Source organism: Pagrus major, chromosome 7 (assembly GCF_040436345.1).
Source record: "Pagrus major chromosome 7, Pma_NU_1.0".
Lineage (NCBI taxonomy): Eukaryota > Metazoa > Chordata > Actinopteri > Spariformes > Sparidae > Pagrus > Pagrus major.
This window is the reverse complement of record NC_133221.1, coordinates 6097263-6385620: the sequence shown is the minus strand read 5'-3', so window position 1 is coordinate 6385620 and position 288358 is coordinate 6097263. Positions and strand designations below refer to the sequence as shown.

Below are 288358 nucleotides of genomic sequence, written 5' to 3'. Positions count from 1 at the left end.
GAGACACACCTTGATTGAACACTGCAACAGAAATGATCCACCAGTGCCTACATTGATAGTTTTTTTTTTATCACTCTACAACTTATTTGATTTATGTACATATTTTAGTCTGTAGTACAAAGTACAAAGGCGTTTTGATAGTTTCATCTGCAATAGAAATCCAGTAATCCCCCAGTGCCTTCATTGGCATTTTTGCTTTTTGTGTTGTTATTTCAAGGAGTACCTTCATATGATAAATATGCTCACAACTACAAAATACACTGTGCTCAAAGCTACTATTTCTCTCAGTCTCTCTCTGACAGCCATCAACCTGCTTCTCTGCTCCCCTCCCAACACTCACTAGCACCACCACACGTTGTCACCGCGTTTTACAATGTACGTCATGTAGTGCAATGACGTCATCATGTGCGTACGACGTGGTATGGCTAGAGACGAAAGTCTGCTGCAAAAAGAATGAAAGCTCTTGTTATTGTGTTTTTTCATTTCAGATCGATTTAAACTGGATCATGTGAACAACAATCCCCCGTGGCGACTACAGTGCTGTTTTCACAGGGTTAAAGGTCCGGTGTGTAGGATTAACTGACATCTAGCAGTGAGGTTGCAGTTTGCAACCAACTAAACACCCCTCGTCTCACCCTTCCTTTCAATGGACGCTAAAAACACGAAATTCCCTACGTGGTGGTGCAACATGGCAGACTCCACTACCTCTGCAGATAAAGAAGGCTCATTATAAGTTAATGAAAACAAACTATTCTTATTTTCAGGTTATTATGCTAATGAAAACATAATTATGATAAATCCTACACAAATGACCTTTAAAACAGACCCAGGAGAAGATTAACAGTTTAAGGCGTAATTAACTGAAAAGGCTTGTGGTTATAATTCAAAAGTGACTTACATTAATCAATCTAATATGTACAAAGGGAGTTAGCGATAAGAAGTAATCACTTGACGAGTCTATAAAAGATTACACTGGCAGGGTGACACCTGGTGTATTGTAAGTAAAAAGTCTGTTAGTGCTTTCAAAGCCTCAGTATGTCACTGCTGCTGCTTGTATTAGTGTGTCCTTCTGAAAGGTTTACCCAGCTGTAAGATGTCTGTTCTCAGAAAGTCCCTGAAAGCAAGAGGGGTGTGTCATCCCATTATTAACACCTGTTCTCTCTATAATAGATTACACTCTCACATCAGATGTGCTAATTAGGCTATTTGCATTCTTTTCCGCCAAATATCTGCCAGGAAAGCCCGATATTACCAGTCCGTCGAGGCACAAGAGTTCTCATTTTACTCAGTTTGAGTGACAGGAGCCTCTGCAAAGCCTCTCAGTCGATCAGCCTGCTTGTTTTTCTGTGCATGGTAAATACTCGCATACATTTTTACAAACACATGCAGTAAAGTCAACAAATCCACAACCAAGCTTCGAAATGGCTGAAGGAGAATAAAGGGAGTGCCTGGTTCTGTCAATCAGTGTTTCAGATGCTCCTTTATCTCCACGCTGCCGTCAAAATGCGTAATTGGTGAACAGAATCCACCGATGCCAATAGTGTCAAGTATTTAAAATATACGGTAATAATTACACCACTATCTATAAGCACTTTACAGTATAAAAATTTAAAGGTGCAATGTGTAAGAATTTGCCACCAGTTCATTCTCAAGACAAACAGGAGGCGGCATGATGAATCGTCTTAGAACGTCGCAGGGGAAAGTTGCAGCAGTGTGAACTGACATGCTGCAGCTCGACTCGGGCCCGCTGATGGTGTTGCCTGCAACTCAGCTTGTCAGGTCGCTGGTTTAAGAGCATAATGCATGTAATCGATGTAATTAGCGCCTACTACTTAATTGGCAACTACATATCTTTTCCTCTGCTCCGCTCACATTCACAGCCACTTTGCACTCTACTCGCTCAACCACACCTCTCCACTGCTCTTTCTCTTTCCCTCCCACACACTCGCTGCAAGACACACATGCCTTGTTTCCGCCATTTCATCATTACTAGGAAATGCAACTGTAGCTATCACTGAGCTCATTCATATTTTAAGGCGCTACAAATTATATCCAGCTGTAAAAAAAAAAAAAAAAAGCCTGAAAAGCCAGCGGCGGAAGTACAAAGAGACACTGCAATTGAGATGATGCATCGTCTGGTGTAGTCGCGTCGGTGTGAACTGGCAGGTTTTCAGAACATTGCAGAACATTTCTTTCAAACAAACCAGAGGTGGTTATGGACTGTTTTGCTGAGTTTTATTACGTTTATGTCGAGTTTGAATGAAGTGTGTTTCACGATGAGTTAACGAGGCAATTAGGCTCATCTCAGTTCAGTCAAAGAGAGAGAAACATGAACTCGCTGCTTTTATATCTCTCAGCTGAAACTACTTCTGTCAGCTCTATGGTAAAACGGTAAATGGACTTGCATTTCTAAAGCGCTTTTCCAGTCTACAGACCGCTCAAAGCGCTTTACGACACTTATCAGATTCACCCATTGATACACTGATGGCAGAGGCTGCCATGCAAGGTGCCAACTGCTCATCAGGAGCAATTCGGGGTTCAGTATCTTGCTCAAGGATACTTGGACATGCAGCTTGGGTAGCCAGGGATCCGAACCAGCGACCTTCCAATTACTAGACGACCCGCTCTACCTCCTGAGCTACTGTCGAACTATCACCTCTTGCAGTACAAAGTGGTATTCAGAGACAGGAGGGGCATGCTAACTCCAGTAGATATCTCTGGAACATAAACGCCTTTGACACACAGTAACTGTTTCTTCACTCTCATTTTCATTTTAATGATTACAACTTAAATTCTGGCCACATCTTACAAATCGCCCCTTTTAAAGTATTTATCATTGTTTATAACTCCTTATATGAGAGGGGAGGCTGGTGCATAAACACACCACATGAACCATTCATTACTTTACCAAAAAAACACCTGTTAACTAAAAATAAAGTTACAAGACTAGATACTGAAATGTTCAGAGCAGCCAGCAGAAGCATCTGTATCTTCTCTAATCTGCAGGTTTGAGCTCTTTGCTTGAAATGCAAGATTAAAAAAGCAGCTTATCTTCAGATGCAGAGGTGGAATCAATTCTGCTATATTGTGTCTTCCTAACTATTAAAGATATGTGTTGAAGAGAAACTTGTGTCGGTGTGGCTTAGCTGTCAGCTGTTAGTGTTCTGACAAGGCGTTAGACTTTTTTCAGGATATGTTACAGCGAAGCACGTTACATAAAACGTCTCCTTCTATTTAACACTTTTTTGAAATCATGCCTCCAGAGTAACAAAATAAAAAAATAAAAAAAACTCTCCAAAATCAACCCACCGAAAATTTAATGAGCTCCTTCTATGTATAATAAATTAGCATGTTGGCTATTCAAGGACATCGTTATGAATTCTTCTCCCCCGTGACACGATGGGACTAAATATCACGCCTGGTCTCCAACCTGCTGCTTCCATGCACAACACCACAGCACAGTCGCTCGCAATCATTTTTTCCAATGCCGCCAGAAAGGGTTTGTTGTATGTGCAGGAGGTTTCATGCACGGGGTCCCCCATGCAGTGGAATCAGGGGAGGAGGGGAGCAGGTGGATCCGGAGACTCAGGACTGGGCTGCGTTCATCTGCAAAATCCCACTGGTTTGATTCTGACTTAATTTGTGATGCTTGAAAATACTGAAGAGGACACAGATAGGGATGCTACCATTAAAAAAAACGCTTCAAACTTAATTATTAAATATGTCTTGATTCCACTGGTCCAACTTTGATCAAAACACGCAGGGATGATTCCTTGTGATTAAAAATAATCCCTGACCTGAAGGCGACACTACAGTTAAAGGTCACATTGTTAAACTTTAAAAGGTCACAGCTGCTACGCTACCAGACTAGTTTCATTAACATTAGGAGTGATTTATCTTAACAGTCTCAACAGAAATGATACGGAAACCTTAGGATGTTTCACTTTAAAGGGAATAGATTGACATCTGGGGAAATATGCTTGGATGTGAGTATTTACAAGGTGTTTAAATGTGCTGTCAGTGTGTACAGTATGAGAATGTGTGAGTAATGATGCAGTTGTTTTACCAAAAATAAGCTTTGCTAAAAGAAAAAAAAAACCTATCAGGGAAAAGATGCTCCCTGAAGTAATTTAGCTTTTTCCATATCTACAAATGATATAATTTACATAACAGATACTGTCTCATCTGGAGCGTTTGTTTGTTACTGATTTCTCGGTTACTCTGAGTAAAAAGAAGCTTTTTAAAAAGTTGATTTAAACAGTCTTCTTTAATGAGCTTTAAACCTTCAAACAAAATAAACAATGCTGCAGTTCTGTCAACAGTTTGACTGTACATTTTTAGAAATGTGTAGTAAGCAATAAGATTTGGCTGTAAACTAACAAACAACCTTTGTCGTACTGGAGTATAACTTTGTTTCCTGTCCGACAAGGAAGAACGAGATCACTGATCTCGTTCTTCCTCTCGGACAGGAAATAAAGTGACACTCTTGACTTTAAGAAGAAGATGAAGAAGAAGAATGTGCTTTGTTGCCTAGATGTCCCCCAGGCTAGCCGTTTCCTGTCTTTCCAGTCTTTATGCTAAGCTAAGCTAACCAGCTACTGGCTTCATTTTGACCATACAGACGTGTGAGTGTCAGTTTTCTCATTTCTCATCTTACTTTGTGCAAGAAATCAGCATTTTTTAACCAAAATGTTGACTTATTCCTTTACCTTGTGAAATCATTACCTCTTGTAGATTAAATCTACAGTCACAAAAGAAGAGATGTAAATAAAGACAGTTAAAGAACAGATGCCGAAGGTGCTTTTGGCTGTGAAAACGGCACTCGAGCATCAGAACGATATCCTTATTATTTCCGTGCGCTCACTTTGTAGCACATTATCCCCCAGCCTCCCATTTTTACTCACTTGTGTGCAAGTTGTGGAAAAAGTTTGCAGTGCACAGGAATCTAATTGTGGGTCTAATATAACACAATTCCCTACCAGGCCTAAAGCTCATAGCTCACACTATAATATCTCAGCGCCGAAACACAGAGGGAAGGGTGAGTGGACTCTCTCTCCGATGATGGATTGTCCATAGAGATGTGGGAAGGGTGAGAAAATAAGCACTACTTTTGTATTGATTGTTTTCAGTCGGGACTCTATAAGAAAAGAGATGTAGCACCTGTTAAGGTGTCAAAAGCAGGCTTGAGTTCTATAAACCTAATCTAACCAGGTTAGCGAGCAAAGAAAACGTCCCCCTTCATAGACGATGTGATAAAAGAATACACAGGGACCAGTAGCTCCAATAAATCTGATGATATGTGAGGCAGAGGAATTTTCTATATGAGAGATCTGACGCTGAAGGCGAGTATAGTTCTCTGTACTCATTAAACAATATTATCATTTTGGGTCCCAGAGTCCAGTCAACATCAGTGAGAACTTAAATCATAAATAGCTCAAGTATGAATGAGGAGCAATATATTTAAAATGAGACGTCAAGAAAGAAGAAGTAGAACAAAAAAGGTTCCTCCGACTACTTTTCTACTCAAGCAATCGACCACAACTTTCCTGTATGTGTCCTTGTAGGCTAATACGTTGCTGTTTTACAAAAAAAAAAAAAAATAACGACATCAGAAACCCCACCGGGGTGCTCTTCAAGCTTCTCATTTTTAATCATGTCTAGACCGTTCATTCTCTGATGTGAGATTGCACATCAAGGGTCAGGATGAACTTGTCTCTCACACTCTCCGGCTACAGGAGACAGCGGCAATTGCTCACCAATCCTGAAAAAAAATTATCCGCAGGAGTAAGTACAGCATCTTTCAGAGCTGCAAATCAGCGGTGCTCGCCGTTAAATGATGCGGAAGCCGCGGCCACACGCACACTATATATATATAATATATATATATAAGATGCACTATGTCCTTGTGTAAAAAAAGGAAGTAACCTTGGGGACTTCTCCCTTTTGAATTATGCGTTCTCTCCCAGCGTAGGGTGGGGAGATACGATGACAAATAATTGAAGAGGGCCATCTATACGCTACTGAGGGCTGAGGACAATCCATCTCTGAGGCTGTACAAAAGAGATATTGAAATAATAACTCAAGGATTACCAGCGTGACAGAGTAGAGTTTCTTCATCTCCTCACACGTCTTCGTCAATGCCGAGAGATCCGTGTTGTATTTCTCAATTGTCATCTGGGGGATAGAAGGAGAAGGGGGAAAAAAAGCACAAGGAAATCCTGTTGAGTCTGTTCATTCATTAGGTCGAACACTGCTCAAACTACACTGTTGTCGCTGAGGGGTTAAACTCCGTAGAGCCTCCTGCACGACCAGTATACACTTTATATATTAGTTAAAAACATGTTGAAAGTTTAGAATAAAAGGGAAGTTCTGAAATGTAGTTTAGGGCCACCTGCAATAAAAAACACCTACACGCTCATTTGTATGATACATCTGCTTTTTAATAATTTGTGAAGTCTACTGTAGGAGTGATTTAAAGGAATAGTTTGATATTTTGGGAATTTTCATGAAACTGGAGGCTGTGTTTAAAATAGAAGAAAGCCCAGGGTAAAACTTTTTTATAACATCATTAATAAAGCAACTGTTAAACAATTATATACTATTAACCATTAATTAAGCAACCGTAAAGGTTTATAAACATCAGTTGGAACTTTATAATGGCCATCCAAGTAATGTTTACAGATACTACACAGTGTTTATTGACCATTTACAAAGTAGTATACACACCAGTTGCAACTTTATATCAAATAATTGCGTAATAATCAGATTTTAAAGCGGCAGTTACAGGTGTATTTTTGGACCTCACTGCTTCCCAGAGATCCATCACACCTCCATTACAGCACCACATGAAAGCGATGTGCACCTTTTTTCAGTTTCATTTTTAGTTTCATGTTTCATCGTCCGCTGTTATCGGTCTTTTCTTTGTTTGTTCGGCAGTGACCGTTAGCCGTTTACTCCCATCGCTAACAGAGACCAGGACAAACAAAACTGTTATGTCGCCTGCGAACCACCTGCTCTCTCTGGCTGACCAATCACTGCTGGGTGAACACGTCACTAACTGTGCGCCGCTTGTGATATTTTCACACCCAGTGGACATCTTTGGTATTACAGCAAATGGAAGGGCTTTCATCAGTGGGCCATAGGCTCAATCATCATTGCGTTACCTCATTCGGTGAAAGATAGTGACTTAACAGATATTTATTGACATTAAAATCTTTGAGATTATTACTTTAAAGCTTTTCATTGTTTGTTAATAGTCAAATAAACATTAACTTATGTTTAATTAACTGTAGATTTGCAGTTTATTAATATTAAACTAACTTCAGCTCCTCAGTTTTCCAAGCACCGGTCTTCACTTCAGAGATCACGAGGGTAAAATAACAGCTGTGTTAACGAAGCTCACAGAAAGTCTGAACATCAAACCGCTCTGTGTTTTAAGCCCACAGCCTGTTCGTTACATTTTGGCAGACCTCCATTGCTTTGGTAAGTTGCATCTCCTGTTCGCACCATAAAGACAACATTCACTTGGATTACTTTTGTCTGATGTACAGGAGCTGAGGTCTGGAAGTCATAAGAGACTGGCTTTTTCTATAATTTCCTCCGCCAAGGAAGTTACGTTTTTACCCGTGTCTGTTTGCTGGTTTGTTGGTTGGTTGGTTTGTCAGCAGGATAACACAAAAACTACAGAACAGATTTCCACGAAACACGGATGGAGGAAGGATCTCGGCCCAGAATGGACCCCATTAACTTTTGGTGCAGATCCAGATAAAGCGACGGAGGCAGGAACTTTTTCTCAATTTCTTTTGCCTAGCAAGATAAGGCTTTTTTCAACATTTTCGTTAATTTCTCAGGGAATAAGACATGGATCTTGATGAAAAAAAAATATCGGGAGTATTTAGGTGGCTGGTATCTATGAGTGAGTACGATTTGAGGCGGGGAGGGCGATTGGGCTTTGGCAGAGGTATACGCTCTACTGAGTGCCATTCTAGTTTTAAATGGGTGCGTTATCAGTGTATATGAGGCCTGTGTGAATAGAGGCGGTGAGATGATTGTGTCAATCCCAAACAGGTCGGTGGGGAGGAGGGTGTGAAAAATATCACTGCAAAAATGTGGATGCTGCTCGGAGGACATTACCTGTGCATATCCAAATAATGTATTTGTATTTGTTTACATAATGCTTCATAAAGGGCAGCAGTGTGCCAATAACAGAAGAGAGAAGACCAGCGGCTGATGAAAACGAAGCAGATAGTTACCAGATCCATTTGTGCAGAAAACAATGAGCGCAGTCAATACTGTGTTTGTTTACAAGAAGACACATTGCCCCTTTAAATGAACGCATAAATAAATAATAAAACAACAAAGATTCACCAGCTCACCTTCAGGTCTTTGGAGAAGTTCGGGCGTTGAACTCCGGCATTTCTCCTCTTGGACGTTTTTTTGTACTGAATGACTTTCTGCAGTTCATTCTTCAGGACTGAAACAGCACACACACACACACACACACACACACACACACCTTTGATTACCATCCATCATATTTGACCACTGAAGCAAATAGCTGCTTTAAATCAGATGCTGTCTCCTGGGTGACGCGGTGATGTGCGGTATTTGTGCTTGTGGCAACTGCTTGTAAGTCATCATACAGACAATATATTGGATTGAGCCCATATGTTCCCTAGACAATGAGATCATGGTGTTTTCAACAGAGTACGCTGAAACTACGATCACGGAAAGATCTAGTAAATGTTACAATCACGCTTCCTCTCAAATAACTTGCGCTGGCACAAAAGAGTGGAGTATTACACCGATCTCAGCAAATCGACTGAGTCTTTGGACACAGTTGTAAAATGTGACCTACTCACCGTCCACTTCTGCGGTCAGGCCTTTGATGGACGCTATCCAAGACGGAGAAGAGGAAAAAAAAGAGTGACTCGCACAGAAAATCCACGTTTCACGTAACAGACCACAACTGAAAAGTACCACACAGGTTTTTTTTACAGCTTTGATGAAATCGTGATTAGCAAATACCTCCAGGGACAGTTTCAAATTCTGCCAACTCCTCGGTAAAAGTGGCCAGGCACGGTTCATGCAACGTGATCTGCTCCGCAAGGGCATGGAGCAAGGTGAACTTCCTGTCACTCCCACGTAACTGGGAGAGCTGTGGATGGAGAAAAGTTGGAGAAAGCGGAGGGTGACTACTACCCTGTAGTCTCCTGCGACACAGCTCGAGGACTTATAGTAAGACATAAAGGAAACAAGACAGATGTGTGTTGTGATAGCTGAAGGCCATAGAGAGATAGGATGACTATGCATAGAATCTGTTTCTGCATCCCCCTGGGGTCGTCTGTTTATATCGTCAACCTTGGGATTCCTATCTGAAATACTTTCGTGAGCGTGAATACACATGTAAACTCCTGCATCAGAAGCTGCGTGTAAAACAGCTTGTAAACTGTGTGTATATGTTGTGTGTTGAGTGTTGAGTACATGTACACTTACCTAAGTACTATACTTTGTGGTACTTACATAATCATTTCCATTTTCCACTACTTGAAGTGCTTGCAGGTGAAATTTCTTATGAAATATATACCTAACCTCGTCTGAAGATGGTCTTTTCAAACATTAATGCAGGATTTTATGTTAAACAAGATCGAAGTACACAAATTTAGAGGTTTCTTGTAAGGGAGTCCGTGTCCTTTACTCTCCTTTACTCAGCTCAGTGTGCTGCAGTAGGTGGTAGTGAGTCTGAACACCTGTAATTTAGTCTTTTTCTGTGATTTTACATCACATATCACCATTTTACATCATGTTGAATTATTGAGATTTTACAGATTGGTTTGGTGCCTGCTGTGTTTTGTGCCGGTGAGAAGACTTCACAGCTGCATCTGCAATGAGTTTGTTTGGTCAGCAATGAGATTTTAATTTAAAAAATGATTCTGATAGTCCGAAGAAAGTTGAATATATGATCCAATAATCGGTTGACCCATAGACAGTACATACATGTACATACCTACATGTAAATATATATCAGATACAAGACTTTTACTCAAGTACTATCGGCATTGGTGACTGTCACCTTTACCAAAGTAACATTTTAACTTGATAACTTGACTTGTACTGCTGTATTACTGTACCGTACTTGTGTATTTTCATTTTCTGCTACTTTATACTACTCTGATACAATTCAGGGGCTATTATTACACTTTTGTTGTACTGCTACTCTTTTTTTGCCCTCTAGTGTGACGTATATCAGCTTTTCAGGCTGCACAGCCTTTTAGCTTCAGTTGCCAACTCTACAGTAAACATCTGTAATTATCTCAGCGCTTTTTCATACATAAATTAGTAAAAATACTTCTCTGTTCACAGTTTGCATTGTTCATATTGTTAATAGTTTACCATTTGATTTGTTTATAGTAAAATTCAGTTAAAAAACGATTAATCAGCAGCAGTATCTGTGCCTTAATATGTTTGTATTAAAGGGTAATTATGACTTTACAATTCAAGCCATGTTGCACTATATAATTGAAATGCGAGAAGGACCTCTCTCTCATCCAGTGATAAACACTCATGGTCTTTTTCTAGGTTATGTTGTTAACCAATTTAAGGCTCCTGCCGTCTCTCAGGATCATATATATACGCAAGACATGCACCAAGTATTGATGTGCGCAAGAAAAAAAAGAGCAAAACTGAGACGAATTCGATACATTTTTCTTGAAAGCAGCCGGCCATTAATTTGATGAGAGTCTGTCTGAAGCAGCAACAGTTTACTTTTCTCAATTAGACCTGGAAACACCTCTGAGGGAATACGAGGCCTCGGCTTCATTAACGGAGCAGAGGAGGTTTTACTTCTGTGCCAAGAGCGCACTGCCCCTTAAAACCTTCCCAGTAGACAGAGGAGCGGCTCGAACTAAATTCAGGGAAAGGCAGAAAATACTTGCACGAACCCCAGACAACACTTAAAACTAAACATCCAACGGCTGCTGAACGTTTAAAGGAATAGTTTAAGATTTTAGGGATGATGCTTATTCGCTTCGTTAGATGAAAAGATCGAGACCACGCTCTGTTTGTACGGTAAATATGAAGCTACATCCAGCAGCTTTGGTTAGAACAAAGACTAGAAACAGGGTGAAACAGCTGGCCTGGCTCCGTCAGAAAGAAACAAAACCACCTCTAAAGTGTGCTCATTAACATGCTGTATCTTGTTTGTTTACTCTGTATAAAAAACACAAGGTGTGAAAACAACACGCTGTGGTTTGACAGAGATTCTGTGCCGGACCAGTTTCACTGCTCCCCCGTTTGTCTTGTTACTCTTCTTCTGTGACCGTTGGCAAAAGCAATTTAGAGGTGCGTTACGAATCATTTTTTGATTCTATGTATATGACATCAAAGTCTGTCAATTTAAAAGACAATTTCATAACTCGGGAAAGAAAAAAATACTTTGTACATCTATTTCATGAGCCAATTTATAGCAGAGACACTGAAGGCCTTTGCACACCAAGTCCGCCGCACGTTTAAAAATAAATACGACCTGATCTCCCTGCTCTTGTCTTGTTTTCAGGATTTGATGGACCTAGTAGGCGATTGTCTTTTCCTTTTCTCCCCTTCACTGTTTGATGACTCTGTCTCGTCTCGTTTTTTATCCAATGACGGGCTTAAAAAAGCATACAGAAAAAAGCAGACTTGGTGTGCCAAGGCCTTAAGGAGTAGCTCCTGCTGTGCGTTGCCAATATCCTCGACGGGTATATACCATCATATCGCCCAACCCAAGTTTGGACGGAGCCAGGCAAGCTGTTTCCCCCCATATCCTGCATTATAAGCTAACCATCGCTGATTCCAGTTGCGGGAGGGATGTGAAATAAATGGATACATACGGGATGTGCAGTATGCTGCTCATTTTCATGACACTGTTTTATGATATTTGTTGACATGCACTTTAAATGTCTGCCTGGACTGTGGTGACATTGATGATGGCTGCTACAGATGATCTTTAGCTACTGTTGTTTTATTGTGTTTTTAATGTGTCTGTACCACAAGTTGCCTCTCTTGGGACATTAACATTTTTTTTAAATCTAAGACAAATATGGGAAGGTTTCAATCCTTTCATCCAACTCTTGGCAAGAAGTGTATCTCCTAAAAGGTCAAACCGTTCCTTTAAATATACCAGAAAACAGGCCCAGACATTTTGCTCCGACTGACTGCACTTAATGATGTTCATTTCTAAGAGATTCACCCACGAGTGGCCGCGCTTTGTGCAAAGTTTAATTCCTCCAGGTAGCGACGCCATCACACCTGTCAGGAGGACTGTGTTCGAGGATCTGAGTGACCGACACAGGAAGCAGCTGAAAGACAAGGAGCCTCCCGCTGTGTATATCAGTGAGTAGTCTTATTAGCCTCGGGCCGCAACTCAATCAAAGGTCAGGCAACAGTGGTGGAATCATACTTTAGCTAAGGAGGAGAGCCGGAATCCCTTGGCCTTTTCCTTCTTGGCGTTCTCGTTGAGGTAATTGCCAATGGCGAGGAGGTACTCCAGCACGGATACAAATGACCTGCAGTTGTTCAGCTGTGTGCACATTCTGATCTTCTGGTTAATCAGCTGGAAGACAAACACAGAAGGCACAGAGCAAAGTCATTTTTGATCTGTAATCCAGCTGCACGGAGGCTGTGGCATTCATTTCTTCAGACAACGGCTGTGAAATTTAAGTGGAATAAGGCTGGAGCTTGTTCTGGGGCTCTGTGTGCCGACAGAGTGGAGACCAAAAATAACTCAAGGCTTCGGTATTTTACATTATAAAGATAAAACAGCCATCTCACAACACAGCACCTTGTTTGACCTCATAAAATGAATAATCAGGGCTTCGTTGTTTGGCAGGATTATTATTTAGTATGCAATTGTGTCAAGAACAAATATCCCTCTAGAATATTGCACAATTTCCCTGTTTAACCAGTTCTGAACCGGCACTGTTGGATATGGAAATCATACTGAAAAAGGAAAGTGGGATTTTAGGTTTTGCCAAATGGTGTGCTGGAGGATAAAGGAGTTGAAGCTGTGGGAATCGTAAAGAGTTAGCTTTTCAAAATAAGGTCCATGCCAACCTGCAACATCACTCCCACCATATGCTCCTGTTTTAAGAATAGCTTTGCACAGGACCATCTGCACAATAATGGAAAACCACTGTAGTTTGTATGGAACATAATTGAAACAGCTCAGCTCATGGCATCTGGTTTTAGTATGGAAGTTTAAAGCAACAAAATGTGAAAGTCCTGGAGTTGAGTTGATTGTTGAGTCCACAGCTCATTAAATACTGATGCTTTGGGCCGGCATGCGATCAGAGCTGCCAATCCAAAGCGTCAGTATTTGACTATCCAGGGATGAGACTCAACGATCAACTATGTCTCTCTGGGACGTCACATTTTGTTGCTCTACAAAAGTAAATTATTAGCTACATCTATATTCAATTACTATCAAACAAATTTAAAGGCTGATGTTGTTTCTCATTCCTGTAAAGACACAATGAAAACAAAAAACTTCTTCCACCACTTCCTGATCTTACGATGTGGTTGGAGGCAAGACGTATTCAGGCCGTCAGAGACGGTCCTGAATGGTGTCCATAGAAGATCTTAAACAAAGCATGCCCGTCCAAATCATACGCATAATTCCCGACTTTACATCTCTTTGTGTTGCAACTTTGCGTTTCTTTTGGTTCGATTTTCTATTTCATGTTGTGACAACGCTGTGCTGATGATCTGGTTAGGTTTAGGCACAAGTACCACTTGGTTAGGGTTTGAAAAAGATCATGTTTTGGCTCAAAATACTTCACAAACATGGCTAGAAATTGTCTCACAGTCTCCTCAGAAATATCTGGTGGTGTCACGCTTATGTCTAAACCCAATCTCGAACTATTGTCATTGTCCTGGCAGCCCTTTCTCTGCTAACAACACCACCATCCTCTCCACCTCCCGATTAAGACAGTCAGGTCATAAACATTCAATTAGTAGCCTATGACACGTACAAATGTGAACGTATCAGTGGTTTGCGTTAACGTTAACTGGCGACATTTTATCACTGATGACTAGGCTGCGTTAGACTCATCTAATTTCTGTGCAGGAATTTCTTGATTTTGCTGCTTCATAATAAAACCCTTTAAATAACGGAGGAGTTTTATTGTGAAGAATTTTAGGAAATGAAACGTGAGTTGCCACCAAATCAATGGAGCGGCTTTTTCCGATAGTGCTGCAAGGAGGAAGAGTGTTTACAGTCGCTCCTCTGAAGCACGCCAAGCCGAGCACGTCATCAGTTGCAAACACACCTTCAAGCGGGGAGCCTTGTTCAGATGGAAATGCAAATCTCTGCGTCGCCGGGCTGATGTGCTGAGGGCCGACAATGAGCCCATTCCACACTCGAGAACACACTCCGACACGCGACACAAAGGTGAGGTTTTATGCTTTCTCAGACATTTTTTCAAACATTAATAAATGAAAAACTTGGCTGAAGACAGGCCGGTTCAACAAATGCATGTCTGTTTAACTTCTGTCACGGGGAAGAAGCTTTCTTAAGGGACTTCATGAGGGCGAGATGAAGGCCAACAAATCTACAGCCCAGTACCTCACTGCATATCGCTCTGTATTTGCATCCACACTCATTTTTGAGCAATCAAATATGAGGGACTTGACTTTTAAATCCCTCTTGTGTACCAGCTACATTTTCAGTTTCACCTCCATCAAGCTGCAGAAGCTAAAGATTTTCTAACTCTAGTTTCATTGTGACTTAATTGGAAAAAGGAGGTGCGGTCGACAAAACTGCTGAAAAAGCTACATTTAGTTTTTTCCACACAGTACATCAGAGTACACCTCCCAGTCCTGAGCACTTCTTCCTGTCTACCGCATCACTGACTTTGCCTCTGTGTGTTTGACTCATATTTATATTTGGAAATGGCTTCACACAGAGCACGGTAAACAGTCGATAATGCATCGTAAAACCTGTCAGTGTCACCGGCAGTGCACATTGTAGGTGAGAAACATCTCCCAGTTGGTGACTTCTCCATTTTCTCTCCTCAAGCCCTGTCTTGTCAGTCGGCGAGGTAAATCCTCCTTAATGTTCAGGCTTTAAGGAGTCTGCGGTGTCAGAGAATCAAAGGATTTAGAGTATTGTCCAACAGAGAGGACCCCAACCTCTCCATGTTTGAACATGTTTTATTGTGAGACAGGGCCACACTCCGCTGTCGACAGTAGATTAGAAAGCAAAATGCTTCTTGTACCTGAACGCAAATACCAAAGTTTGATCTAAAAGTGGCCTTTTTTTTTTTAATAAATCTTAAGTCACAAGTAGGAAGAGAAACAACATCGGGGAGAGAAAGCCAAGAGTAAATTGAAACTTAATGAAATTGCTAATCTTTCTTGTCTTGTCATCTCGCTGGCACACGATATGTTTCTCTCCGCGTTTTAGACAAAGAAAAATTGCTGTCACAGTCAATGGATTACAGTGCCATCATTCTTATCCATTGTTTCTCCTCATTCTCAGACAGTCAGCAGACAGGAGATTAGGGCTGAAGCACTGATGCTGAAAGGAACAGAAGCTTGAGAGAATCACATGAAAAAAAGAACAGAAGAGCTGGGAGGTATTCTCGACTGACTGCAATATCTTCACACCCTGCAGTCCTCCATGCCAATAAACTGCAGACATCTATAAGAGCACTAACGATTAGTCTGACTAATGATGAACCTGTGATATCCGCTGCACTGCCAGGCCTCAAACATTAGGCGACATGTGGAAAGGTTAAGAAAAAAATAAGCTAATAGATAAATTATACTTATATTGTAATTTTGTGCATTTTTTTCTTATTTTGCGACAAAAGTGGGTGTTATTGGTGACATTTAGGTGTTGATGGTGAGCAACTGGCTATTTTTAATGAGATGTAAGGACATTTTCAAGCCAACTTTGTTGAATCAAACAGTATATTTTTAACAAGATGTCCCAACATTTTCTAGCCGTGTTTAAGGTGACAAAACTGGGTATTTTTAATGAGATGTGAGGACATTTTAAAGCCACCTTTGTGGCAACAAACTGCATAATTTTACAGAACCTTGGGACATTTTCCAGACATGTTGGTAACAACAACACCAAGTATTTTTAACAGGTTGTTGGTAGCTGTGTTTATGGCGAAAAAAACAGTTATTTTTGATGAGATGTTTGAACATTTTCAAGTCATCTTCATGGCAATAATATATTAGATGAAATGTCGGGACATTTGTCAGGCATGCAACACCGACTATTTTTAACGAGACATCAGGACAATTTCAAGCCGTCCTCTCGGCTACAAAGCCTGGTGTTTTTAACAAGACATTTTTCAGCCATTTTTGAGGCGGCAAAAGTTGGAATTTTAGCCAAAACATGAATTCCTAACCATAACCAAGTGGTTTCTGTGCCGAAACCTAACCAGACTTGAAGCACAGCACTGTCACAACACAACATAACATTTGTAAAGAGTCGCCTCAGGTAGATCTTCATCTGTCCCACGATCCCACGATACGTCATGACATCATCAGACCCCATCTTTTGTTTTCAATGTTTTGTTTGAGATAGTGGGAGAAGTGACATACTGAGCATTTAAGAGTGTTTGTCTTTTACCAAAAGTTTTTATGAAGTTGAATTGATGAATTCTTCCACTCCGAAGTGAAAACCACAAAGTGGGTTTCTGATGAATGTAAAAACTTTGCACAGAAAAATGGAACCTGATTTGATTAAGATCCATATTTTTTCTTCCCTCATCAAACGGAGCGAGGTGTCTTAAAGTGCCTCTCATGCCTGTCTGTTTTCAAGACTCTTAACCACCAGGCAAATAGAAAAGAAACTACTTCACCTACCACTTCAAACACAAAGCTCCAACTGAAGGGGAAAAAGCTTTTATGTATTAATGTCAGTTTGTTTCCAGATGGTCTTTTCATTTATGTCTCAAGCCAGGATGTAACTGAACATTAGCATTTGCATTATGGAATAAATTTGCATGTTTCGTGCTCCACCATGTGCTGTGGAGGCTGCGGTTTTACCCTTTTTCAACTTTGTAGGAATGGAACAAACTTTAAAAACCTCTGATTCGACCTTTGGTTGGACTCCGTAGGTGAATCGAGTAAAAACTCACCGGCTGCAGGTCGTTCATGCCGGTCGGTAGCTCTCTCAGAGTCAGCAGCAGGTCGAGCTGTGTGCTCAGGTAGGGGACGTTGCACATCTGTAGCGGAGAGAGAGGATGCGAGTGTAATGGGCTGTGTGTATACAGAAGAGAGCGCAATTATCACATCATTACACAACCTATTTCCATGTGATTATTCAGAATTATTTAAAAAGCGGTGCTGCAGGGAGATGCCGCAATAAGATACAGTCATCGGATGGCTGCAGTTTGTTCTCGCATGGCTCAAGTTCTTTGGCGAGATAACCTCAGGCAAAAGTGGAGCGCTGCGGGCCTGTCGACGGGCTGATTTAATAGAGAAACTGAAGGCTTGACACCTCGAAACGATTGGCTGAGCTGCCTAGTCGACCTTTGAGTCGGGGTAACCTCTAATAAATCACTCCACATTGTCAGACCGTCTCGCTCGTGCTCAGGTGCCATCTCCCAAAAGCCAAAGGGCACTCGGTCTGACGGATGGTTAAGAAGAGATATTAGGATTAGTGATAGAAATCAAGGCCGTGTAATCATTTGGCTATTTATAAAAATAAATGTGCCAGTATGTGTCATCCTCCACACTCAGAAGATCCATTTTCTTTCTTCTTATCACATTTTCTGACACATTTATGTTTTGTAATGGGGGGGAGGAGGTTAACAGATCACGCTGATTCCACGCCAAGGTAACACTGTTATAATTTTACTCTTCCTTGGCTAAAACCGTGTTCACACGTTTGTCGCGGCATTTAAAGTAAGAACATTCCCTAACATTTCACTTCTCAGATCTTTAACTGGAAACTGGTCTTGTTTGTCAGATTTAAGATGTAAAAAGGAATTCTTCATGCTTTGGTACCGAGCAGGAGAAAAGCAAGACAGGCATGATTTAAGAACATACACAGAGCTCATGTACAGTGTAGCGTAACAGAGTGAAGCCTCCCAAAGCGTGATTATGATTTGTTTTATCTGGAGGAAAAGGTCAGCGCTTCAACGCTAATATATTGACAGATCTCTTTAATGACAGAGAATCTGTCCTCAGATGCCTCCACAGACAGCCTGAGAGGAAAGTGATTATTCAGAGCTGTAATACAGATACTAGGTCTGAAGGAAAACAAGACTTTAGAGTCTACAGTCGTGCTAGAAGCTCTTTGAGGCTGTACGCCGGCACAGGGGTGCTAATGCAAGCGTGCTAGCTTGCTCACAACGATAATGCGATCACATGTTAGCAGGTATAATGTTCACAACCCACCCAAACAGCCATATAGGTCGATGGTGAAAGCAGGTCATTACGACCCATATTTACATTTCTTGTAAGGTGGCGCCCTCTAGTGGCTGCAGTAATTAATACAGCTGCAAAGGAGGAAGGCAGGTGCAGTTGTACAAAGAGGGAAAAGTGGTGAGAAACCAGAAAGTTACGTCAAGTTAACGTAATAGATCTCGACGATGATTAATCTCATTTCCAAGCTGAACAGCAACAGCTACTGTCGCAACATGGAAGATGAACAACTATCTTCAGTTCAGTTCATTATCTACCGCTTTTCCGTGAGGGTCGCGGAGATGTTGCCGCTTTATCGCCCCTTTCAGGGGATTGCGGGTTGCGGGTTACTGGGGCCAAATCCAGTTCACATAGGGCGGAGGCCAGGGTATATCCCTGGATGAGTCGCCAGCTCATCGCAGGGCCCTCTGACGGCAGAGGCTGCCACACAAGGTGCCAACTGCGCGCCAGGAGCAGTTTTGGGGTTCAGTATCTTGCTCAAGGATACTTCGGCATGTAGCTCAGTTCCGCCCAGGGGAGCCGGGGTTTGAACCAGCGACCTTCTGGTCACTGGTCACCTGCTCTACCCACTGAGCTACAGCCGCCCCACAACTATCTTCAAGGTCCAATATGTAAGAATGTTAGTGTAAAATATTTTAAAAATACGTCAAATTAACAACAGAATTTGAAGAATTCATTATTTGACGTCATGACCTTGAAATCTTTCTCCACCCAGGCATCCAAGCCCCCAGTCTGGGTTCAGTATCTACGATGGGACCGCTAGCTGCACAGCTAACTGAGCTAACTAGCCAACTGCAGCTACAGTTAGCAGCAGCTAGTGGTTACTCTGGTGATATGCTGAAATACAGAAATTCATAGGCTTTTTCTGGTCTGGCTATAGTTTACAGTGTATTTCAAAATTGTGAAAAAACTATAGCAGTTTATATCGCGGATCATGATCGCGATTCATTCGAATCTATTTTTGGCCAAAACGGCCACTCATATGTCACAGAAATCCAATAAGCAATTTCTGGACCAATGTGGTGGATCAACCACATCGCCAGTGTGGTACAGACAGCAGCAGAGACTGACAATCCCATACGGCTCATGGAGGAAACACTCCAACTCTGAGTCATAATGATGCCAAAGATTGTTAAACTGTGACGCTTCGAAAACGAATGTGTCGGCCCTTTCATTTGCTTTAATAATTTAATGTTTTTCTGGGGGGAAATGTGTGAAATGACTGAAAATTGCCGAACATTATTCTTTGAAAAAACCCCTCAAAGAGAGAGCAATCACCTTTAATCTTAAGAGTTTCAGTTTCAGCTCCTATTAAGTGCAGTATTTGAATACCTGCTTTAAGTGGCAGCATTAAAGAGGATTGATTGTGTTGTGTGTTCAGCAGCATTCAGGGCGACTGCAGTCTAACACAGAAGGCGTGCTTCTCCAGAAGGTTGTAGGAGATGCCGCCCTGTATCAAACATATGAAATCTCTTATCTGGTGTTAAATATTCCTGAGTGGCACTGTAGGGGGATCTTCCTGCAGCCTTTAGCCAACCACACACTGGTCATACGACCACAGGCGTGCTGTGAGAGTGATAACCACATGAATGCTAAGAGCTCGTCATGACAACCACAGTGTGTAAATGAGGAGGAGGAGGAGGAGGAGGAGGAGGAGAAGGAGGCAGGTGAGTGAAGATTCAACAAACATGAGGAGCTGCATTAAATGTGCCGAGGTCACGGTCAAACCTAAAAGAATCTGTAAAAACTGTACCTCCATCATGTAGCGGTCCACAATGTGCAGTTCTTCCACAGGTCCTTTGTGGGATTTGTACATTTCCACGTCATCCATGGTGGGGACGTACCTTGAACATAAAAACAAGCATAATAATATGACTTTTAGGAGCTAGACTTGGTTTTTAAAATGCTTTAAGGTCTTGAAAATGTATTTTTTCAATCAGACTGTTCACATTTAAGATTCCTGTGGTTTATTTTCCTCTCGTCACCCTGATTTGAAGAGGGTAGGGCTCCGTTGCCAAGAATGATTTAACGTATTTCTGAGCACAAATTCAACAACATTTGGCTCAGAACTGATCAAACAACACCCAAACAGTTTTTGGCAATTAACATTTCTGCAAACCACTGATAGGTTCACATTAATATGTGTCATAAGCCGAAGTACCATATTGACTTTCATATCAGGGGATGGTGATGGAGTTACAGGCGAGAAGGCTGCCAAGCCAGTGACCACTGTTCAAGACGGTGAGACGTTTGTAAGTGTGAAACCAGTGGATATTTTTAAGAAGACCTCAGAACATCTCCCGTCGTGTTTGTAGCGACCAACACATGTTTTTTAAAGCAACAATATGCAACTTTTTTACCTTAAAATGACTTCAAAATCATCCTGATGATGAAGTTTCCCGATGGACGGATAGCGTTACTCGTTGCTAATATAACTACTGCTAACTAAGCTAGTTAGCTTATCTGACATTACAGCCGATAATATTGTTACAGAAACCCTGGATTTGTATTTACGGCAGTGGTGTTACACTTAGAAACTGAGGGGTGTCAAATCACACAGCGTATCAATTCCTACATATTGCTGCTTTAAACCAAAACATGACCTTTTCCTAACCCTAACCAAGTTTCAGGCTTTAATGGTCTCGTTCCTTCCATTGTGTCTGCATTTCAATAAAACTACAAGAAGGTAGATATCACAATGGGGAAATCTCATCTAGCCAGTGAGCCGTTTCTTTCCAGGCATCTCATCTGTGGAGCACATCTCACATTGCTAAATCTGGCATATAGATTAAGTTAATTTGTGTGGTGTGTAAAGACTAAAACAGTGTCAGAGGTGTTCAACCAAACACTACTTGAAAATCTTGTCTTTGCTGCTCTCCAATGGTTTAACTTCTCGCCTCGCTGCAGTGATGTACAGGTGTGACCCAGAGTGCTGTGACATCGTATGTGGGTTTGGTTACAGGCTCATCAGAGCAAATTTCCATCTCAGAGGTGACGGCGAGGTGAAACAGACCACTGTTTGGCAAAACTGGGTCATTAAAGCGACTGTCGGAACATTTTCCTGTCATCTTTGTGGCAACAAAAGTGGGTATTTTAAGCCGAAAACACAATCTTTCCCCAACTCTAACCGAATGTTTTTATGCCCCAAAATAACCAGACCTCAAATCCAACATATCTGTGGTCAAGGTGGTTGAATAGTGCCACCTTAGATGTTGATATGGTTAAGTTGTTAGCAGTTACAGAGCAATAGATGCATCAATATGAGGTCATGTTTGTGCCCAGTGTTCACGACGCTCCGAGTGAGAAAACCAAAAAACCTTTTAGGCTCGTAGAGCTCAGAGACTTCACCCTTGCGCGTGACCCCTTTCACATTACACAGAGTCATTGATACATTGTCATTATGAAATATTGATTATATTTTTGCTCTGAGGCTCCGCATCAGACTGGAAACAAGCGGTCATGTGGTTAAGAATAAACACGGAGAAAGAAACCTCGACACAGAGAATACAGGAAAGCTTGACAACAATCTCAGAAAGCAGAAACTTTCCCTTCCAGAGCTGAAGTCTGTTGGTGCCACACTGAATATTTTATCGCTGAGGGGGAAGAGTGCATGTTGGAGGTATATAGTGTCTGTACAGTCGACTGTATATACAGTGATGGGTTGGATTTCTGCTGCTGAATCACATTTTAAAGGCATTCTGATGTGTAAATTACTCTTTATCTTTATATTCAGAATCGATTGATTTCATTGATGTTGGTATTATTGATAGAACTGCAACCACTGTGCAAGAATTGCATTCATCTATATTGTATAGTTCATTGATTTTTATGTCGTGTGATGTTGAAAGGTGAGGAGCAGCACAGATAAAAGCCACTGACAGTTCACAGCTGCTGCTGCTGGCATCGCTGATGGGCCGACTATGAATTAAGGCAAGTTAATACATTTAAACTATGCAGTTGTTTTCCTCGTCTGCACTATTGAACCAGCTGATTTCCCTCTTAAAAATCCAATAAACATAAATGAGCCTAAATGTAAATGCCCTTATTTTTCCAACTGGAAAAAATCAACCACACTTAACTCTAGATCTATAGATCTGTTTAAAAATGTATGTCACGACTGTGGATGTTGTCCTTTCTCTATCAGAAAACACTTTCTCATTTTGACCTTCGCCTCTTTATGTCATCACGTTTTTTTTACCTCCCTCCCTCGGGTCTGATGCCATCGCACGGATTCCCCGTGCCCTGGAGAAAGGCGAGTGATTAAAAGCCAAATAGCGCTGATGGTCCTCGTCAGCTTCTATAAAGCAGCGAGACGCTGATGGGAGCGGCTATTTACTCGCTCGCACTGAATTTGACCCCCGCTCGTCTTAAATTGGACTTCCTGCCTCTGTCATTTCTGACCTCAAACCCCAAGGCGTTCACTTTTTCATGAGCCGGGCAACGTGCCGCTGGAGTAGCACCGGTCATTAATATTGCAGCACCTGTTGGGAGTGGTTCTTTCAGAGATTGTATTCCTCAGGCCTACACCACGGCGCATTAAAATATATATTATGTTTTCATGGAATAAATAAAATCCTCCACACAGCACATTAGATCACTCTCGCCTTCCAGGAGGTCAGCCTCCGAGGCCGCTGAGTAAATTGCAGGTAAAGAATCAGGAAGCATTTTACCCACTTTCAGTCTCATATTCCTGAGGGCATGTCGATAGTTTCCATCTCCATAAATAACCCCAGATAAAACTTTTATTAGTAAGCTGCTCTGGTAAAAGGTTCTGGCATCTGCTCTTTAGTGTTAGAACACCGTGAATGACTGCCGTGCGAGCCGTGCGTCTTCCTCACATGAACTAGCTGCGGTTTCCCCTGTTCCTCCTCGTCCTGCATTCACATCTGTTGTTGACGATTTGCTAAGCTGCTGGTTTCCAAAAGGGTTTGTTGCCTCTGCCAATTCAAAACACACATGAACCGCCCACAGACTCGGGCTACAGAAAGTCATTCACCTCTCAGCTTCACTTGTCACGCCATCGGGAGTGAATGCAAATCAGCGCTTTTTGGCACAAATTCCTACCTCCTCAGAGAGGTGATGTGCTCATCAGACAGGCCTCCGTCTTCCTCGTTAATGATGAACAGTTTGTCCTTCAGCTCTCCCGGTTGCACCGGAAAACTTTTGAGGAAAATGTCTGGAAGAACAAAAGATTAGGAGAAAGTTAACACACTGAAAAGGACGTGAAAGCTTTTCCTTTTGACAGATCGTCTTCTTATCCTGCGATGAAATGACTTAAAAAAGCATTGTGAAGACAAAGGGTCCTTTGCTTAATTACTTTCCCCCCAAATGCCTAAGGGAAATGCACAAATTTGCATTCTATCAAGTCAAAGCTGATGGGACTTTTTTTTTTTGTTTTACAGAAAATTCCTCTGCATAATTCAGGAGCTTTGCAAAGCATTCATTAGGAGCCAGCTTCAGGAACTGTCGACATGTATGTAAAACACATGGAGAGCGGGACAAAAACACAGTGGAGATGCTTCAGCCAGTCAGACGCTCGGGCGTTGATTTGGAATCGTCACATCTTACTTCCTTTCATGAAAGTTGTGCGCTTGTCAACCGGCTTGTGGTCAAAAACTTTTTCCTGACGTGAAACTCTCTGTTCTTCACCGCAAGTAGCGACCACTTCTCTACCTGTAATTTGAGATGCTGAAAGCTCTTTGTCAGACATGTGGAAGGAATTCTTTGACATGTTGTAAAATAAACTGTCTCGAGGAGATCGATACTGCTGTCCATTAAATATTAAGCTACAGCCAGGAGATGTTAGCCTCTGTTTCACCGCCCTGCCTTTTTCTCAATATGGCAAGTTTTTTCCTCACTCGAATCGAGGGTCTAAGGACAGAGGATGTCGCTCACTGTACTGATTGTAAAGCCCCCTGAGGCAATGTGAATGGGATTTTAGGCTGTATGAATAAAATTGATTTGATTTATTAAAGGTTTCAGGATGTGTTGGGAGGTCAGTGTTGTGGAGGAACAGAGCTGAATCAGCATCTGGCTGGAAAGACTGAACTGGCAGGATGAGACCATGAAGCTACTATTTAGACCTGGATGTGAGGACGCCGCTCAGCCTTGCTTCCAATGTTGCCCAGTGGTGACTCGTGGTACTGCAGCGAAAAATTGCCCTTTTGCCCAAACAGCATTTAACCCATACAGCACCAAGTCTGTAAAACTGTTGACAGGACACCTCAATCTGCAAGCAAGGTCAGTTATCACTCTTTCTATAATGATTTGTTGATTCATGGAGGTTTTATATTTGTAGAACTTCAAAAAAAGTGACATACAAAAGTAAAGTTTACAGGCTGAGCTAGAAGACAGAGACACTACTGATGAAGTATATTCAGTGGGCTACATAACCAGGAAGTAAACCCAGAGGCTAGAAAACTGTGCCAGGCGAGCAATTCTCATTGGACTGAATAGACGCCATTTGCCTTCATTACATTTATGGTGTGTGACATTTTGACAATGCATTATTTGTGCACCCCACCGGTGGGAGACTTAAAAGCAGCTAGCAGCAGTTAGCAGCTAATTTGTAGAAGAGGATCAGCAACCGAAAATGTCTGCAAACTGAGGAGGCAACGTGGTCCGAGAGCTCACTTTCAAGCAGAGAACGAGATTGACTGGCGTCTAACAGGGACGGTAAATTATTGTTATTTCCATGGTATGCCATAGTTCAGGAAGCACTGCCCACTGCACATTTTATATGTCATATTAGAGCTACATGCTACATGTTACGATTGCCACACCTCTTTTGCTTCCTCAGTGCTGGCATGCTATCTAAAATCACACACCAGGGCTAGCTTTTGCCTCTCTCTATGCTAAGCTAAGATAACTGGCTGCTGACTGAAGCTTCAAACTGAACAGACTGATATGAGAGTGGTATCGATCTTCTCATCTAACTCTCAGCAACAAAGCTGATAAGTATATTTCTCCTTTAACTGTCCCTAAAGGCTGACTTCCAAAATAAGGATTAAGATGTTCTAATCCAAATCATCAAACTGATTGAAAATCTGCTCATGACAAAGTGAATAAAATAATCAGGTGAAAGGAAAAGGAGAAGCATAGCCGTAATCAACACGTCTCTAAATCCTTGACATTAAAGACCTGAGACAGTAATTCCCCCGTCAGGACCAACAGAGGCTGTCGTATCACATCTTCAAAATGAGGAATCACAACATCAAACATCCGAATAATGCCGAAGCGCTACTAGCGTCCTCGGGAGAGAGAGGGGTTACGGCTCCTGGTCGTAAAAAAAAAAACACACAAGTGCAAGTCAAGCCCTTTGTTGATTTGCACTCAGACAAACTGTGCATTGCCCAGGCAAATTAGAGTATAGAGGTGGAGAGTGCATCCCACTGGGTGCAGGAAGCCACAGGTGTACTTTTAATTAGCAGTGCGACATTTCCAGACATTAAATAGGCAGCGTGCACACAGGCTCTCAATAAAGCACCGTATTAGTCGGACACACAGTCTCAACAGAAATGCACTGTGATCGTACAAAACCACAGCGGCTCTCACCGAGTGGGGGAAAGATTTACTCAAGTACTGTGCTTCAGTGCACTTTTAAGGTACTTGAATGTTTATGCTGCACAGTGCTTCAGAGCCACCACATTTTAGAGGGAACATAATGTCTTTTTTTTTTTAATCCACTACAATTAAAGGACATTTTATGAAACAAATCCAACTTCAGACCCAACACAAAAAAGCTTGTCTGGTTCCTTGTCATGTTTCAGAGGTCCGCATTCCCACCCGAACTACCCAGAACCTTTAGTCCCAGTGCAATTTTTTCCAACAAACTAGTTGTGTGTGTTTCCACCAGACACCAAAAAAAAGACACAAAGCCCACTGATGTATGAAAAAGCATTTTTGCGCTTTACTATACGACAGCGATTAAATGGTTCAGCGCTGCAAGCCCCCACCCCCAAAGTTCCCGTACTTTTGAAAAGTTCTTCCTTTCTGGGGGGTAGAAAATTTTTCCCCCTGAACTTAATTTGACACCGAGTTCCTCCGAAGGTTCCTGCTCTCTGGGGAAAGTTCCTACCGTGCAAACGCGGCTACAGTTACTGTAAATAGTTGTTTATCCAACATTTCACAAAAACAGCAAACATTCCCAAAAATGAACAAATCTGGCAGCTGAACTGAGCTGTTATTTCTTCTTTCCTGCATCATTAATCATTTCTTGGGGGGGCCCAGACACACCAAACCAACATCAAAGAGCAAGTTGCATCACCTCACGCTGCCTGTTTCTTGGCAAAAAAAGCTGCACTCGAACACATCGCAAAGACTACAGCCAACGGCCAACGAGCTCATATTTTCTGCACCTCTGTCAGAGGACATAACTCTCCATACCAGCAGGTGGCGGTAGTCTCGACAACATTCAACACTGGATATACAAACTGTTGTAATGACTGCTGTACACCATGCACACCACTTCTAATCCAGAATATGTCTGATTAAAAGATACAAATGACACACAGGCGAAGGTGGAACTCGTTTCTAAACTGATGTAAGCGAGTCTTTCACAAAGAAATGCACAGTCCAGCAGCATTAAACGACTTAAACATATCGTCCTCAGGCAATAGAGAGAGACGGGGAAGGCCTCATTTTTAATTTCACGTTCTAATCTACTCACATATGGTCAATAAAAAAGTGATTAATGCATTTAAACTTAGAGCCCCTTCAGCTGTAGCAGTACTTGGCTCCACCTTGACCAGCTGCAACAGTTAAATGCTGCAAATGCACTGATGAATCAGTGTCGACCATCTCATTACTTTAAACATATCAGTCACAGGGAGCATTTATCTAAAGAAAAAATACTTTTACTCATGAAGTTTTAAGTATCTTCTGTACTTTTACTCAAGTCGGCTTTTGTGTGCAGGATTTTTTTTTAAGTATTCTACACTTAATTAAAGGATCTGAATACTTGTGTCACCACTGATCTCATCAAAGACTCAGACATATTGCAGGAGCACGTCTGTGTAAAGACATTTCATTTGATCAGACTCTATTAAAACTTTAACTGATTTAAATGCGTGGTGGCGTGCAGAGAGGAGCCGGTTATGGCTATTACAGAGTCACAGCACACACACACACACACACAGACACACACAGGTTTTTCTATCTGTCTTTCATCTGCTCTGTTGGTATTTCTTTTTAAAGAATGCAATCAGAAAAATCAATATGAGCTACAATCCTGTTGCAAAGGTCTCTCGGATTCTTGTAGAGCACTTACGTATAACGCTATAAATAAGTGCACGGATCATTACCGCATTGTCCCGTGCACTTGTTGACGCAGCTGATGTTCCTGCGTGCCCACAATGATCATGTTGATTACCAGAGGAAACCACTGAAAACCGCAGCACAGCAGTAACACAACCACCTGCTCAAGTTGTCCAACTCCATCTGCCTCAGCGTGTAACAGCTAAACAACATAATGTCTTTAAAAGCCGCGGCGGATACAGTCAGAGTCCCCTAATCAACAGTTCTTAGCTTATGTGTTAATTATTGATTACACACGTGCATCACATGTTATCTGATGGAGGTGTAGTCTGACTGTCTGCTGAGTCGTTGTCAAAACAATGCTAGATTTCTCTTGCACACTGGCTCCCGGTGTAATGGGATCAGATGAATAAATAGTGTGGCAACGTGTGAGATATGAGCTGAATAAACAGCACAAATTTAGGCAGGTTTGTGGTGATAAACATGCAAACAAGCGCAGGGAGGGTGTGTGTGTGTGTGTGAGGGAGTGTGATCGCGTGGGGGGGATGCCAAGAGGGAGAGAAGACCTATTAACAGCATTTAACAACATTTATTCATACATGGCTTCAGAGAGAGGCTGAATCCTGGAAGACTTCTTGTGTTTTCTAAGCAAAGGAAACACCTCAAATAATTATTGTCTTTTGTTTATAGTGTGGGTCACAATTCTGGGTCAATATCTTCAACACAAGTGCAGTGATTTAATATAACTAGTCCATTTACTAAAGTCCAAAATGTAGGTACTTTTCTTGGGTATTAGCATTTAACGTCGGCTACACTACACTTAGAGGAAAATGTTTTTACTCTCCTAATGTCCTCTGACAGTTTAGCTACAAGGTCATTAGGTTTTACATACAAAACATAAGAGATTATAAAATATAGTGAATGTAAACACTAAACCAGACAATAGGCTGGATGCACAAACTTTAGTTAATTATTATTTCACTGTTAACAAATAATGCAAGCCAATAAAAAGCCATTTAGTAAGCTATTTTTTATTGTAAAGTTGCGACTGACATTTACCATTGATTAATGATTATTATAAAGTGTTACCATATTGTTTTTTACCCTGGACCTCTTTCTGAAAACCGCCGCACTAAACGACCCAATAACAGTTCAAATCAGCTTCACCTTGACCGGATACATTCATGAAACACATGAATGCATCAGTAATAATGATCTAATAAACATGATTATCTAATAGTATAACACTCACAGGTGACTTTTCTCTGGATAATGAAGTATGTGCATAGTTAAAGCACATTTTGCTGATAACACTTACTTATATACTTTCACTTAAACTGGCAAAAGACAGCACAGTGTAATAATGGTAGAAAAATAACACAGTGCACGTACAGATTGGTTCCCTGTAAACCTCACTTTCACAAACCGGGCTGGATTTAGCGCTTCTGCCATCGCGCATCCAAAACAGGAAGAGGTGTTGTTTTCCCCGGTCACCATCCCCATGTAACTCTACACTGCAAAAGAAAGTGAGGAAGGGAGAGTGATAGAAACCGAGGTAAAACAAGACGGGCGTTCACTCGATGGAGAGCACCGGCATTGTTTCAAAGTCTGTTCCCTCGTCGATATGCGTTTCCCCCTGACCACCAGGATTTAACACTGATATTCCTCCTCCTGGATCAGTACCAAAACCTGCCTACTTATTAATACAACCAGGTGTTTTTACTCTGCCTTTTAATAGCACTGATATCACAGTTTCTACTTCAAACTTTTTTTTTTTGCTCTGGACCGTAGCCAGGCTGCTAACGCTGTCTTTGTGACAGCAGTGCCAACAGTAACACTACAGGGAAACACTCGGAGGGAAGGAAGTTGAAATGTTGTCTGTATCCACTTTAGGTGAAATTTTCTGTTTTCGTAATGGAGTTTTTTTTTATATGAGAGTATGGTACAGCCCTCATCTAATCCTTGCACGTGTCACTTTGACAAATCTAACTGGAACTAACATTGTACATTAGCTTCCACCTCCACTGTTGTTGGATTGAATCATCGGTTGCACATGTCATCCAGTGTTCTCGTCACGTCTTTCTCCATAGCACCGTCCATTCAGATCCCATCTCAAACTTGTAATGCATGATATCATTTTATTCTGTATTTCAATGGTTTTATTCTTAAATTTCTATGTTGAGGCAAATGCCAGGACAAATTATCTTTGTGTTTGCATACTTTGCAAAAAAAGTCTGATCCTGCATCTCCACCAAGTTAAGGATCTGAATCTTTCCTCCACCACTGCTCTCTGTGTCAGTGTTAATATGACCAGAGTAAGAGACACAGCATGACAGAGAGTTCCCCTTGTTCTTCAAATGTCTACATTTTTCCAAAGCTTGCAGCAGAGAGATGCCTGGCCTCGGGTTGCCTGCAGGCTGTCATCACTCAGCTGCTGCTCCTGACACAACCAAAGTTTCCAGGTCAGGGGAGGAGCAGAGACTCCGGCTGCTGAGGTATTCTGTATCGAGACGGGAAATCGCTGTCGCTGTCCCTCAGATCTGCTATCCATATTTCATGACCATGTGAACTCTAATTATGTTGCCAGTCCGCACGCCTACACTGATTCCATTTAGCAGGCCGCCACCGCCGCCGCCACCACCACCACCGCCACATCTGTATCGCCTCACGGTGGAGGAGCTTGCGAGGAAGGAAGCTTCTTGAAATGTTCTCCCCTGGCTCGGGGTCTTGAAATATACAAACCACGTACGCTCAGTTAATCAAAAGTGAAAAGCCATTAGATGAGATGTAGAATATGTTCCACTTCACAATAGCTCTGTGGATTGTTTGGGCAGTTATGGGCTCTGCAGGACTGGTGACACACTGCCCCCTGCAGACACAGAGCGGGATCATCCATCTGTCTGCTTTACAGCTGCTGTGGCATCATTACAGCCTCTGCCATCGTCTAAAAAGAGCAAAGTGGCAGCATTTATAGGCCCTCCCTATCAGAGTCTTCAGGTCAGCCTTCCTTTAATTGGCCTTTTAAAGTCTAATTTATGAAAATTAAAGAGCCTGACATTAACACTGCCTCTCGTGGAGATCTTTTTGTGTGGTGCTTCCCTCTGCTGGAGGGGGTTTTACCTCACACCACAGCTTCCCAATTCACAGGAGGAATGAGCTCCTGTTATTCGAGTTCATCCAGAAGACTGCTTTTTCATTACCACACGGAAATTAGACTTATTATTTTGCCGAGAAAATCCAATTTCCGTTATAAAAACGCTGAAAATGATCTGCTGCGGGGGACAATATTTATAAGCAACCTCACCTCGGCGCTCAGGAGCACATCTATTGTCGAGCTACTCACTGAAGTTGTGTGCAATCTTCTGGTTGAGCATAATATGCTGGGTATTACTCGGCTCAGGCGCGCCCAGCGTCCCCAGATCTTTAACGGCAAATTGCTCATATAAGCGGGACGTGTCGATTTCAATCCTCCTGGCGCTTCCTTGTTGTATCCAAAATGATTTTGCAATCTGCCAAGACACAAATTAATTCAGCAGTGAGACAACTCCGTTTCATGAGGAAATCAATGTTAACATTACCAAAGAGCAACACCGGGGAAGCAATAACTGACAGACACAACAAAGAATCATTCTCAGCAATGATGCAATGAGGAATAATGAAGTGAAACCAGGCTGAAACTAACTTTTCTGTGTTGGCTCATTTAAATATGACTAATTCACACTGATGAGACCCTTCTCTTAGCTTTATACTGTAATCAAATGTTAATTCAGTGTCTTCTGATGAATGAAAGTCTCACCTTCTCTGAGCCGACTACATCCCAGTGGAAAGCTTTGGTGCGTGCTTTTTTTGAAAGTGTCTTCATTCCGAAGGGTAAAGGTGGGGCGGGCGGAGGGGCCGGGGGTGGAGGTGGAGGCACTCTTATAGAGGATGGGCTCTGATACAGAGGCTCTGGGACTGTGGAGGGGGGTGTGAGGGCGGTGTGAGGAGGTGAGGGTTGAGGGGAAGCGGGTGAAGGAGAGGGTGATGGTGGGACGAGAGGCAGAATATCAGAAGTCCTCACAGAGGTGCGAGGTTTAGGGACGGGCTTCGAGGGAGTTTGACCCGCGTCACCAGCTGATAATTTATCTCCAGCACTTGAAGCAGGGTTGGCGTTTTCATAATCAGCTGGAGGATAACTGTGACTCGTATCTCCACCACTCGGCTCCGGATCCGAGTCCGTGTCCTCTGACTCTTCGGCTATGCTTATGTTCTGTAGACCCATCGTTTCCACAAACATGTGTTCACCCATGGACTTCCTCTTCCAGTCCGAACACAGTCTGTCGATGGCCTGGACCCAAGCGTCTCGCTCCTTCTGGACAGACTCGGGGGCGGTTGTTTGCTCGGGGAGAGGCACCCGGAACCTGCAATAAATCAGATAAACTTAATTTCCCCTCATCAGCTGAGACAAGTGACTGAAATTAAACACTTAGATAAATCTGAGAAGAAACACAGCTGATGTGACAGAGAGAATTAATTAACCGCTTGTTGTTGTGATTATTGCCACATCTTAATCATCCTCACTCACTGGTACTCATTTTTGTGGGTGATCAGAGTGAACGTGTCGAGGTTGGGAGGTTTCTGCACTCTGGTGTCACCGTCTGAGAGGTGAATCACGGTGGACACGGGCACCAAGGATGGCGCCTCACCGTCAGCGGGGCCTCGTTGCCTGAAGGGGACCAGTGTTAGCTGGCCTGGGTGGAGCTGGACCTCATATCTGGGACGAGAATAGAGAAGGATCGTTGTGAGCCACAACAACAGGACCTGAGCTACAGGTAATAATCTACAGAAGGACCTGAAATTGTCAGAGTTGATTACTATGGGAGTCAATTTTAAAATATCGCCAGATGTTCTGGATATTTTTACGCAGACCTCGTTATTGTGGCGACTCAAACAGAAGATTTTTGACGAGAAGTCGGGACATCTCCAGCCAAGTTTGTGGCGACGGATCAGGTATTTTAAGCAAAAACATGATGTTTTCCTGAACCTTACCAAGTGGTTTTTGTGCCTGAACCTAACCAGAGCATCAGCACAGCGTTGTCACAAAAAGAAACACAAAGAAATGTAAAGTTTCAACATGTCCGATGGCTGCAGAAATGTACACTGCTAGCATCTATTCTGGCGATTGAGTTGCCACAAATAATTTCTCATCACTAACAGCTTTAGCAGCTTTACAATAACAAGGATGCATCCGTACTTCACCCATCTGAACGATGCCAGGCCGCCTCGGTGGAGCAACAAGACGCCTTCCCGAAGGCTCTGTGATGCTTGAGGCTGCTGAAGTGTTTCTGCATTACCCTCTCCAGGATCGCTGTATATGTTCCCGTAAATGATCTGATTCACGAGCTGAATGATCTGCACGAAACAGAAAGAGTCGTCAGCATGAAAAACGTCCCTGTACAAGCATCAAGAACAAGTGGCCACAAAGGAAAACAAGAATTACATCTTTCATCGTCTCAGCATAAATTATTTGAATGTAAACGACCGACCCGACAGAGTCTCAGTGAGCATGAATATATTTAAGATGTGTTTTCCATCTGCTGCAGTTTTAGATGCTCAGGAAAATAAATTCACCTTGTGTTTGTCCTCCAGTGAAGTGGCCTCCAACTCATAGTCATTATGTCCTTTGAAGGAAATGGTGAACCTTGAACCCGTGCCATCGTCACAACTCTTGACTTTGGAGAAGGGAAACTGTTGCTTGATGATGCCTTTCTCGATGTTGCACAGCATTTTGGTCTTGAAATCGATCTGGGTCGTCACAATGAGAAGATATTTAATTAGTATTAGCACACATCTACTGTTTAAACAACACGGTGGGAAAAATGTTTTGACAGACAGATTTAATGGCGGATGATTCCTGTGATTTTGTCGGTCCTGACTTTTGCTCTTAAAATATTATCTTAAAGGTGCATTACATAATAATTAGCCACCTTTGAAGTTCATACTAAAAACAAATAGGAGGCTCCATATCACACCACTAACTGCTGCTAACTTTAGCTGCAATCAGCTAGTTAGCTTGGTTAGCCGTGCAGCTAGCGGTTTGGACTGGGAGCTCGGAGCACCGGGGAAGTCTTGTTGTTTATAACGCTGGCACAGGAGCTTTGGACCAGAACGGGCTAGGGCTAGCTGTTTAGCATGCTAACTTCGGTAGATATCTCTGGAAAACAGTGCACAGATGTTTTATTTCTTCACATTCTTTTGATAATGTTTGTTAATTTCAACATTCATGTCCTCCTCAGGATGACTTGTAGTCACTTTGGTTTTAAATTATTGTTTCATATGTATAGCATCTTATCAGGTTCAAATTTAAATTTGTGCAACACCCTAAAGAGTAGTGTGTTAAACATGGTAACCATCAAACCTGCTCAACATCATGTTATCATTACCGTATTCGCATGAAAATCACAGAGCTGCTGTCTCCGCAAGCTGTTGGTCTTGTTTCTTGTTTTCTCAACTCACCTGAAGAACCCGCTTCTGCCACCTGTAGTGGCTGTGCTTGTGAACACTGAAGTTGTACTGCGAGCGCTGCTGTTCCTGCAACAACACCCAAAAAAAGACAATCGTCAGACGTTGTGGGAAAGCACCTTTTAGTAATGCGAGGAATAGTTTCTTTTGTCCTCTAATTGTTTCCTGCTAAGGTGACGAATAATGTATTGTTAAGGAATAAGGTGCAGTATTCAGATACTTTTCTTTAGTAAAACTACTTATGACACTGTAAAAATACTCATGTACAAGTTAAAGTCCTGCACTGAAAGTGATGCTGAAGTAAAAGTAAGTAAGAAAATGTACTTTTGTGCAGCGATTTTTCACATTTGAGAGGTTAGAATGATTAATTGCTTCACATCAGTCAATCGATGAATCAACTAATGGTTTCAGCCGTACTTGTTTGTATTATTAGGTCGTTTAATTTAGAACAAAACATCATAGCTTATAAATCTGAATATGTAAAGTGACTAGTTACTTAAAGCTGTCAGATGAGTACAATAGAAGTAGAAGTAGAGAGTATCAGGAAAAGAAAAGACTCGAGTCAAGTCGAACTACATGAAACTATTCGAGTAAATGTTCTTAGTTACATTCCACCACTTATCAAAGGTAAGTGGTCAGTGGCAGATTTATTTTAAGACCGATCCAGCAGGCTGAGCAACTTATTAAGCAGCACACACACACACGAGGAAGAAGTTTTAAGTTTACAAGACAGGTTTCATGCCGCTTTTTTTTCAAGCAGATCATTTACACAGCAATAAAGGACGTCACAGTGAGTGTAAAACGAGAAGATGGATACCTCTCTTATGTCCGTGTGTTTTGGATTCAGGTTAGCGTTAAGACTAGAGGCGGGAGGAGACGGCTCTCCCCACTCTCTTTAAAGTAAAACTCACTAAATGACATGTTGTATGTTTATTCAGCAAACAAGAACAGTGAGTCTTGTCACTGTGAGGTCGCCAGGCAGTAGTGAACTCTGTCAGAGGAGCAGTGATGGAAACCAATAAGGCACATTTTCTTGCACGTTAATCCCATTTTTCAACCAATTCTCCAGAAAAAAGTTGGTATTGTATGTTTCTGGAAACCAGTTTCATATTTTCATATCATGCAGATATGTTGACACTGAACAATTGCATGTTGTGACAAGGTAATGGCTGAGTTCTGGTTAGGTTTAGGCACAAAAACACAGTTGGGGTTAGGAAAAGATCATGGTTTGGCTTGAATCACCTGCTTTTGTTGACCCAAAGATGGCTGCATAATCTCCTGAGCTGCTGCTAACTTTACTAAGTTGAAGTGAAACAGTGGTCTCTAAACTGGCAGCCCCTCATATACATGTCATGTAGATATGATAGGTATTGTAAAAAATGTTGATATGATAAAGATGAAACATACAAATGTAACTAATCCATCAGTGGTGGACACAGAAAGGACACTTTATCATGTTTTATCTACCACAGAGGACATGGTGAGATCACCCAGCCTGCAAACACTTCACCTTTCCCCTCAAAATGAAATAGAAAACTATGCCGTGTTCAAACTCAGGTCAGCATGAGAGTTTTGTGATCAAATATTGAGAAAGCTCAATTCATGATAGTAATACCTCTTCAGCCGGACTCTTCTGTTTGAGCAGCTTCTTCTCGTCCTTCCTGGCCAGGTTGAGAGCGTCCTCGATGGACAACTCTCCGTTCTTCACCATGTTCATGATGCTCAGCTGCATCTCGTTGCTCAACTGAAAGCACAAAAACAACAGAAAATAATTATAAACTGTACTGAGTTTACTAATACATGTACTTGTGTGACTTCTGACACTTGCAAGCCGTCTCTAGTAAATAAGAAACTGTTCTAAAAGTCTAATCTGGATAATAAAGATTAAATAAATGAATAGAAATAATGGCAATTGTTAGGTTTTATCAACTGTGAACCAAACATATTGTATGTGAACAATTATGGTTCATATTTCCCAAAGTCTTCATGGTAAAGAGACTAAATTTAGCCCTTTAAAGGGCCACTATGTTCTGTCAAACTCAGAGTTTTAATATTTACAATATCAGTGAGGTAATAACACAAACGCAGAAATAATTATTTTTTCCGTAACTGATAAAACAAGCTGTTCTCAGAGGAAAACACTGAAAGGTGGCAGGGTCCGCCAAATATAAACAAAGTAAAACAACATGAAGCTGTGTTGTCCTTTAAGGTCAGTTTGTTTATTCAGTTTATTCAAGCATGAAAACAACAAGAGTTTGTTTATTCAGTCTGTTTAGGCAAAGTTTCTATTTCTTCTGATTGAAAATCTACACAATGAACCTTTAAAGCGCTCTTTCATTTAAACTAATGAATAACTCGTAGCTGCATAACCACTTTTATAACTTCCTCTAATGCTTTCGTGCTCTTCCTTTTAGCTTTAGCAAATACTTCACAGGAACACTCCCTCGGCGCTCTTTAAGATATGTGTGATGGTCCGATAAAAGGGCGAAGATTAGTCAGTATCAGCTCGCTGGAATTATAAAGAGGAACCACTATGTTGTAAAGTACAATCAGGCTCGAACACATGCTATTACAGGAACACGCTGCCTTCCGTAAATCAGTCACTGTCTGTCTGGTTTCTGTGTAAAATAAAGGTCCCTGTGTGGGAAACTTCTAACAGCAGGGAAGTCAGGTTGAATTGAGGAAGTAAGAATGCCTGAGAGTGTCCCTCATGCTGAACCAAACCTCTGTAACCTCTTGAGGCTCAGGACTGACGTTAATGAAAGCAAGAGGACTGTTTTCCCAGGAGCTGAGTACAGTAAAGGTAGTGACGCTGACAGCTGCAGAAAACATTCATTTCCAGCTTTCATACACATGATGAAATAGAAAATTGGCACCTGCTATTTAAAGATCTTGCTGCTTGATCTAAGAGATATCAACTTAAATCTTACCTGTGGCAAGTCCTCAGTGTGTCTGTCCATTCTGGGCAGAGCCTCTTTCTTTTTTGCTCCTAAACTTGGCATCATAAGTTTTTAGGTTTCACACAATAATCCATGCAACCGCTCAGTCACAACTGATCCGCTTTTACAGCAACGACATGAAAGATGTCTTGTTTTTTGTGTGTTTTTTTTCCCCCTCATGCAAGACCTAAACAAAGATCTTCCTCTCTCTGAGGGTTAAACCGCTGTGATTTCCGTCACGCAGCTCAGGTTACACTTCAGCCAGGTAAGGCAGGCAAGAGTTGTTCAGCCACACCCACAACAACACACGGGCTTTTATCTGCATTTCCAGTCAGTTTACATGTGTCAACTTGCAAGACAATGTGCCTTATCTGCTGCACAGCCAGTTTTATCCAGTAGAGAGCGCTAAGAAACCTGAAGCTCTTTCCCCAACACCCATAATAATACAATACAATACAGTACTCAAGGAAAGTTGAGAAAACTCCTTATTTCAAGGCGACTTCACTACATAATACAACTCTTAAGATTTGAAATGAACTTGTGTTGCTATTAAAGGATGAATTCACCCAAAAATGAAAATTAAATCATTATCAACTCATCCTGAAGCTGATGGAAAGTGAAGGTGAAGTTCCCACAAAACATTTCTGGGGCTTCACAGTGAAACAGCATTTCAGCTTCTCCTAAACAGCTGAAGTAGATTAGGGAACTTTTTAAAAAAACATTAAACATCATAAAATGGCTTGTGGGTGCACAAGCTTGATGCAGCATCCAGGGCGTAACCAGTGTCTTTTCAAATTAATTTGGGATCTTCTAGAGACTTGGATTAAGCTTTTTAAAACAAGTCCTCATCTACTTCAGTTGTTTAGGAGAACGCTGCAACACTGTTTTGCTGTGAAGCTCCAGAAATGTTTTGTGGACTACGAAACTTCATCCGACTCTCCATCAGTAGATCATGACTGAATTTTCATTTTTAGCTGAACTTCTCCTTCAATCTTTTGTTTGGTTATTTTACTTTTCCTCTCATAGAAAATCAGGTTCACTGCTCACTGTGAAGACATTTTGGAATAAGTACAGAATATTTTGTTTTTTAAAACTCAAAGATTCAAGTTTTTCTAGAAAAAATAAATTATGGTTTTAGTTTATTTGCAAACTAAAGAGATTGAATTTGACTTAAACTTAAACTAAAACAGCGAAGACATTGGTCTTGAAATTGAGTTTTCTCAACTTTACTGATTTAATGTGCAATACAATTGAAATCACTCATGGACACAGACTGTAATTGTCTTTATCCACAAGAAATGGAACAATTTTACTGTATGATACTTATTGTAACTACAGGTAAAGTCACCTGCATCACTTTCTCATGATTACTTTGCCTGTTGATGAAGGCACATATTTATTTTCTAGCTGCCCGGCAAACTGTGCAGTATACAAAGGTTGTAGTGGATTTTATGCCTCTTTAGACTGATTTTTTAACCCGAGAATATTATTGACTACATGCCTAAAAAATGCTCATTCCTCTTATAAGATTGTACTGTAAGGATTGGAGGTCACAATAAATGGAAGAATCGAGACAAATGCACATCAGAAAACTCAATAACTTTCCCTTTTTGTTTTGTTGTGTGTTTTGATTGTGTGTCGTCTACTAACTGCATGAACTAGAGCTGCTAATTATCAGTGACAGCAGATGGCTGCATGTGGTTTGGTGTGCACCACAATTACTTGAGTATCAGCTTATCTAATCAGTAAGTGAAAATATTACCTCATTCAACACAGAGATACACAGGGACTTGACCTATGAAAGGTGGATTATCACCACCAACAGTGTGGTTTAATACTTTTATTAATCAGTCAGTACTTTTATGAGAAGTCTACTCACTGATATTGGATTTTAATCTCATATTTTATCCTGAAAAATGGTAAAATTAGGTCAAATAAGAATTAAACACAGAGGTGTGAGTAGGAAAACATTAGCTCAGGTTATTTTTTTATGTTCAAGTGAAAAAGGGATGGAAAGTTTCCATTTTAACTTCCCCGCCCCTTCACCCAGCCCACCATCATCCCTCAGTCCACAATCCTGCTAACACAAGAAAAGACACAAATGTCAGTGCAAATGATGAAAAATACACTAAATTTACAGGTAAAAAATTACTTAAGAACAGCCTACTTCTTCTAGGAAAAGAAGTTATACAGGTCCTGTGCCATCTGTCCACTTTCTACTTCTCTCTTACAGATAGATCCACTGTGACTTGAAACTGTATTACTGTATTGTGGCTGTAGACATCCTGAATATGAGCAAAAGTTCAGATGTATCATCATGTAAATATTCCAATAAAAATGTAAACTGGAATGGCTTTCGTTTCAATGTAAGCATTCATGAGGAACTGGGAATTTCCAGCGAGGAAAATGAGCTTTCGAGAAATCGACTTCCTCGTACTTTTTGGCCGCAGCCGGCACCTGTGCCGTAATTGCAGGAATACGCGGGCAACACAATCTGAACGGCCGCTGGCGTGACTCGGACCAAACAAACAAACAAACAAAATATGCACAGGTTTCACTTCATCGCGTCACGTTGACTGCTGATGTCCTACACATGCGCAGTGAAGTCGAGCCTCAGCAGCAGTTGCACGGTGACCATGCGGGAAACCCCCCGCACGAAAAGTTCTTGGGGAATCCCTTTAATTGGGACTTCAGGCTCTACCAGAGAACAGGGCTGGTCGAGAATAATAAAAACAACCAGTCCTTTCAGAAGCTTTACAGGAAGTCATACAGTTTACAATAATACTATTATAAATACTGTTTATTTATCTTATCTAACAGTACATGTACTCATAGCCTGCTGTACTTAAATACATTTTTGAGGTACTTCTACTTGAGTATTTCCATTTTGTGTGACTTTAGACAACTCCACAGCATTTTAGAGGGAAATATTGTACTTTTACTGCATTACCTTTATTTAATATTTTTATTCTTTTATATTTCACACACATAAATTGAATTTATTAAGTACAATGTGTTTTAGTACGTTAAATTAACCAATTTCATAACCATCTGAAGTAGATGGGGACTTGATGAAGCAAAAAAATACTGAGAAAAAAAAACAACAAAAATGGCTCGTCCAGCATAATCCAAGTCTCCAGAAGCCTCATTTGAGAAGACGTTATTTAAACCTTTAAGCCGCGGTCAAGTTGGTGCATCCACTTCAGACAGGGAGCACGCTAAAGCTTTTATCTCAGCAGCTACAGCGAAGATTTTGGCTTGAAAATGGGTGTAAATAACATTTTTTCAAGTCAATCTGGGATCTCGTGGCTTCCGTAGACTTTGATTACGCCAAACAAGCTTGTGAAGCCCTCTTTGGGTTGTTTTTTTAGGTTTTAAAGGTGCAGTTTGTTAAAATTGGCCACCTGTTGAATTCATTCTCTAAACAAATAACTGGTGTAAACTGTAGCTGCTGTTAGCCTGGGTATCTCATTTAGCCGTACAGCTAGCGGTATGGACTGGGAGCTCGGAGCACCAGCGGAGTGTTTGGCGTTATTTTAGATCACACTACCTTGCTCGGCATGACCCACCTTACTCTGCCTCTGATTGGCCACATCCTACCCGTTAAGTAATGCGCATGTGCAGCTTTCACCAAAGATCGAACAGAGGCGAGATGTCTGACTCTGTCGCTAAAACAGAGCGTTGAAGACACAGTGTGTAAAGGGATGCTGCAGCAGTGCACCATGAGAAAAATAATGTGTTTTTTGAAAATTAAAGTATGTAAACCTAGTTTCTAGGACCCCCAGATTAAAATTTCTACATAATGCACCTTTAAGTAAGCCGATAATGTTTACTTGTATACATTTTAACATACTTTCACTTGCATATTGCTGCTGAACTTTAACTTTCACCACAGTTTGAGCTGTGAAGAAGTAATAATCTCTTACTTCTAGTCCAAAAATCCAGCTGTGGCTGCTGTGGCAGTGACACATGGGGTGAATCACATTATATCCAACTCCTGGTGTGGTTAAGGGAGGAACCAAACTGTGCGCTACAATTGGCTACTGTTGCAGGAAATGGTCAAATGAGAACGTGTGAAACTCCCCTCTACAGCTCCAACTACAGGAGGAAATACCCTGTGAGGAGCTGAGGCTTAAAGCTGAGTTCATCTGAGAGCGCAGACAGACTGCAGACTGTGTGTGGAGGAGAAGAGACGACATGCTGCGATTAACACGACTCGCTAACATGGATCCATCTCTTCTGGTGATGATGAAGACGATGGTGATGATGTCTCTCGTGGTGAGTGAGCTGATTGTTGTGTTTTATTGTGAAAAGGTTCGGTTTTTACTGTGAATAAGTGGCACAGCTCAGGCTCGTTTCCACTGTCTGATCCAGATGTGTCATTGTAGGCTTCAATTCAGATTTATTTCAGTTTATAATCTTTATATATTTGACTCAGAAGTGTCGTTTAATCACACATCTGGTCGAGTTTGTGCGCATTTTTTTGTTTTTGGAGAGGTTACACCCAGTGGCGCACGTCTCTTTGAAAAATTACTTTCACTTTCGTTTTCCTCGCAGAAACAAGGAGGCGGTGGTGAACACACGACTTTAACTGAACCCCTCATACGCAAACAACGATATTAACAGCAGAAAATGTAAAAGAAAGAGCCAAGTGCACCTGTCTGTGAGTTTCACAGTCAACTGGGTGTTGAATGTTTGGGACTTTCCGTCACGCCCCTTACAGTCTGCTGTGAGGAAGTGATCCAACAGTCATACTGAGAGAAAGCAGCACTGCACACTAAACAAAGGCTTAAATGCATTTTTATTCACGTTTATGTGCAAAACTCTTTGTTTCCACAGGTGATGACCGCCGCTCAGCCCCAGTGTGACCCGTACACTCAGTATGTGAGCGAAGGCCAGTGCTGCAAAATGTGTGGACCAGGTATGTGAACTGAAGAAATGATTATTGTGAAAGTGACGAAGTGATCTGTCTGTCTTGGATCGTGTTATTTCTGTTACCAACCCTGAGATGTTGTAGTCACACAGACAGTTATAATAACCCTTTCCCACCATGGCAGTTCAGGTGCCGGTTCGGAGCCGGTGCCTCCTATGGAACCAGTTCTTTGTGTTTCAACAGGAAAACTGGCACCAGCACTCTTTTGGTCTACAACAAAAGAAAAACCGCTTACGTCAACGCCAACTTACACTGCTTATGACATCATTTTTAAAAACCAGAGCCGGTGTAACGTGGTCTGACTTATCTATCGGAGAATAAACAAAAGATTTTCAATACGGACGCCAAGTTAAAGAGGCAGTGGTCCGAGGACCGGTCGTGTTTGGTTGTGTTCATGCAAAGCCAGGAGCCACACTTGTAAAAAGTCGATGTAGTCCACCAAAGTTGGAGACGTATACTGAATGATGTGACTCTGTGATGGGTGTCATGCCTGTGGAAAAGCAAACCAGTTCTTAAAAGGTTGGCAGGTTGAACCAACTCTGGACCAGCACCGGGTCAAAAAGGGGCTTCAGCCTGTTCACTGACTGTAGAAAATGAGCTACAATGCGGATCCTCTTGTATCCAGGTGTAAATGTAGGCTTTTGAATCCCTTCAGTAGCCGTGTGAGTTAATAAACATGAAATATAAATAGAAGACAAAGATGGCAAAAGGGAAAACACTTCAAGATAACAGTCTCTTCTCAAACAGCATCAATGCTGATGTTAAAATATGACTTTTGCTTTCACTTACCATCCCTCCTAACCTTCACTGGATTCTCTTTCACTTTCTCCATCCTGACGTCCACAGGAAGGAAAAGATCACTTATTTGTTTTCCTGCCAGGATGACATTCACTAACACACATTAGCATAGCATTAGTTATAGCATATAAGTAATTTATAATAAAAAAAATGGCTGTAAGGGTTGAAGTAGGTAGGATGAGGGTCGTGTTCGATGGATGATTGGGGTCGAAGAGAGGGATGAAGTGGGGATCGATCGGAGTCGAGGCGTGGCCGGAGCATCTTGGACCTGGGGAGGTCGAGACTCGGGGTGACTCACCGTCCCCTGTGGTTCCTATAATAGAGAAGAGGGAAGGTTACTGAAGTGGAAGTATTAGGCCCAACACACGTCTTTGTTGGTGGGAAGAAACCGGAGCACCGGGTAAAACCCACACGAGCATGTGAAGAACATGTGAACTCAACCCCTATGAAAGGGAGAGAGGAGAAGAACCGGTTTTGGGGGGGAGGGTTTTGAGAACTTGAGACAAACGGGAGAGAAAGGCGTGAGACTCCCCTATCTGCACAGGTGGTTCGATCCTGCTCCTGAACTTTAGTCATATAAACTTCATTAGAGGAGAAATCGACACCACTCTGTCGGTTAAATATGAAGCGCTCAGGCCTTTTTTCAAGCAAAACTAGTGAAACATCCTGAACCTTCTCTTCTCGAATGACGGGGGGTTTGCTCCATTTTACTGTGTTACTGTGAAAGTGAATATCTTTGGGTTGTGGACGTGGAACAAACAAGACATTTCAAGATGTCACCTTGGACTCTAGGGAGTTGGGATGGGCTTTTTTTTTGTTACTGAACTATTAATTGAAATTGAAAGTATGTCAGTTGCAGTTGTAGGTTAGTCATTCCTCCCAGCCAAGAAATAAAACCTCAGGAAATTACAACTTCTTGTGTTTTTACACTTAAGGCTCAGCTGCAGCTTTGTACTGAACAGACAAACATGAGAGTGGCATCCGTCAAACTATTGGTTTTAAACCTCAGGCTCACGTACACTTGAGATAAATGCTGTAACGTCACACTGTACTGCGTTTTCTTTTGACTTTAAAGCGACACTATGTTTTTCAGGGTACAGCATGACGTCCATCGGCACTTGTCGGGAACCTCAATGCAAACCATGTGGGAATAATGAATATCAGGAAAAATACACAAAGGAACCCAAGTGTATACGTCAGCCATACTGCGACAAAAGTAAGACTTTGTGACAAATTTAACAAAAACTCTTCCTGTGTTGATGGACATCTGTTTGACGTAGCACAATGTGCAACTTGTGTCCGCTCTCCTTTCAGATAACAACTTTGATCATCCTGTCCACGAACCCACGAAACTGAGCATCTGCAAGTGCAAAGAGGGATACCACTGCTCCGATCAGAAAGTATGTATGACCTGTGTGCCGCACAGCACCTGCGAACCAGGTTATGGAGTTCAATTCTCAGGTACGACACATCTTTTTGATCCATTCAAGCCTTTTTTTTTGTTGCACTGAATATAAAGGATGATCTGCTTTGTGTACACACTGTGCTGAATCCGTTGTGGCCATCACATTTGTCTTTCAGGTAATCATTCACATGACACAGTGTGTGAGAAATGCCTTGAGGGCTCCACGTTTTCTGATGAGGAGTCGTCGGTCGGTGTCTGCAAGAAGCTGACAGAGTAAGTATTGAAACTACGATACGTTAAATTAAAAGACTCAGCAACACCCCATAAACATGAGATCGGTATCAATCTTCTTAGCCAAGTCTTGGCAAGAAGGTCATAATGCTGAAAAAGTTGGTTTGGGGTTAGGTTGTTGTTCGGGTTGTCAGCCTATATATGAACCTAAAACCGCTGTGTGAAACAGGGTCGCAACTAATCTTTTCACTGTCGATTAATTTGTCGATTATTTTCGGTGTTAATCGACAAATTGGAGGAAAAACAGGAATAATTGTGGAGAGAGAGACTCAACAAATGCTTCTTAGGCCCTGTTCACACGGGACTAGTATGACCTGGGTGTAAAAATCCACCACATATTACCTACTAAACACAGAGAATGTGTTTACTGTGATAATAGTAGTCCCATGTGAATCAGCATGTCTGTGATTTGGGGTTGTGCGGCGTACTCAATCCATCGATCAATAAATCAAACTTTAATTATATAGCACCTGTCAATCAATTCGAAGTGCTTCACAAGTGATTGAAAAGAAACATGGGAATGGATTTAGAGACTAATGCACACCCTTGGCAATGAAATTAATAGTTAAAATAAAAAGATAAAGAATAAATAACGGATTTCAGGGACGTGTGAAGTCATTTCGGTGAAAGTTAGTGAATATTCAGTCTCCGCACACTCGCCTGACAGCCGCTGCACCAAAGGACCAGTCATTTGTCCCATGTTGTAGCTCGTCTACTATCATGAATGAATGAGGCATCGTTTTGCTTATAAGCTACTGATCCCCGAAAGTTCAAATCTGTGAGTAACGTTCCAACTTTACCGAAGCTGACAACATATCCAGGAGATAATGTCAGTAAACACAAGCAGAATACAGACTTATCAGGTGCCAATGCGTCAACGAAACACAGATGTGAGGTGGTGATTTCTGAATCACCTGAGGTCCCCTGATAATATTATACTCGTGGGAAAGGGGCTATAAGCAGTAAGAGGGGTGGGGAGGGGAGTATGAGAATGATTCGACTCATGTGTCATAGCCGTCACAGTCACAGATCTCAAAGCTGTTTGATCTTTTTGGACCTTTCAGGACAAACAGTCACCTGAATGTGAATCTACTGAGCACAATAAAAAAACAGACATTAACGCTGTGACTTTCTTTGCAGATGTGGGTTCGGACAACACGTTGAACAAAAGGGAACAAGCACATCCGACACCATCTGTGGTAAGTTCTGCGTGTAGGCTGACAAATTGAAAAAAACGTTCTCACTTTTTACTGTCCCGCTATCTGCAGCTGTGTGGTTAGTGGCGTCTTGCTCAAAACGAAACTGTGTAGGCGATGAGGTGTTACAGCTAGTAAATCTATGTCGGTCTGTGGTTTTCAGTGTGGGATTCAAAGCCTTCACCTACACAGTGTTTACACTACATGTGTGTGCCGACTCCGCTATGTTTAAAAAGCTCAAGAGTCACTTTATTAAGAATTCAAATTGAAGCATTCCTCTCTGAAAATCATCTTCTTTATTTGTACTTCCTCTGCCGAAGTGTAAGCGGATGTGAAAGTGTTTTTCAGTGACGAGCCGTGAACTGATTTCCTGTGGCGGAGGACATGTTTCACTCACATTGTCTAGTTATCCTGTATTACAGGAGCCAGTAGATTGTGAAGTTGTTGACTTGTTCTGTAAGTATTCAGCTTGTGGTTAATGGCTTTCTCTGTTGTCTTGCAGGAGGAGCCTCACGGACACATGTTGTGATCGCCGTTGTGATGTCTTTGGTTGTGGCCATAGTTCTAGCTGTAGTCCTGTTCGTTCTATGCAGAGGTAAATGCTCTCTGCCACAGTGTGTTTAATGAGTTCAAGTTTTGGAAATCAACTCAATGCACTCACGTTCTCCATCTTTCTTTCCTTTGGTGTTAGGTCAACGCTGCCAAGAAAAGGTAAAGGTAAATGTGATTTTTCTCTTTCTTGGATTAGTCTCTCATGTAGCATATTCACTTGAGTAACAGGAATACTTTGTAAACAACAAAGATAATTAACAATGTTCACATTGTCTCAAGAGGACAATTTAGTGACTATGTTTGATGACTCTCCTTTTAAGGAACAGTTTTGCTTTTTGGCAAATATGCTTTGCTGTTTGCCGTCTTTCTGAGAGTCAGATCAGAGGATTGATCCCACTTTTATATCTGCACGCTCAGTACTCCACTTTAGTACGATTCTGAGGTACTAGCACTAAAGCACTAGTACTCGAGTATTTAGATTTTTCAGCATCCTCCTAAACAACTTAAGCAGATGGGGGGAAAAGACATAGAACATAAAATGGCTCCATTTAGCTCCAACAGCAGTTGGTGATCAGCTTAGCTTAGCATAAAGACTGGAAACGGGGGGAAACTGCTAGCCTGGCTCCGTCCAGAGGTAACAAAACCTGCCTCTAAAGCTCACTAATTTACATGTTATTTAATCTGTGCAAAGATTTAAGTATAAAAAAAACTTTTGGATATGGAAACTGGATATGTTTTATTCACTTTTCATTAGCCAGGCTAGCTGTTTCAAGACGTTATGCTAAGATAAGCCAGCTGTCTTACTCTCAACAGAAAGCGATTGAGCGTATTTCCCCCCAAAAAGTTTTAAATGACGTTTAATTTAGCGTCTACAGGGTCTCCAGCACAGATTAAGCTGTTTACAGGGTTGTTCTTAATCCTGCTACCTGAAAAAGGAAACCAGGTTTTGTGTTTATTTGGATGTTTCCCAAGTGGAGTGATCAGATTTCAGAAACTGAAAATCATGACTGAAAACACAATATTCTATATTTCTAACATTTCTACATTTTCCTCTTGCAGGGCTGTTTCGAAGCATGTCGGGAACCACAGAGGGAGCAGCTGAAGGAGGAGAAAATGTTCATACCCGAACAACCTGATCCTCTCGATGAGGAGTCCATGTCGCCTGAGATGCAGTCCACGCAGGAGGAGGGATTCACGAGGACGCCGGAGGAAGACGACGAGCAGAGCGTGCCGATGTCACCGACGGCGCTGACCGATCGAGGAAACCTGGTGACGCAGGAGAACGGGAAGGCGGAGCAGCTCTCCCGACAGGAGTCACAAACGCAGTGCACAGATAGTTTTGATACTAGTTTGTAATTATGGATGTAGACCGGTATGTGTTGTTGTATATAATTCTCCACCTAAAGATGTAAATAGTCGCCTGAAGTGTTAACAATAAATTCAAATCGTGTGCTGTAGCGAAGACGTTGTAGTCTGACAATACTAGGAAATAGACGTACTACAGTATATGCCTGGACTGCATTAGTTTTATTAGTTAGGCCTCTGTTTCACTGTGTGTTCATATTGTATTTACATGTGGTCGTCAACGTTTATGTGAATTGTTTGCATAATACTTCTGTATATTTGCATGAGGTACACGGGTGATAGGGCAATAACTGTGCATGACAGCAGCGTGTAATTTAAAAGCTTTGAATTTGCATTAAAATGCATGCCACCGATGAAGTGTGTACTTTTCCTGCTGTTGGTCAGTGTGTGTGGTTTAATTCAGTCAGGAAAAAAACTTCCCATGAAGCTTTGGGGGATGTAAACAGGAAGCATAACATGGCTGTGGACTCGGTAGTGATCCATGCTGTGGGCTACACCTTGGGCCCTGTTATTTTAGCCTATATTTGTCTCCATTTTGGAATATTGGCAGCATTGAAAGTATGCCGAATTAACTACAAGCACTTCCTGTTTGCATTGTGCCCATGATTGTGCAGACAATTAACACGGCATTGCTTTTATACTGAAGAAAACTTAAAAACGTGAAGATTCTCAAGGGACTCTGGAATTACGCGAGTCGTCTGTGATTCTAAGCGGATTTATGGACGTTCAGGTGCAATTCACCGGAAATAATGACATCCTCGGGAGGCGTAAGACACAATGAATCTAAAAATATTTGTTTTATAAATGTCTGTCATGATTTGACTGAGTTATTGCTCCGGGAAGAGTCTGGTATTTGACGCAAACGGCGCCCATCGGACGCAGAGCTTTTTTAACGTATCTTAATTGCCTCCATGACGTTTGTGTTTTGGTGAGTGAGCCAAATTCGGCTAAAATAACTGACTTATTTATTTTTTATAAGTCGGGCATACACCTGTCCCTTTCACCTGTAGTCTTCCCACAGTTTAAACAATTAAATACTGTAAATCGTGCTGTTACTCCTGTTTTCCTCAGAGGGGTGCTAGAGGTTCATGGATCATCACAGCATAGTGACTCTCCAGTGTGCCAAGACTGAAACTGTAAGAATAAGAAACATAAAGGAGTCATTAAGCAGCACTGTACAAGTCCAAATCAGAAGGAGACCCAGTTTGAAGTTGAATGCCTTTATATTCTGTTGTATTCATGTGTTTGCTGTGAGAAGAAGGGGCTCAGATAAAAGCTAATCTCCCCTCTGTGTGTTCCTGTTTGTAGGGATTTACATGGAGAGGTGAGGCAACTGCATCCCAGGCCGGTTGCTCCAGGGGCTTTCTCATTATCCCGGGATTAATGGAGGTACAGCCCTTTGAATTTACATGGGAACCTGTGTGATTGATGGTGAAGACTCCCTCAGCCAACCACGAATCATTACTGACACCTTAAACGACCTCTGGGCCTGCTGCTGCTGCCGCCATCTAATCTGGAGTTAGTTTTTACACTGTATACATGAAGGGGTATACCTTAAAGGAAAAAGTCACCTAAAAATGAAAATTCAGTCAGTATTTACTCTCCTCCATGAAGATTTTCGAAAGTCAGGTGAAGTTTCGTGGCGCACAAAACATTTCTGGAGCTTTACGGGAAAACAGCGTTCTCCTAAACAACTGAAGTCGATGGGGACTTGTTTCAAAATGTAAACAACAAACAAAAAGAAACATACAATGACTTCATACAGCTTGCGCGACGTAATCCAAGCCCCAAATTGAAAAACACATGATCTATACCCTCGACTCGAGCTCTTGCACCCACTGGAGACGGGATGGGTGCTAATGATTTAAGTTTAGCAGCTACAGTGGAAAATTTCGGTTTGAAAAAGCAGGTAAATAACGTCTTTTCAAAACAATTTTGGATCTCAGGGCTTCCAGACTCTTGGATTACCCTTCCCCGAACATTTTGATGTTTATTTTGGTTGTGTTTTATTTACGTTTTAAAACAAGTCCCCATCTACTTCAGTTGTTCAGGAGAAACGCTGCGACGCTGTGAAGCTCCAGGAATGTTTTTCCGGACTACAAAACTTCACCTGACTTTCAATGAGCATGAGGCTGAGTGGGTAACGACTGACTCTTCATTTTGGGGTGAACTGTTCCTTTACGGACTCTTGAGGTCTCATGGCTGAGGATTAAAAAAGCAACAAAACTGACCAGAAACCAGTTTGGGAAGACTGAAAAGACTTTGGTTTGATATGCAAAGTAAGGCCAATACTGTCTTTGTGCTCATCATTTACATGAACAACAGGAAACACAAGAAGTTTAGTTAATATGTTAAAGGAAAGACTTCCTTCTGTGCAAGGCCTTTAAGACACAAACTTTTTAGTTTTTTGTTGCTTAATTTTCCATTTTTACGCACAGCATGCCGCCCAAACACAGACAAGCAGAACACGTCAGGATTTCGCTAGAAGCTGAAGTTTATTTAAGCAAAAATATTTCTTCATGATTAGACAAAGGAGACATAATTTACAGGTCGTTGATGGAAAAATACAGCTACATTTATTTACAATAACACGGTAAGTCTTTGGTCTCAGAACAGAATTTCATTTCACTGCAAACTTCAGGAGGAAATCCCTGAGGTCTGAAGGTTTTAAAGTGCAAAAAGATGTGGACAGCGTCTTTTTTTAATGTGTCTCCAAACGGACGCATCAGACGATTTCATGCTGCGTGGTGTAACATGAGGGAACAAACAGTCCGTTTCTTGAAGCCCACTCGGCCCACAGTTTCCCGGCCGGGTGGTAAATACTGTCCAGAGGTTTCTTCACAGTCTCTGAGGTGGCGGTCTCAGCCAAAGACCAGATTTTGGGTTTCTGGCTGCTAATGTTTTCTTTACTTTCCAAAGCGGACGGCGCGTCGTCAGAGTCACTCTTTTCAACTTTCTTGACAAGTGCAAGTTCTCTGTCTTCACGCTCGCCGCTCGGCTGCATCTCCAAACGCGCGTCCACAGGTGCCGCGCCATCCAACGCGCTCTCCACCTGCTCGTCTGCGCGCTCAGTTTGAGCCTCGTCCAAGTGACATTTCTGCAGAGAGACGTCTTCGTCGTCGCTCTCTCCCTCCTGCTCCTCATCCTCCTCGTCTGATTTCCCCTTACACGCCCAGCTCACCCTGTTCTCCTTCTTCAGGCGTCGCCTCGCGTTGGCGAACCAGGTGGAGACCTGCGTGAGGCTCATTTTAGTGATGATGGCGAGCATGATTTTCTCGCCCTTGGTCGGATACGGGTTCTTCAGGTGCTCGTTCAGCCAGGCCTTCAGCGCCCCGGTGCTCTCTCGGGTGGCCACCTTGGCGACCCTGCCGGGGTCCTCGGCGGCTCCCGGACGGTAGGGCGGGTAGAAAGCTCCTCCACGAGCCAGGAGCGCGTGATGGTAGGGGGAGGCGGCCTTCAAGTCGAAACCGCTGCTCTGGAAAAGAGAAAGAAGGAACGTTAGGAGCGAGAAATTACGCACGGAGTTGGCGACCCTTGACCCAGGGCGCACAGGACAATGAGTGTTTGGTTTACTGAAAGAAATACAATGAAGGAGAAATCCTCTTGAATGAGTTATAAAAAATGTTCTTTTAGACTTTGCAAGCTGACATAACATAATATATCTGAGACGATGATGCTTTTTCTGCACATTCAGCTTTTCAACATCAGATTTTACGCACATTTTTGTAAAAGATTGCAGTAAAAAGTTGCAGTTTGAAGCTTCTCGTGTGAAAATACTTTGTGAATGATCAACTCACCATGTGTGTGATGGGCCTGTGGTGCGTATATGGGATAAAGTTGTATCCTTGTAGTCCTGAGTATGTGATGGGAACCCCAGCCGCCATCGCTGCCAGCTGCTGAGCCTGCTGCTGCTGCTGCACAGCCGGCGAGCATCCCAGCACCGGGATCTGATATCCAGTCGGCATGCTGATGTTCCTCTCCAAGAAGTAGCTGCCAAATCCAGTTTGCGATGCGGGCATCTTTCCTGCGTCCCAGCGAGTCGAGGTTTGAGTGGCAATCCAACCTCCCGGATCTATTTATACACACCCAGCTGCCAGCGTGTGTGTGCCGGGGGGGAGGGCGGGGGAGGTCCCTCTGGTATTGACTGACAGCTACGCTCAAAAGACCCACAGCTTTCACTGGCAATAAATCCCATCAAAGAAGCCCTCCGCTGTTCCTTTTAGCGTTTTGGTGGAGAGGCTAAATATGTGCTACTTATCGCAACACAGCGATTTCTGGAGAGGACTGAAGTTTCAATTCTAATGCAGCCTTTTCTTTGGAGAGGTGGAGAAAGACTCAGAGAATTAACTCCGTGTAACAACCAAACATCTTGTATTTTTGTCATAAAATAAAGTCTTGTATCATTTTTTAGATTAAAAACAAAATATCATTTATTTTCTACAAACGCAGCTCATAAACAGAGTTTTTAGATTTTAAATACTTTCATGGCGTCCTGATCTTTATGTTTCAAACTGAATTATGTTTTTTTACCCTCTTATTTAATTTCGGTGTAACTTTTTTTAAGTTTTTATTTTTCCGACGATTTCAACACTTCTCATGTCTGGCACTAATCGGCGGAGATCTTTAAATAAAACGACCTGAATTCAGTTAACAACATCGTGCCAGTCTCTACTGTCGCTCCTCACACTTCATCACCTACAGATCTGTAGTTTTCTGAATTAAATTAACCCTCTCAATGACATTAAACCGCGCTCATAAACAAAGTGCATTTTACGCACGCGTAAAAGTGTCGCTGGGAAAGTCTCTCCGAAATAAACGTCTTGCAGTTTTTTTATTTTTTTTATTTAATCGACTGAAAATGAAACAGTTGTCATTCAGCTTCTCTCTTTTTATTTGTTAATTTATTGACTGCAGCACAACAAACTGCCTTTTACATGTCGGATGGCTTTGTTTTGGCTGAAGCGCAACGTTTCAATGGCCCTAATTAAACGAGGTTAAGTGAAACAGGTGTTGACTAATGTATATGATAATTGTGAGATAACAGATGCTAATGTGTGTGTGTGTGTGTGTGTGTGTGTGTGTGTGTGTGTGTGTGTGTGTGTGTGTGTGTGTGTGTGGATGGGGGGTTGTTAGAGATAAGAGGAGAAGATTACACTTCTTATTCCACCCTCACCCCCCACTCATGCCCTTCAAAAGAGCCACAGTTAAGCTCAGTGTTTGGGTTCAAAGGAGCAGCACACCTCGCTTATCTCTGATCATTTTGATTATTATATTAACAGTGTGAAGAGGTCTGCTGCTGGTGGTGGTACTTTTATGAATGAAAGGTGGGAAAATCATTAAAGGAGTGTTGATTCAAAAAGTTCAGGGATGATACTTAAAGATACTCCATTTAAAATCAGCTTGTTTTGATTTCATGATCCAAACTCCAGTTTCGTTTATTTTTCTTTCTTTGGTGGCATTTAAGTAAAATCCTCCAACGTGTAGCCTCCACGTGTCCAGTGGACTGACTCATGACAGCCTAACTATTTTTATTTATTTATTTGCTCTCGCTCTCAGCTGCAATGAGACAATTTTCAGTAAATTTGCTTTTGATGACACTCATTTAAAATTAAAGCGACACAGCGGCATAAAACATGTTTGAACTTCAACAATATCTCTTCTATTTTTGCTGAATTTAAAGAAATTGAAATGATGAATGAATCCAAGTGAGCCTAATGAACACAAAATTGATTTGTAACATTTGAGCCTTTCAAAGTCTTTTAAAAGTTATGAATGTCTGAGCTTGTGCATAAATCTGACTTTTTACACTTTATACAAGAAACCTCTGTGTCTTTTTGTCAGAGTGGAACAGCTGAGAAATAATTAATCTTCCAAATATAACCGGGATAAAAGTTCAACTATGCGATGTAATACATTTGTTCCCTTGTCGCAGCAAATTGGGTTACAGTCGCTTATTAAGAATTTACACACAGAGTTGTGAGTTTATCAGGAACAACTAGCTCAAACTAATCCAGCCTGATGCAACAGAGCTGCAATAAATCCAACCGTCATGAAGGTTGTGATGTTCAGATTGTGCTGAAACTGTGTTAGAGAGGCGTTTATTCAACTTTTGATCATTTTCTGGCTGCTGTTTTTTTCCTTTTACATACAAAGACACAAGTTGCATTAATCTACTCTGATCTGTCTCTATGTGAGCTGTAGACCAGTGAGTGAGGCACAGAAAAACACAGATAGATCTGTGGATGTGATGTATCCAAGTAGCAATTTAGTTAAAAATATAAAAAATATAAAAGGAGTTTGGTCTGTAGAGAAATCCTTCATCTTGGATGTTTTTAACAAGTTGGGCAGATTCATTTCTAAAGTTCAGCATCTGTTAATTTTTCACCAATATTAAGAAATGAATGAACAGTGGTGGATTGTAATTAAGTAGCCTGCATTTACTCGAGTACTGCACAGACTATTTTAATCTTCTGTCACTGTTTTCCTTTACTCAGCTACATTTATTTAACAGCTATGGTTACTAGTTACCTTATTGTATAAAGTATTATAGATTAAAATACTGTAGTCAAAATGTGTTCCACCTCAACCTGCGACAACGTCAAGATTATGCGTAAACATTTCTGCGTTAGCCTCGAAAAACATTTTTCTGCTGCAAAATAAGTTTCATAATTTTGCTGCTGATACGTCTGAACTTTTAACTCAGGTCAGGTTTCTGAATGCAGAATGCAGTTACTTGTCCTTCACTTAAATAAAGGACCTGAATACTTTCTTCCATCACCGTTGATAAAAAGTATTTCTTCTCTCATTTGTAGATTCTCTTCTACAAACACAAAAGCACCGACACTGATCACACAAAATGCAACAGGGAACTTGAACTCCTTGAGGTGTTTTGGATGACCATCATTAGAGTATCTGCTAAATGAAAGTAATGCACTTTCTAAACCTTGTGAGTGATTCTGGAGGAAACGCTGCCGACTGGTCGATGGTCAGTAAAACAATCTTTAACAATAATTAGAGCCATTCACACAGTGGAAAACTAGTTGGAAATGATTTATGTTTTACTGGATAAACAGCTCCATAGTTTCACGTCAATCATAACCAATAAAGACTGCGGTCAGCCCGGCTTGTGATTGGTTCAGAGGAACAACACGCAGTCCTGTGTTTGTTCGATAACTTAGTCGAAGCTCTGGAGCCTCGAGGGCATGCTCGTCTTTGACTGTGCTTAATATGCTTAGCAGAGCACTCTTACTGTGTTCATCATGCTTCTGTAGTGTGTTTAAAGTATTTTGTTTTCATTTTCAACCTGGTTTCATTTTTATTTGAAGAGGAAAGTTTTCGGGAGGAACTTCATCCGGTTACAGCTGCAGGTTGCAGACTTGCCGCTTCGGTTCAGCACATACAATAAACTGTCTTCAACTTTGGGTTTGCAGCATTTTTTCATAATAGTCTGGCATTTTGTTGACCCGCCAGGTAATTAATTAATCACACGAACAATCAGCAGAGTCATTGATCATTTCCCTGCAAGTGTTGTGTTACCCCAAGAGGTGTTTCTGATATAACTGAATGTAAACTTGTGTACAACCATGGGAGAGAGATACTGTGGCCAGCCTCGGATAAAAAGCGGCAGAGCTGGGGGGGAAAAGAAGGAATTTATTTGGGTGGGGTCCACAGAACCTAAAGCAAATTTGAACAAGAGCAACAATGGGGGCCGAGCAGAGTGCAAAGAGAAGGAGGCTTAAAGCATCAGTAGTCGACATCTCACAACACAAACAGCTCAGGGCAGCGGCCTTTGTCCTCCCTCGCAGAACCTCTTTTCATTCTCTTCCTCTTTTGGCAGCTCGGTCACAATGCAGGTGTTGGTCTTGCTCTGACAGGTCGAGTTTGCGCTGTTTGCCGTTAGGATGTCGGTCGTTTACAGGAGAGAAAAGTGACCAAATGGAAAGGCGATTGTCCCTCAGTGCCCGGAGAGATACAGAGCAAAGATAGCAAACAGGATGAAATTATCTTTATCTCTTGAGTCATTCCTCTGTATGGAAACATGTCTGCTATCTCCCTTTATCTACAGATCCTCCTGCACATTCCACATCACAACTCAAACCCTCAGACGCTTCAGTTAAATACGGTCCTGGTTTGAGGGTAAAAAAAAAAAGCAGAACGACAGCGTGACGGGCTAATGAGCAGGTCAGGACAAAAGGTTTTCGGTGTGACCTCAATTACAGGCAATCCCCTACCTGCGGGCTGACAAAGGGACCGAACATGCAATTAGAACGGCTCATAGGTAGGTGTGAACAAGACAACAAAAGCCTGGAGAGAATCCACACAGTCCTCAACACCTATCGCTTGTTAGTTTATTTTTACTGCAGCAGAGACCGAGAGGGGAGAAAGTCAACTCTTAGAAAGTGAGGACGAGGAGGAGAAGGAATTAGATTTATTTTGGGTGCATCGTGTGAATAATCCGGCGATGATGTCAGGTCCTGTGCGTCTTTTATTTGGGATTTCAACTTTTTTTTTTACTTTTATGGTTACAGACTCTCTCTCCAGCTCCCTACACTCGTATTTATTTGTCAAAAAAGGAGACAAAACTCAGCGTAAACAAAACTACAGATGGATTTGATTGAATTTGTTTGGCCACGATAATCGTGTAGGGAAAATCTTGAAAACCGTGACAGCTGAGACATTAAAAAAGAGGAAAATTGTGAATTTAAAGATGTATTCATGATATATAGGGCGATAAATTATCAGCACGATAACAGAAAATGTATATTATTACGTACTATTCCGATAATGAATATATAGCAGACAAATAGAGCTGATAATATGGAGTCAAACTGCTTTCAATGACATCAAATTGGATTTGACAGATTATGTCAGAACATTTCATTTGAATTTTTTAAGTTTTGTGACGTTTTTTTGCACCTTTGAAGTCAGAATCGTTCTTGATTTTGTTGCAATAGTGATGTCAGTTAGATTTGGTTGGATCAGAGCTCACTACACCCAAGCCTTTCCTACCCTCTCGATGCATAAACTACAGGTTACGAACTTCCTGTTTTATTAAAGGTCCACTTTGTAAGAAAGTTAATTTTTGAGTCTCAGTTCCAACCGACACTTTGGGGTGACAGCTGACCCATCCTACAAGCCCCAAAGAGTCAGTATTTGAGGTTGGGAACGAAACTCAAAAATCCACTTATCTTCTTAGAAAGTGGACCATAAATGTTAAATTGATGGTTTTCTCATCAGAAAAACATCCATGTTGTGCATCAATAACTTACAATATGTTTTCAGTTATTTAAAGTATTTGGACAGAATATTAAAATATACCCACAGATCAAACTCCCAACAAAGAAACATTTCAAACTACATTTTTAAAAAGGAGAATTTACATGGTTAAAGCCACAGAGAGTCAATCGACAACAAATACATAATGGTCTCCAACCAGAACTGCAATTTTCCTCCCTAATGAGATTTTCCTGGGGCACCAACACAAATGGAGAGATGTAAGCAAAGTGTGAATGTTATCAAGCGCTCCCACCTCTTTACTATCTGACCCCCTCTTCCCAGACCCCCTTCCACTCTTTGTCCTTTGTCATTACTCTTATCAGGACCACTCTATCATTCTTTCAAAATAGTAGTGGCGCTGAAACCGCTTGCAAATGTAAGTATGTCTTTGTTTAGGGCCGGCCGGTGGCCCGCCTCCCAGCTCCCTCCTGGGTGCAGCCTGATTGACGGCCCTCCGCTGGGTGAGTGACAGGCGGCGTTGGTTAGGCCCTGATGGCCGGTGTGACAGCTGGTGCTGCTGCTGGAGTCTCCCTGTGTCGGGGGCCCGGTAGGTGGGTGCTCAGCTAGAGCCCTGGCCCAGTTTGCATGAGCCCGGTCAGAGCGGCCTCCCCAGTGTGCTCGTTGTTGCAGATCAGCTTGTTGTTAGCTCGCTGCGCCCTGTTTGTACACATTAGCTGCAGGTTTCCCTGCACATATGTCAGGAGGACTTTTCTCCTGCCAACAGTGTTTCCATCTGGGTTATTTATGAGCGTGAGAGTATAAATAAAATAGTCTTTGCATTTATCATCTTAAACACACAGTATGTAACTTCTGCTGTTAGGGGTCTTTCAGTCAAAACTATGAAAACAAGTTGTTTAGAGAGAAACAACCACCATTGCTGATGAAAATCAATCTGATCAGGGCAGAAATAATCAATGACAAGATAATCAGTAAAAGTTTTATTCATGTTCCTTCCTGACTTTTTATCTCGTGTTTCCCCTGAAGTAATAGCGATAGGCAGTCCGAGTGAAACGCAACGTTACCTTAAACAGAATTATGGATTTCTCCCTGTGTTTGAACCAGAGACGGGACGATATAAGTATCCCGGATCGCGATAAGTTGATCATGGTGAATTGGGATAATCGTTAATATCCTCACGAGTGACTCCAGTCCAGTCCTGGATTGATTTCTTGGTGAATTTTGAAATGCCACAGGATGTGCTTCCTATCTGTGATACAGTAAATATATTTGTTTCTTAACTAAACGTCAGGTGAAGTGATTCCAGTATGCTTTAATGCCATTTTTAAGAGTTTTAAGCATATTGTGATGATTATCTGGATAATATGGTAAATCAAGTAGTTTTTGGTGGATTATTGTGACATGAAATCTTCAAAAGTTCATCCCATGCCAAGTTTGAATATCGTTAAAACATTTGGGAGAGTGTAAGTACACATCTAAACAAAATACACAACAAATCTCTATAGTATAAACAAATTTTAATGAAAAAATTTGACCTATTGTATCTTTAAGACAGTTAAATTCTTAATCTACAAGTCTTAGCACTTATAAGAGGCATGTAAACGAGTAATAACTAGTTTATAACACACTATAACGTAGTGGTATGCAGCTACAGGACTGTTTTCATGGATTGTCATTAATTCTTGTTTACACACCAGCCTCAGTTTATGAGCTAGGATGATATATTTGAGCTCACAGCTGCATTACAGAATGTTATAAACAATGTATTAAACATTTTAAATGCTAAATAGGGAGACTTAAAAGAAAACTGTTGCTTTTTTTACACTATAAACATTATTATTGTGTTGCAGTGTTTTCTTTACCTCAGTTGCACGTTTACAGCATAAAATAGGCAGATATGTTGTTTTTCTTTGACTAAGACGCCGTTTTTGTTTTTGTTCCTTCACCTCATTTTCCAGAGAAATAAAAAGTTTTAAGAGCAGCGTTAACTACATTTAATGCAGAAACTCCACGGCGAACAAACTGGAGCTCATGCATTTATCATTTTCCGACTTTAGCCTCACAGTGAGCAGCTAATGAGGTTATTGGGCATCTGTGACGTGACATCTACATTTTGGCCTATTTGTGAAACAATGGTAACAAGGAAGCCGGGGACATTGGGCTCTGTGTTTTCCAACTCAAAATAACAAAGCCATGCAGCCGCTGGTGGGAGGCTGTGCTCTCATGGAAATGAGCAACTGAACCAACAATGTAGCGCCTAATCTCTACAGAGAGAGGAATCAGTTACACAGCAGTATGCACCCCTCAATGCTTTTCATTAGAGTCAGCGTGCTATTGAAACAGTCACTCCACCCCCCTGACTCACACACACATATACATGCACACACACACACACACACACACACACAACCCTCGTGTGTAGCCACAGGCACTACTCATACATGCACCAGATACAAGGTAGCCCCCCAACAACAGAGGGGCTGAAATAAGTGGGGCAGAGGGAGGTATGGGGGTGCGAGGCCTCAAAGCATCGGATTAGAGTTAATGTGCCCTCCCTGGGTTATAATCTCTTCAGAGGGGGACTTTGTTTGAGGGGCTTGAGGGCAGTAAGATAAGTATCTATTACAGAAACTCCCTCTTATCCCCCCCCAACATCCTCGCTTCAAAAATGAAGCACAAAAACACTTGCCTCTGTTCCCCTCTGTGTCGTCTGATATCCAGGACCCAAAAGCAAGTGCTGCCCTTTTCAGCTAATCAGGAATTAAGGTCTAAAGCCGTATGGAGAGTTAGAAGGGCCCATATTTACTCCATCTGTAGCCCGCAAAGTCAGGTAGTTAAAGCGAGATCAAAGGCAGCTTAAAAAACTTGGGGGTTATTGTACTGAATGAATGAAAGAAAGAAAAAAAAAACGCATTATCACAAGTTGTTCTTCTCTGCTTTGTAAGGAGAAACTGTGCATATGAGCGGCGAAGCCACTCAGCGCACACAATGACTTACTACTGTTGTTTTCAAAGCGAACAATGCAGGAGGAAAAAACAAGAGCGCGTGACATTAAACACAAGTACACAGGTTTGATATAAAATACAGATTTAATACCAAAATATCTTCATTATATAAATATTGTGCAAAAGATGTAATGGAGGCAGTTTTTTTTTCTTTTTAAAGCTTAGATTACACAATAACTTGAATTAAACATAACTAGCTTTTTTAAAACGGCCGCAAATTATAAACAAATAGTTACAATGAGCATCGTTCACACGACAAAGCATAAAGAAGCAACACAAAAAGCCCTTTAAACCACAGACACTTCATTCATCATGTAATAGTGCAAGTTTCTTTTGCAAAAGTTAACACTTGGACGCATGAGAGGGCGGACGAGTTAAAGCACAATCAACACTTTGACACAAGAGTTTTTCAAAGGAGGTTAAATGAAGTAACAGAGCTGCAAAGTGGTCGAGTTACCTGCAGCCAACAAGGAACACAGTGATGTAACATTAACATTAACTTCTTTTAACTCGTGTTCCCTTTCAAAAAGCGTCCGTCTTCAGCACAGTTTGAAATGTAACTTGCAGGAAGCTGACTCTTCAACAAACATTTAACATTTCTATTGATTTTCTACTATTTGTTGGATTTATCCCGAAAATCTCTCAAAGATCTTGTCTCATAATAACCTCGTTCCTAGCTGGGGATTGTTGCTGGTGCATTCATGGACAATAAATCGAGTCGATATTCAGCTTTTTGCAATTATCGGTCTGTGATTTTTCTGTCAGATTGACGATAAAATAAACTAATTTAAGAAATGTGCTACTTTGGCTCTGATGCAGCATCCTCTCACACAATGTCCCGCCCACAACACTATCTTGTTTGGTAACATGTCACAGTTTCTAGCCTATAAACACTGAATAACTAGTAACTAAATCAAATAAATGTAGTGGTGAGGAAGTATAAAGTAGCAGAAAATGAAAATACCTGAAAGTAAAGTACCTGAAAACTGTACTTAAGAACAGAACTTTAATGAACTGCAAATAAATATTGGTCCCACGTATCAGTTTTCAGTCTCATTGATTTCTAATAATCGGTATCAGTCGACCCCTAAAGAGGACAACAGCAAGCAGGGCTGCATTCACAAGCTAACCACAAAAAACAACTGCAAACTTGGTTAAAATGGTTTTGTTGCATGAAGAACTTGAGCTGAAGGATCAAGATTTTCATCGGCACTAGGGTCTGTAGGAAAATGATGAGGGAGAGGGTTGTGTATTGTTTTCTTAAAGCTGGAGGGAGGAGAGCAGGGCAGAGTCGTTTCATTGATCCCACCACAGATTTGCAGTAGATTTAATTCAATTTTCCCCTGCAGGAAAAAAAAGGAATCAAATTCAATCGGTATTAATTAAATGTAGAGGTTAGATTTCTTCATTAAAACTGTTATATTATTTATTATTGTTTTTTTTTTACAGGGCTCCAAAGAAAATAGTGGCAACACTGTGGCACATAAGGTTCATTCCCCTCCCGACACAAATCATGTTCATATAGTCTCGTAGCTGAAAGTATAATTACCACCGCCAAGGACGTTATGTTTTGACCCGTGTCCTTTTGTGTGTTTGTTGGTTGGTTTGTCAGCAGGATTACACAAAAAACTACTTAACGGATTCCCACAAAACTTAAATGGAGGATTTGGTCTCGGCTCAGAATAGATGGTAACATTTGGTGCGGATTCAGATAAAGGGACAGATCCAGGTACTTCTTCTCGTTATCTTAACCATTGCAAGACTTTTTCGATAATTTCTCAGGAAACAGTGAATCGATCTTGATGAAATCAGGCGTATTTAGGTGGCTGGTATCTGTGAGTGAGTACAAAGGGGGACTGACTGGGTTACTTATAGGGTCTCTGCATATTGATTACAGTGCCATGCTGTCATGGATCTAAACAGCTTGTGATTTATTCAGCAGAGTGTTGAGTACAAATGATTGTGAATACACAAATCATCTTCGTGTCACCAAATCCCCTAAAAAGCCCAAAATCACCAAACCGAACCAAAGAGCTCCACTGTTTCTTACAACTATTTTAAAACTCATCAATGAGCCGCACTGTTGAACCGGGCGGCTCGATGAACACAGGCATCGTTGATTATTTGCTGCCGAAAAATACAAACTAGAACACCGCATCTATAGCCGAGCGCAGTCCTGAATGAATGCACCATTTAGTCCTGTTTGAGTTACGTTTGCTGGAAACTACAGTGCACGGCTGTTTTAATGAAATATTTGCGACATGTTTTTGAAAGATATATGTCGCTACGAGGAACTAATGAAAGCTGAGAGCCACAGACGGGGGGAAGGACATTCAGAAAGTATTTACAAACACACTGAAACACTGTCGCCTTTGGTGTTTTCATTGGGTTTGTTGACGGTAACAAAAGTCTTAATTATCTCCAGCCTCATGGTGAGTTAATCTTGATCATCTGGACACTTTTACAGTGCAGAGTTGTTCAAAGGCGATGTGGCCTGAGCTCATTTGAAATTGTAAGGCATAAGTAACATTTAGCAACATTCATTAAAGTTTAAAGGCTTCAGGAAATACTCTGTGGTAAGCATGAATATTGACAGCACGCGTAACAACAACACGTCCGTCAGTGTTAAAGCATCGAGCGGTTCAGGTGCATCAACATATGTGATTGTGTCAGTAAGCGTAGGTATTAACAGCACGGGTTTCAATATGTGCAAAATATATACACATGTTAACACTTCCTTTGTATATACATGTACTGTAGGTTAACATTATGTGTGTAAATATATGTGAGTGTAAGGTGGATGTGTGAGTGTAGGAGAGCGGTGTCTGTTTCTCCTCAGCGGGAGAATTTTCTGGGTCTGAACGCAGGAAGGACGAGCTGATGCGACGCCGCCCTCTCCTCCTCTATCGGAGCCAGTTCCTCCGCTGAGCCCCACTTCTTCTTGGACTGAAACAACGACGCCAACTTCCTGTTCCTGTTCCGCTCTCTGGCCTGAGTGACTTGAAAGGCTGGGATGGATCACAAGAAAGAAAAGTTCATTGATGTAGGAAATTCAGGATTCCCACGTCACGATAAACAAAGCTACCTTGGAGGGACTTGTCATTGATTTGATTGATGTTTTCAGTAGCCAGTAGCGCTGAATGTGCGTTATGCCGCCTGCAGTATATTCAATCTGCATCATTAAAAATAATAGTATAGTATATGCGTATATTGATTAAGTGTGAGCAACTCACGCAGCTCGCAGTCCTCCTCCGGACCCTCTGGTTCCTTGATGTTCAGATAATGGAGGGCAAGACGACCGCTGTAGTCCCTCAAGTTTTCTTTGGCCCCTGATAAGAGAAAAATTACATCTGTGAAGACTTGAGACCAGTCATGAGGGGGGCAGTATTTAAGCTTCTTCACTGACACCTAAAGCTTTGAGAAACAAGTCATGATCCAAAGGTAAACAAAACCTCCCACGTTCAGATTGAAACCTGCTGTCACTCTTACACTGATTGACTGCACTGCAAATCCTGTATTTTACATTAAATCAAGGCACCAACAGGTTAAATAAAAGCAGTTTTTACCATATGTTCCTACGAGCAGGTCTAGAATATGCCGATGACCGTGTAACGCAGCGATGTGTAAAGGTGTGTATCCCTGCAGAACAAAAACAAGAGTGAAACAAAAGGAAAACATGCAGGAAGAAAATCCAAAACTTTTATTCTGAAGTTCTGGGTTTTGCTCTCTTTAATGGACACAGTGATGCACCCTCAACACTCGCTCCACTGACACATAAAGCAGTTTAAAACTGACATTTTTTACTTTGTGGCAAAGAGCTGGAAGGGTTTAGTACCTACCCCCTAGAGTTTTCCCAGGCCCGAAGGCAGCCAACGACAACAGCATGAAAAAAACATACAAATTAGCAAAAGGTTATGGAAACACAAGATAATGATAAAAACATAATTGCCTGGTAATTCTCCCAAAATTGCATAGTTCTCAAGTGGTGCATGCTTGCACATAGACGCACTGTTTTGGGAAACAATTAACATGACATGACATGATTTATTAGCTCCTGCAGCCCGACAACACGTGCTGCTGTAATTCATTTGCACAGCTGGATTTTTCATAGAGATCATTTGGGAGCATTACGTCACTGAGGGGCACAGAAGAAGAAACCAGCAGCCATGTTGTTATCCGCTCAAATCAAATAACTCACTGTACGTACCCGTCACTTCTGGATTAAAACCTGGATACTCACATGCTGCAAGGAAGAAGAAAAAGCATTAATACAACAGTGATTGTGCTCGACACAGAAAACTGTACTGAACTGTAGAAATAAAGGGGCACTCCACTGATCCAACACATGAAGTTTAGTTTGCTCATCATGACGAGCACTAAAGTAACCCAGGTGCTGTCATCAGGGTTAGCTTGAGTTAGGATGAGACACCAGATCTTTGAAATTAATTTTTCCTTTTCACAAACTAACATCTGGCTTTTGTCTTCACGAGTAAAGGACACAATTATTATTTAGTATTTAGCGTCAAATGACCTCTGCAGTAGTCACAGGTGTTTACTGGCTCTAGCTTCGATCGGCAGCAATGGAAACATGACGCCCGGGTGGACACGCTAATTTACGCCCTATTCCTGCACGATGCTACGTCACGCATTGAAGTTAGGGAAGTTGTGATATTGTCCTGTTTGTCTCCGTGTAAGCAGCGCTCAAACATCGTCCAGTTGGCGCTGAGTATTGAAGAAAGACTCAAGTAAAAGATATTAAAAAGTAACCACCGTAACATTGTCACTAGCCTCCATGTCAGTACCTATCAGTTCTGAGCATGTGTAACCCTTAGTTATTTTTGTCGGCTTTTTCCAGTTTTTATTGTGACAGGGACAGCTGGAGATTATGACAGGAAAGGGCAAGAGAGAGAAGGGATGACGGCAAAGGGCTGCAGGTTGGAATCCAACCCTGGCAGCTGCTAAAGACTCAGCCTTTTTGTACATTGTGCGTACGCTTTACCAGGTGAGCTAACTTCCATAGCAGCTCCTGTATGTAGCCGATTGTCTTAAAGGAATCAAACAACAGGAACATGCTTTGTTTTCCTGCTTTTTTTCAGAAAGACAGATGAAGGAAATCCTCACTGAGTTACAGAAGCTACTGAAACAAGAGTCTAGCTCAGACATCAGGGCTCTATATGAAAGATGCTGTTGAGTTGCATTATGGGAAATGTAGGATCCAGCATTTTAAGGAAACTTGAGGATATCTTGGCATTTTGCTGCTTGAATTTTGATCATTCCCCTGTCTTGTGTAAATCCCTGTAACTTATTGATGTGCAGTACGAAACAGCTGGAGTGCCCCTTTTGAAACCCCTGTATACAAATGAAAACATCACTCACTGATTTGGTGTTGACGTCAGCACCGGCCTTCACCACCAGAGCGGCCATGTCCTCGCTGCCGTGTTTAGCAGCCCAGTGCAGAGCCGTCTGTGTGCAGCAAGGAAACCGAGAGTTATTCATAACATTCTTGTGGACTATTGTCAGGCGTGATAATTACTGCAGCATCATTACAAGTCGTCTGAGCTGAGCGGGGCGGCCTCTCATTGGCTCTGTGAGAGGGCAGAGAGCCAGCTGCGCACAGAGGGGAGTGGACGGATGGAGGGATTGGTGAGAAGGAGGGATGGAGAGATGGTTTCCTGCCATCTAACAGAGCCTAATTACAAAACAACACAGCACTGTGCCCACAGTTGGGGGGCCCGGCCGCCTGTCACCAGGGGGAAGATTGATGATGTTAGTGTGACCTGCAGAGTGGAGACCCACCCAGACATCAGCGCACTACTGTCAGCACACGTCAAGGAGGAAAACACGGGGCCCCCGCGACACAACTCTCAGAGATACACCCACACATGTCCACATGCAAACCACATCCACCTGTTGGACCAGAGCTGTGATCTCTTACACACTTTAAGCTGCGTAATTACAGGCTATCAACAGGTGAAAGCAGAGTGTAGGTGCAGATGTCGGCTGAGTAAACCACATCCACCTCTTCTTAGTCTGACCCTTAGCACGGTGAATCAAACAGTAACCATTTCAGAATGACCTAATGAAAACCTTATAACCTCAGTTTATGTTGTTTTATGTCTTTTTCTTCTGTTAACTTCAGAAAGACACTCGTCCGTGCCTGATTGGACGAGATGAAAACTGCTTCTTTTTTCTTTTCTTTTTTTTTTAGCTCTAGACAGTTTTATTTAACTTTTATAATAATAAAATTAATTTGTGGGAGTGCATCGGCAGGACAGGAAATTTCTCAAGTCCTGATATGTCCCATCCTCAAATAATGCTCTTAATAAAAATGATGTCTGTCAATGTCTTAAACTCCAGACTTCAGCACTGGGAAACTCAAAACCTAGAAACTTTTTGGGGATATGTGCCAAGTGAGCAATTCTCATTGGACCAAATGAGCGCCATCTTTTGGTCTGGTATCTCGTTCTATAAGGCGTCTGTGATATTACGATTGCATCAGAGTCACAGAGCTGAGCCTACAATAAAAAAAATAATTACCTGTCGATCTTTGAAAGGCCCGGTATCACTCTTCAAACCAGCCGTATGTAAAAATATTATTCTTGCTGCATGAAGCAAAAGATTTCAAACATATTCCCTGAGTCCAAACAAAGCTGTCTTCAAGAAATGACTTACTGTGTGTCCTTTCTGTTTGTTTAGTGTGAACCAAAATATGAACATCTTACTATCAGTTATATTTGTTGATATTGTTGTATTATCATACAAAAAATAGGCTCATATTTTCATTTCCAGATAACTGGCTGAGGAAATAAAGTCGTAACTAGGTTGAAAATGTCTTTTTTTTGTCTTGTGACGGGCAGAATATTTTGTTATATGTTATGAAAGTCTTCAGAACAGCTGTAAGTGTTGTTAAACTACGTCACGGGTCACTAAACAGATGTTCAGCTCTGTCACTTGAATGTGACGATAACACGCGAGAGGCACAGACTGGGTCGAACACGCTGCTTGAACAGGACACAGGTCCTTTTGTGTTTAGAGGCTATGACGCTAATTGTGCTAATCGTAGCACGACGAGCCTGTCCAGCAGCTAGCAGGAGAAAAATGTCTGCTTGTACCCACTGAAGGGACTTTGGGAGCGGTGCGTAGCTACACCTCTCTGTGTCGAGCGTCTGGCAGACAGATTGTGATAGATGCTGTCTGGCTCAAGTCGCTCCGTCTCTTTTGTCCGTCCCCTGTCACATCTGAAGACAGATTGGCCGAAGGGATGTTTGACAGGCGGCTCGGCGGCTCTCCCAGTGGGCACGGGTGATGGACGAGGCCGAACAGGATGCAGCGTCTTCCCTTCCTGCGCCTCTCGTTTCTGTTCCTGCCCACTGGGGTGCCCTCCACCCCCCACACCTGTCCAATCACTCAGGGACGGCTCTGTCGCCGCCACGCGCCCCTCCAGTGAGGGAAGTGGTGGCTAAAGAGGACTCGGATCAACAGGAGGCACAATGGCCAGTGTGCCTGACACTTGATGTGGAGGAAGACAGAGTAGGAGTGATGGGCTAATGATGTACTTACAAACTGTGTGGCAGAGGAAGTCCGTCACAGCAGGAACAGAGGCCCACGTCACGAGCAGAGCAGGGAGAGAAAAAAGAGTCTGATCAGACCTGGTGTTCGTCATCTGTCGTGAGTTATCCGATCACAAGTGGACAGCTCTAAGTCCATCGGTTCACACCTGGGCATCAGAATGTGTCTTCACATGCGCCCACCTGTGATCAGATCTCACTTTGCAAATAAAGACGTACGTCACCGGGACACTCAAAGAAAGAAATATCTTCATGTGTAACATTTGCCGAATTTACAAGGAGGCCCAAATAATTAAGAATTCATCATAGACAGAGTTACACAATGATTATAGTTTCTTCTTACTCAACAACTCACAACATTGTTACATTTTTTCAAGGTAGTCTCGGGACTTTCTCAACAGGCGTCAAAGAAGTTGCCTACATTGGCTAATGTTTACTGTATTGGTAAAAATTTGGCATGTTTACGTTCAATAAAATCTCATCTTCCTGTTATAAATTTAGTGTAAATCAGTTGCAACGGTGCTAAAACATCTGCTAAATGTTGGCAAGTATCGTGCACCTTAGACACAGAAGGATTTTTTAAGTTTCTCCTCACTCAACAACTCTCAAATTTTATAGGCAGTCTGGGAATATTGCAGTTCCTAGTTCAATAATTAGATCAGTTGAAACGGACAGTGTGTTTCAAAACATCTGCTACTGACAGAATTTGTCACTGACAGGGTTTCACAGCCCATAAAAGTTTCTCTCAACTCAACAACTTACAAAGTTGTGAGATGTTATAAGGAAGACTGGGGACTTTTTCCACGGGCAACAAAAGAAGAAAGCTACATTGGTTACCGTTTACTGTGTCATCAAACAGCAGGACTTTAGTCACAGAAGCAGACCGGCTGGTACAGTGATACTGCGACAAACTGACATTTTTTAAAAGGAAGGAAACAACTTAATGTGTTGCATTAAATGCTGAATTTACAAGAAGACATGAATGATTTAGGATTTGCAATTACCATTTCGCAAAGTTACTTTTACATTTATCCTCATGCAACAACACTCAAAATTGCACGATTTGTTAAGGGAGTCTGGGAATATTGCAACAACCAGTTGAATAATTAGACTGTGTTCACAAACATCTACCGCTAACTGCTGCCTGTTGTTGTGGCTTCTACTTCTTGCTTCGCGGAGGATGTCAATTGAGTGGGCGGTCCTTCATTGTGGCTCAGGACACGTCGTGTACATACTGCTAAAACAATGTGGTCACACGAGCCCAGACCACCTCTGAACGTGGTCTGAGTGATCACATCTCAAACGTGTCCTCAATGTGTACTCGGTGCGTCCACACCTGTACTCAGAGCTGTCCACGTGTGATGGATGTCAACACCAGGTCTGAACAGAGCCTTTGTAGTGACTCAGGTGAGATCTGGTTTAAACCTCTGCTTGAAGTGCATATCTTTAAAAAAAAACCACCTGATCCTTACAAACATTTGGTCAGAACAGGAAACACTTAAGTCCTCCCAGGATGAAGAGTAATCCCTTCAGTCCTGCTCAAACATGTGATTTAGAGCCTGGTATTTGATACACTTAACGTAACCTCTGTCGAGCAAAGTCGGGACGTGACGAATGCAGATCAGATATAATAACTCTTTCTTCTAAACACTCGGTTCTCATGAGTCTTGTGACTTTTGTTCTGTATCTCTGTACGTTATCTGTGGAAAGGCATCCATCTCTGCTGAACAGGGAAAGGCTGAGGGGCTAAAGGGAACATCAAAGAGGCCTGAGGGGGACTTAGCACCTTCCCAGGGACACAACCTGCATTGTTCTACAATTAATCCCAGCCTGCTCTATTACTTTCAGATTATCTTTAAGTGGGTGAAGTCTTTGTGGGGCATTAAGACTCTCCTTAATCTCCCCTCCACATCTCCCTACACTTCAATGGCGGCCATGCTATCTTGTCCGGGTGGGGATGGCAGAGGCTTAGGGCGACTCTTAGAAGGTGGTCCGCCGTGGCCACAGGACAGTGTGAGAACTGTGACACAGGGGAGGGACAACAAACATGAGCTCAAATCTCTTAAGCGCACAGGGAGACAAATAAAAGGATTTGGGTTGTCAGGGGGGCACAGGAGCTAAAAAGCTATCTTTCATAATCCTTTTGATAGTGGACCTTTGAAATGCATGATCTGGATGTTTTAACACAGGGTTCACAGAATACTATTAAGGGGAAAATCTCAGCAGAATGAGCTTGTGAAAGTTATACAAGCAGAAGCGCAGGTCTGAGAGTGAGGAGTTTTGTGTCACAGATGAAAGATCAAGAAACGCGGAGCTGAGTTTTGGGTCGGTTTTAATGCAACTTGTCGCTGAACTTCCATTTCAACGGGCTGCAGTAACCTACGTGTTCAGTTATTACACACAAGGTGCTGACAGATGTATGAATGATGAAACTTACCCCCTGAGGAGGACGGTCGTGGTCACAGCCGGGAGCCACGGTGTGTCAAAATGAAAAAAATATTCAAAGTCAGACAAAAATCATGTAATAATAGAGCTCAACGGTGGCGTTCCAGAAGTGAAAGTCCGGATTTTTTCTGAATCGAAGGTGTTGATTATTATCCATAAAGTCGTAACCATCCAAGACAGACTTACAACGAGATTTGAGATTATGAAATGATGGTATATGCTCTTGTAGAAGCCATAAGTCTGTATAATATCAACCTTCTTTTAAGGAAAACATGTTTTATTCGCGGTGTCATGGAGAATTACTGCACTACCCACAATCCTACACTGTAGTAGTGACGTCTCTGGTTGGTGCAGCTCACGGTCACCATGAAAATGTTCACCACACCCACGAAAATGCTACCACGATGGGATCATTAATGTTACGTTTACCACAGAGTGACCATGATTCCCTCTCTGACATGCTGCATTTTTTAGATATGAGGAAAAGTGGCCTAAATAATGAAAATCACAACAACTCGTCTTGTGTTTTTGCTTTTTTTTCCCCCTTTCCAAAGGTTTTTTGCTCTGAATCAAGTGTATTATTTATTCAGAAAATAGGCGATAGTCACCGCTGAGCTCTATAAAAAAAAAAACATCCAACACAAGATTGTGAGTTGATAATAAAAACAGCTACTTCACAACATGCAACATGCTACATACAGTCTGCAAGGTGCCACATCAAATACTCACCGAGGTGAAGTCCTGGTTCGACCCGACGAAAATGACACAAAACACAAAAGTGTATATAAGTGAAACCGTGTATCCAACCACATGAAACAGTTAATTTAGTTCACCTTGTATTTCTGTTACATTAAAGGATAATTCTTTGTTATATCCCCCATTACAAAAAAGTTGAGACGCTGTGTAAAACACAAATAAAAAGGAACGTAGTCATTTGCAAACAAGCTGTGTTCACCGACAACAGTTTAAAGATGCAATGTGTAGAATTCATACACCAAACAAATAGGGGGCAGCGTTTCATAACTGCTAACTGTAGCTGCTGCAGCTACTCATCAATGAAGTTGATATTTTGATGGCTTTGGTTATTAATAATCAGTTTTGATAACTGAAACCACCAAATTGATCAGGGGCGACATCGCTATAACAACAAAGTCCAACGGGGCAAGAAACTGTGGACCCAAACGAACTTAACTTGGAGCTTGAAAGTCCCTTTTGTACGTCCCTATTTGCGTGAAGAAACGGCCATGACATGAAAGAAAAACCTGAAGGCAAACTTGCTTTTCAAGAAGCATAAACAGACTGAATATCATGTTGTTCTTTGTTCGGACTGTGACGTGACGCTAATGTTTGAACTCCAGAGAATCCAGATCAAATGGAGACTGAAAAAACTCCAGACCCGCCTCCCTTCCTCTCGTTCATTCACTCTCAGTCGCACCCTGTCTGTGTCTATCTTGCTCTTTTTTAAGTAGTCAACAATATCGCTGTTTTTAATGTCAGTAAACAACAGGAGGTACAAAATACTTTCTTATTTTGTGAATAAAGCTGTAAACAAGCTGTTAACCAATCAGCAGTGTCCTGTCCTGCAAACTCCACACAAAAGTTCCTGAACCTTGGAAAGTACCAAACCCTGGAGTAGGGACTTTTTGAGGCGCTTGAAGCTACAGTAGGAATTTAGTAAATTTAGTCTGTGTTTCCTCCAGTCGAAATGCAGTTGCTCAAAGGCTTCTTTGTTCCTTCGCCCTGCGGTAAAAATGCTTTTTATCAATTTGTGTTTAAAATTTTTTATAAAAATAAATGTTTTATTGATATAATTTGTCTCCTGTTTGAAAGAGACACAACTCAATACTTTATCACAACTAAACAGTTTAAAGTTTAAGACATAATATCACTCATTGTCTCCTTACAATACGAGACGACGAGCTAATCAGGCTGCTGAGAATTAGCCTCACGACGACTTTGGCTGATTCTGTCTGTCACCTCGCAGGTCAGCAGTCGCTCAATAATCTCCATGTTTACAAAAGACACCGGACTCATTCTTGATGATAATTTCACTGCTAACATGCACAATGAAAGATCCGATTAGGTCGCCTATTGGACCCAAATCCATTCAGCTCGCATTCTAGCTTGACCTTGTGTCCTGGACTAAAGCAGCTACAGCACATCATGTAAACACATTCGTAGATTAGATGATGTAGTTACATGAATGATACTCTGCTCTTGTTCTACCGCTCCCTTCTACCTTCATCTCACATGCTCTGCAGAGAGACAGAGACACAGCTCCTCTTCCCATCATGATTCATCAGCTTTTTACCCCTCCCTTCTCTTCCTGCTGTCAAACAGAGCAAGCTCCACTCTGTTCATTTCTTTTTCCTTGATCCCTCCCCTCCAGATCTACAGTTTGAAGATGGACATGCTGTTTGGATCAGAGCTTAAACTGGTTTCAGTTGTACGAAAGTGAAACTCGGATAGTAGCTGCAGTCGACGGTCGTTGACAGTCGTAGAGGCGAGATGGCGCAGAAAGGAGTTCAGCTGGACCGGGAGACTATTTCTTGTTCGATCTGTCTGGATATACTGAAGGATCCGGTGACTATTCCCTGTGGACACAGCTACTGCATGAACTGTATTAATACCCACTGGGATAAAGAGGATGAGAAGAAAATCTACAGCTGCCCTCAGTGTAGGCAGACCTACATGCCGAGACCTATCCTGATGAAAAACACCATGTTAGCAGTTTTGGTGGAGGAGCTGAAGAAGACTGGACTTCAAGCTGCTCCTGCTGATCACTGCTATGCTGGACCTGAAGATGTAGCCTGTGATTTCTGCACTGGGAGAAAACTGAAAGCACTGAAGTCCTGTGTGCAATGTCTGGTCTCTTACTGTGAGAAACACCTCCAGCCTCATTATGATGCAGCATCGTTATCCAAACATAAGCTGGTGGAACCGTCCCAACACCTCCAGGAGAACATCTGCCCTCATCATGAGGAGGTGATGAAGATGTTCTGCCGTACTGATCAGCAGTGTATCTGCTATATTTGCCCCCTGGATGAACATGAAGGCCACGACACGGTGTCAGCTGCAGCAGAAAGGACCGAGAGGCAGAGAGAGCTCGAGGGGAGTCGACGAGACATCCAGCAGAGAATCCAGGACAGAGAGGAAGATGTGAAGGTGCTTCAACAGGAGCTGGAGGCCATCAATCGCTCTGCTGATAAAACAGTGGAGGACAGTGAGAAGATCTTCACCGAGCTGATCCGTCTCATGGAGAAAAGACGCTCTGATGTGAAGCAGCAGGTGAGATCGCAGCAGAAAACTGAAGTGAGTCGAGTCAAAGAGCTTCAGGAGAAGCTGAAGCAGGAGATGGCTGAACTGAAGAGCAAAGACGCAGAGCTGGAGCAGCTGTCGCACACAGAGGATCACAACCAGTTTCTACACAACTACCCCTCGCTGTCAGCACTCAGTGAATCTGCAGACTCATTCAGCTTCAATGACCGTCCTCTGCGGTACTTTGAGGATGTGACAGCGGCTGTGACGGAGGTCAGAGATAAACTACAGGACGTTCTGAGAGAGACATGGACAAACATCTCACTGGCAGTGACTGAAGTGGATGTTTTACTGCCACAACCGGAGCCCGAGACCAGAGCTGAATTCTTAAAATACTGGCGTGAACTTACACTGGATCCAAACACAGCAAGCACATATCTGTTGTTATCGGAGGAGAACAGAAAAGCAACAACAATGGAAGAAGAGCAGTCCTATTCTAGTCACCCAGACAGATTCACTCTACAATGTCAGGTCCTGAGTAGAGAGAGTCTGACAGGACGCTGTTACTGGGAGGTGAAGTGGCGAGGAAAAGTCGATATCGCGGTCGCATACAAGAATATCAGCCGAGCAGGGAGGAGGTTTCAATGTAAATTTGGTCACAACGATAAATCCTGGGCGTTAAGATGTTCCAATACCTGGTATGTCTTTTGGCACGACTACGTCAACACTTCTGTCTCAGGTCTTTGGTCCTCCACAGTGGGAGTGTATCTGGATCACAGGGCAGGTATTCTGTCCTTCTACAGCGTCCGTGAAACCATGACCCTCCTCCACAGAGTCCAGACCACATTCACTCAGCCTCTCTATGCTGGTTTTTATCCTCTGAACACAGACGACACTGCTGAGTTCTGTAAGCGGGAATAAACGGAAGTCGTTTAAAGGGACGTGTTCGGCCATGGAGGCTGTCACTGATCATTATTATGTGCCTGGAGTCAAACGTAAACTTCTCTGCGCTCTGCATCTGCGTCGAGTATTTGTATTTATGCATGTGTGTGGTGGTGTTTCTCTTCCAGTGCACGGGTCCAATCTGGTACTATAATCTAGATATTATAAACTGTAACAGTCACGATCGTAATCAATAAGGAGATCATTAATTCTTTTCTTTAACAGCTGAAATTCTGCTCAAACTAACTGATTGTGTGGATGACGTGAATCTGTTCATGAAATCTCTGAAAAAGAGGCGTTTAACAGACTTCACTCACGGTTTGTGTAAATAAACTGAAGGTTTGCATTATTAATAAAGCATTTAATTACTAAGTGTTTTCTTCTTGTCTTCATTTCAGGGTGTTATTGGAGAAAATGTCTCTGTGATGTCGCACTAACAACGACAGTCCGCTCTGGATAGACAGCTGGCCGTTGGTTTGCTTTACGGAGATATTGCGACTTGTTTATTTCTGTTTTTCACATTTTCAGCTGTAACTGTGATGTTTTAAAAATATTAAGCTCAACACCGGGGGTGCAACCACTCTGATGTTTCTGCTGAGCTTTTTCTATATACTGTGGTGCTTTGCTAGCATTTTTAAAAAACAGTAACATCTGTGATTAACTGCTACTTCCGGATAAACTCAAGCTGTCGTTTTACTTTAGTCTGTGGCTCTACAGGTAAACTGGGCCTCGGACCTAACATGAAAACGTTATTAATGATAATTCAAAGTATCAAATATGCACGAGATGCATAGGTTTTCTACCCTGATGTTACCGTAAACAAACATTATGACTGGTTCTGTAACTGAGGCAGTTTTCCACCTGAAGCACCACAATGTTCAGTGTTTATGTTTAGAGCAGACGGACGTTTGTCAGTCAGACTGTGTCCTTTCAACTTTCCTCACTAAAACAGCTTCTTTTCTTTAAACTGTTGCTTTCTACAGCCAACATTTTGTTTGTTCATTTAGTCAATAAAGAGGATTTATTACACAAACTTGAAAAAGTGGGGGAAAAGTCAGAAATAATTCGGTCAAGTTGTGGTGTGACGGACGTTAGTTGAGTCCTGACACACATTAGTCAACAGATAACTGTGTATTTGTGGACTTGAGGTGATTTAATTTATTGTTATGTTGATTTTTAATGAAGATTAACTTTAGCGTGAGGCTGCTACCAGCGCCGACAGTAATGTTTTCACCTTGAGAGTCTGTGTGTTTGTGTGTGTGTGTCATCATGTTAAACTGTGGTCCTGGATCAGTGCTGTCACGGTACTGGAATGTCTAACTTCGATACAAAACTGTCCCGGCGTTGGCCTTGGTTTGATCGTTTGGCTGCTCGTGTTTCTTGCCCCCATCAGACTTTGCGGTAGCAATATCTCTACAAATTCCTCGACTCCTGACGACAGATGTCCCAAGACAATAACATAAAAAGAAAACATTTGAATTAATACAGAATCATCCTTTAGGAGGAGGAGCAGAGGGGCGGCGCTACCTTCTTGTTTGCCAGCGTGGGGTCCTGTCTGAGCAGCTGAGAGAGGTCAGGCACTCGAGCACCGGCAGCAGAGTAGATCCATTCCTTCTCTATTGGATCCAGCTATTACAGAAAGGGGGGGAGGTAGAGCTCAGATGTGGACACACACACACACACACACACACACACACCCTACTGTCCACATCCTGTTGAGGGCTCCTTTGATAATGCTGATGCTACAAAACCACTAATCCATTTCCTACAAACGACTGAGTCACTGCCAACTGACACGTTGTGAGAGACGCCCACGATCGCACTGCACACAGTTCACACTTTTACTTCTGTTAATGGTTTAAGGGAACAGGGACTGACACCAGAGTGGGTGTGTATTTCTGAATATCTACTGTTAATGATCATCTATCATTGAGACAATCTCTGGAGACTTAAAGCCTCTAAGCGTTCGTTAATCAATGAGAAAACAATAACAAAAGGACTTACAGCGACAGCAGCAGAGCCCATGCTGCCCGTACCCTCCTCGTCTTGCTCTGGCTCGGACTGAAAGACAGAAAAAACAGGTGACTATTACTCAGCGGTGACAAAAAGGCTGCGACACAAGTTAACTGTAGCCATAACAGCATGATGCAGCATCACAGGGTACACACAGACACACACACACACACGCTCATACATCCAGTTTCACACACACACCCGGTCACACTGCTGTGATGTTTTCCAGCTGACCAAAAGGGTGTCAGACAGATAGAGGGGTAATGAGACAGCGCGACAGAGGTGGCGTTTTCACACTTCAGGGGTAATGAATAACAATCCAATTAACAATTAGCCAAAAAACAACACGCCTACAGTCGGGGCGTGTGTGTGTTTTTGTCACCGTTTGAGAGAAAAACTCCTCTGGCAGTGCGTAAAAGTGTCACTCTGGCTGATTTATGTGAGAGGGGAGAGGTTTTTTTTCTTGCCTCTTTTGAGGAGTAGCTGACTGCAAATTGTCCTCAGATTATACGGAGACATGATGTTAAAACATTCGGTCCTTTCATGCCTCTTGCACAGACTGTCACCCGTCAGCCTGCCGAACATGAAAAGTGGAGGGACTGTATTTATCCAGCCTTTTCCACTCCAGCACTTTTTTGGTGGAGAGCAGTAATAACACGCAGAGGAAAACATTGTTGAGATGAGAGTGAGACGTGACTACAACTCAAACCCTCTCCCAGCACTTTATTTTAGTAGCGTTTGGGCCGCAGATATTATTTTTCACCATCGATTCATCTGAAGTTATTCGTCTGGTCTGGAATCATCGCATGATTTTCCACAGCTCAAGGTTTTATCTGCGCAGCAATGATACGAAACAATGGTTTGCAACAGTTTACCATTATATCAATTAACAAAATGACTGGCGATTAATCGATACAGTCCGGATGTTTTGTCTCGTGTTAGACACGGCGGAGTAAAAGCCGAGTGAAGACAAACTGTACGTAAAAACAACTAATCTGACGAGAGTTTTCAAAGTGAGCTGACCGCTGGTAGAAAAAGGGACACTAATGATATTTAATTTGGGGGTTTCTCCTCTTGTTCATTACACAATAAGGTCGAGTGAGCTGATGATGTTGGATAATTAAACAAGAATCTACAGCGCGCTCTGTCAAACTGTTCGGCCATCTTAAACTTTTTCCTTCATCCCATTTAAATGATGGAGGAAGCGCCTCATAAAAAAGATCCAAGATGACTTTTAGTGAAATAAAATTCAGCATGTTAGCAACAAAAACATGAAAATGGGAGGCTGTGGCTCAGGGGTAGAGCCAGCGTCTTGTTATACTGATACTGAACCCCAAAAACACTGCTCCTGACGTGCCAGTCGGCACCTTGCATGGCAGCCACCGCCATCAGTGTATGAGTGTATGAATTACTGTAAGTCGCTTTGGACGAAAGCATCTGCTAAATGTAAAATGTATTAATTAATTATGTTCAAATTCCCTCAAGTTCCCTCAAATTATCTTTGGAAATGATGTACTGCACTTTATTGTGCTAACATATATTAGCAGTACAGGTGGGGCTCTAATTGTAAACTGGATATTTGAGCTGATCACAGATATTCTTGTCTGTGAAGGACAAAACTACAAACTAAGACCCAACGTAAGGACGACGCTCTCCAGCTGACTCAACTTTAATATTTCCTATCAAGTCATGGGAGAATAACGGCAAAGCTTCCAGCCTCAGGTGTTGTGAAGCAGCCAGGTGACTCATATATGACTCGCACTTCAAGCAAACACACTTAATCTGATTGTTTCATTAACACACTCCAACATGTTTCATCTGTCTGTCGTGCAGGTCATCAAGCACGACTGGGATGAATCTCAATCTCTTTAATGGGCACGAATGATTATTATCTTTCTAATGAGTTCCAACATGTTGCTGCTTAACATGATAACACAGGGCGTCATTTAAATGCAGATTCTCGCCCCTGCTCCCCCCGACTGGTTCTCCTCCCACTCATATTCAACATACTGGAGGTTAACAAATCCAGGTAATTTACTCAGCACCACCTGGTGGGTGAAGAAGGAACAACGTGTGAGCAAGTGACCGGCAAGACAGTGGTGGGTATCCCTTTAGAGACACTGTGAGAGAGTATCAGGGCTGCGATTAACAGTTTATCTGCCTGTTGTTTTCACGATTAATCGATGATGTCTTTAAATCGCTTCTTTTGTCCAACCAACAGCCCAAAACCCAACAACTCGTCATTTACTAACGTAAAGCAACAAATCCTTGAATTTAAAAAAACTGGATCCCGCAAACGTTTGACATTTTTCCTTTGATCGACCGACTGATTAATCTTTGTGTGTGTCCTTCCTCTGAGCACGTTTAGGGAAACGCAATTAAAAATGGAAATTCACCCGAATGCATGAAGAAATTACCCGTCGGCGACTCAAGATCTTGCTACTGCTACTTGCTCGCTGTCATCCTTCTTTTTCTCCCTTGTTTATTTGCTGCAAGTCAGCGCACAAACAACCTGGACTGTTTGGACCGCGTCATTCCTGTGTCACGTCTCAAGTGTGTGTGATCTTGTAATGTGTCACCAGACAGTCATGTGGAGCACAAACCAGAACGACTTCCAAGACTCCAGATTAGGAGACAGAAAGGTGTGAAGTGTGAACAGGACGGCGACCTGACGACCTCGTAGGTCACGTGCTGTAGCCGAGGCGTGAGAAAACTGACAACAGCTAATTGTTTCAGGCTTGATTGGCCAGAAACGGAGTGATTGAGCTGTAGACGTGTTATCAATTAATTATTAATTAACAGTGTGCAGGAGGGCAAAAAAACATCACTGCTGTTACTTTGTTCAGTGTCGGGCTGCAGCGGTATTCAGATTCTACCTTGACAGCATTTTAAAAAATAGTTTATATCAAGTTTCATGTCAGGAAATCATATTTTGTGCAGTTATTGTAAAGTGTGGATGTTGCTGCGCGAGGGCTATTCCTGTCTGCAGGTCCGACAGGAGTGCAGACATCATGTGCTGTAAACTCAAACTGCCCGCTCGCTAACAGGCCCAACACTCAGCTGCGTCGAGTGGCGGCTGAGGTTAACAGACGAGCATTAGCGCTTTGCTTGCACTTAACTTCACCATCTGGGTGCAGACGAACAACTGTTTGCTTTAGTGCCTGTTTGAAGTCGTGTGCGGCACAAAATGCATTAATCTTTCAAAATCTATGATTAAATGCTTCAGTTTACTGCTGGAACAATATGCAAATGTACTTCCAGAGGATTAATGTGCATTAAACCAGCACAGAGTGTTTATTTTCACAACAGTAAAGTGCTTCTATGCATTAGTTTGTAAACAGCTCTGCCCTTTATGTAAAGACATAAAGACCCTCTGACCTTCCCTTTCTTCTCAGAGCTGCTAACTTAGCTTAGCCCCAGGAGAAAGAGCGTTTTATCTGCTGCACAGTGTCCCTCTGTGTGAACGTAACAGCCACACGACCGTCATCGAACGCTGACACACGGTCGTAGAGAAAAGGCAGAGCGCGCTAACAAAGACGGCCTTGTTTAGAAAATAAATGCGTCATTCACACGAGGAGTAAACGCGGTGTGTCGGGTGAAACCGGAGTCAGCGAGATGCATTTTTAGCAGTGCTGATGCTGAGTCACCTCTGCAGCGCTGTCTGGCTCTCCACATGACATCGGCTCATCCTGCTGTTCCTTCTGTCGAGGAGGCGACGTCGAGGCGTCCGGCGCGTCCCACTGCGCCGTGGCCGGAGCTCTGGCCGGGCTCGAACGTCTCTGTCCGTCCACGTCTGCCGCCGCCGGATGTTTGGCGTCTCGCTCGTGCAGCATTTGCCTGTATTTCTTCTTCAGGACGAGATACTTCTCACCCTGTGACAAACAGTTGAAAGCACAATACACCGATGAGAAGAAGAAAAAACACACAGTGCGATGAGTTGTGTACTTTTATTTGTGTTTCCATCCATTGATGGTTACTGTGTTTATCTGTGAGGCTTTATTCTGCAGTCAAAAATGTGTTTTTGTCTGATTTTGTGACATTACAACTGTTTAAGAAGTCGGTGAGGGTCAAATATGCAACTGAGGAGGAGACTTGAAGCCCCCCGAGCACAAACACTCGACTTTTCAGTGAAGCAGGAGACGTCTCGTGTCCAGAAGTTAAACAATCTTTACATATACACAGACCTTAAAGTATGTTTAAGCCTCTGAGCTTTTTCCACAAAAGGTAAAAACATTTTAACGGTTCACTTACATTCTCTGACTTCACCACGGCGATTCGGTCGATGATGAGCTTGAATTCCTCTCTGTATTTAGCTGCAGAGAAGAGAAAAAACATCTGAAAACTAAATATAGCTTCAAATACTTCACATTCAGTTCCAACAACAAAAATGTCTAAGATCAAAAATAAGTGGCATTCACTCTGATGAGCTGATATTTTATGAGGGCGACAGAAATAGAAAGGAACCAAGACGAGCTCGAGCGTCGTTGTTTATGTTTCTAATAGATGTGTGGAAACTGCAAACAACTGAGGAAAACCAGTTCCCCTCCAGCCAACGCACAAACACATCCCCCCCACAGGCAGAAACCCGAGTCATTTAAGACCTCGGGTAAATGTTTCCTGTGGGAACCAAACAAACTCCAGCTGACGAGCACATCAGATAACGCCGATCGGCCTTTTGTTTACGCCGGCGAGCAGAGATATGCAGACGTGTGCAGACGGTGTGATTAAGATTTGCCCCTGTTGATTATCAGGGACACGAGAAAACACACATTTTCCAGGCGAAGGTATTTCATTCATGCTGCTAGGTGTGTGTGTGTGTCTGTGTGGGGACACAATCGAAGTGCTTCCTTTTCCTGACGTTGAGATGGTTGCACAGCTCGCAAACAACAGGAAATCCAAAGGGAAGCTGCCACTTACATCTGTCTCAACAAAAGCATTCCTCGCTCACACCAGCGACTGACACGGTGTGCGTGCTCAGTTATTTATTAGCCAAAGGTCTGCACAAACAAGCAACACACACATGTGCACCCAAGCCTCCCCCCTCCCCTCCCCTCCCCTCCACAACGCCGCCTCCACTTCCCACCATGCCCCAGTTTTTTTTCCCGATCTGATGAAAAACCCCCATTAGAGGTCCACATCCAGTCGTGCATGTGGACTTAATTATGATTAAAACACTATCATCGCAATTACGACATGACAATCTGCAACCACATGCCACGACAGACCTTTAAATGTGTGTGGGAAGCACTTTTTCTAATTGGACGGCCTCGTCAGATGGCAGAGTATCAGAGGCGGCTCTCTAAAAACCTCTGTCAACAACTGCACCGCTGACATCTGGACAGAACCTGCTGGCAGCGGCGACACAAGGTCACTTTGGATAATCATTCAGGGAGGTTACAATATGTTTGTGTTTCAGGCAGTGCCAAAGGTAAAGACACGGTTCAGTGGACAGACGATGAATCATTAGACGCTCATATTTGTCTTCTGGGCCAAAATTATTGCAACATCAAACTGTAGATATCTTTGAGAGACGTCAGTAAGACATGTCTATTCTAGGGAGAGCTAGCTAACACTAATGCGGGCTACAACAACAGTGATGCAATAAATCCTGTCAGTCCAGCTCTTTTCACAGGAATACATTGTGCAATGTTCCTGTTAGGACTTTTTTTCCCTTTTTTTTATGTAAAAATATGCTATATTGCTCAGCTAATACACTCAACCACAGTCTTTTCCTGGTGTGACCACAGCTTCCGGTGGCTAACGTTAGTTAATGTTAGCAAACTTGAGATAGATATTCCTGTGTAACTAAGAAGAAAACAGATTTTGAATTAGTTATCTGTGACATGCTAAACTGTGGTGGGAGAGTAATACAAGCGTCAGCAAAGTGGCTCAGTAATGACACAGAAATATCAAAAGTTTGCTAACATTAGCGCTGCAAATAGCAGTTTTTGTTATTGTTGATTCGTCTGCTGAATTTCTCTCAATTAACTGATTAATGGAAAAAACATTTTTAAAAAAAAGATACCCAAAGATATTCATGTTATGTAGGATCAATAAAACTGGCAACCATCAAGATGTTACGTTATATTCTTCTTTTAAAAGTGACATAGTCGAGTCGGTGGAAAGGATTAGTAGCCTACAGGGCCGTTAGTTTGCTAGGTGTAGCTAGCAAAAGAGCAAATCATGCTAACACCCCAAAATAACAAAAAACGACTGAAACTATTACTGTTATCAAAATCTATAAATTCAGTTTCTGTTTATTAACTAATTGATTCACCGACTAGTTGCAGCTCTGGCTAACTTTAGCTAACATTAGCCACCAGAAGCGATTAGTTAATACCAGACTAAAACCAGCAAAATTCCTTTGTGTATTAGCTGAGCGATATCGTGTTATATTGCTTTTGAATTTAACTTTTCCTTTTGTAACTGACGAGTCAGTGGAGGGATTTATTAGCCTATGTTAGCTAGGTGTAGCTAGCAAAAGAGCTCACAAGGCTAACACCCAAAAACAACAAAAAATGACTAATGACAATTACTCTGTATTTAAAATCTGTCAAGTGAGTTTCTGTTCATTAACTAACTGATTAACCGACTAGTTGCCGCTCTAGCTAACTTTAGCTAACATTAGCCACCAGAAGCAATTTGTCATACAAAACTCCTTGGTGTATTAGCTGAGCAATATTGTGTTTTATTGCTTTTGAATATATCTTTTGCTTTTGTAACAGAGACTTGGGAAATGTCTTCTTTTAAAAGTGACGAGGCAGTGGAGGGATTTATTAGCCTACAGCGCTGTTAGTCTACGTTAGCTAGGTGTAGCTAGCAAAAGAGCACACAACGCTAACACCCAAAAACAACAACAAAAAAAATGACTGAAACAATCTGTATTTAAAATCTGTCAGCTGAGTTTCTGTCCATTAACTAACTGATTAACCAACATTAATTGACACAGTTGAGTTTTAAAAGCGCGATGGACAGGATTTATGCTGCGTTACCCAGGTAAGCTAGCTAGGTACACCAAAAAAACAGTCATCTCAGAGGCCAAATATGAGAGGAATCTGGGTGTTGTGATTCAGAAGAGGGTTACATAAGCATCCTGTACAGTAGGTGGGTGGAGAGGAAGCAGCAGAGAGCCTCATGGTGAAAAGCAAACACTGAGTGACTGTGTAACATGGTGTCCAGTCAGTCAGTCAGTCAGTCAGTCAGGGTCTCAACATGAGACTCAGCATGGTGACATATTGTGTTGCGTTCAGGTCCCTCTCATCTACGGTCACCACCAGGCAGCTTCAACTGGCCTGAGGGGAGGAAATGACACAATCCCTGCCGGAGCTGCAGCTCTTTGGAGGGAGCTTTTAATGCGAACCAGATGTCTGCTTTCACCGGAGAACAATAAGAGGACAGCAAAAAGAAAAAAAACACCGTTTTGTTGAAGCAGACTGGAGGAAAAAACACATCACATTAATCCAAATATGAACCACGCGGTCATTTTTTTATATGAATGTCGAGCAGTTTACTGACACAAGCACAACACGTTTCCCCTCGTTTTCTGTCGGATGTGTTCAATAAGCGGCTACTTACCGCGCAGCTGCATGTCACTGTGGCCAATAAAGGGCTTAAATGTCTTCAGTATGTCTGCATTTCTGACCCTGCCTGAGCCGCCTGCTCCTCCGCTGGAGTGGAAATAATCCAGCAGCGACTCTTCACTCACATCACTCATCTCAGCTCAGCTCAGCTCAGCGTCTCTGTCTAATCTGTGTCTCTGTGAAAAGAAAAGTGTGTTTTTTATATATATCTATATATATATAATCCCTTTGAGACTTTCACTCAGACATAATGCAGCAGCACTCGGTCCTCTGGGCTAATTTGTTGTATAGTACATGTCTGAACTTCACTCCACCCAGACGAGCTGACCGCTGCTGCGCCTCCTCCTGTTAACCCTTTGAACGCACCATCTTATTCACACACTGCATCGTGTGTTTACATTTATTTATTTATTTATTTATTTATTTATTGCTTATTACCATAGTTCATAGCCTATGTAATATGGCTGTGCTAAACTTGGCTAAATATATAGTTTTATATTGTTTTATTACATTATGTGCTATATTATAATTACATTATATTTCTATATTATACAGACAAACTTTTTTTTTCTGCTGAAATTTATTTTTCACTTCAAGACATTTTTAAAAAAAAACAAAGACAAACACTTAAATTAGCCATACAAAAAAAAGTCTGTCCTGAAAAAACTTTTTTTTTTCACTGTTTCAATTTTTACTTTATTTATTTATTTATTTTTTTTTTTTTTGGTTTTCATGTTTTAACAGATAAAAAAAGATTATCCTGACATATTTTTTTATTTTTATTTTTTTATTAATTACTTATTACCATAGTTCATAGCCTATGTAATATGGCTGTACTAAACTTGGCTAATTATATAGTTTTATATAGTTTTATTACATTATGTACTATATTATAATTACATTATATTTCTATATTATACAGACAAACAGTTATTTTTCTGCTGAAATTTATTTTTCACTTGGTTGCACATATGAAAAAAAGACATTTTTTTTAAAAAACAAACAAAACAAAGACAAACACTTAAAAAAAATTTGCCTTAAAAAAAAGTCTGTCCTGAAAAAACTTTTTTTTTTCACTGTTTCAATTTTTATTTTCTATTTTGTTTTTATTATTATTTTTTTTTTTGGTTTTCATGTTTTAACAGATTAAAAAAAAAAGATTATCCTGACATATTTTTTTATTTTTATTTGTTTATTTATTACTTATTACCATAGTTCATAGCCTATGTAATATTGCTGTACTAAACTTGGCTAAATATATAGTTTTATATTGTTTTATTACATTATGTACTATATTATAATTACATTATATTTCTATATTATACAGACAAACTTTTTTTATCTGCTGAAATTTATTTTTCAATTGGTTGCACGTATGAAAAAAAGACATTTTTTTAAAAAACAAACAAAACAAAGACAAACACTTAAATAAATTAGCCATACAAAAAAAAAGTCTGTCCTGAAAAAAAAATTTTTTTCACTGTTTCAATTTTTATTTATATTTTATTTTTTTGGTTTTCATGTTTTAACAGATTAAAAAAAAAAGATTATCCTGACATATTTTTTTTGTTTTTATTCATTTATTTATTTATTAATTTATTACTTATTACCATATTTCATAGCCTATGTAATATGGCTGTACTAAACTTGGCTAAATATATAGTTTTATATTGTTTTATACAATATTATAATTACATTATATTTCTATATTATACAGACAGTTTTTTTCTGCTGACATTTTTTTTCATTTGGTTGCTTGTATGAAGAAATAAAAAATGTATCTGTGAAAACGTGAAAAAGCAAACTTTTTTCATCATTTTTTTTAAAAACAAACAAAAAAAGACAAACACTTAAAAAATTAGCCATACAAAAAAAAAGTCTGTCCTGAAAAACTGTTTAAATTTTTTTTATTTATTTATTTATTTATTTTTTTGGTTTTCATGCTTTCAAGACAAACACTTAAAAAATGAGCCGTACACAAAAACTTTTTTTTCACTGTTTCAATTTTTTTTAATATTTTTTTTCACAAGATTATCCTGACATATATTTTTATTTTTTTTATTTATTTTTTTTTTTACCATTTTTTAAGTTATAAAAATTGACAAACTGACACTGTGGGAGAGTATCAGGGTCACGGGTGGAAAAAAAATGAGAGCAGGAGGTTTGTTTTTCAGGACGCACGTCAAGAAAAAAGTCAAAATGTCGAGAATAAAGTTGACATTTCAAGATTAAAGTCGACCTTTTGAGACGACATCAAACAGCGTCTTGTGTAGACGACTTGGTGAAACTTTTCTTCAGAGTTGACTTTAGTAACAAATAAACAATTTCTCTTTTAGCTCATAAACACAGTGTAGTTGTCAGTATGAGGACTCTGAAGAGATTGTTCCTCTACACACAGAACGTTGCTTAAATTTTCTAGTTAATATTTCATCTTTAGGTCTTTTCTCTAGTAATTCATGATTACTTACTATATATTCCTCCATTATGAAATTTTAGGCAAGTACTTATTAATGATTCATCAATGATCAAGTCGTTCTTGATTCGTACCTCACTTATGATATTACCGACTAATCATTAGCTACTCTATAAAACTGTATTAGGAGTTACTCATTAACTAACACTTAGTTCCTCATTTGTTCCTCATTTGTTCCTCATTTGTTCCCTAGTAACTCTTCAAAATGTCACAATCTTTATTGTAAAGTGTCTCCTCTCTATTTGTCTGTACATATTTCAGTTCTTGTGTTGCTGCAACAACCAAACTTCCTCTCTGGGGATCAATCAGTAGCTTATCTTATGTTATCATTTCTTATCTTATAATCTTTATGAAAACGCACGAGGCCACCCCTAAAGAAAGTGCTCTTTATACTCATTATTTAAAGTGATTTTAAATGTCACATATTCATATAGTACTCCAAAAGAGATGATTGTGGGTTTGCAATTGTATTATTTGTATTAAATATTGGGATACGTCGGCTCCTCAAACCTTTTATTGAAGTAAAAGTAAAACCACAATGTGAAAAACTAAAAGTCCTGCTTTCATAATCTAATTTAAGGAAAAATATTGTCAGCAATTGCATGTGTTTTCCAGCTAATCCAATCTAAGAGGGTATTTTAATAGTTTTAAATCTCAGTACTTTACATCCACCACTGTTTACCCTGTTCATCGTTATCATTTATATGCTGATGATATTTTGTTTTATGTATCTGAATCTGCAAAATTACTCCCGTGAGATTAAAGTAAAGCTTTTTGTAAACCATTCAAGTCATTTTGAAGAAAAAATGTGAATATTCTCAAGTTTTGTTTGTGTTTTTTTAGTCGACTGAATAACTTAATAAGCCGGATGAAACGAGGCACTTGAAGATGTCACCTTGGACTCTGTGAGCCTGTGATGTGACATTTATTAAATTAAATCTCATGTATATCGTCGCTGCTCTCTGTCGTTCTGTTATTCGCCCAACAACTAGAAAACGAAACTATGGAGGAAACAAACCTCATATGTCACACGTTCTCCTTGTTAAGTCTCGCTGGCTTAGTTTAAACATTGACTGCAGAGTTTGGCACGTGGCTCCATTTTTAAGTCTTTTTCTTTCTTTTTTTATTTTTATTTTTACGAGCTCTACTCTTACGTTTTACACCCCATGTTTAGATCTATAAACCGGTCACCACAGTGAGGCTAAATAAGAATCAGGCGACTTTAAAGGTAAAAGTTGTTTTTGGGTTAACGTGAACACACTTTGGATCAACAGCCTCCCTCCTGCTGCTCCCACCCCCTCCTCCCAGTGCTCACAGTGATAATGGTGCAGCACCAGTCAGCTCAGGTATTAGACACACAACACATTGTCAGATTAATTGTGCGATTGTGCTGTAAATATTAAATGTGGTGGACTTACATGTTAATCCCTCTGTCCTCCTCTTGTATAGCTTCCCCTTTGAACGAGTCTCCATTTAATTTAGAAATGGGTTGATTTGTATTTCGTGTTTTAGGGCCGCTGCTCTAAGAAGACAATATTGTAATTACAGTAAGCTTCTTATAAGCTGATACAATTATTGAGGTGGGGAGTTTATATTGTCGCGTGAAAGTGGGACCTTATGCTCTTTTAATTTAGAAAACAACACAACTTTTACCGGGATAAAGACATTTGATCCTCGAGCATATGCCGCGTCTTTGTGGAATGAATTTATGCCAGAGAGCAGCTGGCAATACATTATCACCTTTCTGCTGCTGCAGGGGATTGTGTGTGGAGGCAGGGTGCATCTCATCAGGGCGTCCAGGAGGACCTGAGGTGGAGGAGGCAACGGTACCGATACAAAAATGTAAAAATTAATGATGATTATAATAATTCTTTAATGAAAGTACAGAAGTATTTTAAGCTACATTTACCTGAAGTATTAAAAGTGACTCATTCTGCAAAAAAATAGTAATTGTGACTAATATATTACTTTATATTACATTAGTGGCTCCTCCAAAGAGTCTGAGGGGTCGTGAGATGATTAATAAAGCGGAAGATGACAAAACAAAACATTCTTCTAGCTATAACTGTTGTTTTTTAATTTTTTTGTCTGAAACAGTTATTAAAATGAAACCATGAAACATCTGAAACATGACAAGATTGCTTTTTTTTGTAAACAAGGACCACAAGCCAGAAAGTTTCTGAAAAAAAGTGTTGTATTTTATAAACTTTGACCTGAAACGTACACCTTTTAGATTCAAATCAAATCAGTTTTATTCATACAGCCCAAAATCACAATCACATCGCCTCAGTGGGCTTTAAAATCTGTACAGTGAATGACATCTTCTGTCCTTAGACCCTCGATTCAAGTGAGGAAAAACTTAACACATTGAGAAAAAAATAACTTTTTAATGGGAAAAAACAATGGAAGAGCCGCAGAGGAGGGTTCCCTCTCCCAGGACGGAGCAGCACAGAACAACAAAATCACAATTCACAATTTGCATTGAATATCTGATACAAATTATATAATATATGTGAAGTGTGTGGATCCAGGAGGACGACTGAGCAGGCCGAGGCGTCGCCAAGTGGTGCTCAAGCCGCACGCCTTCCTCTCCACCGTGGTGACCTGGAAGAGGGCAGCGCACACGAGATGATTAGCAGTAAAACAGAGAAGATCAGAGTGAAGAGGCATCAAGTTTTACAGATATACAGATGTGAGGAGATAGTAAAACAGAGGAGAGCAATGATCCAGCAGAGCCCAGGGTATGAAGATCCAGATCCGTCAGTATGTAGTGGTATAGTTTGTATTATTTAGAAGCTGCAAGGTAAATAAAGTTGTAGTGGGGTAAAAAATGACCCTTTAAGAATTGCCTTCAAATTGTAGTGGAGTCTAAAAGTATACTTGAGTAAATATACTTGCTGTTGACCATGAACAACATGTTTAACCTGGTGGGAACTCAAGACAAATCTCTGCAGCTACTCGTCTGTTAAATGCTGCGTTCAGGGGACGTGGAGAGCAGAGGACGGCCAGATGTTCCTGTGCTCCATGTGAAGGTCAGACCCGCCAGTCTAATGTCAGTGACTGTGGTACTGATCGAGGGCAGATGTTCGCAGGGTTATCCATTCCATATGGCTGCCACTCGTCCGCGGGCCTTTTCACAGCACAGCTCTTGTAAACACGCTTTATTTCGCTGTTGTCTTTTTTTTTCCGCCCCTGTAAAACATGTCCTAAATCCAATCACCTAGTCGCTCTAAAGGGGATGATGTTGATGAATGGGAATGTGTAGTGGTTGTAGTGACCTATAAGCCCCTACTGAGATTACAGGCAGGCGACCAGCCAGCCGGGCCTGTCCAGGGCACCAGGAAACAGCTAGAGCTTAAAGAGGGATTGTTTAGATAGACAATGGTGTCTACCTGGTTTTAATCCCCCGCTCAGAAAGAGTTCAGGGGATTGGCAGAGTTTAATAAATGAAAGTGCTCCTATAATCAGGATTTGCCAAAGTGCCCCTTTGTGTTAATCGGACATTTTTTACAGCATGGTTTTTGACATCTGCCACAGCAGGTGGTGTTAACCCCTCGATGCCCCCCAGCTGTGTGCAGTGTACGTTTACAACGGACCCTAATGCAGAGAAATGCACTGAAGAGCACGTGACGTAAACAATAACACAGAGGATGAACATGGTATACATGCACACACATCAAGTGTTTCTTTTCGTCCAAAATTTTAAAAAATCAGTCGATGAAGACTTGTTTTAAAACGTAAAAAGCAGCCCAAGAAAAGAATACAGCTCACCCGGCGTAATTTAAGTCTTCAAGTCAAAATGATTTGAAAAGGCACTTTTTACACCCTGAATGTGTGATTGCGGTCGTGCCGACGCTTTTAGCTTATTAGCTAAAGTAAAGACTCGGCTTTAAAAGGTTGTACATTAAGTCTTTTCATAAATTTGGGATCTTGGGGCTTCTGGAGACTTGGATTACGCCAGCTGTGTGGAGCCATTTTATGTTTCTTCTTCAGTTATTTTTTAACGTTTTAAAACAAGTCCCCATCTACTTCAGCTGTTTGGGAGGACGCTGCAACGCTGTTTTTTTTCTGTGCAGCTCCAGAAATGTTTGCTGGACTACGAAACTACGAAAATGAGGATGAGTAGATAATGACTACATTTTCAGATTCTGGGTGAATTCACATGCTCGTCGGATGCTCCCATTTTCCGAATTGGGAAGTCATTCTTCCAACTTCCAGCATATTAGAGCAAGCAGAATAATCTGATATGTTCAGAAAATTACATCACTTCACTGTAATGTGGCCTTTAAAACCAGGAACAGACACTTATGTCATATCACAATACAAAATCTAAGACTTTATATAGTCTCACATCACGATAACAAAATGATATGGATGTATTCTTGAGAGCATCAGATATCTACCAGACAGCAGCCCGACCTGCCTCAATACAACATCACATACCTGACAATAATCTATGGGATGTATCGGGCCTGAAGCGTCACGCAGCCACAGCTAACTGTGGCACAACCTCATTACTTACTTAGTGAAGGCTAATAGAACACGGATGTGTAATTATTTCATTGCTAAAGTAGAAAGCTGCATTTTAATAATTAAAAGTCCAGCGTATCAGCCATGAAGCATAATAAAATTGTTTTAAAATCGAGGATTACACGAGTAAATCCCGACGGGCCAGATGTGAGGGCGGGAGGGGCCGCTGCATTCTGGGACCAGATTAAACAGAAAATCCCACCGGACCGACCGCACTGTCTTTTCTCTGCAGCTTAGAGGCTTGTGTGGACTCAACATGCTGTAATCCACCGATTAGCTGATATAATCACCTGTAAATACACCTTGGCCACGATGTTACTGCGGGACATCAGGCCCTGCCTCTGCCCTGCATGTGTGCCGGACACTTTGTTATCAGGTCGGGTCAGATTTGAGCTCATCTGAACTTTCTGGGAACCAGAAGCAGACGGTCGGACCAGACAGACAGCTGGACAAGGTATGTGATCTGACTGAGTTCCCAGAAAACTGAACTGAGCAGATGAACGCTGTTAAACTCCAAGTAACCCTGAATAATTCCACAATGAGTGCTTCGAAACAGCAATTTGTTACTTTAGGCACATATTTAGTATTTATAAGCGGTTTATAAACATTTAAGTACATTTCTAAATATTTATTAATGTATTTATCAACAATTTAAACTCTGTGAGCACGCTTAATCTGAGACTGGTGTATAAACAGATAATCAGTAACGATATAGTAAATTATGCAATAATAACAAATATGTCTTCATTGGAAGAGTTATTGACAGATACTGTACATTAATAAACACCATTTATCAAATGTCCATATACTGCTTAGAGATGATAAATGTGGAGGACTGAAACTGCCAAAATCAAATATATATGTCACTCAATAAATGAATGTCATTAAATGCAAGAAAATGAATAAATAAATATCGAGCATTAAGTTGTTTATTTATGACACACTTTGGATGGCAGACATTTTTTTGTCAAGAGACAAATTTTTTTTTTCTTTTTTCAAGTGACACATCTTTTTAGAATATTTTTTTTCTTGTTTGAAACTGAAAAAAGTCTTTTTCCAGGATTTTTTTTATTTTCATGTGAAAACAATGTTTCAGAATTTTTTTTTTTTTGAGTGAAAAAATATTTTTGGCAGGATAAAAAAGTTCCTTAATTTTTTCCTCTGTCTGTGAAAAAAGTTTTGTCATGAGCTTTTTTGTGAAACCGAGTTAATTTTTTTTTGTTCAGGAAAATTTGTTTCATTTTTTTCTGTCTGTGAAACCAAGTGAAACATTTTTTTTCAGGATTTTTATTTTTCATGTGAAAAAAAGTTTCTCTCAAGAGAAATTTTCTTCTTTTTTTTCATGTGGAAATTTTTTTTCAGGTTTTTTTTCATGAGTGAAATTTTTTTTTTGTCAGATAAAAAGGTCCTTAACTTTTTCCTCTGTCTGTGAAAACATTTGAAACTGAGTGAAAAAAAGTTTTGTCATGACAACGTTTTTGTGAAACTGAGTGAATTTTTTATTTCTTTTTTTGTTCAGGAAAATTTGTTTGTGTTTTTCATGTGTGAAACAAAGTGAAAATAATTTCTCTGGCAGGATAAAAAAATTCCTTTTTTTTCCATCTGTGAAAATGTGTGACACCGAGTAAAAAAGTTTTTTCAGGAGGATTGTTGTTTCATGTCTGAAACTAAGAGAAAAAAGTTTTCACATTTTTTTTTGACAGGATAAAAAAAACATGTCTGTGAAAACGTGAAACTGAGTGAAATTTTTTTCAGGATTTTCCCTTTTTTTCATGTTTGAAACTGAGTGAAAAAAATCTTTTGCAAGAAAACTTTTTTTTCCAGGAATTTTCTTTTTTTCATGAGTGAAAAAAAAAAAATCTGATTTTTTTTAAAAAAAGTTTTGTTCAGATAACTTTTTTTTTTATGTCTGAAACTAGGTGATTTTTTTTCCAGGATTTTTTCTTTTTGTTTCATGTGTGAAACTGAGTGAAAAAAGTTTTTTAAGGAGAACATTTTTTTTGGAAGAAGAAAAAGTTCCTTCATTTTTAAATTTATTTATTTATTTATTTTTTTGCCATCTGTGAAAGTGAAACTTTTTTTAAGAGAATTTTTATTTTTCATGTGAAAAAAGTTTCTTTCAAGAGAAATTTTCTTCTTTTATTTTCATGTGGGAAAATTTTTTTCCAGGTTTTTTTATGAGAAAAAAGTTTTCACATTCTTTTTGACAGGATAAAAAAAATCTTTTTTCGAAAACATGTGAAACTGAGTGAAATTTTTTTTCAGGATTTTTCCTTTTTTTCCATGTGTGAAACCAACTGAAACATTTTTTCAGGATAATTTTTTTTTCATGTTTGAAACTGAGTGAAAAAAAATATTTTTCAAGAAAACTTTTTTCCCAGGAAATTTTTTTTTCATGTGAAAAAATGTTTTCAGAATTTTTTTCATGAATGAAAAAATATTTTTGGCAGGATAAAAAAAGTTCCTAAATTTTTCCCTCTATCTGTGAAAACGTGAAACTGAGCGAAACAACTTTTTTCATGTGTGAAACTGAGTGAAACATTTTTTTCAAGAGAACTTTTTTCTTCCAGGAAAATTTGTTTGTTATTATTCATGTGTGAAACAGTGAAAAAAAAGTTTTGGTAGAAGAAAAAGTTCCTTCATTTTTTTTTTTTTTTTTTTTTTTTTTTTGCCATCTGTGAAAATATGTGAATAAAAGATAAAACCAGGAGAATTTTCTTTTTTCATGTATAAAACTGAGTGAAAAGAATATTTTTGGCAGCATAAAAAATTATTTAATTTTAAGTGAAAATTTTAAACTAAGTGAAAAAAAAAGTTTCAAGACAACTTTTTTCCGGGAATTTTCTTTTTTTCATGTGAAAAAAAAAATTCAGAATTTTTTTCATGAATCATAACATTCGGTGGAGGTTGGATATAGTGTAGGAAGATCGCATGTCACGAGTGTGCCTGGGTGATTTTCTGTTGTTCTTGTCCTGAATACTGAGTGAAAAAAGTTTTTTTAAGGAGAACTGGTTTGTTTGTCATGTGATTCAAAGTGAAAAAACAGTTTCTGGGAGAATTTTTACTGAGCTGTGAAAAATATTTTTGACAGGAATAAATAAAAGATTTTCTCCTGATTTTGTTTTTTTAAGAGTAACAGGAAAAAGGAAAACATTTTTCTGTCTGTGAAACCAAGTGAAACATTTTTTTTCTGTGTGAAACTGAGTAAAAAAAAAATTTCAGGAGTTTTCCTTTTTTTCATATGTGAAACCAAGTGAAACTTTTTTTAGGAGATTTTTTATTTTTCATGTGAAAAAAGTTTCTTTCAAGAGAAATTTTCTTCTTTTATTTTCATGGGGGAAAAAAATTTTCACATTCTTTTTGACAGGCTAAAAAAATCTTTTTTTGAAAACGTGAAACTGAGTGAATTTTTTTTCAGGATTTTTCCTTTTTTTCATGTGTGAAACCAACTGAAACATTTTTTAGGATATTTTTTTTTCATGTTTGAAACTGAGAGAAAAAAATCTTTTTCAAGAAAACTTTTTTTTTTTCATGTGAAAAAATGTTTTCAGATTTTTTTTCATGAATAAAATTTTTTTTTTGGCAGGATAAAAAAGTTCCTAATTTTTTCCCTCTGTCTGTGAAAACGTGAAACTGAGCAAAACAACTTTTTTCATGGGGACATTTTTTTTTCATGTGTGAAAGAGAGTGAAACATTTTTTTCAAGAAAACTTTTTTCTTCCAGGAAAATTTGTTTGTTATTATTCATGTGTGAAACATCAAAAAAAAAGTTTTGGTAGAAGAAAAAGTTCCTTCATTTTTTAATTTTAATTTTTTTTTTTTTTTTTTGCCATCTGTGAAAATATGTGAATAAAAGATAAAACCAGGAGAATTTTATTTTTTCATGTGTAAAACTGAGTGAAAACAATATTTTTGGCAGGATAAAAAATTATTTAATTTTAAGTGAAAATGTTAAACTGAGTGAAAAAAAAATTTCAAGAAAACTTTTTTTCCAGGAATTTTCTTTTGTTCATGTGAAATTTTTTTTTTTTTTTCATGAGTGAAAAAAGTTTCGTTCAAGAGAACTTTTTTTTTTATGTCTGAAACTAGGTGATTTTTTTCAGGATTTTTTCTTTTTGTTTCATGTGTGAAACTGAGTGAAAAAAGTTTTTTTAAGGAGAACATTTTTTTGTCATGTGAGATACAAAGTGAAAAAACATTTTCTGGGAGAATTTTTTTCATGAGTGGAAAAATATTTTTGACAGGATATAAAAAAGATTTTCTCCTGATTTTGTTTTTTTGAAAGTAACAGATTAACCTGATGTTTTGCTTTTCTTTGGATTGTGGGAGGAAGCTGGAGCACCCAGAGAGAACCACGGAGAACATGCAAACCCCAGCGTAGTCTTGAACCGAGGTCTTTTGTGCTGTGGGGCAACAGCACTAACCACTGTGCCACTGTGCCATCCAGCTTGTGTTTAAATAGGACAAAAAGCCTTCATGCTTTCAACCAGGAGAGTTTTAATTTCTCTGTGTACACTAAACCCAAGATACATCTGTTATGTGTTGGCAGGTTATGTAACATCAATGTCATGTCTTTCTTTTGGTGAGGAATGTAACATAATTAAAACAATTAAACAACAATACAAGTTAATGCCTTTATTTTATTTTTAACACAATTTCTGGTGTATTTAATGATAGAGTCATTTTATTTAGTTTTCATTTTGGTGCTTTCAGTTTCACCATAGAAACACTGATTTTGATGATCAGACATATGCTGAATATCAGATTCTTTATTTCTGCCACTTACACATTAGTGCATCAGTCATAATATCAGTGTCGTAAAAAGATCATGTTGAACATAAATGTGGGCATTGATTCATTTCTAAAATATGACCTAATGAAGCAGAAATATCAAATTATGTCACACTTTTTTAATTATTTATTTTATGTTCAGTGTCATTTTGGTGCATTGTATGGCATATTCATTAATACATGTATTTGTTAACCGATTGCTAATCAAATAAATTAATAAAAAAATAACATGCAACTTGTGTTCATGAAATCTGCATGTAGTTTAACTAAAAGTACAATATTTGCCTCCAAAATTGACAGTACTTGAGTAAATGTACTTAGTTACATTACCTCACTGTATTATATACACTATATAATTAAATAAACTCTTACAGGGGTCATCCTGCCACCACATGATTTTCATTTCTTATACATTTTGACAACTTTTTAACTCTTACTTAGGTAAAATATGTGTTCATAGTGAGGTATTGATACTTTAATTTAAGCAAACTCCTGTGCGATGTCACTCGCAGCTCAAAGCCACAGCTCCAGCTTTAACACCGTGACGTCAATGCGACGATGTGATGAATCACGGCCACACGCGGTCACGACCTCTCTGCTGTAACTCTTCTTCACCCTCGAACACGTTCTTTTGCCACCTGCCGTCTGTCTGTCTGCGTTAATGAGAGACGAGAGCGGTACGGCCAGTTCACGTTGTTTTTAATGCCATGCCATCACTCCATTACAACGGATTAAACCATTAACAAAAAAAAAAGAGGGATTGTAAAGTATTTTAGCCTTTTTATTTTTTTAAGACACTTTAAAGTCATTCCTGAAAGAGGAAAACACATGATTTTGGTTCGTAGCACATTCATGCCTGGCAAATTATTAAGACTACATCCACAGAAAAAAATGTACAAATCATGGAAGCAAACAATATAAACAATATCTTATATATAAAACATAGCAGGCATAATAAATATTACACATAAACAAAAAAAAAACTAAAAGTAAACAGAGTTAACCTAGTTTGGTTTGGGCGATGTTTGGAGTAAGGTTATAAATCACTGATCTGAAAAGCTGAATGTGAATGTTAAGTTTCTGTGACGCTTTTTTCATTTTTATTTCAATAAATCTCCTGGAAGAAAAACTAAAGCCAGCTCTGCAGATTCACTCAGAACATATCCAACCCAAACCTTTTTTTCTTAAATCTCTTACTAGTGTTACAAACACAGAGAAAAACAGGCAAGTGTCTCTTTTTTTTTGTTTTTTTTTTGTGCACTTGTGTTTTTTTTTAATACATGTCGGCCTCAAGAGGGAGCGGTGTGCTCGAGCCATAATACATATAGTGCAGGACGTTTCCTCAAAACACCTGTTTGTCAGCCACGTTCAGTCACTGTTGTTGTTTTATTTTTCAGGAAAATCAACTCATCTTCTCGTTAGTTTCACAAACCAAATGTCGTTAGTTCACCCAAGATTAACAGTGAAGAAGGAAGCTGTTCCGAGAAAACGTGATGGGCTGTTTTTTGGGACCTTTGGGTGCACGTTTTTGTTTTTGTTTTTGTTGTTGGGGGGGAATCTAGCGGCTACTCGGGTCTTCCATCTTTGGCTGCATTAGCGTATTCACAGGAGATGGGAGATCAGTTTTGGTTCAGTCAGGAATCGAGGACCGTGTGTCATTCAAAAACACGCACATTCACTCACATCCACACACACACACATACACACATCTGTACACGAGCAAACAGCAAACAATAAATTCAAATTCATTGCGTGACTGTAAATGTAAATTCACTCCTTAGTGATTCTTCTACTTAACATAGATAACTGTGCAATTTTAATTTTTTTTTCTTTTCTTGAAGCAAACCAGGAGTAGTACAAATATTAAGAGGACGTCCTCGTGTAGAGATTTTCAAGACTCCGTGTCCCTCTTCTTCTTGACTCGATGGAGACGGAGAAGATGCAGGATTCAGCTCCACCTCCTCTCCTCCGGGGGGGGGGGAGGCAAACTCCAACCCTCCCCACCACAGGTCCACCTTAATGTCCCCGGCCCCTCCATTATGCTACTTCCGTTGCAAAGTGCAATCAGCTAATGTTCCTCTCTGCCTCTCCCTTCCATTGGAGTAAAATTGTGAAACCAATGCAACAGCAAAGAAAAAAAAGAAAAAAAAAAAAAAGTTGTTATTGTCCAAATGCAAAAAATGGTTTAATCAGTGTCCAGAACGCATCAGGAAGGGAGAGGGCAGCGAGAGACAGAGAGTGCATTTGTGTCTCGACAAATTCAGTCCATCGAAGCAAAACAAAGTGTTGTTCCTTATTAGGCCCCACACGCCACCGATCAGCTGTTTGGAAGAAGTGGTTATACCTCCCTGCAAAAGACAGAACAGACAATAACATTAATACACACATTCTCTAACATGAAATAATCATATATCTACAACCAAATCCAATATATGTTTCTTCAAATTAAAGGCATGAAATGAGAAATGTACGCTAAATATGATGCTACAGCCAGTTAGCTTAGCTTAGCGCAAGTGTATCTCCGCCCTAAAGGTGACAAAATCCACTAAAGATCACTAATTAACATTTTATATCTAATTAGTTTCACCCTCAAAGACCTGGACAGCCGGCGATGGCTAACAACAGCTATTGTTCTAAAATGTTTAATGACTTTTGTACCTCTGATCCTGTCGATATGCTTTAAAAACTAGCGTAAAGTAAAGTGTCTCTGCTTTTCAGCTGTGTCTTGTTTGGGTATTCGGGGACTCCGTATTGAACACGATTACACCGTCACATTCTGCATGATCGATTTTCAAGAAAACCTGCCAAGTTTCTTCCTCTGCTTTTGTGTTTCATGTTCAATGGATAATATATTTTTTCTGAAAAAAAGTCACTTTTGCTTCAATGTCCTCTGTCGTGATTTAAAAACCTTTCTATTTACTTTTCTGGACGCTGTAAATAGAATTTAACACCATCATCAAGTGGCTGTAAAGTGCTTAGAAAGGTCGGGCAGGGCAAGGGCAGGAAAAAACAACATAAATACAGGAGAGTCAGGTGCACAAAGTACTTATTACACAGAACGTCATCACGTTTTTTCTAGGCTGGGCACAGAGACTTCCCGGAGCTTCAGTTCAAACAAACACGATGCAGCATGTCAAAGGATGGCTGAGCGATTCTGAAGAAAAACAGTTGATTGTTGAGTCTCTTTCCCAGAAAGTTGGTATTTGAAAGACTCAACAATCAACTATTTTTTCTCCAGAATCGCTCACCGTGCCTTTCATCAGTGAGCTTAAAAGATGCTGGAAGTGGGATTAGCTCTGAGGCTAAACAGAGTTGGCGGTTGCTTCATATTTTCTGTACAGACATGAGAGTGGAAGTGATCTTCTCATCTAACTTTGCAACAAAACTACAAGTCGGCTCTCAAACTGTGGAACTATTCCTTTAAATCTAGTCGTCTGGTATGACTCAAGTGATGACTTACGATGCAGTGAGTGTGGAGTTGAGGACCAGAGTGGTGCGTATCCTGTACAGCTGAGCCAGGGTCAGCTTCTTGTGCTGCTGAGCCGGTGATTTCCTCTTTTTGGGCGCCACTTCCCCTGAATCACCGCCGGCTGTTGACTCGTTCTTCCTCTCGACGCAGGCAGATGGAGCCGTTTCCCCGTCCGAGCCGTTGCTTTGAGACTCGTTGCTCTCACGTGGTCCAGCCGGCGCCGTGTGGCTGTGAATGGCCTCCGCCCTCCTCAGGGTGGCAGATAGTTTGTTGGCGGGCAGGCTGACGCTCAGGCAGTCGTCAGACTGGTCGAGGTCGCTGGAGAGCAGCTCCAAGCAGTTTAGGCTCAGCTCCGACAGGCTCCGGCTGTGTGGCAACGCCGTCGTGTCCATGTTCCTACAGTTTGATTGGTCCTGCTCCTCAGAGCTCAGTGAGTGTGCGTGAGATACGGGGGTTTTACCGTGGAGGCGCTGCAGCAGATTGTCCTCAGAGCGGGATAAGGTCAGAGAGGAGAGCCTCTGGAGGCAGTTGAGTCGTGGCTGAACGTGAGGCCGCCGGCGAGGTTTACAGGACTGGATTACTGACAGCTGGGACCCCAGCGAGGCAGCATCCTCCTCTTCCTCTTCTTCTTCTTCTACCTCCTCGATTCCTGCCTCTTCCTGCTCGGCCTCCTCGCCCTCCCTGTCTCCCTCCTCCTCCTCCGTCTCCTCTCCTTCACTCTGGTTGGGATGTGGATGAAGTTCTCTCAGGAGGGACTCAGGCGAGAGGGTACCGTAGGCGCTGTCCATAGAGAGAGATCGACACTGGGGGTCCAGCTCCTCGCCGTCGGGCCCCGTCTCCTGATCGCACTCAGAGTAAACAATGGAGGGAACTCTGAAGGGGCTCGTGGACTGAGGCTGCTGGACCTCAGAGCTCTCAGAAAGAGGAGCCACATCAGAGTCTGTTTTAGTGGTTCCCCCGAGGTTCATGTTGGGGGATGGAGGCTCTGATTGTTCGCCTGGTTCGTCGATGTCCATCACTGACAGGGTCTCAGTGGAGCCATCCGATTGACTGAAAGGAGAGGTGTGGTTGGTTAATTACATAATTAGGTTTGTCTGGTGTAATTTGCCATTTTTTAACGACTACACTCATTTTTCGTCTTTAAATTATTAGTATATTAGATCTTAGTTGTGTATTTTAGTACCTTGAGTTCTGCTGGTCTTTGTGCCTCAGGCATGGGGAGCTCGTAGTGGAGTTGCTGCTCTCATCTTCCTCCTCCTCTTCTTCCTCACCCACCGTACACCTCTTCAGATTGTTCTGCTGCCGGAGCACCTCCTCAGTGCGGAGCCTCTGGAGCTGGTTCTGCAGGTACAATCAAAGAGCCACATAAAAAAAAAACTCTGTCTCTGCTCCTCGTGTTAAACATTTAACAAGATACGGAGCGTCTCTCCAACCTGGACATTGCAGATTGCATCGATCCAGCTTCGCCCCTGGGTGGCGCTGTTGGCTTGGAAAGTGTAGGCTGCCACTGCACTCTTAAACTCGTTGAGGTAGATGAGGATGAACGAACCTGCAGAGACAAAAGACACCAAAACTCAGGTTCAGCTGGAGAAAAGGCATCAGCGTTTTAATCCGGTTTCATGACTGCATTCAGATCTTTTAGTAGAAATCTAAATTATTCTAAAATCTTAGAGGTCAGAAAGCAATTCATCAAGTTAAATGTTGAATATTTGCTGGTTGTGGCTTCTCAAATGTGAAAATTTCCTGCTTTTCTCCGTATTAAATTAGGACTTTTTGATTATATTTGAAAGACTTTACGATTGTGATGAGGTTCACAATTAGTGGGAGTGATCATTTTTGAAAAAAAATTATATTTTCACTAAAAAAACTATTAAAAATCCTGTTAATGTGACATTTGTTGGGGTCTGTACCAAACAAACATGTTTTCATACATAAACAAGTTTGATAAGATATCAATTAATTGCATTATATTATTATGAATTGAAAGTTTTTCAACTCTCAGACATAATTAGCAATTTCAATTTATAATGTATCATGTCTCAGTTATGAAAATGATCAGTAGTTGCTCCATCTGAACACTCACCAGGGTCTTTGAGCTCCTTGCAGACGACGTTGTGAATGAGGAGAGGCTGGCGGATGATCTTAACTTTCTCCACTCGTTTCACTGGCTTGGTAATTAGCAGCAGGTCAGTGAACAGCACACAGTAGACTTCCATCTACAGAGGAAAATAAACTCATCTCAGGTCTGACAGAAACACTTTTTTGTTCAACCGTTTTATGTGAAATGTGAGGCGACGGTGGCGCGAACGTGAGAAACCAGATGTTGAGCATCAAGATAAAAGCTCATCGTGTGTTTACAAGCAGTCGTGTGAATCGCTCGTACCCTACTGTCTTTGCCCTCTTTCATCCTCAGCGCTCCCTCCAGATGCAGCTGTCGGATCTCCTCCGGTGACGTTCCTCTCATGGGAGCCATCAGGTCGAAGCGGTTGTACTCTTTGAGGATCTGAGGGGGGGAAAAGATAAGAGCGTGAAGCCGACTCTTACATCGAGTGTGGTGTCGGAGCTGGGAAGGCAATCGAGCCTCATAAACACGATTCTTACCTTCTCCACTTCTTCACTGCTGCCCTCTACAGCCTCGTAGGAGTCAATACGAGCAGAAATGGTGGTGAGCTTCTGTTGGTCCTGACGCTGTCGCATCTGGGAGTCCACGCTGTTAATGAAGCCCTCTACAGCAGCCACCTTGAGGAGGAAACACACAGAAATACACTCCTGTTAATCATTTTTTGAAAAATTAGGAAAAACGGCATACGTTATACATTTTCCTACATCCTCACCATGCTGTTGACGATGTCGCGGGCCGACGGCTCATCCGTCTTCTTGAGAATGCTCTTCAGTAGGAGTGGGTACTTGGTCAGTCTCTGGTGAGGCTTCGCCACCATGTCTGCCAGCTTCAGACGGTTACACTGCTTGTGCGTCTCTCCCCACTGGATCGAGCCAGACAAAGACAGGAAATGAAACGTTTTAGGAGCCAGAAAATCTCAAAAAAACTAATCAGGACTGTATCAACACATGGCGTACTGTAGGTGTCGGGGATGAGAACTGACCGTGACGTAGGTCCTGAAGAGCTCGTTGTCCCTGAGAAGCGTGCGCATGTACTCCATGCAGCCCTCCTCCTCCATGCAGTAACGGATGTAGGGCTGGAACCTGGAGCCGAACTGAACACGAAAACATAAACAAAGACATGCGTCAGAGTTATTACTAACATCGTCACGAGGGAAAACATATTTACTTCTGCCAACGTCTAAAAAGGCAATGGAATTTGGAATGACAGGGGTCTGAGATGCAGAGAAAGACTGTCTCCAAACTAAGTTACATGGAAGATGGGAAAAGAGTGGAAGAGGGAGGAGAAGGAGAAAACATGGGATTTATTCAGTTATATTTCTGACTTTTTTTGTTGGCTTTGGGCTCCATATTATTAAGCCTTTTATCCATTATGTCCATGGTACAGTTTTCTATATTATAACCACTCAGAAGATATGACTGTGACCTTCAGGCCAGGCATTAATCAGCTTGTTAAATGACTTATTAGCCTGCATATTTGGTTAAAAGCCACAAACTAATCAGTGTTCTGTAGTAAAGTCCACAGCTGTAGACGGGGTCACGGTTTTCCTGATAACCTTTTCATGCGGGGATGGAGTTTATTTACAATGTGGGTACAACTGACCGTCCTGAAGCCGTGGTGAAGGTCAGTGGGGTCCAGCAGAGCCCGGGCCTGCCTGGCCTTCTCCAGGACAGGCAGCATGACCTGGTTCCACAGGGAGGTGTGGAGGAGGACGATCTCCTGGATGTTACTGAATGCCTTGGCGGGCTCCACCTCCGTCAGCAGGCCGCTCTCCTGCAGGTTCAGCAGCCCAGACAGGAACAGCTGGAGGAGACGATAGAAAAAAGGTTATCAGAGCTGAGGTTAAGACACAAAACTTTGACTCACTGAGTGGAGATAAAGATGGCTCTCTGTTCTAATACTCAATAAGAGGCTCTTTGTGTTCGTATCTCTCTCAGTGCAGAAGCCAGTTCATCTTACACAACAGTCAGACTTGTATCAGTACATGATCTGTGTGTGTGTGTGTGTGTGTGTGTGTGTCAGCAGACTTCAGTAGGTCTCTTACATCAGTGATGACTCTGAGTTTCTTGATGTAGGTGGCCTCCGTGTGCAGCAGCTCCCATATCGCCTCCTGCTGGTGGAACTGTCGCCTCGTCAGCGTCTGTCAAACACAGATATTATTATTAAATGGAGCAAAAACATTTCCAGATTTTTCTTCATGAACACAGTATTGAAAATGAATGATTTGTTCTCAAGTGCACAAATGTTGATAATTGACATTTTCTATTTATAGTAACCAGTAGTCGTCTTTTTTGTAGATATACGCAACAAAAAAATGTTGTGTAGTGGTTGAAAGCACGTTGATTACTGGACAACATCTGGAAATTACCGGCAGTAAAATATGTCTTATGTAACTTTACCGTCAGGGCTGAATGTACAGTAAAGAGACGTCACAGCAGCCGAGCAGCGATAGTCACTGTCTCACTGTCCTGATTAGTTCTGTACACATTAACAGGTGGAAGCCACGATGGCAGTGTGATATAATTTACACACGCTTGAACAGTTCCTGACAGAAGTGTAATTAAGTGTTTTTTTGTCAGCATCGTTCTGGTAAAACAGACATCAGGGCAGGTGTGACAAGAGATAAATGAAGAGGAAGTATGAGTCGGGTGCAGACCAGGAACCAGGATGCAAATATGTTTGTGCAGTAGACAATCAGCTGTCAGTGTTTATCAACGTGAACACTGATAAGGGCCTGAATAAAAATTATTAAGGAGGGAGGGGGGTTATAAAAGAATGGTTTTAGTGTGATCTGTATGGGAAAACATCTTAAAACTTTGCCTCACCACAGATTTATACTTGAAAGAAGGCACAGCACCTCTGAGGCTTCATATAAAAGTCTTTATTTAGCTTTTAGCTTAATTTTAGCTTTTCCCTTCATGTATTTATTCAAGTTTAGTTTACAGTGTGTCTACACTATCATTCTCCATCAGTCGTGTTTGTGTAGGGCCGTCCCTCTTAAACGTTGAGAGCAATGCCCGATAATGGCACGGCAGGCCATAAACTTTTACAAACCTCTCTCACAAGACTCGTCTCAAAATGGCGCGACTAGAAAAACTGTGAAGGAGCGCGGCGCGACTCGTTTCTGCTTGCTGCTCGATGCCAGATGTTAGTAAAATCAGCTACTTTTAAACCAGACTCTGGTGCAACCTCCTCTACTGTTCAGTGTGATCGACTCTGACCGTGCTGTCTGCAGCCTGAACTAGGAACTGAAATATGAGCAGGAAGCAAACTTTTTTTTCTGTAAATGTTCTAAGATATTGAACAAATGCATTAAAACGTCTAATGCACTTCTAATTAAAAGGACTAAAGCCAGGACTCGTGCACAACGCTGGGAAAAAATGTAATGCACACAAGATAATAATTAGTGGGTCAGTGCTCAGCTGGTCTGTGAAGAACGAAAGAAGAAACAGGAACCACATGCACCCCCCTCACACACACACACACACACACACACACACACACACACACACACGGTGTCTGTCAGTGTTTGTTTTACCTCCGAGTTGTCGAGCAGCATCTGCCAACTGTCCTCCATGGCCAGGTTGGTCTCCTCCTCCTCCTCCTCCCAGGAGTCCTGGTGGAAGGAGAGCTGCCGCGGCACCTTGGGCAGCCCGAACAACGTGTAGGAGTGCAGTTTGCTCTGGAGCTGCTCCAGACGGTCCAGCTCCTGTGACGAGACAGGAGACGAGACTAATTAGTTTGAACGAGGTTAACGGCGTGACAGCTAGAAGAGATGTGCGAGTAACTCTCCATTTCTGTCTGTTGTCTGTCCATTTATTGTTACTCTCAAACTGTAAAGTAAAGATGAGTCCACGCATTAGCATATAAATCCTGTCCCTACTGGCGCCTTAATTCTTAAATCCAACAGTAGCTGCTATTCAGGCCTTTGTTCGGCCTGGCAGGCCTTATGTAGTTATGAAAATGAGCTCTGTGCATTGAGACCACTTTAACAATAGAGGACAAGGGAGTGGGGGCAAAAGCTACAGCGCGGAGGGGGGAGATGGACCTGTGGTTATGGTTCATGAAACCAAAGCGTAGTGACAAATTGTACAACAGCCCTAGGAATAAAAGTGATCAGCGACCACCCTTTCCAGTTCTTTCCAGTTTTGTGAAAAGACGTTTTTGACAGTGGTTCATCCCGACAATATGGAGGGTGCAAGAGGTCCAGGTCCTGGTGAGGGATCTCTGGCCTGAAGAGGTTACAGGGGACACTCTGGGTCAACAGAGATGAGCCAGGCAGTGACAGGTGACTGACAGATACTGCCTCTATGTGACATCTGCTACTGTGTAGGATGTGACCTCGGGAGGGGAGGAACAATAGAAGTGTGTGTGTGTGTTTGCTTTAGTAGAATGAAAGTGGATTATTGTTGTTGAAAACCTCTGATATAAACGTTAAAGGAAAAGTTTGGCATTTAAGGATTTCAGAGGCGCTGGAAGTCAGATTCAGTTTGCCAGGCTAGTTGTTTCTTCCTGTTTGCAGTTGTTATGCTGAGCTGAGCTGATTGTTGGCCAGAGTATCAATCTTTTCCTGTAATTCTCTGCAAAAAAAAGCCAACAAGCGTATTTCTAAAGCCGTTCCTTTGGGCTTTTTTTGTGTGAGAAAGTTGAGTCTTAAAATTAGCATTGGATAGAATTAAGCGAGGCTTCTCCCTCCACCTACTCATTTCCACCGTTGCCGGGAGGAAAGCATGTGAGTCAGGAGACGTTGAAGGGAAATTGCCTCACCAGGACTCGGGGGGATTTGGCCTTCCGACCTCCTCCCACTGCTGCCGCTACTGTTTTGTTTGCTTTTTAATGTGTTTTTAAAATCTGAGACATGTTGGGGCGACATTACTGCTCCCTACAGCTTTTCAAATTTCTGTTTTATAGCCACTACTTTCATGTGCTTCACGTTGCCTGATCGGCGTTACCTTGCCGAATGGTCCCGCTCCAGCGTTGGAGCTGAAGAAGCCGCTGAAGCGGCTGGCAGCGCGGTTCTTCCAGCTGTCCGGCCCGGCCCCGACGCTGGGCAGCGAGCCACCCATCTGTCCCAGAGCATCCGGCGTAGGAATATTGGTCTCCCCCAGGAACTCTGTCATGTTCTTCCTCCTTCTCGCCTGACCCTGCAGGGTAGAGAGAAAAAATTAAGAATTATGTCAGCATAAAAAGAAACAATGAAATGACAGAAAACAGAAAATGAAAGAAGACAGGCTGGCACGAGCGATACTTGTCGCCGTAAGAGGAAGGACAAAAGTTTCCAGTCGGACGGATGGAAAGAGACAATGAAGGAAAGAGAGAAATATACAAAGACAGGATAAACAGGAAATCAGAGGGGAATTCTGCACGAGGGATGACATCAGCAGGACCATTACAGGCAGCTTAACGATCAGACACAAACAGGAGAGGGAAGGACTGCCACTTCCTCGCACTGAATGCTCATTACATCACAAGGAGCGGGGCGGGAGGTTGTTCCATAAGAACAGACGGCCCGAGTCTGGCCATTGTTCCCCCCCCCCTCCATTGTCAGGCTGTCAGCAGGCCCTGCCGCGCGCCCTCACCCATGCAATCTCTGTCCACTTTATGAGCAACCAGCAAAGCAAACAAACAGGGGCCACCTCAGTATCTGAGGAAACAGTTGTTTTTGCCGTTAGAGTGAGGAATCTGCCGCTGGGGAGTCAGTCGCCAGTCGGGGCCGTTGACCCCCCTTCAAAACACAGTGACAAGGAAACTTGCATTCCTGGACACTGTTTGTGACCATTCCAATGAAATTCTTTCGCTGATCATCCCCCCCCAACATAAACACACACACACACAAACACACACACACAATACAATCAAAACACCTTTGCACAAAGCTGCTAGACTGTTGGTCATCAGAGACACAAAGGTGCAGGTTTGGTTTCAGAAGCGATCCTCAAACAACCCCCAAAACAAAAATGCAACGTCAATAAAGTAAAAACAACATACAGGGCTTTCCAAATAAATGCAATCTCATAAAATATTCTTAATTGTTATGTAAACTGCCGTTTTATGAACACACCAACCACACTTAAAAGAGCGCCTGCCTGTCAGACTCATGATGGAGAAGATGTTTGATATCTACGAACACCGACAGATCTGTTTGAGATCTGGGTGTGTTATACTAGCAGAGGCTAATGTAGCCTCCAGCTGCTTGTTTCAAGCAGTGATGAGAAGCAGGCTGCAGAGGTCTGGTAAACTCACTTCTTTCTAACGCAACACCAACAGAGTTCAAACTCAGCAACAACCAAAGATCATGAGACTTCACACAGCTCCCTCTCGAGCCACAAAAGGCTCGATCTAGCTTTTGTCACATGCAATCGTTCACACAAAGACTTGTAAACAGTCTTTAATGTGTGTTTTTAATGTTCCCCTTTAAAAACACATTTATTTTTTCATACTTAATGATAATCATTTGCAGCTTTACTAAGGACCCTACTTATCTTTGAACTACAGTCAATTCTACCATCTTTTTAGCAGAATAATGACTGTTAATTATTTTTACACCCCCCCAAAAAAACATGCAGCGTGCAGTTTTCCATCCCCTGAATTCATCTCCCAGACTTGTATCGACCTACATCTCTAACATCCAATTTAAACTTAGGAAGGATAAATAGAGGAGCGATAGAAGCACTGCCCAGGACAGGAAGGCTCTGCAGCGGTTGATTAAAACCGCCCAGAAAATCGTTGGAGCGTATCTTCTGAGAATCAGTGATACTGGTGAAGTGAGATGTCTGCACAGAGCCTCAAAGGATCCTAAAAGACAACACCAACACCAGCCGCTGACTGTTCACCCTGCTGGCAAAAGACACAGAAGTATCCACTGCGGCATCTCGTTGTAAAATGGCAATAAAATAAACCTTTGAATTACGGCAGCCGGACAGAAAGAGGACGGTTAAAAGAGAAGAAAATAAAACTGTGAAACTGAGAGAGACAGTGGCAGCAGCAGGACGGTCGACGACAAACTGCACAAACGAGCAAACAGAATTTTAAAAAAAAGGGAAAAGTTGAAGTTGTGCATTCCAGCTACTAAAAGTAAACAACTTTCTTTTCACTGCCGATAATGACTTATCAAAGTATATACAGTGACTTTGTGGCATGTGTATGTAACTAAATGAAATGTAAATATTATGAAGAGCTCTGGTCAAATTGTTCTGCTTTACACAGGTTCCCATTTTAGGAAGAACGTCCCAACATCTTTGTGAAACCACTTAACTAGAGTAAAAGGCACACGAGTGGCCTGTACAGGGTTACATAACATGATAGTAAATCTGACTGGGGGGGGTCCTGCAGGTTTTCAAACAGCCTTTAGTCCTTTTATCTTTTTTAACTGATTACCACAGAGGAGAGTGACTGAACTGCAAATACGCATGTTGGCTTTTAAACAAAAACTCAAGTGAAAGGGGACAAATTTACTGGCGCTTCAGTGAAAGGGAAACGAGCTCGGACCCATTTAGGGATTTTTCTCTTTTTGGGGGAAAATCTGGGCCGACTGGTCAAGGACACAGGTGTCAGGAAGTGTTCGGTCTCTGTGGACAAACAGGGGAAAGTCTGGACCCTGAGCCTCTGACAGCACACTAGTGGGCAAACCGAAACCCTGTTAGTTTAGGCTGCGTTTGCTTTACGTGACAATCTAACGCTTTTACCTTTGAATAGAAACTAGACAGTGATAAAGACAGAAAAACACAAATACTGGAGCTTTTCTTTTAAAGTTTTTCAGCATATTACATGAGAAAAAGTCTGACAAACTTAGAAAATGAATGTTTAGTAGTTTTGGACAAAGGAAGCAAACATCTTGATTATCACTTACTCATTAAAACTAGAGACAAAGACAGGGCCGGGAAGTTGTAATTAAAAAGGACACAGGGATAGAAGCTACCAGCAGTTTCCCACCATATTAACAGTGCTCACCATTGAAGCCAGAGGCATGTCAAAAGTAACAAAAACCATCCTAATCCTCCAATTGGATTCATGGATCGCAGCCCATTCTGGAGCCAGCTGCTGCGCTCTCTCAACTTCCAGCCTCCTCTCTCTCTGTGAAACAAACACATCCACGCCGTCCCGACTCAAAGATGCAGAAATCAGTCCCGAGTGGCTGAGCGACAACTTCAACACTGCCCCGTTATTCCACCATCAAGAGCCTCGCGTTGAACTTCACTCCGCTCTTGAAACGTCCCGTTCCAGCTGACTGGGGTCCGGGTTGCTCACCGAGCGTGGTGTCTGGGTGCCGCGTCCCGCCGTGCCCAGACAGCAGCTTTCTCTTTGAACCGGGACGTATCTCTGTCCTGTCCTGCTGTCCAAACAGTCAGTGGGTGCATTTCATACAGACACTGGGCTGAAGTCATAGCAACCAGGAGGATCCTGCCTCATTGTGTTGGGCAGGAAAAGAGGAGGCAGGGCCGGGGCGAGAAAAAAAAAAAAAAAGGGGGAAGGTGGAGTCACGGTGACAGCTTGTGGGGAGCTCCCTGATTCAAACACACATCCTGGTGCTTGAGGCTGCCAAAATGTTGTTTCGTTTGTTCGTCTAAACAGGCTGGTAGAAATAGAAATCACTCACTTCTTGGAAATACACACCTTTTTTTGTTGTTTCCCTGCTATCAGCCATCTTTTTTCCAACCAACATAAGATTAGCGTCATTCCAAACCACTACCCATGCAAGACCAAGACATTCACAGGGTGTCTGACGCCGCGCGGATGGGACGCTTCGTTCCTTTCTCTTATTTGAAGTTGGTCCACTATTCTTCGTGCTATCTCAAATCAAATGTTTTGCCTGGAGACCTTCAAACAATGCCATGCTAGCTGACCAAAACAAGGAAAAAGAAAATGACCCGATAAAGGCCAAACGGGAAATTCCCTTTGTTTACTTTTGCATGTTTCAGCACATTTAGTAGGCTGCTTATGCCACTGGAGATAAGCACGAGCACAGCTCCTCCTTCAGTCTGAAAACTTTGAAGAGGTGAAAACAAAAGCAGCTATTATGATAATCCAGTGGCTTCGGCTTTCCAAATGTGTAGATTTGCTGTTTTTATATGTTTAATATCTTATTAAACTCAATATCTTTTGGTTTTGGACAAAAAAAAATCTATTTATAAAGGTCTCCCTGTGCTTTCAGAATTATTTAAGGCGTTTTCCTCAAGGTATTTGACATTAATAGACCAGGATAATGATAATTAGTTGCAGCACTGAAACATTCTAGTTATTTTTAGTTGGTTTCCTGCAGGTAATAATACTGAAACAATTTACTTTAGCTCCAGCAAATAGACCCTCGTAGAAAACACTAAGCCACTCTAGTCATGTCTGCTCAACTAATTATGTTTACAAGGTTTCCCTTGTGCCTCCTGTGTAAACCTGTCAGTCAGGACAGAGGGCAGCGAGCTCTCTTTACAAAGCTCTGGGAACTTGTGCTGGAGGAGGGCGAGGGTGGGCGGGCAGTCCGGTTAACGATATCAAGCCTTGTGTCCTTATCTTATCACTGCGGTTTGTGGCATTAACCTTGGCCTGAAAAGGAGAAAATCTTTAAATAGGAGGGATTGTATTAAAATAAGTGTTGACAAAGAAAGACCCCCCCCTGCCCCCGTCAGTCCTTCTGCCCCCTGCTACTGCCTTTATGTTGGCCCACTGATAACGGCTCCCCTTGATCAGGTGGGTTGATTAACGATGGGAAAACCGCGTGACACTGACCTTCCTCAAATCCTGGACGCGCACCAACACACGCACGCACACACTCACATGCACACACTCACAACCAGAAAATGGAAACTACAAGAAATCCCCCCGCGGTGAACAACACGCGGCACGTTTCAAGGCCGCCTCGGTTCCAATAATCAAACAGAAGTTTCAGCCTGAGGTGAGAGATGCTGCTGTGACTCGACTCCCATCGTTCAAGCTGCTGATGCTGTGAGGCCCCGGCCACCATTACACTTCACCCAATACACACCGACACACACAGGAACATTTGAACTCGGATGTTCCAGCAGCGCAGATGAGATTAGATTGTTTCCACAGGATTAATCGGCTGATTTAGTTCTCACTTAATGATTAAGTCAATAAAATGTGTGAAGAACGGCTGTGAAATTTTCTCACAGTCTTTTCGTTTGTCTGACCAACAGTCAAAAACCTAAATATATTCAGTTTACCAACATATGTGACAAGAAAAAGCTCAGATCCTTATATTTGGGAAGCTGGAACCAAGATACCTTTTTACCCTTTTGCTAAAAAAAATGATTAAAACAATCAATTATGAGAATTGTTGCATTCTGTCGACTGATTAATTGACTAATAATCGCAGCTCTAGAACGTGCCACTGCCAACAAAAGCAGCAAAGATGACACCTAATCACGATATCGTCATGCACATAGACGTGTCAGCAAACGTCTCACCTGACAGTCACTTGGTGCCGGTTTCGTATCAGATGGAGGCGACTCAGGAATCACTGAGTCCACATGCAGCAGGTCCCAGCTGTGCCAGGATGTCAGACGACCAAAACGAACCATTTTTACACCGGACACAAAAATATTTTAAATCCAGAAAGCCTCAGAACAAAAAAGTTCTGAGTGAAAAACAAGGGGTGAAGGAGGTAAATCCAAAAGTCAAGAAGAGTCCATAATGAAGAAGTGACTATCCGGACTGAGGTGCAGAGCAGACTGAAGCATCGCAGTGACTTCTGTCTGACTGCCTACCTGAACCTGCAGGCCAACGGTCACACAAATAACAACCATAAAGGTGCGTGTGTGTTCAGCCTGCAGTAATCTCCACCTTTAGGCATCAGCGGACGTTCTTTGTCTTTCCAACACACACACAGAAACACACACACACACACACACCTCCTTCTCAGCATGTAGCTCCTCCCACACCACATGGGAAACACGTAAATGGTCTCTAACACCTTGAGTAATTAGTTTAATAAGAGAGTGCAAAAACACACGTCATTGAAATTCTTCACAGACTCGACCGGACAAGTTGCATTCAGTGATCAGAGAGGAGTGGGTCGAGTATACGTATGAGTGAAACTGTATCCCAGACACAAGTGAGTATTGTGAGCTTAATTTTCAATAATCACAGTTATGTTACATATAAAACATCCAGAAAACAAGGAAACCAGGAAACCTCTTGTTTTCTTGAACTAACAGTCCAAAACTCGAAGATATTCACTTTAAAATGATATAAAACTATGAAAAGCAGTAAATTCTCAGACTGGAGAAGCCAAAATCGGAGTATATTTTGTATTTTTACGCTTGAATAACTATAAAATTATAATTAAAATAGTTGCCGGTTGACTTAACAATTAATCAACTCATCACTGCAGCTCTGATATGCTTTAATTAATCTAGTTTGTAAGTCTAAACAAATCTTTGCATAATAAATATTGTATCATTAACTCACATGTTAGTATTTTGTTGAAGGTTTTCTGTCAGGGAAACTGTTTTAGTGATTGATTAATGGTTATTAACGGTTATATTATAATTACAACTAGTTTTTCAAGCAAAATGTCAAACATTTGCTGGTTTCCGCTTCTTAAACGTGAAGATCTGCTGCCTTTCTTTGTCATTCATGCACGTAAATGAAGAGTCTTTGGGTTTTTGGACGGTTGCTTTGACAATTTAAAGAATCACTTTGGGCTTATAGGCTAAATGATCAATCGATTAATGAAAATAATCATTAGTCGCAGCCCTAACGCCGCTTGAAGGCAAATAATTAAGTCTAACAATTATGCCAAAGACCTTTTCAACTCAAGGACCGATACTTCTCACTCTATTAACAAACTATACTGACTGTTGTATAGAAACACCTCTTCAACTCTTCAGATCAGACGTGGTGATGAAGCATTCAAAGTGCCTCTGTATTGATTGTCTCTATTGTGAGCTATCAGAGACAAAGGAGGAGGAACAATGTCCACACATTACCAGAAACGCACTGTGTGAGCCAGAAGAGGAAACTAATGACACTTGCTTCTGCCTTTCATAACAAAGCACACTGAGTGCACTGTGTGAGCTGAATCCAGCCTCGTGAATACAGTATCATTCAAAACACACTTTAATCCCTCCGTGCTGAAGAAAATACACGTGTCGCTGTGTTTTAGCTTCATTATACAAAGGGGAAGAATTCAAGACACTCCTTTCACTGTCTCATCAGCTCACTGCGTCATCACAGTCTCCAGCCCTGAAGGCTTTTCTGGGCTTTTGTCAGCTACAGTGTTTCCCAAGCACCGAGTCGTTGTCTGTTATGGAACAACACCGTTTACCTCTCCTGTCTTTTACATAACAAACTCCTCCAGCCCCGAGGCAAAGCCAGGAGGCTCGGTTTTAGATGCGTGAACAAAGGATGCGATAAAACTTTATCTCCATTACAGAGTCATACGTGTGTCATTGGAAACCCAAATATTCAGTTTACTTTCATGTAAGACAAAGAAAAGCAGCAAATTCTCACATTTCAGGAGCAGGAAATGAAGAATAGATAGATAGATACTGTATATTTAAGTAGGTATAGGTAGAAATTTTCAATATAAGTGTCACACGGCTACCAAAATAATACTTTTTGGATTTGAAACCCCTTTTTTCATTTTGCAAAAAACAAAAAAAGCCAAATTTCTCAAATTTTAATGTTCCAAATACAAGCCAAATAAATTAAATTGATAAATTACTGATTTTTCTTTTTTTTAAAAAAATCAGGAAGTATCTGATTTAAGGCTGAAACTTAAAATAATGTGATGATTATTGTCTCAACTAATCGATTATGAGTTCGGTCTGTTAAAAAATCAGAAAATAGTGTTGTAATTGAACTTATTTGCCTCTACATGCATGCACAGGAGACAGTTTGGCATTTTTGCCTGAAAAAGAATAATTAATTGATTATCAACACAGTTTAAGATTCATTTTCTGTCGATTCACAACATGGATGAATCATTTCAGGACTAATGTGAAGCCTGAAGTTATTGTTGAAGCACTGTAACGTTAATACTAGCTTTCTGGTTACATCGTTTTCATCATTAGTGAGGAAACAATACGCAGGGTTTTCAATTAAATCCTGCTTTTTCTATTTAAAGATACAGCAAATGTCTCACAAAGAGCAACACAATAATTTTGACTGAATAAAAATGGGCAACATTTTAGACAGGTCAGTAGGATCACAGCTTTTGAGGCATAAAAGTTTTAGAAACTTTGTGTTAAAGACAAATTTGAGGACTTAGAACTGAAGTTTATTTCCTGATGTGATGGAAGAGTGCATTATGGGAGATGTGAGCACTGAGGATCCATTACTTCACATCAACTCTCTGGAAAAGCCCAAACTGTCCACCCACAAACTGTCACGTTATCCTGGTTGCTGTGATTTACAATCTCTAGATTAAATAATCTGACTGTAAATTATTACAATTTGCTCTGTTACGTGGGTTTTTATCTATTTAACTGGACTCAGTCAGTCAGCGGACTGGGACAGAGTGGCAGTGTTGTTCAGTGTGCTATGGCAACTGATGGCCTTTTCGTTATAAAAAAAAAAACGGCTGAGTGACAGAGAGCGAGGATCAATGTACTGTATGTGCTTACTGGAAATCACAAGTCCCAGACAGCCAGTTATCTTTATGACGACTGTAAACGTTGCAGTTTCTGTTCTCAGGAAAAAGGAAAGACACGCGAGTGCCTGAAACGTGCGTCTCCCCGAAAATCTGCTGCGATACTGTAAAAGCAACGTCAGTATTTATCATGTATACTAAGTTTTGTTTTTGCTTTCGCAACCTGACGGCACACTGGTGCCGCGTATGGAACAAAAACATCCTGAACCCTGAACCCTGAACCTGGGGGAGAAATGACTTCAGCATGCCAAACAGGTTAAATGAATCACAGCTACTCCAGAATAGACAGGAGGGGGATCCCCACTCTGAGATTTAGTTTTGGTTTTAAGTTATCTGACCGTAAATGGTTGAATTAACAGGAAAACTGATCACTGGATTGTAAAACTGAGGCCGCTGGATTTTTCCACACCGAGTCACGCAGGTTAAAAGTTGAACATATGTCAGGTCAGTATCAAAGGTGATTTGATGCCCTGCTGATATTTTAAGGGCGTCAAAGGATGCATTATTTGCTGATAGTGCAGTAATTGCGAGGCACAGACGGGCAGCGGTGCTTTATGGGAACTATCAGCGAGGTTGGAATGCGCCTTTGACCAATCAGAGAGCTTGGCCGAGGCTCCCTGTCGTAAAATAATCAATCTGGATCATCAAAGCTCTCTGCAGCGTATCACGACCCTGCCAGAGCCTATAAAATGTAACATGCATGCAATAATAAACTTTGAAATACCTCAACGAAACAAAAGAGCAACTCTACACAGAAAAGGACAGGACTTGGCTGGGTTTTTCCTCCGGAGCCTGGCACAAGCCGCTGCCATGCCAGGCCGTGAATCCGGTCACTAGGCAAATATCTGAACTTCTTTGAGCAAAGCTCTTGATTCCATAAAGAGGAGGCACGCATGCTTTTTACGGCGAGTGCCAAAGCTGCTGCCATAGAAACTCCAGGACCACACTCAGTGCCCACATGTCCAAGTCGAGCTTTTGTCCCTCTGGAGAGCTTTCATAAAAACACAGGCTGGCACCCAAAACGGATCACAGAGTTTGTGATGTCGAGTCTGTTAAAGACAAAAGTGTCAGGAGGCTTCAATGAGCTTAGGTTCTATAGTAAGAGACTTTTATTTGGGTCCAAGATTTAAATAATTCATGAGTCATTCTTAACAAATAGTTTCACAAAGAGTGAAATGGAGATTCAGGGCTGCAACCCACAATTTCACATTTTCTTTAGCGATTATATGCTGAATATTTTCTCGGTTTAGCCAATTCATGTACCAAATTGTTTTTTAAACCGTTTCCAAGAGCCCAGGTTGACATATTCATACCGCTGGTTTTGTATCGGCCAATTGAGTGAGTGCTGTTTTTGTTTAAATACCCTCACCAAACATGTTTTAACTCCATTTCTCCATTTCTCCATTTCTAAACTAACACTAGCTACTGTTTCTGAAGAAAGAGAGGCACTGAGACAAGGCGCTTGAGAACGTGCATAAAGTCACATCCTTTGGATTTTCCCTGATGATCCGACCCGAGTCCTTCACGAGGAAGTCCACAGTCTGACCGAGAGAGACGGTGAAGGTCTCGTTTTTCCTGTCACGTTTACAATCCGCTCACATATGTCCAATAAGAAAGCGATAATACATGTAAATTGCAGCAAACTGTTATATAAAACAAAAAATACTCTGCTTTGAGGGGTAAACACCTTAAAAACTGCTGAAATTGCATCTACTTGTTCCCCTTATTGAAAAATCCAGAATCTGTGAATATTCAAAAATCTTCATTGCCAAACTACAAGATGTCTCCTGCTTCATTCTTAGTGTAAACACTCTTAAAGTTTCTACATCCGCTCTTGTGTACGTTGCACACTGAACCATGATCGGGTCCAAACTAGTTGTGATGTCACCTTCATAGGATCAAGGTGTTAAACTTTAGACTGAAGGTGAGCACAGAGAAACGTTTCTCCTTCAGCACATGAATGTGAAAACAGTCCTCTGTTGTCAAACACAGTGAGGCTTAAACATCCAAGCGAAGAAACAATAAGAAAAAGAAATGTATCAGTCAGAGGCTCGATGTGTTTTGCCAGATATCCAACAGATGCATCAGAGTATCAGAAGCAGCTCATCACTGCCCCCCTGAGGACTGCACCACCACTGACTTTATCACTCACATCACTCTCTCCACATTCACAGCCAATAAACCTGACAAGTCATTACCTGCAGTGCGGTTACAGTGAAGTCCTCTCTTTGAGAGGAATCACACTGCCTGTAGTTTGATGGCACAAACTCAATAAAAACACCACACGGCACAAGTTGGTGGTGAGAAATGACTGCATGACTAAAACTCTGCTTTCCTCAGCGACCTCCAGTGTTTATGTGTCTGCTTGATGACTCACTTAGTGACTTATCGCCACAGATGGCGTTAAAATGCTTTAACCGAGCCACTACCTGTTTCCCTGCCTGAAGCGACGATGACATCAACACCGGTCTGTTTACAGTGTGTGCACGAGCGCACACACACACACAATCAAACTCACCTGTAAGTGGGTCTAGACTTGCCCGAAGGGTATTTAACAATCAATGACTTGTTTCGAGCACGTAACAGAGCAGCTCACAAGCTAAACGCACAAACCTGCGAACACTGAACAAATGAGAATACACACAACATCTGCAGAGCAGTGCAGATTATCACGTAGAGACAAAGACAGATGGTTTAGCTTATAGGGGAGGATCCCATCTGTGTAGACATGGCATATTTATCTCTTACATGATAGTTATTATTAGTTATTTCCTTTTAACCATGAAAGAATAGAAAGTGCGATTGATATCTGTGATCCTGTTTTACTTGGTATCAGATTGAAACCAAATTCTCTCCCTAATCAGTCGTATCAACACTTGGTGGGGTTGGAGCTGCGTGTTTGAGTCCTACCAAACAGGAAATACACTCATAATACTAGAGGGCACATGGATGACTACATTATGATGATTCAAGTTTGAGCAACTGTTAAACATCTGGCATAAATTCACAGCAGTGACGATACGGCTGTTCATGTAGATAATATTTTGTGCTGAGCAACAATCACCGCTCACTTTGTTCAGCTCCTCTTCAGTGACAAAGTCACGCAGAGGAAGCGATTTCAAATGTTGATTACGAGCCGTGAAGAAGAAGCATCAGCTGGCATTGTTTGTTCTTGTGAGTCTGTGTGTGTGTCTGTTAGCATAAAATGTGACTTGTAACAGTGAAGGGAAAAAACCCTCTCTTTTTTTGGCTAGTTATGCTAGAACGAAAAAATAGTCTTAACTAGCTCCACACTGCCAATACAGAAACGAAGCTACACAGCTTTAGCTTCAGTCTTTTAGCATTTTTTTTAGCAATTACTGTAACTGCATATTTAAGACCTCTTTCCCAAGGTTCTGTTTTAAAATGAGTCAACTGGAAACATTCAAAAGTCAGCTGGAGGAAGTGCTTCAACAAACTCATGGAGCAAAAGTTTGCTTTCGCTGCAGCCGGTAAGATTTGCAACCGACAGTTGTCACTCCAAGTCGCCAGCCAGAAAAGAGAAACCTACTTATGTTTAAAATCAAATGCTGCTTGTTTTGAGGTGGTAAATCTTCCTCCACAATCATTAGGGCTGCACGATGTACCGTTTCAAAATCAACACGGGAAGGTAAGGATGCGGAACAGTCACGTAAAAGTAAGGCACATTAACACAGCTGTCTCATTTAGTTTTAGATGTGTTTTAACTGTATTCAAGCTGAATGTTAAGACTGCAGCATTTGATACCTTCCACCTATGAGGACATTGCCTGCGTAGACTCTATTGAGCTATTCAAGGTAAGTGGTGAAAATTCCTGTGTTTTTTCAAACCACAAGTAAACCACAATACTGCAATGTTAGTTTTTTAAGCCTTAGTTATGTTAGTCTTGTGCTAAATGAGAATGAGAACACACATTTAGTGGCATTTTATAGACAAAACATCTGATCAGTTCATGAAAAGAAATAACTGACAGTTAGAGGGTTAAAAAAAAATGGCTATGGCTAAATAATGGTTAATGAAAAACTGCTTCATAATGTCTATGAGCTAGAACACCGGGCCCGTGTCGCTACAGTATACACCACAACGTGAACCTGATGACTGTCTGCCCTGTTTCCATGCTCCCGGCTTTATTCAGCCTCTCAGCATCTCTCATCAGTAGCAAAACAGCCACTTCCTGTAGCTGCAGGAAGTGCTGAAGTGGCACAGAGTGTTCCTGAGTGAACTCATCACCATACGAGATTCAAGGGATCAGTCGGCAGCAGCGAGCAGGCATGCTGGCAGGCACATACACGAGCGTGCACACAAAGACAAACACACAGCTGGCAGTAGACTGAAGCGGAAATCCAAAAATACATTCCCAGGGTTCTGCTGGACAGATAAAGGTAATGCAATGCGATGAGGTCATGATGGGATTACCATGAGATACTACAGTGTCACAAGGCATCATGGGAGTGAAGGAAGAGGAGGTGAAGTTATGGAAAACAGTAAAGGGTGTGGCAGAGCAGAGCAGTGCGAGTCACTGGGTGTGTCTGTGTCTGTCTTACAGGGGTGGTTTATTTTGATTTGATGATGTCTGAGAGATAGTTTCGTGTGTTATGAGCCGGAGCGTAACATGACGAGTAACCACTGTCAAATGAAATCCCCTTCAGACTGATGCAACTCACCAACAGATCCACGCTTTCTTTGCGTCCCAGAGATCCATGCTCCACCTTCTCGCTGCCTGGGGTGAGGATGTAGGGGCTCTGACCTGCAGAGGGCTTCATGTTGGGCAGACTGAGCGACCGCAAGTCCTTCACACCCTGCTCCACCTTCAGCTCATCACCTAGACGTGCTGAAGAAAAGAAAAACAAAAACAGGAGATTTAGCAATCCGGGGAATAATCCTGTAAAACTCGAAGCTTGCACAATCTGCACATCATAATTTGTTAATTTTTTCAATGCACAGGAAGATACTTGCAAGTTCACTTTTCTTTTTTTTTCAGTTTTGAGTCATTTTTAACAGAACACCACACCCAAAGTAATCAGCTCATTGTTTTTTCTTCAAGTCGAACCCTTAAAAAACAGGCTTTTGTGAACGTCGTAGAAGGGAAAATACCAAACAAAGAAGGACAAACTTGGACTTTGACTTTTAATGGCCACTTTATGGTCGCTGAAAGAAGTTGTGGACAAAACAGTGACATTTTATCAACCTTTAAGATGATATATGTTGAACTTGTCATTAAACACTTTGTCTGACTACACATCCAGTATTTATTCAGGTGTGTTTCTCGCCATCTGGTAAATTTAAGTCCAAATATTCCCTCTCTTTTAGCTCTGTTTTTGGTCTCCATGAACTCCTGAGGGAAGTATGTGCGTCTTTAGCTGCTAAATGCTACAACTACTTGCTAACTTAGCCTGGTCAGGTAGCGTGCAGACATTTTTTAGAGCATTTTTCGCTGAGAAAAGAGCTCCCTGCTGCGGAAAAAACCCAACACTATGAGATCGATGGGAGCGAAGGGGTTGAGGTTTGATGGAAAGTGTTAACAATACAGAACAAAATAGAGCCGACCACGTGACTGAACAGCTGTAGACTGTTTGCCCTCGACCTCTCTGTTTCAGACTGTGTGTAACTCCAGACTGTGGTCAAGAGGTGTGAGTCGGGGTGGTGGCAATTTCAAAAGAATAGCAGTTAGTCATGGCATAGGATCTCTTTTATGGAAAGCTTTAAATGGGCCTTTGATCCAGAGGCTGCAACAAGTTTAACTGCAGCGATCGCAGAGGAGAGGCACCATTCCCAGTTTCCACTGGGGAAAGAAAGCTGGCAGAGTCATCAAGCTGCTGCTGTGTTATTAAGAGTCATGCGAATCTTAATGATCTTCTGGAACAAGGTTGAGCAGGAAAGTGACAATTTTTCCCTTAGTTAGGATGTCTTCCAAGGATGCAGTCCACTCCTTTTCCTCCTCGTCAGAAACAAGGATGCAAGAGGAAGCTGGCCAACGCCATCTGTACCCCTTAGTCATTGTTAGAGGAACAAAGATAAGAATAGCGTGATGTCTAAAATACAGAACGACTTTGATCTACGAGACTAAAAGGCTTCGCACTTTCTATTAACAACGTGAGAGATCAACACTTTCTATAGCCGCGATTATAGTTTAAGTTTATGGTGTGAGTGTTTGCCAATATTCCTTTCACGAAGGACAATTATGACAGATTTAGAAATGCCAACATGACCTGCCACGTCTACCACGCTACCAGCAGTGTCTTTAGAAATATCTGACGCCTGCTGCAATTTAACCTCTCGAATGCAAAATGAATGGAGAATGCAAAAGACTACAAACGTAACTGCGACCAGGTGCAGTTCATCTGATTTGCATCGCATGCAGCTAAATGGCTTCTGTGTCTTTTTTGATACGTAAAGTAACGGATTGCTAAAGAAAGTGTTTTCTGCTGCTGCCTGTGACATAAGTGAATGAACAGAAGACACATTTGGAAGTAAGAGTGCGTCTCAATCTCCCCTCTGCAAGAGAAAAGCTGTATTTGTGTTACTGGCTGCTTCAAACAATAAATCGGACCTGCTGTGGGTCATTTAAGGTCAGAAAAAAATACATATTCGAGCCGGAGCCCACTGAGGGAACCAGAGAGGTCAAATTAAATCCAAACTCTCACATAGTTGCTCTTGGATGAAAAGCCTCTGTAAAGTTTCTATCTTTACATCTTCTCATTTCCTGTAATTTGTCCGAGGTCTCACTGTTTTGATCTGGCTTGTGTTTCTCCCTCAGTGTGTGTCCAATAAAATACATTTTACACCTGCTTTTATCAGAAAAGGCAGTGATAAATCATGTTGGTATGAATTTCCGCTCCCGATCCTCCCATCCGGCCACATTTTGTGCTTCTAGACCAGAACAGCTTTAAATACACGCTGAATGAGTGCAAACGGTGCTGTGCTGCTTTTCTTTCATTTTACCAGAGACGAGGACAAATGTACTGTGGAGGAAAGGGCTTAATTGCAAGCTGGGGTTGAATCTGTGCTGAAATCCATGAATGTGTCATGTGTTGTTTTTACCTTTGACTTTGAGGTAGTGTCCTCCAAATCGGTAGGCCTCGAAGTTGAGGGACAGCGGCGTGTTGGACTGATCCAGGAACAAGTCGACCCGGGACAGCTCAATGCCGTTCCTCTCAAACACTGGACCTAAAACCTCTCTGGTAAAGTTCAGATAAACAGGAAGCTGTTAATTATGGTTCAGACTCTTGCAACACATTTTGTGCGGCCGCTCCTCCTCTTCCTCTCCCCTCTCACCTCAAGGTTTTCTTTTTCATTGCAGGTACAATTTCTGTGTTGATGTCCACGTTGAGATCAAACTTCAGGCTGAAGCACTCCTTACTGGGGTCCTGCAGGGGGCACAGACACACTGTTAGTTTACTCAGGTGGGGCTGCAGCTCTGCCGGCCCACCCCAGGCTCGAGCTGTATGTGAGCTCTCAGCAGATCCACAGGGGGGCTCCTTCTCACTACACTGCCCGACTGAGACAAAGAGCAGCCTGGGAGACCATTATGTTATATCATCGCTGCGGAGAATAATAGTAGCTGTGCACACACAAATAAGCGAAAAATACGGTTAATGTCCCTCAAAATATCTCTAAAAGCTTTGAGGTGAAGAAGCAGTGCCCTCCTTCCAGGAACAGAAATGAATCTGCAGTTTCACGGGGGGGACTTTTTACGTTGCACACTGCAGCCCATGTGTCTGCATGATTACTTACATCAGTGTGTCGTCTCCGCGGTTTCTTTTTCACCAACTTTATCCCCCCTGTTTTACGATCCCTGCAAAACAGTTACACACACATTAACATACCTTTTATATCCCAGTTCTTCAAAAGAAACCAACATATGAGAAACAGCCTGTGTAATGTTACCATGGGGACCTGGAAATAAGTGATCAAAAACTGTCAGCAGACACATATTACATGGCTGTGAATCATCGTCCAGTGTAAAACAGAAGAGTTGTACTGACAGGCAGGACTACATGAGCACTAGCATGATATAACAGAGGGTTTACTGACCCGCGGTCATTGCTCCCCTCGTCTTCTTCCTCCAGGTCGGAGGGGGGGCTGGTGCGAGGGGGACAGGAGCGTGTGGACACGTTCCGAGCCAGGATGGAGGCTAAAGGTCAGAAACACAACAGTCATTTCCTTCTGTTGGATCACAACTTTTAATATCAAGCTTTAAATAGTCGGTTCATCCAAAAGGACAAAATTTTCACCCCCGCTTCTTGTGTTATCTCGCCATGCGGACAGTTTTACTTTAATTTATCTGTCTCTGAGATCCCCCTCTTTCTGGAATCAGTCATTGTTAGTCTGGATCAGAGGTTTGTTGTGATGATCATCTCTGATTTATATCATGAATAAACGTCCATAAATCAGCTATGAAGACGCTCCTCATAACTCTGGAACTTGCCTGAGAATCCTCATGTTTTTAAATTCGCTTCAGTATCAAACAAATCCAGTTATAGTGGCATGTGCATTCATAGGTGCACTGCAAACAGGAACTGCTAACAGCGAATTCGGCATACCTTTAACGGTGCTAATTTGCAAAGTGCAGATAAAAACACAGGCTAAATTACAGGACCCAAGTTATAGCCTGGGCCCCACAGTGTCAGACTTAGCCAAATTCAATTAACCTCTATTCTCTGGGGTGGATATCAAGAGGCGTGGGCAAAAAAATCTAAAATACCCTGCACGGCTCGTTAGCATTAGCCTGGTTTGCATTGAGCCCGATGATGGCGGTTTCTGCCAGCTGGAATAAACAGTCAACTAATAACAGCTGACGGCGTCATTTTCCGGAATAGCTTGCTTCCTACGCCAGATGCGTAGAACATATCAACACAGCTGTACGGGTTGTTATGAGTCAATTCAAAGACGTAACAACTCCCGCACTGTGAAAATGTCTCGGAACAACACCTACTTCAGCTTCCAAGTCATCTCAAAATGACGTTAACAGGATGGATATGTCATCCTGATACAGGAAAGTGACCACAGAACAACATGAACTCAGTCTGATTATCAGATTAGATTAGGACTAGAGACAGGTGAGAAATTAAGTTTCTTTATTTGGATGAACCAACCATTTAATGGCAATGAGAGTTCAACTATTCTCGTAGATTACAAAAGGTCAGAATTTCACACGTAACACATGGGACAAGATGTTTTACATGTTTTGCCTTATGTAGACAACAACTCATCTCAGTGTCCTTGATATTTACACAGTGACATCCTGTAATGAGGCAATGGGAACGACTGGAAGAGGGAGAATACCAAATAAAGAAATACAGCAGCAAGTCTACCTTGAGGTTGTAAGTCAAATCGGGGGTGCCGGTCAAAGTGCATGTTGTCTGTGTTCTCTGAATGGCAGCGTGAGTCACATGACTCACACAGGTGAAGGGGGCTTTTGTTATTCAGGTCTAGGCAGTCTGGGTGGTGGCAAACCTAAAAGCAGAGACAGAGACACAGAGGGGAAAAAGAGGACAAGAGAAAGTTAAAATCACATGACTGCCAAGTACACGAGGTCCCTGCATTAAAATACAAAAACATTTTGAACAGACTGGGCCAAAGTGAAAGGGTACAGCAGTCACACACATTCAGAATAAACAGCTCCCTGCCTGACTATTGTTTCTGCCACAATTAAATGACCACAGACGCTGCCACGGGCATTCCTGAGGTTTGGTGACTCCCACCCTCCCACCATCTGTCCCCCTCTGCGGGAGGACAACTAATTGACTTAAAGTTAGTTTTTTCACCTTCTGTGCTGATCTGGGACAAGCTTACACTTACGTAATCTGAAATCGTATCCCAAGAGGTGAAACAATGAAACTGACCACAGGTCAGCAACTGGGACACTTTGAGGCCGCTGAGGCGACGGGCAGCAGAAGGCTGCAGGATTAAGGATCTCTGTCTCGGCCCAGACAGATACGCCCCGTCCTCCCCCCCTTCTTACTATTCTTTCCCTCACCTCAGCGGTGTCCGGGTGGCACCAGAGGGCTCCTCTACATCTAGTCACTCCACCCTGTGTCCCCCCTCGCCATCACCCACACCCGGCTCAGGAAGCGAGGACATATGGGGAGATACAATGGAGGTCCCGCTAATGTACTTCCTGTCATTGTTTCCATGTACTCAAGAGGAGCAGTGTGTCTGTGCATGTGAGTGTGTGTAAATATGCTCGTATGTGCACAACGGGGGTTTGAGCTCGGGAATGTAGCTTTCATGTAAACACTATAGACGTGGACGCCATCCTCTGACAAAACGCTGGGACATAGGTCCATCTTGAGTAGCTATATTGTTAATATACATGCATATGCACTGCCAAATGCTCTTGCTAGACATAACAGAGTTTAAGTGCCATCAAGTAACGTAGAATTCAATACAAATGACTCTCTCTCTGCCCTCCCCTGGTACTCTACCGTCATATTCTGCAGACCGGAGCAGGAGTCGCCCCGACTCCTGCAAATCGCCTCTGTCTCCATGCCAGCAGGCTCCCAGGACCCCAATAAACATCCAACTCGCCACCACGTTGGCCTGCTAATTCACTCTGCAGCGCGCCCCCGTCAAGCCACACTGCCGAGCTGCCTTATTAATCCACTCCTCTCAATGTCTAGCCAGGTATAATCGCAGATTTTAAGGAGCAGGTCGCAGAGCTTGAAGAGGACAGAAGGAGCGAGGGAGGGAAGGAGGGAGGGATAAGGTTATTGGAGGGTGAGGAGTCCCAGTAAAGATATAAACCCAAGGCAGGAAGGAAGAAAAAAAAAAAAAAAGTCCATCCAGAAGCTTTTCAGAAGTACAAAGCCCCCCTAATCTTGCAGCCTAATTGGTGCCTGTGCTCTGTCAAAGCCATCTGACGGTCCTGCAGAGATTAAACAGCCCCGCTCTGAGCTCCACGAGCCAGGGTCCTCTCCTTTTTCCTCTCTCTCCCCTTCTTCTCGGTCGGCTGCCACCACCACCACCGACTCCTCCCTTCCTCTCATACACCCAGGGTCACTATACCCAGGCAGAGTCCCCCCACCAGGTTTTAAATAGAAAAGAGACCGAGACCAGAGTCAGCGAGGCTACGAGGACGGCCTTGTTTGTTGACATGCTCTCCCTCCCACAACTGCATTCCGGTTTATTACAACTTTGGTCTTATTTTCATAGTTTTGGCTCATCTCTATCAGTTATGATAATATTGTACTTACGAAGGTAACCGGTGAGATATGGGAACATGGTGACACAACTAAAACAAAGTGTGACAGAGCAAAAAAAAGGAGCGGTGGACCGTTCCGATATTGTAATTACTAATTAGTCTACCAAAATAAGATCAAAGTTTTAATCTTTGAGCCAGTATTACCAACATTTTTATATGAACAACAGATCACATGAATACTCATATGTGAAAGGTATCTCTCTTAGCGACGAAGCAAGAAAATTATAACCTGGGAACTCTTTGGAGCATTTTAGCATCTTTTAGCTCATCGTTTTGGATTTCCAGCAATTTTCCTGTTTTTCAGCCTCATCAATCTCATTGTGTCACTTTTGGTTGCAGCAGACGGCTGTTTTTAGCATAAAAACGACAGAAATCAAGGGGTAATTAATAAATCTGCCCCTATGAAATGGGACAACCCTTCAACACCCTCATATGTCATCTGTTGTCGTTGATGCCGTTTAAATAAACAGACGGGAGCAGGTATTTCCAACATGCGGTCTTCAGCTGTGGTGATCCTGGTATTAGCACAATGCTATTTGCTATTCATCGGATGGAGATAAAAGAACATGGACGCAATTTGTTCACAACTTCTCGCCATCAATCATGTCATCAAATAAAACTGTGGAACACACTACCTGGTAATTACTGGTGCTTTATCGTCTGACATAAACACACTGCACTGATATTAGAGGAGCGGTAACAAGTGCAGCAACTTCGCTGCAGGACTTCAGTTACATATTGGGCCTCATGCCATCATAGGAGATTAATGCAAGATGGAAATATGTCAAAATGCGAGACACTCAATCACAATTTGGTAGTAACAATGTCACGTTAGATAGCTTGCTAGTTAGTTAGCTACTGAAACAAACAAACTACCAACTATCAACAAATTAGCAGGGATTGTCTTGTACGAAGAAAAGGACCATAACACATTGATAAGACAGAGTTCTCATAAACCTCAATTTGAAGTGTGCCTCTGAAAAACCTTTGTTTGGAGGCCCATGTAGCGCTAACACATGTAGCCCTAGCCCTAGGTGTGAACGTGCAAAATGGAGGAGTGTGCTAAGTTGCTGGTGAACATTGGACTTTCATTCATCAAATAAACACAATGATGACTTCAAAGTAATGATCATGTTTTTCCTTATTTGCTGAATGTGTGAGTAAGTAACTGTTGGCTACATTGGCACAATGGTACTTGCTGACTTGCTCACAATGACAACATGCCGATGTTATTCAATAATAATGTTTGCCATGTTCACCATCTTATAATAATGTTTTACCAAGCAGGGCCGGGTGATAAGACCTTATAAAGGTATCACAATATTTTTAGACAATATACACGATATCTCAATATATTGAAATAGCCTCAAAAGCATGTGACAAAACCAACCTTCACAATACTTTGAACAAATGCCCTGATATTAATGTTGATGTTGTGACAATATTGTTGTCATAGCTACTGCTACTTCACTAGATTTCTGGATAAATAGTCATCAGTGATGTGGCTATAATGACTAATTGGGTAAAGGGAAGTATTAAAACAAGTATGAACAGTCTGATAAGTTCAGAAAATGACATCACTTTACTGTTCTGGAGCTTTTAAAACTAAAAGACTTATGCCAGATCACGAAATAACAATATCCAAAATTGAAGACGATATATATAGTCTCATATCACGATGACAAAATACCACAAACAACCACAAAGTACAGCTGAGGGCAAAACTCAGGCGATCACCCAAGTTAGTAGGATTCATTTTGGCAAAATATGCCAAAAATGTCATGGCAACCCATCCAATAGCTGTTGAGGTATTTCAAGCCGGAACAAAAGGTGTGTTCTACCTTTTTTTCAACACACTGGGATCCTGTTCAGTCCTGTGCTCACTGTGACTATAGTGCTATTCAGTTCAAGACATTTCTCAACAGTTGCAGTTGACGTTGACTGTGACGTTCGACAAGTTGCAGGTACAGAGGAGTGAAGTGTCTCACCTCCGACTGAGTCACTGACCTTATCTTACCACTTGACGGCTTGACGCTGCCGCACAGACAGCTTCGTGGCAGAAGCAGACAAGTCGCAGAAAGCTGTTACAACATCACCTACTTATGCTCCTTCTGAAGTCAACACATGCTCGCACATTTTCGTGTAGTCGAGTCAAATGTCCCGTCGCACAGAGGTGGTATGTTCTCCCTGAGGTGCGGAGACAGACGGCCGGGCCAGAGAAATCTGAGCAAATCTGAGCAAATCAGATGCCATATTTAGACAATAGTCCAGATCGGTCGGCCTTCCTCACTATCAAGTTGGGGTGTTCACATTCCTGCTGCAACGAAAGTAGCTGAAAATATCTGACGGCTGGCCAAGACAAACGAGTGCATCATAGGATGAAGAAAAAGGCCCTAGGAGTTACCAGAAAGCACCAAACTGAAAAAAAAAAAATCAAACCTAGAAGAGCTTATAATCTTAGATGCATGGCAGATACCTGAAAATGGACCTAAAATAACTTGAGTTTGAGCTCCGGATTTGTGCAACAGAGAATTTTTGCAATACTGAACATTCCTATCAATAAGATGGATGATTGATAACCCAGGTATGAGGACAACCTGACTTTCATTACCCGGCCGTTACTGGATCTGGATCAGTTTTCCCAACACAACGAGGAGGAGGAGGGTGTAAGCGAAGCTGACTGTAAGAGAATGTGACCGTGCCGAACAGCTGACAGGGAGGCCATGCGTGCCTCGTACTGCGAGCGTATGAATGTGTGCGAGACAACACTTGTCATGTGAGTGTGTGTCGCGTGTCCCCCCCCCGCATGCCTGCTCTCAGATCTTGCCGGATTAGTGGGGAGGTTCGGGAGAGAGCATGAGTGACTGTAGATGAAATGCCACACACACACACACACACACACACACTAACACACACAGCCCCCCCCACCTCAACAGCTGAGAACACACACTGGCCCCACAGCGGCCCTTCGTCTTGGCTTAGCACATCCAATGCCACGTGGCACCTGCTTATGCACCCTTGTTTCCACACATCCTGCAAACACGGCAACACTTCCACGCACATATACATACATGGACTTGCAAACGCAGGCATGCCCGCTGCAAGGTCTGTGTCATCGATGAACCGCGCACCAGCCGCTCAGCTGTAATAAAGCCCTTCTTGTTTGGAAGAAGATGACTGGAGTCTTCTGAGGTGAATCAGGATTATTACCTTAACACTTAAATCCTTCGAACGCTGGCACGCAACATGCGAAGGCTCTTCCAACACCACTTTAAAAACACATCCTGTAGCCGCTCGCTTCAATTAAATTACTCTAATTATTAATCTTCTTTTGGTGCAAACAAACAGCTTTACAGAGCGCAAGACGACTACAAACAGCTGATGCTAAAGACATTAAAAGTGGGGGAATAGTTATATTGGCTTTCGATTCAAATGTCTTAAATGTGATTTATAATTAAGGATGGAAATTGTGGGTTTACAGCAACAGCCTGGCAGTTCAATTTGGCTGCAACGTCCTCACCACCATCACAATTTTGGCTCCTGAGGAAAATTTTAAATACATTTTGTCGGCTTGCCACATCCTCGCAGGCTGGAAAATCTGTGGGTAATCAGTCTTTGTGTACGGATCTATGTGACACGCTGAGGGAAAGGCCGTAGATAAATTCAAACCCAGATTACAGATCTGACTCAATGTGATACAAGGCCCATCCATCACAGGGTTGCAGTGAGGAGCAGAGAGAGAATCCGCTCAGTAACGATCTCCACATCTTATCAGTTTGCAACCTGACCGCATTTCCCCCTCTAACCTTACCCAGCCCTCCTCCGGAACAGCTTGTCCTGCCAGAGCACACCTAGCAGTTATGTAATCGCACGCATCGCCGTGAACACATGTGCGGTTGAGGAGTGAAAAGAAAAAAAAGGGTATTCAAGCCATAGGCTGTAGTTTCTCTCACAGCTAATTATTATCATGGTGTATCTTTACAGAGGTAATGGGCTGTTGTTGTTTTGTTGCGTAATGCTTGATAGAGATTCAGTTTGGCAGCATTTTATCAAAACTGAATCTCTGATCGAATCTGGATACGTTTAGTTTTCAAAATCTGTAACTAAAGTAATGAATAAAGACAACTTAAAGACTCAATTAGAGCTACAAATCGAATCTAGCTACAAATCAGAAAATAGACAAAAAGCACAAAATGTGAAATTACTGATCACTGCAGAGTCGATAAGACTTAAAATATTAATATGGCAGGATTCTCCTGATATTGACATGACTCTTTTACTAAACTACAAAAACTCAGAGTTCACTCACAGTCGATGGTATTACAGAGCGATGACAAACTTTGGCCTCATGTGGCCACTTTCTCTCCCACTGTGTGGGAGACGGTCCTGGATGGTTCCCATAGAAAAGCTCACAAAAGGTGAGATTTCTTTCTTTATTGGAAGTGTTTCCAAACAATCTTCTTTTACTTTTACAAGAGAAAAGACTTTCAGGGTGCGGACTAAGAGGTTGGTTTGGCATTTGTACGTCTGGTTAACTGCTCTGAGCTTTTCTATTGGGACCATCCCACGCAGTGGGAATGAGGCTAAGCCCAGTACAGATGCCTCGTTTGCAGAGAGTACATTATTAAAAGCCAAAAGTTTTATTTTAGTTGTTATAAAATGAATGTTAATTAGTGCATCATCCAAACAACGTCAGAGTCAACAATGCACTTCCTTGGTGCGGTGTGCGGGTGCAGAGAAACTTAAAGTTCAGACCTGCAGAGATTTCTTCCATTTTAGTTAGATTAGCCACAAATGATATAATCTGCTGCTGGTGGCAGTCCGCACATGCTAAAATTAGAATAACTGCGCCAGGGTTGTACACTGTGATGTCACAGTGGTCTCGACCTTTGACCACCAAATTCTCACCAGTTCATCCTTGAAGCCGAGTCGACTTCGGTGCCCAATCTGAAGTGATTCCATCAAAGCGTTTCACAAGATCGGGATGTGAAGCTGATTTCTACATTGCGCGAATGCGCGTGTCCAATAAAAAAGGGGGAGGAGGGGTAAAATATTTGATAAGAGGTGTGTTATTGTCTGATCATAACAAATCTGGATATTTTACCTGGTTGGACTGGTTTCAAAATAAAAAAAACTGGCTATGAAAACCAATCCTTGATGTGGAGAAATTAATGTCAACACAAGACAATAACTAGCCAACCAGATGCATAATAATAGGATAAGTATTATACAACAGAGCTGGCCGAGAGAGGAAACATGCTCCAGCTCGAGTTTTTAATTAAGCTTTTCTTGTTTAATTTTTACTGTTGTGTGTTTGTGTGAGACTGGAGGCAGTGTAGCTGGGTTCAGGGTTAGTGTACAACACAAACATTAACTGCAAGAGAATTAAAAAAATTGTATCTTTTATCGACTTATTGTGAAAACACATGTTCCCACACATGCATTGCTCTGTGACACACACATAAACACACGTACACACAGCTGTTTGTCATAGTGGTGCACACACCCATAGAGCACACTCATTGTTCTGAGCAGCCATCAACACACACACACTCTATAGAAAAGACGAAATCAAAGCGAACCTGAATCAACACAAAGAACAACCGCTTTACCAATGCTTCATATCGGGGGACAATGGCGGATTCTGTTTGGTTAAGTTGAGCTAAAACCTTTTTGTTTAGGCCGCTGAAATGTTTTTGCTGTACTTCAGTCTTTGTTGAGACTGCTGGTGACATCCAGGTACACCGTGTTTAATTGCACGGGCCAACTTTAATGCTTACCATCACTCCACTCCCACAGAGAAGGCTGCTTTAAGGTCCTGTCCTAACATGAAAGTCATCACTGATTTGGCAACGGGTCGAGATTCTCCTCAGCAGATGAGTTATGATAGCATTAACGCTGCTCCTCCTCATCAGTCATGAGGGGCAGGAGGAGTCCGCTCACGGTAGCTTCGAGCCAACGCTCTCGCCCTCTTGTTTTTCTTACGAAAACCCGACCTGGCCTTGTTGTTTTATTTTTCCTCTTTCTTACACAAAACACACAGAAAGAGAAAAGCAGCAAAGCTCCAGCGCATCCCAATAAACACACCCACGCATGCAAATGATTGGTTAGCGCTAGACGAGGCAGAGTCATGCACAGTCTTGTTCAAATAGTATGACTGCAGTGGAGTCAGTCAAACATCCAGACAGACTTTGGTCAGAGCAACTCATACGGTCTACAGCGTCGAAATAATCAAAGACAACCCAAAAGTCAGACGCAAGTACACATCATCAGTGGTTCATAGTCTACGACTCAAAGAGAGACAACCACCGTCTCATTTTCACAGTCAATACCCTCGTGTGCTGACCTTTGACCTGCGCATGCATCAGTACACTAAAGTACAGAGTGCAGAGACTACACAAACACAAGTGTACCATCCTGTGTCTGTGCGTGTAAAGTCAAATACTTCTCTGTCAATTGCAAACTCTGTCTGCTGTAATCCTTCACATCGTCACATGTCATTTTCCTTTGTAGTCCACTAAGTAAGTGCAGCACAATACACCGGATCTGAAATCGCCGCGCTGGCTTCCTGTGTGTCAAAGGAATGATTTTAAAAATCCTATTACCTGTTTACAGAGCAAAAAACGGCCTCGGGCCTGAATACATCTCTGATTTACTTATACATTGTGAAGGATCCAGGTCCCTCAGGTCATCTGGGACAGGTTTATTCAGTGTTCCCAGGATCAAAACCAAGCAGGGTGCAGCAGATTTTAGTTTCAATGCTCCCAAACTGTGGAAGAAGCTTCCTGAACACCTGAGGTTTGCTCAAACTGGGCTTAAAACATGACTGTGGCTTACTGAGGAGTGGATCGTCCAATGAATGAAAGGTTGCCGGTTCGATCCCAGGATCCCCCGGCTACACTTAGAAGTATTCACGGGCAAAACTGAGCCCCAAATTGCTCCTGAGGGCTGTGCCATCAGTGTGTGTGTGTGTGTGTGTGTGTGTGTGTGTGTGTGTGTGTGTGTGTGTGTGTGTGAATGTGACATGTTGTAAAGCACCAGAAAAGCACTATATACATGCACGTCAATTTACCAGTTACAGAAATTTGGAAATAGCCATCATTATAGGGCTGTAGGGATTGTTACTTTCATTATTGATTAATCTAGGACTCGTTTATCCATCAGTCAACTGATAATTTATCTTTAGTTGTAAAAAATAACTTTCCTGACCCCAAGGTGTCAGCTTATTTAATTTATTATGTTCAATTTTATTTGACTTTTGCATGAAAGTCAAAAAACCCCAAAAGAAATCTGTTTTTTAATGATACTAGACAACTAATTATTTTAGTTTTCCATCATTATTTTGAAATAAGTTTCGATATATCACTTAACTATTAAATTATTGTCATTATTATTACCAAATAATATTAGTATTATATTGAACTATTTCAACCTCACACTTCCTACATCATCTTAAATAAATGGACCTATCAGACACAGACACAACTCCTCTTTAGCCACTCACCCCTCTGCGTACTGTGCTGTCAAGATATCCTTTAGTTCTTAGATGCATCTAACAATACAATCATCTGTTATGATGTTAAGTATGATCGATTGTCAAAGAAAAGGTTTTAAAATCTAAAAAAGCTCTTCATCAAACAAGTCAAACTCACGTGCCACATGTGATGTTTTTGCTACCTTTATCTAAGAGCCTGTTTTCATTGTCGTCTTGGGAGCGAGCACTCGACCCCATCGGGCCTCCCTACGTACGCTGGAGAGGGCCTGCTTTCCTAAACATTACACAGAGATGCCATTAGCTGTGGGCCAGTAGGTGGGATTGAAAACAGCGGCCAGTGCGGCTGCAGGAGATCAAAGAGGGAGAGCTGGGCTGGCCTGGCTCGAGTCTGATTTATTTTTCAATAAATAAACGATGCATCTGTTGAGGAGTGGCATGGGAGAGAGCCACTGACGTGCGCTCGCTTTACTCTGCCGCCATCTGTCCTCTGGCTGGGCGAGGAGGCTTTTTTACTGCCTGCCGTTATGCAACGAGACTGCCTGCCTGCCTGCCTGCCTGCCTGCCTGCCTGCCTGCCTGTCTGCCTGCCTGCCTGTCTGCATGCCTGTTCCCCATTAACCGACTCTCCCTCTTTCTGGTACCGTACGCCTCGCACACATGTGGATTTACTCAAACAGAGGCACTTGTTGTGTTTCTCCCTCTCAGAAGAGTGTGCGTGTGTTACTCTAACACATGTTGAGTATGTTCATCAAAAGGAGCCGCGGCGTTAAATTCTGGTGAGCGTTCATTCACTTCAAATGTGGGGATGAGGAGGGCGTTTAACGGGGGATGAAGTCATTCAAAGCTAATAACTGCAAGTGAAAATAAAAGGATGACGGCAGGTGTACGTAATGATCCCCATAAGTCATACTGTACATTTAAAACACATGGATCTGATACTTTAAAGGATCATTTCTGCTCGTTACGACTTCATTTCTGAGACATTTGAATGCAGCATCATCGGTACAAATCCAACAGGTCGAGAAACAGCTGACCGCTTGCTAAGCCCCACCCTCCTCGGTTACTGTTGCTATGCCAGCACATATAACAGTGACAGATTGACCACTCAAAATAAGTAATTAGTTATAAAATGTTAATGATCTAAACTTCTCCAAACCAAATTAAGTGCAGCCAGAGTTGTTAGCCTAAATGCTAATACAGTAGTAGCATCTAATCTCCCACACAGCTGATGTGAGCAGGTCCTGATCAGGGCTTCTTCTCACATAACCTGTAACTCCAGTCAGTAAATCAAACGGCACCTCGCTGTGGAAGAAATGCCAGGTAGGCATTAATAGGTGGTGAGCTGTTTAGCCAGGTATGCTAACGTTTGCAGCTTAGAGCTTTTGAACACACTTTTTAATCAGTTTCTTTACACTTTGGCTGTTGTGTTTTGTGTTTTGCAAAGGCCAAAGAAGACATCGCACCCTTTAATCTCTTTGAATACACGTGAGAGGTATCAAAAGCTAGATCGGTCAGCCGTGCCTTGTTACAGTTGCTAATCAATGATAGGAGATTACTGTTCAGGTGAGGGATTTAGCGAATGATAAATAAAGCTGTGTTTCCACTGCACCGTACGGCTCGGCTTGACTCAACTTGCTCGCTTTCAGTTTTTCAGTGTCAGAAGTTTTGGCATCACTTTGGTCGAGGCTCCAAATATGCTGAGGTGATAGTTAGCAGTGGGTCATTGTGAATCATCACTGAAATCGTCACCCACCAACCTAATTCGACTGCAGTTTTTTCTTTTAAATTCACTTGAACCTACTGACTGGTCTACTGACAAAGCACAGACATTTCTCTGTTTGGATTCCAATGAAGAGAAAACAAAAGATTTTTATCCTCTATTGTTCCTATATCTTTGTGTTGTTTTACGCGTCGTTGCCAAGAATCCCACCTACGTTGTGAAGGGACCAGCCGCAGCGGAAAACAAAAATGATAAAGGTGCCTGGCACCAAACCGTGTCGAGTCGGGCAGAGCGAGTCGTACCGTGCAGTGGAAATACATCCTTAGCGAGCCAGTGGTTAAGTCAGTTTACATAAATCACTTTATTTTTGTGTTTCTTTTTATGTCGCAGCTTTCGCAGATCTCTGCAGCTACAAAGGTAGTCAAAACTCTGAGAACAGTGTATCAGCCTCATACGAGAATGAGGAACAGTTTGAGTGATTCATTTGCTTTGGATATAATCTGGACATCAGATTACAAACATTTCATAAAGTCAGCCTCCTCTGCACTGTGACACATGAAGGAGGAGGAGGGTTTTTTCCCTGATTACACACTATAGACGTTTAGGAGAAATGGCCTCATTTTATACCATTCGCTCAGCGACATCACTTTCATGTGTATTCTGCAGCACAGCAAAAGTTAATAACTCCAAAGTCCATCATGGAACATTTGCATTTTCTCTTCTGGTAATAAATATGCAAAAGACCGTCCTGATGGTGTGTCAAAGACTTTGTCACACCTCTTTTTATCTGTTATCCCCTGCCAATAACACATACAGCAGACAGCAATGCAAATAATCGAAAGACGAAATCAGACAGGTCCATCTGACAGCACACACACACACACACACACACACACACACACACACACACACACACACACACACACACACACACACACACACACACACACTACACTTAAGCATTTGCCACAAAAAGAAACAAACTCGGGAACAAACATGCTCACAGGAAATACTGTAGCTCCTCTCTTGTGAGGCAGACTATGCATTCCAGTGAAAGGTATGTTTCAACATGCAGCAAAGTTTGCCCCAGAAAAATATTACCTCCTCATTTTCTCCTTGTGGACAACTAGACACGCTCCGTTTTTTTCCAGCTGAATCCAAACGTAAACAAAAACTGCAACAATTACCGGCAACAGGAAATTCTTCTGTAATTTCTTTATAGGTTGTATTCGGAGCAAAAGCTAAAGAGATTTCAGTTTTTCTTTTTAATTGTTTATTACATCCACTTCGGCTGAAACACATCTGACCTCCGCAGCACAGTCAAATATTTACATGACATCCAAGTGACACATGCCACTGTCACAGTGTCGTCACTGGGAGAAAAAATACAACACACTCGAGCTGAGAAACACCACTAAATCCTCCCAGAAGTGAAGGACGACACACAGCTGAGCCCGACACTGTTCAGTTCGGGATGATCAATACGAGCTCGTGAGAAAAGCACCACTCACCGGCAGCTGGTCTCTCTCTCCCCCTCTCTCTCTCTCTCTCTCTCGGCTCTAACAAAGTCAAGTGTACTGACTGCTGTCTCAGGCAATGTTGGCTGGACTATGACGCAACCAGCCTTCCTATCCATAGCTTCAGGGCAGGGGAAGAAGAGAGAGACAGACAGGAGGGCGGTGAACCAGACCAAAAAAGGAGGAAGTGAGAGGAAAAAAAAAAAAGAAAAGAAAAAAGAGCTGAGTATTCCGAGTTAAATTAGAAATGTGATTTGGACACAAGCTGCTCCAAATATGACATGGAAATTGATTATTTGGAAACCACTTCCAATGAAAGAATATGGAAAGGAGAGAAGGCTGGTGGGTGCCAGGGGGCACACTGGTGTGTTGATATGAGAAGCAGATGTGAAATCTGCAGACACAGGAGGAAAAACAGACTTAAAGCGCCGGTCTGTACAGATGTTAATGTGTGCTACATTCACGGCCTCACACAGACATAAAAAAACAGGTAGTTCACAAAAAACTAAACCGGTCGTTAGCCGTGTTTTCATCAACCTTTTTTTAAATTTCACCCGCTTGGTGTGGTTGTTGACGTTCTTGACAAAGGATAAAACAGGCTTGATTGGAGATGCAAACACCTTTAGCAAATAACTTCTGACGTAACATTTAACTCTGAAAGGACAAACAATAGCGACAGACGTCCTCTCATCAGTCCACACAGATGTGATGTGACCTTGATTACATTAATTCATGAAACTAACAGAAATGTCACATTTCCATCGTGTTTTTCTACATTGTATTTCATCATTTCATAAACCGTTTCTTCTGTAACGGTATAATGATTTTCCAAATTGAGAATCAGCGCCACCTATCGCTGATCTCAATGAAAACACTCCTAATTATAATTGCATAACTGTACTGGAAACCAGCAAGGAAACAAGAATCATTTGCATTTTCTTTTCCTGATTTTCTCGAAATTTGTTTAACATTTGCGAAGCAACTGGATGTATCAGGGCTGATAAATATCTCTGCTAATGTAAATGTTGAATGTTTAGCTTCGATCTACAACAATTACGGACGAATCAATTACTTGATCCTAAGAAAACTATTCCACTAACCATTTGAGTCATTTGACAGTTGGGAGAAACTGCTGCTTTTCCTTTTCTTACAATACAATCAAGTCAATATCTTTGGATTTTGAACAAAACAAGACATTTGATGATGTCATGATGTTTTCTGATGTTTTGTAGATCTAATAACTCACCAATTAATCGAGGAAATACTTCCTCCTTTAGCTCTGTAATCCATTGTTTTTACAGAGAATGAATGAAGACTTATAAAACACAACACAATGCTACTGAAGAGAAAAAGTGTCATCACGTTAGAATCCAGGATAAAGCATTTACATTATATTTACCCACCATAGAAAAACTCCTCTTCCCAGGAGAGGAAACGTCTTTGAGCTCCAGTATAAGAACCAGTCAGTATCTCCAAGGTCCAATAAACAGCAGGTGGTGAAAGTTGTAGTCCCAAACTGAATCGAACTTGTTCTGTAGTCCCTCTAATGAGTGAACGTGTGTGTCAGTGCGGTAAAAATAATCCCAATCTTTAAGTGACAACACCTGACGGAGTAAATCCGACAGTCCTGGTGGGATCGAAAAAGAAGGTGACAGAGTTGAGAAGCGCACTCTGTTTACTACAGCGGTCTACTGGTGAAGACACACACAGGCGCACACAAAACATACACACACAGAAAAATCAACCCCGCCCACCTTCTCAATCACACCCCCACAAGCTCGCACACATCCTGGCTGACTCATGAAAACTCCCACTGAAACTGATCTTTTTTTCCCCTGAGAAATAACAAAGTTTTTTTCAGTCTGATAAACAGTTTTGTGACATTTCAGCTGATCCTGGTGAAACTCTGTAACTCCTGGTGAAAAATGTGATGTTTGCTCACTGGATTCTAGTCCCGAGTTGTGTCCGTGACGAACGCCCCGGCCCGATTTAGTAGTTAATTTGAACTTTGACCCTGGAGGTTAAAGGAGGTTAAATGAGGGAGGTCAGCTGGGTTTATGACCGGCAGCAGAGGGGGGAAGTAAATCTGTTCAAACACAACCAACACACAACCAACATCAACACAGAGACTATTAGTTCATCCCTGATCAAAGAAAAGACAAGAAAGTCTTAAAAATCATCTGAGATTCCCTCCTGAGATAAAAAGCCTTGGGTGTGGTGTTAAATGATTAGTCCTTTCACTAAATCTTAATCTGCAATAATTTGGTAAACATGTTTCACACGTCAGAGTCGATTTACTCGTCACAGTGCTTCTAAGTAAACAGTTTTGTAATGCCCTCCGTGGCTCTCGAGGAGTTTTGTCACGTACGACCACAAACATGATGATGTCACAGTGGCAGATAACCTTTGGGTGATTAATCATTTTAATTGCGTTCAATTAATCATCATTTCTTTTAGCAGCAACACTAAATATCGGTTGGTTCCAGCCCCCCTCAAATATGATGACATGTAGCTTGTTTATATTATAATTTTTTGTGGGGGTTTGCCAGGCAGGGAGGGTTTAACGCCAATGACACACCAGGCTGATGACTGTGGCTCTAGTTTTTGCGGTGTGTTCCAGACAGTCAGCGCTGGTCCGTCCTTGTCGGCGGCTTTTTGGCCGATTGAGCGAGTACAATCATCTCGTCGTTGAGAGAAATCTCTCTGGCGGTTCAGCTCAGCATAGCTTTTTTGAGAGGACGATTACAGGCTACCACCACCTGGTGATCTGGAGAGGTATTTCCTCTCATACAGGCGCACAACGTGCAAGCTAGTTTGCTGTCGGCTATAGTCTTTGCGGTGTGTTCAAGTGCAGCTTTTTGTCTGAGACACAGGCAACTTGAGCCGACAGTCAGCCTTCGTCACCGCATCGGTTTTAAGGTACACGTTGGTATGAAAATTGACGTTTATCATACTTTGTACATTTGCTCGTTTACGGTATTGAATTCTACTGTGTTAGTGTTATTAAAAATATAGATATTTCGAGTTTACAACAAGTCTCATGTCTGTCAAGAAATAATATTTTGTGAAATTATAATAGTGTTTGTTCAACCAAGACCACCCTTCTGTTTTTATTCCTTTAGGGGCATGGTAACTGATAATAAAGACAATTGTGCAATACCATGAAACCATGATAAACACTTATTTGTCACATTTCTCAGACAAAACAAGCTATCTCTAGGCGTTACAGTAGACTCTGAGTAACACAGAATCGAGCAAATTATTGTGACATACAGCGAAAATGGAAATAATCACTAGTCTCAGCAATGGAGCGGTGTGGTGCAAGTAGGAGAGCACAGTGCTGTGTGGGTGTATGGTGTAAGAGCTAAGTATACTTAGTATGATTTATGGCCTAATGTCCTGTTAGAGTCTGTTGCACTGACCGCAAACACTCAGCCCACTACTCTCCGTTCTTTTGTCATTCAGGTTAATCCAAGATGAACCGTGTTTAAATCCCCCGCAATTAGCTAGCTCACAAAAACAGTCTAAACCCCCTGAGGCTGGGGGGGCCTCATGTTTGGAGTAAGATGATGAAGGGGGGGAGGTTTTTAAAGCCCCAGACCCCACCTCTCCTTGTCCCGTGTCTTCAAAACAAGGCGACCTGTTGAATCCATGTCTGCCCCGCCACCCCCCGCTGTCAGCCTTAATTAGAAGAGGTTATATTTAAAAAGAGTGGACGGCACAATGCAATTACTCCGAAGGATTAGACCCCACTGGCACTGCCATTGTTAAAGGCAGAGATGGGGAGGGGGGTGGACTGAACACGAGTGACCTTCTCTTGATGCCTGACCTTGGCATTAACCCCTCAATAACCATAAGCTTTGAATTCTTTCACATCTTCAAGGGGAGCGGTTCAATAAGGGGGAAAAACAAAGGGAAATGTGAGCGTGAAGATAACGAAGGATGAGCAAGCCGGTGTGAGAAAAAAGACGTTCAGGAGAGGAGAGAGGATTAGATCAAATATTTCCCCCGTGATGCTGCTGGAAGTTCCACGGTTTCGTGGCTGGCTTCAGTTAAGAGTGATTTAGGGAGCAAGTGTTTCCACAGCCATAATAACACGTTCTGAATTGGAGATTTTTTCAAAGCTTATTATCGCCTCTCTAACTAAGCTGCACTGGCTGCCATTCTCACAGCATTTCATTAAGGAGCGGCTGTTTACACTCTCAAAACACGGAGAGCAAACCAACAATTAGTGGGGTTTGCCATGAGAAGGCTCTTCGCATGCGAGGGATTTGGGGGGGGGGGGGGTTGTTTTCTCGATCCATCTCCTCACTGGGGGCCTTCTCTTAAGTCTTTGAACCCCCGGCTATATTGGTCGGCCCATACAAGGTCATTTCCATCACAGCGTCAGTCAGGTACCTTCTTCCTGTTATTCCCCTGTCTGCCGCGATGCTGCATCCTGACTGGGATGCTCCTGGGGGGTTGGACTGGCGTCACCGGTACGACCCCCATACTAGTGTTTGTACTTCCCTGATGAGACATTGTATGGATGGACACATATGTCAGTGTCCAGCGTGTTTGTTATTGCTGGAAGCATGTCAAACGGATTTTCTTTCCACTAACCCTGACGGACAGACACCCCCTTTTTTTCCACATTTCAGTGGTGTTACATCATTATTTTTGAGTCAGTATTTGATCTCAAAGGGCAATTCCGGTATTTTCTTTTTTTCCCCAATCATTATGTTTTTTGGCCTTTCCATTGCTTCATTAGATAGGACAGCTGAGAGGGGAGGATGACAGGCAGCAAAGGGCCACAGGTTGGACTTGAACCCTGGGCCACTTTGGCAAGGACACAGTCCCCAATATGGCAACGTAGTTACATGTGTTGGCGTGTACATTTTTCATATTTTAAGTCCATTAGATGACCTCAGCTGGCAGCCGCAACATGTGTGCAGTGGCTGCTATGTAATCTTTTGTGGCAACCGCGACTGTCAAAGTTACGACCACTGAAAGTGCTTGTTTACGCCACTGACAGGCTGAAATGTTATTCTGAGTGTCTGACATCACGGTCTCTGATTTCTACGGAGATAAACGTTTCTGTTGAATAATAACATCCATGTAAAAAGTCAAAATGTTTATTTAAATTCAGCCAAGACGCTGTAAATAAATACTTGTCGGCGGTTCCTCACGGTCAACTTGAAACTCCGCTCTCCAATTCTGACTCATGATTCCACCATCGTCTTCCTGCAACAACTCACCTCCTTTTCAGTTCAGAGGAATATTTCTAGCTGAGTGAGTAAGTATGAATCATTTACATGCAAAAAAACATGTAAACAAAGGGCCCGGGTTTAAAAATACCGGAATTCCCCTATAAAGCTCAGTGGTGCATCTTACAACAAAGTAAGATAAGTTGAGTTTTTATATAAATGACGCCGGTGGTGATGATGAATAGACATAAAAGCCTGAGTAAAGGTTACTCTTGGACAAAACCAAGGAAATTTATCATCACACTCTGCAGTCAAGCATCTTTCAACAAACTCTTTTGCTTTTACAGCCCGCAACTCCGCTGTTTCGATTTACCCCGATTGTTTCTTTAGCAGAATGTAAATAAAAATCTCCCTTTCAGCTGTACAGTACCTGCACAGTTAGAGACTAGCCGGTGACCGTGGAGTGAAGTTTCTTGCGGCTAAGCAGCCAGATATTTCCTGCAGGAGTTGGTGGAGACCAAAAACAGAGCTCAAAGGAGGGTAAATATTGAACTTATATTCACTTCAAAGGGCACAAACATGACTCCATGAACGATAATGTTGCTTCATATCTACTGGATGTGTACACAGGCGACTGTTTGCTAACATGTTTACCATTAACCTACATTTACTGACAGTAGCCCCCATAAACAACTGGACACTACTTACTTCTTATTTCTAAGAGGAAGATTGTGTAATTTCTTCTTTTAAAAGTCACGTAGTCCCATTTTAAGATCACACACACTCACACTTTAAAGCACTCTCACCCGATTCTTCAGAATCTACAGGTGTTGCTGAAATGTGCCGAAACACGTCTTCCACTGGAAAACACAAAACTACGTGGTCTCCGTACTGTATGGTTTACATTTTCACCAGAATCGGCCGATTACTTGTAGTCACCTCTCCATTAATCTCCGCGTGACTGCGGTCTGACGTAAAATTAGTCATCGTCTCAGAGTCATTTGGCTTCTCTTTATGGATTAACACATCTCATAGGGCTGGAAAAGTACAGCTGAGCGGAAGACACTCCGTGATTGGTTCACAGCTGATGAGGTCCTTGTGTGTCTGTACACGAGGGAGCTGCCAGCCTGTCGTAGCCTGCTGGAGTGGCTGGGATCCAGTCTTACACCACTGGAGAGAAATGTCCACATAAACATGGGAATGCCATGTCTGAGTTTCTGTCTGTGACAGGATTAACATGATGTGTCGTGGTACATACGCTTCATGAGAAAAGATCGCTTATCAGCTGACGTGTGTCGTACGACGTGGCTCCCTGGCACTCAACTTACAAGCTTATTCTTAAGCAAGAGTGATGATCAAATCAGTTTCCATTTAGTGAAATTATTTACAAGATGTCTCATGAATGGGTCGTGACAAGTCAACCTACCGTAAACTCACACTGGTCATAGTCACAAAGCTGATTACTGTGTCAAAAATATGATGTAAACAAACAATGAGTGTTTCTCAAACTCAGGGTAGTCCATCACGATCCAAACTGGATCCTAACAGGGATTTCTGATGATCAACAGTGTTAAAATGCAAGCGAGGGCCAGTCGGTCCGATCCAGAGTTTTTTTTCCAACAAATAAAACACTTTTAGGTTCAAATACAAGCAGTCAGGGTCCACTGTTACTGGATGCTCCGAACAACAGTAATACGTTAGTGATGAGTTTTGAATGCATTTCAGTTTTACTGGATAGTTTACAGGTCTAATTAAAGTCTGGCCCATCAGCCAACTGGGCCACAAAATGCTCACTGAAGCTGGCACGTGAACCCAAATCCTTTTAACCACACTGGCAACATTGGCAAGTGCGTCAGTCTGTCCACCATTTTGGCCCAGACTGAAATATCTCAGCAACTATTGCACTGATTGCCTCAAAATTTTGTAAAGACATCCATCCATCTCAACAATGATTGGATGGCTCACCCTGGAATTTGGGGCAGATTTCCATGACCCCGAAGGATGAATTGAAAAAAACTTTGGTGACCCATTGACTTTGTATTTTGTGCCATGATCAGGTCAAAATTTAGGGATTTCGCTAATAGAACCGCTGTGCCTCAGTTCAGCCTCACGGAGCTGCTGGCATGACTGTAGACTCTAGATTAATTTTGTTTAATCACTGCACAAAGAAGCAAAAATGAACAGAATGAATTGACAATAAATGCTTTATTATACGCCCAAAAATACAACAAGTCAACGTTAAGCTGATTATAAAATCATGGCATGTTTTTGTTCTACTTGTGTTTTATTTTGCTCCGGTAGATAAACAAAAAATCTACCAGTTTGTATGATGTTGGAATATGTGATACAAAATTAATTGGAGACGATACAAAGTATAAAAATCAATATACATAATACATTTTTACTATGATTCCTCAAATGTGGTTATTAAACACAAAGATAGAAGAAGAAGAAGAAGAAGAAGAAAAAGAAGAAGAAGAAGAAGAAGAAGAAGAAGTTCACAGGGAATTTAATAACTATAAATCACTCCAAGCATCTGTTTCTGCATGATAACCTCTAAGCATATCAGACAGCCGACACCGTTATACCTGTGATAGGCCAATATCAGCCAATAATAGTGGCCAACTGATATATCAGTCGGCTTTACTACAAGTAATCTAACTCTTAGTAGTTTCACCAAACTGTAGTGTAATGTCCGACACTGGTACATGAACAAATCTTAGCATGAAGCTACCTTTGTCACACAGTGCTCCAGAGAGCTTTTAACCCTGCTGAAAAACGTTAATGGGTCGCTAGTTTGATCTTATAGCTGCTTCCTTACAGAAGAACCCTGTTTAAAGTCACTTTTCTAAACAACACCCCCCAAAAAACTGTTCCCAATGCATTTGCTGTGTGAGAAAGTACTTCAATGTGTGTCTATCAGGGGGATGAAATGCTGGAAAACGAACCTGCACGCTCTCCCTTCCCTTCATAAACACATTAACACCCGAATATCTCACCAGTCAGTTTCCTGTTGAAAAAGTGATTAGGTAACTTTTCCTCTCTTCCCCTGATGACTTAACGACTCCAGAGTCATCAGAGCAACTGCAGACTATTTCCATTAGTGGGCTTGCATTACTTCATAAATTCAGCTTTCCAAGAAGTTTACAGTTATAGCTGAGGTCACATCCTTTTACATTTTTTTCCCCCAGAAAACTAATTTAAGGACTCTGTAGTCTGCAGTCACTCGAGTTACATAAGTAAAATACAAGATGTGAGAAATACATGTGGATAGCAATCGAGCAAATCTGATGAACATATAGCATTTTCCTTTTTTTAAATTAATCAGCTGTGACAGCTTACTTTTGAACGACGATGGAAATATTTGCACGGAGAGAAAAAAGGCAAAGAAAGAAAACATAGGAGGAAAGAAAAACAAGTGGCTGAGTGAAGCCATAAAATGCACAGCAGTTGTGCCCACCAGGACCTTTTGAACGGTAACAGAATATTCCTCAAAACAGCAAAAGACAGATAAGGAGGAGAGGCAGGCAAACTTAGAGGACACACACAGCTGTTTTAAATAGTCCCACGGTCCATACATGCTGAGTGACTGACTGCTCACACTTTGCAGGAGAAGTGATCTGGCTCTGGATGGAGCCGTATAGGAAGTCGGTGTCGTGAAACTGTGCACAAGCGCAACAGTATAAGTAAGAATAACTTGTAAGAAAAAAGCTTTTTAAATCTTTGAAGCAGTTTGAGTCTATACATGCAGAGGCCCGGTCCAGAGGCCTGGTCTTGTTAACTGCCCGAGGGGGTTGGTTGCCGAGATGGATGCCAATTGGCAAGACTTGCCTAAAAGGTCTTTAACTACAATCAGGCGGATGGGAAGGTGTTAGACTGTTAGTGTGTCTGGATGACACTTAACTTAATCCATCTCTACCAGTAAATGGCACCTAATACCTTGGGCACCCTTCAGCCTTTTGACACATACAGAAAGTGGGCATCCGGCCCAAATGCGAGTGTTTACTGAGCAGCCTCAGCAGCTCCCTGTAAGTGTCAGTTAGGTGAGATTTCTTGGCCAAGCAGGTCAGCGGGAAGATAGTTTACAGTAAAATCAGTACAGCCAGTGCATCAGTTTTTGTAAAAAAAAGCAAAAAGATACAAGTAAAGAAAATATGACAACTATAACTACAGACCATCTTGACGGTCCGACCCGCGAGTACTCATTACTACAATATTACATGATGTGTTACACCCATCTCCAAGCTCAGCCTTCATTTTAAAAGTTTTATGACTGCATCAAAACGAATGTGGGCCAGTGAAGTTAAGTGTGGTCAAGTGTGTCTAATCTCGGCCTCCTTGCTCGGATCATGCCCGACTTTGAACTCAGCCTCGATTGTGATCTAAACTACAAAACTGTTAGTAGATTGTGGTGTTATCATGCTGACAAAAATCTATCCACAGCCAGACCCACATATAAACACCTCGCAAAATACTTGAAATCACTTCCATGGTAGTAGTTTTATCTCCGGGAACACATTTCGCCACAATGAAGCCCACATATACATTCTCAGGAACCGAAAACAATCTCAGCCAACGCTAGAGCATAAATAATTCAGTTCTAGTAATAAGGTCATTCTTTGTGGATGCGTCTATGCTTGTCTGACTAACATTATACTATTTCCCCTAAAACCTCAGCAAATGATTACTCATAACTTGTGACTGAATGGGGACAGAAAAGATGTGAAGAGAAAGGAGTGAATGGAAGCCAACCAAAAACACAAAAGGGGGTGAGGAGTGAGTAACAGCATGAGACACAGACGCCAGGTTTCCACTGAAAAGCAGCACAGGTTTTAACAGAATCGCCAGAAAAACTGCAAAAAGAAAAGGCAAGTTAATGTTTGCTTTCATTCCACTATTACATATATTGAGACTGATTCTCCCGATTCTCCAGTCAGATGCCAGGAAACCGCTGCAGAAGAACGAGAAGACGGAATTAAAAGACCGCCAGTCAATCATCAGATGGTGGGAATATATCGATTATAGATTTTTTTTTTCTATCATTTCACCCCTTTTTTCCATAAAAATGTTTTGGCAATGTTTTGGCAATGTTTCAACTTTTTTTTTTAAATTTCTGCCGTTTCCTTTCTAAGTTTCTATGCGCATAACGAAACTGTGCGTAAAACAATGAGACAGAGATTCAGCACAAAAATTCAAAGCCAGCTGACTGAAACTTTTTCTTCATCCTTTCAGTCTAAGCTGAACCCACACGCTTTTCACATTATCCCTGTGCCTCCAGCTGTTTGAGCTGGGAGGGGCCCATTGCCAAGGCGACCCACACCTTACCAGTTGTCTTGTCTGGTCCTGTCTTGTCAGAGCTGAGTGAGAAAGGGAGGGAGGGAGGGAGGGAAATGAGGGAGACAGGGATAGATACAAAGACGAGAGAGGGGGGGGAGCAAAGCGATCAGGGATAATAAGCCCTTCCATGTTGGAGTCTAGATCCAGGGAGCAAGCTCAGACTAGCATCCAGCGCTAACCAACATAATCTGAAATGAATCCCACCACCTCAGCCAAGAACTAACTCTGGATTGAATGCATCTGCCAGTGAGACACCTGCAGACTGATTTTAAATCCCACTGGCTTGCAGAAACCCACAGCAAAGTATTCAAAAGCACCAGCAAGCCCAGTTGGAAACACATGTGTCGGGCCATCTAAAAGCCTCCTAGTAGCCTTTGAGTGCTGTTGTGTAATGTGGTGACAGTGCTGAGCTACGGCAGCGCAAGTACAGAGGCTGACACCTGGTGTGATTTCAGTAAATTATGGTGCAGGTGAACTCATTCAGTTCCAGGCCAGTCATGCCGAGACTGGAAGAGACGCAGCCCCGTCGGGAGCTGATATATGGCGGTAGGAGACCAAAGGCAGGCCCGTCTGGGAATAAAATGGTTTAAATGCAGCGCAGGACTGGCCTCAGATTCTCTCTCTGTGTCCGTCTGTGTTTGTGTCTGCTCTGTGTCGTGCTGCCAAGCAGCCGGCATATCAAAGAGCCTATTCGTAGTTGCTTTACTCTTAAACTCTTAAAATGAAATATAAAAGTTTAATGTTTTTCATTTTCTGGGTTACAAAAAATGCCTTCTTTGATGCATCTAAATCTGTTTAGTGGGTGGACTTGGCTAAAGTCAAAGGATATATTTATGTTCCCCTTCTTCGTAGAAATGTGCCTCTCACTTGTGAAACAAATGCAGAGCGAGCGAGTGAGTGAGTGAGTGAGCTCTGGAGGAGGATAAGCAGGCTTGTCATGACATTGCCCCCTGCTGCTAAAAGCTCGGTACAGGCGATACATGTGTAACTATTGAGCAACAGCCTTAAAGGTTGAGCTAAATGGGAAATACACTGTCAGGAACGAGAACACGGCACAGTGAGTTCTCATTTTTCATCGTGCTGAAATGCCCAAACGATCATGACTCATTCGTGCACTGTTCTCACTTCACATCTTAAAGTAATAAAACAAATCAGCAGAAATATTGTGAAATCTCGGGATATCCCGTCTTTACTAGAACAGAAAATATCATCGTGGGGTCAAACCAAGAAGAGTAAGTGTAAAAAAAAAAAATACACTGATGCATCGTGACGCAATAATCTGAGAACTGAAAGCCAAAATCTGAAAATGTTATATTTTCATTCAACACTGCTCAGTGACTACACAGCCAGCGAAACTCAGTGTAATAAATTGCAGGAAAGAGTGAAATCTAAAGAAAACACAGCACCTGTGAACAGTTTTCATCCCCTCCGGAAGCTTTTTGCTATTGTTTGACAACATTAAATTAAAGTAGATTTATTGTGACACCAATCAACAGAAAGACTCTTTAATGTCTCTTAAATTAATAACTAACATACAAAATACTTAACACTTGAAATATGAGTGCATCTGTGTCCAATATACACTCCAAGCTGAGCTGCTGACATTTGAGTCTAAAGTTCAACATTGAAAAGAAGTCGTCATCAGAGCACTAAAATGTTTAAAGCCGCCTAATAGTTTCATACTGACAAGGAACAAATAAATATGTTTGTCATGGCAAACTCACAGAGCGCTATCACCATGTGGCGTGTAGCTTTTATGGTGTTCAACCTTAACGTTTTGATACACTCTCAATGCTCTTTTTAGCAGACACAGACATTTATTCAGCAAAAAGGCTCTGATAAACCACCTGCACCCTACCTGTGCGGCAGCAAACAGACAGGCAGAGTTAGTGACTCGCTGGTGAACGCAGTCGAGCACGTTGCACCTAAAGAACCAGATACTTCCCTCGGGAGTTAGTAGAGACACGACTCCAAACAAACGACAATGTTGATCTTTTTTCTGCTCTATGTGTAAATTGGCAATTGTTTGCTAGAGATTTACATCAGCTTCATAAAGCGATATTAATGTTAATGTTGTGTTTACGGCTTATTTGGCTGCACCCAATCAGAAAAAACGTCAATGAACTCAAATGAAATCACAAATACAGTCAAATTATTGTTTACGCTGATGTTTTGCTAATGGTCTTCACTAGTCTTCTTTGTCCATCTGTCCCAGTCCACACTGGGCCACCAGTCTTTCCTTAATCTCCTTACATAACACCATCAACCCTGACCCTGACCAAGGAGACCAGTGGCGTCAGACATGTTTTGTCCCGCACTGCATCCTCCTTGTGCAACAGCAGGTCCTTCAAACACAAAAGGCTACTTAAAATACTTAGAAACTTAAACTCACATTTTACCTTATTATTAACAACTCTGCAAGATCATCTTTACAAAAAACAAAAGGAGGGTCCTTGTCATTTGAGAGGGGGCCAGAGAAAGTGGGTCTGGAAGACTCAATAACGTAAGGAGCAGGGAAAAAGGCAGGAGGATAGCTCCGGTTAAGCTCTTTGGCTCTCTTCTTCCTCCACTTTATTATTCTGGGTTGTCATGGAGAAAAACTATATTTAACCGCCTCTCTCTCGACACGTGCTGACTGAATTCACCGTGTCTTCTCTCTGTCATTTTCCCTTCCTTTTGTTTCCGCAGAGAGGACAGCAAAGGACAACATCTTGATTCAATGGGAAAAATCCGTCTAATGCTCGGCTCTTGTGGCAGGAGAGAGCTGACGAACCAAAACAGTCGAGGGACAGACAGACAGACCAGACACTATGTCGGTTTCCCTTGGTCTTCTGGCCAGACTCCCATTTTCAGAAACCAGTGGCTTCAAAGGAATAATTCATTTCACAGTCTAGTGGCCAGACACAGAGCCCCGACACTCACGCCCCTTTTAACACCTAAAAGAAGAAAAGCAGCTTTGCCACTCGCTGATTCACCTTCACTGTGTGGTAATGCAACACACGAGAGATCCGATGACCTCTGGGGACACCCGACAGAGCCAAAAGCTTAAGGGGACCGACATGAGTTACGCCAGGGTGTGTGCACCTTCATTTTGAAGCCATTTCATTTTTAGTTCCTGTCTAAGTGGCAGTAAAAAGCCCTTTCTGAGGTGTTTTGGTGGCTCAGGGGTTTCAGATGCCGACCATGTAAAAGGTTCTGCAAATTACTACCATGTATGTAATTGCTCCCAAAAACGTCAAGTGTTTTCTGATCTGGTGTCTCTATCTGCAGGACGTCATCATTTGTCAATGTCTCTGAAAACCATCCGCTGCAAATCACTGATGCAAAAAAGCATTTTAAGGTTGAAGCTTGGTTAGTTAGGGTTAAGGAGAGATCACGGCTCGGGTTAAAATAACTACTTGGTTAACGTCGTTTGTCATCATGGTGACAATAATAACCACTTGGTTAGGATTCGGGAACAATTGTGGTCATCGTTGAAGGAAACCAACGTTGCCTTTTGGTATGAAACAGGAAACGAAAAGCAGTGACGCGTGGCAAAGTTTGACATTTTCTTAACCCATTCAACCACCCAGACCTCTCCTCTCTGCACTGCTTGTGGCTCTAAAAAAACATCACACTATTTACTCCTTTGCTCCTGATGAGACTCCTAATTCTGATGGCCCCCAGAGGTTTTATTGTCACTTGAATTTTGGGACATTTAATAAAACAATCTCTAATTGCAATATTCCTGGTTTGAATCTGGCCGGTGGAGCCTTCTTCCCTGTATTTCTTTTCTGCATCCTTATTTACTCTAATCTGTAAAGAGTGGCTGGTAGGAGGATTTGTTATTTTTTGTTTCTATTAGGCTAAGCTAACCAGCTGCTGGTTGTGGATTCATATTTACTGTACTGACATGAGATTGGTATTGATCTTGTCTGACTCTATGCAAGAAAGTACATTTATCCCAAAAATCTCAAAGTATTGCTTTAACTGAGACTTTAAGTAAAATAATATTAGTTAAGACAGGCGATAAGAAGATTGTCCAGGACGGGAAGACTCTCAAGATAAGCCTGCTGACTGTCGTACTTGTCATTGAAATCAGTCCCGGCACAGACCTTCTTTGAGTTGACCTGGCAGATTTAAGGGTCTTACCTTGGAAGCCCTCCGGCGCTCAGGACACTCAGGGTGCTGGCACACCACCCAGTCCTCCTCCTGGACGGGCTTGTCATCTGAAACAGAACACACAATTCATTTAGACGGTGCTCTTTATCACGTAAAACACCAAACCAGCCACCCAGCCAGCCACACATCCATTAACACACCTTTCTTGGTAAAGCTGTAAAAACAAACTGCAGACACGAAGACTGAAGTCACTGCATGTGTTTATATAAGTACGGAGTGAAAGAGAGGGAGGGAGAGTGACTACGAGCACAAGAAACACTCTCACACCATCACAGAGGACCGAGAAGCCATGTCATAGAGTGAAAAAAGACAACTCTGGTTAAAGAGATTTCTCGGAGGAAAGGTAAACAGAGGGAAGAGGGTGGGGTGTGTCGCTGGGAGGAGATCAGAGAGAAATGAAAAACGACCAAAGAGACGGGAAGAAAATGGAGCAAATGAGAGGCAGCCTCATTCTGGTTTTTGTACCAAAGTGCACTCATCGTGTACTCCACTCCACAGTAACAAATCACCATTGTCAAATAAACCTCTAAAATCTACTTGACTAGTTAGCCAACGCTGCATCGAGGGTATGATAAAAGGCAGTGTTTAGGTCTACATCTTCTACATGTACACACACGATAAAGATATCATAACACAGAGCCTGAGCGCAACAATATTTATCTGCGTGCCTAATGAGAAAAACAGAGAATACACGTGCAGGAAGGAGGAGGTAAGAGCTGGGATGAAGAGCAGAGAGAGCTGGAGGGGGATCGGGACGGACGGTAAAGGTGCTGGTTCCAAAAAGTCTCCAGTTTCTGGGCATGACGGGACTTTGTAGTAAAAACCTTTCCAGCGAGATCGGATAACCTGTTTGTTGTAATGTCACATCTCCCTATTTGGCTGAGCTGCACATGTAGTATCATTTCAGAATAATTAATAATAGAGACAGGCTGCTGCTAGAAAATGACGACAATTGATGGCTGAAATTTAAGACCGACTTCAAACAATTTGACGTCATGAAAGAAATTGTAAAGCAGCCGAGGCTCTTGTCTGAGCTGGTGCATGGAAACAAGTCACCTTGAGTCATCCACTTGGCTACAGCTACACTCGCAGGTCAAGGGTGCTTTTGGGGAAGAGGGAAAAACACTGTAATTGGTGCATACCACGGAGCCCATGGCTTCCCCACTGGGAAGGGAAGGGTCAACCTGCCTGCAATGAATTTGCTCAATGGGAGCAGAAACAAGGCAGAGTCCACAACCATGCTAGCTGCTCTGTGAGACTGCACTTAGGCACAGTGGTGCTTTGAGCTTAATGCTAACCTCAACATGCTAATATGCTGATGTTTACCAGGTGTAAAGTTAACCTTTTCACCATCTTAGTACTATAAAAAGCACTACTAAGCAGCGGGGGCTGATGGGGAAGTCATTATTGACTACTTCATTACTATTTTGACCTAATGATGGCGCTGAATGTAAAGTTAAAGGATCGTCAAAGACATTAAAATTCATCTTGAAGACATTCACTCAGAGCCAAAATTGTCATGTTCCTGGTGGCGTTAAAGGCAAAGTCAGGAGGATTTACCCTCTGGGGACCATGAATGTCACAGTTTTGTGCTAATCCGTCAGATTAATTTGACTTTGACCTGCTGGTGGTGCTCGAAGAAAAGTCAGGAAATCACTATAGTCAGTAGGATTCATCCTCAGTGGACCATGAATGTCTCTACCAAATTTCATGCCAATCCAACAGACAGATGTTGAGTTATTCAGTCTGGACCAAAGTGGCAGACCGAGCAGCATCGGCATCCCTAGCGCCACGCAACTAGCGTCGCTAAAAAGTCCATTTGAACACCTTTCAACAATTCCTCCAAGGCAGAGTGTACTTTGTCAAACTTCAACCACCTCCCGGGAAAAGAGAGAAAAAAAAAGTCTGTGCTGCGTCTCTGCTGTGCTGGGAGCAGGCCGAGACGCGCTCTCAGCTCCGACTGTGGCCTCTGCCAAGCGGGGCCTCAAGCTAATGGCTCCCTCAGGGTTTACAAGCAGCAGGCTGCAGAGGGAGCCTCCAGCTTTTATGGAGTGTTTCCCAAAGAGGCAGAACTTTCTTTACCACAAGTGGAACTTCACACATGAACTGCATTCATCAGGTGGAAAGAAAGAAAAAGGGCTAATGTTGCTCTGCATCAGCTGGACTTGCAGATAAACAAGTGTTTGCTAAGAAGTCAGCCATATTCAGTTAAAAGGTGATATCGTCACTGTTTCTACAGCTCGTTTCCGCAGCCCCCAAGTAGCCACAAAATCAGTAATTGCAGGTTAAAACAAAAAGGCTCCAAGCAGCTCTTTCACTTGTTTCCTGAAGCCACAAATATTTTTAGCTTAGTGGCTACAGTAGAGATTTCAGCTTTACAGATCAATCGGGAATCTTTCACAGTCTTGGATTACGCGGGACGAGCTGTTCTGAACCATTTTATGTTATTTTATTCAGTTTTAAAACAAGTCCCCATCTACTTCAGTTGTTTTAAGGGGGAATGCAGAAAAGCCATTTTGCTCTGAAGCTCCAGAATTTTTTTTGTAGACTACGAAACTTCACCCTACTTTCATTGGCATGGGTGCGAGTAGATAATGACTGAGATTCAAAGACCTAAAACTTAAGTTGTATCAGATAGATTACATTTGCTATTTAGTTAAATGATTACAAAGTTTGGTGCCAATACACAAATCTGCATACTTGGAACGACCAACTTGGAAATGAAACCAATTATCAGAGCAGTTGATGTTTGGTATTCAAAATTCAAACTACAGAAATGTGAAAAACAAATAAGCATTTGATCTGTAGTGATAAGTCAGAACTCAAAATTTGGTTTACAGCAGGCTGTATATATTCCAGATGGGGGCGTCCGTCGGCTTGTCATGCACAAGGTGCATTGGAGGCACCGCAAATGAACAGCCTGCATGAGTCACGTTATGTGTTGTGACCTTTATTCAACTTGATTTTAAAAAAGTGATCGCACAAACAACCCAATCACCTCAAATCCACTCTGTCTCCCGCTGGTCTAAGCTCAAGCTTCTCCTTCGCCCCTTAAACTCTCTGCCCTTGTTTAACTACCTGTCCATCCTGTTGTATCATAACATCACTGTATTATCTGCTGAGCTCCATCTTCCGTCCTACTTGCTCATATCTTGCTGACTCTCCCGCTTTTCTCTCTCTGATGAACTGGAATTCCTGAACTCAGCAGTGCTGATTAAGCCAAAAGCAAACACAAGCACACACTATACACGAACACACGTGACAGCAGACAATGAGCTTGCACACTAAAGAGACAGTGGAGCATCCCATCTACGCAGCTCTCCGCTGGCTTGTTCACCACAGAGAGACACTGCCTGGGGCAAAGACCCATTAGGCACCCATAAATAAGCCACAGCAGTGGAGGGGGGGGGCGAGTTGGAGATGATGCACACTTGAACACGCAAGATGTACTCCAAGTATTTCAACTTGTCAAACTCCACTTCCTCAGTTTTTGGCCATCATGCAACTAAGTTTTAAAGTGGATATTAGTCAGGGTTCTTGAATTTTCTAGTAAGTTTCACTTTCTTTCCTTACTCTACTTGCGCGCGAGCTACAAGGGATCGTCAAAGCACTGTAGTGCTGAAACAATTAGTCGATTGATCACAAGGTCAATCCCCAACAACTCAAGCAAAAAGCCCCAGAAATGTGTCGCTTCCAGCCTCTAAAATGTGATGATTTGTGTTTCTCTCTGTTTTGTATCATTGTAACTTGAATGCCTTTAAGCTTTGAACTGCTTGTAAGGGAACACAAGCTATTTAAAGATGTCACATCATGCTCTGGGGAAATTAATTATTAATTAAGTGATTAAAATAACTGAGCGACTAATTAATAATGAATACAGCCATTAGTCGCAGCCCTCAAGCATTCAGTGTTTGGGTACATTTGTAGTAGCTTTGACAGAAAAAAACAGAGCACAATAAACACGGCAATACATTATGAAATATACAGATTGTTTGTCTGAAGCATTAGTTATCCAAGTGCGCAACCCTGTAATAAATAACCCCGGTATAAAATCACTTACTCGTACAATAATTAAGCACTTATCAAAACTTTAGCCGGCTTCAGCTGTGATGTCAGCCGACAAAATCGACTATTGTCCAAAGCCAGGGATCCATTTCTTCAAATACTCCTTACTTAGTACTATTTCAAGTACATTTGCTACCGTTATCATTGTTTACTGGAAAGCTTGACAGGTGTAGCAGAAGCAATAAAGGGGTTGCAGATCGTAGTAGGGCTGGGTAACGAACTTCAATACTTTCATGGCACCAAACAAATTGCCTCCATGCTATCGAGTATCGGAAAATGTCTTCTCATTTGATACCAAATTTCAATACCTATGGAGTTACTCTCATCAGCAGCAGTGAGCCAATAAGCATGCAGCAAGATATAATAGTTCTGGTGATTGGCTGTCTCGGGGCACATGAATAACACTATGTTACGCCTAGAGACGGGCTCACCGCCTGTACGTGTCATGTGATCGTTGATTAAAACGGATTTCATAAAATTGGTATCGAAAAAAGTGTTGTTCAGGATCTGTTATTGAAGTCAAGGTACATGTATTAAAAGGTTTTTAACGACACCCAGCCGAAGAAATCTTTTACGATGCAAACCAATATCAAAAGGTTCCACCTAGTCTTTGCCATGTTCACTAGTTGTACTCATCTCCTCTTGCACCACCGCCTCCCTCAGAGCCCCACCAGTACTCCACGTTGAGGCCGGGAGAGGCCGAGCCAAGTACACGTTTAGCTGCGAGTCTCACACACGTTTTTATGAGGAATTTTAAGAATGCCTATTTGGTGAGATCGCATCATGGCACATGAAGACGGGGTGAGATTATTCTTTTGACTGCACTCCTCATTTTCACATCATGTTTTTACGAACCCCATCACCCTGCATGTAATGTGACATGCAACTCCTTGGCAGGAGGCGGTCATGAGAAGGCTCCTGAGAGACGAACACAGGTGGCAGGCAGGCGGGACGGCATACGGACTGGGGGAACCTGGCAGAGCGATAACCTTATCAGCACATGCAGGGGAGCAGAGAGACGGGAAAGTGAGAGCACACAAATCATAAATGTGGAATGAGATGACAAGGAGGTAAGGAAGCCCTGCGGGGAAGAGAGGTGGGGATGTTTGACTTATCAGGAGGGTCAGATCAATAGATGTGCAGATCAACAGGCCTGAGCAAGGGAGGAAAAAATAGATTTTACAAGGATCAAGTGGATTTTTTTGCTAAGTCGCTTGTGATAAACTGAGGAAAGTCTTAATTACAGAGCACAACATTTGTCTTAATGTATTCCTATAACCCAAACCTTTACACCTGAAACCCCCTCTTACAGGTGAATGAGTCTGGGCCTGGTGAGCTGCCGTTAAAACACGAGCAGGTTGCAGCTGTTTCCAATGCTGAGGGTTCAGTGGCAGCGGGGGCAGGACGCAGCCCTCCTGCTTAATGTTGTTTTACCCCCATAGCGGTTAAATCACACACATGTGCATCACACACTCTCCTACCCCCTCCCTACATCTTTCTCCCTCCGCAACCACATCTGAGCGAACCCGAGGTCCCCACGTATATAAAACTGAAAACCACCAAACAACAAGTGTAAACTGTTCCAGAGCGGGGCGGAGGAGCCGTCGACAATTTTCAACTTACAAGACGAAGAAAACCAAAAAATAACCCGTTTACTCTGCTGACTCATTTGGGAATCATCTAATGACAAAGAGCAGTTTACAAAACAAGAGCTTTCTCAAGTCTCACCACGCACACGAGGGGGACTACACGACTGTACGACATTAAGGTAGAGCGTTAGTCGAAAACTCAATACCCTGTCACCATATTTAAGAAGGGTCATGAGGGGGATTACTGCATTTCTTGAATTTTTCAGGGCATTTATGTCAGAAAAGTACAGTAATTGGTCGAGTACGAGCTGACTGTTACATAACAGCGTGGCCTTTTCGTGTCAGACTATTCTTTTTATGGGCTTTATTGGTGCTAAACTCCAAGTAAAACAGGAGCATGTTCTGCTGTTACTGGAACTCGTGGCTGACTATGACCTGAGGAATTCCAGCGTGTGCTCGTACACTGGGGATATTTTGGACCTGCCTGGTTAATGCAGTGTGTGTATGGCGGGAAGTAAGAGCTGGGATAAAGCCACGATCTGATATTTCGACTGAAACCCAAATTAGGACTCGCAAAACAACCTAATTTTGTTCACGTCAAAAGTTTTTTCCTGGTGCAGTCACTCAAACGCCGAGTCCACCTACAGTCGTCAGTCCATGTGCAGACTTGTAGTTGTTCATGAACCCTAATGGAAGTAAAATCTATTGCTAAAGCCTTTCTTTTTTCATTATTAATGTTAATACAGTGTGTCATTGATGTTTAATGTGTCATCTGACCTACATGATGTGCTAAATCTACTAAAAAATCTTCTTATATTCATACTTAACCAAATAAAAATACTTTTGTTTGAACTGCGAGTGAAACAACCTTCCGCTTCAACGAACAATTGTTTTAATTATTGAATAATCTGACAATTGCTCTTCACTAATCTATAAATTATCCATCCACGCCTCATTCCTCGCCTCGGGATACCTTGTGTGAGTAATGGCTGTGGCGTCCGGTTATTCCTTTCACTGAACAAGTGTCTGCAAGATTTAGCGGTTTGTACAAGTGTCTTTTCTTAAGAAATTTCAAGGGAAACATGATGTGAGAACACGACCGGTCACACCTCAATTGTTAGAATGTGATCACACGCAAAAAAAGCTCTGAGGAACAGCACCTGTGGTGTGTCGCTAACTCTGAGCCCATTATTCACACAAGATACTGTTGTTTTGAAGTGTTCCCAAGAAGAAGAAGAAGAATTATTCCCAAAAATGACGAAGAAAAGGAGTAAAACCTCTCATTTATGAACCTGGAACCAGGAAATGTTTAGCACTGACCGATTAAACGCTTCAGCATGAAAACGACCCAAACATTTTCTGTATTTTGTTGGCTTCTGAGGCAAAGTTTAAAGCATGTTGACACACATATCTAACTGTCAAATGAAGACTGAGTTTTAAAAAGGCAGACAACAGATCAGCTACTTCCAGTCTGTATGTGTCTAGCCTTGTCAAAGTTTCACAAGGAAACAACTACAAATCTCACTTTTCAATTTCACTTCAAGCACTGAAGTCTGATGGCGTTTCCAAGTCCCGGAACGCAGTTGTGGCTCTAATTATGAAGCAAAACTAAGTTTTTGCGTTGGATTCTGTTCTATTTTGGAGAAAATAAAAGGCATCTTTAAGCCGAGAAGCTCTGACAGTGTTGGGAAATGTTTTCGGTAGAAGTTGGGGCTTAATTACAGAGCTGGTGAAAAGGTAAGGATCAAAGCCTCACTGTTCCCTCTGTGGCATTCCTCTTTTCGATCTCTGCCAAACAGGTCTGCCTCAGCAGGCAGCGTCCTTAAGCTGACCAGAAAGTAGCCGGATTTCCAAGAGTCTGGCTGGCAGGGAGGAGAGGATGAAGAACATTCCTCCCCAGCCCTGTGTTATCACTTCCCCTTCACTAATGGCATAAATCGGGCGGCACAGCGGAAAGCAAGTGCCCCTGTGCCACGTCAAAAAAGCACTGAGAGGAGACAGGGAAGCATTTCAGTTCAGCTATGCACTTCTTCACTGGTAAATATTTCATCGGTGGAGCTGGTCTCATCCGCTCTTTCCCTCTCTTCTCTCTCATGTGAGGTTGTCTTTATGCCAGGTCACTGAGTGCTTTCCACGGAGGAACAGAGCAATGGAAAAAAAAAAAAAAAAAAACCTTTCCATGATGGTGCCTGAGCTCAAATGTGCAAGTGAACCAGTTAATCATCCGCTTGAAGAAAAGTTGCATGTAACGATGTCAAGTCACGTCTGATCAATGTTAAGTGTCGCGCTGAAACACCCCTGTCATGTTAGATGAATGAGGATGAGAGTTAGTCGAGGAGGTCTGAACCACACACGGGGTTCCTACTTCTTCTTTTATTATGCTGAATATTGTTGTTATGTTATAAATAAAGAGATTTCAAACGTGACAAGAAGGTCAAACTGAACCAAGTTTATATGTTGCTGGTTCCTCTCAACCATGAAAACCATGTAGAGTCTACAGCTGAGCTGGCTGCTCTGTCGGACTGCACAGTGGTCAGCATGCTAACATCCTGATGTTTAGCATGTTATGTTCATCATTTGAGTTTAGCAAGTTTACATGTTAGCATTTGCTAATTAGCACTTAACACTGAGTACAGGTGAGGCAGGTGGGAATGTGATTCATTCTACAGGTATTTGGTCAGTGATGTTTACAACCGAGGTAAAATAACTGCATATAATGAAAATATAAATGTGGAAATATGGCAGGAAGCACATTGGTGATGGAGGTAGGTTAGCGGGTACGTGTACAACATTCTGAGTCAACTAGAATGGCACTCAGTAGAGTGCATACCTCCGCCAAGGCCCAACAGTCAAAGTGACAAAAAAAATTCCCAGATCCGTCCCTTTATACGGATCCACATCAAAAGTTAATCGGGTCTATTCTGGGCCGAGACCCATCCTTCATCCAAGTTTTGTGGAAATCTGTTCAGCAGTTTTCGTGTTATCTTGCTGACAAACCAGCCAACAAACAAACAAACAAACAACCTTGGCGGTGTTGGCGAAGGTCATAAAAGTATCCTCCTTGCGATAAAAAAATAATAATAATTTTTGGAAATCTGTTCAGTCCCCAAACTGACCTAAACTGTTGGCATTGGAGCAAATAATCCAAAATAAAATGGATAAACAAATGAGAACCAAACCACCGCCCGGCCTCACATTCGTGCACACACACACACACACAAATCCACCACTTACTCAGGTGCTTACCACACAGATCATGGATGACGTCCAGGGATGAGGACCAGGAGTAGCGCTCTATTCCCATTTGTGTGAGAGAGGGTGGCAGTGCCTCCAGCTCATACGCTCCACGCTTCTTCCAGTACGTGAACATTATGACTTCTTTAATCAGCTAATGCTACTTCGAATGAAAGCTAACTGTAAGCAGCCCCTGACCCACCCAAAAAACAATGCCCCGAACTTCTGCAGACAATCAACAATTCAACCTTCTCGTCAACCATCTTTTTTAATTTAAACCATGCCAGCCCAACTCAACTCTAAACTCCTGCCAACTGCCAACACCTGCACAATTACCTCATCCAGCTAAGCCTCAAAACACTTTACTTCTGTCCAAGTCTGATTCTGCTTCGAGGCCGGTCCAAGTGAGCAAACAGACTTTCCTCAAGTACAATCCATTACACCTCCAGGCAGGGGGCCATATTATTGATCCTAAATCTGGAATAAGCACTACCTCTGCCATCCAGGTTTTAAATTAGTGACAGGTAATATAACTGAACGCACGTCGCTCACACGAAGCAAAAAGACTAGCACATTTCTCTCAACCTTAATCTCAATGCCTCTTTCAGTTGATTTTTCAGTTCTCCACTAATCATCCACTAAAAGCCACCCACCAAGTGCTGCTGACAAGCACCAAATGCTGCCCTCTTCTAATCCATTTAACGCTTTAAGCTATTCCTGACTAAATTACAGACGCCCAACTGCTAAAAAGATGTCGCAAACTCATCTCCGGCAGCAAGTGAAATGTCCTCTGCTGCCGCTGCCTTCCCTGAGCCCCGACTTCATCCATGGCAAAGTTTTTCAAACTGTACAAAACTTGTGTGTGAGGCAAGCTGCTCATGTTAAAGCCCTGTGTAGGATCTCCTGGCGATAGGGGGGCTTTTCTGCCCACTCCATCAGACAAGTGTTGTATTCATGCAGAGGTGCGTTGCATGCTGGGACAGGCAATCTGGGCCAATGGCTTTTGGACCGGGTGACACAAAGATCTCTTTTAAACCTCCTCCCACATCCAGAGTGGACTTTCTTTATGTTTTGCGCAAATTGTAAAAGGCTGACATTTTTCTGCATTCATCAGTGCCCGCGCCCTTTATGTCTCCTCAAAGATTTATTCCTTTTTTATGAATGCACCAGCTCTGTGGTGACTGAGCTCAGTTATTTCTGTGGAGGTACAATGCACACATTGGCCTCTTGGGAGATGAAAAAAAAAATGACCGAGAGGGGTTTGATTATAAGATGCTTATCCGAGACAATGCGCTCCACTTCTCTTAATATCTTTGAAAAACAGCTCTAGGGTTAAAACAACATGGAGTTAGATATCTCAACTCAAGGCATAATATTTTCCCCAGTGTCGCTTAAAGGGCTGATGCACTGCTATTATGCATCTAAAATGGGAGAAGAAATACTGTGAGAATGTACTGCACCGGCCGGGGGAAGGGAGGGACGTTGTCACACACAACGACCCACATGTCCAATTTTGGGATAAGAAATTAGAGGGTAGGATGGGAGCCGGTTTGCTGCTCAGCTCTGGGCTTTGCAGACATATGGTAATAATCTGAAGCAGCTTTGAGCACGCGGCTTCCCTTTTAATGAAGAGAGCAGTCGTGCAGCATGAGAACTGGCCTACAAATACAAGGGCCAATTTCCACCTACTGCGGAAACAAAGAGCGAAGCAGAGGAGGTATTAGACAGCCTCGCTTTCATCGTCATCCGTCAGATCACCTTTTAATAAAAAAGATGCTTTTTTTAGCCGCCGCAAGGCCAGAAAGTACCTGCCTCCACTTTGGCACTCGAACTGACATTCAAAGGTATTTTGATCTGACCTCACACAGAAAATATTTTGGTTATGAAACTAAATCGTATTACATTAATTCAGGAATGGACTGAATGATAACACCGACACGTATTCTTTCCACAGCGAGAGGCTCTGGCAGCTGTGTGCCGGTACACATGATCCAGATCCAGTCATCCGATTAAGCTAAAGTCTAATGACCACGACCGGGATGTAGGTGAATCTAAAAAGCACTCCAGCAATTTAGTTTCTCACTTTGTGGGCCTCATGACAGACACACTGAAACTGGACAAAAAACCCCACTAGCATCTCGCTTTTGTCTTTAATCCAGGTCTGATCGGCTGTGATGAAAACACAACACCCGGGTGGACACACTAATTGTTGTCCCTTTTGATGCTATGACGTGTATTGTATTTACGGACACTGGCTTTGCTAATACTTCCCCATCTATCTCTGTTCAAGCAGCTCTTCAACATGATACAGTTGAAGTTTAGTTTGAAAGAGAGCCTGAAGTAAAAGACAGAGCCACTACATTGTCATTGGCCTCCATGTCAGTACCTGATCCTTGCCAGCTGCCTGATTGGTGCTGCACATGTGCAACTTTAAACACAGATAAGAAAGAAGTGAGGTGACTCACTTCTTAGCTACTTTCATCATCAGCTCCAGAAAGGACAATGGCAATGGGAAAGGAGTCAAACGCCTTTCTTACGGTTTACCCGTGTTTAAAAAACCTGGATATACTCACTCATTTTGGTGTAAAAAACACTCATGATGCAACTCAATCTTTTAATTAGACCCGCCCCGCCTCCCGAACGCCCTCACCTCTCAAACCCCTTCACTGCCAGCTGTTATAATGGATGTAAGGAGCGGCTCGGTGTGTTGTTAGCATAATTATTTTACTGAAAGAGCTTTGATGTCATCTGCCTGCACATTAAAAGAATAGTCCGACAAAAGCACACGTTCAATTTTTAAACCATCACTCATCCGTCACCTTTAGACAAAGCCGGGCCAGGTGTTTCCCTCTGCTTCTAGTCTTTATGCTAAGCTAAGCTAATAACTCTAACTCTGGCTGCAGCTTCATATTTCAGGGATGCACAAATATAACTACTATAATACTATGTCATAGGTTTGCCATTAAATACGACTAAAACATTTGAGTTCTTTGCTACAAACTTATTTAATTCACTCTGAGGCTGATTAACAAGAACTAATGTCGACTCAACTACCTCCAATTTGTTTTAGCGTGAGACAGAAACGGCTCGTGTGCCGAGCGTGAATGAACTAACTTCTCAGTAGGATCACACTCACTAAAGTATTAATGGTGTGTTGAGAAATGAGTGTGTGAGCGGCTGTGCGACAAGACTGTAAATGAGCCGCTTTGGAGTGTGTGCGCTGCAGGGAAGCAAAAAAAAGTGTGCGAGGCAGAGTGTTGACAGAGGGAGTGCAGTTGAAGGCTTGTGCGTGCCCATATGGAGGAGGTTTTGGGTTATATTTAGTAAGGTGGCCCATCAAACGGGCCGAGGTTAACCCTTCGCCGGCACAACTTAAGAGTAGGAGAAGTTTGAGACTTTCACTCGGTGTGAATCCTGTAAAAGGAAGAAAAGATGCAAAAGATTAAGATCTGTTTAACACACTTATAAACTTCTTCCAGCCTGAATGTTTATACCTCTATCTCAGAAGCAGAGTAATAAGTAGAGGGATCGACTGATGTGATTGTTTTTTTCCAGACCGATACCGATTATTATTAACGAAGAAGACAGATAACCGATATTTGGGACCGATATACATTTGCAACAAAAGTGAAAATCTTACTGTCAGTGACCAACAATGTAATAAAATTAACTCAAGTTACGTACTTGAGTGGACTTTACCAGCACTTTACTTGAATATTTCCATTTTCTGCTACTTTATACATCCATCATATCAACCAATTTGATCCCATGCAGATTTAGATTATTCAGTGTTTAAAAGGTTATTTACTCGTCAATTGTGACCATTCAGACATTAAGTGAAACCACAGACGGAGAAAGACTGCTGCATCAGAGCCAAAGCAGCACATTTTAAAATAACCAAAAAACCCCACTGGCAGGGATAATTGTCAATATCTGCCCCAATAATCAGTCTGTCCCTAATAATTACAGCCTGTGCCTGGTCATTTATTCATCTGCATATCCCACATCTTCCTGCTAACAATACTAAAAGAGTCTACAGCCATGAGGCAGACACACGACGGTCTCAACTAAATGCTAATGTCAGCGTGCTAACGTGCCCATAATTACAATGTAAACATGCAGACTTTTAGCAGGTAAAATATGGAGCTGAAACAATTAACATCTTTTCGATTATATTTTATTAAGTTAAGTGATGTTTCAAGTAAAAATGCCAAAAATTAGCTTGTTCAAGCTTCTCCAATATGAGGATTTAAAACATTTTTCTTGCTATATCTATTAAACATGTAAATATGTTTCTTAATGTTTAATAGGTATAGCAAGTTAAAAATTTTGGTCAACCATCAAGTTGCCATCTTATTTTAGTGTGTTAGCATGCTAACATTTGCATTAAACACAAAGTTAAGTACAGGCTAACAGGGTTTTCATTAGTTTAGCATGTAATATTTAAGACAAATTACATTTCTGACCATATGATGGCGGTAAAAACTTAAAGGATCCCCACAGTTTATCCTGAGGGAGTACATGATTGGACTTGAATCTGAAGCCAAATTTGTTGGCGATACATTAATAGCTGTTGAGATATTTCCGCCACAGCAATCAAGTTTTCAAGCTATATCCAAGAAGGGACAGGGTACCCTAAACAGATTTGAACCGTATTATCAACAGATGTATTGTAATATATTCTACCGACGGTAACATAAACCCTGGTATATCGACCACGTTGCTGAAAGAAGAGCGTGTAGCAGGACCGTCCCCACCGAGTGAATTACTATGAGCCTGTCATGTAATTTAAACTGTCCATCCTTAAACCAGCAGTTCACATAGGACAAACAGCCACTCTTCAACTTGTTGATATGAATAATCCCATAATTGAAACAATCTGGTTAAAATTGTAGTGGGGGGCTGCCGTTGAGAAGCCAATAACAGAGTCAACAGGAATCAAAAACACTTATTCCCTAAAAGTACAGTTATTGTCATGTGGAAGGCAGCAATACGCATAAACAGTCATTTGGCAAAAGGGTGGAGGTTAAAAATGTGGAAGGACACGTTCGGAGATAAACATTTGCCGTTACGTTTCTTAAGAAGGTGCGTGTGTGTGTTTGTGTGTGTGTGACCTTAACATAGCCCCTCTAATTATCTGCTGCACAGTATGAAGACGGAGCAGCTCACTGTTGGTCTATTCTCAACACAGAGCCTGAAGGGTGACAGACAGACAGACAGACAGACAGACGATGTGGGGTTTGTTGTCGATCATATCAAATGTGAAGACAAACACTGAGCGATGAGCAAACACACAAGCCTGCGTTAGATTCAAAAGATTCTGCAAACCAAATTAGATGAAAATGCAAACAGAGCCCGACAGATTGTTTTTCTGTCTGATGATGCAGAGGACGAGGACAGAAGAAGAAGAAGAAGAAGACCCCTCGGGGTTATGACAACAGTGCATCATCTGAAATTTGAACCGAGAAACAACGTCTACTGTAGTGAAGCAACGTCCACAAAAAATGAGAATAACAGCTATACAACGCGCTGAGAACGGGGGGGTAATAAGAGCCGAAGAGTTAAAAGCAGCAGATCTGGGAGTCCTTTGTACGAGAATAGATACGACAGAGGCCTCCAGCTACGAGCACGTTCATGACTTCATTTGTGACTGAAAACAACGACACTGATACTCGACCGAAGTGTAGAAGACCAAAACACCTGTTGTACCTGTGTATCGTGTTGTTCACGTGCGCTCATGGAGCCTCAAGAAATAAATCCACGTTGAGCAACTACTTCGCTTTGTTGCTGAGGGTGATACGAGAAGATCGATACCAGTTAGCATAGCATAAACACTGGGTGCAGCTAGCTTGGGTCTGTGCAAAGCTCAAATATGTTGTCAATATGTACATAAAACATTGTGGTTTTATGGGAAGTTAACACAGTCACTTCCTGGAATCCTTCCTTTTGTTTTCTGCTAAGCTAAGCTACGCTAATAGCTCTAGCTTTATACTTTTACTACTTTATCTCTTTGTTGCATAAACCTACAATATAGCCGCTGTGGTTGCTCAGAACTGGCCAGCTTTGGAGGAAGAGTCGGACCTTCTTGGAGGAATAAACACCCAGAATCACGCTGGATTCTGGCTCTGATCCATTTACCGACAGGAGCGGAGCTTATATTTGAGATAATGTAAGTACACAACTCAACAAAATATATAGAGAGAGGTCTGATCATTTGTAGACATTTCAATGAAGGATTCTTACACATTATATCTTTAAGTTTAACTATTGGTTGAGAAACATTCTGTGACGTCTGGTCTTGTAAAGTCATTTCAAAGCCCAACGGACAAATGTGTTATATGACCTATAAGTTATCCCTGCTGTAGGGAAACTCGTGTACAGGAAGTGCAGTACAGAACGTATGTGATGCAGGGAAGGAAATGAATTTTCTGTCAGACACTAAGGAAGAGGATCAGAGAGTCACTGCATCAGTGCTCGGTTTGTTTTCCGATATAATTTGCAACACATATCTTCATTCAACCAGAGAAAAAACAAGCTGCGTTGCGAGGCTGACCAGTATTTACTGTGGTGCACGGTGAAGGCAAAACTTCCAGTCTCAATCAAAATCACCACCAGCCATCAAAACAGTACAAACGCAGTACAAATCCTTCATAAAACAAGTAAGATGAGTTGCACATGAAGCCGGACACAAGAGAGAAAGACATGAAACAGAGCAAACTGTGACCTCGGAGCGGCATCAGGAAAAGGCAGAAGTGCAAAGAGTGGAAAAGAGAAAGGAAATTACTGCCGGGAAAAAAAAACATAACAATGGAAAGAGAGTCTGAAGAAGGAAGTTTGAACTGCAACAAGCCACGAGCCAGGCAGAAATCACTAACACACACACACACACACACACACACACACACACACACACACACACATCACTGCATAGAGATTATACCAGTCTCCTCAGGATCGAGCCTCGCAGCAGGAAGACTCAACACTTCAGATGTTCCCTCTCACCACAAGGTCCATTTAGTGGCTGTTGTGGAGCTCTCGGTCGTATCACATGACCTCCACGGGCAGATGGGAGTGTGCACAGCTGTCAGCTAATTAGGAGATCTTCAAATTTCCATTTTTTTCAGCACCTTTCTGAGGAAACTCCCATCAGCTGATGAAGGTCACGTGATGCGATTAACGGACCTCGTACCGACACCATTTTCTCAAAGCACTGTGACAAAATGAGCCTCATCTACACGAAACCAGAACTCCTTCTGCAGTTCACAACCAAACTCAATCTTCTGATTAAGATCTCGTGGTTTGATCGAGAGCTACTGAAAGGATCACATGCGTACTGAAGCCTTGTCGACGAACGACTTCTTTTATGACGGTTGACACTTTTACATCCTGACGGATCATCAAAACGAGCATCAGCTGAGGATTTTTCTCGCTCTTGTTTTTGTTTTTTTCGGTGGTGGACAGACACCAGACAAGACATCTGGTCCCAGATTAGACCAGTGTGTTTAAGACAGGCTTAAGACTCTGGTGGCCTGGAACATTGAAGGTATCCAGACTCAACCAATTAAGGCTGCTAAACTTTAACTCCGTGCTTACAGTACGAACCCATGAACGGCCAGCGCTGCATACATCACACATGTGAGGCCTGCGAGCTGAAACTGGGGACAATCAGAACAGGAACTTCTCACTTAAATGTCCATTCATGCTGATTTCTTTTGGGCTGGATGATTTATGATAAACCTGAGTGGTTTGTCAAGCTCGGGAGGGAAAAGGTTGTTGCTTGTTTACGTCCGAGCTGCAAAATAACCTGTAATTTCATTTAATATTTAATGTTTTGACCGCTGCAACAGCACATCTGGTGTCATGAGGGCCGGACACTGTGTGTGCACGACATGGAAATAAAAGAAACCAATCAATCAATCAGTCCAGTAATCGATTAGTGGATAAATGGCCACGGTTTTGAGAATTCAGAAGCAAAACCGAGACGTATTCACTCGTTACAACTTGTTAAATGCGACTATTTATCTGTTTTTCTTCGTCTCCTGTTTTTGTCAACTCATTCTTGGCGCTCTGGGCATTTTTCACATTTTTCTGACTGCAGATTAATTACTTAATTGTTAGTTACAGCCCCCCCCCCCCCCAAATATCAACATTTCCACTTTGATCTGACTCTTGGGGCTGGGAAAGAGAAGAGGAGCAGAGATAGCAATACAATAAATAGTGCTGGTTAGAGATTTACAAGACGTAACATCTATCATCTGAGTTTATGTTGAGTTGTCAGACGGCCCTTCGTCATGAGGAAGAGCTTCAGATCAGACTGTACTGTCCTCCTCTCTCTCTGCCTCCAGCTGGGATAATTACTCAGCTCATTTTTTGTTGCCAAATCCAGCCATTAACTGTGATGACTGGAGGGAAAGCATGAAACAAAAGATATCTGCTGGAGGAGCTTCCTCTGAATAACACACAAGGTGACTCACTCTTCTTTTTAAAGATGCTGATGCAGGCATGACTCTGAAAAAAAGGCTCATCAGTGACTAACTTCATGATTTTTTTTTTTTTACTTACTGAGTCGTAATCTGAGGCCGAGCCAGCTCCTTGGTGGCGATTTGTGCAGAACTGAATTCATGGTCCACTTGTTTGGTACCATCTATGCCTCCAGTCCTCCTCTTGAAGAAGTCCTCCCCCCCCACCCCCCCTGCCACCGACCAGCACCGCCACCAGCTTCTTCAGCAGGTCTGTCCGTGCGCAGGCTTTCACAGCTTCAATCACCCGGAGATGTTTTAATCAGCAGTCTCCTCTCCTCTATGGCATTCTCGCCTTCTTCCACCCCCCCTCCGTCCTCCTCCTCCTCCTCCTCTGAGCCTTTGTAGGATCTGATCGGTGGCGAGCAAAAGCACAAAGCTGCAAACTCACATCCCGGTGAACGCACTGCTGGAAAAGAGTGGCCAAAAAGCATCCATACGACAAAAAAACCTAAAAAGTTTACCCACCGAGCTGCTGCTGCAAGCTGCAAGTTTCAAGCTGTAAATAACCTGTTGCTTACTGGCTGGAAGAAAAAAATCTCCTCTCGACGTCCAGAGGAAAAAAAAAAACCCCGTCTGGTGGTGGTGGAGCTCGGTGGAAGTGGGGGGGGTTTTACGCGGAGAGAAAGAAAACCGTCACCCGGGGGTTTAAATCAGCGGATTCGTGAATGGAGTTTGGTCTATCGAACTTTACGCACCGAGCAGCCGGAGTTGAACGCGTATTGTTCCGCCGCTTCGTCTCGCCGCCCCCTCTTCTCTGTCTCTCTCTCTCTCTGAGCAACCATCGGCTCTCCTCCATTCATTCAGACAACCTGGATCCACAAAGACCGAGTGCAGTTTGTCTCTCAAGTGGCGCCGTGTTTCAGCTAGAGGCGCCAGAGACACACACAGACAGACAGACAGCACAGCAGCACGCAGGCAGAGGTGCGTTCAGGTTCCGGCTGATTTAGTCCAAACAGCGGCTCAGGTGTCCGTCCCGAGCAAGTCACAATGAAAGAATGAAGAAATACATAAAAACACACACTTTTCTTCATTCCGGCTTAAATGAAGGGAGATAAAACTAGAAGTATTTGCAGTTTCTCACAATAATCACAATCGTTGATTTTGTCGGCTGAAGTGACTTCGAAGGAACCTATGCCGCTGCTAGCAGGTTTTAGCTAGTGTGTGCTAATGCTAGCGCTAAAAATAAACATTAAGATGTCTGTCCCATTGGTTGTCACAAGCAAGTCACAACATTTCTCAGCATATATATTAACAAACAATGGTTGGGGTTTTTTGCTAGCAGATTTTAGCTAGTTTGAGCTAATGCTAGGGCTAAAAGTTTGTGGGTCGCTAAAAAACATTCAGGTGTCTTTCCTGTCGGTTGTGCCAAGCTAGTTGTAGCGTGTTAGCTAAAAAATAGTCAAAATGGGTGAATACATTATCAAAAAAAGAACAAAACACCTACCTTTCTTCATCCCACCTTAAACAAAGGGAAATTTAATCAAATCTTCACAGTTTCTCAGTATTAACTTTTACTGACAATGTTTTTTTTTGTTTTTTGTGCTAGCAGATGTTTAGCTTGTTTGAGCTAATGTGAGAGCCAAAACTTTGTGGGTCGGTTAAACAGTCGGGCGTCTTTGCTGTCGGTCGTACCAAGCGAGTTATCATGCTAAAAATAGTCAAATTGAGTGAATACATTCACAAAAAATAACCTACCTGTCTTCATTCCACCTTAAACACAAGGAAATTTAATAAAATATTTGCACTTTCTCAATATTAAATGAGAACGGTTGATTTTTTTGCTTGGCTAGTGTGAACTAATGCTAGTGCTAACACCCTCGGAGTCCGTTAAAAATAAGCAAATGATGGCAACGTACACGATATTTGCTGAATCTGAGGATAAAGTGGCAAAAATTCAGCGTACTTAAAAGTAACTTAATGCTAGGCGACATGGAAATAAAGGAGCTGGTTAGCCATAGCATAGCATGTTCGCACCAATACAGTATTATTTGTATTAAAAGTCATTTAAATGTTACTTATTGTTTCAGTTTTACAAAAGAAAAGGACTTAAGCATGAAAAATAAAAGAGTTTGACAAATGTAACTGTACACTTTAGGCACTAGTGTTCAATATCAACTGACTTAATAAATAATGTATGGCCTGATCTGACGGAGGGGCCCTGAGTAGTCAAAAGTCAAACCATATCGTGACATGCTGCTCAACCTCTCTGGATCTCCCATGTATTTTTGAGCTGCTGCTAACAGGAGGGGGATTTAAGCGGTTATAATGGCACACTGCCTCTGTATTGTCACTTTACTCAGCACAATTGTCTTTGCAGGCAACAGATGCACCGTTTGTTTGGGAGCCACAGCGTCACAAAAGTTTGGCACAGATGGAGGGTCGAAGTCGAGGCACACAAACAAGATCTCTGCAGAGCTTTGTCTGATGTGTCCTCAATACATTTTCAGGAAATCGATGGTACGATGTTAAGGGAAAAACTGCAGATCTGCACTATCGAGAGGCTAGTATCCAGGGACTGTTTTTTAAAAATTTTTAACTGTCTGAGGGCTAACAGGTTTTTAATCTTTATTTTATTTGCATACAAGCTTCCTCTTTCCACCTTAAAGTCAGGTAACGACAGGTAACGTTAACATACTCTAAGCTTTCATTTGAAGTTTGCAGATAAAAGGCAGCTGCATCAGATAAATCCAAAGGGTGAAGAAACTGTCTTTCATTAAAAAAAAAACCCCAATAATTTTAATTTGTATTCTGCAGTGAAACGCATTTCACGATGCGTGTTGTTATTTCCAATCATTAGGGTTCATGTTGACTGTCTAACTGGCACCTCTACAGAGAGATCACTCTTTTGGTTTGCATGAGGTCTCTGGGAAAACATCTGACCTGACAAAGCCAAAACAATGACTCTGCCAAAATGTAGCTGTGTTGTGTTTGTCTGCTCCCCACCCTCAATAAAGAGGCGGGGAGCGGCGAACAAAGAACAGCGAGGGGGCAGAGAGGGGATGTTAAAACAGCCCACTTAACAAATTAGCAATTCTTCACTGCGTGAGTGGATGTTTACAGCCGAGGCCTCCTTTAATTCCTCCGCTCAGATCATTTGAAGGGTCAGTTACACACCGTCGGACGAGATTAGTCATTTCTTAAATCAGTCTCGATTTCGGGGGATCATCAAACATTAAAGTTGGTGTCTGGACGGCTTTTATTGCTCGTCTTCCTGCCCTCTGTGAAGTGAACATCTGCTATTGTTCAGTGGCACACTCTCAACGTACATACGCCGCCCCCTGGAGGTTTGAAAAAGTAGCACCAACAAGCAAAAACTGTGTTTAAATTTTTTTATCTTTTATATCCAACAGAAGGCCTACATAAGAAATCGTAAACAGGTCGCATTTACAAAAACATCTCTGATGACCTACAAGTGCAGGAGTACTGTTACGTCCCTTTAACACAATACCAAATGTACAACAGTTAAAGCAGGAGCGAGTCGGCAATAAAAATAGCTATTTCAGTAAAACACAATACTGAGAAAATGGGCTTCTTTCATCAGGTTTTACAGAGAGTGTCATGAGAAAGATCCTCGTTAGCTCCGTCCTGCTCCGTCCTTCACTTGATTGTTGGATGCGAGCATAAAACACCTGATAGGTCTTGGCAGTGGCCATTTTTATCCAATGATACAACTGTCACAAACTAGTCTGAATCAGTTACTACACTGTGAAATACTGATTTAAGTGGCCGTAGCTTGACTGAAATCTACATGGATGTATAAATATGGGACTAAATGGGTCTAAAATGTACTTGAAAGCAAGAAAAAGCACAAAATCTGAGCAACAGTCCTTTTTTCTTTTACTATCTGGCAGCTTTTTGTATTCGCTTGCAGCTTTGGATTTTCACCTACACAAGTAGAGACACCAAACAAGAGCTTAAACTACAAATCGTGATATTATTGTCACAGAAACTCCTTCACGGCGGCTTCAAAATGTACGTTACAGTAGGAGGCTGTGAGACGTGAAGGGAACACCCAGGGGTTTTTTCAGAGAGGAAGTCCAGTAACAGGAAGGCAGCCGTCTCCTCCTGCAGAGTCTGTGATACCGGCTGCTGCTCTGTCAGACTGAAACTTGATGAAGAGAAAAAAAAACTGTCTGGCTCAAGCCTGGTTCTGGACATTCAAAAAGGCCGTCACGGACTTGGTTCAGCTTGAGACACCAGTCAAAAAGAGTAAAGGAGCGATAAACAGACGCTGTGTAGAAAATCTCATTGCATCCCTATTTGGCTGGGTCTCTGGAGGCCCTTGAAGACTCGCAGCTTTCCTGCTCCGTTCAGATCAAAACTGTAGTTTGTGGTGACGTAGGGCATCTCTCCGTCAAAGCCATGCTGAAACACAGACAGAGGCACCGTAAGATGACAGATGTTCATGGATCTGAAGTGTGAAAAGTAAGTTATTATGTTTGAAAGAGCAGAGCCGTCTTCTGACCTTTGTTGTGAGGATGCAGGAAGGCAGCGATATCGCCCCCAAGAGGAGACAGTTGACCTTACGAAGGATGGAGGGATCTACAGGCGTCAGCAGGAAGTACAGACCTCGCTCCATGTCAACACCTCGGAGCACACCTGCAGCACATTTACATGTTAATACACCTGAGTCATTTTAATGTTTTTGTCCTTTCCTTATTAGAAGTGCTTATACACGTGACGTTATAGGATAAAATACTATACATCTCTTCACATAGCCCATATTACCTCATAAAACCTTAAATGTTTGCTTATTTGGTGTAAGTGTAATGCTTTATGGGCTCCTGGTACACATAAGAGAGCAGGGATACCTGACCGTAACCCGTCAGGACCCGACAGCCGGGCCAGGTTCAGACAAAAGATGAGAAATTATGTCTGTGTTCGGTCACATCACTTGACATTTATCTTTTTATGGTATATCTACGTGCATAGAATAAAGCCTTTTCACTGTACATGTCTGTAATCAGGGTAAACAGACAAGCTGCTTGTTACCGGCTCAGTTCAGAGTAGAAGAGAAGAAGGAAAATAGTCAAGAAAAAAACAGTTAAAGCATCGAACTACAGATGATTGTGGCCGCTCATACTGAGGGCTGGTTGGCAGGATACGTACCGAAACCCACACACGGGCAGATGGGAGCCTGGGACAGCAGGACTGGGCCTCCCCTGCTTGATACTTTCTCTCCCAGGCAGCAGAGTCCCACCAGACTGGCATTGGCAGCGTAAAACATGTGACTGGGCGCCACCTCGCAGTGGATCACACCTAAAGCCACCGCCGTGTGGGGCACCTACAGGCCAGAAGACGGGAGAACGGTTACTAAAACAATAACTCTCGGTTGTTTAATCTGAGAAATAAGGTGAACGGGCTCGCTGACTTTTACTGGATCCTGATTATCATGTACCTGATATGGGGTGAGGCTGTGTAGAGGTCTAACTGGTCCAGGGTCAGGAGACTGCAGCTGACTCAGGTAGGACAGCAGTGACAGCTCTCTGTGCTCGTTACTGCGCTGGTGTTTCCTGCAAATGGCAACGCACCCACGGAAGATTACGTAAAAAAGGAAAGTGTTTCGCCGTTAATGCCAACGCAGCCTGATAGTTTCATACACTGTACTCACGATGTTCCTTGGCGCGCCACTCCTTGAAACTCCGACTGTACGATGAGGTGAGTGTAACTTCTGGGGGGAACGTGGCTCTCCGTGAACTCGTCCAGAGCCGTCTGGGCGGGCGGGTGCGTCTGGAAGCCCTGCGCCGTCCTCAGAAACTCCGGAGTGAGAGGAGGACACTGCATGATGCCGCTGTGACCGAGCTGGACGACATGCGAGACCGGGAAGAAGCGGATCATGTCCACCAGCAGCTGGAATCCAAACCCTGCGGACGGCCGGAGACACGCACACGTTCAGACGCTGTTTACAATTAGTACGTTTAAAGTTGCACCGCTGTCAGAGGGTAAGCATGAGGTGACCTTTGACCCAGCCCATGGTGTTGATGATGACAGGAGTCTCTCTGCTCTGGGAGCGTCTGCGCCACAAGGACTTCAGGGATTCCAGGTAGCGGTCCATGTCCGATTCGCATGTGGACTGACCGTAGTAGATCATGTGCTCTGGTGGGCACTGATGTGTGAAAGGAGGACCTGAAACATAAGTCAACATAAGTCTACTGATCCCATTTTACACACACAGAAGAGAAATGTAGAACATGGCTCAGATCAATATTAAAGGAATAGTTCAACATTTTGAGAAATGCTATAGCTAAGAAAAAGTCTGGAACGAACCCTGTTAAAAGTAAAATCTTTATGTTTCCTTCTTTTTTCTTGGATTTTAACAAACATAACATTTTAATTAGTAAGCTCGGAGCTCACGGGCTGATTTTGTTCTGACTGAACAGGAGAGGCTGCCGTTTTCCCATTTTTCTTGGCAAGAAAGGGAATAAACATAACTCCCCAAATGTTCCTATTACTAAGCAAAATTGTATTAAAAAGGTTTTAATAATAAGATGTGGACGAGGCTCTGAGGTTAGAAACGTACCCAGAAGTGGTTCTCTGACAGTCGACAAAGACAGACAACCAGCAGGAGTGAACTCCGTCTGTCCGAGGTCACCTTCCAAATAATCCACACTTGTTGTGCTACAGACACAAACACACACATTTAATCATAAATACATATACAAAGATAAACCGAGCTCATAAATATGAAGACATTAAAGAGAATCTGTTTGATGTACAGATGAGAACTCACTGGTTTAATAAGGTGTTGATGAGGACACGGACAAACGTCGACTTGCCCACGTTCCTGGTGCCACATACGAAGATAACTGCACAACCATCCATGTCCCCTGCGAATGAAACAAGACATCTGTCAAGTCATTTCCCACCAGATGTGAGTGTTTGTACATCCACACGTGGAAGACATAACCACTGCTGTCTTAATCGTCACTTAAATGTTTGTGTGGATTTATTGAGATGTGACAGGACTCACAGAAGCAGCCACAAAGCTCACACACGTTTTGTGATCTGGTGCACGAAAATAAGTTGTTTCAACGCTTGAGAACAATGACGAGGTGAAAAAGTTGAATGACATGAATGAAAAAGAGGGTTTTTATTGTTCTCTCTGCATCAATGATGGACTTTTTTCATTATTTCGCCTCTTGGGTGTTAATTAATGACAATCTGATGACTTCTGCTGCGAGTGTCCCCTGTGCTGAATCTTCCAATAAGAGTTTTTCATCAATTTAATTTTTCGGGGGCCATTTTATGCCTTTATTAGGGAGCGAGAAGAGTGATGAGATATAAAAGTGATTTAACAAAGGTTTCCTTTTGGACTCGTTAACGAACATGGTCTTTGTCTTAACCCTTAAACTATGTGGACCCAGTTAATTTTATCATTTCAGAATATTAGTTACTCAACTGGCTGCCATGTATGTTAATGTGAGGCAGGAAACACACATATGCTGCATCACATTTACTTAACGAAGTGTACGTGTGAGAAGAGCTCACCTCTGCAGGCGCTGACCACTGTGTTGAGAGCATCTCTGTAGCTCTGCGAGATGTTCAGCCCCTCGATAGATCTGACCAGGGGGATCATACCCAACCCGTTGAGTGGAGTGTCGAGAACAGCTGACATGAGTTCACTCTACGAAACAAAACAGGGAGGAAAACCTTCTGTTAGACTGACCTTCGGTGTAGTTTAACTTCTTGTGATGAGGTGAATATTGAGCTTAATGTAGAAATATCAGTCGACCTACCATCGGGGGGCTGAATAATTCACTGAGATCAGTGAAACTTCCCAGAAAACGTGTCAGAGGCGTCTCCATGGGCTCCAGGAGGATGATGGCTGAGTTTAATATGATCCTTTTTAGCAGGTTCTTCCGCGATGCTGCAAAATGCACATTCGTAAAAAAATACAGTCCATAAAATAACACGAGAATTGTTACGTCACTCTCTTATAACATTGCAGGCGAGTTGCTTGTGCGTTTACCTGCTGGCAGATACTTCTGTAGGATGATTGAAGCCTCGTGTCTGCCGTCTCTGGAGCGAACGGGGCTTTCCAGTGCTCTGATGGTCAGCGGACAGTGTGAGGCCGGGGAGAAGAGTGGATACGACTCCTGGCCTTCTTCGATGGTGAACCCCATCACTTCTACCCGACCGTACAGACACGTCAAAAAGCACTTCCCACGGAAACACAGGGTCTGCAGGAGAGTCGTGTAAAAGCTCAGTCACAGAAATCAGGTAGATATACGTCTTAAATGTCGCCAGACCTGCACCAAAATATCTTAAAAGCGTACCTGATCCTTCTGCATGACAAGCACCGCGTGGTTTCGTCGATCATCTCTCGCTGCACAGTAATGGAGAGACTCTCCCTCCAGTCTACCCGGTTTTACATCCTCCACGTCACCTGAGGCGTCCACGCCGTTCCCATGGGAGGACTGGGAGTACTCCTTCCAGTCCTGAGAGTCATTTGACTCATTGTCCATCGTAAACGCAGCACTCCCATTAGCCTGCATGTGAGATTTCTTTACTCCAGCCTGAGGAGGGTTTTTCTTGGGGTTAGAGATTGCTTTTGCTTTATTCTTCAGTCTCTTCACGCTGGGTTTCTTCTTCACAGAGGCTTGGTGCTCCTTCACCATCTGGGCCATGACAGGACTGGAGTTGAGCTCCGAGGAGTTGATGGGAGGCCTGGACCGTTTGCCCCTCACATCCGCCCACTTCTGAGATTTACCCTTAGCCTGTTTGGGTTTGTTCTTCATGATTGTGTGTGTGTGATCAGTAATTATTCATGTGGGTGCTGATGAAAAACAAAAGGGGGGAGCCTGCAAAGACACATGCAAAGACAATTAGCATCTGAGAGGACAGGTGTCACCAAGAAGTTGAAAGAATGTCAACAAATTAACATTCACTGATAACAATATTTATTTCCACAACATATTAGCTACAGCTAGCTTAATTTGCATGTAAACGCGACAGCAATTCAAAGCTAGGCTAACCACGAGCTAGCTAACATATAGAGTATATTTTGTATGTGTAAATGTCTCAATACGTGAGGCTGAGTATTACTAAACAAGTACACACTAAATAAAAAGAGGAACCAGCTGACAAGACAACAAAGCAGCGTGAATGTTTAAACTCGGCGTGAACTTACCACGGCTAACGTCACTTGTCAAAGCTAACAGCTAACTGCTAGCTAATGTTGTCGCACTCAGGTGTGGAAAACTTACCCCCCGCTGCTGAGAAAACAACGCAGAGCTGTCGGGGTGACCCTTAATGATTTTACTAGATGGTTAGCATTTATAATCAGCACAGGTGAATCCAGGAAGCTTGCCAGCTGCTACTACAACACAGCTAGCATACTAGCTTAGTTACATGTGTGAGGCACAAACAAGACGCCGCTTCTCGATGGTCGACTATGATCTCACCCGGAGTTTTTTATGAATTACGACGACGTTATTAAGCAAACGTGTACGCTTTATTTCTATATTCACACGGGAATAAAAAAGCAGCTTAAAGCATTATAGTAGGAAATTATAGTTTTGTTCGTAGGGGTGTTGTTTTAAGCGTTGTGCGTGTTGACGTTCAACAACGCACAACAATAAACTATCCCGGAGTCGCGTCGCGTAAACAGCGTCACTTCCGGTTCCTTGTGCGTTTTTTTTTAGGGGCCTACAAGAAACGAAAAAAAAGAAGCTGCTGCATGCAACAACAAAAAAAAAAAAACTATCTTAACCTCACAGCTCACCTGGAGCTGATGAAGCTGCACGACAAACGCGAGTTAAAAAACGAAAAAAACAAAACCACCGCTCAGTTTTCATCGACTCTCCAGATGTGAGGAGGCTCCGGATGCAGCTGTCGGGTTCGTACCTAACGTGCTAAGGGAGCGTCTTAAAATGTGTGCTAGGAGATAAGCGTCGAGGTGCGCAGGTAGCCGGGGGTTTGCGATTGTTTAAAGGAAGCGGCGTCGAGACGAGGGAAGGCAGCTTTTTAGCAGAAAGCGTCGAGACTTTGGCCTGTTTTTTAATCGACGTGTTTACTGTGCACCGACACTTCGCTTAGCTTTGTTTGCAAGAGGTGGCGCTGATGTTAGTGACGCGAAGCTCGCAGAGAAGTCACAGCCTGTTTGTAATGTTTTGCACTGGCAGAGTTGGTCAGATTTAAAACGGGCTGCATGTAGTTAAAAGTCAGGTTTATTGGCCTGGTGTTTGTGGACAGATACGTGTGCACGTGTAGTGTTGCGAGATGAGATGAGATGATCCTTTCTTAGTGCCAAAAACAGCAGTATTATAATAATAAATAAGGAAAACATTCATAACAATATAAGTAAATAACATATACAAACATAATTGTATAGAAATATTTACACTGTTGCACATTGAGATGCAGAAATTGCAAATTGGGATAATGAGATTGCATTTTGAAGTCGATTTAGTGTGTGTGTGTGTGTGTGTGTGTGTGTGGTCTACAAGTAATGATTATTGTCACTAATTAATTTTCCCTTTTTGTGATCAATCTTAATGACCTTACAATGTCAGAAAATGGTTAAAAGGTCATCGAACTCTCCTTAAATCCTTATATTGTAATAGTACTTTATTGTTTCTTAGTGTTTCTATATTTGCCCTTGTATTTTGATTGTATGTGTACTTGAATGTACCCGCTGCTATGATAACCTAATTTCCCCTCTGGGATTAATAAAGTTATCTATCTATCTATCTTAAAAGTTCACTGTGGCGTCCCTCAAATCGCTTGTTTTATCCAACCATTTTAATCGTGATAATGATAATAAACTTTATTCATAAAGCAGCAGCTCAAAACCAGAGCTACAAGGTGCTGTACACTGTAAACACTGAGGATAATAGAGAATTAAAATGAGAAAAAAAACAATTAAAACTACACATTAAGACGGCACTGAAATCAAACACACAAGCAGTAAAAAAAACTAAGCTGAAGGTAAATGCACAGTCCAAAACCCAACATGTTCAGTTCTCTATCACAAAAGACAAAAAAGCAGCAAATCCAAACATTTGAGAAGGTAAAACCAGCATTTTTGAATTTAAAAAAAAAGAAGCACAGACTGAACAACAAGTAAAACAATTAGAAAAAATGAGTTTCTGATATTTTCCTCCTGCTGATCGACTCATTGATGAATCTAGAATGACACACATGCAGCACACACAAAGCTAAATGGAGGACAGGACTCTAGTGGAGTTGAAACCATCAGTGGATCCACAGAAAATGAATCTGCAGCTAATCTGATCTTTATCAATTGACTTTTTTTACATGTTATTTCCATATATGTGACGGTAATCTGAACATCTCTGAAGTGACGGGCAGATAAAACATGTAATGGTGATGCAAATGCTTCTGGACTAAGTGTCGCTTTATTTGCATGCAGCATCATGTCTGTCCGTGTCTCCTCAGCAGCAGTCCACAGTGAAGCTGGAGGGATGCCTGCAGCAGAGAGCGGCCATGCACAGCGTGTCCTGTCCTCCCTGAACCAGCAGAGGGCGGTAGGGAGGTTCTGCGATGCGGTCTTGAACGTGGGAGGTGGGGTGGTCTACCTGGCCCATCGCAACATCCTCGCCTGCTTCAGCGAGCTCTTCCAGCAGCCCACCATGCCCGCTGCGCCGTGCATGGAGTTCTGCCTGCAGCAGTGTCCCAACGACGGCCTGGAGCTGCTCCTGAACTTCGTCTACACCGGAGAGCTGAAGCTGGATGCGGACAACCTGGAGAAGGTGCAGCACGCAGCTGCCAGCCTGTGTGTGCCAGAAGCACTCGCGCTCTGTCAGCAGTTCAAGGAAACCTCAGAGGATCCCGCTCCTTTCAAGCGCAAGAGAGGCCGACCTAGAAAGTCGACATCAGATGCCAACCCTCCCGGTTCGGTCAACGAAGAGAGCTCGCTCACGGGCACTAAAGATCCAGAGTCCAGCTCGGGTACCGCCACGGCAACTTCCACCACCACCCGCTCCGGTCGCGTCGTGAAGGGCCCGAGGAGACTGGTGACTGACGAGAGTCCCTCTAATGACTTTACAGCCCCTGAAAAGTCCAGCAAGAGACCTTCAGCTGCTCCCACAGAGAGAGAAAGTGGTGATGAGAGCCAAAACCAAGATCAGCCCACTGGTGAAACTGAGGTAGAATACACGAGCACATGTAGGGAGAAGCCTTACAGTGACTGGGGACGCGCAAATCATGAAAAAAGTAATAATCGCGCATGTCTTGTGCTTATTTTTTGCAGGTAACTGAGACTCAGACTGATGTAAATGACAACGGTGTTCGCCAGCCTATTGAGGAAGCAGAAGAAGAAGAAGAAGAAGAAGATGTGGGGGATTTCGAGGGCATCGCTGAAGACACAGACGAGGAGTACGTGCCCGTCTCCGAGCCCAGTTCCTTGTCTCCGTCCACGTCGACGGCACGGAAACGCAAGGCCCAGACCAAAACGGACAAGAACGAGAACGGCGAGGCCGTGGGAGAAGACTCCAAGAGGGACTCTGTGCAGTGTCCCGTCTGTGACAAATCCTTCAAGAGCAAATACTACCTCAAAGTCCACAACAGGTACACGTCTCCAGTGCGTTTCCCTCTGAAAAGTGAAGGGAACGGCCACTAATGCGTCTTTTCTTCCACAGGCGACATACAGGCGAGAGGCCCTTCGGCTGCCTCAAATGTGGAAAGAGGTACTTCAGGAAGGAGAATCTGTTGATACACGAGATCAGAGACTGTGCCAGAGTGCAGGTGAGTAAGAAAACACGCAATCAGACCAGTTCGTGTCGCTAATGAGATCCTAGAAAGTTAAACATCAGCGTTTGCTTGAATCGCAGACGCACACCTGCGCGACGTGCTCCGCAACGTTTGGCGGAAAAGAGGAGCTGCGTCTGCACGTCGTCTCCCACACAGGAGACATGCCCCACAAGGTGCAGCCCGCAGCCAATGAGCGCAGAACGTATCATTAATTGTTATCATGTCACATCTATAATTAGTTGTTAAAAATATCCTTTTTCAGTGTACAACATGTCCTGAACAGTTCATGCACAAGAAAAACCTGACGAACCACATGATGAAGGTGCACGGCTATCCAAAGCCACACGCAGTAAGTGTTCCTGGCTGTTTCCACGACAGATAGAAGCCTGTGATCTTGATTATGTTAAAATATATATATATTTTTTACTTTTTAGTGTCCCCAGTGCCCCAAAACCTTCTTAACTCGGACTGAGCTGCGTGTGCACGAAGCAGCCAAACATCGAGGAGAGAAGCCGTTCGTGTGTGAGGAGTGCGGCCACCGAGCGTCGAGTCGAAACGGCCTGCAGATGCACATCAAAGCCATTCACAGGTACCGGAGAGACCAGAGAGACCAGAGAGACCAGAGAGACCTGGGAATAAAGTCTGCGGTGGCATCAGTGCACATTGTTTGAGCCTTTCCTTCCTTCTGCTCTACAGGAACGAGCGCCCTTTCGTTTGTAACTTATGTGGCCACGCGTTCTCCCAGAAGAACAACCTGAACATGCACCTGCGCATACACAGCGGTGAGAGGCCGTACCAGTGTCACCTCTGCGGCAAAACCTTCAGGACACAAGGTAATCCTCCTCGGTCTGCATCACTGTGAACACAACGACCAGGCTGTCCCTCCGTCCTGAGTGACCCGTCAGTTCACACCCGCCATTAACAAACATGTATGCAAATAAACATGTACGTCACTGGGACAAACAGGCACAATGTTTTTAACACAAAGAAATAAATATCTTCATCTGTAACTTTTGCCGAATTAACAAGAAGACTCAAATAGTTCAGAATTTGTCGTAGAAAACATTTCACAAAGTTCATAAAGTTTCTCTTCACTCAACAACACATAAAACTGAGCGTTTTTTTAAGGGAGTTTGGGGGTTTTCTCCACAGGTGAGACAGAAGTACATTATATTGGTTACCGTTTAAGTTTTTGGTAATATTTGACATGTTTACCTTCGAAATCTTCTTTTATAAATTTAGTGTTTATGGTGAAATCAGTTGAAACAGTGTGTTCAAACAGCTGCTTAATGTTGGGAGACTAGACACACTTTACACAGGCTGGTACAGCGATGCTGTGACGAACTGACACTTTTTACAATGAAAGAAACAACTTAATGTGTTGCGTTTAATGCCGAATTTACAAGAAGGCCTGAATGAGAGTTTGAATTTACCATCAGACTTTTTTTTAAGTTTGTTAAGTTTGTCCTGAAGAAACACCTCTCAGAATTGTGCAGTTTGTTAAGGGAGTCTGGGGATATTGTGATCACTCAGGAAACAGACATCTGCTGCTTACTTTGGCAGGTTCAGAGAGCCCAGACGTGTCATTTGCATTACAGGAAGCCAGAAATCAGACGGCATGTAATCCATTTTGCCTCCATGTTGATTATCGTATTAATCACTATCTTTTTGACACCAGCCAGTCTAGATAAACACAACCGGACACACACCGGCGAGCGTCCTTTCAGCTGTGATGTTTGCGAGCAGCGCTTCACGGAGAAAGGCGCCCTCGTCCGCCACAAGGCCAGCAAGCACGAGGAGGGCCGTCCTCACTGCTGTCACATATGTGGCAAAACCTTCAAGGGTGAGATATACCGTGATGTTTACTTTCACTATCAGTCAACACGTCACGAAGGACTCACTGATGTGTTTCTTCTTCATCAGCGAGGGAGCAGCTTCGTGTTCATCTGCGTCGCCACAAGGGCATGAGGAAGTTTGAGTGTGTGGACTGCGGCTACAAGTTCACTCGACAGGTACGCTCACCTGCACCAGATATCATTCACACCATCAGTTAATCTGATTTAGCATTACACCTACATTACCCACAAGGCCCCGGTGATCTTGCTACATTGTTGTCTCGATAAATGGTCAGAGTGTTTGGGCTATAAAACTTAGCAGAGGATGGTTTCGATCCATCGACCTCTGGGTTATGGGCCCAGCACGCTTCCGCTGCGCCACTCTGCTAATGTACGCACCTCAGATGGGACTCGAACCCACAATCCCTGGCTTAGGAGGCCAGTGCCTTATCCATTAGGCCACTGAGGCTGCTGCAGTGTTATTATGGTGGTATTCATCATGCCAGTCACTCTTCTATGGACAGGGATGAATGCCTTTGTGCAAGCTGAATGTGTTCAGTGCCTGTTCATTGTGTCTAAATCCCCAAGCTGATAGTCTCGTCTGTAAAACGTCAGGAAAAAAATGAAAAATGACCTTAACTGTTTCCCGAAACTCCAGATGTTGTCTACAGATGTCTTGGTTTGTCTGACAAACAGTCCCGAACCCAAATATATCCAGTTAACTATCACCAAATACCAAGAAAAACAGCAAATATTTGCATTTGAGAAGCTACAACCAGTGAATTTTGGGGGCATTTTCTGTTTAAAAAATGACTTAATCCGTTAATCAGTTTAAAAAATAGGTTTCTAAGATGTGGGACGCTGTGAAAAGTCACAATTATCCTCCAACATAATCGAGATTCATGATATTATCCTGATAATCATCAAAATATTCTTAAAGCTTTGATATAAAAACCAAAATGGAATCGCTTTAAAGGAGCACTATGTAGTTTTGGAGAAGAAATTCAAACTCGGAATTTAAAAATTTACAATATTAATGAGGTAATAATACAAACTCATAAATATTTATTTTTTCCGTAACTGAATAAACAAGGTTTTCTCAGAGGAAAATAAGGTCAGAACACTGTTTGAAGCTAGAAAGGTGGCAGGGTCCGCCACATATAAACAAAGCAAAACAGTATGAAATTGTGTTGTTTGTTTATTCAGTTTATTCAGTCATGAAAACAAAGAGTTTGTTTGTTTAGCCAATAAAGATCTTTCTCTTCTGATTAAAATATCTTTCTCAAAACTACACTCGTGCACCTTTTAACCTTATATTTGGTCAGGAAACCAATACAGGACTGTACGTCAATGAGCCAGACAGCTTTTCTAAGTCATTCATGTGAGGATATTCAGGATTATCATGATTCACAAATATTAACTTAATATGACAAAATCTGTTGTCATCCTGGTCTCTAAAATCTGACATGGCATTGATGGTTTCATCTCTGGAAAGTGACTCAAAAAGCATTACGTGTCAATACCAGTGAACACTTTGAACACAGTGGCTTGGGGATTTCGACACAATGAACAGCCACTGTACACATTCAGCTCACACAAAGGCATTCATCTCTGTCCATGTAACAGTGACTCTAACAGGGTTTGATACGTCAGAGCCGTGTGTCTCTGTTGTCTACATATATTGCAGCTCATGATGCTTAATCATGTCATTGTTTGGGCTATAAAACTTAGCAGAGGATGGTTTCGATCCATCGACCTCTGGGTTATGGGCCCAGCACGCTTCCGCTGCGCCACTCTGCTAATGTACGCACCTCAGATGGGACTCGAACCCACAATCCCTGGCTTAGGAGGCCAGTGCCTTATCCATTAGGCCACTGAGGCTGCTGCGGTGTGATTTTGGTGGTATTCATCATCAGAACCGTGTTAGAGCCACTGTTACGTGGACAGAGATGAATGCCTTTGTGTGAGGTGAATCCCCAAGCCGCTGTGTTCAAAGTGTTCGCTGGTATTGACACGTAATGCTTTTTGAGTCACTTTCCAGAGATAAAACCATCGATGCCATCAGATGTGACTCAGACAGAAATTAGGTTCACAGACAAAATAATGTGTTAAAGTTTTATGCCGTTGAGTCACATTCGCCGGCCTCCTCCCTCACTCTCTGATGCATCATCTGGTGTTTCCCCAGATGTTATACTATCAGGCGACCAATTGAAACGCACCGTTACCTTGTATAAAGTAGATTTCTTTGAGGTTTGAACATTGTTGGATATATTTTAGATAAATAAAGCACACAACTCAAAATATAGAACAAAGATCTAGTTGTTTTTTGACATTTGAATGCAGAAATGTTGCATAATGTATCTTTAATCCTTCAACTCTACTCAGGCTGAATTCTCTCTACATGCTCTCCTCCAGGCACACTTACGACGACACATTCAGATCCACAAACGCACCGAGAACTACAACCCCCGGCAGAGAAAACTGAGGAACGTGATCGTGCAGGATGTGGACCGGAGTCCCGGTGAGAACGAAGCAGCTGACGCAGGCGAATCCTCGCTGATCGCAGAGGAAACGGATTCCTTCGCAGACGACGTCCAGGAATCCGCAAACCCAGGACCTGGCTCTAGTTGCATAGTGAGGGTGGTGATCGGGTCGAGTGACGCGGTGATGTCCAACCAGAACCTGGGACATGTCGCGGCAGCGGAGAGTTTCTCTGTGCCAGAGGTGCTGCAGCAAACGCAGCTGGGCCCCGAGGCGTACGAGTCCTCGATGGACATGGAGGGAATGGTTGAGAATATATCAGAGAGTAAGACCTGAAGACTGAAAGACCAGAGACTGTTACTGTGAAGACCACTTCCTGAATAAGAACTTAAATGTGACGTAAGAGATGCTGAGGCACAGCCTGACACAGAGCCCGAGACAAAGAAACTGCATCCGAGTGAGCTACTGTTGAGTCTCTGATTGCAGGAGAGGAGCAGCGATGATTTGTCATGCTTTATTAGTTTATACAGTGAGTGAGCTGCATGCTTGTGAAGGCTGCTTGAATGTGAAATAATGTTTGCGGCTTGTTTTATTAAGCCTCCTTTCATCGATGTGCCTACTGCAGCCCTTAAAGGTGTCTTGGTTTTGTTACTGAAGGGAAATACAGTTAATATCTTTCCGGCTCGGAGTTAGATGAGAGGATTGTTACCACTCTCACATCCGTTCATCAAATACAAGGATACAGCCAGGAGCTGCTTTTGATTTTAGATCAGTTATCAGAGCTGGAGAGTATGTTTAAATGAAAGGAGATAAGTGAACTGCACTGCAAGCTTCTCTTGATGGAAAAGATGTTTTTACTTTTCTCCCGACTGCCTTTTAGTAAGAGTTTGATTCAGTGCTCTCCTACTATTATGTCGTAGACAGATGGTTCGTCCAATCACCTGCCAAGTATTATTTTGAAAGTGCCTCCTCTTTTCATTAAACCTTCTAGCTGCTCCTTTCCATGATCTGTTAGCTTTTATTAGCTTAGCACAAACACCAGAAACAGGGAAATGATAACAATAACTGCTGTTGTATGGAAGTGACCGCTACCTAGACTTTTTCCCTATAACCTCTCTAATTTTACATTTTGTGTTTTGTTCATATTAAACAAACAAGATATAATGTGCTGATTAGAGAGCTGAAGTTAACTAAAGCTGGTGGGCAGGTTTTGCTTTGTTTGGACGGAGCCAGGCTAGCTGTTTCCCTGCTCACAGTTGTCATGCTAAGCTAAGCTAAGCCCACACAGATGCAAGAGTGGTATCAATCTTCTCATCTCTCAGCACAAAGCAAACTAGCATATTTTTCCAAAATGTCAAACTTTTGCTTTCAGACTCTGACTACAGGAGATGCTGTATATGTCGACTCTTTTCAATGTAGAGACCCTGGTTTAAAAGGTGCCCTGTGGTGTCTTTGACTACTAGTAGAACAATGCAGCGATATTTTTACGTGTGGGTAGCAAGAAGTACGCAAACATAGATAAAAATAATTTCAAATGGGCTTTACAAATATTTTTTTTGCAGAGGGAAATGCATTCAACGCATTTGTTAGACCTAAATATAAACGCAATGTGTTTTTGCTCTGCGGGGCACCTTTAACGTCTAAGACCAAAATGAATTGTTTGTTTTACCATCTCCTCAGTAAACATGTTGGAACAGATGCACATCTTTACAGACATCAGAACATTCTTACTTGGAAATAAGACGCTACACAGGTTAATGATTTAGTGTTAAAATATTCAGCTTTATATAAGTGAACACATTAGCTTCCTCTCGCTATTTATAACAAACTAAACGCACTTGTCTTTTCACTCTCAGCAACAACTACTGTCCATCGTTTGTAAGAAATATTTTAGCAAACCTGCTAACAGCTCATCAAATGTGACTCGGCAAAATAAAACTCTCAGACCTGCCTGCGGTTTTCATTTCAGGGTAACCACTCTGTAAACATTATACGAACACAGTACGTAAGGTTAAGAATATACTGTATTTACAAAACTGATTCAACAACACAAACTCGTATGAAAACTAGGAAAACAAAGGATGCATTAACGTCACTGTAAAAACACTCAAAATACTATTACCATTAAAGCAAAAAAAATCATTTTACATGAGAACAAACAAACTGAGATTCTTCTGCACTTCCAGTTGTGACATTTACCAAGAGCTCTTACAACTAATAGGTAGAGACATCTTAAGCAACCACAGCACAAATATATTCATAAATAAACATACAAAACATCCATAAATACAATTTTTTAAAGAAAATATTTCATGCACATTTGAATGGTGGTTATAAAGGCTGATGAAGCCCAGTTTAAAGGTCTAGGAGGGGACACAGGGAGATGCTGCGCAGCGTTATTTATCACTAGCAGGTTAACATCGCATGCATCCTGAAGATCTACTATGATGACAGAGGATTACTCAGCACACCTGTGAGTACAACATATCCCAACCCATCCTATTCAGCAATATGTCTGTTTAGTGTTAGATATCGATTGTGATTGCCGTCCGTTTTTTGGAATGTAATCGGTTATTGCCGTTTCTGACCAAACATTGGTCTCCTTCTTTGGGATTCAAACTGATAAAAAGATATAAAAGAGTACTCGAACTCTTTAGCATCGCGCTCCTATAACAATGTCAGATTCATGGTGAACAGTTTTTCTTTCTTTTTATTTTTTTTTTTAAAAAAAGGATCAAAATCAAAGCAGCAGAAACAGAGATTGTCTTGTCCAAACTACATAACCCAGAATGCAACTCGACAAACACTTGAGGCAAATCGATTGGACTCAGAATCAGATTTGGCGCGGCTCATTCTTAGAGAAAAGCTTTATACAACTTTTTTCACATATGCGGTAGTACCTCAAGACCTGCTAACATGATATGCAAGTTTCCCTTCATGTCGTGTGTTTTTACAACAAACACTGTAGCTCGCTGCCAACACAATGATGTCCACACACAGAAACACCTGACCATATTCGGGTCTGTTTCTTCCATAAGTCCTGGATGGTTCACAGAGAAAAGATCAGGGGACTGCCGTCGTTTTCTTGTAACCAAAGCAAGCAGTTTGGAAATAGACATAAAGCATAAATCTCACCTTTGTCCCACTTTTTTTTTGGTAGTGTAAAATAAACTTGTTGCCGCCCTTTGTGGCCAATGAGGGAAAAACACCACCACACTGTAGTTACAGTGGGTGTTGTCCGTTCTCCTGCCTCAGCTGGACAACGATAAGCTGCTTGTAAAATGAGGCAAAGAACAGAGTTTTAATTACTCAGTGATGAGCTTTCTGTAGTGTGATGTACTTTTAATCTCTCAGTCCATAATCTTTGGTGAAAATCATTCCCTCTAAGCATAATTTGAATCGTATTTCAAGTTGGGTGATTGGTTCATAGCTCAGTAAACACAGGTAATGTCTGACTAGAATTTGTCCAGGACACTGAAATCTTCCAGGACAAGAGGACCGGCACCATTTTTTTCAGAAAACGGCACAAAGCCGCTTTATCGAAAAAATGCTGTCAAACAGTGTATGTTGGCTTTACGAGAGAAAATTCCTGTAAGCATGAAGCTGCCAGTTTGCTTCTTGAACGTTTTATAAACGCCTGTAACAATTTCTGTAACTTTCCAAAATCTAAAAATCTGACATTAACACCCACGACATGCTGTGATTGGTCAGCTGTGGGACAGGAGCCACGGTTTCAACTTCTCCTTTTTCATTCTTCACACAACTACTTCTCTCACGTTTCATGTGAACAACCCAGTCCAACACAAGAGGCACAGTCTGAAGATTTACACTGTTATCCCTGTATTTGAATCATATCACACCCCCCACCCCCATTTTAAGGCCCGCTTTTCACTCTGCCTTTGGTTGTAGCCGTTCTGAACAACTAAAAACACAACGTTTCCAGCGAGGTCGTACACTAGTTCTGTTCGAGCCTAACCCGACCCTGTGAACTAACCCTTTGGTTTGGTTATCTTCTCCAACCTTGAACAAACATCAGCCCATTTAGTAAATCATCTGTTCAACAGACTTGAAGGATTATCAGTATGACAGCGTGGTAGTCAAGTGGATAAGAAGGAGCTCCGACTTCTTCACACTTCAGCATAGTGATGAGGTAAACTACTCATGGCACAAATGAGGGCGAGCAGGCTGAAAAATGTCACATGTCCGAACTCAGTGCGCTGGGTTCACATCCTGGTTCTGGTTCTGGTTGATATTGTTGTTGAGGTTGTGGAGCGCTTGGTGGCGTTGGTGCCGATGCAGGTGAATGGCGTTTGACTCGGGGATGTCAGTAGGTTCGAACGCGCTGGACACCTGCGGCATGAACTGTCGGAAAATGCTGACGCTGCCGTGCCAGAAGGTCGGCTGAGGTAGTCGTCCAGCGAGAGACCACGAGCGGGTGGTCGGGTCGTAGGCTTCCACCACGTCTGACAGCTCAAACGTGTTGTCGTAACCACCAGAGACGTATAATTTACCGCCCAGGACCGCCACACTGCCGCCAACATGGACCTGGATAAAAGAAATATATATATTTTTTAAATCACATTGTAATCCATAACCAAAAATTAAGCTTAAATAAGCAAATACATATCACAGATGGTTTATTACAAGTGAGTGAGTGTAAATATATTATGCTTTATACTTTATTTTAACCACACACATGGACACACACGTCACAATGTAAGCACGAGGAAAACTGGTGATGTGTTATATTTTCGAAAACAGGAAATACCTTAATGATTAAACAAGGACTATAAGAGATCACAAACGATCGTTAATAAAGCATGCAGACAAGTGTCAGACGTGAAATACAAACCTGGGTCATCGGACTAATCTTGTCCCACTCGTTCTTCTGAGGATTATAAACATCAACCTCAGCTGAGTCATCCCTACGAATAGAAACACACCGAAGTCAAACTGCTGCCAAAACTGTAACTGCTTCAGAAGTTTTCAAGCTAACTTTATGGACCATCGCAACACCGATGTGTCATGAGCAAAGGTTTCTTTCTGATCTATCTAATAATTTCCAAATTATTCAAGTATTGTACATGTAAGTGCTTTTATCACCAATTTTATTAACATTCAGTGTAACAGATTTATGTAGAAAGATGTGACAGACCTAAAAACCAACAAAAAAGCTTCAAAAAGAAATACAGAAATTGGATTTAACTCCCCTCTAACCTTTTCATTGCAGACTGCCACTTCTATAACATGTTTCGGATAATGTGTACATTGAAAATAATTCAGTGTTTTTCTATTAGTGGTCTTATTTTGTCATCTCTAACAGAAGGAATTTGGGCAGAACATAAGGTAATGTGGGTACACTGACGCACTCATGTGGTCGAACAACAAAATAACTATTTAATTGATGATATAATCCAGATGAATTTGAATAAAATTAGAGTATTTGCCAGGTGAGGAATAATCAGATCCTTAAGTAACAATATCATAACCTAAAAATATCAGTAAAACATTGACAATTCTTCTTAAGTAAATGTACTTAAAGCATTTAAGTAAAAGTAAAATAAGCAGCATTTTACTTTTCTCCTAGTTGGTGTGGCTACTTTTAACATCTTTATATTAAGTTTTATGTAGTTTAGTCCAGTGGGTCTCAACCTATGGGTCTGCGCCAACACTATAAACAACCTGTATCATCTTTCATAATGAGCTGTATTTTCTTTTCTTATCAGAGTTTTAAAAAAATCTAAAATCTTAATCTGAAAAGTAACGAAAGCTATCAAACAAACAGAGCTCAGAGTAAAAATAAAAGTATAAAGATCTGGTTTGGATGTGTAACTCACCTGACAAAGTAGATGAGGCTTTTGAGGGTCACAGTTTTGGGTGTGAAGGACCATGGCGGCAGCTGTCCGCAGCTGACCACGGACCAGCGGTTGGTGTCTGTGTCGTAGCTCTGGATGGTCATGGTGTCCTCCCCGGTCAGAGAGCCTATAGCATACAGGCGTCCGCTGCACGTGGTGGTGGAGCAGTTGTCCATCGCGTGCTGCATGGGTGGTAAGGCCTCCCAGCAGTCCAGAGCGTGATCGTAGCGTTCGGTGCTGTCGGACGCCACCACGTACAGCTGACCTTTCAGCACACAGGAGCTGTGGTACTCGCGAGCCTTCAGCATGGGGGACACCTCCGTCCACTCGTTCACACTGGAGTTGTAGCGCCACACGCCGTCATAGAGGCGAGAGCCGTCAGAGCCACCTGGAGAACGCAGACAGGATGTCTCAACAGTTAATATTGTTGGGTTGAACATGCTCCTCAGTAGTCATATTATTACTTCCTTCTTTGGCGTGGCTGTCTGGTAGCGCGGGGCTTATCAACTAACCCAGTGGCTTCTGGGTAACAGCATCCAGTGTGGAAAACAACAACAAAAAAATGTCAACACCGCCAATGACATGTCTGGCTCTACATGAGTACAACAACAGTGTGCTGCGCTTCTGCAAAATCAGTGTGTGCGTTGTGGATCATAAACCAACTTTAAATCTGTTTTGGCATCCTGTAGCAGGCAGTACATTAGAAATGTTTATGTAGCTCCACTTAGAAACAATGTCAGGTAATCGTCCTCCAAATTTAATCACCATGTGGTATCACCTGACTATCTATACAATTTCTCCTGGGTTGAGGCTTCATCTCAAAATTTAAGACATTTCATACGATGGAAATAGTGGCCTAAATTTGACAATTTACAGCTTTAGGACTCTTGATAGGATCTGCAGACTCTGCAAAGATTTAATATTTCAATCTTCTCTGTTGCCTTTAAAAAACCCAATGTACTCTGAAGTTTCAATTACATTTTCATTCAAATTAAGTATCCCTTGCACCAAATACATAAATAATCATATCTCAAATGTTGTTCCACAGAAACTGTATCTGAGGTTATAAAAACAAAATCTGCCTGTCAACATTATGCAATCATATACTGCTGTTATTTCTGTCGTCGAGGGAGTGAACTAACACTGCTACATTTATGGCCCACCACCAAAGTCTTACAGGGAACACAAGCTCTGTGTGAAGCTTTGGGATGATTTCTCAGGGGAAACACACTCTCTCCAGGATAGGCGAGTCCACTGGGTGGTGAAGATGAGGAAGACGATGGTGATGATAGCACCACTGCTGTCCTGGCAGCACACCATGTCCTGCCTCACTTTGCCTTGTTCACACATAGAGCCACTAGCCAAAGAGCTGCAGTTTATTTATAAGCACAGTCAGACGGCCATTTCATAAGATGAAGGAACGGGAATGGAAATCTACCGACTCAAGCTTTCACACCACAGTGAATCTAGTATACACAGCAATGGTAACCACTGCACAACGTCTGTGACTTGTCTGACAGTAAGTGGGACACTTGTGAACAACATTAATTTGGGGATTTTAGGATTATCCTCAGTCCTTCATTTCAGTTGTCTACACTGAACGCAAATTTCCATTCACAATAATGAAATCTGATGCAAAATATCTGTTAAAATAACCTACCTGAGACATACATATCGTTTCCAAGGGCAGCGATGCTGTAACCTCCTCCAAGGTGGTCAGGGAACTCAGCCAGGTAGCGCCACTGTCCGGTCTGAGGGTTGTAACAGTCCACTGTGACCAGCTCATCACAGTCCTGGTCGCAACCTCCGACCACCACCAAGATTTCTGCCAGTCCCGTGGATGGCCGCGGCCGCATGCGGTGGCAGGGCCTGTCATGGCGGTCGTACTCACAGGACTGGAAGCTGCGAGCTTCGTTCACCATGCGGAGACAGGTGGGTGAAAGGTAGACGAGTGGGTCGCTCTCCACGCGAGCCAACAGAAAGAACCTCCTGACGAAAGGCAGTCGGACCTGCTGGAGGAGCTCGGGCCAGTAGTGAAGTCTCCGCTGGAGGTCAGCCTTAACCCAGCGCACTGCAATCTGATAAACTGTCTCCTCCTTGTCCACAGAAAGCTCATCGTCTGACACAAACTCAAGCAAGCGCTTCCACGGCAACCGCTCAAAGTCCGTCCCTTTAGCCAGCTCCATTATGTTTTTTAGGACAAAGCGGCGAGCACTGGACGCTAGCTCTCTGCAAGCGTAGGCCTCTGCAAAGTCCTGGATCTCTAAGCAGTTGGAAACATCCAGCCGCTGCTCCAGAAAGGCACAACAGGCCTCTTTGACGGAGGGGAACTGAAACAGATCGGCCGTCTTCAGCAGGACGTCCACGTTGTCCTGAGTGACCGTGACCCGTCCAGTGTAGCAGAAGTCCACCAGAAGGCCTAAAAGCTCAGCTGACACCTCGTGAAGAACCACTCGGTCCATAGCACTCTCCCTCAACGTTCCAGCGAACATAGCCCTGAAGTAGGTGCTGGCAGCGGCCAACACTGTGCGGTGACAGTGGAACTCGCGGCCCTCGGCACAAAGAGTCACATCGAAAAACTTCCGTTCAGCACGGAGTTCATGGATCCCCCGCAGCAGGTTGAAGGCGTGGGCCGTGTCGAAGAAAGGCAGGGTGGACGGTTGTGTCTGCAGGACTGGCTTTTCCATCTCTCCTCTCTCTGGGTGTCTCAGTTTCTGTTGGTTGTGCTCAGAATCCTGTTTTTATCTAGAACAGATACACAACAGAAACATACATCAAAATCCAGACCAACACATGTTACATACATTTATATGTTATGTAATATGTACGAAGTAGAGCTGGGCCATATGGCCTTCAACTTATGTTGCAATATTCTTGGGCTAAGACAAAATCAAATATCACAATAGTTGTTTCATATTTCCCCTGATATCGCTATTGCAATAATATAGTAGGGATGACCATAAGTACTATTAATAATATTAATGTAGCAGTAATGTGGATATAATGATAGTTGGTACAACAGTCTGTTAAGTTCAGAAAATTACATCACTTTACTTTAATGCAACCTTTAAGAAAAAATTGCTTTTTATGACTGAGCAACTGCCAAAACCCCCCAAATAACCAGTTTACAATCATTCAACAGCAAATGCTCAAATAGCAGATAGAACTGGGGAAGTTTTGCTTGATATGGATTAAATGGTGAATAGATTAATAATAATAATGAATAATAATTGACAAATCAATTAACTGACTAATCCTGGCAGCTTTATAACTGTCAAACTGAATCCATAAACAGTGGTCAATCATGATGAAAGAAATGAGAAATGCTATGATGACTCTCAACATACAAGAAAGTTTCACAGTTAAAAGGTCCTTAAATGAGTTCAAACATGAAAGACATGAATGAAGTTCAATTCCTACAATGTCAGTGTCAGATGAAAGTATCTAAAAGCAAACACTCGATTCATTTCTTTGAGTTAAGTGGTTGTAATTTTGGAAATGATACAACCAAACATGAAACAGGTCATTCACTGAAATAAATCAATACATTTTGGTTAAAAACACCCAATCTGTTCTTTCCCCTACCTGACGAGCCCCTCCAAGTGCGTTTCACAAGCAAAGTGACAGCAGACAACAGTCTAGAATATACGACAGCGACGCTCAGCGCGACTCTTCTGAATATGACCAGCTCCTCACTCGCGTTTAAGAAAGAGAGCTCGCTTGTGCTCAGGGGCTATAAATACACCAGCAGTGTCCATTTCCAGGCAGGGGTGGGGGGGGGGATTTAGAGAGAACACCTAACATACCGTGGGCTGACGCTGTGGGGAGAGTATAAACCCCCCCCACTGGTATGACTCTGTGGTCAGTCAGCTTAAGTGAGTGGTCTTTGAGAGGGTAACCAGCTGAGCCCGGGCCTCCTGACCACCATCAGACCAAAACAGAGTCCTGTCATAATATTCTGCGATGAGTTTCCACAGAACCACAGCGCCGCTCTGATCACAGCAGACAAACAGGAACAGGAGCAGCTCGACTGTCAAAAACACTCATTATGAACGTGTTCATATTAATGATACTAGTGTAGTGCCATTTTTAATATCCAAGCTGGACCACAGCAACCAAAGAGAGAGGCTCCCCAGTGCTAGCATACTACTGTTGACAGAAACTTAAAATCTCACCTCCTGTTTTCGCTGAGGAGCAGAAAACCTGTGCTGACCGTGTCTCCCCGCTCATCCAGACTCATTTAACCTTCTGCTTTTGTTTTTTTCTCACTGCCAAGCGTTGCTACAGCAAGATGTTACACCACGCACACTACTTTCCATTTTGTTTACGTCTGCTTCCCCAACAGTACTTGAGAGGGATCGTGCGGGAGCCCAGCTTCTGTCTGCAGAGCAATGAAGCCAGGGGGCTGCAGCAAACAGCGGTGTTCACGGTTTATTCAAAGAGTATTGTCCAATTGCACCAAAGTCAACACTGCACTTCCTTGGGTCCTCAGCAACAAACCTGCCAAGTGTGAAGTAGATTGTATGAACGGTTCTCAGAGATTCCTTGCTTTATACTTAGATATACAGCCTACACTTACAGTTGGCTACGAGATTCATTATTTCTAAACTGTGTTTTTGGACTTTCTGTCGACATGCCACTGGACTACAGGCTTGGTACTTTGGGCGCACGCTCGACCAGCCAAAAGCCTTTTCTGCCTCCTGTTTGAGTATCTTCTGATTGTGATGATTCTGATTATTATTTTACTAATTGACCTGTCCTCCAGTACCAGCACTGCTAGGAGCTGTGTGCTACATCTCCAATAAATACAGTTATTAATCAACCTTTGTTTGACTAGTTTATTACTGGACCTGCCCGTCACATACCGTGCCACCCACCACCACCACCACCACAGTACATTCAGAACCTGTGGGAAACACTGGAAGGCCTATTGAGGATTCGTGTCAATATTTGGAGATGATCATTCCTTCTCAAAATACACAGGTATCTTCTTTCAGAGATTTGTTTAAAGGTTGTAATAAAGCCCCTGGTCCTCTGGCCAAAAGGCTTTCACATGCACATTCCACACAAGGGTTCAACAATGCAGCGGTGCACATAGTCTGTGAGGGATCAAACTGCTCTTCTGAAGGGCAGACAGGACTTTACAACCCAGACCTGCACTTAAAAAAACCCCACATCTTCGTAACTTCTCTGGAAGTCCTCGCTTTAGACGCGATAATGACATTTCCTTACATAGATGTGACGAGCTTTCCTTTCGCTCAGTCGACTGAAAATGCTCAGCGGAGACATTTTACTGTCACATCTGTTCTTTCACCGTTTTATCTTTTAGTACACATTATAAGAAGAGGAAAATGTATCAAAATCTTTAAATAGAGGGTGGATCAATACGCTAACTATGACTATTGTATTGGGCAACTTTTAATCAGTGTGTTTACCAACCAGCTCCCAGAATAGCCGACAGAAATTTATACTCTCGAAGGAACGAGAGTAGGTGAGAGGGAGGGAAACAGTGGTGAGTGGAAACAATGTCACTGCTATGAGTGAGGAGCACAGAGAGACCTGTGTAACAGCCAGTATATCACCTACACAGGATGGCGATATAGGTGAAAGGGACCCTATGCCCCCTTTCATCACATACCAAAACAGCATTAGCCTGTCTGCCCCCTGGAGCTGAACTCATGACCTGCAGTTACATCCAGGACAAAAACACTCAGAGAGGTACAATGCTGTTAGTCACAGTACTTTAGAAATGTCCTGGCAAAAACTCTAGAGGATTGGTGGCGAACGTTATGTACTATTCCTTAAAAAGGTTGTAGAGACGGCCTATTTTGGGAACCGTGATACTAGTGAATCAATCAGAATTACTGGAAATAGACAGTCTTCTTTTACTTTATTTGTAAGGCTTTGACTAAATGAAGCAAGTGAATCAGATTTAAAACATCCAACAACAACAGTCAGACATGCCAGCAGCTCTGTGAGACTGTAATAGAGTACAGTCAGCATGCTACCATGCTCATGACAATGTTTACCATTGTTATCTTCTTAGTTTTACACGTTAGCATGCTAGCTTTTGCCAATTACAAGCAAACACAAAGTACAACTGAGTGACAGGAAACGGGAGAAGACATGCAGCAAAGGGCAACAGGCTGGAACTGATCCTGGGCCACTGCTGAGGACTCAGTAGGTCTTAGTACACAGGCCCAACCAGGTGACCTATCACCAAGGGCAAAGTATATTTTGACCTGATTATGGTGCTGGATATAAAAATTGAGGATTAAGTAAGAATTATATGAATTTATTAACTAAATTTTATATGAATCTATCTAATAGTTGTTCAGATTGGGGCCATCAGACCGCAGATTAGTTTGAAATATTACAGGTAGTAGTTTTCTGTGGGAGTAATGGACAAGAAGTAGCTCAGTTAGATGTTTGATGAACAGCTGCGCACCTCCAACTTCTCAGTGAGGTAACCAACTCTTCTTACTCATGCCGCGACTCTGCTGCACATAGCAGACACTTTCAGTTTATGATTGTAGCGCCTGTTGTCCCACTAATTGTTGATAAAAAAAAAACAATCAAAATGACAGCAGGGATGGTGGGCAAGTAATGTAATCGGCGTATGCCCAAAAATCATATGGCAACACCGACTACTGTGGCAAGCTTAGTTGAGATATTTTACTAAATCCACAAACATCAACCTGATGGTGGCTATAGAGGAAAAATCAGGGGAACATAAAAGTCAGATTCCTCCTTTGGGGGACCATGAATGTCTTTACAAAATGTCACATCAATCCATCAACTTGTTGCTGAGATAACTGAATCTGGACCAAGTGGTGGGCCGACAAACCGACAGATCAAGACACACATTCATAGAGTAAAAAGGTAAGAAATTCAAAGGCAGAAGACTCAAGACAACAAAAACATAATAGAAATACATAAAAGGATCATCATCATCTTGCAAAGAAAATAAAGTTGGGCTCATTTATCCACTGCAAGACATGACATTGTGCCACCGCTTCATACAATTATGTGGCTTCCAAGAGTCCAAGTCGAGCCTTTCTCTGCATGTAAACAGGGTAAATCAAAAACAGGATCAGCTTACATGTAGCTGCTTACAGTCTGGTCCCTGTCTCTTGGTTTGACTGCTAGCATTGCCCCTTGCTGGTGTGAGCTTGCAATTACTTCCAAAGACAATTTTCATAAAGGCTTCAACACTGTTTTGCATTTTTTTTCCATCTCAGTAACAGTCAGCATTACAGAACAATAGCTCTACTATCTGCAGAATTACCGTGCTGAAGCTTGGCTGTTCATATTTAGTGTTTTAGTAGGCAAATATTAAGCGTTGTCTACTTTGAATATCAGAGTAATGAACACATTAAAAGCTGCATATAACCTGGAAGGCTTTTTCTGCAGCAACACAGACATGAAATCATCAACACCTTGACCCATTCTGGGAAAAAGACAGTACTCAGAATGATGTGGTCCAGAACAGCACCTGGTACTCTAACAGCCACACAAAGACAGCTGCTCTCTGTGCTGTCGCTACAGGCTGCCGGGGCCGAGGCAACCATCAGAGCGGAGTGACATAAACCCCTGGTTCTCCACAGCTGAGCCTGGCCTGGCCATAAAAAGGCAACCACGCCACACTCCTCTCATTCCCCACAGAGGAGGGCCAGCACGAGGCCACTAGCAGCAGCAGCTCTCAGATAAGGAGACGGTGTGAGAATGGATGCATCACTTGTATGGTGATAGAGCAGTGTCTCATCTGAACCTTGCACTTTTGTTGTTGTTGATGAACACACAGAGCAAGAGGGCTACTTCAATATTGGTTTCAAATCACTTTACTTTAAAATCAACAACCCATTATCAAGCAGGGTCTCAGTCAGCACATGTCCAGCCAAGCGTTGAGTATAAACAAGTACTTTATTTTAGGGTTTTCAAAGTATAGAGCAGTATGAAAATTGATGGTTATTGTACTGTGTACATTGGCTTACCTACAGTACCGAATTCTTCTATAATAGCATTATAAAAAATATAGATATTTCAAGTTTATATCGAGTTTCAGGTCGGTCAGGACATAATATTTTGTAAAATTATAAAAAAGAGTTTGTTCAACCCCGAAAAAACCTTCTGTTTTCATTCCTTTGTGGGTCAGTAGTAACTGTAACTAATAATTATAATTGTGCTATATGTGAAAGTGATGTTTTCTAAGGTAGTTATCATGGTGTAAAAATCTCAACCCTTTACTTAGTTTAAGATATAAACGTACTCTTTTACCCCACAACATTTAATTCACAGTTATAGTTACGAAAGTTATGACATTTTTTTAGTTTTGCAGAGATGCTCTGGTCCTACAAACTTGTTCTCCGGATGTAATAAAACATTTTTGTTTGGCAGAGACCGGGAGAAATGCCACATCATCGTGATTTTACTGGTTTTTCAATGACAATGAGAATTGTGATGTAGAATTTAAATCATCCATAATCATCAATTATATCGCAATATCACTTTTTGACCATATCGTGCAGACCTAGTCACATTGTTTTTGGGGACCAAAACACAAAATAATGCCAATATCTCTGACTCATTTTGAGAAGTGTAAAACAGCTTATTACTGATTAGTCCTGTTTATAAAATTCAGGGCAGAATTGGCTTATTTCACGTCATGTCTCAGACCTCACCACCATCTCAAACACCAGGCAGTGAGCTCCTCCTGCTCCTGTAACAAGGGCTTACAGTTGGAAATGATTATAAACATTTGCATCATGCAGCCCAGACATGCTGAGCACAGTGAGGCCTCAGTCTGAAACTGCCTTGGGGAGGAAAAAAATGATGATGATAATATTCAAATGTAGTAAACAGTGCTATCATACTCAAAATACACAGCTAGGCCCCAAAGCCACACACAGAGATGAAGTGTGTCTACAACCTGAGGCACACTTATTATGCTAATGACACAACAACACGACGAGGTGAAAACTGTTTAGCAACTTCTGTCTAGCTAGCTTAATCAACTTTCGACAACATGACGACTTCATTCTCAAAGTGATGTAAAGGGGTTATTTCCATAATGTTAACGACAGACCGTATAAAAAGTATAAAGTAATGTCATGTTTCTACGAAGCTCGTCAGGTTATTTTTCTGTTTTTTCTCGTAACGTAACGCTGCTAACATAACCGTTCGTCTGTCCTCCGCTTCGAGGAAAAGAAAAACACCTTCATAAACACGCCAACTCACTTTTTAGACAACTTACCAGCACTTGTCTTCACCTGATGTTGAAGATTTTACTGAGTACGAGGCGTTAAGACGGTAGAAATCGAGCCGGAGTGAAAGTTTGACGCCGCGGATCTCTTCGGCCTCCTCTGCGCCATGACACCCCGCACTGTAACAGACGACGCCTTCAGGTGCTGTCGGAAATATTAAACTCAACACGCAGACGAGCCCTCACTCGACGGTCTACGGTCTGGAATCAACTTTTTTAGCTACAAGTTACTTTTCAGATTACATTTGTTTTTTTAAATCTTAGTCTATCTAAATGGAAAACCGCGTTTCACCATAATTGGCGATTTTAAAAATAGTTTTCTAATTTATTTCAGACCAAAATCACACAAAACTAAACTTGTAAAACTTTCAGAAAGAGTACTTGAACGCAGCATTGGGCAGGTTTTACCTTAAAGGTGCATTTCAAAATCTTGAATATTTACAATATCGGTGAGCTAATAATACAAACATAACGTGTATAAATGAATAAACAAGCTCTCAGAGGAAAATAATGTCCTCAGAACACTGAAGCTAGAAAGGTGGCAGGGTCCACCACACGTAAACAAAGTGGCATGACTCACTTGACTGATACTAGGTGACAATTTTCTTCAGGTTTTTGGCATTTCACTGAAGGATTACTGTTTGTGTGACGTTTCTCTGGTTTTTGTAAAACATCATGAGGCAACACAATGAATGAATTAGCTTAAAAGCACCAGATGTTTCCTGTCAAGGTCATATCCACGTCTCATGGTGATGTTTGTGTTCAGAGAGATTTTAATTGTCTGCAATTAATGGACCATTTCTAATGTATAGAGACATCAGGTGGTAGTGTTGGAGAATAAGACAAAAGGGTCAAAATGAGATGGAAGATGTTCTGACCTGTCAAGAGAAGAAAAACACGTGTAAGAAAATAAATTAATGATTACATATGATTTACTCTTAGGCTACTGTGTTAAAGCTGAGCTGCTGTTATGTTTCCATAATGGCAGGATAATTATGAGGAACTACCATCAACGGACAAATTTGAGGAAGAAAGTGGAATTCAGTGAGATTCATTTAGCGTTGTGTATCAAGCTTTCCTAATTTATATCTTCTTCGACTCTGATAAACATCTCTGGCGTTCTCCTTTAAAAGTTATTTCAAGCAATCTTTTGAGCGATGCTGTGTTTGCAAACAGCGCTGTGTGATCAGTGAGACAAGCTCATATTTCAGAAGTCTGAGCTTGAAATCATGAAATCCCAACAGTCCTCCTCCGTGCCTCGGGGTGTTGGCCATTCTCTCTCATCTTTTAATTAAAACTAAACTCAGGCATCATTAACATTTTCCATCTCCCGGTGGTCACATTTAGAAAATAACTATTTGCAAGAAGGAATACTCAGAAGTAATCTTTGTGCAAATAAACCTTGAACATGAGATGTTTGTTCGAAGCAATGGAAACTAATTTATAATAGTTAGAAAGTTATTTATCAACCTAAACAAACAAAACTGTCACAAAATGTGAAACTGACCTTAAAATCACATGATTCTCGTATGCATTAATAAATTAATCCCTCGGCCGCTTTGCACCAATTTTAACCAGCAGAGCACTGACAGGGGATTTCCTCCCAGGCTATCAGGATGTTTAATTCAATAAACTGCTTAAAATTCAGTCCGTGAAGGACACATGTACATCCATCTACCTCCATCCCTCAGAGGGGGGATAATGAGGAGGCAAGAAGGACGTGATTGTGTTGAATTTAAAATAAAGAGCGAAATACCCTTTGCAGAACAATTAAGAGTGACCTGCTGACGAACTTTCTCTGGCCTCAGTGTGTCCCTCAGGCAGTGTGGGAACCGCTGACGGACATCTTCCAAAGGGGGTCACGGTGACATTGAACAAATTCTGCTAAATGAGGTGCTCACAGAGGATGTTCACACATTGTAGCTGACATTTTATATCACCCTACTGAGGTTTACCGGTTAAATTCCGACTGACATTTGATTATCGTCCCCAGTGTGAACGGTCATGCATTCGAGCCATAAGTGAACACGTGCTTGTAAAATAAACAGTAGAGTTTTAAAAAAAAAACATGGTCTGACATTGATACCACTCTTACATTAGCTTAGTTTAGCAGAACAATTGAAATCAGTGAGAAACAGCCTTACCAAGGGTAGCAAAAGCCACCTACCAGCACATTTAAAGCTCACTAGCATGTTATATATTGTTAGCCAGGATAAGACTCACTGCTGAGACGGATGAGAGCGGGGTGTTGCCATCTAACTCTTGTGAGAAAGTGAACAAGTTTATTTGCAATAAAGGCGCAATATGTTGGAATTTTAATTGAAAACATCCAAAAATTGTCAACAGGATGTGAAGAAATAACAGTTTTGATATTATGATGCCTATATATTGTTGCAAAGATAGCTTACCAACCAGCTAGCCTCGCCCATCACTGTCTAAAGCTCTTGAACTAGCCCTGTAAACACCAACACTACCCCAATGCTCCCAGTCCCGTTGGCTCCCGGTTAGCTCTGCAGCTAACAGTACATGGATGTGGAGTTTGTGGTCCACAACAAACCAAAACAATTTCCTAAATGAGGCTTAAAGCCGAGGAGCAAGAAATCATTTAAAACAGAGCTTGTACCACTCCTCTGATGGATCCAAGATGTCACAGCTCTCCACAAACACACACGGTTAGAAATAAAACTGAATGTCTGCACCAGTTGAGTCACTAGATGGAGACATTTTACAGTTTTTGCGTCACAGCCACACTCACAACTGTTGACCAATAGCTTTCGGCACAAAAACTCATATCTCCCTCATTAATTTATAATGGAAAGATCTTGGCACTTCTGGGTGTGCCTGTCTAAATTGTGCTGGCTGGCTGTAAACAAAACTTTGCTGCTGTAAAATGATCCGTTCAGAGGGGTTATATTATGTAGTGGCAAGACTGTGACGCACCCTGTCTGCTTACTGTACATCAGGCCAGCTGTGACTGCGGATTCTGCTGTGTGGAAAAGGCTTGAAGCTTCCTCGCTTTACTTCTAAATCCATTATATAACAATAAGTCTGTGTGTCAGGTCCTTCCAAAGTTTAAAGTAACTACTAACTAGTTTCACCAATAAAACCTCAGAGTGCTAGAAAAAACATATTAATGTTTGCTGTAACATGACTGCCAGTTGTCTAGTCAAACTGCCAAATCTTTATAAATGTTAATAAGACCTTGTTTTACTTATATTTACATGCATGGAGAAGTTTGCTAAAATGCTAAATGGCAAATACATTTGCATCATTAATTCAAGGGACCACTGGGTTTGATTTTAAGCTACTTTAGCAACAAAATACTTTATTACTGTCTACGAGTGCCTACAAGCAGGCTGCTAGCTTGCTAAGCCCCTGTTAAGTGTGTTAATGTAACAGTAACATCTTAGTAGTAACAGTAATATATCACAACCGGTGTTGGTTACTTTCAAAATGCAATATATTACATATTACCAGTTACCTTTAATTTAAAGTAATATATTACGTTACAATATTAGTGTCTGTGTAGAGTAATAAATTACTTATTAGTCAGACTTTATTTGACATCAGCCGCGGCACAGAAGCGATAATAAATCTCATCAAATTTTGAATTATTATAGTTTCTGTGCCGCGGTTGTGTTTATACACACTCTCCTAAAAAGTGCCCATCCATCATGCCGGTGCAACTTTCACTTGAAGGAATTAACCCATAGCTGGCTAGTGTTTACTTTCTTCACTAACGCAGAGATGAAAATGAAGAGAGGGAAAACTGTACAGCAAACACACTTTGATGATTGCACGTGTCAGTCCTGCAGACTCGAACATGGAGGATACCACCAACATGCTGCGATATGCTGACAGAGTTTTTGCAAGATGTCTTGATTCACACACTTCTGCAGCTGGTGATGCTGCCTCATGCACATGGAGAAGTCGCCCCAGTGCTCTCTGGGTAGGAAATACATTTCACAATAAACCAATGACCCGCCAGAGATTCTGCAGAGAATGTGTCTAAAAGCTGCTTAGCTTAGTTTGTAGCTGTGGGTAGAGAAAAGCCAAGACGATCAAAGTTGGCATTGAAATACTTAACTGACACAGTCTTATATTACATTTTACATTTGCTTTACATTCGCACCTGTGTGTTAAATTAGCGCTAACACATCAATCGGTTGCTCTTTTGTATTTGAGAAAAACAAACCCATCAGCTTCTCCTTTATATTCAGCTGGTGTCTGCTAAAACAGCCAGCGCCAAGCTGGAGAGGAATTCAAACGGGACAAGGGAAATGCACAAGATTTGAGGAAGATGCTGGCGGATGAGAGAAACATGAGGTCAGCCATGGACAGCAGCGTCAGCAGCAGCAGCTGGTACAGGAGAGGAGGCATCAAGAGAAGTTGTTTATAGCTGTTACAAAGTGTATCAGCTTACGTCTCTTTGTAGATACATGAATATTTATGAAATCTTTTCTTCTATATAGTCTTTTTTCCCCCCTTTGTACAGCCAGCTACAGAGCAGACCCCTGACGAATAAAATAAAAATTAAAAACATGAAACACATCGCATCTTTCAGTGTGATTAAACTCTCTGAGAATGACATTTCTGATTTTTAAAAAGCACATTTAAATCAATAAAGCTGCTCAAAGAAATTCAGAGCTAATTAGCTAACATGCTGCAGGGTAAGATAGCGTTAAGGGGGCTTGCCATGATGACACACTTCAGAATTAAAGCAATAAACCAAGTTATTTACCAGGTGGGTGAAGCATACTTTGACAACATAGTGTGCTCTCTGTGTCAGGTCGGAGATCTGCTGCTGTTTACTCCTCCAGCCTCCCTGTGTTTAACCGCTGGTACAGTTAAAAGACGTGTCACCGCCTGGTGACAGCAGAGAGTCCACTGGTTGGGTAAGAAGGAGAAAGACGGTGCAGACAGCCCTGTCCTGTTCGTGTCTGAAATGACTGACAGCTGCATATCTGATGTCCCGGAGTTATAGTTCATCAAATGTAGGGCACACAGACAAAACTCCTAATATTTGAGACATTCTGAGAAGTCATCTGTACAGAAGAACGAGAGATAGAAATCTATAGATTCTGGATAATATTATATATCAGGATCAATAGGCTCTAAATATCTTACCCAGAACGAGATCAATAATGCACTATACTCTATACATCCCTGTATACTGATGTCATATTTCCATAAGTCTATATGTCTGTGTGCAAAACTAACCAGCCCACTTTCTGCAATATTATTAACAAAACATTATGCTTAAAATATTTCTCTACAGAGAATTAAGAAAGTTATATCTGCATGCTCGGGATCTTCACCAAGATTTAAATCCTAATCCAGAATATGTCTGGAAAATGTATCTTTCATTCATATTTGACCAGATGTGATACATGAATACACAGAGGACGTCATGTTCCCGTTTTGTTATCATGTGATTTCCTGTTTTACTTTGAAATTCTGCCCTCATGTGTGGTGCGTTGCTTTTCATTTCCTCCTCTTTTGTGATTTCCCGCCCTTCTTCTGTGTTCACCTGCGTGTTGTTTGTCAATCAGTGCCTGTGTGCTTCCTGATGTCTTTGTCAGTTCGTCCTCACCTGTGGTTTTCTCTTCCAGTGTCTCCTTATGGTATGTTCCTGGTTTTTCAATTTGTACTTTGCTTTTGGTTGTAGTGTTTGGATTTTACTTTTCAGTTTTTTGTCTTGAGGTTAAAGCTCGTTTTAAGTTCCCAATCCTGCTTCCCTCCTGTTGATTCTGCATCTGGGTCCTCACCAATTTTAGCCAAACGTAACAGAGGAAATGGTCTGTAGAGAATCCAGAGTAATGATGTTCCTGATATTTGTTTGTGCAGTGACACTTACAGATATGCCATAGATATTTCCAGACAGGACATGAGGTCATAATTGAACCACATACATGAAAAAACTAATGTTTGTCTGGTGTTCTAGTACGGGACGAGATATGGCTCATATCAACAAAACTTCTTGGAGATGAATCTTGGAGATATCCACTTGTAATATTTTTGATCACTGAATCTCTCTTCAGGGCCGGACAGTGGTGCCAGCTGTATTGAAGTCAATGGGAGATTCATGGAGAATCACACTAAAACCCAACATATCTGCGTCGTATTGACTTGCCTCCAGAAAATGAACAACCAAACTTCAGAGAGCAGGTTAACAGTTGATTTCTTTACCGCCACGTTGTTCGTTCCTCAAATGTGTGTAGAAAAGTATCATGTTGCTGTTCGTGGTGTAAGTTCAGTCTCATCAGCGTAAATCAGTCAGACCTGCCCAGTTTGATCACTGTATTATCAGCGCTGTCAGTCATTTAGGGGGAAACATTAGGGAAGTGTCATTTTGTGAACAATACAATTGTAATTCTGAAATGCTCAAAGAATTGATCTCCCACTGCCACCAGCTACACTAAAAACCACCCTTGCTTGTCATGTTAGCATAATACAACCACCACTTACCGTCCATCATGAGCGTTTACTGACATTGTCTGGTCATAGAGGACGAGAACAGCAATTAATGATCATAGCACAGAGTTTGGTAGGCCGTTTATCATCCCTGGCTGATTATCGGGGCTGATATTCAGCATTTTCTGATTATCGGTATCAGTGACCCTAACCCTTTTCTGTCAGATTATCGAAAAAAAGAAACTAATTAAAAAATGTGCTCTGGTGCAGCATCCTCTCACACAATGTCCGGTCTACAACAATATCTGATTAGTAACACATCACAGTTAATAGCCTATAAACGCTGAATAATCAGAATCTGCAAAGTTACTAGTAACTAAATGTATCAAATCAATGTAGAGGAAGTATAAAGTAACAGAAAATGGAAATACTCAAGCAAAGTCCCTCAAAACTGTACTTAAGAACATTACTTGGGTTTATTTCATCACTGGTTGTTCGAAATTTTGACAGTTTCATTTTTAGCTGCAAATGAATATCAGACTATCTGTAATAAATAACAGATTCTGCCTGAAAAGCAACTTTGTTCCTAAAATGCTGTTCTGGTTCTGTGGTGTTTGTGACGCCTGCAGTGCTCCTTAAATGAGACGTGTCAGTTATCCCTCTCAGTGTTTGGGCCTTTAGAAATAAAAAAATGGATTCATGTTAATAATTCAAATGGAACAATAACTGCAGTCTCCTCCAAGCACTGTATGAAGTATGATTTTTAAAGAGCATCATTCATCAATTAATCAATCAACTCATTTCCACATCATCTTTTGGCCACGGGCATGAATGTAGACAAACATTCAGTTTATAAAGCGCTGTCATGGCCGCAGCAGTTAATCGACTGGACGGTAGTTACAGCTACAACATACAACACGTCACCAACATTTGTTTCATGTGTTCTGATGTATATTTAATGGCACTGCGCAGTCACTGTTGTAAATTATTGATATGACAGACGGCAGCTTTGAATGTCAATACATCTCCCCGGGGACAGAAAATGAAAGAAAGCCCTGACGAAGAAGTTTGATCAATAGAGACGGAGCGGTGGCTCCAGAGAGGACGTGAAGTAAAATATCACCAAGAAAGCAAAAGAAGTGTGAAAACGACAAACGCGGAGCTGCTGATGACGGCAGAAAAAAAGTTTGCAAAAAAAGTTTGAATCCGTTTTCGAGAAACGAAGCTGTAACTTGCACACGCATACAGTTTTTGCATGTTGCACCAGGACACAGTTATACAACACACCATAATAACCACCCCTCTCGTGCTGTGCGACAATATCAAAGGTCAAGATGTGCTTTAGTTAATTGAATTCCAAATTCATTGTTGCACAGCGGTGCCTCTCCGCGGGGTGACAGCTTTGAAGAGCTCTGTAATAAAGCACCCTGGCCGTGTTGAATAAGTAGGTGTGTTATTTGTGGTTCTGGGTGTCGGAGAAAAAGCAAAACATTCAGCTGCAGCTTCAAATATTGAACAAACTCATCTTCATTGTCGACACGTTCTCACTCATAGTTCGTCCAATATGGCAGCTTGGACAGTGGCCTTACCCGTTGATTACCCTGGGCCCTGTTATTATATTTGATCATTTTGCCGTTCGTTTAGTTATTTGTCTGTTTTAAGAGTGTTTATGCTCAGTATTTCCAACTTTGTTGTGCTGTAGATCCCGAGTCTGCACAGGGTGTTCTTTTGAAAATTGCACCGCGCCGTTCCGCTGTCTGACTTCCTGTCTGGCTCGATCTGCTCTGTGCAGCTTGACGTGGCTGCGGTCCACTTCCGTCAGAAATAGACTTGGTGCGTATTCTCCGTGGAGCAGAGCTGCTGGGACGCTGCTGAAGACGTGCCGTGGAGCAGCCGGTGGAACCACGAGCATCTTCTACAACGGCAGTGATCTCTTCGAGCAACCGTATCGCGGCCATCAGGCAATTTAAACAGGCTTCAAACTACGATGCTCTATACTATCACATTAATCACTTTATATTGAAGTGTGACACTGAGGAGTAACTCCACTTCAGTGTCAGTCCGCACATATGACTCTCCGCGCAGCGTAGCCTTACGGTAGAGGTTATATCGCCACCTGTTGCCTTGGCGTGCGCTTGACATCGCTTGACAGCCTGCGTTTTCATGTGGACAGAGATTTTCTTTTTTAAATACCGCTGTGGCGGACGGGAATTGTTTTGAAACGGAAGGAGGAAAAAAAATTGTTTTTAAAAATAACCGTGTACGTGAGGACTAGGCCTGTATCACGCTGAGAGGCAGGATGCTGCTACGTCTTCCCTGGATAAATTAAGGCTCTAAACTTTTTCTATACAAGTTCTTTTTAAAGTCATTACTTATTCATGCATTCAAAATTGTATTATTATTCATTACCTTTTATTTGCAGGGTTATTTACGATTTTCTACAGCGCTTGGAAACACACCTGAGAGTAGATTTATTTCAGTTAAGATCCTGAATATTCGCTTTCAGCATTGTTATATCAGGATCCCAGCATCCATTTATCTATCCACGATAATGAGGTTGATTCACACGGAGCAGGAGCGAAATTACTTTGACTTCCCTAAAGCAAAATCAAAACATCAATTCTTTCTTAAAACGCTGCTTCATGACTCCCCACTGCACTCTGTGACATGTATATCTCAATGCGCCGTGTATTTTACACATTTCTCCAACACCTCAGAGTTTGTGCCCACAAGTCTTAACGTCTTGCAGCTGTTGATATGTAGCGATGGAGACGTGGCGGAGCGCTGTAGCGGACTCCCCTGTGCTCAAAGGTGATCCGCACGAGCCACATTTTATTTGTTGTTCCATGTTGCAAGAGCCCAGCTCCGCTGTTCATGTGCCTTCAAGCGTGTCATCAAGAGCATCTTTCAACCGGGCATCACAGTGTGTGTGCATTCGAATCCCATCACAGGCTGAAAATCCCCTGTTAAACATTCGGTTGTCAGTGTTATTCCCATGAGTCACATGTAATACACGGGTTAATGCCAAATTACACATCGAGGCCACCTCTGTGTTTTAAAGCACGCTCTTTCTTTTTTTTTTTTCCTATCATCCAGCCTGTGTTTACATGCCCTGCTGAGATTACAACTAAATTGGAAAAGTACAACAAACCCCCCATTCGTGTTCAGTCATCTGCGAGTCTCGATCGTTATCGGCTGTCATCTTTCTCATCGGCGGGCAGAAAAAAACAAAATTGCACAACGCAATCATAAAAACCTGTCAGTGTCAGTGATGAGATTGAAATTCAAGTGACTGAAATGTGTTTCCTCTTTGTGTTTGGTTACCATAAATTGAAATGCATGTATAAGAAACATGCACGTTTTCTGCACCAGTCTGGGTTGTGCTGTGCTTGCAGGTGCATATTATAATTCATCTTACATGTAAGGCTGTTTTTGCGTTCTCAGGGGGAAAAACACTTTAGACTTGGTTTGTTGTGATTAATAATTTCTGAAGGAATGTTTTTTCTGCTCGCCTCGTGCTCACAGCCCTACATGATAATCTGCAGTCTAATCCAATCATAGCAGCTGATGAGCAGGACACTACTTGTGGATATTGCCTCCGCTGGCACATCTGCATTTGCTGAGTGCACACTAAGAGAAATATAGTGGGATTTTTTGCAAGATCTTCTCTATTCTCTCTCTTTGCATTTGCAGTAAAATCGGCCGACGTCCGTTCTCACTCTTTCAAATCGAATGCGACCGTGATAGTTTATGCTGCCATTACAGAAGGCCATCAAAGTGCCAAAACGGGAGATTAGGAGTCATTTATCCTTCTGAAAAAATATATTGTTTGAAAATTTCCTAGACAGCGTATTTTCCAGGACATCAGCGAAATGTTTTCTGTGGTTTCATTTATCACTATACCAGTCGTCTCTTTCAAACAGCGAGAAAACAGTTACTTCTCCCCCCACTGCCGAGGACTCCTCACATATCCATCTGCTTAGTTTAGTTTGCCCCCCGAACACCACGCAATTAATCATGCTGTCACACAATCTACGCATGAGTGCTAGATGGCCCAGGGCTGCAAGGCACAGAGTGACACAGTCAAACAAAAAAGCAGAGGATGTTAACTACTCTCGCATGTGCAAAAATGGAAATTTTATCATCGGCTGCGACCATGGGAGACTTCAAGTAGAGAGCGTCGGAGTATGCATTAGTCGTCTCGCCTTTACATAATTACTTTGTACACTCAGAGTCCACTTTATTCAGACGTCAGTCAGCTGTCCTCAGAGATGTCATTTCCTTTAGGACACGGCAAAAAAAAAAAATTAAAAAGAAGAAAAAAAGAAGCTTTCTAAAGAAATGAACAGAGCCTTAAATCCTGATAAAAGGCTCTTCCGGTTCCCTCCTCTCAAAGTCAGTGGGTTTTTTGATTGGGTTTTTGCTAAGATGCCTTCAGGGCGCACTCACACTCGTTCACCTACATACCTCTCGTACATACGTCGTACCCACGCTTGTGCTCGTTCACACCTCTTCCAACCGTGCCAGGGCCAAGAAAGTGTACCGTGTACCGCCAAGCACGGTCAGACAAACTGGACTTTAGGGGTCAAATGTGCTCGGGCACGGTACAGATATCCCAGTGTGAGTGAGTGCGCCCTAAATAAGGTCTGTGGTTAACACAAGCTTACACATAGCCCACATTTGAAGTGTTAACATGTCTTAAGAAAGGTTGCTAAAAAAGAGAGAGACAAATCGTTACTACAGACCAGCTGGGAGGAGATTGGACAGGAACTTAAATGTGAGTTGGGTGGAGAAGGAAAAGTGGAGGTCCATAAAAGAAAGATTTGACCCTGAGCGGCTCCCTCTAGTGGTTGTATTCCTTAACATGCCAACATAAAGGACGCATGGAAGTACTGTATGTGGGCAGCGGCGGTTTAAAAAACAAAAAAAAAATGTAAGCGGACGTCTGTTTTCGTATGTAAAAGGAGCATAAATTAGGATTAGCATTAGCTTTTTACTTCTGCCAATTTAATTTACGTCACGGAAGTGCTGTTTATCTGTGAGGATCCTGTTGGTGAACAAAATATCATCGTTGTGTTTGCCACACAGCTTATTTTCTGCAACAACACAAAAGAGAAATCCCACAGGCTTTTCTTGTCGAGGGCACCAGAGCGACGCCAGCTTCCGCGTTAGCCTACAGAATTACGTCATCCCCGCAGCACTCTGTTGCTCATCCCAGCCACTTACTCTAACTGCGCTCATTACATGCAGTTAATCTTGTCTCCAAGAAATAATATGAGTCATCCAGTTCAAATGAACAAACGGTCCTAATCCAACAACGTGTTAAAGAGAAATTCAATCAGTGTTATAACCGGAACAGAGCCACAGATGTGGTGACACTCCAGGACTGTGACAGCAACTGAAAGAAATAATTGGATAATGCTATATTTGGCTTTATTCTTTGTGTTCTCCAATCCTCAACCTTATTTAATCCTGAGTACAAGACTGATCTCTTGCCAGCGCCCTCCCCATATAATCTTCAGATGCAAGATTCCAACCAAATGAATAGCTAATAACGAAAAAGCTGGTTTCTGTAGTTTCCCTCATTTCTCAGCCTGCGGCCTCCCCTCCCTCACAGTGTGCACAGAGGAAGTGACACCAGCATAGCAGCGTCCCTGCTGACAAAACTGTTCATTTTGGTACTGTCTGTGGAAAATAATAAGACATTAAACCCTAGGAGGGCTGGGGAGCCTTATGTTCCTTGCAGCCTGTCTTTCGAAGAGCGGATTTGCCTCCTCCTCACCAAAGGCGCTTAGATTTGGGGGGCTTCTGCCTCCTGCCACATCTCTGAAGCAGCTGTGTTATTATGGATGGAGATTACTCAGTGGTGGTGGGCAGAGGACGACCTCAACTGATTATTAGGGAAACAAAGAGCCCTGCCTGTTAGTGCGCTCAGCTGGATTGCTGCTTGAACGCAATTATTCTGCACGCTTTCAAAAAATGCTCCTTTAAAATGGTTCAATAAGGGGCCCAGGGTCGTGCAAATCAAAGAACCCTTTGCCACAAAAAGGCTAAATGTTAAATTCAGACTGAAAATGGGACCTTTTATGTTCAAGGGGATCTTTGACTTGCCAGTTGGTGAAGAGAGGCGGAGCGCTGTGCCGAGGCAGCCTGTTGAAAACCACAGAGAGAGTCCAGTCCCCCTTTCACACTGGACAAAAACCCACTGACGCTAACATCTGGCTTTTATCTTCAATGGTAATGTGTACAATCAGCATCTAAACCCACGTCAAGGAACTCTGCAGGAGTCTCGGGTGTTTATCGGCTCTGGTTCTGATCGGCTGTGATGAACACACAACACCCACGTGTCGTGCACACGTTAATTTCCGCCCGGCCAGGCGCAATTACATGGTGTTTTTTGAAGTTAAGGACGCTGGCTGGCTAAAACTTTTCCATCGGACTCCGTTAATGCAGCGCTCGAACATCGTTCGGTAAGCGCTGAGTTTCAAAGAGAGGCTGAAGTAAAAGATATTATATATTTTTGGCTGCTTTTAATGAACACCATTTCCCACAAGCCCTAGACCAGAAATGTTACGTGTCCCTGAGCGAGTAGAGGGGCTGCTGATACGTCAATATATCGTGATACTATCTCATGAGATACGATTATCGATACGCTGGCACCAAATATCGATATTTTTATTAAAACATGCAGCACATTGGAACGATTGCACAATTCCCACCCTTAGTTTAGACGTGTCTTTAAAGAGTAACCTAAGATGAGAAACACTTTTTTGCATTTGTTAATTACATGTGCAGTCACTAGTCACTATCTATTGATCCTGGACCCATTTGCAACAGAATTTATTTTCATTTTTCCAGAGAAAATCCAGTTTGTCTGTCCACATCACCCCCCCAGAAATCTGTGAAAAATCTGTGACATATCCCCAAATGTCAAGGCAATGTTGTCAACACTGACCTTACAGCATTATGGACAATATGGAGCATGAATGATTACCAGCAAGCAACTGAGAGATCGGACATATTCGACCTGGTGGGTTTTCACTGTCTTTTTGCAGAGATTGTATTTGGCGATTGCGACTTAAGCGCAACTGCAAATAATGTATACATTTTTAAGAATGTATAGGTCAAATTTCATTTACAGATGCCGTTACAGCTGTGAAACACAGTCGCAGAATTGCTGAAACATGTGGACAACATGCAAGACAAATCACCATGACAGAGGCTGTTTCATCCAAAGCTACTGCAAGTACTGAAAGAATCGAGGTGAGTAAGTCAACATTAAATGTGCATATTTAGTAAAAACGTTTGTGAAATTTAAGTAACAGCAAAAGTGATAGAAGCTGTTTGCCTGTTTGCTTGACAAACTGTGTCTGTGCGTGACTGAGTTGCAATTTTCACCTAGAAACATCACAACTTCCATTGCAGATTTTTAGAAAAGCTGCTACAAAATCAGGCATTTCAGGCTGCAACTATCACAAAATCCATGATTGCAAAATCCTGGAGGGACTGGTGTACATCCGTTAAAGTGTACGCTATGTTTTGAACCTTTTTGCCGCACTAGGTTGCCGTCAAACAGCCTTTTTCTTGGGCACTACATTTCGCCTGTGCGCAGGAATGCGGACGTTGTACGGCTGAGGGAATATAGAAGGAACTATCCCTTTAATATTGAGGGAGTCATCTATTTTACAGTTCACCTCTTTGGGGAATCTCCCCACACCCTTACACAGTAAAACAAAGCTCCCCTCAGTTCATTACATTTAGAGCAAGTATCAAGACTATAATTACTGAATCGGTGAAGTTTGGCTGGAGTGGTGTCGATATGCATGAGCCAATTATGTTGTAGCAATTTCAAATGTTTCTCCACCCAGTCGCTCCTTTAGATCCTCTCTCTAACCCTCCAGTCTAGACTCCGAGGAGTCCTGTGAGCCCGACTCAAGCGTAGCATATATAATGAAATCAAACTTAACATAGCGATCTCTTGTTGCTTCTCTTCCCAGGGAGGGAAAGAAGAGGCGCGCTGAGAGAGCGAATGAGAGGACAATATAAATAAAATATGACATTGAAATACGTTAAAATGTCTGTCACGCACAAATGGGCATTAACAATGGAACGTCCAAGACATCAGCAAACTAGTCGTGATTGATTTATGCTTGTTATAATAAAAAGGAGCATAATACTTTGAAGTGTGCCTCTAAAACATCACCTTACACCTCTATTCCAACAAGAACTGGACCAGACGGGTAGGGTGCTAAATGGGCAATGTCTTATTTTACCAAAGGTACATGTGAAATGTAACTCCAAGTTTTTAAATGAGGTGTTTTGCTTGTTAAAATCACACTCTACCTGTGAAACTAGCTGCGTAAACAAAGATCCTCTACACAGTGAGATGTTAACAACACTGTTGTCAACCTTTAGTTTCTTTGTTTTAATGGTTCCATCCTTGTTTCTTCCCTGAGTTGTTTTGAATCTGGGACCGTTTTTTTAAACACCGAACAGGGTATAATTTGAACGTATTTGTCACGGCAGAGCGGTATCAAAACAAAAATCTCTTTCCATACGCCGACGACGGACAACTCGGATATCAAAGGCAATTAGGCGAGCTCGGCGAACCTGCTCGTTCCTTGTGTTATTATTTTCTGCCTCGCACGCTTTGAAATTGAAATAGAAAAATGTCGAGAAATGCTGAGACAATAGTCAAAGCTGTGTTTATCTGCACAGAAACAAATCTCACGCTACCCCTCCATAACCCAAACATCTTATCATTCTGCCTGAGTGGTTTCATGCTTGGGGGAGGCTGAGATGAGGCAGAATATATCAGGTAGGGGGAGGCAGCATCTTTCTAAACAGACAAACTGATTTGTTTTGACCACATTTAACACAGGTATATTGCATTTTTATTGCTCCGAGGGCCGCTAGATCTCAAACAGCACTTTAGTGTATGCTTGAGGGGATCCAGGAGCTATTTGATCCACTCACTCACAAACATCTTGAGTCGTCAAAACCACTCTTGGATGAGTCCCTAAAAACATCTCTGTGGCATTTACTCGATAAAAAAATGAATTTTGTGAGATTCCTGAAGGAAATGAGTTTTTTGTCGTTGTTTGTTTCTGACCCGTTGCTAATCAAATATTGATTTTTTTCTTTTTGCCTTTTGCTCATGTAACCCCCTTAACTATAATTTCTTAAGTCTGCGTTCATCAGTGGGTTCAGTTGCCATGGTGACCAGATGTCATTTCATCCTGTGAAATGAAAACGAGCTCATTTACTCTGTCGTCTCTGGGTCCGGTGTTTCTGCACCTGCTCAATGCAAAGCTATAAATGTCTTCGATTATTAACACGCCTATCAGGTCGTATATAAGTCACCCAGGGCAGTGCATCCCCTAGGCTGGGCTTTATGGGGCTCATGAAGAAGAAGAAGAAGAAACCTCTAAACACTGACAGTAATTGGCGCCAATGGAAGAACCCATCACTACAGTCGTAAGGTGGGTAAACTGGAGTATTAATATTGAACCCAGCACACGCTACAGCATGACAGAATAAACTGAAATACAGGAAAACATAATATTTAGTTTCTTTAAGCCAGATCTTTGAAGAAAACAGTTGCAGGATGCATTTCGATTTGACCTCGAGCTTAATGCATGCTAAAATGCTTGCAAATACAATGCTAACATGTTGATGTCTTGCAAGGATAATGTTTACCATGTAGCTTGTTAGCAGCTGGGACAAAGAAGCGCAGGACATCAAACGGTGAGTTATTTTAATTTTTCTGATGTAGCGGCGTCACGTACGTAGCATAACTGAAGTTACGTACGGAACGTAAGTACATTTGTAACTGAATGTACACAAGTAACATAATTATTTTAACCCATGCCATGGTGTTTTCCGAAACCTTACCAATAGTTTTAGTGCCTAAACCCAACCGTGATGGTACAAGGAAGTTACGGTCACTGGTACGCTGCAACGGTCACGTTGTTTTGGGAGTCGCTGGCAATCAACCCATTCAGTTGTTAAGGTACGACGATGTGTTTGTAGGAGGATGTCTGTGAACAATGTTGAGATATTTCGGATACGTGACATAAAAACATGAAAACTAAACTCAAACAAAAATCTCACCCTCACGGTTGCACTCGACAAATGTCAGAGGATAACCACAGTCAGTAAAAGTCACCATCTTGAATCATTCTCTGCGGACCATTAATGTCAAAGTTCATGCCAGTCAATAGTTGTTCAGATAAGTTCAGTGTGGATCAAAGTGGTCAACCAACCAACCTAATAACAGAGCGACATCACCAGCCCCTAGAGCCACATCCCTAAAAATCCAATCTTCCATTCTTTAATTAATCTACCCACTTATTCACTTCATCCTTCCAGTCAGCCATTACTGCACCGATTTCAGCTTCCTCCACCTACTCACCGGCTGAATCTTTCCTCAGAATCAGGCAGCCGCCCTATCTGATCTGGTGAACAGTTGACTCGACACTCACCTACAAGCAGGAATGATTCACAATGCAGATGCAGTCATCTCTCCCATACTGAGTTCTGTTTGGCTGACTGTGACTTGTAAACACATCGCCGGTGCCAGAAACAGCACGGGAACAAACGGCAGCATGTCCCTCACCTCAGGCCAGAGGGGTAACCCTGACCGAGCAGCAGTGACAAGATGATATATGGCTGAAATATCTTTTCACCCCATAGTTACATCTAAGGTGAAATACAGTCACAGGGTCATTATACGCCGATGACAACACACTAAGAGGTGACGTCAAAGCTAACACGCTGATGTTTAGCATGTCTAATGTTTTACCATGTTTAAAGTCTTAGTTTAGTGCGATAGTGTAACAGAGTTATGTGTTGTTCACACTTCCAAGGATAACAACCATCATATTTGGTTTTGCATATATATTGTGGATTTCATTTGGCTGATACGCCTCTCTGCGTGGTAAATATTGTGAATTACAGCTGCAATGACAGAAAGCACCGTGTCAGTACGAGAGGATAAAGGGCTGCAGGAATGAATCCCAAAACTCGAAAATGAGTTATCAACAGTCTCGAAAGTAATAGGTTTTTATAACAGTTAGCTAATGTTATATCAACAGGAGTTAACCTGCTGTCAGATCAATAACAGTGGCCTTATTTCAGTGGCACGATAATAAAAAGATTTGGAAAAGGCATGGGCATGGCAGCCATTATACGAGGTGAGGAAGGAACAAGTGAAGTAAACAAAAAAGGGATGAAGGGTATGAAGGCAGAGAGGAGCTCTAGCAGTAAGATTTTCTTTGTTATTATTATTATGTGTTGAATTTCAAGTTATTTTCTATTTGCAAATATGTATTTCTAGCCAAAACAGTGCAGTATATCACGAGCTTGTGCACAAATATGTGATCTGGGGCACTTCCTCTAGATTAAATTGCAAAATACACACACACAATAATTCATCTCATGCTACTTTAGCCAGGTAACCACTTATAAAATGCACCAGAATACATGAAATAACATCTACTCTATTAAAAAAAAAATGTGAGGGAAGAGGCCCCAAACTTTGGTTAAAACTGTCCCGACCACATTTTAAAAATGCTTCCCACGGTCATGGGAAAAGGCCAGATTGGTTGCGAGTAGGACTCAACGATATGGTCCGAAAAGCATATTTCGATTATGTTAAGTCCAATATCTGTTTTTGCCAGATAAGACCATCCGACTCTTAAGTTCAAGTTTCAGAAACTTTAGGGTGAAACCAGCTCAGTTTTTGGTGGAAATGTCACCTTCAGTTCTCCAGGAATTGACATAAAGATAAAAAATGAAGATTATGTGGATGCATGAGCGAACAGTATTGTTTCATATGGAGCTGAATAATTTAACGTGATGATTTTTTGGTTTTCATTGTTTTGTAGGGCTGGTGTGCAAAGACTATCAACACATTTTGTGATAGAGCTAATACATCGCTATGACTGTCTAAAGTAATACCCACGTTTTTTTTCTCCAAATTCATAGATAAACAGCTTTGCCAGCAGATTAAGATCTAGGGAGGTGATTTAATACATTTCATATGAAAAGACAGTTCAAATGGCTTCACATAATGCACTGAAACATGAAAAAGGAAACACAAAATAAAACATTAATATGCTCCTTACACCACTCACTGTCTTTTAGATTCCAACTTTCAAAGCAGAGCCTTTCTTCTGCATCTCTCTCTGTAAAACCCAGAGAATGGATCAAAGACATCATTGATCTTCTCCGCCTTCATTCGCTCTCAGATCTGATGAGTAACACTCAGCGACAGTAATCTACATGGAGAAGGTGCTGCTGCAGTTACTGTAGTCACCAGTGAGAGTGCTGTGTGGTTGGAGTAAAGTGGAAGGAAGTGACACCAGTTATAATTTCTTCTCCAATTCATGGTTGTCTGCCGGGTAAACTCATGCTACAAAATATAAGCTACAAGCATCAGGTATTTAGCCTATCTTAGCATAAAGCAAGGGAAGCCGGAGGCAACAGCGAGCACTGCTCATGAGCTTTGTGTGTCAATATATACTTCCTGTAAATCCACAACTTGTTTTAGCATTTCTGTTTGTGTGTGGATTAAACACAACATAAAGTGTGTGTGTGAACAAGTGAGCTTTAAAGGTGTTGGTAGATGTGTCTATAGAGAAACAAGCTGTTTTTCCCTGCCTTTTGTCTTTATGCTAAGCTAAGCTAATTGCGTCCTATCTGTCGTTGCCGGTACAGACATTTTTTCGGACAGACACCTTTCCTAAACTATTAAACCTTTTCCCTTTTAAAAGCTAAATCTCAGTCCTCATTAGTGGCCTGTAAATAAATTACAGGCCATATTCACACGGTGGCCATTTTCCTCTGACGTTCAGGGTGGTTGTAAGTCGTATAAACATAGAGAATCTGGCCAATCATAGCTTCCCGATTGATCAGCACCTGCAAACACAACGGATGGTGAAAATGTGCAGGGACATCGTGCATCATATTTAAAGGTAAAAACCACATATTTGATTGCTAACATTAGCACACAACCTCTCAAGAGCTAACATTACTGTTTGATTACATCCGGTGTGTTTCACTTCCAGGCTTTAATAAATGCGTCCAAGATGTGCAATGATATTTTCAAATGAATTTAAGCCTTTCCTATTATATTGTGTATCAGTATCAAACAGTAATGTTAGCTAGGAAGTGGCTGAACGCTAACGTTAGCGAATGAGTTGTAAAATATGCTATTTTACCAATGACGTTACGTTACACCCTGGATACAGCTTTGGAGGTGGAGCCCCATTCACTCCGATTAAAGCTGCTCAAGTCGCATGAAACCAAAAAAGCTCGACTTCTCGGCTATAAAATTACAGATTATAGTATATTTATAATTATAGATTTCATTTTAAAAATTTGGAAATATGTCCTCTTGCCTGTTGTAGGCAGTAATGTTAGTTACAGCCCTGATCGCAGGCTGTTGGAAGATATTAAATGCCTATAAACTAAAAACACACTGACATATAATAAGTGAGTGTAACTTTTTGGCAATAGCTTGATGAGCATCCATGGATCCATAGTCTTTTATTGGTTCATGCTTCTATCTATGTTATGCAGCTTATCCAGGTCAAGGTTGATTAAATGTATTATATCTTTAGGAATCATTGTTATATAATGAAAAAATCTGATTTAATAACAAATCATCATCGACCGTAACCCCCCTACTGGTTTTTCATCAAAATGAACAGTTATGATTGTCGAACAGGTGTTGAATTCAGCTCTGCGCTGTATTAAAAAGGTCCTTTCAGTCATAAATTTAAATAGGTGAACCCTAAAGGAACCTGAAAACTCACCCCAAACAGCTGTTTCTCAGAGACAGAGATGATTTGTCTTCTCATTACATAATAAGTTGAACAGTGGTCCATGAAAAGCGGCCCTTTTAATTCTGGGCTAATTCTGGCTTTACTTTGTGTTGACCTGTTAAGCAACCATAAGAATATTAAATTGAAGAAGCCGGTAGCTTTTACATGCCGTGGGATTGATGTGCATGACGGCGGGCGCTGAGAACCGACTCATCCTGACTCTATCGCTCCTCTTAGCCGTGCTGACAGCGCCTCAATTAAACACCTCGTCTCAGTGACATTCAGGACATGTTTGGATGAGATAGCGCTATATGCACATTTCACCTGGACATGGAGTGATTATGCTGATCCTTATCCATACTGCGGGTGTGTCATTCTCATACATCATGTGTTGTGTGCTCAGCCTTATTGAGAAACATTGTGAAATAACTCCATAAGTACTTTAAGCCCCTTTTTCGGGGGCGTAACGGAAATGGTATGCATGCGTTTCAATGTAAATCCTACAGACTCTTGTGTAATATTCATCAGCACATCTATTTGTTCGCAGATCATCGGCTTCATCTGTTGTATCGAAGCATCAGAGCACCATCCATCAAATCCTGCTCACACAATGAAAGACTGTTACTAATGAGCTTAACTTTGAGTCAAAATAGAAATATTTCTCTCGTTGCCCCGCAGCCGAGTGGGGAATCTTTGATTAACACATTGTGACAATGAAACACAAACACACATACACACTCGAATACGCCGATACACACTCACTATATACTGTAGAAATCCTGCCATCGTGGCCCGCAGGACAGGTTCGGAAGTGCTGATGTTGATTAGCATAGCTTTGAGTGAGCCAACCCTTTGTCATGCATTTGCCACAATGAATCAAGTTCAACATTTGCAGCCACCGGGCTGTCACCACAGAAAGATTTGCCACAGATGAAGTTGATTTGCATATCAAACCGAGGACCTCTTGCGCCACAAACCCCTCATTTGCTGTGAAAAATATGCCCGCACCTTCTACAAAATCATCAATGTGAGCACCACGACCCCTCCTCATTTATTTATGGCCTATAGGAGGAATTCCTAATGACAGCAGACAGAAATGTTTTAAGATTATTAGTAAGCAGTTATCTGAAACAAGCTCTCTCAGCAGCTGTCTTGATTACGGCATTAATTCACACACTTAAAGCACTTTCTGTAGCTGCGGAGCTTCTAAATTATTTAGACTTGGAAACACTTTTTTATGAGAGACACTATTTTGTGTTGGTTGCCTCGTGAATAATTAACAAAGAGGGTGAAATGCACTGCGCAGTTAAATCTGAGCTGTTTAATCAATGTTTTATTCTGTCTTACTTTATAGCGGGTAAAACAGCTTATAACTACAACCGTGTCTGGTTGAGGAAAGTGTTGATAATATTTTCTCTTTGACTTGATGCGGCTGCTGCCTCTGTTCATACTGTACTATTGCCTCTGTTGCATTATTGTGCTGACTTCCACTGTGGGCTTTACCTAATACAGCATAGGTTTGCTTGCCAGTTTGAACATTAAGGTTCTAGAGGAAATCTAATGTATACAGCAGACAAGATTATTAAATCTGGATACCAGCAGGTGCATCATCTCCCGGCTAATGCATCAAATTACTGATTGAATATTATGAGAATTAGCATAGAAACCAAACTCAAACAAGCCACAAAGCCGGACAATAAACCAGATATAGATCTCCGCTATTAGAGAGAGAGAGAGAGGGAAAAGACATGATGTCTTTATTTTTACCCATCAGAGTGTAATTTCCAAGAATAAGCCTAAACAATATTGCCTTCAACTTAAATCATGTAAATGTATAGTTCGTGATTATATCCATGGGCACTGCGGATAATCTGTGGATCGGGCGGTCCAGGTCATAAAATGAACATTCTGATTAATAGCGGAAGAGTCTTCTGTGGGTAAAACGATATATCATTAATGGGGAATATATTACATTTCCTGTAGGGGTCCCCCAGCAGTAGAAACTAAAAATGCGTTTCCCGATGCTGGGCACATTTACGCACAAGGCACAGCATCTTAACTGCATCTCCCAACACATCAACAGGAACGCTCAGGATCTAATGTTCATTAATGTTCTGTGTTCTTCTACACGTCCGAAAGCAGCCGTCCTCCCGATGAATCCCGAGCGCCATCAGAGCCAGGGCTGTTGGAACGACATTTGTGAGTCGGATATAATTTGAATAATAAAAAATTATAGTAATTGAATGCTGGTAAGAGTGCTGAGGAGCGCTGGGATGAAGCACTTGGGATTTGATAGACATTAGCTTGGCAGCTAACGTGACACAACGTTAACAGAGCATTGCCACAGCTTATAAACATTGGCCACCTGTCTTATTCATACTCAAAACAAATAAGGGCAGCATATCACCAGAGTGACCATCAGCTGCTGCTAACTGTAGCTGCCATTAGCTAGTTAGGTCAGTTAACCGTGCAGCTAGCGGTCCAGACTGGGAGCTCAGGAACCAAGGGAGTGTTATTTTTCCCCTTACACTCATGTGTATGTATTGTGAAGTGAAGTTGACCTCAAACTGTAGCAGATAGACGAGAATTATTAATGTGAAAAAGAGGGAAGGAAGCTTGTTGTGCTAATGGTGCATTAACTCTTTGATGGTGGCTTATTTCCCAGCTGACTAAGCTAACAAGGAGCCATTACAGACAGTGGCATTACTTTTCTGACATTCTGGGCATCCTTGGACAATACCCTATAAATAATGTAATGGCACAAGGAAGACCTGCTACACCCCAGGTCTATTTTCTACCACCATTACAGCTGAGTGTTAGCAGCACTGGAAGGAATCATTAAGTCATTTTGTCTTGACATCCAACCACTCGCTTGTGAATGCGAATGCAGGTAGCAGCGAACCAATATGCATTAACAAGACTGCAGGGCAAATAAATGGGGTGAGTCAGTATCAGCCGGAGCAGACGCACACAAGTAATTGACTCGTTTGAAAACCCGCAGCCAGAAACAATTTGTTATTTGCCTGTAAATCACGGTTGCTTAAAGAGAGTAGATCCAATCTTCAGTTAACAGGAAGCACCGGGGACCCTTGATCCAAACTTTGAGGGAAGTGAAGAGGGCGGCGGGGCGAAGATAAGCACCATAACCCGCTAACGTGGACAGTGTAGCATTTACGCCCTGGTTTAAACTCAATTAAGGAAGGGAGTCAACCGAGATCTGGTTAAACTCAATATCGCTGTGTAATTAGATTGGCATGAAATCATTTTTCTGACGCCTTATTCGTCACAGGGTTTATTGAATTACCTTGATTAACGGTTAAGCTGGTAAGAACATAATTACGGGATGAGGTGAGGCAAGTTCACACATAGTTCACCATAACAGAGCAGAAAAGAGTCGAGTCAATTATAATTTTTTTCTCTGTGCATCACCTGGGGTTTTTTTTGCTCATTTTCACAGGCTTGATTATAATATAAACACAACTGAATGTTCATTTATTCCAATTATCAGATACGAGAAATTAATTTGAATCGAATCCTCAAAGGATCATCTGCCAGAGATGTATCTGCTCAAAGCACTTTCACATTCCAGTCCACATTTACAAACAGCTGCGAGGTTAGACAGAAAATAAACACATATTTCGACATTCGCTCACATCGCACGCAGCCTCGCAAATTGGTCTCTCCCCTCTTTCTCACACATAGTTACACCCTCATCGTTACAGGTCGTAAACAGTCAAGGGATCACGATCAGAGCGGCGAGGGATCGGCGGCGGCAGTCACAGGTGGTTCAGCTCAGGGGGGGGAGACTCATCACAGGGGACACTCTGACCTGCAGGGACCAGACCTGAGAAAAACAAGCCCAGTGGTCGCTATGTTTTTATTTTGGTTGGCGCACACTCGGAGCCGGAGTGGTGGCGGCGGCGGCGTTAGCTTCAGATGAAAGGAGGGGGGGTGTGAGGGAGTGATGTGGAAAGAGAGCGATAAAGAGACGAGGAGGTGAAGGAGGGTGGGGGGGGGTCGCTCGGCTCTGGTGCCTGTGTGCATATGGAGGGCTGCTCATGAATGTTTTTGTAAATATATGATGCAATTATTCTGTCCTTACATCACCTGGGGCCAAATGTGATTCATTAAGTCCTTACACATTATTGCACACACACACACACACACAAAGACACACAAACAACATGTTAATGCACTTCACAACCTCGGCCCATCGACACACACACACACGCTGAAGCACAGTTACTCACTCGCTCGCTCGCTCACAAACACACACGCACTCCAGCGTGTTTGTGTGTAAACACACTTGAGAGACTGAGGAAGAAGGAGAAGAATGAGTCGAGGACGGAGACAAGTTGCATTTATCTTCTGCATGCCAGGCTGCCGCGTGTGTGCGTGGGTGTGTTAGTCCCTCTTGGATGAGCACACAACGGCTGAGGATGCTGCTGGGAGCATGAGTTCTGACCGAGAGGAGTATGACATGGTCTGTCAGAGAGCTGTGACCCTGATTGTTGACCTGTGCCTCCACAACAGCACGCTGCTGGATCAGGACACCTGTCAGGATTACCTCTTCCTGTTGTCCAGCCACAGCTCTGACCACAAAGATCTGGGTAAGGACCATAATTAACTCCTGATCTATTTTGGGGCGAAAGCCTGCCAGCTTTTTTCCTCGTGTGCTTTGAAAAGAGTAAAAAAAAAAACCCAGCTAATTTTAAAGGATTATGTGTAGCAATGCTTTACTATTCACAGTATGCAAGTGCATGCCAGAAGAAGCTACGTTTAACATGCGGTTTTATTTATTTCTCCTCTTGTTTGCCACATGTGCGGTCAGAGATCACGGCTACTCGGACAGAGCCATTAATACATCTTAATGAGTTTTTGTGACCCCGGGGCAAGAGAGAGCAGTAGGTGCATAAAACAAACTCACATTGACTGCCCAGTTTGCTCCAGAGAGCACAGCTTCTATACCTTTAATAGATAAGCCTTAAGGCTGACTAATGCCAGCTGATGCTGTCCTGACCACTCAGGCTTACAAAGAAAAAGCAAAACAAAACCCTTTTGCAGAAATGTCTGTCGCTGCGTCTGCTTAAAACAACAAATACGAACACATGATAAAACAGTTCCAGCACTTCCTGAATGAGAGTTTTGACTTATTCATGAGGGTTAATTTACACATCTGTTGCAGCCTTGCGCAGCTGTTGCTTTGGCACTTGTAGTGGGCTTCAGCTTCTATAATAACCCCCTCTACTCAGATGCATTGTTAGTGGAGCAGCTCTTCTTGTTGGGCTCTGGCAGACGTGCGTGCTTTTCTCTGCTGTGTGAATTCTAGTCGAGAAAAATCTATGAAACGCCGGTTCAACTGTCTGAAAGCCGAGGAAAAACTGGTGAACGTGGTGTTAAAATGCGGATCACACTAGATGTGACCGAAGGGTGTGTGAAGAATCGCAGCGAAAAGCTCCGATCAAGCAGTGTGTAAAGATCTTCAGATAAGCTGAAGTGAAAACAATGATTCAGGGCACAATTTGAAGAAAAAAGCCACTTTATTTAAATCTGGATTTCAGCTCATGTGATTTCATAGCAATTACACGATCTATTGCATATCAGATAAGCATAACTGTAATCTCACACATCCATCTAGTTTCATGTTTCTTCTTCCAACCAATAAGTTTCTTTGTGCTTCTCCAGAATATTTGATTTGTCTTCGGGCGCACGAGCAAAGAGGAAAAATATCATCTGTGCTTTCTTTTTCAAGGAATGCCTCCGATTCTCAGAGTGCATGTCACACCAATCCTGACCAAATCCACTGTCGCCTCACATCATTCTCAGTGGGGGAATTGAACGTACATCACAGTGCCACTGGCGTCCACCGCTGAGCTGTGGGGACATTAAATGCCATTGCATGTTATGTAGTCACTGATGTAGATTATTTCTGCCACATGGAAGCTAAAGACAAGCTGCTTCTCATAATGTAGGTTGGGGGTTGTATGGAACGTCTCTTTGTATATATTGTCTTTGGTGCTGTATAGATCACACAGAGAGAAATATGTAGCGCTACGTTTGACAAACAGGACGTCTGAAACTCCACACAAGGTTTTATTTTGTGTGATGGCAGGTGCTAAAATACTGCAGTATTGCCTCATCAGAGAAAATAACTCCTGGACTCGCCTCCATCGACTGGTTTCTGTAACTCAGTTCATGTTTCATTCAGCATTTCAGCAAAAAAATGGGAAAACACTGCAGCACTTTGATATTATTTTCTATTCGGAGCTGAAGAATTCGCGCTTATAAGAAAAATAAACGATTAATTTGTTTCGCATAAAATGTACAACTTCCATATAAATGATAATCTTTGTGTAAGTTGTACATTTTATAGATAAATTATGTATTAAGTATACTCACGTACACTTACAATGCATAAAGAGTACACTCTTAAAATAAATGAACATATTAAAGTGCACTGTTTGTAAATCTACTAAAATATCCCGATAAAGAAGTGAAATTAAAGTAAACCTCAAGAAAGGACATGGAAATAGTACACTCAATTACAACTATAAGTATTCGTGTATATAATTGATATAATAGAAGTACAGTAAAATATCACTTGTATTTGCTGGATTAGTATATTTAAGTACATTGAGGTTGAACTTCACCACGTCTATTTTGAAGTACACTTTTTAAAAGTGCATTTTAAATATACTTTAAATTAAGGCCAAAAAGTAAAACTGTACTTGTAATACGTTTTCTATAGCTAAAATACATTTTTTATTCATTAAACTATACTTTTTTTCCCACAAGGGTAACATCTGAAGTACTTTCTCATTAGAAGTTGGTTTTGTCCGTCAACACTTCTCTTCTGTCTCCTTTTTTAACTTTTTAACACGTCTTAATTAGCTGCTGCCTCTCGACTCGCTCATGGATTCACCTCTCTTTTCACAATGTTCTTGATAATACTGTTTGTTAACGGGCACTAAAAACAGAAATATTAAATAAATAACAGTATTAGATTGATGTATCTATACATATCATCTCGACATATGGAGTTAACGTGGGGGACGACATTGTCTGTTTGTTCCTCTGTGACTCATCCGTACCCACCGACATGTTGTGGCTGGATTCACAGTCTGAATATGGACTGCAGAGGCTACAGGACTTCTGCTGGCTGTGAGTTTTGACAGCCTGATCATTTTTATATGATGCAGAGCAAACACAACACTGAGCTTCCTGCAAGTGACTTAGCAGGTGTTGAAATAACACGACGTTAGTGGTAATCAGTGGCAAGTAAGACTGGTTCTTCAGACAGTAGACGCTGATAGAAGGAAGAGTGGTGCTCGAATTTACTTCAAAGTGTGTCTGAACAAGTTGAAAATGTTTAAATTGGGCGTCATGTTTCCTGGGGCTTTCTGAATTACACGGATAAGCAGGAAAATAGACAGACAGGAGCTGACTAGCTTTCAAATGGCGATTGGGAGGTAGTTTCTTATGTAGCTTGCTTACCTTCACTTTGTGAGTGAAATAGGAGGTTATGTTTTCATCCGTGTCCATTTGTATGACGGTCGGTTGGTTTGTCGGCAGGATTACACAAAAACTACAGAACTTATTTCCACGAAACTTGGATCGAGGATGGGTCTCGGCCCAGAATAGACCCCAATAAGTTTTGGTTGGGATCCAGATAAAGGAACGGATCGAGGATTATTTTCTTCCTGTCTTTAGCGATGCGAGACAGGGCATTTTTCAACATTTTCCTGAATTTCTCAGAGAGTAATGCATAAATCTTCTCAAGTTTGTTCTGCTTCTCCTAGCAGTGCCAGTGTAATCATTATTATGTCATAATAGCTCATATTTCCTTGCACTAAATGTAAAGAGAATTTAAATTTCAGTTATAATTTGAACTGTAGTTTTTCTAACATGCAAAGTGTGCACATCTCCAAGTGGTATTATTGTTGGTTCTGCTGTCGCAAAGACAACTGGATTGTTTCCAGTTTCCTCGGAGTAGCAACTCCCAACAACACAGGACTGAACACAAGTTTATTCAGTCATTTAGGCTTTAATGAAAACGTCAAAGCACATAGAAATAGTGCCAGGCTAATGGATCACCAGTGAGACTTCGTTTTCCTGAGAGATTTCGTGCCGTGGTGAGAGTGAGGTTTATATGGTGTCATTATTCTATAGCAATTACATTAAATTACGCTGTGCAATTAACATTTACTACATAATGATAAATTGAAGCATAAACCTTGTCTATTGCCAATTTAAATATGGTTAACTGGGAGTGTTTTTTGCTGAAACTATAAATTAACTTGTATTGTTACCGAATATACGCACACTGAGCGTTATATCATCACTTTGTAATTGTCATGATTTTCTCTACTTCAGCTCGGCTTTTGAGGAGATTTGAGAAAAATACAATCCCGCGGCTTTAATTCGCCCCATTTTCTCCTCTGTGACGGAGCAAAAAGAGCGCATTAGCTCTGCGAACGTACAGCTGATTTATTATATCGCTCTTGCAGCAGACTCATTTTTACCGGAGCAAATTTGCCCCTGAACTTCCCCCACGCTGGTGGCTGAGTTTCCCCCCTCACTAGTTTCAAAATCGATTATGATAAAATAAGAACGAGTAATTACAAAGCCTGGGACTTTTAATTCCCCGGTCCTGATGCAGCCGGGAGATAATAACCCATTGTCTTTATCGACCAATTTGTTGAATCCTGAGCTGGCTGATTCCAATCAAAGCTCCGTAAGTCGCCGTGCCAGATCCGCCCTGCTGTGCGTGCGAAAGGCAACACAAGACTTTTCTTTTTTCTTTTCAGGGAGATAAATGGGAGCTCGGGTCAGCGTCGCACACTCTGCTGAACGAACATTTCCCACTGATCAACTCCCAGCCTTAGATATTGATATTCTCTCCCAGAGCCTTGATCCAGGTTACAGCACACATCCCTTAAGCCTGTGTAGCTCCTGAATGGCAGGATCCTCTTACAAACACACACACACACAACGCTCGCCCTCATTACCGATTCCACTTTCATTATCAGCTGCAGCTTCAGGTGTGTGGGCTTGAATTGACGAGGCTTATTTTTGATCACATTATTTTCTCGCACGCCCATCTCATCTTGAGGTTTATTAAACGAGACCTTGGCTGGCAGAGGACATTAGCATCAGCGGATCATTCATTTAGTTCCCACCAGTGTGCTCCTCTCTCTGTCCGTGGTATTTGCAGGGACGGATGGTGCATTGCAGGTTGAATCCGAAAAAACAAGAAAAACAAGAACATCAAATTAACTGCACAGTGGAGATTAGGACCCCAGCCGAATCACAGTGCCTTTCAATAATTCATACCCGCTGTCTACTGTCTCTGTATTTTATTGATACAACATTTCACAGTAGACCACAAAAGAACACTGGAGACGCTGTCCGTCCCTGCTGCGGGAGATAACACCCGGAAAAATGTCCGTCTCAGCTGACATTAAAAGACCAAACGCCAGTCCTCAAAGGGCCCCCGAGCCCTTTATTGCTGTAATCATTACAATAATAAAATGATAGCGTTCACTCAAGCAAAGGTGGGCAGGGAAATGGATCCAGCATTAGGGAAAGGTTTATGTACACGCATTTATTTATCCAACCCTTAATCGTTTCTTCAGAGCGAGGAGGTATAAGATGATCTGAACGTAGGAGTGTTACGGTGACACCGGGGTTAAAATCAAACAGATACGGTGGAGTGCGGTCAGTGAGTCAGTTCAGTGGGAGGAGGAAATAATGACTGGCCAAGTGGAACACATTTTTCATTAAAAGGTATGTGCTGAAACAAAAAAAAAAGCGAAAACAGTGGCTAGAATACCAATCGGCTGATCTGTAAGCAGCCCGCGAGCGGCGTCACGAACGGGAACGCCTCCATCTCTTTTATTCTCTGAAGGTTTCTCTGGCGTTTCCTCCCCCCCCCCCCCACAACACTTTAATTTTGAAGCTCAATGGCAGCTGGGACGTCCCCGAAGGTGCTAATTTCTAGTGATGCTATCTGCTCCCCCAGCTGTGGAACTATCTTGAATGTGAATCCATCTCCATGAATAAATAATAAAAATCCTTCTTCCTGGACTCAGTGCAGAAGATGCCACACTGTGTTATAAGTGTCAGACAGGACCGAGCTCTCTGCAGGGTTTTCTCACCCTAACCATCACCATAACCATCTCATCTCTAACCCTAACCCACTACGTAGCTGCGGGGAAGAAATTGTAATCAGAAGAGAAAGATCTTCATTGACTGATTTTGTTTAAACAAACTCATTAAACAAACTCTTCTCACCGTTTTCCTCTGAGAACAGCTTGTTCATTCAGTCATGGAATAGATAATTATTTCTGAGTTTGTATTATTACCTCATGAATGTTTGAATTTCTTCTCCAAAACTACACAGTGCCCCTTTTAACGACAAAGGGGTTAGGGGGATGAGTGATGTAGCGCCCTGCTGTGCGATACTCAGGTCAGCGCGCTGGGCGAGGTCTCTGCTGAGGCATCGAGCAGCGACATCGGTTTATTGATTAAAGAATCAGGCCCCGAGCGAGCCGAGCCGCTGAGAGCCTCACAGGACCAGAACGAACACAACAGAGGATGAACATTTTTTTTGTTTTCCGCCCCACTGGAGCAAAGCATTTTACTACAATTTAGTACTGACATACAATTGACCACTCGCTACGCCCTGTCCCTTTTCGTTACTGTAGGGAGGCTACGTCCCACCCCCTCTGTTGTCCCCCATCGGACCTTATTTTGCCGACTAGTCAATGGGGAAAGCGAGATAAAGGTTGGATCCGCTCAGGTTGGGCCATGAACGATTTTAAATATAGTCATGAAAGTCACAGTTTGTCATAGACAGTGTCTTGCTCGATATACGCAAGGATGCTATATTAACTCTGGACACAGTGTTGGAGGTGGAGCCCCGTTCATTCCTATGAAAGCCGCTCGATGGTGTTTCGAAGTCAAAAAAGCTTGACTCTCCAGATATGAAAATACCTGGATTGTCTGTGTTGGGCTAATAGATTGTGTGCACTAGAGACTTCTGCTGACCAAGCTGGCTAACTTTCGGTTTAGCGCCCGGCTAACTTGAATCTTGAATGGGGATAAAATAACTTCATCGTGCAGCTCTTCTAGACTTTCCAAATGTTACTGGACAAAAGTCATTTTGCAGGGGTTGTGACACTCAAAAAAATATAGCCAGTGTTTTACAGACGCTTCTTTCAAAATGTAAGCATATGAGAAAAAGTAGTTCTGGGCCACAGTGCATCGAGTGACGATGTAATTACACAGTATGGCCGCTACGAAAACTGGCTTCAAAGCCTGGCGCTCATCCTGGGAGCTTGAATATACGTCACAGACACCAACATGGCCGTCACCACAGCTCCGTTCACGTAACCACGGTTACGTGAACGGAGAGTTTTTAAACTGTCTTGTGAGCTAGCTTATATACAGAGCTGGATATACAAGCTTTCAGTTATGGGTTTTGGTGATCGTTAAATGAGATAGTCACTGTACAGTACCACTTGGTACCACAATGGTTCCTTGATTTTAGTCCTAGATTTTTTGAAAGAGATAGCTAGTCAAGCTAACGTAAGCTCCAAGAGTTGGCTTTGGTGCTGATGACTGAGGCTGAAGAGGTCTGCATCACCAGGTGATGATCCACATAGAAGACTTTTAGAAGTACTGGGTTAGTGTTGCAGCTGGAGATGCTATTGTTAAAACCTTAGATTAGCGCACACAAACACTCCAGTCAATCCAGTCTCTTAGATCTCCAAACTGTCGCTCTCATTACAGCTCTGGTCTGACTTTTGGGTGGAAGCCAAGACCAGAGAAGAAAGTAGTTTACAGTCTTTTGTTTTGCCTCAGTTGACTTCGTCGTGTCACCGATGTCAAGCTTCTTCTCATTCCCTCCTTGTTCTAACGAAGCTCTGTGTACGTCTTCTGTCTCGGGGTTTCACTGGCTGCTTCGGTTCATGTTGCTGTTTTGTCATAATGGCTGTTGAGCTGTCTGTCACGGTGAAAGCTTCAGGCCTCGGGGGCCCACACTCCTGTCACGCTGGCAGGGTTGATGGTGTAGAATCAGACATGGAGCCTGAACACTTCATCACACAAATGAATGTGCAGTCTAACAGGCTAATATCACTAAATGGCTGAACACTGTAAATACTCTGTTGTTCCCGGCAAAGAAAATAATCAAAACTGAGAAATGTAAAGACACTGGTCAGACAATAGAAAGAGTGATGGATCCACAATGACAATAAACCTCATACATAATCATGTAACACTGCTGCAGATCAGTGTTCTTACTTTTGATACTTTAAGTACTTTTTGCTGAAAATAAGTCATTACTGTTCCTTTATTCAATTAATAATGTTCATGCAGAATTTCTACTCGTAATGGAGTATTTCTAAATGTGTTTTTGTTACTTTTGCTTAAATCTTCATACAAATAAATATCTGTTAAGTCACTTATCTATCACCGAATGAGGTAACACAATGATGATTGAGCCTTCGGCCCACTGATGAAAGCCCTTGCATTTGCTGTAATAGCAAAGATGCGGAAAAAAATCACAGAAACCAATTAGATGTTCAGAAGAAGGCAAACGGTCTACAAAGGAAAACGGCCATCAGCGCAGAAAAACCAGAGATGGTATCGCCGTTGCCATGCCAAGATGGAGAGCACTAAAATAAGAAAAGAGACTGAGGGGAGACACAGATGTTGCTCTCTTTCTCTTGGACTGGTAGGTACCACTAAAGTTTATAATGTCAGATATAAAATCGACTCTACCTAAATTGTGGACCTTGTTTTGGGGTAACGTAACGCCAAGGAGGTTGTATTTTCGGTGCCGTTTGTCAGCAGGATTTTGGATTTGGTCCAATTTTCATGAAACTTTGTGGAAGTCATGAGGTTTGCAAACAACGAACGGGACCGTTTCAGGGCTAATTTATTTTCTCTGTTAGCGAGCAAGCAAAAATAAAACCTGCAATTGCCGCTTATCGCCATCAGTGTCGCCAAAGAAACGTAAATCTTTGAGATTACCACTTTAAAGCTGCTACAAGGATTTTTCATTTAGTTGATTCTGGCGACCCCTGTGGACAAAAGCAGCGTGAGCACCTCCGCCTCCTGTGTCATAAAGATCTTCACCTGGCTTTGTTTTGATTTAAAGAAAGATGAAACTGTTTTATAACCAGTTCAGGGTCCCTTGCAGTACATTTAAGTAAAGGATCTTAATACGTCTTCCAGCGCTGCTTTAAGAGGAGACTATATTTAAATAAAAACGACATATAAAACTTTACCTCACTGTTACACATTTTGACAAAGATCCATATTGTAACATCATCATCATGGTCATTTTAAAAGCTGTAGTCTGAGGTGCTGTATTATACTGAAAGGTGTTTCTAGTATTATATCGACTGCAGGCTCTTCCATCTGTACAGTAATGTAAAATAATAAATATATGTCAGGGCTCGCTGCTGATATAATTGGAGCTGTGAAGTAAATAAACGGATAAATGGATTATTTTTTATACGATGTGATACAATTGTAATTGTGCGTCCCACACGGGATTCCACGACTCATAATTACACAGTGCTGCAGACCACAGAGCGTAAATAGTTCCTGAACCAAACAAAAGAGGGCTTTTACACAGAAACACACTAGAATAGAAAGAAAATATAAAAAAGCCATGTAGACAACACACCCCGCATTGTCCAAGGTACAACTCAACAGTGTCAGTTGCATAAAGCCTTTTCATCACATCAGCGTCCTCGAACAAAGAGTGTTTTTCTCTCCGGTTTTACACGACAACCTCGTGCTCAGATCATGATATAAAAGACGGGAGTAAAAATACATTTTCATTTTCGTTGAGCTGACATAACCGACAAATCCGATCCTGTTTTTCAATCCCAACATAACCATCCTGTGCTGTAGTCCTGGTGAAATACCAACCTTATATTTGGAGCGCGCTGAATCTTTTTCCTCTCGGGCAGATTTTAAATTCCTTCAGGGGGAAGTTTTGATTAAACCACGCTGCATTTACAGACGTGCATCACCTATATGTAGAGTGATTCAGTGAAATAGTGCTGTCACTCTCCTACGGACGAGGCAGAGAGTGACGTACATGTCATGTTTGACAATAAGCGGTCCAGTCAACAGAAGGGCGTGAGGTGCTCCTGTTGCCTGCGGATGGAGGATGTGAGATTTTTTTCCTCTATACTAAAACTGTAACTAACCACAGGCTATGACAACCTAACGAGGAGGAGGTCTACTATATTAAAACTTCACTCGCTAATTAGATAGAGACGTTGCACGCATGAGAGGCTAAATTAAATACAAATACCAATGCTTGAGGGACAAACCAAGGGTGTAATACGTATGCAACTCTGCGTTGTTTTGCCAACAGTGTCCTCAGTTCTGTTATGACAGTGATCGAAGATGTTTTTCTTAATTTATTTTAAGGTTCAGCCAAAGGGGGGGGGAAGAGCACCGATTTATATATCGGTTGATAAAATACTCCATGATACAATATCTTTTTTTTAGTTTGAGGAAGGGACTCCTTTGTATCAGCCTATAAATCCAGTGTGTTCGTGAGCTGCCAGAAAATGTGTTAGTCACTGAGCACCTAGAACATATGGAGCCGGAGGCCGTCCATCCGTCCAGACTGTATCATTCCCATTTCCTGGAATCTCTGCTGCTTCCTATATTTTGTGTTTTCACTTATACTGCCATTAACAACCCCCTGAGGAAACATGACCCACAAGAAAGTACAATCAGGGAGATGGGGGAGGAAGGACAAATTGAATAACAACCTCATGACAAAAGACTTGGAGGCATAGAAAAAGTGCGTCTGTGTGCGTGAGCTACATTTGTGAGAATGTCAATCTGCGTGCAAATGTGTTATTTTGTGTGTTAGCAGGGTCACAGAGGCGGCAGAAAACAAGGCTTTTGAACAACCAGGTGATCATGTTTCATTAAAACTAAATACGGAATTAGATTTTTTTCCCCTCCTCCGTTTTTTTTTTGCACAGAACAGGAAAATAGAGGTGCAATTTGAGGTCTGTTGTGACATTTCATCCCCTTATTATATTACCGCCCTCTGCAAAGCAGGCGCTGCCTGGTCCGAAATGATGTTACCTAAGCTGACAAGAATTGATGGAATGACCTTACAGCTTGTCCACCAGCGGAAAATTGCTCCGCGGTTTCGGTGAAACATTGGAGAAGCGAAAACAGCCGTGTATCCAGGTTTGTGTTTTTATCCCTCGTCGTTCACCAGACTGTGGCAGAAGAGATCAGAGGAGAGGAGATCTAGGAAAACAAACTCCTATGAGTAATATAATGTAAAATATGTGGTAGATTGTGTATTTTTGACATACAGCCAGCCAGACAACAGGAAGTTATAATCACCCTCGAACACACACACTCTGGGGGCCATGTTCCATTATTCATTCACAGATGCATCCATACCATTTGCATATTTCATTTGTCTGTTAGATGCAGTAATAAATATCCAGATAGAGATTGTGTCCAATGACGAAAAGTAGTTGAAATGTATTAATTCTGCAGCAGAGGTTTTGCCCAGACAACAATGTGACAAGAAAGTTTAGTAGAAGTGTAACTTTTTCTGAAATATATAAATAATTCGAACAGATTCTCCAGAAAGTGGGTGTCTCTGCGGGAGAGAGTAAAACTTTTGAAAAGAAAATAGCAGCACACATGGCTCCACTGCCAAAAATATTGCAATGTTTTTAGGCAATAATTACAATAAATATATATCTTGATATTTTATTTGATAAATAATCATCAGCAATGTGGATATAATGACTTATAAAGGCAAATATTAGAACTAGAACAGTCTGGTAAGCTCAGAAAATGACATGACTATAACGCAGCCTTTAAAATCAGGAAAAGACGACACTGATGCCACATCATGATGTAACGGTATCCATGTCAAAGACCACATACAGTCTCATATCATGATAACAGTGTAATATCAATATATTTCCCAGTGCTTTGGTAGAAACTTGGTATGAATCAGCAGTTCAGGAGAAACTGTTTGACAGGCAGTAAATCTCGTAGAAAAAAGTAGAAACGCTAAGTAATAAAACACACCCTCTCAAGTTCAGTATAGCGAAGTGAAAGATGGTTTTCCAGAGTAATTTATTCCATCCACAGTGTTACGTGTCTGACAGCTGGAGCGCTGAAACTTTCCTGGTTGAGTCATCAGTGCAAAAGATTAACGACTGTGTCAGAAAAATATCTTCTTTGATTTTAACTGAAGGAACAAGACTGTGTACATTAAAAAAAAAAAAATCTGGGGAGAAATTCATGTCATGTGCACCGCTAATGGTGTGCTAAGCTATGCCTTCAAGAGAAAACCGTAGCGTTTTTGAATTTATTACGACTCTGGTTGGCTTCTCCTCTGGAGAGCTCTTAAGGAAGTGATCCACTTGATCCAAACTGATCAGTTGTGAGTTACGTATGAAGTCTTTCTTGAAAAAAGGGCAAAAACCACCTCAAACATAAAACTTAGATACTGCAGTACATCTGCATAGAAATTTGCTTCAGTTTCAGTCCGATGACTGATGGCTGGTGACCCGTCCATTGCGTGCCTCTCCTCTCCTCTCAGCTGGAATCAGCTCAAGCACCCCCATGGCGCTCTTAAGGATTAGTGGTCATAGCTAATGAATGGAAATACAGAAAATCGATACTGTGTTCAGTGGGTACGAACTGTCTTCAGGCAAACCAAGCAAGCACTTCAACATATGTGAAAGTAAAGTATCCAATAATTTATGAACGATAAAAAAAAAAACATGTTTATTTGGGTTAATGGAGCATTTCTTTCAGGGAAACTGCTTTTAAACTCAACACGACAAATTAATCTGTAAAAATATGTCAGAACTTCCACTTTTCCCTCGATAATTAATAACAAATTACATAATTATTTCCTGCAGAATTTCAAGATATCAGCACGAAATCAGGGGGAAAATCACAAACCTGTCAAACTAAGTGTTACCAGTCAGCATCATACTGGTTTCATCATCTAGATAAACAGCTGATGTGCGTTCTGTATCACTTCCACTACAATTAAGACATACCAGTACGGTATTAACATTACAACAGGTGAGACGTGTCGGGAGACGGACAGGAATGAGCCACCCCAATTTACAAGCTATCAGCGGTGACCTGGGGGTCACTTATGGAAATGTCTTTATGTAAATAAGTTTTACAGATGGTAATTCATCCCCTGGTAGATCATAACCCCCCTCTTTGACAAGCTAATCCGCAGTCAAGCGTGTAATTAAGAACTGAGTCGGGTACGCGGGGAATGCGGTGCATGCCTGCGACATGACAGTGAGGAAGCGGTCCGTGCCATCAGCGTGGAAACTAATCACCTGCCACCGACTGTCACTGACCAAACAGTCACTTATGAATTCAGGTTCGGATGAAGACAGAGAAGAGGAAGCATTACTGAGTGATTAATGGAGCATCATTATAAAATACACGTCCTGACAGACGCATTCTGTCACATACACAAGATGTTTCATCTGCAGAAGACAAAACCATGAATATTTATTTGAAAATGTTGCACTATCGGGCCGCGGGGAAGAGTCAACGTTTGGAGCATCAGACATAAACCACCCTTTACAATGTTGGATCCATATTAAACCGCTATATTACCCTGTCATGATCACGTCAGTCCAGCAGGAATGGTGCCTGAGAGTTTGTTTCTGAGAATTTAGCGATCCACTTACTGTTCTACGTTATATTATCACGATGGCCACCTTCTCATCTACCATTCTGCTGCGCTCGACAGATGAACCTACAGCGATATTGTAAGAAGTGAGGTTAAATAAACTGCATGTGCCAATGCAATGTGTGCATTATTGGGGATTTAAAAACTGGTCTTGGCCTGAGACTTGACTGTTTGGGTCGACTCTCACTGCTCTTATAGTGTTGTGTTTGGCTGCAGCAGGCAGCTGGTTTCAGTAAAAAGAAAAACCTATAAAAACCCGACTGCATTTTGATGCTGAGCAGGTAGTTTACAGACACACACGTTTAGCTATTAGCCAGATGGTGAACATAGCTGAGCTTTTTGTCGCTATAGGGCCAGATATTTCTTTCAGGTGTTGGCACAGACCAAAAATAGAGGTTTTATGTTTGTCAGGTGACCAGAAACTACAGCAAATGAATGATAATGTTGCTTCACATCTGCTGGATGTGTAAATACGGTTTGCTAAGGTTCGACGGCCAAGGTGATTTAATTGTCATTATACAACACAGAGGTGCAAAATGAAATAAACATTTGTAACTCCTTCATGCTGCACAAACATACGTACAGTTATTTATGGCTCTAAACATGAAAATATAAACACGTACGCACCCAGGGAATGATTATAGAAGCGCATTTTTTTAATTTGTGTCAAGGCGAATGTAAACAGCTGCAACAAGATGGTGATGATAACATGACATCATCACATTAAGAGTTCAACATCAGGTAAATACCATTAACGCCGACTGTGTTTGGGCACCAAGCATCAATGCTGTAAACACAGAGTCCACCTCTCCTCGTTCAATACAGATTTAACAATGACTGCACTTAATCTGAGCTCTACTTCCTCTCATCTGGCCTGTGCAGGTCACTATAACACAGTAATACACAGAGTAGCAGTATTCAACACAAATATAATGAAGTGTGCAAAATATGTTTGTGAATTTATGTTTCCGGTACGTCCGTCCTTTTAAATATTAATATCAATATTTATGTGTTTGTTTCGGGTGTTTCTCACACTTCTGACAGCTGTATCAAGAGACACCGCTGAACATCTGCTGTTTGTGACAAGACAGTTGAAAAGGGACTTTATACTCTAAATTAAATATGTATTAATTCATTATTAGGTCGACTGTGTGTTGAAATAATCACATGGATATACATGTTGTTCTGCAAACAGTTGATGTACAGTACAATTAACAATTTGGGTAAATTGCATATTATTGGCAAATTAATATTTAAAGAGATCACAGTTTGAGTTCCACTTTTTAAATCAGTGTTATTGATTTCGGACACTTGGGGGCAGTGCAACAAACTGTATACACAATAATGACTTATTAACAGCTTTAAATAGTTGGTAGTCACCAACATGTGACACATAGTCAGTCCTGTGTGCAGCTTTAAACAGGTTTTTATAAAGTGGTTTGAAGATGTTTCGCTTCCCTCTCACTTTATACAGCTGACTCTGATTTAATCAGCTTTGAGAAAACTCCTTCACGTAAATCCACTGTGGGCCCAACTCTAAAAATACCCTTCAGCCTGCCAACAGGTTCTCCTGTAGCTTCATGGTAATTAGTCCGCCTCCAAGATCGTATACAATGCAAAAAATTATACACTGGATAGGAGGGCGTTCTTATAGAGACAGTCCCCGTGGCATCGTGCCAGGGCTGAACAGAGGAAGTGTCAGTGTTGGAGAGTTGCCCTGCATTCAGAGCGGAGCAGGTCAGTCCGAGGGAGGAAATGGAAACACTCTCCCAGGACGCTCGAACCACTCGAATGAGAAGTCCTGTAATATCCGGCCTCTGCCTGACTTGATCAGGAGCTGATATATCCCTCTGCGCCGCAGCGAAGAGCTCCTGTGCTCGTTCTTTGTCAGGATCAGGACTAAAAATACAACAATCACTCTTACAGTTAACTGACCATTTGTTAAGGCCCGTCGCCCTTTGTTACCGCTGCACCGCGTGTCAAGTGTTAACGTCTCGGAGGTGACATGATGTGGTTTGTATCAATCAAACTGTTTATTTACTGTTCGGTTTAATTTATTCATTCATTCTTTTTTTAATTTATTTATTTACTTCTGTATTTATGCATTTTCCCCAACTATTTCCACAAACTTAATTATTTCTGTATTTTTTTATGCCTTTCAGCTTCAGTATACAAATGTAAGTGCTATTACTACCCTTGTATTAATAGTTGAATCAATACAAAGTTAAATAAACGGAGGCAAATTAAAGCAGAAATATACATTTACGTCACATTTTATAAATAAACAAATGCCTGCATTTATTTTCAGTAGTATGTTTGATGCATTTAATGACATATTAATTTATTTATTGAGGCATGTATTTACTTATTTATTTGATTTTGGCAGTTTCATGCCTCCATACTGATGATCCATGTGGAAATGAAGAAGAAACATTATAAAAAATGTAAAATCAGACTCCCATTTGATTTTAATGTAATTCAAACAGTATCTTTAACTCAGGCATTCTGGGTCGCCGATATATTAACTTCCCCCTAAATCCAATAAAGACTACATGTGGATGTGCTATTATGAAAAAGGCGAACGGGATTGAGAACAAAGTTATTTTTCATTTCCCGATCACTTTATTCAGCACCTGAACACACCGACACTTGACTTCATGTGTAAAAACAGATTTGTATGTGAATAAACTTAAAGAAGGACGAAGTTCATGTGATACCAGAGAGAAAGAGGATCGAGCCCGTAGCTACTCTGTTGTTGATTAAAGCAGCAGAAGACGCCCTCCGTTCCCTCGACGTGCTCTCATGCCTGCAGCTCTCAACCTTCTCCCCATCCTCACCGAGTAAGCTCCCAGGTCCAGGTTAGCCTTTACTGAAACATGAGAGGATTCAGGGGGGCTGCATTAAATCACCTCAGGCGAATACCTGAGTGGATTCTGATTTAGGTTTTTTTTTATTCTCAGAGCGTCGGGCTCTGGGGAGCACAGTCCTCCAGCCTGAGCTCAGTTCCCTTTGAACTCTACTTAGATTTTTCTCGCCGAGCCAGCCGGCCATAAGCAGATCCAATGTGTTGTTGAGACCTGAGAGGACAGGAGGCGCCGGATGTATGCCTGATTAGAAACATGAATGTGCTGAGTGCATCCCTGGTGAGGTTCGACCCAGGGTGGATGTGTCAGAGTGTTTCTTGAAGTTATGTATGTATTCAGACCGTCGCTTTCTCATGTCGAGCATCCTGAGAGCATTAAATGTCATGAATCAATACATTTGAGACCATTGGAGAATTTTCTTTGACATCTTTTTTATTACCTTGCAATTGTACGGTGCAGTGCTCGAATACGAAACAAATGAATAGTGGCAGTTGGCTACAGACACAAGAAAAACCAGTGAGTGTACATTATTAAAGGGAAGAACAAATAATGAATACATAAAAATAGTACATGCAGTGTTCACATTCAGGTGAGGAACAAAGGATCTAACAATTGACTGGACTGGAAACAAAATACAAACTAACGAGGGGATGAGGTGCAGGTGGAGAAAGGTGGAGGATGAGGGGAGGAAACCAGAGAGCAGGGAAGGAGCTGATAGGAAGGACAGGGCTGGGCTGACGAAGCTGATGCAGGACAGGTGTGGAGGAGCTCAGGAACGCAAGAGGGAAACGGAGCAAGAGACACCACAACAAACCAGAAAACAGACAAGCAGACAAAAGTTAAGGACCGTGACTTTCAGCCCATTCTCACTCTCAATTCTTCTAAGTTCGATGCTGTAGTTACCCCTCAAGCGTCACGCCTCTACTGCAGTATTATTAACAGCGAGAAAGGTCCGAGTCAGGGGCTGGTTGGGGTGTTTGGACGGGTCATACAGTGGACTTTCCCTCTGGAAACCAGGGGTCGCGTCTCCTTTGTGACCACAGCCCAGTCGCCAGGATATAATATTGGTGGTTAATATACCGGTGAACTATAGATCGTCAAAGGTCGACATTTGTACGAAACTTGGTATATCACTTTTATTATTATATACTTATTGGCCACCTTTCACACCGCGAGGTGGAGGAGATGGTGGTGGCAATATTGCAAGTCAGCAAGGCCGACCGCAGTTTTTTAAGGACACCTGCGGACAGTTTTTTTTGTTGCGTCCACGAAATTCGGACCATCTACATTTACGTGAGTCGAGTTACGTCACGTACGTAAGTTACGAGACAGAACGTAGTTATTTTAACCCAAAGCACGATCTTTTCCTAAACCTAACCAAACCAAACCACGACCTTCTGACAGCACTAATGAAGAGAAAAGTCAGATTAACTCATGATATGTGCACTGTACATTTTGTATTTGCATGTTGCATATTACGTATTACTCCTGTATCAACCACGGAGGCCTTCATGAGCTAAAGGGACACTAGAGGAGTAGGTAGAGTGTCAAAGTGCTGCAAATTTACTCAAGTTTTGTCAAACTCTGACAAGTGGTGCTATATTAATGTTCAACTACAGCAAATCCAGGTTTATCAGTACATCACTTGTTCAAAGAGGGATAACAAGGCTTATTAATCAATGAGGATTAAAGGCTCCAGTTTTAACGATCAATTCCACACGGCACAAAATACAGATGAGGCCGTACAAGCACACGTGAAGCGCTGATTGATTCTTAATTATAGTTTTGTGGTATTCAGCCACAACTCAGTGGGATTAGGAACACAACTCCAGGTTCGGTGAGGTATCACTTCTCTCTCCTTCCCTTTTTAAAGCACACTGTGCCAGGCCACTCTGACATTTTCATGATGAAGAGAACGATAAGGAGCGGATGAGCCACACAAAAGCCTCCCTCTCGGGTATATTTAGGCTACTCTATGTCCTTGTGTAAGAGGTAAGGAATCGCAATGAGTGAAAATCTGAAATTAAACCAGCGGCAGCAGCAGAAAATGGCTCCTCTGTTCCTGGAAAAAAGATATTGCCTATCTATTGGCTGCACAAGAAATGTGGATGCACTTGAAGGCTGAAAGCTAACATAAAAATTAAAGTCCCTGTGAAGGAAGTTTGAATTGTCATTATACCACAGAGGGGTGGGAGGTAGACAGAGACGACCGGCATGCAACAGTGCTGTGCTTTACCACCGTCCACATTGCGATCATAGGTTTTTCTGCTGTGTTGAACTAAAGCTCTGTCTTTAATTAAAACCTAACACTATGGTGGCTAATGCTAACAATATAGAGTGTTCCCTGTTTTATTCTGGTCACTTTCTTGTTTCATATCCACTTCCTGTCAAGTTTGTGATTGCCTTCCCCCGCCCTAATGTGTTGCACCTGCCTCTCATCGTCTTCCCTCTCCTAGGCAAGGCAAGTTTATTTGTACAGCACAATTCAGACACAGGGCAACTCAAAATGTTAAGAAATAGGAAAGTAGGCTAAAATAGAAGAGGTTTAAAAGAGATTTTCACTAAATTGCTTCAGTGAACGGCAGTGGCAAACAGAAAGGTCTTCAGCCTTGATTTAAAAGAGGTGAGAGCTGGACCAGACCTGCAGTTTTCTGGGAGTTTGTTCCAGATATGTGGCGCATAATAACTGAACGCTGCTTCTCCATGTTGTTTGACTCTAGGGACTGAAAGCAGACCTGTACCTGACGACCTCAGAGGTCTGGATGGTTCATAATGTGGCAGCAGATCAGAAACCATTCAGTGCTTTATGAATCAGCTCTCCTAGTTTATTTACTCCGTATCCTCCCTTCCTTCCTGTGCCACGTCTTCTTTGCCTTGGTGTGAGATTTCTAGTTTTTGTCATAGTTTTAGACCTTTGCTCCTCTTTATTACCTCCCTTTTTGCCTGCTGACTTGATACCTTTGCCTGTTGGCCTGATTGTCAGGGTACCGACCTGTGCCCAATTAAAAACCCCCTGAACTTTTGTCCTGTCTGGAGTCTGCTTGGTGGGTCCATCCAAACCAGTTTATGCCAAAAGTAATATTGAATATAGCATTTTTTGTACCCTGGAAGTACAAAATGTTCTTTGCAGGGAGAGGTTTGAGCAGGTTTGGAGTTTGTGTGCTGACCTAGAAAGAGTGTCAAGGGGAAACCGTGGAAACATCCTCAGTCAGAGACATCCATCAAAGATGGGTAAACTTGGTGTTGGAGGAGCCACGAGGGGCCTTAGTTCTTCTAAAACAGGCCTGAACTCCCAAAGTAGAAAAGTTTGGTGAAGACGTGGTGGTCTCTGAGATAAATGTGTGCAAAGGTAACTCCGCCCTGGTCAGTAAAGCTGCCTTCTGTCAATAATGTGTGCAGGGTGATTGATCTGGACGTGTGCAGGGTGCTTTTTAGTTCAGGATGCTTTTTGTTTTTTTTATTGCAGTCTATGTCTTGTTTCATTCGCCATTGTGTAATTATTGTGTGTGGATTTGGTGTCAAGCTGTCTACTGGAGCACTCAGCAGCCTCATAATGTCCGTCGTCCATTAAAGCTGAGTATTCACTCTGTCTGTCTGTCGGCAGACAGTGAAGACTTGACTTCGCTGTCTGATTTGTGACCAGGCTGCAAGTTTTTTCCTTCACGTCAGCCACAAAAACAAAGATTTCAGAATGAATGGATATAGGAAACATGCTGCCATAACAATTTCTTCACACAATGATAGATTAGTTATGAAATTGGAAACAATGATCAAAGTATTGGCTCCAATTCTCGAGGTCTGACCTGATCATGGAATAAGCTTACCTCCGATCCCCTGAAAGCCATCAAGTGTAATCTAACGCCTGGAAAGCTGCATGTGAATTGAGGCTCTGACCTGCAATTAGAGAAATCATGACATTGGTATTGAAAAGCTGTGCTAACTGCTTTCTTCCTGACGGCTTGAGGCAGTGTTTAATACTGGATAAGATCGACTTAACACACAAGCACAGGTCAAGAGATTTAAGCAGGAAAGACTCTGACATCATGCCCCCACCTTGCCCTCAGCATCAGAGTATCTCTTTATCTTTTTTTTTTTAATCTGTAATCCTCTTGAAGAGGGCTTCACACAGTTTCAGTAAATCAGGGAGGTAGTGAGATTTTTTTAATCATCTCCAGAAAGTGGTGGAAGAAGTATTTAGATGTTTTACTTCAGTGAAAGTAACATATTAATATAAAAAATGCTGTTTTACAAGCAAAAGTCCTGCTGCTGCTTAGTTTCGTGAGCTGGCCAGAGAGTCAGGTGCAGATCCAGACCTTATGGAGGAATAAACACCCAAAGTCACATCTGTTTCTGCTCTGATTCAGAGCCGATTATCAACGGAAGTAGAGCTCGTAGATTACCTTTAAACTTTTGGGATTTATCCTCACTCCTGTTTATCAACCTGACTGCAGCAGCGATCCGCGGAAATGACCTCCATTGTCGGGCGTTTGTGTTCTGTAATGTTGACTGCTGGAGGGAAAATGTAATCATGAATGTAGCGTTACAGAGAGGAGAACCAGAGCCTCTGGTGAGTGCTGAGCTGAGTGATTGACCCGAATGCAAAACACACACCCTTGGTGCGTGCTGTTGCTGCTAGCTTAGGGCTAATGTACAGTAAAGTGATGTGTCCGAAGTCAAACTCGCTTCACTGGTGGTGATTTTTGCTTCATTCACGTTATGTTTGGTCCCATTTGCAGACTTTCCTTGCAAATGAAATGCACCTTAACCTGGATTTCTCTGGGTATGAACATTGTTGGAAATTTAAGTACACGACTCACCAAAATATATAACAAAGGAATTGTCATTTTTAGACGTTTCAATGCAGAATTCTTGCGTATTATATCTTTAAGTAGTTTAGTCCAGTGGTTCCCAATGTTGGTATTTCCATCCTCAGACAATAAGAACGTAAATGTCTCTTCAGTTAAACTGCGAACAACTCAAAGACATCCGGCGCATGTCGAATGGCCCCTACACAAGAAACTACTTTATATAAGAGGTCACAAGCTGGAAAAAGAACCACCGGTTTAATATTTAACTACAGTATGTGCGTTTTATGGACTTCATCTATTTTTTATGTAAAATGTGAATATGGACAGAAACCAGTCTCTTCAACTGTCAGATAAATCTAGTACAATATTTCAGAAAATGAAAATAAGTACCGCAAGTTTGTACTACATGTCCAACCACTTATTCCAGGCCTCTCTGGCTTAGTGGCTTGTACACAGAGGATTGTAGTAACAGCCACACCTCAAGTGTATCTTGTGCTATGTAGCATTCTCGGTTTGGCCTCTTGGGTAGACATCTGCCCTTAATGCCCCCTAATCAGTGTTAATCCACTTATGCTTGTCAGTTACAGATGCTCGGGTTACCGCTCCGGAGGGAATAACTTTATCCTGTTGTCCAGGGATAAATTCTGTCTGCTGGTTCTGGCACAGTTCGAAGTGAACCTTACTTTTTTTTATTTTTGCCCCTCAGCTTGGTGCCTGTGTACTCTCCCACACCTACGTTAGCTTCACATCTCATATCTAAGTGTGTTTGCTGGTTGCCCGGTGTCCCCAGGCTATGAAACCACCTGGGCGGCATGGCTGACTTTCCATTTGGGTTTGTGGTTGCTGCTGTTTTTCAGCTATTTTATCCCGTCGTGCCTTTGCTTTTACCACGCTGAGCTCTTTTCAGTAGCACAAGCACACAAAGAAAACAACACCCCGGTGACCATTTTCTCTGCAAAACTAGTCATAGAATATTATAGTATATATAGAGAGAAAGAAAAGAGCACACCTCATGCTTTCTCCAGGTGTAGTCATCAACGAATACCTGCTGCATCAGTGCCTTGATATAACGAGGCCGTGTCTCTCAACAGTGAAGACTCGAGGGCAATGGCAGATATGGATGACCCTATGAATGACCCTGGCCCCCATACCTTGGACCGTATGGATTCAGGGCCTTTGAGCGCCTCGCTTCAGGCTCCAGATCCATGTCGTGACCCTCATTACTCTGAGCCACATGGGCAGCTCCCTCTCTTGTTTCTTGTTTGCCTCAGAGCATTTCATCCAGTCCCGCTGGGGCAGACCCTGCTGTAGTCCTTTGCATTTATAATCAGGAGGCTTGGTCATTTATGTTGATGCTGATATTGTCCCTCCACCGGTTGTATGCACCTCATGAGAGCCATAGAAGAAGCAGACGCTGTGCACCGACAATGGCGGGAGCCGAGCCAAACTCAGTCCTTTTCGCCCCATTTAGATGTAAGTCCCTGTGTCCCTGCTGGTGAGATGTGGTGGAGGATGGATTCAGATCATTGATTAAAGTAAAAGTACTAATACCACACTGTGAAAACACTGTTATAAAAGACCTGGGTAACACTTTACAATAAGAGACAGGACACTGTGTCCTTACTGAGGACTGAATCAAGAGTTCCTGTCTGTTGGTTAACAAGTCTCCTTTTCCCTTTTGTTGTTGAGTCCTCCCTCACTTGTTTCTTAATCATTAACTACGCTGTAAAAAAAATGGGTGACGAGTTACTCATTAACGAGTGGTTAATTAGCAGTCGTTCCCTACTAACTGCTCCAAATTTTGTATCCCCTATTGTAAAGAGTTACCAGGTCCTGCATTGTGTTAAAAGTAAAAGTACTCAATACAGAAAAAAATTACATATTCTATCATTACTTGCATTTATGTAAAAGCAGGACTGCGACAAATTATTTGTATCATTATGGATGAATCTTCTTATTATTTTACCCATTAATCGATTGTAAAATTCTACATTAGTGAGAAATTTGCCATCACAATGACCCAGAGCCCAGAGATTCACCTCCACAATATTTGTTTTATTCAACCAACAGTCCAAAGTGAAGGTGGAACCACAACATATTTAAAAAATAAATAAATAAATGACTAATGTAGTTTGATTTCTAACAAAAGATCATATTTTATAATCTCACCATATGTTTATTATTTAAAAGTAAAGCAAGAAGTGTAAAGTAGCTTGTAAAGCTACAATATTTCCTTCTGAATCAAGTAAAGTTCAAGTACGTTGAGTTTGTATTTAAGTACTTGAGTAAAGGTACTTAAAGTTACCACTGCTCATTAGTTACTGTCTATCTGGATGCATTAGAGCCTTTCTTGCTAAGAAACCTTGAAATAAAGGAACGAGGCTAAAATGCTACTAATGACTATGGTCACCTGTAACCACACCCACCTGTGATGTCACAGAGTCCTGGCGTACACCTGTACATCACTGCAGCGAAGTGAGTGCGTTCAACCACCGGAGGTCAGCAAAGACAAGATTTTCAGATGGTGCTCAAGATCTCTTTAAGTGCATATGTGTCTTGAAGTGTTTGGCCTCCTGTTATATGAATGTTAATCACATTTTAGCATCTTTCAGTTCGTTGTTTTGGTTTTATTGACAACAACTTTACTGTTTTGGTTCACTCCCACCGTTCTCATCCAGTCACAGCGGCTGTTTTGTGCATCAAAGCTCTGAAGCAGCTCTGCAAGTGGGCGGCTCCACATATAGCAGAGCCTTTAGCAGCTAAAGGAAACAACAGATGTTTCCCCTCAGGAGTTGGTGACGACCAAAACAGAGCTAAAAGGAGAGTGATTATTTGAATTGGACAGAAACATTGACTACAGATGAACGATGATGTTTTTCTGTGTCTGCTGGATGTGTAATTGTTTGCCAACATGACAACCATAACGACGTTATGATCATGATCTAATGTTGTGTTTACAGGTCTTTCACTGAACCTAAAATGGCGGAAAAATCAATGAATCACCCTTTAAGAAGTCTGAGTTTGAAATTCTGACCTTTTAATTAGCCCACTGTAATTGGCCAGATTAATGAGATTTGCCAGGAATGAGTATGTTTTGTTTGCATCATCGATATCAGATAAATCATGTTTAAGACAGCAGTTTTTTTTTTTCCATCTGACAGTCCCGGCTCATACGTATTGTGCTCAGGTAGTGGCATTTTGTTTGGCTAACGCTCATCAGCAGTCTACCTTTAGCTGAGGCATCACAATCCCTCCGCTTACACCCATCAATGCCCCATCAAGGGCCTGTCCAGCCGCTGTCAGCTGATTGTCATGCTGCTCGCTTCTTATAAACCAATCTGTCATGCATTGTTAATGTTTAAAGGATATTGTTGTGTATGCTGTTCGCTGTAGCTCCATCACAGGATGCTGGAAAATGATGTGATTCGACTACAGGACCGCCGGATTATGGGTGCATCTGTTTCTTTGATAATACACTTCTTTTTTTTGGGGGGGGGGGGGGGGGGGTTGTTCTGCTTACAGATGCTTGATTTGATTTTAATTGTTTAAGAAATGAAAGGACAGTGCTGCAAGTCAAAATCACAGTAAGCTTCTTAGCAGGATGTGCAGTGTGTTGAAGCTTTTGGTGATGAAATCCCCCCCCCAACTTAATCCAGTGTCGGTATCAGACAGACATATTGATGCAGGTTTTACTGGAGCTAATCTCTGACACCAAGGAGTTATTTCATTAACACCAGTTATTTACTCATCTCACAGCTCGTGGATGAATAATATCTGTGTGGTGGTTGAAAATACACCACGATAAGTCCGACGGTTACATTATGTCCAATGCAGAGAATGAAACAGAGGAAGGTTTTTTGATCTGACGACCCCAATCATTGGGCTGACATCACCTGTCCGCGCCCTCAGAATCCACTTTATCTCCTGATAATGCCGTGGTTGGCTTGGTTACGTTTAGAGAAAGGTAATGGTTGGTCTATACAGCCTCTGTCTGAACGCTCTGTTTTAGCGCCTGTCTCTTTAAGAACTGCCGACGAGCCCAGTCTGCTCTGATTGGTGTTTTTGCAACAGTGCAGCCATCTTGGGGGCGTGGCTGTGTAGTTGTGACATCACAATGTCAAGGAAGTCCATGACTGTGGGTTTTTTTGTGTTTTTTGATACTTTCACATAATTATTATGCACTTAGACTTGACTTAGACTGAAAAATAAAGGTCACGTGATACACTGGGGCCCAAAAATACTTTTCCCATAAGCTTACATTGTGAAAGAAGCAGCCGTAAAACAGTGGATCCATTTTTTGTAATTGTCACAACCTCCGCGAAATTAATTGTTTCACTATCAGAGTTTAAGCCATTCAGCCCCATAACGTTTAGAAAAGTCTAGAAGAGTTTCATTTTCAAAACAATTTATCTCTATTCGAGTTAGCAGGGCGCTAAACCGGAAGTTAGCCGGCTCGATCAGCTCTATTGGGCCCACAAAGCGGAAGATCCGGGTAATTTTTTACCCAAGAAGTCGAGCTTTTTTGGCTTCATGCACCACTGAGCTGCTTCCATATGTACAGGACTCCGCCTCTGAAGCTGTATCCAGATTTTAACTTTTAATTATCCATGCTTCAGACGGAGTGTGCGCTAACGCTTTTAGCTTAGCATCTACAGAGAAGATTTCGATGTATAAAAGGATGTAAATAACGTCTTTTCAAATAAATTTAGGATATCGGGGATTCTGGAGACTTGGATCATGCCGGACTTGGATCAGCTGCATGGATTTGGTTTGTTTTTTTAGACATTTTTAAAGAAGTCCCAGGTACTTCAGTTGTTTGGGAGAACGTTGCAGCGTTACTGTTAAACTTTTCTGCAAAAACTTCACCCGCCCTTCCTGTGGAATGAAATTTCATTTTTGGGTGAACTCATCCTTTAAAATCTGATCCATCCATCCTCCTCAACATCCTCTCTATATGGACTTTTTTTTTTTCTCTAATGCAATAATAATAATGCAATAATAATAATGTAATAATAGCATCACCCGACTTCCTCCTTTCCTGTGGTTATAATTCGTACAGCCAGGGCTTTCTCACTTGAACGTATATGTTGCGTCGGGACACTTCCTGAAACACCTCATGCTGTCGTTCCCCCCTCGAAAACCCTCAGAGGTTCCCTGATTATTTAAAAAGATAAAATATGCATCAAGGACGAGCAGACGTATGAGAGTTTTAAAACATTCTGCAGGAGTGTTTCAGAGTAATACATAATGCATTAGCTACACAGTAACAGATAGCAAAGAAAAAACCTCTTTCCCCCTGATGTTCGTCTTATCAGGAACACTTTCTAGGATCGCAATTGTTGAACGCTTGCCAACTGCGGCATTTCACACATGTTGCGGCGCTTCAGACGCAATTAATTTGTATTTATTTTGCCCGTGTTTCACAGCCAATTGATTTCAAGGTGGTCCTGCAGTCGGAGCCTCCGGTCACAGAAGCATCCTCTGCGGACCACAGCCTGTTGAGGAACTGATGCTAATTTAGATAGAGGGAAGACTGGGGGCTGGCACTTTCTCCCCCCCACCCACCCATCCTCCCCTCCTTCTCTCCCCTCTCTCTCTCCCCTCTCAGATTGTACTGATTGTGCTGCAATATGTCGCATGACCATGGCCAGAACTGCAGGCTGAGGTGCAGTTTCTCCCATGCTTATTAAATCAACGGTGTGTGCCTCTTGAAGCAGTGTGTGTGTGTGTGTGTGTGTGTGTGTGTGTGTGTGTGTGTGTGTGTGTGTGTGTGTGTGTGTGTGTGGATGTACATGTGTTCATTACAGCAGCTTTCTCTTCTTGACACAGAACAAAGCACAGGGCTCGCATGTGTTGCTCATCAAAAAAAGACTCCCTTTTGATCCCTCGTGACGCATTTGCCTAATGTCATTCTATGTAAAAAATAAAAAAATATATAAAACAACTCTTTGAATGTGTTATCTGGACATCTATTCAAAGAAAAGCTTTGATATGTATGAGGATGTCCTCATGTATATTCATCCTCCTGGAACTTATGCATGATTCTTTTGCTGCATTGCCTGTTTTTTTTTTGTTTTTTTTAGGGAGCAAATAAACATTTCCTTAGTGGCTTTTCCTCTATTGTTTTACCCTTCCACTGCGCGTTTAGTCCCAACAGTGCTCTCTGCAACAGAAGTTGAAGTGGCTCGCGGGTGTTTTAGCACAACAAGATTGAAGTGAGAGGCTTATTGAGCTTGTTTGACTGTTCGCTGGGCTGAGTGAGGGATCTGCCCCCAGACATTTGCACTACAGTATCCTGCTGACTTGCTTGCTTGCTCACACTGCCATAGAAACAGGGATCCTGAGTGCAGCGGAGGCTCATTCTGCTCAGGAGCAAGCCGGGGAGAGGATCGAGGAGGAGAAGAGTGGTGGAGGGGTGGGAAAAATAAAGAGGCAACAAGGAGCAGAGAAAGCCAGAAAGTGTGTGTGTGTGTGTGTGTGTGAGTGTGTGATAGAGAGGGAGAGAGTGAGGGATCAAGAGAAGGAAAAGTGAGAGACACTGTCACTGGTGAGTACAAAGCTGTCACAGCAGATTGAATCAGCGGTTCAAATCGGATGCTTTGAGCGTCTTTTTCTTCTTCTTCTTCTTCTTTGTCCGCTTTTTTTTTTTTTTTTTTTTTGCCGATTGATTTCAGTGCTGCTGTGAAGAAGCAGGTTGCAGGTTGTCAGTTTGTTGTGGGATGTGACAGGGTGAGACACACGGCGAGATTGCGGAGGCAGACGCAGAGCGGCGGCGGCTTTCTCATTTATTAATCAAGTCATTATCAACCGGTGTAACCTCTCCAACTGGTAATCTTTGTCTAACAGAGTGTATTTACTTTTGAATAATACATGCTGACAGAACTCTACTTCTTTGGCAGCCTTCCTGACTATATCATACTCCTCTCTATCATTTATGAAGCACCGTGTTAATATTTGATCAGAGTGGATGTCTGCAGCTGCACTTTCCGCCTCTGTCTTACACACCTCTGCCCATTATATCGCTTGTCTGAACCCTGGTGAATTTGAAGAGATATCGATTTGTCCTTTCCACGGCCTTTATCAATTATTGAACAAACTGAACTAATGCTTTTTATGCTCCACCTGTACGGCGGCGAGGCGAGGCGACGCGCTCGGCTGCATAGCGCAAAATGTTAAGTCAGGTCACAGCTTTTGTGTGCATGTGCGTGTTTTCTATTTGTGCCTGTCCGCTTGTGTTTGCACATGCTTGTGTCACTTTTTACCCCCCCCTTCCTCCTCTTCCTCCTCCTCCTCTTCCTCCTCCCCCCACCCCTCCTCGCTCTCGCTGGGCTTGATCAACGTGCATCATGACACTTTGATGAAGCGCCAGGGCTGCGGGGCTAATGGGAGGAGAGATACAGCAGGACACCCTGCGCCTCTCGTCAGCCCGGGTGTGAGGAAATTGTGTTATTCTGATCATCGCCTGCCATGTTGTCACTTAGGATTTAAAGTACTTCAGGTGTGATGATAAGCACAGATCCCTGCCTTGAGTTGATCCCACCAAGCACTGCTGGAAATGTTGCAACAAAAATGTACAACCTGTTATGTCGAGCCGAGTGTTAAACCCCGCCACTGTTTATGTGTATCTCTGCGGCTCACTGGGATCCACCTGTTCCCACAGTGCGGTTATATATTTTTCTTCCCCCTCCTCCAGCAGCAGAATTAAAACAAATCCAGCCAGGCTTATCAGTTTTCTGCTGGCTCCTGCCATGACTGGACCCCAGTGGCCCTCCTTCCTGGCAGGCTGCGTTTATGTGTGTGCGTTTGTGGATGCGTGTGGTGGCTCCGCTCTGGTTGTGTGCACATTTACATGGTTACAAAGCGCATGTGACCGAGAGCATGCATGCATGTGTGTGTGTGTGTGTGTGTGTGTGTGGGTGTGTGCTGAGCAGCAGCACTGACATGATTGTGTGTGATCGGGGGAAGCCTCAGGGGTCGTTTGCTTTTCTTTGTGAGCGGATTCAGGGATTCTGGCATTTGTCTTCCCTTCCTCTCTCCTGTGACATGTTTTATGACTTCTTGTTAAAATGTCACTCACTGAGGCCGGACTGTAAAATGTCCCTGAGCATGGGGGGGGGGCTTAGTGTGTGAACAATAGTGCACAGCGGTGTGATAATACCAGTAAAGCACACAGCTGGGAATGCACAGCTGCAAGGATGGGGGAGATAATGCCAAGCTCTCTTGCCGGGCCCCTTCCAGGCCCAATTTGTTTCAATACGTTATAAAATTGGACTGAATTCTGACAGCCCTGTGGCCCGGATCAATACGCACAGCCGCTGCCCTCCGTGAGGGGAAACAATATTGCTCTTGTTAACAAGAGGATATGCTTTACAGACAATGATTGCACTCGTCAAGTGGAAGCACAAGAAGCTAATTCTAAATAAAGCACCTGAGAGGAGGGGAGACGCCGGTGCTCATGAGGCGGCAAAATGTTCCTGCACATCTCTAAATTGTGAGAAAAACAAAAAGCCTTGACATGACAGGATGCTACTAACATGCAGATGGATGTTTAGCAAGTAGGGACTGGCTCTGAAAAGATGGTGCCATTTTGAATCTTGCTCCACGCTGTTAAAGGGGCAATATGTAAGAATTTAGCTATAAAGACTCAAACATTAAAGGTGCACTCTAGTTTTTTGGGTAAGAAAGAGAAAGATCTAAATAAACTGAATTAACAAACTGACCTTAAAGGACAACACAGTTTTATTTTGCTTATATGTGGCGGACCCTGCCACCTTTCTAGCTTCAAACAGTGTTTTCCTCCGAGAGCAGCTTGTTTATTCAGTTATGGAAAAAATAAATATTGCAGAGTTTGTGTTATTACCTAATTAATATTGTAAATATTAAAATCCTGAGTTTGAATTTTGTCTCCAAAACTACATACTGCCCCTTTAACTAAAAACATCAACAGAATGTAAAGAAATAACAATTTTGACCTCATGACGTCCTTTTATTCTGTTGCAGAGTAGTTAGCATGCTAACCAGCTACCCTCAGCACGTCCTGCTCGAACGCTCTCGTGCTAGCAGTCCGAACACCGACACACATCTGGTCCCCGAGCTCCCAGTCCGGACCACTAGCTGCACAGCTACCTGAGCTAGCAAGCTAACAGCTGCAGTTAGAGGCAGTTAGTGGTTACTCTGGTGATATGCCGCCCCTTATTTGCTTTGAGAAAGGGGGCCAATTCTTACATATTGCACCAAAGCAGGAATATAACATTTTTTCGACTTTCCTCTCCTCGTGGCATTTCCTTGTGGTATTACTGTTGGCGCCACTGTCGCAACGACAGCGTTAGCAGCCTGGCTACTGTCCAAAGCAAAAACCAACCTAAGAATCCCAATTTCCCTGATCTCAGTGCAATGAAAAGACAGAGTAAAACACCTGGTTGTATCAATAGGTAGGAAGGTTTTATTACTTATTGATCGAGTAGAAAACTTGCTGGTTTTGAACCGCCTCAAGTTGCGGCGATCAGGGAACACATATCAACAGGGGAACAGACTTTGACACAACACTGGCGCTCTCCATTCAGCGAATGCTCGTCTATTCACTCTTGTTTTACCTCGATTGCGATCACTCGCCCTCTTCATCGTCTTCATTTGAGACCTTTATTTTTTGCAGTGTAGCATCTCCGGTTATTCCAGTTGTTGAAACGTTACCTGGGGATGGCGACCGGGTAAATCAATGTCTCTTCCTGTTCTGGTTGCGCACTTCCTCTGTGCTGTAATTCAACTCTTTGTTTTTCCGGGAAATTTGAAACTGGTGGCAGACCGAATAGATTAGTGTAAGCAAGACTTATCAGCAACCGATCCATACACAGATGGTGTCATTTTTCTACAGCCATGACACTGTGCCATCAGTTTAAGCCAACCGATCCCTTATTGAATCTGTAGCTCACAATCTCTCTTAGATAGACTGACTGAACGAACATGGTCGACCTCCTTACTGATCATCGATACTCGTGACAAGTTCAGGAACAATAAGTCGCTTCTTTTAAAGGATCATCTTTAATATTTATCTAATGTTGCAACGTTTTGATAAGAACAAGCGATCCGCCCTCAGTTTACTACCGATGTTAATCATTATGTGGAAACAATGATTTTGCCTTCAGGTAAATGCTAAGTGCCTCATCCACAAAGAAGAAAAATGGCAGTTTATCCAGGTGATATTTGCTGAATGATAAAGTGGACTTGCTGGTAATGTTATTTCCACTGTGTTGTTTTTATTTTAGCTTCCACAGCTTCTGCAGCTGTGCAGTAGCACAACCCCCCGCTGAGGAGCCAAACACCTTTTTTTTTCTCCCCTCTCAGCATAAAGAAAAAAATGAGTCAGGGAGGGGTTAATGAATGTCACGCAGCAGTCAAAGCCCTCCACCCTTTAGATATCATACTGAGGGAAATAAAAAACAGTACAGATTCTTTAAAAATCACCCGTTACAGTTTCCTGCAACCCAAGAAGCGGCTGTCACGATATCACATTTTCACTACAACCATTATCTTGACCTCAAGAAATCGCTATAACAACATGTAACCGTGTTTTTTGTGTGTTTTGTCGCTTCTGGCAAATGAAATACACTCGAAACAGAAGTGAAAGGAGGTGAAGACAGTCTGTAACCATAACTGTACAAAAAGACCGATTATACTTAATGAATTATTCAGTTTTATGTTGGGTGGCAACCAGAGATAAGGTGCATGACCGCCACCTACTATGACAAAGCGAGAACAGAAAGAAGCAGAAATGATTCGAGAGCTGATGTATTATTTATCCGATATTATCATATGTGTATCATCAGCATAATATCAATATTTCATTTTTAAATATCAGTTATCGGCTGTCACGACGCCCTTAAACCAAGATGATGTCATTAGACTGCTTGTTTGTCTGACCATCACTCCAGAACATTGAAAGATTTGAAGTTTAATAACAGATAAGTCAGATTTTCCTTAACTTTTAGGTTTGTAACATCTTAAAATAAAGTAGTGACCGCTTATAACCCCTGATTGCAGGCGTCAAAATTAAATTATTTACTCATTTTGACCTCTAAACTTCACATTGTATCATTTGAGGACACTTTTGAGGCCCAAAAACACGAAAAAAAGCAAAGATTGATGATGAGAATTCACATTTGTGTCGCCATATTTCTTCCTAATCTTTCCCATCATGCGTCTCAATGAATCATGTGACCATCAGGAGGGGTCCCGACCACCACGTTGGAAATCACTGACAACTATAAGCAGTTAAATCTTCAAAATTGAACGTAGTAGAGAAGATTTGTTCATTATTTTTCTGTTGATCATCTAATCGATCAATCAGCTAATCGTTTTGACACTAAAGATTTCGTTTCCCTCCAAACAACCACCTGAAAAGATCAGATTCGATAAAATGCTGTTGAATAATTATCAATAAAACTGTTTAATAACTGCACTTTCTATCTAAACTTGCGAGGAAATGAATTAATTGAATAATCCAAGACTTTCATAAGCTGCGGTTTGTTTACTCGCCTGTTATTTTCATTATCAGCTCAAACGTTGCAGCTTTATAGCAAATCTTTCATCACAACCTGATGTTGTTGCTGAACACTGTGATCTCTTCCCAAACACCAGCAGCAGATATAATACTAAAAAACACCCTCCAGGCACTTTTTGACTGACTTGTTTTCTGTCCTGTATACGGAGGAGTGTAAATTTAGGTTTGTTCAAACGGTCGGCCCCAAAAAAGTCGATACGTTTTTTCTGCGTTGGAGGTTACATCCCAAAATGTTTTACAGAAAGAGAAAAGCGCTTTAATGGGTTTTTTTGTTTGGGAGCTGAACTAAACATATAAACGGTCCTCACAGAAAAGTACGGGAAACATTTTCAATCAATGATTTATTCATGGCTTTTCTGTAAATGTAATAAAAATGATAAACTTTATTTATACAGCACCGTTCAAGACATAGTAACAAAGTGCTTTAACCGTAACAGCAGGACATTTGAACACAAAGAGAAGAAAAAGAACGAAAAGCCATTTAAACACAAAGTACTCTCGGAGTTGTTTCAGTTTTAAACAATAATATACTTCACACCACCACCAGACACAATGCAGAGAGCTTCTCAGCTGCTTCTGCACAATCAATATCCATTAATCAAGCACTGATGGATCGAGTCAACACGGCTACTGAGCAAAGAAATGAGCTGCTAAACCCTCGCAGGTGAACCGCCTTGCTGAGCAGCGCTGGGGTTCTTTGTAGCCCGATAACGCTCCCTCGAGATGAAACGCTTTGTGTTGGCCATTTTTCTTGTTATCAGCTGAGCTATAATGCATCATGAGGCGAATTACTTCTGAGCACGCGGGCCCCAAATGTCAGGCCTTGGTTGATTCAACGGTCAAGTGATGGATGCATCATTTCCTCGTGGTGACTTGTTGTCCGCCGTCATTTAGGGCCCCCGAGGCCGAAGGTCAGGTCAAGCCAAGGTCCCGCCCCCACAAAGAAAAATTGACGTGCTGGCATTTTTCACTGCATGAGGAGGCTCACAGAATAAGATTAGATGTGTCCTTGTGGACTAAACTTTGTGTTGATGTGAGGAATTTAATATGAAGACACATTAGGCCCATTTTTTGTGTAGTGTAAGTGTAAACATTAGTATTTTTAAGTTTTTGTGGGGGGGGGGTTATGTGTTTAACTATTTCTTGGCCGATACAGTCGCAGAAACTGCAGAAGGTCACTGGTCCCAGCCGAGAAACAGTCCTGTACATAACCTCCTGTAAAGATGGTTGTCTTTACACTTTAAATCAAACAATTTGTAAATAACATCACATATCACATATCAATAAGCACGTTTCAGAGGTGACTGTGGGCACATTTTGTTACCTTTGGACAGAGTCAGGCTAATTGTTTCCTTCTGTTTACAGTTTTCTTGCAATGCTAAGCTAACTCTCTCCTGGCTGTAGCTTCATACTTAACACTAGCGTACATTAGCGTTAAGACTGGAAACAGAGAGAACAGTCAGCCTGACCCTGTACAAATCCACCTACCAACACCTGCAAAGCAACACAATTAAAGGAAACGTTCACCCAAAATAGGCACATCAGTCCACAAAATAGTTCGGGAGCTTCGTAGATAAACAGCATTGCAGTATTCTCCTGAACAACTGAAGTAGGGACGATGTTTAAATCCTAATCCTAAACAAATACAAATATGAAATGGCTCCATTAGGCATAATGGAAGTCTTCAGAAGCCCGGACTGATATTTACACCGTTTTTTTTAAAGCTGAAATCTTCAGTGTAGCTGCCAAGCTAAATGCATTAGCGTACATCCCGTCTGAAGTGGGTGCAGGTGCTCCACTGCATGCAGAGGCTGCCAATAATGTCTTTTCAAATCAATTTGGGATGTCGGGGCTTCCGGAGACTTGGATCACCCAGGACGAGCTGTATGGAGACTTTTAATGTTCTTCTGGGTTGTTCCCCATCTACTTCAGTTGTTTATTAGATGCTGCAACGCTGTTTTGCGGTGAAGCTCCAGATATGTTTCGTGGACTAAACTTTCCATCAGCATGAGGGTGAGGAGATAATGAATGAATCTTCATTTTTTGGGGGGAGGTTTGTTGCAGTACTGGCAGGAAAATGCCTAAAAACCCGTCCCAAACCACATAAAAATATGTAAATATACCAATGTCCCAAGTACTTCCATAATGAACAAATTCCTCTTAAGGTAATAACGAAACTGAAATATACTTTTTATCACCTCCTAAAAGTCCCCAATGAAATGAAATGGGAAAACACTGAAGGTGTACAGAGGGGCTCAGTTAAGAAAAACAAAAAGAAAACCTGCAGGCGCCAGGCTATTGAAAGGCAAGCAACACTCCTGTCTGATGCAGGTAGCCCCGTCGAATGATGACTTTACGGCTGTATAATGCACACAACCTCCCTCGACTGGAAAGAACCGAGGGCAGCAAAGAAATCTCAGAGTTTCTGCTAGCTCTGTTCAAATGACGGATCTCATAGCGTTGCACAAAATGTCTAGCTATTCCTTCAAAAGTACAATAAACATATTTGTATTATCTAATGTACACAGATTTATTGCCTCACTCTGTCTCCTCTCAAACTCAATCAAACATCCATTGCCCTTACAGCCTCTGGTAAACAATCAAACATTTTTAATAGGCTTTTAAGAATGCCACAACATATTTCCATTTCAATTAGGTCGCTCCCACATATTTTTCCTGAACTTAATCAGAGACATTAAGAAGCTATGGCGTCTTCCCGCCCCCTCTGGCTGTTAGTCATATTTATTCGTCATGATTAACAGTGCAATATTTCAGGGCAATGGAGCATTTTGAGTGGAGGGGAAAGCTTTCATCGTGCCGTACAGGCGCTTATAACTTCTGCCTGTAATGGATGTAGCACATCCATTTAAAATCCCTGGTGATGAAAATTACTGAGACTGAAAATGAGCTTAAGCTATTTTTACAGGGACCGGATTGCAGCCTGTTAGTCGTTATTGTGATACCCCTGGAAATTAAAAACATCCATATAGTGGCACTCGGGAAGCACGTGCCAAATCGATAAAGGTTCTCCACCCTTGTAATGTCGTAAATTGTCAGCCTTTTATTATTTGATAGCATCGGGCGGTCCAGCTGCTCCGCTGGTGTCACGGGTTCTGGTATTATAGAGGTTCTAACTATGGCTGCTTTATGATATTCTTTTCCTGCACATCTCATATAAAACAAATCATAGGACTTCATATTGGATATAATATTTATAGCTCACTGTGCGGTAAAAATTCATTAGAGAGACAAGGGCTGTGCAGGATGATGGATCAGGCAGGATGCAGACGTACCACATGTCAGGTGGCTGAGGAATGGCACGTTACCCTTCTGACTCGGGCTGGACCGGTGTGATGATGAGGTGACTCAAGGTCAGAGGCTGATAACACCCAAACTTTGCAGAGGGATCTCTGTCCGTCACTGCTCTGGGCTAATATAAAAAAAAAAAAAAATGCCTGAGGGAAGGATGAAGCTGAACAGGTTGGGTGTAGCCTGGATGATGTACAGTGTCTCAGCCCAGTGTCTGTATAGGAATTACATCCATATTGGATGATTCTGCGTCGCACAGTTTATATCTAATGCTCCTGTTCAGCGTCAGTGCAGGAGTTAGTGTGTCCTTTGTGTAGCGAGGTGGATTGTATGGATGTGCAGGGCGGAGTGGTGGATGGACACTGTAGTATAAGCTCAGTTCACACATGGAGAGGTCCACGTGGTATATATGATGGTAACTTTGCCGATTTTCAAGCAGCTTTGAATCAATCCAGTGTGGGTAGTATATACAAGTGAACAATGTTCAAACAACTGTTTTCCGGTTCGCCTGCACTCAGAACCCCTTGCAGAAATGACGCAAAATGTGTCATCTGGCGTATTTTAGGGCCGTTGTATCGACTATTGTTGTTGACAGATTGCTGTTTTCTACGCACGCTTGCACAGACACAAAGAGTGTAGTCGGATCAAGAGACAGAAAGCCGCCCCTCTGTCTTTCTCAGATCGAGTGAGGATCAAACAGTCTAAACGAGGCGGTGCTGAGTCTATAAACTGAGATTCTGTTGCTACACCGCCTCAAATGTATTTCACTGTATTGTGAAAACAGAGCCTGAAAAGCTTGGATCAAACTGTAGAGCCGGGCAGTGCTGAACCAAGATCCTGTTCATCGTCAGTCTCTTGTCTAAAAGGTAATCAGAAACATATTTTAGTGGACTGATTGGCTTTATGTTTGTTACCAGCTGGCTGCTTTACTGTTTCAAAACAGACTCGAGCTAAAATCAAGCAGGAAGTATGTCATCCGTCAGTGGGAAGGTCTATTGGTCCCGTGCGGTGCAGTGCATTCTGGTTGCTGTAGGTTTTCCACTTTTTGAGCCCGAGGGAATACTCCAGTTCCTTTTCTCTGCTTTCTGTCGCACCAATTTCAAAACTATTTCCGTCTTTCTACTGCATAGACGGACCACATCTCTCCAGTGGTGAAATACTACTATAAATTGGGCTTTTCCTTAACCTAACCTACATTTCAGTGCCTAACCCTAACAATATCACAACTTTAACCACGTGAGGACAGAGGTCTCGTAGGCTACGCCTGTCGCTGGTACTCTCCAACAGTCATATACGTATGTCATTATGGGTGGCAGTGGACCTATTCGGTCACTTACGTATGAAGACGTGTTGTTGTTGCTTTTTTAGTATAGGCCTACCTCTTATATAGGCCTACTTCTTATACAGGCCTACTTCTTATAGAGGCCTACTTCTTATAGAGGCCTACCTACTTAACTTACTAGAATGAGTCTCCATAATGTCTGACTTCTGGCTCCTACTGTAAATCTTTAAAAACAAGTCACTTTGTAAAGAATATAGCTTCATTTGTAATATCAAATTATAAAGTTTTTGAAAAATGGTCGGTATTTTCGTGAAACGGTCGGGGAGTGCAGTTTTTTCGTCAACGCTACTAAAACAGGAGTAAATATTAGTGTTTTTGTTGGGGACTGTTTTTAATAGCGGATTAACACACATTTGGTGCTCCAGTGAGTATTAAGGTGTATGTGGGTGTGACCCTGATAAGAGAGACACACCTGAATTAACTTCTCCTGATCGCTACACCTGATATAAGAGGGCTGGATATCTCCCTGCTTGCTCTCGCTGTCTCCTGTGCTCCCAATCAGCAGGATTCAAAGTTTGTTGTGTTTAAATTAGTTTAGGATTTCTTTATTTTGGGTTCAAGTTGATTTAATTAAATATCCTTTCAAACTTTGCCTTTGTGCAGTCTATCTTTTTTGTTGTGACCTTCTGAGCCGGGCCGAAACAATGTCAGCCAGTCTGACAGAGTGACAACAATGGAGCTCAGTGACTAAGAGGACAATCACTCACCGCACAGATGATACTTGTTTGTTGAGACAGTGTATTTACTGACAATCAGAAAAAAATCTCCAGACTTATCCTTGAACATAACGTTGCTTATCTGTGTTTTTTTTTTATTTGCCCGTCTGCTGAAGATGTCTGGGCAGAAGTTCTGTCACTGCTGTTGAGGAGGCAGTTCATAATAAATATGCAGCTTTCATTATTCCTATTTCCAGGAGATGGTGATTACTTTTTTTTTTAATGTGTGTGAGTCTTTTCCTCGGCACAGCTTGAAACGCTGATGGAAAAAATCTGAATTTTCTGTCCGTCTGAATTAATCATAATTCTAAATATAGTCACCTGAATACATAATTACATAAATTACTGGCGCACGAGAATAACTGAGCAGAATTTAAAATGGTTGTAGTTTAAATTTGAAGTGTTAGTTTTAGTGGGTAAATGTGCTGCTTTTGACATGTTGTAGAGGAGCTTTAAATGATTTTCAGCTAATATTTTTTATTTAATATTTACCATTAACGGAGGCCTCGTCCTCGCTGCAGCGGCCTAGGGTTCGAGTCCAACCTGTAGCCCCCTGCTGTGCGTCATCCACCCTCTCTCTCATCCCGTTTCCTGTCATCTTTCCAAGCTGTCCTATGAAGAAAGGCAAAAAACATACTTAAAATTAACAATTAACCATTAACAGGACTCCGGGGTGCAACTGTTTTGGTCGCAATGTATTATTGCGTGCACCTAAATGAAAAACTAGGTGCGCTCGTGCCCTGTTTAAGGTGTTTTTTCGATTCTGCATCTCTTTGCACATTTTTTTACGCAAAAAAAATCACATGTATCTATCAGAAGGTCGTGGAAATGGTTGATTTTTAAGTGTGAAAGTCCTGTTACCAGTTTTAAAAATAATAAGAAGCAGCTTTGAAGATTTAATTCGGCACCAACGTACCTAATCAATGTCTATTTGTTTGCCTCCAGAAAGTCATGATTTATTTTAAGCGCTAATGAGTAATGGGTTGATTTTGCAGCACACCTCCAATAGTAATGTAAATCGCAACAGATATGCAGAAGTGTGAACGTCTCCTCCCTGTTTTCTGAATGCTTTAGTTTCCCTTGAACACGCCTGTGGGGCTCTGCAGTCTGCTTCAACATTTGCTCTTTACAAACAGCCCCCACGAGTAAAGGCAGCCTGGCACGCTTGCAGGCTGCGCGACAGAGATAGGGGCTCCTGGTCAACAAGCAGGTTAATTGTGTGATACGACCAGATGCTAATATTGGCCTGAACTCGACAATCACGGCGCCCGGCGGGAGCCTCCCCCGTGGCTTCTGATTGGCTCGCAGAACAGAGCCGACCGAATGACATTTGACACGACAGAAAAAATGCGCTCGGGCCAGAATATATTGAATTTTTGTAATGAGCTTAATGTTCAAACTTTCCTGGATGGATGACGACAGGTTTTTTTTTTAACCGTTTGGAGGATTAGAAGACGTGGAGGAGTGGAGAGAGACCGCACTTTGATTAACTTCGCACTTGTGGAGGAGATAACAGCTTTCTGAGAGTCTCTCCTGGGTGGATTATTGAGTGTGAGCGCTGGCACATTGTATGAACCCTCTGAAGTCCATTAGCAAACTCCACTCATTACGTAGCGAGATAGTGGGAACAGAAGAAGAAGAGAATGTGGTTTCCAGGTGGCGAAATATTGATTTTAAACAAGTTGATTTCTGAAAAGCGTCAATATGAATCAGACAGAACGAAGCTGACGAACATTTGCTGGTGAAATCTGAGGAAGTTTTTAAGTTTTATAAGCCACGGTCGTTTACGTGCGTTGACGAGTCCCACATTTACCCCCAGCCAGTCGTTTTACTGATTTCCACAAAGTAATTTCTTTTTCTTGATACTGAAAGTGTGAAATGGGAGTGTGGAGTTTTCTACACTCATGCTGTGCACGCATCCCCGAGTCTTTGTAAATGGGAAATCCATCTAATGAAGCTTTTGATTAAAGCAATAGTTAAACTAAGGGGAGTGTGGGAGACAAATCTAAGGCCCAGAACAACTCTGGCCTCACGAGATAAGATGTCGTACGTACCCTGTGTAAACGTTAGGCCCGATAAGGTATGGATGAGGGCGTAGTGACGTCTGATCTATGAGTTTATATCTCTCATGGTCTTTGCTGCTGTAGATGTCTACAAAACTGACAAACCAAGGTTGTTTCTGTAAACTCATAGGATGGCCTTCGATCTACCTGCTGTAAGCTGACTAACTGTCTCCCACGTTTTCTGAGCTTGAAGGATATAACGAGACACTGGAGAAGGATTCGGGAGGATTAACTTGACAGTGCACTGTGCATACAGTTGTGCGGTTATTTTGTTCCTCCTTGCAAGGTTGTATAAACTACTTCAACGCAAGTCTGAGTTTTGTTCATCTCTCCTGAACGGTCGAGCGAAATTCCTCAACAAATATCGGTAAAACTCTACGAGATAAAACGTGATAATTACTGATTTTGTTAGACGTTTCCTCTTGATTCAGTCTTCTTGCTAAGCTAAGCTGCTAGCTGCTAGTGTACAGTATGAGAGTGGTATTTATCTTCTCATCTCATCTCCACCAGGGAGGAAAGAAGCACATTTCCCCAAAACACTCATTTCCTCATCTATAGCAAACAATTCCCCTCATAACACCTTTAAAAATTAAAGAGGCTTTAATCATTAATACCTCTCGTAGCTGTTAACAGCTGCTCTTCCTGAGGTCTACTCATCATTATTTTAAATCATGGCAATAAGCAGAGTTGAATATATTTATCATTTTGCACTTCAGCTGCTAAATATTCGCTCCTCCTGCCGTCATCCTCCCGCTGTCACCGAGTTTGAACGCTTTCGCGATGACACATTCCCGGACACGACAGCTCCCGTCGCATATTTTGGCAAAACCGAGACGGGAAAGTAAAAACAGCACCCTGCTCCATCACACAGCGCTAAGATATCTGGACATATATCCACCTGACAGCATCTCTCTTGGCCTCACAGGTTGGAGCTGTCAACCAGCCTGAATGATTCCTCTGACAAACAAGAGTAGATGGTTTTAGGGGGATATTGTGGAGGAGATTCATCCCCCCGAAATCTTTTGTCTGTGCCGCTTGCATTGACACAGTACCCAATATTCAGGCTTTTTCACTTAAGGCTGTGAACTTTCTGTCTCTTTCATCGTTATTGCCCAACACAACTGGGTGCTCTGAGTGGAAGTTTACTCTGTAATAAAAAAGCAATCCTCAGTAAGCTGGAAGGAAACATCTTTATCCATCCCCGCTACTTTGAGTGTTGACTCGCCATCGCGCTCATTAAAACTTGTTTACATCCTCGACGTCTACACGCAGACGAACCCGGAATTAAAGCAATCAATAATGGCTAATGCGTTCTTATAAACATTTTAAGTAAGGATGATTACAAAGAAATGTTTTGGCGAGCCTAATTTAGAGAGTTTTCCCTGTAAATGAAACATCTTTTCTCCCGTCACGGTGCAGTTAGAGTAAGTATAATGTTTCCCTCCACAGCCTCAAAATCATCTTCACACCTCCGGCTGATCTGCTGGGCCTAAACTCCTCTTCGCATGTGGTGGGGCTTTAGGATTTGAGGATCTGGAGGATTAAGGGATTTTCTGATTGCTCTGAAAAAGACACCATGGGATACAGAAATCCAAAAATGGCTGAGGTACCCACATCAAGATTAAGATGGTATTATTTCCCCCCTTGGGAAGGAAGACAGGAGAGCCACTACTGACAGCTTCTGAAACAAGTGTGTTGTGGAAACATTTACAATTTAAGACGACTGTAGTGAAACCACAAAGCCTATTTTTATGCTAGAATCACTCAATGCACTTTTCCAATTTCAGGAAATGTCATTGCCTGTTGTCTAAAGTGTACTTTCTACTCAGCTAGTTTAATTTTCTCTGGAAATGGTTGCCGTTAATCACAAGCCAACTGCACATGATCCTCTTACACTTAATATCTCAGCTGAAATTACTTCTGAGCTTGCTGCTATTTATCCCGTTCCACCGATGCCAGAAGAAAAAAGTGTAGATATAGATGGCATCTGTGGCGGCTGGGAGGAAAAAGATCATTTGTCAGAAATGTTTGAACCTGTCAGAAGGAATATAAATCTGAAGAGACAAGTCAGAGAGTTAAAAGTCAACTTTCTTTCTTGTCATACATTTTTTTTTTCAAATATTATTTTGCACTTCTTGTGTTTTTCCTGCGGAAATATCAGATGTCACATGTGACAGGCAGCGAGCATGAGTAATTGTGGGCTACGGGGCGAAGACAGCACCGGCAGTCACCACCATCCTCAGATGGCCTTTAGGTAAGTGAGGCCAGCAGTGCACGAGGCAGCTGTGGTTTTATGGCCTATCGATCAGGGACTGTATCAATTAATGGGGTGCTAAATGTTTGGAAGGCCCTGTCAATAGTTACTAATATCTTCTTGATCATTATATCTAAAGGAGAGAAACCACCAAGACTTTAAGACAATAATGTAGCAATTTCTTCTTATAGTTTCATCTAAAAATACATGTTTGATGCTGTCATACCTCATTAATAACAACACGAGGCTGGACACCAAATGTACCTGTTGGGCGACAGACTTAAGAAAACCGGTTAGTCCGAGATGTCGCTGTCGTGTAGATATCAAAGCAACACAGTACCTAAAATAAGCACGGTACAAACAGCAGAAAGGTCGAGCCATCGTGTTTAACTATACAGCTTTAAACTTCACAGTTTTGACGGCGGATGACAACAGAAATAAACAAGAAATAAACAAAGCAACCGCCACTTTTCTACCAAATGGACGGTAAATGGACTTGCCAACTGCTCATCAGGAGCAATTTGAAGGTTCAGTATCTTACTGGAGGATACTTCAACATGCAGCTGGGGGAGCCAGGGATTCTAACCAGCGTCACGATGATTTAGTCTATTATGTTGAAGCTCAATTTTTAAGATGCTATAAAAAGGTGGGAACCACTGTTACAGATATCCACACATGCAGACCTTCATCCCTTCAACAAAGAGACAACTTACATTATCATCCCCTCTGATAATTTCCCTTTATGTGACAGTAAAATCCCTGCCTTCACCTGGTGCCGGCGTACCAAAGCCTGCAGTGTGTCCTCATCACACTGCAGACTGCAGCTTGCGTTAACTAACTTACAGAGCCTTTTGACGTCTGTATCACCTGTGTGTGCTATCCTCGGTGGAGTGGACTATTTCTGCCAAAGATGTGTCAATTCATAACAGCAAACAGACAGGGTGCATATTCCCTCTAATGACCGGGTTACTTTTTGAAATGGGAGAGGAGCGAGAAAAAGCCCTCAGGCTCCACTTTGCTCTCTGACTCCTCTTCAAAAACAAACCTTGATTAAAATTTTGTGCGCCCGCAGAAACGCCTGATAATGCGGCCGTGTTTTTGGTATTGAACAAGAAACTGGCCGCTGGACAGAGATCGTACTGAGACATGAGAAGTGGCAGCGGGGAGAGCAGCCACCACCGGTCGCTCGCCGCAGAGCTCGATGTGCTTCAGCTTGTGGTAAAGGGTAAGCATGCCACAGCGGTTTTTAAAGCACAGGAGCTGTCACTGCAATCACGCAACTCACCCGGCCCCCGGAGGTCAATACCTGGACGTTTTCATTCTCTATAAATGAAATCCTCATATTTCACACGCCGCCGCCTCCCCTTTCCTTGCCCTTTGCACCTGCCCTGAAACCCACCTGAAGGAGCTTCACAGTGAGAATGATTCAGGCTCTGAAGTATTGATTTTAGTTTGCAGCATGAAAGGATCCGAAAAGACCCTTTTGATTGACTGCAGGATAGTGATAGTCGACTCCTCCGTGGTGTGGGTGTAATCATTAATAGTGTGCTAAACCCTGAGGTCGGTCTGGTCTCACGCTGTCAGGGGAGGTTTGGTCCGGGGGGAGTAATCTGTTCACACAGCTCTGCTCCATTACCCATCTGTCTGGAGAGGAAGAACAATGACTTTTCTATCACTCCGTGTTTCTATTCACGTCCAGTTCTCTCCCCTCTCTGTCTATCACCGCATCATTATCTCCCCGCGTGCAGTCCGTCTTGTCTTTCGAACGCTAAAAGGTGCTGTAAGACGAGGGCTGGGAACTTAGCAGCTCCGACGCCTCTATTTTTGCAGTCATTATGTTAGAAACTACTCGCCGTACTGTCTGCATTACAGTGCTGGGTTTTTTTTCCTCATTAGCCTCGTCACGCCGAGCTAGACTGGTGACAGGTTTATGATTAAGATCCAGCTGGTGTGATTATCATAGAAGCCATCATAAGTAATAAACAATCAAGAGTATCCGCTTCTTTTAAGTCTTTAATCAGCTGTGGCATCCGTCAAGTGTTAAAGGTAAAGAAAAGAATAAGTTAGCGTGCGGCGGTGTAATTTTAGAGATGTGATGTGAACAAAAGGTTACAAGATGCAAGCGGGGGAGTCGAGGCAACAGGCGTGACGACTCCCTCCACTCTTTCTACCTGTTCCTGTATCGAGGCAAGGGACTTAAAACAGAAGGAAAGGTCGTCACGTCGCTGAGTCTCGCTTTGGGGCCAGATGAATTGCAGTCAATGGTAAGAAACACACTGAAACCCAACATATCTACGTTGTGTGACTGAAATGCCTCCAGAAAATGAAGAACACTCTTCAGAGAGTAGATTAATCGCTGATTTTGATTGACAGCACTGATAATATTGTGATCAAACGGGGCAGGTCCGACTTGATTTCCGCTGATGAGACTGTAATTACGCTGCGAACACGAGACTTTCCTACACAAACAACGTGTTGGTTAAAAAAATCAGTGGTTAACCTGCTCTCTGAAGTGTGTTTCTCAATGTCTGGAGGCATTTCTTCATCAGAAGTGATAGACGGCGTAGATATGTTGGGTTTTAGTGTGTTTCTCCATGTATCTCCCATTGACTTCAATACAGCTGGCACCACAGTCCGGCACCAGAGTGAGATTCGGTGACGTAATGACCCTTCCTTCTTCTTTAGAGGTAACTTCCTCTGATTGCTGATTGGATATCTCGCTCTCTGTCTCCCACACTCCCACACAGCGGGGTTTAAGTTTTGGTTGTGTTCATCAAGATTTCGTCTTATTTGGTTCAATTCGATTTAATAACATATTATTTTAACTATTTATCTCTGTGTGGTCTCCCGTTTTGTTGTGGCCTTCTGAATGGACATTGATTTGTGACTTTTACTGGTAAGAAACACTTTGAAAAGTTTTGTGAAGTTATGTCACTGATGTAAATTGTTGTGGGAGATGCACACAGGCGTTTGGTTTCGGTCTTGGCTGATAACAAACCCCTGGTGGCTCTTGGTTTGGTGCAGTGCTGGTTCTGAGTGAATGGGCCTGATTTTTGGGAGTTCTGAATTCCCCTGCTCGGTTTCAGACAGCGGGCTCTGCTTAGGGAACCCGTTGGGGGTTGCTAGTAACAGTTGCCGTCCCATCACACTGAGTGTTTGTGTTCAACAAAATGAGACGTCCATCGTTGTCCATTTTAAAGAATGTGATGGTGCGGCACAGCTGCGTTATCTGTCCGTGGTTATGTTTTAGCCTACAGCTGTATTTTATGATCTCTGTCTGATGAGCAGAACAGTGTTCATGACAACTTATATATTTATTTGTAATTCAATTCACAGCATGGCATTATGTTACAATAATAGGAAATTAAAGGTGAACTGGCATGAAGGAATGTGAGTAGAGCAGCACTTTGCATAAACAAGGAAGGGCAGAAATTTCGATCGGTCATCTTTAGATAAATACGACTGGCGAGCCTCCTCTCAACTCGCTCCTCTGCCCTTGAGACGCATTTTAAGGAACTGAGACATCCGTAGAGATAACACGCTGAGATCGCTCTCCATGTCACAGTCAGGAGGACAAACAAGCGAGGAGACGAGGAGGCACAAAAGAGGCCCGATCCCAATGTCCGAACTCACAGACTCACAGGCTTTAAAGCTCTTTCCCGGTTAGTCCGGGGCTCTCATTGTTAGCCCTTTATGTCCTAATGCTGAGAAAACACTGATAATCCAGATGCTTTTTCTTCAAACGGAAAGTCGGATGTTTTCTGCTATAACTGATTCTCAACTTAAGCACTCTTCACGTTTGTTGAGCCCTAAATCACCTGGGAAGTGTTTGATTGTAAGTGAGTCGGGTTTGGAATAATAAAAACAAAAAGCACTCATGAACACAAAAGGAAATCACAAATACTGAAGCTTTGGGTTGTGGCCGACCCGACCGATTGGTTGGGAATGAGACGAGAAGAACCTTCAGTGACTATCAATATTATACTTCCTGCTTACATACTCGGAGCATTATGGGAACTGTAGTTCCAAAAGTTGCATCACGATTTTCTGTGATTCAAGACAAAGAATATAAACGAGAGTGACAAAATCCATTAATATAAACGTTTTACTGTTTCACCATCGATAGATGTTTTTGACAGGAGTAAGACTCAGAACGTCCGGCTGACACGGGGGGGTCTGTTGTCTTGATTTCATCTGGCAGGGTTACACAGTGTCAGACTTTAAACTCCGCTTTAGTGGATACTTCACTTTGAAGAAATTCTGCTGCAGTGTGAAAAAAAAAAAAGTAAAACAAGACACAGTTCCATACTCAAATACACATTTCTGACCTGTCAACGCGTTTCGTAGCGATACACTGTCACCACGGGCGCTCGTATATCGGTGCAGAGCGCAGGGTCTGCTTCAATTTGCCATGACGGCGGATGAAGACTCTGCGAGCGACAGTCGAGTCGAGGCGAAAAGCTTTGTGGAGAGCTGTGTGAAATTTCAGATGACATGGGAGAGAGACCGGGGCTGTGGACAGCTGAGAAATCCTCCTCCTCAGGCATAAATCCTCCGGACTTGAAATCCTGTCCACCGCTTGGCTAAGCTATAAATTCAGCTTAGTGGACAGTCCATTTAGTTTGAATTTTGGACATGAAAGCTCTTAATTTGTGCAGAAAGTGGTCTTTTTACAGCCTTTTTGGTCAACTGAGGATAGTTTAGACATAAAAGATGTAGTTTGTCGTTCACGAAACTGAGATATTTTGAAAATGCAATCCGGTTTGACATCAAAGACCAGCAGTGCAACTTACTTTGATGCTGTTTTATAAGTCTACTCGACCACATCTCAGAGGGTCATACCAGACTTTATACTCATATTTATCAGACACCTGTGGTTACTGCAGAGATGGAGGGCAGACGAGATGCATCCAGTACCGCAGTCATATAACTGTCTTATTCTCAAAACTAGACAGGCAATGGCTCAGGAGGATGTGTTGTGATGAATACGTTTTTTATTTGTACATTTTTTTTCTGGGGCTGAAAATACATCCGTCTACTCCAGTGGACGTTATGCGTCAAAGGGTAATTCTCCCTTTCTTGCATGTTTTAGGGCAGCTTTTGCACAGCAGGAGAAGACCGAAGGCCGACGAACTGTCCACTTCACTTGCGATTAAGTTTATTGACAACAACGTTTCGGTACTTGAAACGTTGTCGTCTTTTTCCTGATTTTGCATGTTTTATTTAAAATTCTGATATATTTAACACTTAAATAGCTTCATCAAACAGCAATAGTTCAGATTTCATTGAAATACATGTCTATTTTAACTAATTATAGGCCCACAGAATAAACCCTTTGGTGCATAACATCCTGGAGTGCACAGATGTATCTTCAGAAACAGACAAAAAGATGCACAAGAGAAATATTATTAGAAGCTTGTTTAGTTGAAAAGTATCGTAAAGTTCTGGTGTAAAAACTTATTCCTGGATCACTTTTCTTATCACTGATGCAGGCTGTCTCCGGTGTAACGCTTTCGAAATAACAAATAGGCTATTTGAATAAAACTTATCGGCATGATTTTTACAAACACAGAAAACAAGATTACTCTATGGTTTAATCAATCATGCATGAAAGCGTTGATAAAATGTGATGGATTGCGACAGATTAAGATACCCATCCACAAGAATGTGTAATATAATACAATGTAATAATAGTAATAGAGTAATTATGTTATGATGCTGACAAGAGCCTTTCTGATGCACAATGATCACTTTTACTTTTGCTACTCAGTGGTGGAAGAAGTACTCAGATGATTAAGTAAAAGTACCACAAGTCCTGAAGTAATATAAAATCAAAATACTCAAGTTAAGTACCTCAAAGTTGTATTTAAGTATTTACATTCTGCCACTGCTTTTTAATACAGGACTTTTACTTGTAATAGAGTATTTTCCAGACATGTGACTCAAGTCAGTTAGTCAAGAGAAAATACGAGGTATCAGTACCTGTCAAATAATTATATCATTAACCGATTATCCAACCTGTTTCGAAAGCATATTACTCTGGTACTTTCCATCTATGATATTGCAATTTTTTAAGTTGAGCAAAGAATCTGAGTTTCTTCCTCCACCACTGCCAGAGACCACAACATCAATCACTATCTGATTTTTCATATAAATAATAAATCACACATATTCTCTCGAAAAAACACAACCCCACCTGCAGGTTTCAGCGCCTGTCGATGCTCATATTTTACTAATGTGGGCGAAGGTTGAGCCAGGTAAATATTAAAAAAAGGAGCTTCTTCGGTGTGCCTCGAAGCAGCTTGTCTCTGGAGTGTCAGGTGTTAGAGTTCAGGGCTGCTCCGAGAGGCCACTGAGAAGCTGCTCTGCAGAAGTTATTGTAGACAAATGTGTGAAAAACAGCTATCCAGCAAAAATGTAAAGAATTGAATTCACTGTTTAGAAAGTGTGGAAAACATTCCAGTATCAGGTGAAATATAATTACTTTAAATCAAGAATGGACGGACTGTGGCGAATGTCCCAAAGGGCAACAAGCAGAGATACGGTCCTGTGTGTTTTCTGTGTCCTCGTCAGCATTCTTGGTGCGTCTCCAGGTCTTTTTATTCCGTGTGTTCCCTGAGAAGCATATTCAAATGGCAGGAAATAAATGAGGTTGACTGTGCCCCGCTCCTTTTATCTGTTTCATGTTAAGAGAAAGGCTTCTGACACATTGGTTTTATTCCCATGAGTAAAAAAGAAATTCAAATTTATTACATTGTTTGCTTTTTTTTTATCGTTTGTCTGACTATAATTGCTTTTACCTCCACAACGAGCCCTCTTGCCATGGAAAATTATATGCGCACATGTGCACGAGAGCGTACCATACTCACATTTTGAATTCTGTTTACATTAATATGCTGCTCTCACCCTGTGGCTGAACTGAAGACTAATGGAGGTTACTTTAATATTTATGAGGCACATCTCCCGGTGCACTTGGCCCACTGTCCCACGTCTTATATAAAAAACCACTGATATAGCACCAGACCGGTTTGAAAAATCACATCCTAATAGCTTGTCTTTCTCCCTCTCTCTCCTCCCTCAACCCTTGTAATCACCATCTGTTTGTCCATATTGTGTGATCCTCTGTTTCTGGTCCCCGCGGCTCGTCACCAGACGCTTCTTCTGGCCTCCTGCTCGGCGTGTTTGTGGTCTGTGGCCTGGCTCTGCTCGGCCTTCTAACGGTCGTCTCCTGGAAGCTGTGCTGTGAGCCTTGGCGCGCCAAGGCCCATTTCCCCAGTTCGTCCCTCAGCCCGGCCTGTGGCCCAGAGCACTGCCCGCTGCAGCCGCCTCCTCCTCCTCCTCCTCCTCCCCTGCTCCCCAGTCCCCAGCAGCCAGCGGTCACCATGGCGACAGAGAAGGTGAAGGACCCCGTGGGCTCGATGGGCTTCCTGGAGGCAGCCGTGAAGATAAGCCATACTTCTCCTGACATCCCCACTGATGTGCAGCTGTCCATGAGGGAGCACTTCCTGCGCCGCACGCAACGCATGCAGAGGCAAACCACTGAGCCGACTTCCTCGACTCGGTTAGTCACATACATGTGCATGTGCAACTGATGCTACACAAGACTGTGCCATGTGGTTATTCATGTGAAAATACGCTTGAGGGTACATACAAGCATGCATGTGTGCGCACATAAGCAGAGTTTAAGACACAGAGGGTCATGAAACAAAGAAAAAAGTCAGAAAAAAGCAGCTACTCGTTGTGTATTTTCAGAGACTAGGCACCTAATAGCCTTATTATATCTCTAATGAAAGCAGGAATTTTCAATCTGAGCACTTTGGTATCTACAAAGTTAATTATAGTAAATACTGTAAATCGTGTTGCTCGCTGCCTCAGAGGCAGCTCATTGCAGGTCATTATGGTAAGGCTAATTATATGTGATGGCTTCTTCATGAGAATTAATGGAACAGAGTGGAGAAAAAACACTGCCGTGCCAGTGTAAGCAGAGTTGCACATTTTCGGCATGTTAGTGTTGAATATCAGTCTGCTTATTATGCAGCTACCCTTTAAAAAGCACACGTCTCTCTGTCCTTGGATTAAAGCAGCAACAATTTGCATTAAGGGTCCTGACACAGCAAACCATCAGTCACTCCTGGGTCCTCGTTTGGTCCTCATTGGGCTGTCACTGTGCTTTTTGTTGTTGTTGTTTCATGAATTCATTTTAAATTATGTTGACTTTACTTTTATTTTTCAGCTGCACCTTTTATTCCTCAGGTATTGATGGTAACATAAAAATTCAATCCCTTGTCATCATTTTTGAACAGGTTAGATAAATCCTGTCTTGGCTTGCCTAAGAAAAAATGACCTGGGACTTACTTGAGACTTGGACTCAAAGACTTGAGTCACATGTCTGCTTAAAGGAGAATTACAATATTTTTAAACCTGAACCCTATAGTCAAATGTTTTGGTGTGTAAATGAGTCATACTTACCAAAAAGTTTTGGGATCCGTCCTCTAGATTGCCTCAGCTGGCAGCTGTGACACATCTGCAGTGTAATCCTTTGGGGCAACTGTGTGGCAGAAGTGTTTGTTTTTGTCACTGACAGGCTGAGGTTGTTATTCCGGTGTCTGAATGAGATAAACCTTCAAGGTTCAAGCAGAAGTCTTGCAGTTGCCTCATCTTGATTGTCAAAATCAGTCCAATAATCAGCCATGACTTCTTGTTGGCAGTTCCTCGATGTCAACACATTCTCACTCCTGACTCTTCGAATTCAGCAGCTTGGTCTGTGCCCTTACGCTTCAAACTACGACGCTCTACCTACACGTCTAACTTCAGTTTTGCACACGAAGGGCTCCACAGTCAAGTTAGCAATAATAACAACAACAAACAACATCGGTTAGACTTAAAAAATAAAGTGTGCTGACAATGATACATGAGCACCAGTTGCCAGAGGGAAAGTCTTGGGATGCCGCTCCCTGACTTTGACTTTCTTGCTCTTTATACTACTGTACTAGACAGGGTGCCTCAAGAAAGGATGCTAGAGGGATGACCAGGCTGTATTTGAAGCGTTGGGAGTGAGAACATGCTGTCTAGGTATGCTCCAAACTCCTCTCTCCAACTCTCTTGGCTCATTTTTCCATCGTCGTCTTCCTGAGATTTCAGAGCAAGACTTTTCCTTGAACAAGACTTGTGTTTCTGGCTAGAAAAATGATGTTATTATTTAACGAAAAGGTCTAAAACAACCTCAGCCTGTGGCAAAAACAAGAACTTTAAGTGGACGTAACTTTGACAGTCGCAGTTGCCCCAAAGGATTACAAAGCAGCTGTGTCACGGCTGCCAGCTGACGTGATCTACTGGACCGATTACAAATATTAGGTTGGGTGTGAATCATTAACACACCAAAACATGTACATATAGGGCCCTTTAACAGTTGCAAATTATACATAATTCATAATTAATTGGTATTCCAGGCAGTGACAGTGGCATGAGAATAGTAGGGTAATTGTTCTCATGCATTTTTAAAAGCAATATACAAACAAGCCAGAGGCAACAAGCTATTTCCTCCCACAGGAGAACCAGCTAGTCATTGGCTGTTGTCTTTGATCAGCTGCGACTTTAACGGAAGATGTGAGGTTACATGAGGTGACATCATCAGTCACCCTTTGTCAGCGCTAGTTGTTTGAGGTCAGCTCGGTGCGTCTTTGAATGTGTGAAGTCAAAACCACCTGCAGTTTCTCTGCTCGTCTTCGCTACAGCACTTTAACACAAGCCATTGCCTGTCACTCTCTCTTTCTGTCTTCCCGTCCCTGCAGGCACAACTCCTTCAAAAGACACCTGCCCAGGCAGATGCAGGTAAGCAGTCTAGACCTGGGAAATGATTATGTGCCGGACAAAGAGGAAACGTCCACCAGCATCGGCCGCATCCAGCCGGAGCTCTACCAACAGAAGGCGCTTGAATCAGAGGACTCATCCAAGAACGGCAGCAGCAAAAACTGTGGCTCCATTAACTTCTCTCTCAAGTACGACTACGAAAACGAGTGCCTCATAGTCAACATCCTCAAGGCAGTAGACCTACCTGCCAAGGACTTATGCGGCACATCTGACCCGTACGTGAAGATCTACCTGCTGCCCGACCGCAAGAAGTTCCAGACTCGCGTCCACCGGAAGACACTCAACCCCACATTCAGCGAGAGCTTCCAGTTTCCTGTGCCTTACGACGAGCTGGCGGTCAGGAAGCTCCACATGAGCGTCTTTGACTTTGACCGGTTTTCTCGACATGATATGATCGGGGAGGTGGTGCTGGAAAACTTGTTCGAGACGTCAGACCTCTCCAGGGAGACGAACATATGGAGGGACATCCAATACGCCACCAGTGTAAGAATCTATTGGCTTTTTCTCTGATACACTATGCATTACAACATTTTTAAGGTCCAATGTTCGTCATGGTTGCTGTCACGAGAGCCGTTAAAAGACGGAAGTTGTTGAGGATGCGATTGTCTTGTTTAAATACATTTTATTGTAGATGTCACTGAACAAAACCATCCGGAGATGAAGATAAAAGTTGTAGGTTCTGGTCCTGCAGAAAGGCAAAGTAAAATGTGTGGTGTACATTAAAGGTCCTATTTGTAAAAAGAAGAGTCTCATTCCCAACTCGTCAAAAACTGACGCTTTGGGATGGCGGCCGACACGTCCTACAATCCCATAGTGTCAGTCTGAGTTGGGAATGAGACTCAAAAATCTACTTTTCTTACAAATAGGTCCTTTAAGACAACATGCAAGATTGATAACAAATGCAAACAGTGTCTGTCCAGCTGTAGCAACAGATAATATCCATTCTTGAATGAATGAACTAACATCAGTTTGATTGATATTCCCTGGTGTGCACAATTGAAAATCCTTATTTAGGAAAATAACTCAAGAGCAAGATAACTCACTGTTTTGCAAATGAGCCCTTCAGATGTGTTGTACATTCGTGGCAGCTCAATGACGAGTGCGAGCAGCACTCTGACAGTTTGGTATTTCTCTGACCTTGAAATTCGCTTTGTACTCTGTGGGGTATTTTAGCAGTCAGTGCACACATGCACAAAGCCCATTTTTGGTACTTTAGTTGAAACTGGACCTTAGACATTGTGCTCAGAATAGACATCTTAGACAGTTTCTGGCTCAATGTCACACCCGTGTTACAAGAATGAGTCCAGGCATGTATCTGGAGTGGCCATCGCAAGAGGTGTTCATCAAAGACGTCTTTGTGTTTTTTGAAGTCTGAAGTCATCACCACGAAGCTGCAACACATTAGGACTGAATAAGTGAGGTTCTACGAGTAGAGCCACGACCAGCGGGCCAAAAGAATGAAGGAAAGTGACACTTTTTGTTGAGCTTTTGTTGTCGTACTTTACCGCGTTTGGATCAGCTGTGACAAGCTGAGAGAGTTTGTATCAAACCACCACACCCTCTGATCTGTGCTCAACTTCAACTAGCCTGTTTTCACTTTGCACTGCTGCACATCAGAGGTGTGAAGGTACACAGAGGCCACAGTTCGATACACACCAGGGACTTGGGGTCACGGTTTGGTACAAGTTTGGTACAACTTCCAAATGCATGAGGCTTGGCTTGTTTTTATTCAACCAACAGCAATGTAAGTTACAATTTGTTCCATCTAGTCCCCCTCTGAGATAGTCGGTGCAGTCTGGACAGCAAGCAAACACTCTCGCATGGATTATATTTTTATGCAGAGCTGAAAAAACAAATGCAAACGTGATGCTATTGCCAATTGACTTTGTGCCGAGTGTTGCTAAAATATCCCAAAATATGTCCCAAAATGCCAAATTTTCACTACTTTTAGGCCAAAAAAAAAAAATCGATGACGGATTCAGTTTTTCTCCATCTGAATTTTCTTCCTGACAGTGTGGAGAGGAGGCAACATTTCGGCATCTTTATTCAACTTTCAGGAAAATATAATTCAACAGTGATCTCATTAATTAAAAATTAAAAATCCCAACAATAATAAAAGATTTAGAGTTATGTCTTCTAAGTGTCTGGTTTCAGTAAGGAGTGTGTTGAGGGAATTTAATTCCTGGCTGCGGCCCTGTAATGTGGATCAAATGACTGGAGATATATCAACTAGTGCAATATGATGAATCAGATTAATATTCTACAAAAACATAATTGTCACTTATGAAAATACATGAAGGGATGAGTCATAAGATGTTAACGTCACTAACATAGAAGAAGAAATTCTGACTCATGCAATCATGTTTCTGCGGGCTTCGTTACTCGCCGATGTTGTCCGGGAGCCGTGTGCAGGAACTAAGTGTTCCTCGTCTCTTGGCACCATGTTCAGGACCTGAGAGCCCTCACCACTTCATCACATCCACAGAGCCCTTACATCTGACAGTTTTACCCCTCCAGTTGTTGAACTTGAGCTTCTTCGAGGGTCGTTCAATAATCTCAACGTTATTGCTTAGGAGGCAGAACAGCGGTGTGGCCTATCCTTGGCACACAAACTTTATTGAACCACCAAATGATTTTATGACAAAATCCCTTGCTCACATTAAATCCAAGATTGGCAACATAAAGGGATGCACAGATGGCGAGGCTCGGTAGAAACAAAACACAAACATGAAGTGATGTGCAATGTGAAGTCTTGGGTGAGATTAAGACACTGCTTTAAAAGACTCTGCAAAGTTTAATGGGAGGAAAAATTGGCAATATTGAGCAGAGGGAGTGAGAGTGAAAGGAAAGAGCCAGCAGCTTTACTTAGTTCATAGATCAAGGAGAGATATTCATCAATACCGCCAACTTATACAGGCATTACTAAGATAATGAGTGCGGAGGAGAGTTATTGATTTCAGACCATTTCTCATGTGTGTTCGATCTGACTTAAGTATTTTGGGAAGGTTTTTACATGCTGATCAGTGGCATGAATGGAGGAAGTGACTAAAACCCAAGAGGTGGTCAGTCTTTGTATGAGGCAGCCACAGTGTCATTATGATCACACAGAGACTCTGCGCTACAGGTGCAGACGCTTCAAAACCGACCTTGGAAAAGCTGCATTTTCGGGCAAAACAGCATGCTTTGCCTGTGGAGCAGGGCTGCGTGAGCAACCGGTCATCATATGTAGTTAGTGGAGAAAGCAGACACTTTGCACCTTACGCTGAAAAGTTAAAAATAATTCAACTTAGTAATGAGATAATGAGAGAGGAGCGCATGGCAGGTGAGGCGTGCCGTAGGAAAACAATGGTTTTGCTGCCGACACATTTCTAGCATGGCAACGCGTCTCGGTGTGATCGGCCGATGAAAGCAAACAGCCACAAGCTGCTAGAGCTAAATTCATTGTCAGCATGCTAGCTAGCATGATGTCTATTTGGTTTACTGTGTTAGCAATGCTACATCTGCAAACCCTGCTCTGTTGGGGTACACCCATTATCGACCCGGGCCGATATTCAGCATTTTCTGATTATCTGTGATTTTTCTGTCAGATTTTAGATAAAATAAACTAATATAAAATGTGCAACTTTGGCTTTGATGCAGCATCGTCTCACAACACTGTCTGGTAATGCATCACAATTTATAGCCTATAAACACTGAATAATCTGAATGTATCAAATAAATGTAGTGGAGAGGAAGTTTAAAGTAGCAGAACATCGAAAATACTCAAGTAAAGTACCTGTAAATTGTACTTTCATCACTGGTTGTTAGAAATTTTGACACCAAGATTTAAATTTTTGCTGCAATGAAATCAGTCCGAAATATCGTTTTTTAGTCTCCTTGATTGCTAATAATCAGTATCGGCCCTTAAAAAGCCATATCAGTCGACCCCTACTGCTCTGTATTAAAAGTTTACATCTTTTGGACCAGTTGCAGCTGCTATATGTGATTATATCTGCACAGATCCATTTATAAAAAGTGCAAGTATGTGATCATCGGTCAGACGGATCATTACAATCTTCAGTGTGTCTTTGACCAGCGCTGTTCTTAAAACAGGCCCGGAGAGATTCCTCTGTGATTCATGCTTCACTCTGCACTCTCAGTGTGAGCTGTTACCGTCAGACCGGAGCTCAGAGGTGCAAATTGAATCAGTTTAAGAATTTCTTTGTGCCTTTTATCAGCTGGCATTTTAAACAGCAGCCTACAATAAGCAGGAGGTTACAGAGGCTGTGCTGCGGCACAGAACCACCAACTGACTGATACCTCAGCGTGTGTTTTTATTTTTGCGTTGTTTATCATGTGTGAAATGTCAGGGGATCACCAGAGTTATTGGGATACATCATCTTGGGATCACAAAAGTCTCCGCAGGATTTCATAGATATCAGTAAACTGCTCATTATATAAGATTTTCCCGTCTGACCTAACGACCGCTCAACAGACTGACATCGTCATCCCCGCAGTCTCGCTGCCAGCGTGGCTTAAACGTGATTAATGTCATGCAGATGATACTGACTGGCACCGAAACAGCTTGTGTTCCTACAAGGACAATCAAAGTGTCACTTTATGCTTTTACAACTCTTGACATTTCTGCTGTGCTCTCACATTATGGCTGAACCTTCACACCCTTCAAAAGAAATCCCTCACTTCCGCAGCAGAGAGAAAGCCGAAGCACAGCTGTATGTGTGAGGAGACGCTAAGACTGCAGCGCTCAGACAAGACGTGTGGAGATTTGCCAATCAGCGGGGGTTCTCGCCGAGCTCATTCAGAGAGATTAGGGGTCTGCGCGACCTTAATACTGTTTATAGGATGGTGGCTAAGAACTCGCATGAGACAGACAACAGGACTTTCAGTCCACTTGAGACTATTAGCTCAGTTGGGACTCACACACGACTGCTCCTACACACAAGAAGGCGATTATTTGCGGTTGGAAAGTTTTGTCTGAACGGTAATTTAGATTATATGAAACGTGCTCACATGAGGCATCTCTCTCTGTCTGTTCGACTCATTCACTTGTTGATTATGTGGGTAATTGTGCTACATTATGTTGAAGTTATTGAGCTGTAAATCTGATGTTTCTAATTTTCTCACGGTGATCATCTGGAACATGATCAGAAGGCAATGCAATAAAAACCTGCGGTGAGAATAATGAAATTTTCCGTTTGGCAGTTTTATTGTAGAGTTGATCAGAAGGTCGGCCATATTTTTCAGAACCAGATCATTTTTCGAGGAGAAACTTTTAACTTAATAACATGAAGGACTTGAAGTGAAGCCCGGATGTTGTTGTTGTTTCCTCTTCTCATCTGATTAGCTCTGTGCTGCTGTTGGACGGACTTTTTAGACCTTTTTTTCCCCTGTGTGCTTCAGGCTGTTTCAGATTATTTGTGATTCATATTTTCATATTTTTTATGCAGCTGGAGCCAGTAGGTGATTTGAAGGTGGACTCCATCCCTCTTGTGAGCAAAATGACCAAAATGCATCCCATTGTTAAACAGCCATCCCCCCAGAGATCACTAATAGGTGACTGCTGCCCGGGTCCGGACCCAGACGAGTGTTTCTATTTTCCAGTCTTTCTGGCACTAGCAGCCCAGGAAACTCACAGACCAATTACATGCAGTATTCAGCCAATCAACTTCATCACTACATCCAGAGTTATTTTCCGCCTTTTCCTGTATAAACTGAAATGTTAGTCAGAAAGTGGTTGAATACTAACGTTAGCTTTCGTCTAACGGGGGCTAACGTGTTATCAAACATGTTGTTTTACCTTCAAATATTGTCTTTTCAGTTTGTTCTCAACCAGGAAGTGGTGAAAGATGACTTTTATAAGACTTTAAGTCTTATAAAGAGGAAAATGGCTGCTCTGTGAACATGGTCTATTATGTCTACTGGCATGTGGATTTCCCATTGCCTGCTGGTTACGAGTGATGAATTGATGGTACAAATACTGTACAACTTACTGGCCCATTAGCGACTCAGCTAACACCACAAGAGAAGGCTGGCAAAATAGTTTAAAGAGCTGTTTGTAACTTTAATAAAACCATTATTAGAATAATTTATGTACAAGTTTCTACCATTTTCAGGTCTGACCAGCATTTAGAGATGCTGGTGTACTCATGCTAGCCCCTGGTTTCACTCTCTATGCTAAGCTAAGCTAATCCCCTCCTGGCCGTAGCTCCATAAACAAACACGGGAGTGGTGTCGATGCTCTCAGCTGAATCTCTGTAAGAAAAGCACATATTCTTAATTGTTATGCCTTTTTATTGTCGACAATACAACGACAACAAACATCATCCATTTCTCTCACAATACGCCTGCATTCCTCCTGTGCCTGATTAAAAAAACAAAACAATGCAGCAGTTACCAAACAACAGGCTCATAACACAGTAATTGTTCACAGCAAAAAATGCAAATTGAGAAGCTGCATTATTTGACATCATATTTGTTCTTTTTACACGGCTTTATGTCTAATCTGTGCTCCAATTAGCTCGTTTGTTAGTCCCAATTGTTGGAATGGGATTGTGTTTCTTGTGGGAACCGTAAACTTTACCATGTTTTTAATGATTGAGGAGGATCACAGATGACACAGTGGCACATAAAATATAGTGTTTTTGCTCTTCTGCTCTGTTTGCTTCACTGACTGTGCACTCTAGCAGTTACACAGCTCGGACTATAAATAAAAAATACCATCGATCGCACAAACGGAGCTGGAGGACGAGACACTACGCTCATTGTACATCACCCTGGATCAAAAGGAGCGGTGTTGAATGTAAATGTGAATCTGAAAATGGATTTGTTTTGTTTTGTTTGCGTGTTCCCACAGGAAAGCGTCGACCTCGGGGAGATCATGTTTTCGCTATGCTACCTGCCCACCGCAGGCAGACTCACGCTTACTGTCATCAAGTGCAGGAACCTCAAGGCCATGGACATCACCGGATACTCAGGTGTGTGTTTATGTGTGCGCGTGTGTTTGTGTGATTCACTTACAGCTGCAGTGGCTCAGAATGAATGAGCCCCTGCATGAACATCCAATTGTGAGCGCGCAAGATAAAGTGAACAAACAGCGGAGAGCCGTCTCTACAGCTGCGCTCTGTTGATTTCAGCAGTTATTAATATTCAACACTTGCAATATTAAGACATTGTCAGCAAATAGTTGCAGGCGGTCTGTTTGTTTTAATCGACTGCTACTCCATTTTTTTCCCAATGCCCATGTTTCCCCCTCTTATACTGATATCACTTGTAAAAATGTGACATTTTATTGTGCATTAAATGCCAGGGTTCAGGTGTAATTCGGAGTGGATGTGGCATTTTTCCTCCCGTGTTTAATGACATTTTAATCCCCGGGATTTTTTAGGGGGCTTAGCTGTCTGCCATTATTTCAATCTCGGTTGTCGTAAACCCAGCAGCTATCAAATTGTGCCTTCAAGCATATTAGGGGCTGCAAAGCAAGCAACTCTTGTTTGTTGTTTATAGATTTAGGGCAGCTTACGTCTGACAGAAGCCGAGCATAATGGATCATACGAGGCGATTTACCGCTGAGGGATGAAGATTGAAATCGGCATTCATCAGGAAGCTCTCTCCGTCATGCTATCTGCGGCCTCCCCATCTTCTTTGTTTACACAAGGCGTTGACTCATCTACTTTTATATGCACTATTACTGTAGCCAGGTCCTCCAGGGTGGCTTTCATGCTTAAGTAGAAACCAGAAAAGAAGACACACACACGCACACACACACATGCACTGGTTGATAAAATGGGTCACTGATGTCTCTATCTTCACAGACATCTTTGAAGATGTTGAGGCAAACATTGTTAAAAGCTCTGCTCTCTGTGAATAATCCCCCAAAGCCTCTTCATGCTAATTATCGCTCTGCAGTTTCCAAAAAACACGATTTTAAATTATCTGCAGTTCCTGTTTCGATAATGTCACTTCTTTTTTCTTCCTCTGTTCCCGTCACGATCAGATCCCTACGTCAAAGTGTCGCTCATATGTGACGGGAGACGTTTGAAAAAGAAGAAGACGAGCATAAAGAAGAACACTCTGAATCCCACCTACAACGAGGCCATCATCTTCGACATCCCCCCGGACAGCATGGACCACGTCAGCCTGCACATCTCCGTCATGGACTACGACTTGTACGTACAAAAACTCGAATCCTTTTCGGCCCACAGACATGCAGGAGACATCTTGTGTTCTGTAGTTAAAACCTTTTGATTTTCCAGTGAAGTAGAAAGAGGATATGTCATCTTTGTGTGGAAAAACCACATGAGACATGAATTATTGTTGAGCGCTGAGTGTATTTATACATCTGGAGGAGATCTGATTATCCCTCAGAGTAGTGCACTAGTGTACCTTTATATTTACAGTATGTGAAGCTATAACTGGAAAGAGAAAAAGTGGACGCAGTGCAGCTGACAGAATGAGAACAGGCGTGTTAAAGGTCAGACTGTGAGTGGTATTTTTTTTTTTTTTTTATACCGTGTAGTATAAAAAGAGCAGATACCAGTTTGAAACCCAGCTTCCTGCTTTTTTTTTTCTTGACTGGCTGCTATGATGCTGGGATTAAATGAGGTTGCGCTAATAACCCAGGGAGCATGCCAAGAAAAAACACTCCGCTTTCATCAAGATCTCCTTTGATAGCCGTCCAAAGATGAGTCAATTCTAGTGTCACAGAGACAATCAGCTGCAGACTCGCTGGATAAAATCGCCAGGACAACCGGATTCAGATCGGTGTCTCCTTTCATTACGAGATGTCCTTCTTGCAATTATAAACAACTATTTGATGTATGAGATGTCGTGTCAGGTTAAGTCAGATGTATTTATACAGTACGTGTGTGTGTGTCCCCACAGGGTAGGTCATAATGAGATCATTGGTGTGATGAGGCTCGGGTGCCACGCCGAGGGACTTGGCAGGGACCACTGGAACGAAATGCTGGCTTACCCGCGCAAGCCCATTGCACACTGGCACCCCCTGCTGGAGTCCAAGAAGTCTGAGAAGGAGGTGGGTTTGGTTCTGAAGACAAATTATAAAGGAGTATCCCGCACGTGATCATCATCTAGGATGAGGTAGCAGGGGGGACACTGGTAAAATAACATAATAATTAAAGGGCCAGTATGTAGGATTTAGTCGCATCTATCAGTGAGATTCCAGATTGAAACCAACTGAATACCCCTCACCTCACCCTCCCTTTCCAAATGTGTAGGAGAACCCTGTGATGGCCAGTATAAACACAGACAATGTAAAAGGCCCTCTCTAGAGCGACTCATGAAACATAATAATGAATCTATTATTCCATTTCTGCCCATAGATCCTCTTAAATTTTAGACACTGGACCCTAAAGGTACTGATGGGCCAAAAATCAGACTACTTTTCGGACTCATAACTCAGACAAATCTGAACACACAGACGTGATACACACATTTTTAAAGTTAGTGTGACTTAATCTTTCTGAGGATGTCATTATCTGATGTCCATCACGGAATAAGCATCCATAAATCTGCATGGAAAAAAGACGCTCCTCATAAATACAGAACCTGCCTTAAAATCATTGCGTTTTTAAGTTTTCTTCAGTACCGATATAATCCAGTGACAGCTGTCTGGACATAAATGAGTACACTGCAAACAGGAACTACTAATAGTTAATTCGGCATACTTTAATGGGGACAATTTGCCAAAATTTGAACAAATATTGGCCAAAAAATGTGGCTCAGTTAGCACAATTATCTCCCAAACAGAGGCAAAGTTTTCAGTATGTTTTTAACAGAATGTCCTGTAAACACCAGTCTTGTATTTTATTGTGTCATTTATTTATCTGAAACACATTATAATTTAATAATGTTTAAAAAAATAACAATATGGGTGTGGGTCCGGGCTTTTAATGTTGTTGTTGTTTTTATTATTTCAATAATTGAACGACCCAAGACAGAGATTCTTGTCTTGTCTCTGTGTTTGATGAGATTGTATGCGGGTATCTGTATTATTTATTGAGTCTATGTTCCTTGTATGAGTGCCTTCAGTCTCTTTAGTGTTATTTTCCTCCACCATCACCAAGCTTAATACGAAAATGGCATAAAAAATATATTCCTGGAATACCGACAGTCTCTTCCTCACAGACATTTGCCCTGTGCTGAAACTGACCAGAGAGTGACGGGGCTATTTAAAAAAATAAATAAATTAGAAAAAATCAACATATGTGTTATGAATCACTTCCTTGTGTCTGTGTGTCCTGCAGTGGAAGGCGAGGACAGCCAGCTTTGACAGCCAAGGCTCCTGCCCCTCACCCCGGCCCCCTGCGAGTCCCTGAGCAGAGCCACCTGTGACCCAGCAGCCCAGAAGGGGGTTTCCTCCCTCCTGCTGATCCACTTCCCGTCTGTCTGATTGAGGAGAAACACAACCCCACTGTCTCTCCCTCTCTTTCTCCCTCCCTGCCTCTCTCTCTGTCCCTCCCCTTCCTTCAAGTCTAGTCCCAGAGCACTCCCAAGAACTGATCTAGGACCACCGTCAGTCAGTTAGTTGTGTGAAGCGCAGTCTTTTCGGGTTTTAGGGGTCACTGATTTGAAAATGTGGGTGTTGTGATGACCGAGTCCTGCCCTCGTTGTCCTCGGACAGAGATCGGCTGAACGTCCAGCCCTGCAGACTTTTAATACTGAGGTGAAACGGATC

General features: G+C 42.1%; 9 protein-coding genes and 2 non-coding genes across 20 annotated transcripts; 4 read left to right on the top strand and 7 right to left on the bottom strand.

Moving 5' to 3' along the window:
• The first annotated feature begins 41230 nt into the window (after nt 1-41230).
• Nucleotides 41231-48011, top strand: cd40 (CD40 molecule, TNF receptor superfamily member 5). 2 transcript variants are annotated; one of them, XM_073471018.1, is made up of 9 exons: nt 41231-41396; nt 41958-42039; nt 43943-44065; nt 44164-44310; nt 44431-44527; nt 45686-45744; nt 46244-46336; nt 46433-46458; nt 47353-48011. In XM_073471018.1, the coding sequence occupies exons 1-9, from the start codon at nt 41316-41318 to the stop codon at nt 47647-47649; spliced, it is 1005 nt and encodes a 334-aa protein (XP_073327119.1). In that variant the 5' UTR covers nt 41231-41315; the 3' UTR covers nt 47650-48011. The 2 variants fall into 2 exon arrangements, with proteins under 2 accessions (XP_073327119.1, XP_073327118.1); XM_073471017.1 differs by having other exon boundaries at nt 41283-41396; nt 46433-46452.
• Nucleotides 48012-50383: 2372 nt separating this feature from the next.
• On the bottom strand, nt 50384-51677 carry irx7 (iroquois homeobox 7). Its single transcript, XM_073469674.1, has 2 exons — nt 51456-51677; nt 50384-51133 (listed from the first exon to the last, which is right to left on the bottom strand). The coding sequence occupies exons 1-2, from the start codon at nt 51675-51677 to the stop codon at nt 50384-50386; spliced, it is 972 nt and encodes a 323-aa protein (XP_073325775.1).
• Nucleotides 51678-59962: 8285 nt separating this feature from the next.
• LOC140999274 (uncharacterized) lies at nt 59963-83944 on the bottom strand. Its single transcript, XM_073469598.1, has 11 exons — nt 83699-83944; nt 80375-80436; nt 79771-79995; nt 76115-76171; nt 75638-75739; nt 70640-70651; nt 68374-68376; nt 65274-65360; nt 63464-63536; nt 63131-63226; nt 59963-62905 (listed from the first exon to the last, which is right to left on the bottom strand). Exons 1-11 carry the CDS (start codon nt 83835-83837, stop codon nt 62733-62735), a joined length of 1029 nt encoding a protein of 342 aa, XP_073325699.1. The 5' UTR covers nt 83838-83944; the 3' UTR covers nt 59963-62732.
• Nucleotides 72380-74157, top strand: LOC141000262 (tripartite motif-containing protein 16-like). Its single transcript, XM_073470943.1, has one exon. It carries the CDS (start codon nt 72419-72421, stop codon nt 74087-74089), a length of 1671 nt encoding a protein of 556 aa, XP_073327044.1. The 5' UTR covers nt 72380-72418; the 3' UTR covers nt 74090-74157.
• Nucleotides 83945-96257: 12313 nt separating the features above from the next.
• plekhg5b (pleckstrin homology domain containing, family G (with RhoGef domain) member 5b) lies at nt 96258-168874 on the bottom strand. 5 transcript variants are annotated; one of them, XM_073469557.1, is made up of 21 exons: nt 168781-168874; nt 151301-151377; nt 124027-124168; nt 122747-122846; nt 122447-122507; nt 121988-122079; nt 121754-121890; nt 119377-119543; nt 106041-106232; nt 104627-104797; nt 103133-103228; nt 102691-102891; nt 102071-102181; nt 101801-101950; nt 101568-101705; nt 101350-101469; nt 101050-101182; nt 100400-100515; nt 100150-100307; nt 98958-100016; nt 96258-97845 (listed from the first exon to the last, which is right to left on the bottom strand). In XM_073469557.1, the coding sequence occupies exons 1-21, from the start codon at nt 168860-168862 to the stop codon at nt 97836-97838; spliced, it is 3513 nt and encodes a 1170-aa protein (XP_073325658.1). In that variant the 5' UTR covers nt 168863-168874; the 3' UTR covers nt 96258-97835. The 5 variants fall into 5 exon arrangements, with proteins under 5 accessions (XP_073325658.1, XP_073325659.1, XP_073325662.1 ...); XM_073469558.1 differs by lacking the exons at nt 151301-151377; nt 168781-168874 and adding an exon at nt 138050-138293; XM_073469561.1 differs by lacking the exons at nt 151301-151377; nt 168781-168874 and adding an exon at nt 136231-136346.
• A 3181-nt stretch (nt 168875-172055) lies between these two features.
• nol9 (nucleolar protein 9) lies at nt 172056-178522 on the bottom strand. Of its 3 annotated transcripts, none has more exons than XM_073469617.1 (13): nt 178465-178522; nt 177017-177541; nt 176710-176920; nt 176477-176607; nt 176229-176364; nt 175471-175567; nt 175261-175358; nt 174699-174866; nt 174352-174604; nt 174139-174253; nt 173850-174024; nt 173206-173339; nt 172056-173105 (listed from the first exon to the last, which is right to left on the bottom strand). In XM_073469617.1, exons 2-13 carry the CDS (start codon nt 177476-177478, stop codon nt 172986-172988), a joined length of 2100 nt encoding a protein of 699 aa, XP_073325718.1. In that variant the 5' UTR covers nt 177479-177541; nt 178465-178522; the 3' UTR covers nt 172056-172985. The 3 variants fall into 3 exon arrangements, with proteins under 3 accessions (XP_073325718.1, XP_073325716.1, XP_073325717.1); XM_073469615.1 differs by lacking the exon at nt 178465-178522 and adding an exon at nt 177947-178431; XM_073469616.1 differs by lacking the exon at nt 178465-178522 and adding an exon at nt 177871-177959.
• On the top strand, nt 178424-187720 carry zbtb48 (zinc finger and BTB domain containing 48). The gene is made up of 11 exons (XM_073469620.1): nt 178424-178578; nt 180144-180850; nt 180955-181271; nt 181343-181448; nt 181535-181627; nt 181717-181803; nt 181889-182043; nt 182151-182287; nt 183133-183297; nt 183378-183466; nt 185705-187720. The coding sequence occupies exons 1-11, from the start codon at nt 178566-178568 to the stop codon at nt 186104-186106; spliced, it is 2271 nt and encodes a 756-aa protein (XP_073325721.1). The 5' UTR covers nt 178424-178565; the 3' UTR covers nt 186107-187720.
• trnar-ccu (transfer RNA arginine (anticodon CCU)) lies at nt 183686-183758 on the bottom strand. The gene has a single exon. It is a non-coding gene; the product is annotated as a tRNA-Arg (tRNA).
• trnar-ccu (transfer RNA arginine (anticodon CCU)) lies at nt 185098-185170 on the bottom strand. Its single transcript has one exon. It is a non-coding gene; the product is annotated as a tRNA-Arg (tRNA).
• On the bottom strand, nt 187532-201031 carry klhl21 (kelch-like family member 21). Of its 2 annotated transcripts, none has more exons than XM_073469618.1 (5): nt 200879-201031; nt 193286-194370; nt 191608-192013; nt 190623-190695; nt 187532-190315 (listed from the first exon to the last, which is right to left on the bottom strand). In XM_073469618.1, exons 2-5 carry the CDS (start codon nt 194310-194312, stop codon nt 189980-189982), a joined length of 1842 nt encoding a protein of 613 aa, XP_073325719.1. In that variant the 5' UTR covers nt 194313-194370; nt 200879-201031; the 3' UTR covers nt 187532-189979. The 2 variants fall into 2 exon arrangements, with proteins under 2 accessions (XP_073325719.1, XP_073325720.1); XM_073469619.1 differs by having other exon boundaries at nt 200895-200966.
• A 24552-nt stretch (nt 201032-225583) lies between these two features.
• On the top strand, nt 225584-288005 carry syt6a (synaptotagmin VIa). Of its 2 annotated transcripts, none has more exons than XM_073470632.1 (7): nt 225584-225723; nt 274928-275356; nt 277587-278148; nt 284519-284639; nt 285659-285830; nt 286546-286696; nt 287928-288005. In XM_073470632.1, exons 1-7 carry the CDS (start codon nt 225584-225586, stop codon nt 287997-287999), a joined length of 1647 nt encoding a protein of 548 aa, XP_073326733.1. In that variant the 3' UTR covers nt 288000-288005. The 2 variants fall into 2 exon arrangements, with proteins under 2 accessions (XP_073326733.1, XP_073326734.1); XM_073470633.1 differs by having other exon boundaries at nt 225584-225740; nt 274948-275356.
• The last annotated feature ends 353 nt before the right edge of the window (nt 288006-288358 follow it).

Excerpts from the sequence above, each read along its gene's own strand:
- nol9 (XM_073469617.1), bottom strand. The coding sequence starts at position 177,478 with ATGAAGAACAAACCCAAACAGGCTAAGGGTAAATCTCAGAAGTGGGCG. Across the intron at positions 176,365-176,476 it reads AATTATTCAGCCCCCCGATG|AGTGAACTCATGTCAGCTGT; the intron begins GTAGGTCGACTG and ends TTTGTTTCGTAG. Across the intron at positions 173,340-173,849 it reads CTGCCCGTGTGTGGGTTTCG|GTGTGCTCCGAGGTGTTGAC; the intron begins GTACGTATCCTG and ends AATGTGCTGCAG.
- klhl21 (XM_073469618.1), bottom strand. The coding sequence starts at position 194,312 with ATGGAAAAGCCAGTCCTGCAGACACAACCGTCCACCCTGCCTTTCTTC. Across the intron at positions 190,696-191,607 it reads AGCCTCATCTACTTTGTCAG|GGATGACTCAGCTGAGGTTG; the intron begins GTGAGTTACACA and ends TTCTATTCGTAG. Across the intron at positions 190,316-190,622 it reads AGATTAGTCCGATGACCCAG|GTCCATGTTGGCGGCAGTGT; the intron begins GTTTGTATTTCA and ends TCTTTTATCCAG.
- irx7 (XM_073469674.1), bottom strand. The coding sequence starts at position 51,677 with ATGCCCGCATCGCAAACTGGATTTGGCAGCTACTTCTTGGAGAGGAAC. Across the intron at positions 51,134-51,455 it reads ACAGGCCCATCACACACATG|AGCAGCGGTTTCGACTTGAA; the intron begins GTGAGTTGATCA and ends TCTCTTTTCCAG.
- plekhg5b (XM_073469557.1), bottom strand. The coding sequence starts at position 168,862 with ATGGTACCAAACAAGTGGACCATGAATTCAGTTCTGCACAAATCGCCA. Across the intron at positions 122,847-124,026 it reads ATTTGACTTACAACCTCAAG|CCTCCATCCTGGCTCGGAAC; the intron begins GTAGACTTGCTG and ends TCTGACCTTTAG. Across the intron at positions 101,706-101,800 it reads GCGACATCGTCAACAGCATG|GTGGCTGCTGTAGAGGGCTT; the intron begins GTGAGGATGTAG and ends TTCCTCCTCAAG.
- LOC141000262 (XM_073470943.1), top strand. The coding sequence starts at position 72,419 with ATGGCGCAGAAAGGAGTTCAGCTGGACCGGGAGACTATTTCTTGTTCG.
- zbtb48 (XM_073469620.1), top strand. Across the intron at positions 181,449-181,534 it reads GAGACTGTGCCAGAGTGCAG|ACGCACACCTGCGCGACGTG; the intron begins GTGAGTAAGAAA and ends CTTGAATCGCAG. Across the intron at positions 181,628-181,716 it reads CAGGAGACATGCCCCACAAG|TGTACAACATGTCCTGAACA; the intron begins GTGCAGCCCGCA and ends ATCCTTTTTCAG.
- cd40 (XM_073471018.1), top strand. The coding sequence starts at position 41,316 with ATGCTGCGATTAACACGACTCGCTAACATGGATCCATCTCTTCTGGTG. Across the intron at positions 44,528-45,685 it reads GTCTGCAAGAAGCTGACAGA|ATGTGGGTTCGGACAACACG; the intron begins GTAAGTATTGAA and ends CTTTCTTTGCAG. Across the intron at positions 45,745-46,243 it reads CACATCCGACACCATCTGTG|GAGGAGCCTCACGGACACAT; the intron begins GTAAGTTCTGCG and ends GTTGTCTTGCAG.
- LOC140999274 (XM_073469598.1), bottom strand. The coding sequence starts at position 83,837 with ATGAGTGATGTGAGTGAAGAGTCGCTGCTGGATTATTTCCACTCCAGC. Across the intron at positions 63,227-63,463 it reads CCTGCTCGTAGGAACATATG|GGGCCAAAGAAAACTTGAGG; the intron begins GTAAAAACTGCT and ends TTCTCTTATCAG. Across the intron at positions 62,906-63,130 it reads GGAGGAGGACTGCGAGCTGC|CCTTTCAAGTCACTCAGGCC; the intron begins GTGAGTTGCTCA and ends GATCCATCCCAG.
- syt6a (XM_073470632.1), top strand. The coding sequence starts at position 225,584 with ATGAGTTCTGACCGAGAGGAGTATGACATGGTCTGTCAGAGAGCTGTG. Across the intron at positions 275,357-277,586 it reads GAGCCGACTTCCTCGACTCG|GCACAACTCCTTCAAAAGAC; the intron begins GTTAGTCACATA and ends CCGTCCCTGCAG. Across the intron at positions 278,149-284,518 it reads ACATCCAATACGCCACCAGT|GAAAGCGTCGACCTCGGGGA; the intron begins GTAAGAATCTAT and ends GTGTTCCCACAG.